The following is a 288,358-nucleotide window of genomic DNA, read 5'->3' as shown; positions in this document are numbered from 1 at the left end:
TATGCATGAATATATTCATGAATACTGAAATCTGAGACCACGACAATTCCCACTCTCTCGTCACCTGACTCCATGCCTCCAGGATACTTTTCTGCTGGACTCCACAAAAATGAAAGCCCTAATAAGCTTCCTTGTGCTTTTACCCAGTCTTCCCCTTTCGGCCCCAGGTTCTGAGAGGTGTTCAATCAAATCATGTCATTTAAAAAAAATAAATGTTTTCTTAGTTTCCCATCTGCTCTATTTCAACTGATAAGCATGTGCATAACCTTAATCAACACTATTTCTTCTTGAAGTAATTCAACACTGAATGGGTTTTCACATCGAGCCTTCAACATGTTGTTTAGAGTACAACTACCCTAACATCTAGCCTTTTTTCACATGATACATTTAACAAATAAAACAAGTAAACCCCTAACTCAACCCAGTATGTCTACAGTGGATCTCTCTCTCTCCCTCCCTCCCTCCCTCTCCCTCTCTCCCTCTCCCTCTCCCTCTCCCCCTCCCTCCCTCCCTCCCTCCCTACCTCCCTCCCTCCCTCCCTCCCTCCCTCCCTCCCTCCCTCCCTCCCTCCCTCCCTCCCTCCAGCTGGACCTTACTTCTTGTGAGACTTATGCACCCACCAAAGAGAGACATGACGATCTTTACCACTGCAGGTGCTGTAAGAAGTATATCCCCAGCCTGGTGTATCTTGATGTACACTCAGAATTCAGCCCATGCCCTTCCATCTGGCCTCTTATGTGCTGTTTTTTCCTGGGGACATACACACTAACACATGGGTTATTTCCTGACAACAGACTTTCTTCTTAAAGCAAGATGACTAAATCTTAATTTTTAAATAACAGCCCTATGTAAACATTCTGTCTCAAATACCTGGCCTCCTGCCACAAAAATATTCATAATGATAGACAAATTATGGTCCCTACAGCAACTGCTGTAAGAATAGCATGTAATCAATCAAGTGTCTTCCAGTTGGAAGTATATCCAATCCTAACAAAACTAAGTCATAAATTTCTTAAACTTTTGCTCTAGTGTTCAAAATGCCACTACTTATTACTTTTACCATAATCTAGGTATGTGTAATGTTCTATTTAATTTTAGAATTGTCCCTATATTTTATATTCCTATATTTTTACAAGACCAACTGTCCTTCACTTTTCTGTGAGTTATCTCGTCTATTAATATACATTGTTTCTAGAAATAACACCCCTCCGCTAACATAACCTTCATGTATGAGCCCCCAATGTAGTTACAGTTTTTCTAACTCATAACACATAAGTCACTACTTCTAATTTCCTTCCTTTGATACATACTTAAACATTCTCAAATCATTTTTAGTCAATTTATATCAGTCCCTCCTCAGGAACAATATACACACTTATTTTCCTCAAAACAAAAATAAATTGACCAAACAAGAAAAATAGTAAAGTAAATTATAATAACTGCATTTTTGCAATAAATTACCACTATTTGTAATGTAATTAAACCTGAGGAAAACGTCCATCCGTTTCATTCTACGCCCATTCTACGCCCATCTTTCTTCTTTATCCTTGGGTGTTATCGCACAACAGACTACCTTTAATTCAATTACTTATGTCATTCCAATGTATCACTCCAGTTACAATGACATTGTAAAACAAAAGAAACAAAAACCTTTAATCTAATATTCTGCAAGTTCTGTCAATCAACCTGTCTCAGGATTAGTTTCCAGAGCTTCCCTACGCTTAGTAAATTTAAACAGTCCTATATTCAAATCATAACTAAATGTTGTTTATAAATTGTCCAACCCAATATTCAGGATATCAGTCCTTAGTGCTTACTTTAACTCAAATTTGACCTCCTCAATTCAATACATCATCCCTTTAATAATTAACATTATACTAAAAACTTTTTGTACCAGTAATATCTATTTACCATACGCCCTTTTGCCTTTTTCTGTCATGAGTGGCCTGGTAATAAAAAGTAATTACCCCAATCCCCCTTCTTCTCCCAGACACATCATTCCAGATACAGTTCACAGGTCATCAGACACAGTTGTCCCACACTATTCAGCCAGTAGGGTGGGTTTGAGTTTCACACACACTTGTTGTGGTGATAGTCTCTCCCAAGCATTAATGCATTCTGACGTCACATTCCATGATAACTCCCTTAGTCTACTGGCGATCTCTCAGACGAGTTACAGATTATGTAGTTATCAACATAACCCTCGCAGAGACCCCCACTCCAACAAACTATTTGAAGTAACTGTTATCCCTTGTTAACATATATTTCCATTTTATATTTTATATGCAGAATGAACAAAGCACATGTTGTATTTACCGAAAGACCATAACCCCAGGGAACTGATCATTTCTCCTATGAACCCATGTTAAATAAAAATAAACCTATTCGAATAACTAGTTAATTTAAGATTACAACTCTTCATCTTTTTCCCAAGGAAATAATAGAATTTCAAAGTGATGGTACACTTTGAATAGAGACTGGTGTTTATCAATCATTTTATAATTAAATCCCACCTGTTCCAACAATTTCTAGTGAAGTTGATCAGTCTTCACCGGAAATTCTTAGGGTTCAGGGCATTTGACACCATTAAAATGTTTCCACTCTCTTTTCTTTAGAAACAACTTAAATACATTTTCAAAAACATTTCCATCCTTCTGCATACCCAATCTGTAACTGAACTGAAAAAAACCCTTCCAAAGGAAACCCACTATCCCATATAGGCCAAGAATACACATGAGCCGGCCTCACTTACCCGGAACTCCAGTTATAGCCTTAACCAGATACTAAGACTTTTAAAGTGGCCGAATATCTCTAACTGCTTTCCTCAGTACTACAGTCTCCAATGACATTTTGACCAGAGAAAATGTAACCCCTTTTTTCTGGAAAAGAAATGTACATTTTGTTAACATTCACAATGTTACCTTTTAAATCAGCAAGCCAATAGTATTACATATATATTGATTTTATTCTTAGCAGTTTCAGAAAATGACGCTATAGAATGTCTAACAAAACTAAAATCCCCTTACTTTTCCTGAGCATGCGATAAAAGTTTTAGCCATGCACAGAACGCATAGTTTCTTCCTGGTTGGTTATCTGTATCTTTACCCGTAGAAATTGAAAACACCCATATTACATTTTGCTTTTCTTCTAACTAATTTTACCACGTTGGTGATTTCTCATACGTTTATTTTCCGTCTTTTGACGCAAATAACAACTTCTCCACGTATTTTATCACCACTGAAACTGTTGTTTCAATGCAAAATGATTCCAAGTGGGGCTCTTAGTAAATCACATCGGTACCTTACTAGAAGTTTGGTAAAACGTGATCCAGTACGTATTTCATCACATATAAACTGTACTCTCTATGAACCACTTATTGATCGATCAGATACACCGCTTGGTGAAAATTCCATTCTCACTAACCTTAAAACGATTAGTTGTTGCTCTTTTGAAAAGGATGCAAATTCTTGTATAGCGGCATTCTCTGCTACCGCACTAAGTTCCAGGGTCACCTTACACTCATTCTTCCCCCATACTTGTTAGCTCCTGATCTACCACTTCTTACGCTTAGATATTTTCTATAGCTCTGCAAACCACTCGCACGTCTGCGAGGGCAAGCAGAATCATATCTGTCCCCCATCATAATGTATTTTCTGATGATAGAATGTTAATTAACATCAAAACGCTGGTAAGTTAAGCTTCTTGTTATGGTTTTATGTGATTGTTCCAATTCATTATTTTGTTTATCCTGTTTACCGGGTAATGTTGCCCTACATTATCCAGTTTGCTCTTTCATATTCAAGCCGAATTGGTAGAATTAACGTGCACATACACATTTTATTTACTATTTTCCAAGGTAGAGCTACCCTACTTTCCCAAATAATAATTTATTAGTCACATCACTTAATTTCTCCTATCAAAGCCTACGCTTTCTTATCTCTTTATTTATCCGCTTGCTATATTCTCTCTTAGCCTATTTTACTGTTTAATTCCTGATTCATAGTTTTATTGAAACAGTCTCTCCTGTCCTTCAGGCTATTTTTAAATTGCAGCCTCTGTTGCTACAGAGTGCCAGAGTCGCCTGCTGTTTTCCTCCTATTTCATTTACAGGGCTCGTGATATTTTTAATATGTGTTCTAGACTTCTGTTTTGGTGTCTCTCATGCAGTTTTGTCACTTTATTCTAGACCGCCTAGATTTATCTTAACCAGTATATTTTAGTTTACCTGCATATTTGTAAGTTATTTCTTCCTACTTCGCATCCGTTATATACTATCCATGCCTTGTTTAATACCTCTTTTTAACACCTATTGTACTTTTTACAATGGTCTTTTAACTCATTATCCAGTCAATGTTTTATCCTTATGTATAACCTATCTTGCCCAATATTTATTGATTTCGTTCCTCTTCCCAGTGAGAGTTAAATGCGCTCTCTTTCTCAAATTACACTCAGTTGACTGTCTGCGCATTCCCAGTTGGTCACAGACACACAGCCTGTTCTTCCTCTTCTTTCTAATCTGCTCATTCATCACAAAGAATTGTCATTCATTCGTTTATTTTCATTCATTCATTCAATCCTTTTGTTTTTACCTAAAAACAACCTAAAATGTATTACCTAACTTAATCCACTTCCTCTACATAAACTGGTATTATTCTATAGGATTTTTCACGCATACCCTTCGTTTTTACCTAAAAACGACCTATAATTTCTTTATCGACTTAATTCACTTCCTCAACATATTTCTAGATTATAGGATTTCTATGATATGACGAGACTACTCTCTAATCGGATCAGCTTGTCTTCATATCCTATTCATCCACCCCGTACTGATCTTTATTCTACGTTAGAGCAATATCGTGGCATGACCTACTAATTTATAAACCCCCATTTAGCTAGGCGGAGCGTTTTATATTTGCAGGATTTCTTTTTGCAGTTGAACGCCGCACAATCAGGACAGCGTTCTTCCTGCGTTCTAAATATTCATCTGTTCAGTCCTCCCTTTCAGAGCGGTAGCCATGTGTATTTATTTAGTAAATACTCATCCGTACAGACCTTTTTTCCTTGAAGCGGTAGCCGTGAATATTTATCTCACTACTTATTTATTTTCTAACCATATAAGCAGGCAGCTATAGCCGGGTGGAGACTTTGCCTAACCGTAACCAATTTCTGACACGTGGACCCAGAATTTAATCCCGCATCTGACCAAATTACACAAGATTTTCGTTCTGGGTTAAATGAGATTGGACTGCTCTAGACAGATTACTTTTTTTTTTGTCAAGACCAGAATGCGAGGGATCTAGTGTCATGTTACTTTGACGCCTGCTACTTTAGATAACTAGGAAGTGACTTAGAAAAGTCACTGCCAAGAAACACTTACTTTAGCATTTTTGGACAAAATACATTTTACACAGCATAGAGTGTGCCTGAAGCTACACATCACACTGTTACAACAGTGAGACTGTCTTGGAATAGAATATTCAATATATTTTCTTAAACACCCTCTGTATTGTTTGCTTATTGTTTTAAGCAATGACATCCAAGACAGTATGAAGATGGGCAGAATCTGCTTCTCCAATATAAATCCCAGATCACACTTGTAGGCAATGTCATGGTGACCTTGGCTAGCTAAGCTCATGCCAGAAACAAGTCATCAGGTCTAACGGTCATTTCACGCCGAACTGCGCATTTGCAACCCCTCAAATCAAAGGCACTGTTGCTGGATGTCTGTGCTGAAGGTAGAAGAGACCTACAGGGATTTCCACATGCTGGTTTGCTCTAGAATGCATAATGAGACGGAAGCAAAGATTTAAAATTAAAAAACGTAAGCCGCACTTTATTCACAAATGTTAAATGGTAATCAAACTTTGGCACTGAATTGTAGCTCTGCTGGACATACGTAGGTAGTAGCCAGGCTAGTAGGCTAACTCAAAGTCCTCCTGACTTCAGAGTCAGGAAAGCCTATTTTGACGTTGACACTATGCTGCGATAAGGAAGGGGATGCGCTTTTTTTAATCAAGGTTTAAAATAGCATGTCAATGTCAGTATAACAAATAATTAATCAGCATCAATATAAACAACAAATAGTCTGATTTCGCTCCTTTCCCCTCGACGCTGAAGCAACCCTTACGGAAAAACGACATGGAAAATCCCGATTCATGATTCATATGGTCATAACCATGTCATAATGTCATTACAGCTGACATAACTTGTCATAACCTGGCATAATATGGTCATAACACTGTCATGACCCTTATATTTGCACCCATTGTGACATATATTGCGTTATTTTATGGCTGGTTATGACACCTACACAGTGGCAATTTTTTGGCGTAAATCTTGGTGGGGCAAAAAAAATACAATAAAAGTGGGATGCATGCCAGCAAAGCCACTGCACAACACAACACTAAACAATACATGAATTGCACTATAGCGGTGACAAACTGTTAGGGCCTACATAAAGCTGTCCCAACAGCAGTAAAACACCTGACCACTGCTACACCTGGCTAACAGCGGAGCAGAGAAACACTTCTTTCCACCTCATTTACTGCCTTTTGAGAAACCTTAGCTGATATGGCTGACTTGCTTAAACAAATGTGGTTTCTCCTGACAATTATGACATACAAACTATGGTATACGGGCTAGATAAGAGGTAATCATTTCGATTAAGACATTAAAGAGCGAGCTAGGACGGACGTAGTCAATATAACTATTTGTTTAGCACTTTTGAAATGTACAGCGACAGAATTCAGAACATGGGCCGTTCTTACAGTGTTTTTCCTGTACACCAAGTCATAGCCGTAGGATAAATAAAGGCATATAAGCAGACAATGAAAGCTCTTACAACATTTGATGATTACATTTCTCTAAAACAGGTTATAGGCTACATGTGCACAACCAAGTCAGAACAGTAGGCAAAATTAAGAGGGGTAAAATTATTAGGGTGAGGCACATGGGCTACTAACAGCTTACTACACAACATACACTTACTTTCTTACTTTCTTACGGTATACATACAGTGCCTTGCGAAAGTATTCGGCCCCCTTGAACTTTGCGACCTTTTGCCACATTTCAGGCTTCAAACATAAAGATATAAAACTGTATTTTTTTGTGAAGAATCAACAACAAGTGGGACACAATCATGAAGTGGAACGACATTTATTGGATATTTCAAACTTTTTAACAAATCAAAAACTGAAAAATTGGGCGTGCATACAAGGACTCACCTTGTTGTGCTGTGCTCACTTGAACAGGAAGTTGGCACGGTGGTCCACTGTGGGCAAATTTTGTCATCAAAGTCTGTCATTCTCTGGATTTATGGTGCTTTCAAAACAACTGGGAACTCCGTTTTTTTAAAATACATATTCAATTATCATTGTAATTGCAGTGCTCTGTTGCTGATGACTGGGATAAATGCAGGAGCAGATTTCAGGAGCAGGACAAAACACTCTCTTTTTGACTGATAACTGACACAAGGGCATGTACATGATAAGCCTATCTGGTTTATATGATTATCATAATGCTTCTTGAGTGTCATAATAAAGTATTTACTAAAAAAAAACTGAAGTAAGAAAATATATAATAATAAAAAAATAAGAAAATAGAAATGTTTAAAATCACTTAAGAGCAACAATAAAATATCAGTAGCGAGGCTATATAGAGGGGGTACTGGTACAGAGTCAATGTGCAAAGAGCACAGGTTAGTTGAGGTAATTGAGGTAATATTTACATGTAGGTAGAGGTAAAGTGACTATGCACACATAACAAACAGAGATTAGCAGCAGCGTAAACATGTTTTTTATGTTTAATTAATTTGCAAATATTTGAAAAATATGGGTTATTGTGTAGCCCAGTAAACCTGCGGCTATGGAAGGATTCTAGGCTAACCTAGGCTGGCTCCTCTGTTCCAAGATCATCAGGAACAGTCGGAAGTGGAGGCTGCAATGGAGCCATTATCATGGCTGCGCTTGTGGAAGGGTGGGTAGGCTTTGCACACGGAACTATCTGGAGCTCGGGAGCATCATCACTGCTTGGCTTGGCGGTGGTCTCAGTGGTTTGGTGCTGCTGCTCATTGCTCTCCTCCTTTGTTTGGGTACCTTAGGGAAGCAAATTTCTGATATCCATCATGGCAGATTAGCTGGTTCGAGCTAGCTAAATAGGCTAAGGCACTATAATAACTATAATAACACTAACGCTTTTTACAGCTAGCTAGGTAAGAGTGAACTTGACACGCACTTATAAATCAAAATCAATTATTACAGGCAGAGGCGTATCACGTTATTGGCCTACCACAGAGATGAGAAGCATTTTGACAGCTCTAATGCGGTTACACTTCCAACACCTCCAAAACACCAGTAATGAGGGTGTTGGCTATTGCATTTTTATGCTTGATCTGATTGAAACCCAAAAGGAGTCATACATAACCGCTCAGAGGCTTTCCATAGCCCCCCTACACACACGTCGCACGCCATGTCCATTGTGCTGACACACAGTGTTTGGTTTTCGGTAGACATAATGGGAACCGACCCATCTGGTCCAAAAAGTTGACTCAAGTTTGCCAAAAAGCACCTGTATGATCATCAAGACTCTTGGAAGAATGTTCTATGGACAGATTAGTCAAAAGTACAACCTTTTGGACGACATGGGTACCATTGTGCCTGGCGAAAACCAAATACTGCATTCCACAGTAAGAACCTTAAACCAACAGTCATGCATGGTGGTGGTAATGTGGTGGTTTGGGGATGCTTTGCTGCCTCAGGACCTGGACAACTTCCTTAATAGAAGGAACAATGAATTCAGCTCTGTATCAGAGAATTAATCAGGAGAATGTCAGGCCATCTGTCTGTGAGCTAGATGATCCAAAACACACAATTAGGTCTACATGAAAATGGCTAAAAAGCAACAAATGTGAAGTTTTGGAATGGCCTAGTTAAAGTTTTAAAGTCCAGACCTAATCCCAATTGAGATGTTGTGGCAAGACTTGAAATTAGCAGTTCATGCTTGAAAACAAGGATATGGCAGACATATGCCCCCTTTGGAGAGATTGGATACCCCTAGTAAACTGAAAAAAAAATCTGTCAAAAATTGCTAATATATGCAAATATTAGATAATAAAATTATTATTGGATAGAAAACACTCTAAAGATTCTAAAACCGTTGTCTCAGCCTCCAGTATTTATGCTGCAGTAGTTTATGTGTCGGGGGGCTAGGGTCAGTTTGTTATATCTGGAGTACTTCTCCTGTCCTATTCGGTGTCCTGTGTGAATCTAAGTGTGCGTTCTCTAATTCTCTCCTTCTCTCTTTCTCTCTCTCGGAGGACCTGAGCCCTAGGACCATGCCCCAGGACTACCTGACATGATGACTCCTTTCTGTCCCCAGTCCACCTGGCTGTGCTGCTGCTCCAGTTTCAACTGTTCTGCCTTATTATTATTCGACCATGCTGATCATTTATGAACATTTGAACATCTTGGCCATGTTCTGTTATAATCTCCACCCGGCACAGCCAGAAGAGGACTGGCCATCCCACATATGCTCTCTCTAATTCTCTCTTTCTTTCTCTCTCTCGGAGGACCTGAGCCCTAGGACCATGCCCCAGGAATACCTGACATGATGACTCCTTGCTGTCCCCAGTCCACCTGACTGTGCTGCTGCTCCAGTTTCAACTATTCTGCCTTATTATTATTCGACCATGCTGGTCATTTATGAACATTTGAACATCTTGACCATGTTTTGTTATAATCTCCACCCGGCACAGCCAGAAGAGGACTGGCCACCCCACATAGCCTGGTTCCTCTCTAGGTTTCTTCCTAGGTTTTGGCCTTTCTAGGGAGTTTTTCCTAGCCACCGTGCTTCTTCACCTGCATTGCTTGCTGTTTGGGGTTTTAGGCTGGGTTTCTGTACAGCACTTTGAGATATCAGCTGATGTACGAAGGGCTATATAAAATAAATTTGATTGATTGATTGATTATGTCTGTAAGTATAGCAGAACTCACAGGGCAGGCATTCTTCCAAACTAGTTTTTGTGGCCATGAAAGTTGGAGCAACTTTGACGTCATGGCCCCCACCCTTCCCAACCAGTTATGATTCTGGGGAGACTTTATATCTCTTCCGCTAGATGTCCTCTTTCAGTAGAGATTTGAATCGTTCAAATCCCGCGAGAATTGACCCTATGGGAGTGAAATTAGTGCGTGCCACGAGAAAATAGGCTGTGCGTAGGGGCGCGAATTGGTCCCAGCCATTCCTTTGTTCCAGCACTCAAGAGAAGGGCAGACGATGGCCGATTGAATTGAAGTTTGTTTTGCGTGTCTAAAACATCATAAAGCTTGCTTCTGCACTTAGTTTGACCTGTTTAGTCAACATATAATATGTAATTTTGAAGTTTTGATGCGCAACTTTTCCGGACCAGAGGACGTTTTGGGTGCATTTCAGCTGATGTTATTAGCAGTAGCTAATACAAAGACGCAAGACTTGAAACCAAACGATGTATTGGGTAAGTATGAAGCCTTCCAGAACATTCTGAACGAAGACCATCGAAGGTAAGGGAATATTTATGCTTAAATCTGTGTTTCTGTTGACTCCAACATTACGTAGAAATGTAGCTTGGAACTGAGCGCCGTCTCAGCATATTGAATAGTGTGCGATTTCTGTAACGTTAAAAATAAATCTAACAAAGCGGTTGCATAAAGAAGCAGTGTATCTTTCTAACTATATGTAGAACATGTATATTTAGTCAAAGTTTATGATGTCTATTTACGTTATCTTGCCGCGCTACCTAGATTTCCTGCGGGCATTTTTGAGTAATTTCTGAACGTGAACTCACTGTAAATGGACATTTATGGATATAAATGGCATATTATTGAAAAAAAAAAATGTACTGTGTAACATGTCATATTACTGTCATCTGATGAAGATTTTCAAAAGGTTAGTGAGCGATTTATTTTTTAATCCTGCGTTTGTTGATTGCATGTTTTGGCTATTCAAATGAGCTGTGTCTGGTGGTGGTTTTACATATATATGTGCTATGTTTTCGCCGTAAAACATTTTAGAAATCTGACTTGCTGGCTAGATGAACAAGGTGTTTATCTTTCATTTGAGCTATTGGACTTGTTAATGTGTGGAGGTTAAATATTTTTAAGAATATTTTTGCGTTCCATGCGCCACCGTTTCAGCTGAACGTGGGAGGGTTGATCCCCAATTGGGAACCAATATCTTAGACAGGTTAAACCAGTTCTACATGGAATAGTGAGCCAAAAAAACCTGCTACGTAAAAGTAACTTCCAGTCATAGCTGTAGCGAAGTGTCATGAAAAGAGTGTTTCTCAATATAGGCAACCAACAGCTAAAAACAGGAAGTAGTTAGCTGGAAGCAGATCACCATGACCTTTATTGCCAGGAAGCTGTTTTATGACGTGGTGCAAGTAATCTATTGATTATGCAGTCCCTTGTGGCTCATTGGACACACTGTGACGGCCCTGAATTTTTCTGAACCGTCTCAGTGCAGCTCCTTCCAATAGGGCGCTTTTCCTTTAATTCCCTGGTTCGCAGACTGTTTTGCGCTGCTAAATTAATCAATTTCCAACTTATTGACCTATAATATCAACCAGACATCAGTATCTGTGTACAATCTATTCTAACATTGTAGCCCGTGACCCTATAAAGGAGTGGTGTCCAATCTTATGCGCAAAGGACTGGTGTAGGTGCAGACGTTTGCTCCAGCCCAAGCAGTAGCATACTTGTTTCAAAGTATCATATTCTTCAATCAAGATGTTTATCAGTTGAATCAAGTGTGTAACCGGCACTGTTTGGTCTGGAGCAAAAGCCTGCACCCACACAGGTCCTCACAGGGTACGATTATCCAGCCAGGATTATTAGACTTTATAAAATGGGTTGTTTGGATCCTGGATGCTGATTGGTTGATAGCAGGGAGTTAAAGCACCATAATCCCTGCATCCCACAGGTAATGCCTGTTAACAATTCCACTGTTCCACAGCCCAGCCAGGCAATTTATACATGACCTTGGCACCAAAAAATAACTATTATACACAACACAAACTGCCTTCAAGCACACCCAGCTTTAGTGTGGGATAAAGCTGCAACCATCCATACAATACAATTGTAATCATGGACAATAGAGCCATACACACATTCTGTGTAGTGGTGATGTAAGCATAGTAAGCATACAGTATGTGCCATCCTGTGACAGGAAGTGTGAATTGTGGAAGGAAACAAAAATCTGTCGTCCTATTTTTCCTCTAACTGGGGTACAAATAATGACTGCTGCATGTGGCTCAACCCTGCCACATCTGGATGTCACTGGGCAGGGTTGTCTTCAATGAGGTCAGGAAGAGAGATGCAACTTGGAGAGAGCCATGAAATAATATCAGTTACCAACTCTGGCCTCGATCCGGCACTGTAATCCATCCCACGCTACACACGCTACACACACTACACACACACACACACACACACACACACACACACACACAAACACAGGAAACAGGAGTGGAGAAGAATAGATTGGAATAGCTTTAAACACACATTCCTATTAGTTTTTCTTGTAGACATTGACAATTTTAACTTGGAAGAGCAGACTGGTAGGTTACAACCAGGTTATAACCAAAGCCAATTCATTCTCATGAAACAGGGTATTTGAGTAAAAATGATGGCCAAAATATCAGAATTGGGCTGCCTGTGTAAATGCAGCCAAAGAGTATGAGAGGAGACCACACATTACAGAGCATGTGTCACACACATATAGGCTACTTGAGGTATTCATTATCATATAACAGGATTTTTTTCAGAATTGGTGTAAATATAAGCATTAAACAATCAATCACTCTTACTTGTCATCAATTCCATACAAAATTCCAAACACTAGCCTTCTTATAATAATGGCGCCGACAGAGATGGCCGCCTCGCTTCGCGTTCCTAGGAAACTATGCAGTGTTTTGTTTTTTTACGTGTTATTTCTTACATTAGTACCCCAGGTCATCTTAGGTTTCATTACATACAGTCGAGAAGAACTACTGAATATAAGATCAGCGTCAACTCACCATCAGTACGACCAAGAATATGTTTTTCGCGACGCGGATCCTGTGTTCTGCCTTTCACCCAGGACAAAGGAATGGATCCCATGCAGCGACCCAAAAAAACGACTCCGAAAAAGAGGGAAACGAGGCGGTCTTCTGGTCAGACTCCGGAGACGGGCACATCGTGCACCACTCCATAGCATCCTTCTCGCCAATGTCCAGTCTCTTGACAACAAGGTTGATGAAATCCGAGCAAGGGTAGCATTCCAGAGGGACATCAGAGACTGTAACGTTCTTTGCTTCACGGAAACATGGCTCACTGGAGAGGGGGCCAGCGGGTTTCTCCACGCATCGCGCCGACAGAAACAAACATCTTTCTGGTAAGAAGAGGGGCGGGGGCGTATGCCTTATGACTAACGAGACATGGTGTGATGAAAGAAACAGGAACTCAAATCCTTCTGTTCACCTGATTTAGAATTCCTCACAATCAAATGTAGACCGCATTATCTACCAAGAGAATTCTCTTCGATTATAATCACAGCCGTATATATCCCCCCCAAGCAGACACATCGATGGCTCTGAACGAACTTTATTTGACTCTTTGCAAACTGGAATCAATTTATCCGGAGGCTGCATTCATTGTTGCTGGGGATTTTAACAAGGCTAATCTGAAAACAAGACTCCCTAAATTTTATCAGCATATCGATTGCGCAACCAGGGGTGGAAAAACCTTGGATCATTGTTACTCTAACTTCCGCGACGCATATAAGGCCCTGCCCCCCCCTCCTTTCGGAAAAGCTGACCACGACTCCATTTTGTTGATCCCTGCCTACAGACAGAAACTAAAACAAGAGGCTCCAACGCTGAGGTCTGTCCAACGCTGGTCCGACCAAGCTGACTTCACACTCCAAGACTGCTTCCATCACGTGGACTGGGACATGTTTCGTATTGCGTCAGATAACAATATTGACGAATACGCTGATTCGGTGTGCGAGTTCATTAGAACGTGCGTTGAAGATGTCGTTCCCATAGCAACGATTAAAACATTCCCTAACCAGAAACCGTGGATTGATGGCAGCATTCGCGTGAAACTGAAAGCGCGAACCACTGCTTTTAATCAGGGCAAGGTGACTGGTAACATGACCGAATACAAACAGTGCAGCTATTCCCTCCGCAAGGCTATCAAACAAGCTAAGCGTCAGTACAGAGACAAAGTAGAATCTCAATTCAACGGCTCAGACACAAGAGGCATGTGGCAGGGTCTACAGTCAATCACGGACTACAAGAAGAAATCCAGCCCAGTCACGGACCAGGATGTCCTGCTCCCAGGCAGACTAAATAACTTTTTTGCCCGCTTTGAGGACAATACAGTGCCACTGACACGGCCTGCAACGAAAACATGCAGACTCTCCTTCACTGCAGCCGAGGTGAGTAAGACATTTAAACGTGTTAACCCTCGCAAGGCTGCAGGCCCAGACGGCATTCCCAGCCGCGCCCTCAGAGCATGCGCAGACCAGCTGGCCGGTGTGTTTACGGACATATTCAATCAATCCCTATACCAGTCTGCTGTTCCCACATGCTTCAAGAGGGCCACCATTGTTCCTGTTCCCAAGAAAGCTAAGGTAACTGAGCTAAACGACTACCGCCCCGTAGCACTCACTTCCGTCATCATGAAGTGCTTTGAGAGACTAGTCAAGGACCATATCACCTCCACCCTACCCGACACCCTAGACCCACTCCAATTTGCTTACCGCCCAAATAGGTCCACAGACGATGCAATCTCAACCACACTGCACACTGCCCTAACCCATCTGGACAAGAGGAATACCTATGTGAGAATGCTGTTCATCGACTACAGCTCGGCATTCAACACCACAGTACCCTCCAAGCTCGTCATCAAGCTTGAGACCCTGGGTCTCGACCCCGCCCTGTGCAACTGGGTACTGGACTTCCTGACGGGCCGCCCCCAGGTGGTGAGGGTAGGCAACAACATCTGATCCTCAACACTGGGGCCCCACAAGGGTGCGTTCTGAGCCCTCTCCTGTACTCCCTGTTCACCCACGACTGCGTGGCCACGCACGCCTCCAACTCAATCATCAAGTTTGCGGACGACACAACAGTGGTAGGCTTGATTACCAACAACGACGAGACGGCCTACAGGGAGGAGGTGAGGGCCCTCGGAGTGTGGTGTCAGGAAAATAACCTCACACTCAACGTCAACAAAACTAAGGAGATGATTGTGGACTTCAGGAAACAGCAGAGGGAACACCCCCCTATCCACATCGATGGAACAGTAGTGGAGAGGGTAGCAAGTTTTAAGTTCCTCGGCATACACATCACAGACAAACTGAATTGGTCCACTCACACAGACAGCATCGTGAAGAAGGCGCAGCAGCGCCTCTTCAACCTCAGGAGGCTGAAGAAATTCGGTTTGTCACCAAAAGCACTCACAAACTTCTACAGATGCACAATCGAGAGCGTCCTGGCGGGCTGCATCACCGCCTGGTACGGCAACTGCTCCGCCCACAACCGTAAGGCTCTCCAGAGGGTAGTGAGGTCTGCACAACGCATCACCGGGGGCAAACTACCTGCCCTCCAGGACACCTACACCACCCGATGTTACAGGAAGGCCATAAAGATCATCAAGGACATCAACCACCCGAGCCACTGCCTGTTCACCCCGCTATCATCCAGAAGGCGAGGTCAGTACAGGTGCATCAAAGCTGGGACCGAGAGACTGAAAAACAGCTTCTATCTCAGGCCATCAGACTGTTAAACAGCCACCACTAACATTGAGTGGCTGCTGCCAACACACTGACACTGACACTGACTCAACTCCAGCCACTTTAATAATGGGAATTGATGGGAAATGATGTAAATATATCACTAGCCACTTTAAACAATGCCACCTTATATAATGTTACTTACCCTACATTATTCATCTCATATGCATACGTATATACTGTACTCTATATCATCGTCTGCATCCTTATGTAATACATGTATCACTAGCCACTTTAACTATGCCACTTTGTTTACATACTCACCTCATGTATATACTGTACTCGATACCATCTACTGTATCCTGCCTATGCTGCTCTGTACCATCACTCATTCATATATCCTTATGTACATATTCCAAAACTACTGTCTTATACACAGTTATCCTTATGTACATATTCTTTATCCCCTTACACTGTTAGATTACTTGTTGGTTATTACTGCATTGTCGGAACTAGAAGCACAAGCATTTCGCTACACTCGCATTAACATCTGCTAACCATGTGTATGTGACAATTAAAATTTGATTTGATTTGATTCGATTTTAACAAGAAATGTATGGAGTGGTTGAAAAACGAGTTTTAATGACTCCAACCTAAGTGTTTGTAAACTTCCGACTGTATATTCAACTGTTTTCATTTATTTCCGAGTAGTTCGCCGACGTGCGGGCGCCGGACTCTAATGCGCTCACCATGAATTATGTAAAGAAATAAAAGTGCCAACCGTTATTTTCAATTTCAGGTCGGGGAATAGGAATTCCAATCAACTAAATTAGATGTTCAACTGCAATCTCTTGGATGATCACTGTGGGAGGGGAGTCTAAGGGTGAGACTGTAGCATAAAATGTCAAATGGAATTCTTCAAACACACACAAACGCAGGCAAACACACACACACACACACACACACACACACACACACACACACACACACACACACACACACACACACACACACACACACACACACACACACACACACACACACACACAACCATTCTCCTTCACCCCATCTCCCCATCATCATCAGTCCCACTAGGCCCAGTTCTGATCCCCCCTCTTTCCTACTTCTCTCCCCCACTCAGGTGCAGCTCCTGAAGGGTCAGATGTCAGCGGGGACCGCAACTTGTATAGAGGCCCAGACCCGAGCCCACCAGCTGCTACTACAGAACAGAGACCTGCTCCAGCACCTGGTCCCTCTGGTCACACAGCTCAAAGACCTGGAGAGCAGGGCACCTGGACTGGGACAGGGGAGAGACACACACTGGGAGAGGGGTACAGTAAGTCACCTGCACTACCTACAGTATTGGGTGTATACAGGCTAACCCGAACAGTAGAGATAGATCACGCAATATACAGTTACAACACTTACAACACAAGTCAATCACCATTGAGCATACTATTTAATCCAGGACTCCAGGACACCCTCGTCAGGGAGGAGAAAGTGCTCTATAGTGTCGTCCAATGAGATTGTGCAGTTCGAATCAAAAGAATTCTACAAACCTGGATGAAAGGTATGATACGTTAGCTAAAAACAACTCTGAACATGGCTTACATCATTCTGTACAAACCTTCCTTGAAGACCAACCAGCCATATGCCAGGGGTCCTACTCAATCATGCGCACACCCACACACCAAACACACACGTTGAGCGGCAGGTGGCCGAGCAGTTAGAGAGGCGAGCCAGCAACCAAGTCAGTTCGAACCCCTCCACAGCTCCCTCCACAGCCCCCCCCCCCCCCCCCCCCACACACACACACACACCACTGCCTGATAATACACAATGTGTTGAAGCTCCTATTTGGGCAGTCGCAGACAGTCCAGTCCCTCTCTTTCATCTAAAAGAGAAGGAGCCAGGAGCTGCTAGCCTCCTCTCATCCTCACAGAACAGCCTAGTCAGCAGAAAGAGCCTTGCCTAATGGAAGTGTGACTCTAATCAAGAGATTACGTAAGACAGAAAAAGAGAGGGAAGAAGGGACGGTAGAAATGGAGGAGAGAAAGAGGGAGAGAGACACTTTATACTGTATGTACTGTATATATTGTATTCTAGTCATGGTTCATCCTATACAACTACTACTATACACACATTTTATATTCATAGACTTTCCATACTGTCTATACACACTGGTGTGTATAGACAGTATGGACAGTCTATGAATAGAACATGTGTGTCTAGCAGTATGTGTAGGATGAACCATGACTAGAATACAATATATACAGTACATATATATATTTATGTTCTGGATTCTGACATTGCTCATTGTGATATTTCTTTAATTTCTTTCTTTTTACTTTTTGAATTATGTGCGTATTGTTTTTCTATTGCTAGGTATTATTACTGCCCTGTTGGAGATAGAAACACAAATATTCTGCTCCACGACCCATAAACTCTGATTTGATTTAGAAAGAGAGAACGAGAGTGAAGGAGGGAGGCATGGGAGTTAAAGAGAGAGAATAGAGAGAGAGAAGGAAAGAGAAAGCAGACTCATCATATTCTCACTGCCGATCCATTAAACTCAATTTGAATATGACTCAGTCCATAGCCATTTCACATAGCTCCGGTCAGGGTTTGGAAGTAAAGGATTACATGTAATCAGTTACATGTAACTGATTAGAAAAAAACTGTAACTATAATCTGTTATGTTTGAAAACTAGATGATTACTTCTAGTATTACTTTTAATTCAGAAAGGATGTTTGCGAACAAATTCTTGTTGGCACCTTTCTGTTTTCTCAATTACATTAAAATCAGCATTGAATAAAGGCTCAAGTGTATGTTTGTTTGCCTGAGAGAGTCTGACCAAAAGTCAGAGACCACTATGATACGTTTGATGGACCAATGGTGCTGCTGTCGGCATCCGAAGATGATCCAACTTGAATAAACGCTTGGAGGTAAGGAGGACAGCAATGGTGTAGTCTATGGGCAATAAGGATATGACCTATTATTGGTATCTACATACCGCATTGATGGAAATTACACTGCTGCGCTCACATTTAGCTATTTGCACCTTACGGATTGTGGTTGTTGTGGATAGCTGTTCACAAATGTATATTTGTATTTTAACCCAATAATGGTTGAAATGAAGAAGTTTAAACTGCCTAGCAATCATTGTTTTTGAGACCAGTGGACAGCCAGTGAAAAATGCGCTCTTGCAACAGCTGCATAGTGCAGATCCCAGCCCATGACATACAAGTTTGAGGGAGTTCCTCCATTCTAAACTCCTACTTGATATTGTGCTCCTTGCTGTCAAAAACAAGTACAACTGTATCGCTCCATCTAATTTCGGCTGATAAAAAAAGAAAATCCACGCCTAACGGACATATGCTCAAACTCGCACACTTATCAAAGTGTCCCCTTCAAAAACATAAACAATAGGCCTATAACAAATGCAGCATATGGCACACATTTTCCACATGCAAACTTTTCAGTAGTGCTCAAAGCATGCCATCCATGAGAGCAGCATTTCTTTTTCAACTCGACACAATGAGCCCAATCTGTCCTCCATGACAACACCATTATAAACACCAGAGTATGCTAATAAGTCCTTTGTTTTGGAGTTGTGCTCAGGTAAAACAATTATAAACACCAGAGTATGCTAATAAGTCCTTTGTTTTGGAGTTGTGCTCAGGTAAAACAATTTGACCAATTCATATTTCCATATTTTTTCCAAGTCCTACTCCTACTCTACTCAAGGAGTATTAGATTCATTGGAATGACTGGAAATCTGACTTTGGCTTTTAATGTAAAGATATATCACAATCGTATTTTTATCTGTATAGAAAATCATTTGTTAGAAGAAGCCTACGTAACTAACCCATAAAGTAAAATGCAACATACATTTTTGGCCAGCTATGTGAACTCTAACATTGATTTATCAGCCTGCCATTGATGTCGTTCAATTGCTAACATTCATTTTTCATCTAATTAATCAAAAAGTTACATTACTGATTACAATTTTGGACAGGTAACTTGTAACTGTAATGGATACATTTAGAAATGAACCTAACCAGCCCTGGCCACAGTACTACATCATATAGAGTCAGAGACAGAGAGAGTAGCAAAGGACAGAGTGGTAGCATGCTCTCTGCTTTGGAAGCTATAGCAGAAACTCTGTTAGTTTCTGACATTACATTTTTCTGTGCCACCTTGAGTTATTCCTCCATAGCTCTGATGTAGTCACTAACTCACACACACACACATGCACGCATGAACACATGCACGTGCACACACACGCGCGCACACACACACACACACACACACACACAGACACACAGACACACACACACACGAACACACAGTCCCCTTCATGCACGCGCACACATGTACGTGCACACACACGCACGAACACAGTCCCGTTCACACACACACCTCCCCCGCACACCTCTTACCCATACACTTTTAATGCTCTGTATAATTGCCCGTTAACGGGAGTGTAAATCTCTAGTGGTATCTCACTCTACCATCACTAAGAGCAGCACGGAACATTAACTCTTAAAACACCGGTCTAAAAGTAAAAAACCTGGGCGTTTATCACAATGTACTATGAGAGGACTCACTGGGCACACACTGGATGAATTACATTTTTAATAGATCTTGAATTGTGCTCGGTTTTCTTCACACCTCTTTCTTTCTTTCTTTCTTTCTTTCTTTCTTTCTTTCTTTCCTCTCCTCTTTCTCTCTTTCTCTGATGTTTGCTGTGTATCTTGATTTCCAAGATAGCGTAGCGGTCAGGTGTCTTTTGTCTTCATCTTGTCGTGTCCTGTGTATATATATTTTTGTGTCTTTTTATATATTTTTAGCTAGCTGCTCTCCGATTGGCTTCTTCTGGCTAACGTCTCTGTCCCGAAGCATGCACCAATTAGCCTGGAGCTAACCTATGCTAGGCCCATCTCCCAGCTTGCGGAAGAGGTCCATAGCCACTCCTTGGGCTACAATACCTATTTTTGCCAATTGGCCTGGACCCCTTTTATTGCCGATATGGAGCCCTGCCGATCCTTCACGACTGGACTACTGACATAATCCGCCCGAGGGGCTTTCAACTGTCTCCCCTGTCGCGACGTAGCTGAATGCCCATCTGCTAGCCTGCTTGCCGCGGCCCGCTAGCTGTCTAAAGCACACTGAACAGTTAGTTGAACAAGTCCAACAGCAAGTTTTTTTGGGCTACTATACCTATTATGCCAATTGGCATGGACCCTTCTACTACACGGAGCCCTGCTGATCCATCATGACTGATCTGCTGACCCGTGCCGTCCCTCTAAGGCCCTTCTGCTAGCCTGCTAGCCCCGGCCCGCTAGCATGTCTGAATCGCCATGTCTACAGCTCGCCCAGCTACTCACTGGACCCAATAATCACTCGGCTATGCATGCCTCTCCCTAATGTCAATATGCATTGTCCATTGCTGTTTTGGTTCGTTATTATTGCCTTATTTCATTGTAGAGTCTCTAGCCCTGCTCAATACGCCTTAGCGAACCATTTAGTTCCACCTCCCACACATGCCACCGCAATGATGTTTCTAGAGTCGATATCTCGCTCATCGTCACTCAATGCATAAGTTTGCCTCCACTGTATTCACATCCTACCATACCTTTCTCTGTACATTATTACTTGACTCTATTCTACCGTGCCCAGAAACCTGCTCCTTTTACTGTCTGTTCCGAACGTACTAGACGACCAGTTCTTATATTCTTTAGCCGTACCCTTATCCTACTCCTCCTCTGTTCCTCTACTGATGTAGAGGTTAACCCAGGCCTTGCAGTGCCTAGCTCCACTCCCATTCCCCAGGCGCTCTCATTGGTTGACTTCTGTAACTGTAAAAGCCTTGGTTTCATGCATGTTAACATTAGAAGCCTACTCTCTAAGTTTGTTTTATTCACTACTCTGCCAACCCGGATGTCCTAGCTGTGTCTGAATCCTGGCTTAGAAAGACCACCAAAAACCTTGAAATTTCCATCCCTAACTATAATATCTTCCGACAAGATAGAACTGCCAAAGGGGGCGGAGTTGCAATCTACTGCAGAGATAGCCTGCAGAGTTCTGTCTTACTATCCAGGTGGGTGCCCAAATAATTTGAACTGCTACTTTTAAAAATCCACCTTTCCAGAAACAAGTTTCTGCTCTGGAGACCATATGTGAATTGTTTGCCCCCCATCTATCTTCAGAGCTCGTGCTGTTAGGTGACCTAAACTTGGAAATGCTTAACACCACGGCCATCCTACAATCTAAGCTTGATGCCCTCAATCTCACACAAATGATCAATGAACCTACCAGGTACAACCCCAAATCCATTAACATGGGCACCCTCATAGATATCAGCCTAACCAACCTGCCCTCCAAATACACCTCTGCTGTCTTCAACCAGGATCTCAGCGATCACTGCCTCATTGCAGGAACAGATATAGCGGTTCACTCCAGACCTGACTGCCCTTGACCAGCACAAAAACATCCTGTGGCGTACTGCATTAGCATCGAACAGCCCCCACGATATGCAACTTTTCAGGGAAGTTAGTAACCAATATACACAGGCAGTTTGAAAGCTAAGGCTAGCTAATTTGCATCCTGTAGCACAAACTCAAAAAGGTTCTGGGACACTGTAAAGTCCATGGAAAATAAGAGTACCTCCTCCCAGCTGCCCACTGCACTGAGGCTAGGGAACGCTGTCACCACCGAAAAATCCAAGATAATTGAGAATTTCAATAAGCATTTTTCTACGGCTGGCTATGCTTTCCACCTGGCTACCCCTACCCCGGGCAACAGCCCTGCACCCCCCACAGCAACTTTCCCAAGCCTCCCCAATTTCTCTTTCTCCCAAATCCAGATCGCTGATGTTCTGAAAGAGCGGCAAAATCTGGACCTGTACAAATCAGCCGGGCTAGACAATCTGGACCCTCTCTTTCTAAAATTATCCGCCGAAATTGTAGCAAACCCTATTAATAGCCTGTTCAACTTCTCTTTCGTATCGTCTGAGATCCCCAAAGATTGGAAAGCCTCTTCAAAGGGGGGAGACACTCTAGACAGCCAAGTTAACAAACAGATCACCGACCATTTCCAATCCCACTATCTTCCCCGCAGTTCAACCTGGTTTCCGAGCTGGTCATGGGTGCACCTCAGCCACGCTCAAGGTCCTAAACAATATCATAACCGCCATTGATAAGAGACAATACTGTGCAGCTGTAACGGTTTTCTGTGGGTGAAAGAGAGTCAGACCAAAATGCGGCGTGGCTATTGAGATTCATGTTTAATAAAACAAAGTAAACACGAATCAATACAAAAACAATAAACGTAACGTGAAAACCGAAACAGCCTAAACTGGTGCAAACTAACACAAGACAGTTACAAGGACAATCACACACAAAACCCAACACCAAACAGGCTACCTAAATATGGTTCCCAATCAGAGACAATGACGAACACCTGCCTCTGATTGAGAACCATATCAGGCCAAACATAGAACTAGACAAACTAGACATGTAACATAGAATGCCCACTCAGCTCACACCCTGACCAACCAAAACATAGAAACATACAAAGCAAAACATGGTCAGGGTGTGACAGTACCCCCCCCCCCCCACCCCCCACCCCCCAACCTGAACCTATTGGGGAGGATCTGGGTGGGCATCTGTCCGCCGTGGCGGCTCTGGTGCTGGATGTGGCCCCCACTTCACCACAGTCTTAGTCCGCTTTATTGTCTGCTTCCATGGCCTACTAACCACGGCGACCCTTCTCAATGGACAGAGGGGCAGCTCGGGACAGAGGGGCGGAAGCTCTGGGCAGAGGGGCGGAAGCTCTGGGCAGAGGGGCGGCAGCTCGGGACAGAGGGGCGGCAGCTCGGGACAGAGGGGCGGCAGCTCGGGACAGAGGGGCGGCAGCCCGGGGCAGAGGGGCGGCTGCTCGGGGCAGAGGGGCGGAAGCTCTGGGCAGAGGGGCGGAAGCTCTGGGCAGAGGGGCGGAAGCTCTGGGCAGAGGGGCTCTGGCGGCCCCTGGCTGACTGGCGGCACTGGCGGCCCCTGGCTGACTGGCGGCCCCTGGCTGACTGGCGGCACTGGCGGCCCCTGGCTGACTGGCGGCACTGGCGGCCCCTGGCTGACTGGCGGCACTGGCGGCCCCTGGCTGACTGGCGGCACTGGCGGCCCCTGGCTGACTGGCGGCACTGGCGGCCCCTGGCTGACTGGCGGCACTGGATGCCCCTGGCTGACTGGCGGCACTGGCGGCCCCTGGCTGACTGGCGGCACTGGCGGCCCCTGGCTGACTGGCGGCACTGGCGGCCCCTGGCAGACTGGCGGCACTGGCGACTCCTTGCAGACTGGCGGCACTGGCGGCTCCTTGCAGACTGGCGGCGCTGGGCAGACTGGCTGCACTGGCGGCCCCTGGCAGACTGGCGGCAACGGTGGCTCCTTGCAGACTGGCGGCACTGGCGGCTCCTTGTAGACTGGCGGCGCTGGGTGCCTGCCCGGTCTCTCTCGCCCCCCGGTAAGCACAGGAAGTTGGCGCAGGTCTCCTACCTGGCTTCGCGCCACACTTCCTGTGTGTCCCCCCCAATACATTTTTGGGGCTGACTCTCGGGCTTCCATCCACGCCGCCGTGCTGCCTCCTCATACCAGCGCCTCTCCGCTTTCGCCGCCTCCAGTTCGTAGATTGATGAGGGAAAACATGTATTTAATCCATTTTAGAATAAGGCTGTAATGTAAAAACAATGTGGAAAAAGTCAAGGGGTCTGAATTCTTTCCAAATGCATTGTAATTCATCAACATTTTAAGCTAAATGTTCTGATCTGTTGCGTCAGAAGCATTGTTTTAAAAAGGTAATTTGATGCTAGTGGTTGTATTCAAGTTGGATATATCGATGCAACTGTCCCAGACAATGTTTGGAATATAGATTTTTCTCACAGATTTTTCTCACAGGTAAACTTTCGTACTATGGGGGATAGTAAATTGACAAAAGCTAGTGCTTTTTCTGTTCATTAGGCCTACTCATCTTGTTGGCTGATGAAATGTAAATATGGACAGTTTTTCCAATATCTTCAATATGTTCCTCGGAATTGGATAAGGACGCGCACAGTTGCATCCCCCCGATGTTTCTGTCTTCACTTGTAACCTATGAGAAAGACCCGATCACGTGACTGAGAGCCATGTGAGTGAGAGGTGCTTCACAGCATGCATCCGGGAGAAGGGAATTATAATTATTATATTCAGCCCAAGGGCAAAACGGCCACTGGCCGCAAAAGGCATGTATTATTTTAGGGTGCATTGCGGCCACACAAAGGGGATGCCTCTGGGAAATTTGAGGCATTTTTAAATGCTAGTCGAATTGTGAATGAGAGACTGATGAAGTGTGTACAGCCTGCGCAAAAAACAAAGCAGAGTGCATGCCTTTCATGCAAATTTTTTCAAATCATAGTTACAGTCGGATCATGCAGCCTGATAATGTAATAAAAATCTAAATGTATGGCCCAACATTTGTATCACAACTAAAGTTACAGAACTAACTAAATTAAGCGTATAGGGGGACCTGTTTCTTTGTTAATCGCTCAACACAGAATAGCCGCGAGCGCGCACTCCCTCAAATTGTTTGGAGAAAATATAGTTTCTATTTTATTCAGCTATATTCAGTTGTATTCTTCATACTATAAAATAATATAAAATAATGCCACAGAATTGTAAGCAAATCTTGTCTGCTAAATGAACTAGTGTAGCCCATAGCCATATTGCATAGCTAGATCAGGGCCTTACATACCTATTCCCTTACATAAGGACAACTCAGAGTATGCTATTCCGTTCCTCTGAAATAGACTACATTTTCGTATAATATATTATATATATATTCCAAAGGTCTGCATCAGTGTCTTGTAGGCTGCGTGGAAGCCAGGAGATGCTACATTTGTTTATGTCAATTAATGGTCAATTAGAGACCGGCGTTATTTGCTTGACAATCACCAGCTGACAAAATGTCATGACCGCCACAGCCCTACAGTATGTCTCACCCTTGAAAAGTTTGTAGGATAGGCTACCATATGAGTGCACTCATCATTAACATACGCTAGGGGCTAGCGTGGTGTTGATTTTGAGTATATGTGTTTGTGTATGCCTTTGTGCTTTTTGATTTGGTATCAGAGACAGTATTATTAAAGTATGACAGTGTTATTTTTGTAGAAAAATTGGAATTGTGATAAGGTCAGACGTCTGGGTGTCTGAGCGTGTGTGTGTGTGTTTCAGCTCAATAGGAAGGGAAATGTTTGCACTGCTGTCAGAGTGGTTCCATTAGCAAGGAAATTACACCTGCCACCCTCATAAACACTATCATCCCTCATAGTCACGTACAAAAATCAACACATTAAATAATATAGCCACCCCAACCCGCAGCACACAAAATACACATGAAAGCATATATATATACACACACACACAAACACACACACACACACACACACACGCACACACGCACGCACACACACACACACACAACCCTCCACCTATAGCTCTGTCCCCTGTATATCATTGTACATCAGCCTAGCATTCCAAGGTCCTTCAGGGAGTCTGTGTGTATTGAACTGAACAATGCTGTAAGTCCCAACTACCACCAGTACTCCACAAACCTCTCCGTAAGCATCCCATTGCACCCCACTTATCCACTGACTGCACAGTCAGTGTTCAGCCACTGGGGAGCAGGTCTTTATGAGGGTGTTTGACCCTCTGTCTGCGACCCAAATAGCATCCTATTCCATATGTAGTGCACTGCTTTTGACCAGAGTGCTATGGGCCCTGGTCAAAAGTAGTGCAAATAATAGGAAAGAGTTAAAGTTTTTATTAGTCGTACGGGATACACATGGTATACACCGTCCAACTAAATGCTTACTTGCCTATTCCTTCTCGGCGATGCAAAACCATTAAGAAATAATAAAAGATATGAACATAAAGTAAATGGCTTGGTAGAATAGAATAAACATTTTAGCATAAGTATAATACAGGAAGGCACAATTTATAGTCCAATGTGTGCACATGTTTTGGGAAGGGGGGGATTAGGGGGAATTAGGGTGCCATTTTGGGACGCAGATTTTGTATGTCTGTCGCTGAGGTCTTATAGTATAGTAATACTGCATGTATGAGTAAATCAAGGCTGTAAATGACCTGCTGCCAACCAGAGTAATGGATCTGGAGGCTAGAGAGTAGACTAGAGACCTTACCACAGTGTGTTTGTCACCTCATTAAATCATCCTTGCAGTCTTCCAGTCAGCATGGGTGTAGGGGTCTCAGACTGAGAGAGAGTGGGGAGGGATGTAGAGAGAGAGAGAGGAAGGGAGAGAGAGAGAAAGGTGGAGGAGTTTGAGGCAGGGAAGAAGGGAAGAAGGGAAGCAGAGCGAGGGAGCAAGATAAGCACGCGGAAACAAGACAGAGGCATAAAAACAGAGGGAGGAGGGAGAGAGAACAAGAGACAGAAAGAGGAAGCACAAAGCGACGGGGTAGCGAAAGAGGGAGGGGGCATAAGTGAGAGGGAAGCTGACAGACAGAGTGATAGAGGTGGCGGAAGAGAGAGGAGTGGTGAGGGAGGAAGATATAGAGGGGGAAGGATACAGAGCGAGTGTTTGGAAGCCCTCACAGCAGACAGGAGTGCTGAGTCAAAAAAAATGGAAATCACAGAGATACAACCCTTCAGTCAGACACACTGTAAAACACTTTTTATTAGCCAGGCCACTACAGTGTCTAGTACCACACTTTACACACAACTCTATAAAGCACACCACACAGCTAGAACCAGACTACACATTCAACTCGATATCAACACCCTTAGGAACCAGCAAGGACCACTTATAACAAACAATGGCATTAAAGGCGTTATTGAAGCCTTAGTAAACCCTTTATAAGGTCTACACCAATGCTTAATATCAGCACTCAATACACATAGGAAACAGTTATTAACATTTTACTGCAGTGGGCTAAATCATGGTCACACAGAGTCTTGGTAGTCTTAAACAAATCTACTTTTAAACAAAAATACACCTCACACACATGGTTATGGGCTTAGAAAGAAGACACCTGTACCATGTCAGATATAAAGTTGAAATGTTCCACACTATGAGGTTGCAATAATACTGTCACCTTGTGAAAAGGATGAAAATACCCTTTTAGTGTAAGAGCTGTTTGAAAAGACAGCCTGAAATTCCAGCCTGTTTTGGTGGAATGGAGTTTTGGCCTGCCTGGTGACATCGGCAGGATGCCTAGTGATTAGAGCGTTGGACTAGTAACCGAAAGGTTGCCAGATCGAATCCCCCAGCTGACAAGGCTGACAAAAATATGTTGTTCTGCCCCTGAACAAGGCAGTTAACCCACTGTTCCTAGGCTGTCGTTCTGCCCCTGAACAAGGCAGTTAACCCACTGTTCCTAGGCTGTCGTTCTGCCCCTGAACAAGGCAGTTAACCCACTGTTCCTAGGCTGTCGTTCTGCCCCTGAACAAGGCAGTTAACCCACTGTTCCTAGGCTGTCGTTCTGCCCCTGAACAAGGCAGTTAACCCACTGTTCCTAGGCCGTCGTTCTGCCCCTGAACAAGGCAGTTAACCCACTGTTCCTAGGCTGTCGTTCTGCCCCTGAACAAGGCAGTTAACCCACTGTTCCTAGGCCGTCGTTCTGCCCCTGAACAAGGCAGTTAACCCACTGTTCCTAGGCCGTCGTTCTGCCCCTGAACAAGGCAGTTAACCCACTGTTCCTAGGCTGTCATTGAAAATAAGAATTTGTTCTTAACTGACTTGCCTATTTTAAAAAATAAAATAAAAAACACCTAAAAATCACCTCTCTGCCAATAACAGATTGTTTTCAGAATTAGGGAGGAACCAAGGCTTGTTTGTGTGTGTGCATGTGTGTGTGTGTGTTTTAATGTCATAACCACCATTGGTTTTCTGTGGTCTAAACAGGGAATGCAACGCAGCTATTTATAGTGTTTGTGTTTGGTGCTGTCACAGAGGAGGGGAAAGCCTGCAGCTCTCTCTCCTTTTCTCTCTCTGTCTCTCTCTCTCTTCCCTTCTTCCTCCCAACATGGGAGCTGTGGGACAGAGACAAGCGCCCAGACTGCTCTTTCTCTCACACACACATGCCAGAGCACCCATCAGGCTGTGGCTTACCTCACAAAGCATTGGGTTTAAAGAATGGAAGTGTCGCTGTAGAAACTTAAAAGGCGAGGCTTATTTCCCTCACTCTTTTGAATGTGCCTGCCTGTTATATTCTAAACACTATCACACACACTCACTTATACTCACTTATACTCACTTATTTGGGGCGGCAGGGTAGCCTAGTGGTTAGAGCGTTGGACTAGTAACCGGAAGGTTGTGAGTTCAAAACCCCCGAGCTGACAAGGTACAAATCTGTCGTTCTGCCCCTGAACAGGCAGTTAACCCACTGTTCCCAGGCCGTCATTGAAAATAAGAATTTGTTCTTAACTGACTTGCCTGGTTAAATAAAGGTAAAATAAAAAAAATTTTAAAAAAAAATACAGTAGATTCCTTCTGCACAATATGAATATGCATATATTCAGTACAATTGCATTGAGCTCAGTGGCTCATGTTATTGACACTGTTCGTATTTTTGTTTGTATTTTGAGGAAGAAGAGTATTTCATCTCAACTTGACTCCCTATACCCCCGTATGGTGCACTACTGGTCAAAAGTAGTGCACTATATAGGGAACAGAGTGTCATATGAGATGTGCTCTTAGATGCCCTTAAATGTTTCATTACTGATTGACAGTATATAGAGCTTTAGTCAAAATTAGTGCACCACAGTAGTGCACTACATGGGGATTAAGGGTATCATTTGATTTGAGATGTGCCCTTCAGATAGATCAAACTCTCTTTTCTGATTGGCAGGTTTAAACATGTCATCCCTAAATTTTACCCACCTAACCCATTCTTCAACCGTAAGCGAGCCAGCAGAACTCTCTCTCCAAGGTTGGAGTTCAACCAGCTGATCACGGCCCTGACCATGACCGTGGATGGGAGAGACGGCAATCCCAGCCGGACATCACTCCATGCGCCCTCTCTTCTGGACTCTCCGAAGAATTCCACTCGCTCAGCAACTGAGGAGGTGAGAGCGGCTCCTGCGGCTCAGCTAGTGAGGATTCTGGCGTCCGCTCAGAGACTAAATCACAGCTTTCACCCCTCCACGAAAAAGAGGACCCGTTTGGAGACAGTGGGAAATTCCTGACGGCTTCTAGAAGCTGTGGCAGCCCCATAGAAGACATGAGGGGGGAAACGGTGCCCCCATCGCTTGTCACCACTACCCCTGGCACACACAAGGACAGCTGCAAACACACACTCCCCTTCCCGTCCCCAATCAATAACACCTGTCTGCACATCAGCTTCTCGGAGGATGAGTTACTGGACAGCAGTCCTGAAGACTCCAGTGTCCCACAAAGGACCTAGGAAGCTGGGAACCGAGGGCTACTACAGGCCCTGGCTTCATTTGAGGCCTATGGAGCCTCTGGGGGATTCTGAAGACTAGTGTCCAACAAGGGAGGGGGAGGGGGCTTGGAGGGCTACTATAGCTGCAGGCTTCATTTGAGGCCTCCGGGAGACTTGAACTGATGCTAACTGACACTTATGCTGCAACAGACACTATAAAATTACTGACAGACTGTACTGTAATCAGAGCTTCTAAAGTTATATTGAATGTAATAATGTTGGAATTCCAGTCCATATACTCTTAAATGTGGAGTGGGCTGGATTTCAAGACTTGTATTTATTTTCGATCACTCACTACCAACAGATAGACAACATTGCATATGGCCTAAACATACGTTAACATATTCACTGAAAAGGAACATAAAATGATCTATTACTGTATAATTTATTGCCATATGGACAGATCATAGTCTTTTATAGAGAGAATAATGATCTTATTTTATTTGTGAGTAAATAAGTAGAGAATTGAGAAGAATCTGTCACGTATACGCCGGGAGTCAGGAAGCAGGTGCAGAAGGTGAGTTTAATAATGAAGAATACAGATAAACATGAATGAAAACAAACCAATTCTGCCTGATGGCTGAAGCTACTGAGGGCAAAACAAAGGGAAGGTAATTAAGGTGATGCTGAAGTCCGGGTGTGGGTAATGAAGGGGAGCAGGTGTGCGTAATGATGGGGAGCAGGTGTCCGTAATGAAGATTGCCAGGGCCAGTGGTTAGTAGACCGACGACGTCTCGCGCCAGAGCGAGGGAGCAGGAGTAGGCTAATAGAAGAATAATAGTAGAATAATGTAGCACAAGTCTTGCACCGTTAAAGTAGCCTAGTGTCAACGGCAAGTTAGTCAACATGCTTTTAATGTATATTTATTACACACGCTAAACTGATTTACAAGGGAAATCAATGCAAATCATGTTATTTAAACATTTTTTTACCTCACACAAATTACTGAAATATGAACGTTGTGGGAACATTGTGGATGTGAAGTGCTGTGCCGTTAAAGGGAAAATCCACTTGAAAACTCTCTTTTAGTATTTTTTTTCATTAGTAAAGTCCAATATCTTGTCAACTTGACTGCTGATATGCAAAACATTTTGGGACTGTATAAACAGTGGACTAATGAAAAAAATACCAAACGATTTTTATGGATTTTCCCTATAAGAACGGCTGCCCTCTCTCAGGCACCAGACTATGAAGAGTCATTCAAAAAGGAACAGGAAAGTCATAGAAAGGAAGTAGTGAATAGAAGAGAAGTGATGATGGACTGGGTGTGTTTGGTCACTCACACAGTATGTGTGGTACTTTGATTATGTGCTGTTGCACGTTACATTTGGTTCTGGAATGTTGTGCACCATAGCTATCACCTTCGGACTAGTACTCAGTACTGTATGTATAATTATAGAACACTTCAGTTCAAAATATAGAACAAGTACAGTGCCTTCAGAAAGTATTCACACCCCTTTACTTTTTCCACATTTTGTTGTGGCAAAGACAGAATTTATATGGATTAAATTGAGATTGTGTGTCACCGATCTACACACAATGTCATAATGCCAAAGTGGAATTTTGTTCCTTTCAACACCTTTGTTGTGGCATAAATAAGTTCAGGAGTAAAAAAGTATTTAACAAATCGCATAATACGTTGCATGGACTCATTCTGTGTTCAATAATAGTGGACAACATCATTTTTGAATGATTAACCAGCTCTGTACCCCACATTACCCCATAGTGAATTTCAAGCACAGATTCAAGCACAAAGACCAGGAAAGTTGTTCAATGCCTCGCAAAGAAAGGCACCAATTGGTAGACATGTAAAAATAACAAAAGCAGATGCTGAGAATCCCTTTCAGCATGGTAAAGTTATTAATTAGGCTTTGGATGGTCTATCAATACACCCAGTCACTACAAATATACATAACTCAGTTAGCGGAAGGAAGGATGCTGCCCAGGGATTTCACCATGAGGCCAATGGTGATTTACAGAGTTTAATGGAAACCAGTGTTTTTATATACTTTTATTTTATTTTGAATCCTGCGGCTCTGTTGGGCTAAATTGCTGTCAGCGCTGTTATCTGTCCCGGGATCCTGCCAGATTCCGCATAGGGGGAGAGACGTGAAAGCCCAGCTTAGCCTAGCTGGCTTGACCGTCTCAAGTGGAGGCCGCTATTAAACGTTTCCAGCCTTGCAGCAGATGTTTACGTTGCTTTGTTCCAGGACAATGTGGACCACGCTGACTTTCAATGTAGCAACTGCTTGCTTGCGGAGGACTACAGGAAAGAAGTAGCTACTCTTACCAAGCATGTAGTAACCCTACATGAACTACTGGGAAACCCATGCCCACCTCCTTTTATTTTCCTTCCACCCAAGTAGCCGGACGCCACTCTGGTCTGGTGGAAGTCTGTTCTACCACAGATGCCGGGAGCTGACACTGTAGTAGTCCATGTGGGGTCAAATGACATCAGGAGGGCTAGCTCAGAACATTTGAAAATGAATTTTAAAGAACTGATTTTAGCATTAAAGACTCCAAAAATCTACCAATAATTTCAGGTGCAGTACCATCGTTGGGCCGCGGGTGTGAATGATTCAGCAGACTGTTGGTATTACTCATCTGGCTAAAAGGTAACTGTAGCTCTGGTGGAGTCACTTTTATTGATAACTTTGATACCTTCTGGAAACGGAAGATACTCTACAGGAATGGCTCCTGGACTCTGTTCATGCATTTCAAGGCTGCGTTGAAACAACGACTGGCAAATGATCCAAGACCTGCTCAGTTAATCCCTACCATTGTGACAATGAGTCATCATAATGCTGCATCAAATGTACATGATCTTAAGGGCATTGACACACACAATGTAAGTAATTAAATTGATGTACCCCTAATTGCACCGAATACATCTGTTTATCCTACAACTATTGTAAGCAGTAATCATGAGCCTATAAACCAGAGTTACACTGTTAGCACTGAGGTGGTGTGCAATAGTAGGAAGACCACTTTATAGAGCTCACTCTGCACTATCAGCTCCAATGTAAATAACATGAGGAAGTCTACCTCTAAGCTTCCAAGTAAAGCATTAAAAACAATCAAGCAACCCAGAAAAGTGCTAAAAATAGCCCACATTAGCATATGTAGCCTAAGAAACAAGGTCCATGAAGTCAATAACTTGCTTGTAACAGATTACATTCTTATTCTGGCTATCTCTGAAACTCACTTAGATATTACCTTTGATGATACAGTGGTAGCAATACATGGTTATAACATGTACCGGAAAGACAGAAATGCCAACAGAGGAGGTGTTGCAGTCTATATTCAGAACCACATTCCTGTAAAGCTTAGAGACAATCTAATGTCAAATACTGTTGAAGTAATATGGCTATCTGCCTCACCTAAAGCCCATTCTTGTGGGAAGCTGCTATAGACCACCAAATGCTAACAGTCAGTATCTGGATAATATGTGTGAAATGTTTGATAATGTCTGTGATATCAACAGAGAAGTATATTTTCTTGGTGATTTAAATATTAACTGGCCTTCATCAAGCTGTCCACTCAGGAAAAAACGTCAAACTGTAACCAGTGCCTGCAACCTGGTTCAGGTTGTCAGTCAACCTACCAGGGTAGTTACAAACAGCACAGGAATTAAATAATCAACATGTATTGATCACATCTTTACTAATGCTGCAGAAATTAGCTTTAAAACAGTATCCAAATCCATAGGATGTAGTGATCACAATATAATAGCCTTATCAAGGAAAACCAAAGTTCCAAAGGCTGGGCCGAATATAGTGCAAAGAGGTCATACAATAAGTTTTGTAGGGATTTATATGTTGATGATGTAAAGAATATTTGCTGGACTGTGGTGTGTAATGAGGAGCAACCAGATGCTGCACTTAGTGAATTTATGAAACTACTTATTCCAGTTACTAATAAGCACGCACCCATTACGAAAAGGACGGTAAAAACTGTTAAATCCCCTTGGATTTATGAGAAATTTAAAAAATGGTATGGTTGAGAGGGATGAGGCAAAAGGTATGGCAATTAAGTCTGGCAGCCCAACTGTAACGTCTGCTTCCAACTCACACCCTCAAACACGTAGATCCCCCTGAACGCAGCTCACTTTCCAGCCCATTTTCCAGCTCACACTCTCAAACACCTAGATCCCCTGAACGCAGCTCACTCTCCAGATCCCAATCACCTGAATTCTAATCACCTGTTCACACACCTGTATGTCATTATCACACACTATTTAGTTCAGTTTTTTGCACCCCATGACTGTGAGGTATTGTTTGTTTTGTGACACACTTCTTTGCTGTTTTTCTCGTGATTTACTCCCTAGTTAATAACCCTAGTTATTGTGTTAATTGTTTGTTTTAGTTGGTCAGGACGTGAGTTGGGTGGGCATTCTATGTTTTGTGTGTCTAGGTTGTTTTTCTGTGTTCGGCCTAGTATGGTTCTCAATCAGAGGCAGTTGTCGTTAGTTGTCTCTGATTGAGAATCATACTTAGGTAGCCTGGGTTTCACTGTTGTTTTGTGGGTGATTGTTTCCGTGTCTGTGTTTTACACCACACGGTACTGTTTTCGGTTTTCGTTATTTCACGTTACGTTTATTGTTTTGTAATGAGTGTTCAGTTTATGTGTTTAATAAACAACCATGGACACTTACCACGCCGCATATTGGTCCTCCGATCCTTCTCGCCTCTCCTCCTCGGAAGAGGAGGACGAAAACCCTTATACCGTGTATGATAGTTCTTGCCTGCCTCACTAACAACGTATTTTTCCTATTCCCTGCCTGTACTTTAACTTTCTGTTATCTACCTATTGCGGTATCTTCCGGACTACGTTAATAACCTTTTTCCTGCCTGTACTGTTGCCCTTTTGGACCCCCTGTGTATGACCTTCTGCCTGCCCCTGGACCCAGCTACCTGCCTCCTCCTGTGTATGACCTTCTGCCTGCCCCTGGACCCAGCTACCTGCCTCCTCCTGTGTATGACCTTCTGCCTGCCCCTGGACCCAGCTACCTGCCTCCTCCTGTGTATGACCTTCTGCCTGCCCCTGGACCCAGCTACCTGCCTCCTCCTGTGTATGACCTTCTGCCTGCCCCTGGACCCAGCTACCTGCCTCCTCCTGTGTATGACCTTCTGCCTGCCCCTGGACCCAGCTACCTGCCTCTTCCTGTGTATGACCTTCTGCCTGCCCCTGGACCCAGCTACCTGCCTCCTCCTGTGTATGACCTTCTGCCTGCCCCTGGACCCAGCTACCTGCCTCCTCCTGTGTATGACCTTCTGCCTGCCCCTGGACCCAGCTACCTGCCGCCTCCTGTGTATGACCTTCTGCCTGCCCCTGGACCCAGCTACCTGCCTCCTCCTGTGTATGACCTTCTGCCTGCCCCTGGACCCAGCTACCTGCCTCCTCCTGTGTATGACCTTCTGCCTGCCCCTGGACCCAGCTACCTGCCTCTTCCTGTGTATGACCTTCTGCCTGCCCCTGGACCCAGCTACCTGCCTCTTCCTGTGTATGACCTTCTGCCTGCCCCTGGACCCAGCTACCTGCCTCTTCCTGTGTATGACCTTCTGCCTGCCCCTGGACCCAGCTACCTGCCTCCTCCTGTGTATGACCTTCTGCCTGCCCCTGGACCCAGCTACCTGCCTCTTCCTGTGGTCCTTTGCTATAAACACCTGCTGCACCCTACGCTTGAAACCAGCTCTCTCTCTCCCCTCCTGTTCATTACACCAACTGATTGGCAAATGTCTGCAAATGAAGAAATCATGTGACTAAACTAAATAAAAATAAACTACACTATGAAACTAAAATAAATTACATAATTACATACAGAATGTCAGTAAAAAGCTTTGGGGCACCTTAAATGACATTTCGGGGAAAAAAGCCAACTCGGCTCCTTCATTAATTGAATCAGATGACTCATTCATCACAAAGCCCACTGTTATTGCAAACTACTCTCTGGGATATGTGGGATGGTAGACGGGTGAGCACGTAATCAGCTCATGGTACTCTGCCAGACCTCTGGCTCAAACAGCTCTCATTCTCTCCTCCTTCACAGCAGAAGCCCGAAACAAGGTTCTAAAGACTGTTGACATCTAGTGGAAGCCTTAGGAAGTGCAATAGGACCCCATAGACACTGTATATTCGATAGGCAATGACTTGAAGAACTACAAACCTCAGATTTCCCACTTCCTGGTTGGATTTTTTTCTCATGTTTCTCAGGTCATATGAGTTCTGTTCTACTCACAGACATCATTTTTTAGAAACTTTAGAGTGTTTTCTATCCAAATCTACTAATTGTATGCATATTCTAGCTTTTGGGCCTGAGTAGCAGGCAGTTTACTCTGGGCACCTTTTTATCCAAGCTACTCAATACTTCCCCCCAGTCCCAAAGAAGTTAATTACTTTTTCATTGGCAAGATAAGCACACTTAGGGATGACATGCCAGCAACAAACACTGACACTACACATCCAAGTATATCGGACCAAATTATGAAAGACAAGAATTGTACTTTTGAATTCCGTAAAGTCAGTGTGGAAGAGGTGAAAAAATATTGTTGTCTACCAATAATGACAAGCCACCGGGGTCTAACAATCTGGATGGAAAATTACTGAGGATAATTGCAGACGATATTGCCACTCCTATTTGCCACATCTTCAATTTAAGCCTACTAGAGAGCGTGTGCCCTCAGGCCTGGAGGGAAGCTAAAGTCATTCCGCTACCCAAGAATAGTAAAGCCCCCTTTACTGGCTCAAATAGCCGACCAAACAGCCTGTTACCAACCCTTAGTAAACTTCTGGAAAAATTGTGTTTGACCAGATACAATACTATTTCACAGTAAACAAATTGATTGTGGGGGCTGTCTTGTTAGACTTCAGTGCAGCTTTTGACATTATCAATCATAGTCTGCTGCTTGAAAAACTTGTGTAATGGCTTTACCGCTATAATGTGGATAAAGAGTTACTTGTCTAACAGAACACAGAGGGTGTTCTTTAAGCCATTTTCAAGTCTTGCCATGGATTTTCAAGCCAATTTATGTCAGAACTGTAACTAGGTCACTCAAGAACATTCTACAAAGTATTGACTCAGGGGTGGGAATACATATGTAAATGAGATATTTCTGTATTTCCATTTTCAATACATTTGCAAACATTTCTAAAAACATATTTTCACTATGCGATATTGTGTGTAGATGTGTGAGAAACATATCTACGTAATCCATTTTGAATTCAGGCTGTGACACAACAAAATGTGAAATAAGTAAAGGGGTATAAATACTTCATATTTATAAGCCTGTTTTCATGGTATCCTTTTGGTAGTTACAGTCTTGTGTCATCGCTGAAACTCCCGTACGGACCTCTGAAAAACAACCCAACCAAGCCACACTGCTTCTTGACACTATGCCCACTTAACCCGGAAGCCAGCCGCACTGTGGAAACACTGTGCACCTGGCGACCATGTCAGCATGCACAGGAGTCGTTAGTGCGCAAGGACATCCCTGCTGGCCTAACCCTCCCCTAACCCGGACGACACTGGGCCAGTTGTGCACCACCCAATGGGTCTTCCTGTAATCGAACCCAGAATCTCTAGTGGCACAGCTAGCACTGCGATGCAGTTCCTTAGACCACTGCTCCACTCGGGGGGCAGTATAAATACTTTCTGAAGGCACTGTGTGTTTTTCAGGAACATTTCAATGATGATAGGTTCATCTACACTGCAATAAGAACCAACATGATTGGCTAAATGTAGTTTTCAGGGCTAGTAAAATGCTCTGAGCTGAAAAGCTGGCCAATGGCCTGACATATGGTTCCAAATGGAATGATGTTATTACATACATTCATAACATCTGCTAACCATGTGTATGTGACAAATACATTTGATTTAAATGAAGAGGCATGAAAGGTTTTAATGGTGTCCCTGAATGGCAAAAAATGTTCAGTGATTTTGTAGCTTTGATCAAAGGGACCCACAGAGTGGAAAGATAATTGACTGAAAGGATAATTGGGAATCAGGGAGATGCCTCAGGAGAAAAGACAAACTCTCTGATGGATTTCTCTTTCACTCTCAATCTCTTTTCACCTCCTGCCTCTCTCTCTCTCTCTTCACCCCCTGCCTCTCTTGCTCTCTTGCTCCCTTGCGCTCTCTCTGAGGTCCTGATTGATGGACATTTTTTTCCAACTGCTTACACACAAAATCTTTTCATGTCACATGATTTTTGAAACATCTCACTCAAAGTGCAAAACTACACACCAAGTATCCAAAACCATAAGCTATTTCTCAGCCTTTGACTCAGTTGTCAATTGCATAAAACACTTTTTTCAAAACACTACACACAATTCTCTACCTAAAACACAAAAACAGGAAGTGACTTGCTTTCCTTTTCCAAACACGACCAATCAAAATGCTACACTTATTCACCAGGTCACACACACACTCCTCACATGTGCAAACACTAATATCTTAACTGATCACTAACCAATCACTGCTTTACTGTAATATAGACCTATAAATAGGTCAAAGGTCAGATTACCTGTTTTGAACAATGGATGCCAACAATGGACAGAGAGCAAGAGGAGTAGGAGGGAGAGGAAGATGAAGAAGAGGACAAGGGCAAAGAAGAGAAGGAAGGAGAGCCATCTCTGATGAAATTAGGGCAACACTTGTTGATCATGTGATCAACCACGGTTTGACCATGAGAGAGGCTGTACTGAGAGTCCAGCCCAATTTGAGTCGATTTACAGTAGCGTCCATCATTCGAACCTTCAGAAATGAGAACAGGTATGCAACTATCTAATGACTATTTTAGCATTACAGTAATGTACTGTAAAATACATATTACTGCATAGTTTTGCATAAATATTTGTAACTCTAAGCCATCCATTTACTGCACTGCATTGAATGAATGAGGTTGGTTATCATGCTGTACTACATTTTTTGTACATTGTTTACAGTTCCTATGCTGAACGCATACTGTGTTTGAATTCTGTACAGAGTGGAAAGGCAAAGACATCATGGAGGACGAGGACGCTTGTTTACAGATGTACAAGAGACTGCAATTATAAATATGGTTTTGGCCAACAATGCAATTTGGATTCGAGAGATAAGAGAGCATATCTTGTATAATGACACCATACTTAAACCTTTTGTGACTAGGGGGCAGTATTTTCATTTTTGGAAAAATAACGTTCCCGTAGTAAACGGGATATTTTGTCAGGACAAGATGCTAGAATATGCATATAATTGACAGCTTATTATAGAAAACACTCTAAAGTTTCCAAAACTGTAAAAATATTGTCTGTGAGTATAACAGAACTGATGTTGCAGGCGAAAGCCTGAGAAAAATCCAAACAGGAAGGGACTCTTATTTAGAAGGCTCTGCGTTCCTATGCATCCCTATTGAGCAGTGAATGGGCTATCAACCAGATTACTTTTTCTATGGCTTCCCTAATGTGTCTAGTGTCACAATACATAGTTTCAGGCTTTTATTTTGAAAAATGAGCCTGAACGTCAACATTGCGTCAGTGGTCAGCTGAAGTCTCTCATAGTGTTTGGTGCGTAAAGGACAAATGCGGCCATTGTTTCTCTCTCTCCTACTAAGAAGCCACCAGTCCCGGTTGATATATTATCGAATATATATTTGAAAAACACCTTGAGGATTGATTATAAACAACGTTTACCATGTTTCTGTCGATATTATGGAGCTAATTTGGAATATTTTTCGCCGTTTTTGTGACTGCAATTTCCGGGCGATTTATCAGCCAAACGTGAAGAACAAATGGAGCTATTTCGCCTGCAAAAATAATATTTTGGGAAAAAATGAACATTTGCTATTTAAACAACATCAATGCTGTAAGCCTGGGGTCCTCCATCACAATGTCACACTGGGTCCGTACAACACCGGCCATATGCTCACTTTTCTGGATGCAATTTACACAATGCTTGTCCCTGATCCAGATCAGGAGCCTGCTAGATTTGTGGTCTTATGGGACAATGTTAGTTTTCACCGGGCTGTTCTGGTCCAAAACTGGTTTGCCACCCATCCACAATTTGTAGTTTTGTACTTACCCCCATATTCACCTTTTCTAAAGCCCATAGAGGAATTATTCTCAGCCTGGCGCTGGAAAGTGTATGATCGCCAACCCTATGCCCGCATGCCGCTTCTCGAGACAATGGAGGATGCATGTGGGGACTGTCGTGGAAATTTCCTGTATTACCAAATCATTAGAGAGCAAACCACACACAAGTCAGAGTTATCATAAAGTCCATCTTTAATTAAATGAGCTTCACCATAGCCCTGTGACTCTCAGATCAATTCAGTGTCTATAAATTAATTATCTGAGAGTGCTTACATATTGGCAACTGAGATCCTTTATAGCAAAGACACACATAGCCAGACAGCGTTCGCTATAAAATATCATTCAGTTTGGTCTCCTAAACTAAGTTCCTATCTCGTTCTTGGTACCACTTAGGACCAAAAACATTACCTTATCCAATGGCATATATCAAATACACCCCCTCCTGGACAAGATCACAGAGAGACGTGACTGGCACACAGACATTGTGGAGCCACCTAACTGGTTCCCCATTAATCACCCCATCCCTTCACATGGTTTAGGAATAGTTTACAGACACATTCACAGATAAGACTAACCCGACCTCTCCCCTTTCTGGGCCCAAGTAACTTTCCCACATAGGCATGCTTATGAAAATGTATAAAATATCTTATTTATAAATGTTACCTAAAGAATTCTGATTCTGCCACGACAGGACATAGAGGTTGCCTCTGTCCAAGGTTGGATACGCCATGCTAGGAGATACTTCCCTCGATGTTTGGCAAGAGAAAACGTATCTTGTGATGTGGACGAAGTATTGTGGCCAGACCCAGGCCGGAGAAGAGATAAAGTGTATCTTAGCACTGGTGACCAATTCCTGGACTGCCCCCCCCCCCCCGGAACCCCACACACACAATTGTGTTATTTTCTGTATTCTAAATAATATATTTTTGGTTTACATATGTTTATGGTTTTGTTGTATGCTACTGTATACAACAGTAATGTTTGGCCTAATAAATATTTTCTCTTTCTACATTGCATTGTGTTTACAGTGTACTTGTTACCCCTCTCAGCAGATTACTTTCACTGTAGAACATTGTATTGGTGTTTACAGTGTACTTGTTACCCCTCTCAGCAGATTACTTTCACTGTAGAACATTGTATTGGTGTTTACAGTGTACTTGTTACCCCTCTCAGCAGATTACTTTCACTGTAGAACATTGTATTGGTGTTTACAGTGTACTTATTACCCCTCTCAGCAGATTACTTTCACTGTAGAACATTGTATTGGTGTTTACAGTGTACTTGTTACCCCTCTCAGCAGATTACTTTCACTGTAGAACATTGCATTGAAATGTAGATATAAGCCTATGAAAGAGCTTTAGATTTAGAACAACAGTGTTTACATGGTATATCCAGAAATGTACTATTATGAAAGCAGTGTTTGCCATTTGATGCAAATGCTTCACTCTGACATGTGTTCATGGCATTTTGAATGCAGTGGTACATTTTGAAGGAGATGTGAGGCATTTTGCATTTTGTGTGTGCAGTTTTGGGAATTGTGTGTAGAGTTTTGAAAAAAGGAGACAGTTTTGAAAACGTGTGTAAGCAGTTGGAAAAAACTGTAAAAGAAACAGAGGGAAAAGTGTTACATCTGCTAAAAACAGATCAGTCTCACGGTGAGAAACATGGTGAGATTGTCTCATCTACATACTTACACAGGCTATGTGGATGACAACAATATATATATTTTATATTCATGACTAATGCTGTTTTTTTCCTGGTCAGGTCATGTGGTCAAGAAACAATTCTGGCCTTATAAGTATCTTATGAGATTTGAAAACTACCCCAACTGAATTGAACTATAATGTGTACTCTAAATGTGGACTTATTCTGGGTGGCAGGTTGAGGTGATAAAGAAGATGTTTATGAGAGATGTGATTGGACAACATGGTACAGGTGTCAACCGCTAAAGGACGGAGAGAGGGCGTCTTCACAGCACTTTGAAGGAGAGAAACACAGCAAAAATAAACAAATTCATTAATGAATTAATAAAATACTATTTGAATGACTGCAGCATTCACCAGGTGCTCTTTTTATTGAAGGACTCTTATTTATCATAAAAATATAGTTTCCTCTTGTCTCAGATACTCAAGTCATCTTCTTAAGTTACAAGGACATTAGACAGAGAATAGTGATTGTCTAATTACACATAGTGTATGTCCAAAATGTCACCCTATTCCCTATATAGAACACTACCTTTGACCAGAGCCCTATGTAGGGAATAGGGTGCCATTTGGAATGCAGGGCCACACACAGATTGACTGACCTTCATGTCTTAAAGTAATGATAGACTGTCATTTTATTTGAGCTGTTCTTGCCACAAAATGGACTTGGTACTTTACCAAATAGGGCCATCTTCTGTGTACCACTTTGTCACAACACAACTGATTAGGAAAGAAATTCCACAAATGAACTTTTAACAAGGCACACCTGTTATTAGAAAGGCATTCCAAGTGACTAGCTCATGAAGCTGATTGAGAGAATGCCAAGAGTGTGCAAAGCTGTCATCAAGGCAAAGGGTGGCTACTTTGAAGAATCTCAATTATAAAATCATATTTTGATTTGTTTAACACTTTTTTGATTCCACATGATTCCATATGTGCTATTTCATAGTTTTGATGTCTTCACTATTATTCTACAATGTAGAAAATAGTAAAGAAAAACCCTTAAATGAGTAGGTCCAAATGTTTGACTGTGTCCAAATGTTTGAAATGTTGAACTGTATATTTTTTCTATACTAATACAGAGAAGATTTTTAAAAATCTAAAAATATGTGGGTCCTGGTTAACCTGGTCAACCTGGTTAAACAGGTTAAGAGGGTAACTACACTGAGCCTTTTCTAAAATGTTTTATGAGATTGGAGAACACGTTGGGGGGGATCTTAGACCTTAGATCTTGGCCGTGCTCCATACAGAATACATACAGAATCCTTCCAGATCATTAATATCGACGTCTGCACTAATGGACTGCCCTCTTCAATTCAACCATAGGTTTTCAACGGGGTTCAAGTCTGGAGACTGAGATGACCATTGCAAAATGTTGATTTTGTGGTCAATTAGTCTCCTGGCAGAAGCAACCAGGTTTTTGGCTAGAATGTCCTGGTACTTGTTAAAGTACATGAAGCTGTCTCAGCCTCCAGTATTTATGCTGCAGTAGTTTATGTGTCGGGGGGCTAGGGTCAGTTTGTTATATCTGGAGTACTTCTCCTGTCCTATTCGGTGTCCTGTGTGAATTTAAGTGTGCTCTCTCTAATTCTCTCTTTCTCTCTTTCTTTCTCTCTCTCGGAGGACCTGAGCCCTAGGACCATGCCTCAGGACTACCTGACATGATGACTTATTGCTGTCCCCAGTCCACCTGGCCGTGCTGCTGCTCCAGTTTCAACTGTTCTGCCTTATTATTATTGGACCATGCTGGTCATTTATGAACATTTGAACCTTTTGGCCATGTTCTGTTATAATCTCCACCCGGCACAGCCAGAAGAGAACTGGCCACCCCACATAGCCTGGTTCCTCTCTAGGTTTCTTCCTAGGTTTTGGCCTTTCTAGGGAGTTTTTCCTAGCCACCGTGCTTCTACACCTGCATTGCTTGCTGTTTGGGGTTTTAGGCTGGGTTTCTGTACAGCACTTTGAGATATCAGCTGATGTACGAAGGGCTATATAAATACATTTGATTTGATTTGATTTGATGAAGCCTTTGACCTTAATCAGGGCCCCAGGACCAGTGGAAGAAAATAGCCTCATAACATCAAAGATTCACCAGCATATTTTACAGTAGGAATTAGATATTCTGCATATGCATTGTTCTTTTGAAGGCCAAACCCACCATTGGTGTGCAATGGCCAATGACCGCTATTTTCATGTCATCTGATAATAGCACCGCCTAGAGTTTGCTAAACGGCATTGGCACTTGGATTGGAACAGGTGCTGCGGTCATATGACATGATGCTGGAGTATTAAAAGCAAGGGGTATAGAATAAAATACCATGTTAAGTCTACTTATTTCAAGTCTGAATCGGGCCCATATTTATTTTCAAGGTTGAGAGGATCTCAAGAAACAGACAACCTCCAATGAATACTTTACAATGTCTGTGCTGAGGAGAATAGATATTAGAACAGATGTTTTGAATGTATACCCGGGCTTCACTCAACACAAGACTCCTTGCAGGCTCTTTTTAAGGATGTGCGACAGCAGAGACATGACTGGGGTAATGACTTGTAGCGTATCTCAGTCTGTAGGGCCACAACACAATCACAGGCCCATTAGACACAGCAGCTCTGTTCTCTATCATTTCCCCTCTCCCCTCTCTTTTCTCTGTCTCGCTCTCTCTCTTTCTCTCTCTCTCTCTTTCTCTCTCTGGTTTTCTGACTGAATGGGAAGAGGCATCAACAGCCTGTTCTCTTTTCATCTGTCTGTAACTACTAGAGAGACTTTGAAGGAGTGAGTTGACATGTTCTGCATATGAAGTTTTTTTCTCTCTCTTATATGTCATCTAAAATCTTTCTTTTCACTCACTCTTTAATTTTCTCTTTTCTCTCTCATCTCTCACTGTCTCTCTAACTCGCTCTCCCTCTCCTTCGCTAATCCCTCTCTCCATCCCTCTCATGAGGTGTTTCTGCAGGTTAGTCATTATTTCTCCTCGCCTGTCACCCACCAGACCGGGCCCGCCTCCACTGAGTGTGCAGTATTTAGCAATCATAATAAGTCTGGTAGCATCAAGTGTTCAGCAGTTTGATGGCTTGTAGAGAGACATTTTCTCAGAGCCTGTTGGTATCAGACCTCATGCTCTAATACCATCAGCCTGACGGTAAGGGAGTGAAGAGTGGGGTACTTGATGATGCTACGAGCATTCCTCAGGCACCGCTTCGAGTTGATGTCATAGATGGGTGGGCGCACGTCCCCAGTGATGTACTGGGCCATCTTCACAATCCACTGGAGCGCCTTGCGGTCGTGGAAGGAGCAATTTCCGTAACAGGCCGTGATGCAACTGGTCAGCCTGTAGTCTGCCCGCAATGAAGTCCAGGATCCAGCTGCAGAGGGTGGTCTCCAGAACGAGGGCTCTGAGCTTGGTGTCGTGCTTGGAGAGAACAATAGTGTTGAATGCTGAACTCTAGTCAGTGAACAGCATTCTCACATAGGGATTCCTCTTGGTCAGATGTGTTGCGGTCCTGTGAATAAAGATGAAAATTGCACCTTCTTGGATCTGTTGGAGCGATATGCAAATTTGAGTGGCCTTGATGTGGGCCATGTCCAGTCTCTCAAAACACTTCATGATGACCAGTGTGCGACGGGGCGATAGTCATTTGGGCATGTTTTTGATTTGCACTCCCTATCCCAGCCTGCTGTCCCCACTTGCTTCAAGAGGTCCACCATTGTTCCTGTACCCAAGAAAGCAAAGGTAACTGAACTAAATAACTATCGCCTCGTAGAACTCACTTCTGTCATCATGAAGTGCTTTGAGAGGCTAGTTAAGGATCACATCAACTATACCTTAACTGACACCCTAGACCCACTTCAATCTGCTTACCGCCCCAATAGATCCACAGACAATTCAATTGGCGTTGTGCTGCACACTGCCCTATACCAATCTGGACAAGAGGAATACCTATGTAAGAATGCTGTTCATTGACTATAGCTCAGCATTCAACACCATAGCACCCTCCAAGCTCATCATTAAGCTTGAGGCCCTGGGTCTGAACCCCACCATATGCAACTGGGTCCTGGACTTCCTGACGGGTCACCCCCAGATGGTGAAGGTAGGAAACAACACCTCCACTTCGCTGATCCTCAACACAGGGGCCCCACAATGGTGCATGTTCAGCCCCCTCCTGTACTCCCTGTTCACCCATGACTGTGTGGCCAAGCACGCCTCCAACTCAAACATCAATTTAGCAGATGATACAACAGTATTACTGATTACCAACGATGACGAGACAGCCTACAGAGAGGAGGTGAGGGCCCTGGGAGTGTGGTGCCAGGAAAATAACCTCACCTAATGTCAACAAAAAAATGGAGCTGATCGTGGACTTCAGGAATCAGCAGATCGACGGGGCCGCAGTAGAGAATGTGGAATGCTTCAAGTTCCTTGGTGTACACATCATTGACAAACTGAAATGGTCCACCCACATGCAGTTGAAGTTGTAAGTCAGAATAATAGTAGAGAGAATTATTTATTTCTGCTTTTATTTCTTTCATCACATTCCCAGTGGGTCAGAAGTTTACATACACTCAATTAGTATTTGGTAGAATTGCCTTACAATTGTTTAACTTGGGTCAAACGTTTCAGGTAGCCTTCCACAAGCTTCCCACAATAAGTTGGGTGAATGTTGGCCCAATCCTCCTGACAGAGCTGGTGTAACCGAGTCAGGTTTGTAGGCCTCCTTGCATGCACATGCTTTTTCAGGTCTGCCCACAAATTTTCTGTGGGATCAGGGTTTTGTGATGGCCACTACAATACCTTGACTTTTTGTCCTTAAGCCATTTTGCCACAACTTTGGAACTATGCCTGGCGTCATTGTCCATTTGGAAGGCCCATTTGCGACTAAGCTTTAACTTCCTGACTGATGTCTTGAGATGTTGCCTCAATATATCCACAAGTTTCCTTTCCTCATGACGCCATCTATTTTGTGAAGTGCACCAGACCCTCCTGCAGCAAAGCACCCCCATGACATGATGCTGCCACCCCCATGCTTCACGGATGGTGTTCTTCAGCTTGCAAAACTCCCCCTTTTTCCTCCAAACATAACAATGGTCATTATGGCCAAACAATTATGTTTTTGTTTCATCAGACCAGAGGACATTTCTCCAAAAAGTATGATCGTTGTCCCCATGCAAACCGTAGTCTGGCTTTTTTATGGCGGTTTTGGATCAGTGGCTTGTTCCTTGCTGAGCGGCCTTTCAGGTTATGTCGATATAGCACTCGTTTTTACTGTGGATATAGATACTTTTGTACCTGTTTCCTCCAGCATCTGCACAGGTCCATTGCTGTTGTTCTGGGATTGATTTGCACTTTTCGCACCAAAGTACATTCATCTCTAGGAGACAGAACGTGTCTCCTTTCTGAGCGGTATGAAGGCTCTGTGGTCCCATGGTTGTTTATACTTGCGTACTATTGTTTGTACAGATGAACGTGGTACCTTCAGGCATTTGGAAATTGCTCCCAAGGATGAACCAGACTTGTGGAGGTCTACAATTTTTTTTCTGAGGTCTTGGCTGATTTCTTTTGATTTTCCCATGATGTCAAGGCACTGAGGCACTGGGTTTGAAGGTAGGCCTTGAAATACATCCACAGGTGCACCTCCAAATGACTCTAATTATTTCAATTAGCCTATCAGAAGCTTCTAAAGCCATTACATAATTTTGGGGAATTTTCCAAGATGTTTAAAGGCACAGCCAACTTAGTGTATGTACACTTCTGACCCACTGGAGTTAATTATACGTTAAATAATATGTCTGTAAATAATGTTTGGAAAAATTACTTGTGTCATATACAAAGTCGATGTCCAACCGACTTGCCAAAATGATAGTTTGTTAACAAGAAATTTGTGGAGTGGTCGAAAAAAAGAGTTTTAGTAACTCCAACCTAAGTGTTTGTAAACTTACGACTTCAACTGTAGACAGTGTGGTGTGAAGAAGGGGCTACAGTGCCTCTTCAACCTCAGGAGGCTGAAGAAATGTGGCTTGGCACCTAAAACCCTCACAAACTTTTACAGATGCACAATTGAGAGCATCCTGTCGGGCTGTATCACCGCCTGGTACGACAATTGTACAGCCCGCAACAGCAATGCTCTCCAGAGGGTGGTGTGGTCTGCCCAATGCATCAAACTACCTGTCCTCCAGGACACCTACAGCAACCAATATCACAGGAATGCCAAAAAGATAATTAGGACAATAATCAACCGAGCCACTGCCTGTTCACCCACTATCATCCAGAAGCCGAGTTCAGTACAGGTGCATCGGAGCTGGGACTGAGAGACTGAATAACAGCTTTTATCTCAAGGCCACAGACTGTTAAATAGCCATCACAAGGCGGCTTCCACTCGGTTATGTAACCCTGCACCTTAGAGGTTGCTGCCCCATATACATCGACTTGAAATCACTGGCCACTTTAATAATGGAACACTGTCACTACGTATATTAATGTTTCAATATTTTTGCTTTACTCAACTCATATGTATATACTGTATTCTATTCCATTGTATTTAGTCTATGGCACTCTGACATTGCTCATCCTAATATTTATATATTCCTTAATTCCATTATTTTACCTTTAGGTTGTTTGTATGTATGTATTGTTGTGAATTGTTAGATATTCCTTAAATGTTGAAGCTAGAAACACAAGCATTTCGCTACGCCCGCAATAATATCTGCTAAACATGTGTATTTGAGAATTAACATTTAATTTGATTTTGATTTGACTACAGACTGGGGCAGGGACAGGTAGAATATGTCTGATGACATGGCCAGGGAAGCCACCTGGGCCGACGTCTTCGTGAGTATTCACTCTTTTGATAGTTTTCCTCACGTCAGCCTCGGAGAGCAAAAGCACCTGGTCGTCCGGAGCAGCGAGAGTCTTCCTGGATGGCTGTCTGAAAGTGAGCATTGAATGTGTTAAGCTCGCCTGGGAGGGAGCTATGGGCACCACAGAGCTGGATTTGCATTTGTAGTCCATTATATTCTGTAGTCCTTGACACATGCGTCACAAGTCTGAATTGTCGAACATCATTTCAAATTTGAGTATGTATTGTATTTTTGTGTCCCTAATGCAGGGGTGGGCAACCCCAGTCCTCGGGGGCCTGATTGGTGTCACGCTTTTTCTCCGTCCCTAGCAAACACAGCTGATTAATCAATTAATTGCATTCTAAACTGAAGATCATGATTAGGTGACTATTGGAGTCAGGTGTGTTAGCTGGAGTTGGAGCAATACTGTGACACCAATCAGGCCCTCGAGGACTGGAATTTCCCACCCCTGCTCTAATGGATTTGCAGAGTTCGTATCTGCGTGCCTTGTATGCATCGCACGCCACCGAGTCATCAGGGTTCATTCTGCTGACATTGAGTACTGCAGTACGGGCTCTCAGCATAGTACGAATATCTCTGTTCATCCAGAGTTTTGGTTGGGGTATGTCTGGATTGCTATTGTGGTTACAACATCATCAACACATTTCCTAATGAAGCCTGTGACTAACAATGTACAGTGTCTTCGGAAAATATTCAAACCCCTTGACTTTTTCCACGTTTTGTTTAGTTACAGCCTTATTCTAAAACTGATTAAATAGGTTTTTGTATCATTAGTCTACACACAATACCCCATAATGACAAAGCAAAAACTGAAATATCACGTTTACATACGTATTCAGACCCTTCACTCAGTACTTTGTTGCCTTTGGCAGCGATTACAGCCTCGAGTCTCCTTGGGTGTGACGCTACAAGCTTGGCACACCTGTATTTGGCACACCTATATTTCTCCCAATCTTCTCTGCAGATCCTCTCAAGTTCTTTCAGGTTGCTGAACAGCTATTGTAAGGTCTCTACAGAGATGTTTGATCGTCCGGGTTCTGGCTGGTCCATTCAAGGACACTCAGATACTTGTCTGAAGCCACTCTTATGTTGCCTTGGCTATGTGCTTAGGGTTGTTATCCTGTTGGATGTTGAACCTTCGCCCCAGTCTGAGCGCTCTGGGGCAGGTAGGCAGTCATTGTAAATAAGAATTTGTTCTTAACTGTCTTGACTAGTTAAATAAAAAAATGATTTATCTGTACTCTGCTCCAATCATCTTTTCCTCAATCCTGAATAGTCTCCCAGTCCCACCCCCACAGCAGGATTCTGTCACCACTATGCTTCACCATAGGGACGGTGCCAGGTTTCCTCCAGACATGACACTTGGGATTTAGGCCAAAGAGTTCAATCTTGGTTTCATCAGACCAGAGATCTTGTTTCTCATGGTCAGGGAGTCATGTGCTTTTACTGAGGATTGGCTCTGTCTGGCCACTCTACAATAAAGACCTGATTGGTGGAGTGCTGCAGAAATGTTTGTCCTTCTGGAAGGTTCTCCCATCTCCACAGAGGAACTCTAGAGCTCTGTCAGAGTGACCATCGGGTCCTTGGTCACCTCCCTCACCAAGGCCCTTTAGCCCCGATTGCTCAGTTTGGCCGGGTGGCCAGCTCTAGGAAGAGCCTTGAGACTCTTCCTAGAGCTGGCCGCCCAGCCAAACTGAGCAATTGGGGCAGAAGGGCCTTGGTTCCAAACTTCTTCCATTTAAGAATGATGCAGGCCACTGTGTTCTTGGGGACCTTCAATGCTGCAGAGATTTGTTGTACCCTTCCCAGATCTGTGCCTTGACACAATCCTGTCTCTGAGCTCTACGGACAATTCCTTTGACCTCTCTGACATGCACTGTCAACCTTATATAGACCGGTGCGTGCCTTTCCAAATCATGTCCAATCCATTGAATTTACCACAGGTGGACTCCAATCCAGTTGTAGAAACATCTCAAGGATGATCAATGGAAACGGATGCACCTGAGCTTAATTTCGAGTTTTATAGCAAGGGGTCTGAATACTTATGTAAATAAGGTATTTCTGTTTTTTATATTTAATACATTTGCAAAATAAAAAATGAAAAACTGTTTTATTCCTCAATGTTGATGGATGTGTCCTGGGTGGATGAACATATTCCAATCAATATTCTCAAAACAGTTCTGCAGCATTGAATCTGTCCAGCGCCTCTATACTATTCTCTGTGTTGGTGGCTCCCTCTTGAGTTGCTGCTTGTTGGCGTGGAGTTGGAATAGAGACACGTGTTCTGATTGGCCAAATTGGGGGCGAGGGGTGGCTTTGTAAGTGTCATGGGCTTTTGTGGGGCAGTATAGATGTTGGTGATATTTTGGAAAAATGTGTTTTAAACATGCTTGGTTAAAATCACCCGACAATAAAGACTGCTTCCTATTGACAACATTTACTTTTACTTCACTACATTCCCAATAAAAAGTATGTACTTTTTAGTCAATACATTTCCCTTGACACCTAAAAGTATATTCGCTAGATTTTGAATGCTTAGCAGAACAAAAAAATTGTCCAATTTGCACACTTATCAAGAGAACATCGCTGGTCATCCCTACTGTCTATGATCTGACAGACTCACTAAACACAAATGCTTTGTTTGTAAATTATGTCTGAGTGTTGGAGTGTGACCCTGGCTATCCATAAATAAATAAACAAGAAAATTGTGCAGTCTGGTTTGCTTAATATAAATAATTTTTCTATTAAAACCTCTTGGAACTACCAATCCCGGATCCGGGAGAATTGTCATCAACTACACTAATTAGCAAAAAATCTTACTAGAAAATATTCATATTCATGAAATCACAAGTGAAATATAGTGAAACACAGCTTAGCCTTTTGTTAATCACCCGTCATCTCAGATTTAGAAATTATGCTTTACAGCCAGACAAGCATTTGTGTAAGCAAAATATTATGTACACCTAACGGCAGGTAACTTGGTCTCGAAAATTAGAAAAGCAATCAAATGAATCATTTACCTTTGATGATCTTCGGATGTTTTCACTCAGGAGACTCCCAGTTAGACAGCAAATGTTCCTTTTGTTCCATAAAGATTATTTTTATACCCGAAATACCTCCGTTTGTTGGTCACGTTATGTTGAGAGATCCACCGGAAATAGCGGTCACCACAATTATATCCATAATATCGACAGAAACATGGCAAACGTTTTTATAATCAATCCTCAATGTGTTTTTCAAATATCTATTAGATAATATATCAACCGGGACAATTGGCTTTTCAGTAGGACTGAGAGGAAAAATAGCTACCTTTGTCTTCTATGCAAGAATCTCTCTGAGAGCCATCAGGTGGCCACTTACGCAATGTAGTCGTTTACGTTCATTGTTCAACATAAAGACGTGAAACTACGTCAAAATGCTGTAGACACCATAGGGAATAGGTAGAAAAAGGAATCTGGTTGATATCCCTTTCAGTGGCCAATAGGGGTGCATAGGAACACAACGGTTTCAAAATATGAGTCACTTCCTGATTGGGTTTTTCTTAGGCTTTCGCCTGCAATATCAGTTCTGTTATACTCACAGACAATATTTTTACAGTTTTGGACACTTTAGAGTGTTTTCTTTCCCAAGCTGTCAATTATATGCATATTCTAGCATCTGGTCCTGAGAAATAGCCCGTTTACTTTGGGAACGTTATTTTTCCAAAAATGAAAATAGTGCCCCACCAATCAGGTCATTGTCTCCTGAGCTTGCAGTGCAGTAGCAGAGAGAACAGTCTATGACTTGGGTGACTGGAGTCTTCCTCTGACAACGCCTATTATATAGGTCTTGGATGGCTATTCTGCCCTTGAATTGCGTTTCCATGCAAAACTAGACAGATAGCTAACAACTAAGTCTTCAATAAACTCCCAAGGCGTGACTTTTCTTGAATGAATATATTGAAAATGTTTATGTTGTGAAACAGGATGGCTGCACAATGGCAGTAAGTTTGGCCCCAGTAATGTATCGGGCCGTACGCACTACACTCTGTAGCACCTTATGGTCAGATGCCGAGCATTTGTCATACCAGCCGGTGATGCAACCTTTCAGAACGCACTTGCTGGTGCAGCTGTAGAAACCTTTGAAGATCTGGGAACCCATGCCAAATATTTTCAGTCTCCAGAGGGGAAAAGGTGTTGTCGTGCCCTCTTCACGACTGTCTTGGTGTGTTTGGAGGATGATAGTTTGTTGGTGATGTGGACACCAAGGAAGTTGAAACTCTGGACCCACTCCATTTCAGTCCTGTCGATGTTGATGGGGTCCTGTTCGGCCCTCCTTTTCCTATAGTCCTATAGTCCATGATCAGGTCCTTTGTCTTGCTCACATTGAGGGAGAGGTTGTTGTCCTGGCACCACACTGCCAGGTCTCTGACCTCTTCCCTATAGGCTGTCAGCAAACGTAATGATGGTGTTGGAGTTATGCTTAGCCACGCAGTTGTGGGTGAACAGGGAGTACAGGAGGGGACTGAGCACGCACCCCTGAGGGGCCCCAGTGTTGAGGATCAGTGTGGCAGATGTGTTGTTGCCTACCCTTACCACCTTGGGGTAGCCCGTCAGGAAGTCCAGGATCCAGTTGCAGAGGGAGGTGTTTAGTCCCAGGGTCCGTAGCTTAGTGATGAGCTTTGTGTGAAATATTGTGTTGAACATTGAGCTGTAGTCATTGAACAGCTTTCTCACATAGATGTTCCTTTTGTCCAGGTGGGAAAGGGCAGTGTGGAGTGGGATTGAGATTGAGATTCTGTCGTCTGTTGGGGCGGTAAGGGACTTGGAGTGGGTCTAGGGTACCCGGGATGATGGTGTTGATGTGAGCCATGACCAACCTTTCAAAGCACTTCATGGCTATTGGTCATTTAGGCAGGTTACCTTCTCTAGCTTGGGCACAGGGACTATGGTGGTCTGCTTGAAACATGTATGTATTACAGACTCGGTCAGGGAGAGGTTGAAAATGTCAGTGAAGACACTTGACAGTTGGTCTGCGCATGCTTTGAGTACACGTCCTGGTAATCCGTTCTACCCCGTGGCTTTGTGAATGTTGACATATTTAAAGGTTTTGCTCACATCGGCTACGGAGCGCGTCTTTACATAGTCGTCCGGAACAGCTGGTGCTCTCATGCATGCTTCAGTGTTGCTTGCCTCGAAAATGAGTATGAAAGGTATTTAGCTCTTCTGTTAGGCTCGCTTTCACTGGGCAGCTAGCGGCTGGGTTTCCCTTTGTAAACCAAAATAGTTTGCAAGCCCTGCCACATCCGATGAGCGTCAGAGCTGGTGTAGTAGGATTCAATCTTAGTCCTGTCTGTCTTTGCCTGTCTGATGGTTCATCTGAGGGAGTAGCGGGATTTCTTATAAGCATCCGGATTAGTGTCCCACTCCTTGAAAACTCGGTGCGGATGTTGCCTGTAATCCATGGCTTCTGGTTGGGATATGTACACACGGTCACTGTGGGGACAAAGTCGTCGATGCACTCATTGTTGTCAATGGCAGAATGTTTGTGATGCTAGTAAAAGTGTTATAGCATACTTTAAAAAACTCAAATAGATATATATAAACTCTTATTGGGCAATTGCACTAAAGTATATTACCATCTCATTTCAAGTTTCTCCTAATCCTTTGGGTAAAAATCCCCGTATTTCTTCCACTGTGGTTCGTTACCTATGGAAACAAAACTTTGAAAAGATGTTGAAAATACATATATTTTGGGGTCCTTTGTGGCACAGTTGGTAGAACATGGCTCTTGCAACGCCAGCATTGTGGGTATGATTCCCACTGGGGACCAGTACAAAAATGTATGTTGTCACTACTGTAAGTCGCTCTGGGGAAGAGCATCTGCTAAGAAGAGCATCTGCTAAACGACTAAACTATATAAATCTTCCAACCAATTCTCTTCACTGACTTTGTTGGGTTGTTCTCATTCCCTGTTCCTACTGCTACAGGGAGACTTAAGTGTTCCTCTTCATTGTGTTTCCAGAGCAGTCTTCTCTCACTCTGTCATGGCTTGCATATGTTATGAGAAGACTGTCACTCAAGCTGCTTTCCAAATGGTGCCTTATTCGCTATATAGTGCGCTATTTTTGACCAGAGTGCTCTAGTCAAAAGTAGTACACTATATATGGAATAGGGTGCCAATTGGGATGCATATGTAAGACAGATGGAGCTGGGAATGGGAGCAGATGAGGAGGGGTGTGGTGACTCAAAAAGTGATATTTGATCTGAAAAGGGATATTTTGGAAATGGGTTTGTCCAATGGCCGCTTTGATTCTCTAGAGGAACATTTACAAAATGAGAACACATCTGCAGTGGTGGAACAAGTACTTGAGTAAAAGTTGAGTAAAAGTAGAGATTGAGTTAAAGTAATAGATTGAGTAAAATTGAATAAAAGTAAAGATACCTTACTAGAAAAAGACTAAAAGTGAAAATAAAAGTGAAGTCACTCAGTAAAACACTACTTGAGTAAAATTCTATGAGTATTTGGTTGAAATATACTTACAGTGCCTTGCAAAAGTACTCATCCCCCTTGGTGTATTTCCTATTTTGTTGCATTACAACCTGTCATTTAAATAGATTTTTATTTGGATATCATGTAATGGACATACACAAAATAGTCCAAATTGGTGAAGTGAATTGAAAAAAATTCTAAAAAATAAACAACGGAAAAGTGGTGCGTGCATATGAATTCACCCCCTTTGCCCAGAAGCCCCTAAATAAGATCTGGTGCAACCAATTACCTTCAGAAGTCACATAATTAGTTAAATAAAGTCCACCTGTGTGCAATCTAAGTGTCACATGATCTGTCACATAATCTCAGTATATATACACCTGTTCTGAAAGGCCCCAGAGTCTCCAACACCACTAAGCAAGGGGCACCACCAAGTAGCGGTACCATGAAAACCAAGGAGTTCTCCAAACAGGTCAGGGACAAAGTTGTGGAAAAGTACAGATCAGGGTTGGGTTATTAAAAAATATCAGAAACTTTGAACATCCCACAGAGCACCATTACATCAAATTGAAATAATATGGCACCACAACAAACCTGCCAAGAGTGGGCAGCCCACCAAAACTCACAGACCAGGCAAGGAGGGCATTAAATCAGAGAGGTAACAAAGAGACCAAAGATAACCCTGAAGGAACTGCAAAGCTCCACCATGGAGAGTGTAGTATCTGTCCATAGGACCACTTTAAGCCGTACACTCCACAGAGCTGGGCTTTACGGAAGAGTGACCAGAAAAAAGCCATCGCTTAAAGAACAAAATAAGCCAACAGGTTTGGTGTTCGCCAAAAGGCATGTGGGAGACTCTCCTCAAACATATGGAAGAAGGTACTCTGGTCAGATGAGACTAAATGTAGCTTTTTGGCCATCAAGGAAAATGCTATGTCTGGCGCAAACCCAACACCTCTCATCACCCTGAGAACACCATACCCAAAGTGAAGCATGGTGGTGGCAGCATCATACTGTGGGGATGTTTTTCATCGGCAGGGACTGGGAAACTGGTCAGAATTGAATGAATGATGGATGGCACTAAATACAGAGAAATTCTTGAGGGAAACTTGTTTCAGTCTTCCAGAGATTTGAGACTGGGACAAAGGTTCACCTTCCTTCAGGACAATGACCCAAAGCATACTGCTAAAGCAACACTCGAGCAGTTTAAGGGGAAACATTTACATATCTTGGAATGGCCTAGTCAAAGCCCAGACCTCAATCAAATCTGTGGTATGACTTAAATATTGCTGTATACCAGCGGAACCCATCCAACTTGAAGGAGTTGGAGCAGTGATGCCTTGAAGAATGGGCAAAAACATACCCCAAGAGACTTGCAGCTGTAATTGCTGCAAAAGGTGGCTCTACAAAATATTGACTTTGGGGGTGTGAAAAGTTAGGCACGCTCAAGTTTTCTATTTTTTTGTCTTATTTCTTGTTTGTTTCACAATAAAACATATTTTGCATCTTCAAAGTGGTAGGCATGTTGTGCAAATCAAATGTTTTATTTATGGATAGCCAGGGGCACACTCCAACACTCAGTCATTAATTTACAAACAAAGCATTTGTGTTTTGTGATTCCGCCAGATCAGAGGCATGAGCAGGTATGTTCTCTTGATAAGTGTGTGAATTGGACCATTTTTCCTGTCAAAATGTAACGAGTACTTTTGGGTGTGAGGGAAGATGTATGGAGTACATTATTTTCTCTAGGAATGTATTTTTTCTTAAGTACTTTACACTACTGCACTGTTGTCATTTTGTTGTCATCTCTACAAAAAATGTGTTCCTTTTCCACTGGTTTTCTTCCTCTCTTCCCACATGGGCTTTCTCTTTTCTTTCTAATATAGATATATCAATAATTTCTCTCACGCTCTTTGTCTGAATCGAGGACATGGAGACACAGACAAGGATGCGCACACACACACATACACACATACACACTTATTTTGATTCGGTTTGTAATGGTATTTGTCATCCTTTTACTGTCATCTGTTTTTACCTCACATAATACAGGGTTAATACCAAATACCTCATCCCCATATTGTTATTTTTTTAGCTCTTTTGCACCCCAGTATGTGTACTTGCACATCATCATCTGCACATCTATCACTCCAGTGTTAATGCTACATTTTTATTATTTTGCCACTATGGCCTATTTTATTGCCTTACCTCCCTAATCTTACTACATTTGCACACACTATATAGATTTTTCTATTGTGTTATTGACTGTACTTTTGTTTATCCCACGTGTAACTCTGTGTTGTTGTTGTTGTCACACTGCTTAACTTAATCTTGGCCAGGTCGCAGTTGTAAATGACAACTTGTTCTCAACTGGCCTACCTGGTTAAATAAAGGTGAAATAAAAATAACTAAATAAAGGGTTCAGACAGGTCAGAATAATGCCAATGGCTCAGCCCATTCTGCCTACGTAATATAGTACTTCAGATCCAGCCCTAAGATTCTCAATGAGAGAGAGGTTTTCTGTCTGTCTGGAGCGAGGCCCTAGGGGAGACAGTAACACAGGGCTTCAAAACATTTCCTCTCAACATAAATATTTCTCTCCAGAGATGCCAACAACGTTTACAGAGCAAAACCTAAAGGTCAATGTGAATTAAAGGCGCATAACTCTTGTTGGGGAATAATCAGAATTAGTTGGTAACATAGGTAAGATGTTTTATATTCATCATATGTTTGTAAGTTACTTCTCATCAGACTGTTTATTTTTGTAGAATACTGTGGCGGGGTTGCAGTTATCTGTTCTCTGTCAGGACTAAGTTACTTGGCCGCAGAGAGGGGAGAGGTCAAGCGTGTATCTCTTGGCTCCACAATGTCTGTGTGCCAGTCAATGTGTCTCTGTGATCTTGTCAAGATAGGGTGGATGTGATATATGCCTGTTGATATGAGGATTTGGTTTATGGTTCTGAGTTTGAGAAAATAACATAGTTTAGGAGACAAAGCTGAACGATAAATTATGGCTAATGCTGTCTGGCTATGTGTGTCTTTGCTATGAAGGATCTCAGTTGCAATGTGTAAGGGACTCTCAGAGAATTCATTGATAGACACTGAATTGATCTGAGAGTCACAGGGTTGTGATGGAGCTCATATAATTAAAGATGGACTTTATGATAACTCTGACTTGTGTGTGGTTTGCTCTCATGATTTGGTAAATAGAGGAATTTTCCACGACACTCTGCATTTCAACATAAAAGGTAATACAACTTGGCAACTGGACCCAGGCAAGCCAAATACAACCTGGGAACCTGCTTTCATAGAGTTACTCTTCAAATGTAAACCTGTTAAACAAGGTAAAAAAATAAATAAAAGGGTATGATAAAACTAGTATAAGAAAGTTACTGATGTTTGTCACATAAATACTCTTACGTTCATAGTTAATTAATAAGACCCACAGAAAGAACTACATTGCCTTGTAACCCACAAGGTTCCATGGTTCCCTAAAATGTGTATAGAGCCCCCAGTGGAGGTGTTATAATACCCATAAAACCTAGCGGTCAAATAGGGAAATGGTTCCAATCGTTTTTCCACCATTCATTTTCTCCATAGGGGTGAGAAACACTTAAAACAAGGGCTGTGTTTTGTGTAGGCTTACCCTAGCTTGAGGTTTTGATAACCAGGCAAGTTGACCATATTCAGCTCAATTTGCTCTCAGACTCAAAAATGCTAGTTAGCATCAAAGTACACATCATGCAAGACTACAAATCCCTGCAAGCTCCTGCATGTCTAGCTGACACCTTTGCTAACAGGTATTGTGTCAATTTAAAACTTGCACAAGACAGTTCATAGAATTGTACATTTAAATAAATGTTACCAATATATTAATTACTACTTTTAGCTAAAATTAGACAGTTAATCCAAAGATTCTTACTGTTGGTTCGATTTGGCAGTCTTGTCCAGATTATCATAGCATTTGTAGTTCTTTATGATAGCCACATTAGCAGCTAGTTAGCATTTTTTTAATGGGGGGGAGGGGTAGATACAGACAAATTGATTTATATAAGTTACATTGTCCTAGAGAGATTTACACAGTAATCAAAATGTCACACCAGGGTAAGCCTACATGAACAAGCCTACACAGCCTATATTTTAAGTGTTTCTAAAAAACCTTTTGGAAAAACGATTGGAAACATTTCCCTGTTTGACTGCTAGGGTTTCTGGGTTATTGTGACTCGTATTGTGGTACTCTATATGCTATGGGTTCCGCCCTGGTTACTCTTTAGCCACATCCAAAGGTACTTCCTGGGTCACGTTCAGCCGCACGCAACGTTTTGAAACGTTCAGATATAAATCTGATATTGAAAACAAACATCCCAAGTGTTAAAATTGTTTATTTAAATATACTTAAATTATACTTCATTAATATATTCAGACCCCTTGACCTTTTTCATATTTTGTTACGTTACAGCCTTATCCTAAAAAAAAAATGTCCTCAATCTACAATCAGTACCCCAGAACGACAAAGTGAAAACACATTTTTATATATTTTTTGAAAATATGTTAAAAATGTAAAACAGAAATACCTTATTTAAACCAGGTCTATCCTTGTGACTATTAAGCAAAACTCACATAAACCAGGTCTACCATTGTGCGAGAGACACTAAACCAACCTATTGACATTAGATATCTGTTAAATTATTACACTAATTCAGTTTATGGGTCTATTCATTGCAAATTTCCCTTGAAATAACAAAATATGACCTTTTACAGTCAACATATCACTTATAGTAAAATCATCTGTAATATCATCTTGATCAAGTAAATCCATAACCCAAATCAACTTGAATATATTGAAAAAAAATGTAATCTGCTAAAATGAAATATATAAATTAGAGACACTGTATTTTAACAAATGTGAGCGCTAAGATATTTTCATATACAACGAGGATCATGGATTCAATGTATTGAAAGTGAAAGCACATACAGTACCAGTGAAATGTTTGGTGGTTTTTCTTTAGTTTTATTATTTTCTACATTGTAGAATGATAGTGAGAACATCAAAATGAGTAAATAACACGTATGGAATCATGTAGTAACCAAAAGACTGTTAAACAAATCACACTATATTTAATATTTTATATTCTTCAAAGTACCCACCCTTTGCCTTGATGACAGCTTTGCACACCCTTGGCATTCTTTCAACCAGCTTCACCTGTAATGCTTTTACAACAGTCTTGAAGGAGTTCCCACAAATGCTGAGTACTTGTCGGCTGCTTTTCCCTCACTCTGCAGTCCAATTCATCCCAAATCATCTCAATTGGGTTGAGGTCGGGTGACTGTGGAGGCCAGGTCATCTGATGCAGCACTCCATCACTCTCCTTCTTGGTCAAATAGCCCTTACACAGCCTGGAGGTGTGGTGCGTCATTATCCTGTTGAAAAACAAATGATAGACCCACTAAGGGCAAACCAGATGGGATGGGGTATCGCTGCAGAACACTGTGGTAGACATGCTGGTTAAGTGTGCCTTGAATTCTAAATGAATCACTGACAGTGTCACCAGCACAGTACCCCACCAGCAAAGTGTCACCAGCAAAGTACCCTAACACCATCACGGTTGGAAACTGAGAGTTTGACTGTGCGATATTAGATTGCTTATTGTGTAAATATTTTCTGTCTCACAAAGACACGGTGGTTGGAACCAAAAATCTCAAATTTTGACAGATCAGACAGATTTCCACCGGTCTAATGTCCATTGCTCGTGTTTCTTGGCCCAAACAAGTATCTTCTTATTGGTGTCCTTTATTAGCAATTTGACTGTAAAGGCCTGATTCACACAGTCTTCTCTGAAGAGTTGATGTTGAGATGTGGCTGTTATTTGAACTCTGTGAAGCATTTATTTGGGCTGCAATTTCTGATGCTGGTAACTCTAATGAACTTATCCTCCACAGCAGAGGTAGCTCTGGGTCTTCCCTTCCTGTGGCGGTCCTCATGAGAGCCAGTTCCATCATAGCGCTTGATGGTTTTTCAGACACTTTGAGAAACTTTCAAAGTTCTTGAAATCTTCCGCATTGACTGAACTTCATGTCTAATGATGGACTGTCATTTCTCTTTGCTTATTTGAGTAGTTCTTGCCATAATATAGACTTGGTCTTTTACCAAATAGGGCTATATTCTGAATACCACCCCTACCTTGTCACACAACTGATTGGCTCAATCAAATTAAGAAGGACAGATATTCCACAAATTAGCTTTTAACAAATCAAAATCAAATCAAATTCATCTTTATGTATACAAGTGTAGACCTTACTGTGAAATGCTTACTTTTACAAGCCCTTAACCAACAGTGCAGATCAAGAAGAGTTAAGAAAATATTTACCAAATAAATTAACGTTAAAAATAAAAAATAATAAAAAGTAACAGAATAACATAACAATAACGAGGCTATATACAGAGGGTACGGTACTGAGTCAGTGTGCGGGGTTACAGGTTAGTTGAGGTAATTTGTACATGTAGGTAGGGGTAAAGTGACTATGCATAGATAATAAACAAATAAATAAACCTTTTCCTGTAGTCCAAGATCAGCTCCTTTGTCTTGTTCACATTGAGGGAGAGGGTGTTGTGCTGGCACCACACTGTCAGTTCTCTGACCTCCTCCCTATAGGCTGTCTCATTGTTGTCGGTGATCAGGCCTACCATTGTTGTGTCATCAGCAAACTTAATGATGGTGTTGGAGTTGTGTTTGGCCACACAGTTGTGGGTGAACAAGGTACACCTGTTAATAGAAATGCATTCCAAGTGACTACTTCATGAAGCTGGTTGAGAGAATGCCAAGAGTGTGCAAAGCTGTCATCAAGGTGAAGGGTGGCAACTTTGAAAAATCTAAAATAAAACATATATTTTGATTTGTTTAACACTTTTTTGGATACTACATGATTCCATATTAGTTATTTCATAGTTTTGATGTCTTCACTATTATTCTACAATGTAGAAAATAGTTAAAATAAATAAAAACCATGGAATGAGTAGGTGTGTCCAAACTTTTGACTGGTACTGTATATACAATACAATCGGAACGTGTTCAGACCCCTTAACTTTTTGCACATGTTGTTACGCTACAGCCTTATTCTAAAATGCATTAAATATTATTTTTTCCAGCAAACAATTGGTTTTTAGACATTTTTGCAGATGAATAATTTTTCAAACTGAAATATCAAATTTGCATAAGTATTCAGACCCTTTAATTAGTACTTTGTTTTCAGCACCTTTGGCAGTGATTACAGCCTTGAGTCTTCTTGGGTATGACACTACAAGCTAGGAACACCTGTATTTGGGGAGTTTCTCCCGTTCTTTTCTGCAGATTCTCTCAAGCTCTGTCAGGTTGGATGGGGAGCATCGCTGCACAGCTATTTTCAGGTCTCTCCAGAGATGTTCAATCGGGTTCAAGTCCGGGTTCTGGCTGGTCCACTCAAGGACATTCAGAGACTTGTCCCGAAGCCACTCCTGCGTTGTCTTGGCTGTGTGCTTAGGGGTTTGTCCTGTTGGAAGGTAAATCTTCACCTCAGTCTGAGGTCATAAGAGCTCTGGAGCAGGTTTTCATCAAGGATCTCTCTGTACTTTGCTCCGTTCATCTTTCCCTTGATCCTGACTAGTCTCCCAGTCCCTTCCACTGAAAAATATCCCCACAACATTGTGCTGCCATGACTATGCTTCACCGTAGGGATGGTACCAGGTTTCCTCCAGACATGATGCTAGGCATTCAGGCCAAATATTTTAATCTTGGTTTCATCAGACCAGAGAATCTTGTTTCTTGTGGTCTGAGAGTCTTTAGGTGCCTGTCGGCAAACCTTAAGAGGGCTGTTATGTGCCTTTTACTGAACAGTGGCTTCCGCCTGGCCACTCTACCATAAAGGCCTGATTGGTGGAGTGCTGCAGAGACGGTTGCCCTTCTGGAAGGTTCTCCCATCTCCACATAGGTACTCTGTAGCACTGTCAGAGTGACCATCGCGTTTTTGGTCACCTCCCTGACCAGGGCCCTTCTACCCCGATTGCTCAGTTTGGCGAGGCGGCCAGCTCTAGCAAATTTCTTACATTTAAGAATGATGGAGGCCACTGTGTTCTTGGGGAATTTCAATGCTAGAGACGTTTTTTTTACCATTCCCCAGATCTGTGCCTCAACACAATGCTGTCTCGGTGCTCTATGAATATTTCCTTCTAACTCATGTTTTTTTTTCTCTGATATGCACTGTCAACTGTGGCATATTTTATAGACATGTACAATTGAAGTCGGAAGTTTACATACACTTACGTTGGAGTCATTAAAAATCATTTTCCAACCACTCCACAAAATTCTTGTTAACAAAGTAATTTTTCCAACAATTCTTTAAAGACAGATTATTTCACTTATAATTGACTGTATCACAATTCCAGTGGGTCAGAAGTTTACATACACTAAGCTGACTGTGCCTTTAAACAGCTTGGAAAATTCCAGAAAATGATGTCATGGCTTTAGAAGCTAATTTACATATTTTGAGTCAATTGGAGGTGTACCTGTGGATGTATTTCAAGGCCTACCTTCAAACTCAGTGCCTCTTTGCTTGATATCATGGGAAAATCTAAAGAAATCAGCCAAGACCTCAGAAAATAATTGTATACCTCCACAAGTCTGGTTCATCCTTGGGAGCAATTTCCAAACGCCTGAAGGTACCATGTTCATCTGTTCAAAACAATAGTACGCAAGTATAAACACCATGGGACCACGCAGACGTAACACCGCTCAGGAAGGAGACGCGTTCTGTCTCCTAGAGATGAACGTACTTTGTTGCGACAAGTGCAAATCACTCCCAGACAAAGAGCAAAGGACCTTGTGAAGATGCTGGAGGAAACAGGTACAAAAGTACCTATATCCACAGTTAACGAGTCCAATATCGACATAACCTGAAAGGCCGCTCAGCAAGGAAGAAGCCACTACTCCAAAACCGCTATAAAAAAGCCAGACTACGGTTTTGCACATGGGGACAAAGATCATACTTTTTGGAGAAATGTCCTCTGGTCTGATGAAGCAAAAATAGAACTGTTTTGCCATTATGTTTGGAGGAGAAATGGGGAGGCTGGCAAGCGGAAGAACACCATCCCAAGCACTGGGGTGGCTGCATCATGCTCTATTCGATCTACCTTATCAAATAGAATCCACAGATTGCCAGTTGAAGATAAATACTTTTACTAAGAGTATTAATATTAGTAATTGACTTACCAGGTCTTTCCCGATCTCCTAACAATGCTATTTTTAGGGTGAATTTTAGATTAATGTTGTGCTTTTTCAGCCATTCCTCAACCTGATACCAGAAACCTAAGGACAATACCAAAAAAATGGTCTATTGATTCTGTATCCTAACAACAAAATCTGCAGATCTGCGATGATTGTATACCCAAAATATTCAACATTTTGTTGGTGGCAAGAATTCTGTACAATAATTTTAGCTGAATAACACGAAGTCTTGAATCTTGCGTCATGTTATACATCAACTCAACTTTATATACCATGGAATCGATACATCAATAATCTCTTCCCAACTCTTTTGCAATCTGTATGGCACAGCGGTCAAAATCCTGGTCCTCAAATGAAACTGGTTTTGAAACTTTATATTGGGCAGACAGACCTGCCTCCTCCACGGGGTTGGCAGCATCATGTTGTGAGGTTGCTTTGCTGCAGGAGGGACTGGTGCACTTCACAAAATATCTGGCATCATGAGGTAGGAAAATTATGTGGATATATTGAAGCAACATCTCAAGACATCAGCTTGGATGCCTTCCAAATGGACAATGACCCCAAATGGACAATGACCCCAAGCATACTTCCAAAGTTGTGGCAAAATGGCTTAAGGACAACAAAGTCAAGGTATTGGAGTGGCCATCACAAAGCCCTGACCTCAATCCTATAGAAAATTTGTGGGCAGAACTGAAAAAGCGTGTGCGAGCAAGGTGGCCTACAAATCTGACTCAGTTACACCAGCTCTGTCAGGAGGAATGTCCCAAAATTCACCCAACTTATTGTGGCAAGCTTGTTAGAAGGCTACCCATAACTTTTGACTCAAGTTAAACAATTTAAAGGCAATGCTGCCAAATACTAATTGAGTGTATGTGACCCACTGGGAATGTGATGAAAGAAACAAAAGCTGAAATAAATAATTCTCTCTACTATTATTCTGATATTTCACATTCTTAAAATAAAGTGGTGATCCTAAATGACCAAAAACAGGGCATTTTTTACTTGGATTAAATGTCAGGAATTGTTAAACTGAGTTTAAATGTATTTGGCTAAGGTGTATGTAAAACTTCTGACTTAAACTGTAATAGAAACCATGAACACGAAACACAAACAACACACCGACGTGAAAACAGAGTCAATAACACCTGAGGAAAGAACCAAGGGGAGTGACAGATATAGGGAAGATAATCAAGGAGGTGATGGAGTCCAGGTGAGTGTCATGAGTGGCAGGTGCGCGATTCGATGGTGATAGGTGTGCGGGATAGTCAACAGCCTGATGACCTAGAGGCCGGAGAAGGAGTGTACGTGACAATAATGAAAGTACCAAAACAAATTATCAAATGATTCTGTCTCTTCGCAGCAAAATCACTCATATATTTAACATTCTATTTGTTGCAAGAATTTTGTAAAATAATTAAAATAGTTTTGAATCTGGCTTCGTTTTTGGCTCATAAACAAAGTGCCATGGAATCAGTACATTGAAATGCTCTTCCCAACTATTTTGCAATCTACAGTGCCTTCGGAAAATATTCAGACCCGTTAACTTTTTCCACATTTTGTTACGTTACAGCCTCATTGTAAAAATTACCCTAATCATAATACCCCATATTGACAAAGCAAAAAAAAAAAGGTTTTAGAATGTTTTGCAAACATAAAAAAAGTAGTAATAAGTATTCAGACCCTTTATCTCAATACTGTCATGTATTGTCATATTATGTCTTGTTCCTGTTCTTTCTCTTCACTCCGTCTCCCTCTGCTGGTCGTATTAGGTTACCTTCTCTTCCCCTCCTTCCCCCAGCTGTTCCTCATCTTCTCTAACTACCTCGTTCACCCTTTTCCCACCTGTTCCCTTTTTTCCCTCTGATTAGGTCTCTATTTCTCTCTCTGTTCCTGCTTCTGTCTTTGTCAGATTCTTGTTTGAGTTTCTCATGCCAGAACCAAACTATCGTCTCGTTTGCTTCAACCTTGTCCTGTCCTGTCGGAATCTGCCTGTTCATCTGAGGCTACGTGTGATCAGGTACCTCTGTCCTCTACAACCCAGCTAATCTCCTCTGCTGCTAGTAGGGGACTCTAACCCAGCTATTCTCCTCCGCTGCTAGAAGGGGAACTCTTCTGTGATATTCAGAAGGACTTTATGTTTCATTTGTCGCCCTCTCTGCGGGTTGTTTATTTTGCCATCATATACATTTGAAGAGGATCTATGTCTTACCTGTGTTTTGACATTAAAGGACTCTGTTTTTGTTAAACCGCTTTTGGGTCCTCACTCACGTGCACAACAAATACTTTGTTTAAGCACATTTGGCATCAATTACAGCTCTTCTTGAGTTGCTACAGGCGTGGAACACCTGTATTTGGGGAGTTTTTCCCATTCTTCTATGCAGATCCTCGTCTACTGTTTCACCAACCAACCAACCAACCAACCAAGGGTTACCATTTCACACCAGAGCATTCACCATACTTGGACTATCACATAAAAGTGTTCAGTGTGTTGATGTAATCTGGTAAGGGGTAATATGTTGATTGAATAATGTCATGGATGTAAATTTAGCCAGGGCACCAAGGTTTCTAAGGTTGGTCAAGACACATCATGAAAATCATCCTCTTCTGTTCCTGGGCCAGAGCACCAAAGCATCACACCCACAAGTGAGAAAATAACTCTGCAACTATAAAATAAGGTTGCATGATGATGCATAAGGGTTAACCTCTTAACCTTCAGGCGTTGGTCCAGTCCCCCTACTTTTTTCAATTTCTGCCTGAAGACATACCCAAATCTAACTGCCTGAGCTCAGGCTCAGAACCAAGGATATGCATATTCTTGATTTCATTTGAAAGAAAACACTAGTTTGTGTAAATGTGAATTGAACTTGGCAGAATATAACACAATAGATCTGGTTTAGATAATACAATGAACAAAAACATATGCTTTTTCATTTTTATTGTTGTATCATCTTTAAAATGAACAAGATAAAACAAACATTCAGATAGGATGATGAGGACAATTTCAGTGAAAAACATAAGAGGGCAACAGTACTTGTGCAAAGTTTCAGAATGATAACTTCCACAATGAGTGTGCTACATGACATTTATCATGAAGTCACACAGGTGTCCCACACAAGTAGCCCAAATGTACCCAAGTGGCCAAACGGGTGAAGTTATACATTTTGAATGGAATAACTATATACAAAATACCAAAATTGTATTCTAACACATAACCCCCAAAAATGGAGAAAAAACATGAAAAAAAAAATATACATTTACAAAATAACACTTTCAATATTTGGAAGACCCTCAGTCCTCTACACAATATTGTGCTGCTGATGCCAGGTGCCAGTCTCTTTCTGCTGTAAAGAGGGTCACCAAGCATGTGGTGCAGGTGATGGGGGATTTAATTTTGCAAAGAACACAGCAACGCCTCCATGCTGTGCCCTTTTGGCCCCGAGGCACATCCATGCCTGCAGAAATAAATTTGGGCAGATGAACACCACTTGTGGCAGGAGCTGGATGAACCAGCTTTAGTGGGGGATGGACACCTTGGCACTGGGGGCTCCCATTCGGAGTCAGTGTCACTGTGAAAGAAAATGTTCAGTTAGAATAGTTTCACATATGAGCCCTGTATCAACAGATATAATAAACAGATATATATAGAGCACAGGGAACATAAGGTTGCATATTGTAACGGTTTTCTTTAGGTGAAGGAGAGGCGGACCAAAATGCAGCGTGGTGGTTATTCATGGTTCTTTAATAAAGAAAACTATACATGAATAAACTAACAAAACAACAAACGTGAGAAAACCTAAACAGCCTATCTGGTGACAACAAACACAGAGACAGGAACAATCACCCACAAACACACAGTGAAACCCAGGCTACCTAAGTATGATTCTCAATCAGAGACAACTAATGACACCTGCCTCTGATTGAGAACCATACTAGGCCGAAACATAGAAATACCCAAAACATAGAAAAGCAAACATAGACTGCCCACCCAACTCACGCCCTGACCATACTAAATAAATACAAAACAAAGGAAATAAAGGTCAGAACGTGACACATATATTATTATAGACCTGCTAGATCTACTGTCTCATTTATATTTTGACAGACCAGCTAGATCTACTGTCTATTTTATATTAAGATATTTCAGCTGGATCTACTGTCTCTATTATATTATGACAGGCCAGCTAGATCTACTGTCTTTATTATATTACAACAGATCAGCTGTATCTACTGTCTCCATTTCACTTTGGCCATTGTTGTGGGCCTGCCCTCCCCTCAACAGCCTCAAATAGGCTATTTTGTGTGGGGGTGGGTTGGGGCGGCAGACACACGCATCTCACACACGCATCTCACATTTCATTACATTTCATTACATTTCATTACATTTCATTACATTACATTTTTATATATTGCAACTAAAATTTAAAGAAAATCACAAATAATATTTTATATTCTTAATTTCAAACAACGCCATTAGCATGAGAAGAATTTACCAGTCCAAAACGATGTCATCTCGTTCAAAAAATATTCCTCCATTTGGGAATCGCTAAATTAATCGTCCTCCAACAATCTCTGTCTCACTTTCCCGATCAATTTCTTCTAAAATTGTGTGTACAACTGTATATCTAGACTTAGATTTAGCTTTCCCTGACTTAGTTGCCATGCTGATTGATATATAAACAGCTGAAGAAAACAACGCAAAACAACGCTGTGCGTAACATGCGTTGCTCCTTCCGGTATGAAACTTCAATGGCGAATGAACCTCTTTACACCGGAGTTTACAGCATGGGTTGGTCTTCCAACACATAAACATTACATATTGCCGTTTACCTCAGCTCATTGGCTATCTACCCAGCTAGATTTCAAGACGATCAGTGGTTATTGGGTTAAAATACAGTCAATCAACTAAACAGCGGTCATATCATTGGTGCACAATGATGTCATTACTTGTTGTCTTCAAATCGGTTTCTTTCGGTCAATACGTCCCGCGAAATGACCAATCAGGTTTGGTTGTGTTACAAACAAACCAGTTGATTGCAATGAAACCAAACATGACTGGAAAAGTCACATTTAGTGTGTGTATTTACATCGAATGTGTCGTCGAAAATGGAATGAGACGGAGTTCACGACACAAGCGGTTCACAAAATGTTTTGTGTTAGGCTATAAAAATGGATTTTATCAAACAAAAGACCATTCATTGTGTAACAATGAGCATTGGAATTGCAAACAGAGGAAGATCGTCAAAGGTAAACTATTTATTTTATTGCAGTTTGTGATTTTGTTACGCCTGTGCTGGTTGAAATAGTTGTTTTTTATGGGGCTCTATCCTCAGATAATCACATCCTATTCTTTCGCAGTAAATCCTTTTTTAAATCTGACAACGCAGTTGGATTATCAAGATTCCAGGCTTTCGAAACATGTGAGACACTATTTATGTAGCCCCCTAACGGGTTCGGTGCGCAGAGAGGTTAACCTTATAACCATTTGTAAGTGCATTTATAAATTGTTAATAACTGGAGGTAAATATTGGCTCACTATTTGGCAAAGTCTGTCCAGTTATTGCACTATTATGACCAATGCGATATAACTTTATTAATGGTTATAAGGCATTTACACATGATTAAATAATTGTTAATGCAATTACAACCCCTTTATAAACCCTCTACAGCATATACCCAATATAGTTTATAAAATCAATTGAGGCATTGAACAAATACAAATACGACAGCTAGATACACCTACTTCAAACCCTAGCAAACTAATACAACATTTCTATAGCCTCCACAATATCACAGCTTATTTTACCAGACTCACAACATTTTCTGTTGTGTGCCACCAAAATGTTTGCGAACTACTGGTAAAGTGAACAGGTTTAGCTATTATTGTAACATTATGGAACAATGTTTTTTAAATTAAACAAATGGTTAGCGGGAGAGGCAATATGGACAATCATGGCCTACAAAACAGTGATTTATGTTGCGCAGATGAGAGCCAAGTGCACCGAATCACACAGGGTTGTGACAGCTAAGGACACTGTCCCGGTGTTTTTGCCATTCATACTCTCCCCATTGAGTATAAAACATCACGGTGACATCTAGATAGCTACCAATATTAGTTATTTATTGTGTAGGCTGCTATCCTACTTGAAATACTGTATAATACTGGGAGGGGAATTTCACCTAGCGGCTCGTGAATACGGCCCACAACGTGATGTAGGTGTATAATGCGGGCCGTCAATCCGAAAACATATTGGTCATCTTTTGAACTGCTAGAAACAAGCCATTTCTCGATAGAACAGCAGCTACACGAAGATATTTATTAAAATAGTCTGAGCTTCATGTGTCTCACCCTACAGCATTAGGTTGGTGCCTAAAATGAATCATTTGTATCTACAGTAGGCATAAGCTATTACTGTAAAGAAATACAGTATTGTTAGAGTAATTTTTACAGAAGGCTTCCGAATTACATTTAATAACAGTATATTTTATTGTCATCTTTATTTAACCTGGTAGGCAAGTTGAGAACAAGTTCTCATTTACAATTGCGACCTGGCGAAGATAAAGCAAAGCAGTTCGACACATACAACGACACAGAGTTACACATAGAGTAAAACAAACATACAGTCAATAAGGACTGTATCACAGTAGAAACAAGTCTATATACAATGTGAGCAAATGATGTGAGATAAGGGAGGTAAAGGCAAAAAAAAGGCCATGGTGGCAAAGTAAATACAATATAGCAAGTAAAACACTGGAATGGTAGATTTGCAGTGGAAGAATGTGCAAAGTAGAAATAAAAATAATGGGGTGCAAAGGAGCAAAATAAATAAATTAATACAGTAGGGAAAGAGGTAGTTGTTTGGGCTAAATTATAGGTGGGCTATGTACAGGTGCAGTAATCTGTGAGCTGCTCTGACAGCTGGTGCTTAAAGCTAGTGAGGGAGAGAAGTGTTTCCAGTTTCAGAGATGTTTGTAGTTCGTTCCAGTCATTGGCAGCAGAGAACTGGAAGGAGAGGCAGCCAAAGAAAGAATTGGTTTTGGGGGTGACCAGAGAGATATACCTGCTGGAGCGCATGCTACAGGTGGGTGATGCTATGGTGACCATAGCATTTTACCCATAATGCAGTGCAATCTACAGTATGAATGCTGTAAAATACATTTATGGTATTATACTGTTGTTAGCAGTTGATGTTATTCTTCAATTACACAGACCCTAAAGCAAATCAGGGGGAGAAAAATAGTTTTATTCAAAAATAACAAATCACAGATGTTATGCTGATAGGTAGATGTTCATTCTTCCCTGTCCTCAGTCTTCTCCACATAAAAAAGTGACTGGATGTAATTTATAACCCCCAACCCTAGCCTGTGGTTGACCAATTAGAATTCCTTGCAGTAAAATTGGGCCAGTGGCCAAAAAACAAGTATCCTATTTCAGGCTCAATTTTTAGATGATTCAGACCAATGAGATCTTGCCACACATTGCTATGGGTCCAGGACTGAAACCCACACAGATTCTAAACAGATGTTGAACTGAAAAACAACTACTTCCATTGATTGTTAATTTCCTATTGACCTCTAGTCCTTTGCATTGTGTATTATCTTAAAATATTCTTACACTGTGCATCCTACAGTGTTATACTGTTGAAATTACAGAAAAGTCTCACAGTGTATGAATGGATGGATGGAGACATGGACAAATGTACGGACGGACATATGCCCAGAAGGCCAGCCAGACAGGCAAACAGATGGACAGACGTTAGGATCCTTTCATTCAGTCATTCATTAATTTGCTTGCTGTTGTGACGTGTAACTGAGTCTGTTATGTTTAACTCCGGTGGGAAACGTACACAGGTCTCTGGAGAGGTGCACTCAGTGAAAGCTTTCCAAATGTGGATGTAAAACCTTTTTCTTTATCTTAATTGCTCCTGTATTAGTCCGTATGAGTGGAACCTTGGTCAGGTTGACACACACACACACACACACACACGGGCATGCTGACATTGTGAGAATTAGCCACAATTGAGCAGGGTATTAGCTGTAGCAGAACTAAGCGTAACAGCGAGATGGATGCCAGTAGAATGAAGAGCAGGGAGAGCCAGCAGGTAAAAAATATTCTTGCTATGTTTGGCTGCAAACTGGACACTTGAGCTAAACCATTTTAAAGACCACGCACACAGGTGCGAATACACACATATATAGAATATACCCTTGCAAGCGTGATACACACATGGGTTTAACTCTAGTGGTACCAGAGCGCCAAGTCTAGGTCCAAGAGACTTCTAAACAGCTTCTACCCCCAAGCCATAAGACTCCTGAACATCTAATCAAATGCATTGCCCCCCTCCCCCCTCTACGCTGCTGCTACTCTCTGTTATTTTCTATGCATAGTCACTTCAATAACTCTACCTACATGTACATATTACCTCAATTACCTCGGCACTGGTGCCCCCGCACATTGACTCTGTACCGGTACCCCCTGTATATAGCCCCGATATTGTTATTTACTGCTGCTCTATAATTATTTGTTATTCTTGTATCATACTTTTTTAGGTACTTTCTTAAAACTGCATTGTTGGTTAAGGGCTTGTAAGTAAGCATTTCACTGTAAGGTGTTGTATTCGCCGCATCTGACAAATAAATGGATCAAATCACTGTTGTTGGTCTAACTTTGTCTGTTCCCTTTCTCTCCATCGCTTTCTATCTTTTCATCTCTGTCTTTCCATCTCTCTCTCTCTCTCTTTCCATCTCCCTCTCTCCCATCCCCAAAAACACATTGACAGGAGTGTCGATCGAAGCGTCCTCTCTGCATCAGAGTTTCCTCTCTTTAGAGAAGTCCATTGGTAAGACAGTCCTTCAAAGGAAATTCATTGAGACAACCAAAGAGAACTGTTTATTTTCTGCTGTTGTTTCTGTTGAGGTATAAGTCATCATTCATCCCGTAAATAGATCTGAAGAAGAAACTAAACTGCAAGACGTTATGGGTATCACGTTTCAGGTATGACCCAGATGCAGAAAGTGTTGAAGAAGCAAAAGTTTATTTCTAATACAGGGGCAGGCAAATGACAGGTCAAAGGCAGGCAGGGGTCAGTAATCCAGTAAGGTGGGACAAGGTATAGTACGGCAGGCAGGCAGAAGGGTCAAAACCGGGAAGGACTAGGAAACAGGAGCAAGAAATAGACAGAAGCAGGGGAACAAACACTGGTAGGTTTCACAAACAAAATGAACTGGCCACAGACAAACAGAACACACAGGTAAAAATACACAGGGGATAATGGGGAAGATAGGCGACACCTGGAAGGGGGTGAAGACAAGCACGAAGACAGGTGAAACAGATTAGGCTGTGACAATGGGGCGACATATTTGGGAGATTCTGTGTGAATGTCAACCTGAGCATGCCCAAATGAAGTTAATAATTTCCAAATTAAACCATGTTTACACTTATCCTTGAGGTCTAAAATGAGAAAAAAAAATCAAGAATATCACATTGTAGGATTTTTAATGAATTTATTTTGCAAATTATGGTAGAAAATAAGTATTTGGTCACCTACAAACAAGCAAGATTTCTGGCTCTCACAGACCTGTAACTTCTTCTTTAAGAGGCTCCTCTGTCCTCCACTCGTTACCTGTATTAATGGCACCTGTTTGAACTTGTTATCAGCATAAAAGACACCTGTCCACAACCTCAAACAGTCACACTCCAAACTCCACTATGGCCAAGACCAAAGAGCTGTCAAAGGACACCAGAAACAAAATTGTAGACCTGCACGAGGCTGGGAAGACTGAATCTGCAATAGGTAAGCAGCTTGGTTTGAAGAAATCAACTGTGGGAGCAATTATTAGGAAATGGAAGACATACAAAACCACTGATAATCTCCCTCAATCTGGGGCTCCACGCAAGATCTCACCCCGTGGGGTCAAAATGATCACAAGAAAGGTGAGCAAAAATCGCAGAACCACACGGGGGGACCTAGTGAATGACCTGCAGAGAGCTGGGACCAAAGTAACAAAGCCTACCATCAGTAACACACTACGCCGCCAGGGAATCAAATCCTGCAGTGCCAGACGTGTCCCCCTGCTTAAGCCAGTACATGTCCAGGCTCGTCTGAAGTTTGCTAGAGAGCATTTGGATGATCAAGAAGAAGATTGGGAGAATGTCATATGGTCAGATGAAACCAAAATATAACTTTTTGGTTAAAACTCAACTTGTCGTGTTTAGAGGACAAAAAATGCTGAGTTGCATCCAAAGAACAACATACCTACTGTGAAGCATGGGGTGGAAACATCATGCTTTGGGGCTGTATTTCTGCAAAGGGACCAGGACGACTGATCCGTGTAAAGGAAAGAATGAATGGGGCCTTGTATCGTGAGATTTTGAGTGAAAACCTCCTTCCATCAGCAAGGGCATTGAAGATGAAACGTGGTTGGATCTTTCAGCATGACAATGATCCCAAACACACCGCCCGGGCAACGAAGGAGTGGCTTCGTAAGAAGCATTTCAAGGTCCTGGAGTGGCCTAGCCAGTCTCCAGATCTCAACCCCATAGAAAATCTTTGGAGGGAGTTGAAAGTCCGTGTTGCCCAGCAACAGCCCCAAAACATCACTGCTCTAGAGGAGATCTGCATGGAGGAATGGGCCAAAATACCAGCAACAGTGTGTGAAAACCTTGTGAAGGCTTACAGAAAACGTTTGACCTCTGTCATTGCCAACAAAGGGTATATAACAAAGTATTGCGATAAACTTTTGTTATTGACCAAATACTTATTTTCCACCATAATTTGCAAATAAATTCATTAAAAATCCTACAATGTGATTTTCTGGATTTTTTTTCTCATTTTGTCTTTCATAGTTGAAGTGTACCTATGATGAAAATTACAGGCCTCTCATCTTTTTAAGTAGGAGAACTTGCACAATTGGTGGCTGAGTAAATACTTTTTTGCCCCACTGTATACGTTGGTGTTCATGCTTTATCTGAAAAATGTTTGTAGAAAATTGCATGACCTTTTGCCATTTCAGGGCAGTAGGCCAACAAAAAAGGCTTTTTAGTCAATCATATTGCATGGCTTTTTGACATAGCTCACAGAGCTTGTTTCTCCTCTCACAGCTTTCCCAAATTTAATTATGAAGATTATATTGTAATGAAGCAATACAGACCAAATTGAAGTGTCTTGCATATTGAGAGTCAATCAAATGTTCAATCTAATGTATTTATAAAGCCCTATCCACACCAGCAGATGTCACAAAGTGCCTATACAGAAACCCAGCCTAAAACCCTACATTGCAGATGTAGAAGCACAGTGCCTGGGGGAAAACTCCCTAGAAAGGAACCTAGGGGGAAACCTTAAGGAACCAGGTTCTGAGGGATGGCCAGTCCTCTTCTGGCTGTGCCAGGTGGAAATTATAAGAGCACATGGCCATTAAGGTCAGATCGTTCTTCAAGATGTCCAAACGTCCATAGATGACCAGCAGGGTCAAACAATAATCACAGTGGTTGTAGTCAGTTGGCTTTCCATAGCCAAGCATTCAGAGGTTTAGACAGCCAGGAAGAAAGAAAGAAAGAAAGAAAGAAAGAAAGAGAGAGAGAGAGAGAGAGAGAGAACAACACAACCAGTTGGACTGGGGACGAGGACAGCCAGGAGTCATCAGGCCAGGCAGTCCTGAGGAATGGTCATTTGGCTCAGGTCCTTCGAGAGAGAAGGGGGAGAATTAGAGATAGCATACTTAAGTTCACACAGGATAATTTCACCAGATAGGACAGACTGACCCTAGACCACCGGCATATAGACTATTGCAGCATAGAAGTCCGCTTTTTGGGTATACACTCCCCCCAAGGGGTACTATAGAAAAAAACATCAAAAGTTTCATTCAAATTTTGTTTGTCCATTCTGTCAGACATTCAATTTGTGACTTTGCATGTAAAGGTCATGTCTATAATGCTGGAATCGCCATGGAGAGAGGAATATTAGACAAAAGGTTAGCTGAGTCTTTTCTGTGCAGGGGGTTTGTAGGGTTTGCAAGTGGAAGAATATTGAACAATGTTCTTTCTATGATTGTTACTAGCACACACACACACAAACACACACAGACGCAGGTTCTGCGGCACAGCCAAGTAGTTTTGTGCTGACCTGTGCAAATGTCAGTTTCTGGCCATTGTAATTTCATCATGCTTCGTTCCAGCTTGCCACCCAGCGTGAATGATGCTCAGTTGAATAGTGTGCATGTGTGTGTGTGTGTGTGTGAGAGAGAAATACAGTGCCTTGCGAAAGTATTCGGCCTCCTTGAACTTTATAACCTTTTGCCACATTTCAGGCTTCAAACATAAAGATATAAAACTTTATTTTTTTTGTGAAGAATCAACAACAAGTGGGACACAATCATGAAGTGGAACGACATTTATTGGATATTTCAAACTTTTTTAACAAATCAAAAACTGAAAAATTGGGCGTGCAAAATTATTCAGCCCCGTTAAGTTAATACTTTGTAGCGCAACCTTTTGCTGCAATTACAGCTGTAAGTCGCTTGGGGTATGTCTCTATCAGTTTTGCACATCGAGAGACTGAAATTTTTTCCCATTCCTCCTTGCAAAACAGCTCGAGCTCAGTGAGGTTGGATGGAGAGCATTTGTGAACAGCAGTTTTCAGTTCTTTCCACAGATTCTCGATTGGATTCAGGTCTGGACTTTGACTTGGCCATTCTAACACCTGGATATGTTTATTTTTGAACCATTCCATTGTAGATTTTGCTTTATGTTTTGGATCATTGTCTTGTTGGAAGACAAATCTCCGTCCCAGTCTCAGGTCTTTTGCAGACTCCATCAGGTTTTCTTCCAGAATGGTCCTGTATTTGGCTCCATCCATCTTCCCATCAATTTTAACCATCTTCCCTGTCCCTGCTGAAGAAAAGCAGGCCCAAACCATGATGCTGCCACCACCATGTTTGACAGTGGGGATGGTGTGTTCAGCTGTGTTGCTTTTACGCCAAACATAACATTTTGCATTGTTGCCAAAAAGATAAATTTTGGTTTAATCTGACCAGAGCACCTTCTTCCACATGTTTGGTGTGTCGCCCAGGTGGCTTGTGGCAAACTTTAAACAACACTTTTTATGGATATCTTTAAGAAATGGCTTTCTTCTTGCCACTCTTCCATAAAGGCCAGATTTGTGCAATATACGACTGATTGTTGTCCTATGGACAGAGTCTCCCACCTCAGCTGTAGATCTCTGCAGTTCATCCAGAGTGATCATGGGCCTCTTGGCTGCATCTCTGATCAGTCTTCTCCTTGTATGAGCTGAAAGTTTAGAGGGACGGCCAGGTCTTGGTAGATTTGCAGTGGTCTGATACTCCTTCCATTTCAATATTATCGCTTGCACAATGCTCCTTGGGATGTTTAAAGCTTGGGAAATCTTTTTGTATCCAAATCCGGCTTTAAACTTCTTCACAACAGTATCTCGGACCTGCCTGGTGTATTCCTTGTTCTTCATGATGCTCTCTGCGCTTTTAACGGACCTCTGAGACTATCACAGTGCAGGTGCATTTATACGGAGACTTGATTACACACAGGTGGATTGTATTTATCATCATTAGTCATTTAGGTCAACATTGGATCATTCAGAGATCCTCACTGAACTTCTGGAGAGAGTTTGCTGCACTGAAAGTAAAGGGGCTGAATAATTTTGCACGCCCAATTTTTCAGTTTTTGATTTGTTAAAAAAGTTTGAAATATCCAATAAATGTCGTTCGACTTCATGATTGTGTCCCACTTGTTGTTGATTCTTCACAAAAAAATACAGTTTTATATCTTTATGTTTGAAGCCTGAAATGTGGCAAAAGGTCGCAAAGTTCAAGGGGGCCGAATACTTTCGCAAGGCACTGTATAAACATCTGAATCTGCGCATTCACCAAACAATGCAATGCGTAATGTGTTTCTCCTCCCGGTATGAAAATGCAATAGCGCATGACTCTCTTTACGCTGGAGCTTACTACATGGGTTGGTCTTCCAACACAGTTTTATATCTTTATGTTTGAAGCCTGAAATGTGGCAAAAGGTTGCAAAGTTCAAGGGGGCCGAATACTTTCGCAAGGCACTGTAAATCCTGAGAGATCAACAGGCTGAGGTTATTAAAGCGTGAACACTCCATCTGCTGTGTTTGTGGGTGGCAAGAGGGAAAGTGTGTGTGTTTAACTTTCAGTAAGGTCAAGCACATTGTGATTAGCCCTACAAACTCAGTCTGTTTTCCTTGAAATTAGCAGCTTGTATTGCAAATGAGCCCCAGTGAGAACATCCTGCAAACAGCTAACACTTAATCTCATACACAGACTGTGTGTGTTTGTGTATGCGTGCTTACAGTTACCCCCTCCTTTTTCGAACATTCTGTTAAAAATCGCGCAACTTTTCAGCGTCCTGCTACTCATGCCAGGAATATAGTATATGCATATGATTAGTATGTGTGGATAGAAAACACTCTGAAGTTTCTAAAACTGGTTAAATCACGGCTGTGACTATAACAGATCGTGTGTTTCATCGAAAAACGCAAGAAAAACTGCTCTCTGAAAGCTAAAAATAATTTCCATAAGTCACTTTCATGGGTTGTTAAAAGGGCACAAAATTAATTATGGATCTGCATGCAATTCCTACAGATTCCACACGATGTCGCCATTGTCGTCATTTTCCAGGGAGTTTTTTCTTGGTAAATCCAACTAACAGGATTCAATTTCTTCCGGTCTCCACCAGGATGTTTTGAATGTGCACATTGGCAGCCATTGATGTGAAGACGAGGAGCTATTGAATACACGTTGCCCTGTAATCATTTTGATAGATTATAAACGTTTACTAATACCTAAAGTTGGATTACAAAAGTATTTCGAAGTGTTTTGTGAAAGTTTATCGTCAACTTTTTTAATTTAAAAAAATGACGCAGCGTTTAAAAACATTGTTTTTTTCTGAATGACACAGCTTCCATAGAAAGCTATTTTGGGTATATATGGACCGATTTAAACGAAAAAAATACCCAATAGTGATGTTTATGGGGCATATAGGAGTGCCAAGAAAGAAGCTCGTCAAAGGTAATGAATGTTTTATATTTTATTTCTGCGTTTTGTGTAGCGCCGGATAAGCAAAATCTTTGTTTACGTCGCATTCAGGCATTTTGAGGTGTTGCATGCTATCAGATAATAGCTTCTCATGCTTTCGCCGAAAAGCATTTTCAAGATCTGACTTGTTGGCTAGGTTCACAACGAGTGTAGCTTTATTTCAATACCCTGCATTTGCATTTTGATGAACGTTTGAGTTTTAACGAGTACATTTAACATTTAGCGTAGCGCATTTCCATTTCCAGGTGTCTACTTGAGACATCTGCGTCTCAAGTAGGAGCAAGAAGTTAAAAGTTGCGATCTTACACTGCAAGACTTAGAGGTACCCAGCGTCACGGCTTCATTGCTCCAGACCACCACAAGCGGGAGTTAGAGCACTCATTATGCACAAGGTTTTTGTTATGACCAATCATATCGAGTGGTTCCAATTATGAATTTTGACGCGTTCCACCCTTGCCTTGTGGCATTCTTCAACAAAGATGACTGACAAAACATTACGGTGGAAGCAGATGTAAGTAGTTATAACGGCATAAAAATGTACAATTGAGAGGAATATCTTAGTTAAGGTAGAGACAAACGTGCATATTCATATGTCATAAAGTTAACTTGCTAGGTAGCGATTTTCGTAAATTATCTGACTAGATAACATTAGCCAGCAAGCTAGTGTTGAGAATTCATTTGTAATTCATGTTGTTTAATGTTTTAAGGACTCCTGAGAACAGGCAAACCAGGCTGTCGTCTTGTGAAACAGTGGATGTAAAGAATCTAGCTAGATAAAGCATTTATTGCAAATTGAATGTACAATTGTGTAAGCTTGACTTGCAATGAAGCTGAAGTAACATAGCTACAATTGAAGTTGGAAGTTTACATACACCTTAGCCAAATACATTTCAACTCAGCTTTTCACAATTCCTGACAGTTAATCCTAGTAAATATTCCCTGTCTTAAGTCAGTTATGATCACCACTTCATTTTAACAATGTGAAAATGTCAGAATAATAGTAGAGAGAATGATTTATTTCAGCTTTTGTTTCTTTCATCACATTCCCAGTGGGTCAGACGTTTACATACACTCAATTAGTATTTGGTAGTATTGCCTTTAAATTGTTTCACTTGGGTCAAACATTTCAGGAAGCCTTCCCACAATAATTTAGGTGAATTTTGGCACATTCCTCATGACAAAGCTGGTGTAACTGAGTCAGGTTTGCAGGCTTCATTGCTCGTACACGCTTTTTCAGTTCTGCCCACAAAGGCCTTTGTGATGGCTACTCCAATACCTTGACTTTGTTGTCCTTAAGCCATTTTGCCACAACTTTGGAAGTATGCTTGGGGTCATTGTCCATTTGGAAGACAGTTGGGATGGTGTTCTTCGGCTTACAAGCATCCCCATTTCTCTTCCAAACATAGCGATGGTCATTATGGCCAAACAGTTCCATTTTTGTTTCATCAGACTAGAGAACATTTCTACAAAAAGTATGATTTTTGCACCCATGTGCAGTTGCAAACCGTAGTCTGGGTTTTTTATGGCGGTTTTGGAGCAGTGGCTTGTTCCTTGCTGAGCGGCCTTTCAGGTTATGTCGATATAGGACTCATTTTACTGTGGATACAGATACTTTTGTACCTGTTTCCTCCAGCATTTTCACAAGGTCCTTTGCTGTTCTGGGATTGATTTGCACTTTTCGCACCAAAGTACGTTCATCTCCAGGAGACAGAATGGCTGATTTCTTTTGATTTTTCCCATGGCGGCAATCAAAGAGGCACTGAGTTAGAAGGTAGGCCTTGAAATAAATCCACAGGTACACCTCCAATTGACTCAAATTATGTCGATTAGCCAATCAAAAGCTTCTAAAGCCATGACATCATTTTCTGGAATTTTCCAAGTTGTTTAAAGGCACAGTCAACTTAGTGTATGTGAACTTCTGACAAACTGGAATTGTGATACAATGAATTATAAGTGAAATAATCTGTCTGTAAACAATTGTTGTAAACTTTACTTTTGTCATGCACAAAGTAGATCTCCTAACCAACTTGCCAAAACTATAGTTTGTTAAAACTTATTGGTGACAGGGGGGGGGCAGTATTGAGTAGCTTGGATGAATAAGGTGCCCAGAGTAAACTGCCTGCTACTCTGTCCCAGATGCTCATATATGCATATTATTAGTAGTATTGGATAGGAAACACTCTGAAGTTTCTAAAACTGTTTGAATTATGTCTGTGAGTATAACAAAACTCAGATGGCGGGCAAAAACCTGAGACAAATCCAACCAGGAAGTGCGAAATCTAAGGTTTGTAGTTTCATTTATATGTCTATTGGGCCAGAGTGCACTTCCCAAGGCTTCCAGCAGATGTCAACAGTTGTTTGAGGCTTCTATTGTGGAAGAGGGTCGAATAAGAGCTGTTTCAACAAGTGGACTAGGCTGTGGCCAATCAGTTATTTACTGCGCGGTCACGCGGGCGCGCCATGCCTTCTTTTTCCTCTGTAATGAATCCGCTATTGTCTGGTTGGAATATTATTAAAGATTTATTATTAAAAGACCCTAAGGATTGACTGTAAACATCATTTGACATGTTTCTACAAACTGTAATGGAAGTCTTTTGAATTTTCGTTTGGATTTTGCGCTCGCGCATTGTTCCTTTGGAATAGTGAACTAAACGAGCAAACAAAACTGAAGTATTTGGACATAAATATGGACGTAATCGAACAAAACAAAAATGTATTGTGGGAGTCCTGGGAGTGCATTCCGACGAAGATCAGCGAAGGTAAGTGAAGATTTATAATGCTATTTATGACTTTTGTTGACTCCACAACTTGGCGGGTAACTCTATGGCTTGCTTTTGCAGCTGAACGCTGTTCTCAGATTATTGAATATTGTGCTTGTGCCGTATAGCTTTTTTGAAATCTGACACAGTGGTTGCATTAAGAACAAGTTTATCTTTAATTCTATGTAAAACATCTAAGTTTATTCTCTTATTTGATGTGGCTCTCTGCAATTTCTCCGGATGCTTTGGAGGCATTTCTGAACATGGCGCCAATGTAAACTGAGGTTTTTGGATATAAATATGAACTTGATCGAAGAAAAATATACATGTATTGTGTAACATTGAGTCCTGGGAGTGTCATCTGATGAAGATCGTCAAAGGTTAGTGATTAATTGTATCTATATTTCTGCTTTTTGTGACACCTCTCTTTGGTTGGAAAATGGCTGAATGCTTTCTGTGACTAGTTGCTGACCTAACATAATGATATGTTCTGTTTTCACCGAAAAGCCTTTTTGAAATCGGACACTGTGGTTGGATTAACGATAAGTGTATCTTTTAAATGGTGTAAAATACTTGTATGGTTGAGGAATTTTAATTATGAGATTTCTGTTGTTTTGAATTTGGCGCCCTGCACTTTCACTGGCTGTTGGCGAGGTGGGAAGCTAGCGTCCTGAACGATCCCAGAGAGGTTAAGAGGACATTTGTGGAGTGGTTGAAAAACGAGTTTTAATGACTCCAACTTAAGTGTATGTAAACTTCCGACTTCAACCGTAGCTAACTATTTACTTGCTTATTGTGTAGTGGAGGATATAAATAAATGTATGAAATATGGATGTGTAGCTTGCTACAGTATGTAGCTGATCTGTGTATGGACCTTAAAACGTTATTTTCTGAACTAAAATTCATACCAATCTATGATCCTCAGCTATCATAGTTGTTGTATCAACTTCAAGTCTGAATGGTATTATTGAAGCTTGTGGATAGAGTACAATATAATAACTTTATTGTGCCAAGGATGCAAGTCCTATATACACACATGTACTGTAGTTATTACCACGCATTAGATTCCCACATTGTAGCCTGTACATTGAATATATTCACTGATCATGTACTCTTCCTTGTCAAATAAAGGTGCGGTTCAGGTATGAATCTCTGAGACATTATTTTTCAGTCATGTCAAACTCCATCATTCGAATGATGCTATGTCTGTATGTATGTATTACAATTATACACTTCAACAGTGTTTACCACTCTTGCTCCTGGGACAACAATGATTACACATTGTAACTATGTAATAGACTAGAAACATGATTGATTTGTAATTCATATATACAGAAAAAAACTATGCATATCTAAATCCCTTCATCTGCAGTGATCTGAGGACACAGGATAGTATTTCAATGAGATACTTAAAAACTTCTTATAGCTGCAATCCCGTTAACGGGAGCGATTTGACAACAGCCAGTCAAAGTGTAGGGCGCCATTTTCAAAACATCAAAAATCTCATAATTAACATTCCTCAAACATACATGTGTCTCATACCATTTTAAAGCTATTCTCATTGTTAATATGCTTTTCAGCAAAAGCACTACAAAACGATTATGTTAGGTCCACCAAACCACAATAAGCACAGCCATTTTCCAGCTAAATATAGTATTCACAAAAAGCAGAAATATAGATAGAATTAATCACTAACCTTGAATTATCTTCATCAGATGACACTCATAGGACTTCATGTTACACAATACATGCATATTTTGTTTGATAAAGTTCATATTTATATAAAAAAAATCTGAGTTCACATTGGCTTATTAGATTCACTTGTTCCAAAAACATCAAGTGATTTTGCATAGCCACATCGTTTCAACAGAAATACTCATCATAAATGTACATGATAATACAAGTTATACACATGGAATTATAGATATACCTCTCCTTAATGCAACCGCGGTGTCAGATTTTAAAAAAAGCAACGCATCCAATAATCTGAGACAGAGCTCAGAACAGAGGCCAAATTAGCTGCCATGTTGGAGTCAACAGAAACCAGAAAATACATGATAAATGTTTCCTTACCTTTGATGAACTTCATCAGAATGCAGTCCTAGGAATCCCAGGTCCTTAATAAATGCTTGATTTGTTCGAAAATGTCCGTTATTTATGTCCAATTTATGTCACAAAGCGCGTCCACTATAACATGACGAAATCTCCAAAAGGTCCATAACAGTCAGTAGAAACATGTCAAATGATGTACTGAATCAATCTTTAGAATGTTGTTTACATATATCTTGAATAACGTTCCAACCGGAGAATTAGAATGACTTCAGATGACCGGTGGAACGCAGGTCCTTCCCCTGTGAACGCGCATGGTGAAAGCATGGTCAACTCGTGGCAGTGGTGACTATTTCCTGTCTCATTCGACCCCCCTTCACATTAGAGTCATCAGACAAAGTTCTATTGACTGTTGACATCTAGTGGAAGGCGTAGGAAGTGAAAATTCAACCATATCTGACTGTAATTTCAATGAGAGCTTGGTTGAAAATCTGCCACCCCCAGAAAAAATACAAACAGGAAGTGGAATTTCTTAGGTTTTTGCCTGCAATATGAGTTCTGTTATACTCACAGACATAATTCAAACAGTTTTAGAAACTTCAGAGTGTTTTCTATCCAATATTAATAATAATATGCATATATTAGCAACTGAGACTGAAGAGCAGGCCGTTTACAATGGGCACCTTTTCATCCAAGCTACTCAATACTGTCCCTGCAGCCATATGAAGTTAATTTCAACCAGTGGAGATTGTGAAACGCTTTATTGAAAGAAGTTCATTATCCAGGTGTTATAAATACATAAGTGCATTATAATTATAATTATAAGATTAGATTATTCAATCTGTATTTCAATGCACATATGGTGTGCATTATAAAATGAGGTAGAAAGACTAGGTGGGGAGAGAAGTGTAGAAGGTAGAAAGGGGAAGAGTTAAGAAAAGCGGCAGACAGCATATGATTCACGAATTACAGTGCTACCCTAATATTCTCACAGTTCATCAGTTCATCTCCTAACCAGTCTTGGGCCCCCAGTTGGCTCGAAGGTTATCTTAACCTCTCTGCGCACGGAACCCGCTAGCGGGCTGAAATTCCACAACATACGGTGGTTGCTACATAAATAGTCATATTAAACATTCATGAAAATACAAGTGTCTCGCCTGTATCGAAAGCCTAGAATCTTGCTAATCCAACTGCATTGTCAGATTCAAAAAAGGATTTACTGCGAAAGAATACGATGCGATTATCTGAGCATAGAGCCCCATAAAAACAACTATTTCAACCAGCACAGGCGTAACAAAATCACAAACTGCAATAAAATAAATTGTTTACCTTTGACGATCTTCCTCTGTTTGCAATTCCAATGCTCATTGTTACACAATGAATGATCTTTAATTTGATAAAATTCGTTTTTATAGCCTAACACGAAACATTTTGTGAACCGCTTGTGTCGTGAACTCCGTCTCATTCCATTTTCGACGACACATTCCAGGTAAATCACCCCACACAGAACGTGACTTCTCCAGTCATGTTTGGTTTCACTGCAATCAACTGGTTTGTTTGTAACACAATCAAACCTGATGGGTCATTTCGCGGGACGTATTGACTGAAAGAAACCGGTTTGAAGACAAGTAATGACATCATTGTGCACCAATGATTTGCCCGCTGTTTCGTTGATTGACTGTCTTTTAACCCAATGACCACTGATCGTCTTGAAATCTAGCTGGGTAGATAGCCAATGAGCTGAGCTAAACGGCAATACGCTATGTTTATGTGTTGGAAGACCAACCCATGTAGTAAGCTCCAGCGTAAAGAGAGTCATGCGCTATTGCATTTTCATACCGGGAGGAGAAACACATTACGCATTGCATTGTTTGGTGAATGCGCAGATTCAGATGTTTATACAGTGCCTTGCGAAAGTATTCGGCCCCCTTGAACTTTGCGACCTTTTGCCACATTTCAGGCTTCAAACATAAAGATATAAAACTGTATTTTTTTGTGAAGAATCAACAACAAGTGGGACACAATCATGAAGTGGAACGACATTTATTGGATATTTCAAACTTTTTTAACAAATCAAAAACTGAAAAATTGGGCGTGCAAAATTATTAGGCTATCTAACTACCCAAAGTTTATTGACTTCATTATTGTCGTCATTCTTAGCTTACTTAAATGGTATAGTCGTTGTGTTTTCTCAGTGGACATTCGGGTGCTTTCGTAAATTCGCTCTAGCTATTTATAGGCTGGACAATAGAACAAGTCAAAATTCACCCAAGGCTGAAAAACAACTTAAGAACGTTGGCTAAGCTGGAACATTAGCATGAGCCCATGGCAAATTAACGGAATCGAAACGTTCGCAGAGCCTTTTTTGACTGGAGTGATGCTTAGAATTAATCAATTAAAAATGTAGCTCTTTTTATTTGACCACTACAATCTGTTCGTCGGACGAAAATGGAAACAAACAACTTGTGTAGAAAGTAAACATCCGCACCTCAATGGTATCAACTGTTCTTATGTCTGCGTAATGAAAAAGTAGGGAAAAAATTAAGAGTTCTGACTATTTCTGGTCTAGCGATCGATGACAAACGAGCTCACTGCCCAGATTTACATAATTACAAAGAGGAGATTATCCTGATTAAAATGGTGCCCGTGTTACAGTTTAGCTTCCGTCCCTCTCCTTGCCCCTACCTGGGCTCAAATTAGGGACCCTCTGCACACAGACAACAGCCACCCTCGAAGCATCGTTACCCATTGCTCCACAAAAGCCTTGCAGAGCAAGGGGAAGAACTACTTCAAGGTCTCAGAGCGAGTGACGTTACCGATTGAAATGCTATTAGCGTGCACCCCGCTAACTAGCTAGCCATTTCACACCGGTTGCACCAAACTTGAAAAAATTGAAATATACACATTGTGAGATATTTGCCAAAATAGACAGACATGCCTATATATTTCCCCCATAGGAAACAATAGTTCCAATATTATTTTTGTTGTTTACATTTTGTTGTTTACATTTCAACTATAAAACAACATGAGCAGGTCTCATTGCCAACAATAGCGAGGCAGGCATTGTGACATTGAACAATAAGCTGGGAATAGAACGTTCAGAAGGCGAGTTGGTGCCATTGTGCTCAAAAGAACTAGAAGAAGCTGGCAGGGTGAAAATGCACTAAAATAAGGCCTGTTTTTTCACGATTACTTCAAAACGACAGCAAGCAGCTGGGAAATATGGTTATACGTATTATGAAACTGGGCTCTATGGCGGATGCAATGAATTAGCTTTTTATCAGAAAATAACATTGTTAAAAATGTCATGTGTCCAGCCTACTATCTACATGGATTTCAGAGAACTCTCATCTGAGTGTACCAGAGCAGCAGAATAATTACTTTACGACCGCTCAACACCTGTTGAATTTGGCCTGTGTCAGTAAACGTTGGAAATTAAGCGTCATTAAATTGTTTCCAGCAGAACATTTACAGTCACCAACGCTCTGGTTAACACAAAAACTGCCTTACCAGATCTGTTAGGGTGAGTAAAATGGTCAGAGTGGTCTCATTAGTGTCTGGAAGTAGCTAGCCAACATTAGCCTGGGTGTTTGACTGCCGTTGTAAGGCCATCAAATCAACCCTACTCCTCGGCCCGAACGTCCAGTGTGCGCTCCGAGAGTGAAACGGTCTGAATTTACAAACTGACAATTTTTCTCTGAATGGAAACACCATAATATTAATCAAATTAATTAAGCCACATTTCTTCAAATCAATCCCATATACTATGTTATTACAAAAAAGGTTTTAAATTCTGTCAAATGCTTCTCAAAGATGCCCTCTGGTGGTCAAACTAGCAATAACTTGAGGTAACAGAAGAAATGGCTGAGAATTAAATGACGTGCCACAGAATGATGCAGCAGCATGCAGGGTGTGCCGCAGTATGACGCAACTTTTAAAGGAAGAACCACTGTACGTGTATTCACATAGCCCACCTTTCCAACTCATTAGCTCCCAAACGAATAACTGCTTTTCAATTACAAAACACAGAGCAGCATTTCATATGTCTATCACTGTCTATTAAAAACCAATCAGAGTGATGTGTGAGTCATCATCGGGTAGAGAAATTATTATGATACACAAGACATGAATAACTTCAGACTGAGTAACGTATCTGATGCTCATTGCAGTTCAAGTTGAGGAAGTAACTTTCTCTCTCCCTCTCACTGGTTGAACTTAGTGTGAGAATTTAGTTTTCTCATGAGAACTTGACAGCATCGGGCGTGGTTCACACTCACGTAGAGAGTGAGACATAGGAGAAAGAGATGGGAGAGAAATAGCAAAAGACAGAGAGAAAGCAAAAGACTGTGAGAGAGAATGCGAAAGATAGAGAAAGACCGACAGAGAGTTAATTGATATCAACTCTCGTATCTGATGGGCCATGACCTGGAGCCCCCCTGCCCACACACAGACAAACACACTAAAATCACCTTGAGAGTTTCTTATTGTATTCTAAAGTGCACCACACATAAAATGAAAATGTTTATCAATTGTAATCACAACAACGTGCAAGATAATTGGTAATTACCACATTGTGAATAAGTTGACCGTGTGGAGAACATTTTTGCATTCTCATGAATGCTACTTGATGGTAACGAGGCCGGTAGTCATTGATTCATCTGGAGCTTTGATCAATGTCTGTCTAGAACAGTCAGGAATGATAGGACGAGTTTCGCTGTTCATACAGTATGTCACCAGTAAAGGGCTGGATCAGTTTGTTGGTGTTTATAATTTATAATAGCTGCCAAAGGTGCTTCCACCATGTATTAACTTCACGGCAGAAGCAATAGTCATTTTTATTTCAAAAAAACACAATTGAATTCATTTCATGGAACATTTTCTCACATTTTTCTTTCACTTTGAAAATGTGGTAGGTTGTGAACATTGGTAGAAAGTACTTAACTTTAAAGGGTTCTCATTACGCTGTAATTATGTAATTACACTGTAAGAAGTATTGAAATTAATTGTAATAATTCATAGCTACACACACAATTACAGAGGTGTAACAACAAATGCTACCATGTTTGTTAAAAATGCATTTTTTTCTTTCTTGTTGGTACCAGAAAGAGAGATACGCCGCTCAGGCGTAGAAGCTTACCTTTTGTTTCTTTTCGCTTGTTAATGAGTAGGTAAGTGTATGGTAATTGCTAATAGGTAACTATTTATGTAGATAAAGTAATTTGTACAGTACCAATCAATTGTAGAATGATAGTGAAGATATCAAAACTATGAAATACACATAAGGGATCATGTAGTAACCAAAAAAGTGTTAAACAAATCAAAATATATTCTATAGTTGAGATTCTTCAAAGTAACCACCCTTTGCCTTGATGACAATTTTGCACACAATAAATGTGACTTGTTTCAGGAAACTAGGCATATGTCGCACGTCACTACTTCACAGGAGAGGCATTTGAACGTAAACATAATTTTGGGGGGCAGAAATGCCTTCTGGAACATGTGAACTTCCATGTGCCTTTATAACAAACTTTTATTCCATCCGTAAATACAAATACAATTGTTAAATTACGAGCTGCTAATTGTTTTAGCCAAGGAAAAAGCCAGGAACCTTCCCAACATCCATGATTGGCTGAGATAATGGATGGGCTGGACAAGCCGGGAGAAGAGTTTGGATTGGTCTGCCATGTGGCTTGTTAGTGTTTATACCGTGAGCTGCTCACTATGTGTTGATAGTCCTTTCCGCCATGTCGTTTTTTAACATATAGCATTAGCCATCGAGAACTACAAACGTCTTGCTACTTTTCTCAACAACATTGATGCCCTGAATTTAGCAGGTGCTATCCACAGATCAGTTGGAAAAAGTGATTTGCTACTTATTGCACATGCCACGGTCAGTGTGAACCAGAGTGACTTGACATAATGCTGGCCAAACAAGATGTAGCTACAAACTAAATTTATTTAAATGGTTCCTGTCTGCTGTGAAGTGTTCATCCATGTATAAAGGGTAAGTCTAGCTACATTTTTAGATATTATACGTTTCTTGTTGTAACGGTTTTCTGTATGAGAAGGAGAGTCGGACCAAAATGCAGCATGTAGATTTCGATCCATGTTTTAATAAACAAACGTAAAACACGAATCAATACAAACACTACAAAATAAAGGACGTAATGAACGTAACGAAAACCTAAACCTATCTGGTGAAAACACATAGACAGGAACAATCACCCACAAACACACAGTGAAACCCAGGCTACCTAAATATGGTTCCCAATCAGAGACAATGACAAACACCTGCCTCTGATTGAGAACCATATCAGGCCGAACATAGAACTGGACAAACTAGACATGTAACATAGAATGCCCACTCAGATCACACCCTGACCAACCAAAACATAGAAACATACAAAGTAAACTATGGTCAGGGTGTGACAGTACCCCCCCCCCCCCCCCCCCCGCCAAGGTGCGGACTCCGGCCGCAAAACCTGAACCTATAGGGGAGGGTCTGGGTGGGCATCTGTCCGCGGTGGCGGCTCTGGCGCTGGACGTGGACCCCACTCCATAATAGTTTTAGTCCACCTCCTTAGCGTCCCTAGATAGGATACCCTCCTTAATGACCGCTCGGGACAGAGGGGCAGCTCGGGACAGAGGTAGCTCGGGACTGATGGGTAGCTCAGCACTGAGAGGAAGCTCAGCACTGAGAGGAAGCTCAGCACTGAGAGGAAGCCCAGGCAGGTAGTTGGATCTAGCAGATCCTGGCTGACTGGAGAATCTGGAAGAGTCTGGTCGACTGGCAGATCTGGAAGAGTCTGGTCGACTGGCAGATCTGGAAGAGTCTGGTCGACTGGCAGATCTGGAAGAGTCTGGTCGACTGGCAGATCTGGAAGAGTCTGGTCGACTGGCAGATCTGGAAGAGTCTGGTCGACTGGCAGATCTGGAAGAGTCTGGTCGACTGGCAGATCTGGAAGAGTCTGGTCGACTGGCAGATCTGGAAGAGTCTGGTTGACTGGCATCTCTGGCTGCTCCATGCTGACTGGCTGCCCCATGCTGACTGGCAGCTCTGGCTGCTCCATGCTGACTGGCTGCCCCATGCTGACTGGCAGCTCTGGCTGCTCCATGCTGACTGGCTGCGCCATGCTGACTGACAGCTCTGGCTGCTCCATGCTGACTGGCAGCTCTGGCTGCTCCATGCTGACTGGCAGCTCTGGCTGCTCCATGCTGACTGGCTGCTCCATGCTGACTGGCTGCTCTGGCTGCTCCATGCTGACTGGCGGCCCTGGCTGCTCCATGCTGACTGGCGGCCCTGGCTGCTCCATGCTGACTGGCGGCCCTGGCTGCTCCATGCTGACTGGCGGCTCTGGCTGCTCCATGCTGACTGGCAGCTCTGGCGGCTCCTTGCAGACTGGCAGCTCTGGCGGCTCCTTGCAAACTGGCAGCTTTGGCGGCATCCTGCAGACTGGCAGCTCTGGCGGCTCCTTGCAGACTGGCAGCTCCTTGCAGACTGGCAGCTCCTTGCAGACTGGCAGCTCCTTGCAGACTGGCAGCTCTATGCAGACTGGCAGCTCAATGCAGACTGGCAGCTCCTTGCAGACTGGCAGCTCCTTGCAGACTGGCAGTTCCGAACAGGCGGGAGACTCCGGCAGCGCTGTAGAGGCGGAAAGCTCTGACAGCGCTAAACAGGCGGGAGACTCCGACAGCGCTGAAGAGGAGGAAGGCTCTGGCAGCGCTGGACAGGCGAGGCGCACTGTAGGCCTGATGCGTGGTGCTGGCACTAGTGGTACTGGGCCGAGGACACGCACAGGAAGCCTGGTGCGGGGAGCTGCTACCGGAGGGCTGGGGTGTGGAGGTGGTACTGGAAAAACCGGACCGTGCATGCGCACTGGAGCTCTTGAGCACCGAGCCTGCCCAACCTTACCTGGTTGAATGCTCACGGTCGCCCTGCCAGTGCGGCGAGGTGGAATAGCCCGCACTGGGCTATGCAGGCGAACCGGAGACACCGAGCGCAAGGCTGGTGCCATGTAAGCCGGCCCAAGGAGACGCACTGGGGACCAGCTGCGTAGACGCACTGGGGACCAGCTGCCGGCTTCATGGCTATGCACCCGCACTGGAGACACCGTGCGCACCACTGCATAACACGGTGCCTGTCCGGTCTCTCTAGCCCCCCGGTAAGCACAGGGAGTCTGCCCAGGTCTCCTACCTGGCGTAGCCATACTCCCTGTTAGCCCCCCCCCAAGAAATTTTTGGGGCTGCCTCTCAGGCTTCCATCCGCGTCGCCCTGCTGCCTTCTCATACCAGCGCCTCTCTGCTTTCACTGCCTCCATTCTACGATAACCTTCCTCGCACTGCTCCAGCGAATCCCAGGCGGGCTCCGGCACTCTCCCTGGGTCGGCCGCCCACCTGTCGATCTCCTCCCAAGTAGTATAGTCCATACTCCTGCTGTCCATAACGTCCTCCCATGTCCATTCCTCTTTACGCTGCTGTTGCTGCCTGTTGACACGCTGCTTGGTCCGTTGGTGGTGGGTGATTCTGTAACGGTTTTCTGTATGAGAAGGAGAGTCAGACCAAAATGCAGCATGTAGATTTCGATCCATGTTTTAATAAACAAACGTAAAACACGAATCAATACAAACACTACAAAATAAAGGACGTAATGAACGTAACGAAAACCTAAACAGCCTATCTGGTGAAAACACATAGACAGGAACAATCACCCACAAACACACAGTGAAACTCAGGCTACCTAAATATGGTTCCCAATCAGAGACAATGACGAACACCTGCCTCTGATTGAGAACCATATCAGGCCGAACATAGAACTGGACAAACTAGACATGTAACATAGAATGCCCACTCAGATCACACCCTGACCAACCAAAACATAGAAACATACAAAGTAAACTATGGTCAGGGTGTGACACTTGTTTTGTCAGAAAGTCATTTTCATAGCAAGTTAAAGTGTACTGTTCGCTAGCTACGTGTATGATCTGTGTAGTAATATTATTCTTATCAGAAATCCATTTGCATTTTTAGTTATAGCCTAATGTTATCTAGCTAACATTGGTTAACTTTAGCTACCTGGAGGTTCATACTAAAGCTATGACAATGTATGTATTAGTTGGTAGTAGTATGATTAGGATTATGCCTGTTTCACTGTTCCGCTAGCTAGCTACATGTCTAAACAAAAGACTACATGTCTAAACAAAACACTTTGTCAGATGATTCATCCATCAAGTTAGTCGGGTGTGTCTGGGGGTGACTACGGCCATCTATTGCATTTCATGGACATGTGTACATATCTAGACAATAGTGAACCATCCACTTAGATAAATATGGCTGGAGGTTAGTTGTAGTATTTCCTTCACATTACCCCTCAATTTAGTCAGGTGTGTCAGGTGAGCACCATCTAATAATTATAAAATATTTATAAAATATTAATATCTGGACACTTTCTGTTTTTGATATTGCTACTATGAAAGTAACCATTTCACTGTACTGTTTACACATTCTGCCTGACAAATCAACTTTTTATTTTATTTGATACATTGTTGTCACGAATATTACCGAAGGTGGCTCCCCTTCTTGTTCGGGTGGCGCTCGGCGGTCGTCGTCGCCGGTCTACTAGCTGCCACCGATCCTTTGTTCTGTGTTCGTTTGGTTTTGTCTAATTGGTTTCACCTGTTCCTTGTTTGGTTGTTAGGGTGGGGTCATTTAAGTTTGTTTAGCCTGCTTCTGTTTGTGCTTGTTCATCTGTATGTGTTAGAGTGGTTAGTGTTTTGTTGGGTTTCTCGCTGTCCTAGTATTTCACGATAGGGTACAATTTTGTTTTGTAGTTATACCTGTGTTGGGTATACTATTTTGTTCCTGTGATTTTTTTTGGGACATTAAAGCGTGTTTTTTCCCGCATCCTTTGCTCTCTGCGCATCGCGCCGACAGAAACAAACATCTTTCTGGTAAGAAGAGGGGCGGGGACGTATGCTTCATGGTTAACGAGACGTGGTGTGGCCACAACAACATACAGGCACTCAAGTCCTTCTGTTCACCTTTTTTAGAATTCCTCACAATCAAATGTTGACTTCATTATCTACCAAGGGAATTCTCGTCGATTATAATCACAGCCGTATACAGTGCCTTGCGAAAGTATTCGGCCCCCTTGAACTTTGCGACCTTTTGCCACATTTCAGGCTTCAAACATAAAGATATAAAACTGTATTTTTTTGTGAAGAATCAACAACAAGTGTGACACAATCATGAAGTGGAACGACATTTTATTGGATATTTCAAACTTTTTTAACAAATCAAAAACTGAAAAATTGGGCGTGCAAAATTATTCAGCCCCTTTACTTTCAGTGCAGCAAACTCTCTCCAGAAGTTCAGTGAGGATCTCTGAATGATCCAATGTTGACCTAAATGACTAATGATGATAAATACAATCCACCTGTGTGTAATCAAGTCTCCGTATAAATGCACCTGCACTGTGATAGTCTCAGAGGTCCGTTAAAAGCGCAGAGAGCATCATGAAGAACAAGGAACACACCAGGCAGGTCCGAGATACTGTTGTGAAGAAGTTTAAAGCCGGATTTGGATACAAAAAGATTTCCCAAGCTTTAAACATCCCAAGGAGCACTGTGCAAGCGATAATATTGAAATGGAAGGAGTATCAGACCACTGCAAATCTACCAAGACCTGGCCGTCCCTCAACTTTCAGCTCATACAAGGAGAAGACTGATCAGAGATGCAGCCAAGAGGCCCACTCTGGATGAACTGCAGAGATCTACAGCTGAGGTGGGAGACTCTGTCCATAGGACAACAATCAGTCGTATATTGCACAAATCTGGCCTTTATGGAAGAGTGGCAAGAAGAAAGCCATTTCTTAAAGATATCCATAAAAAGTGTTGTTTAAAGTTTGCCACAAGCCACCTGGGAGACACACCAAACATGTGGAAGAAGGTGCTCTGGTCAGATGAAACCAAAATTGAACTTTTTGGCAACAATGCAAAACGTTATGTTTGGCGTAAAAGCATGGAGTCTGCAAAAGACCTGAGACTGGGACGGAGATTTTTCTTCCAACAAGACAATGATCCAAAACATAAAGCAAAATCTACAATGGAATGGTTCAAAAATAAACATATCCAGGTGTTAGAATGGCCAAGTCAAAGTCCAGACCTGAATCCAATCGACAATCTGTGGAAAGAACTGAAAACTGCTGTTCACAAATGCTCTCCATCCAACCTCACTGAGCTCGAGCTGTTTTGCAAGGAGGAATGGGAAAAAATGTCAGTCTCTCGATGTGCAAAACTGATAGAGACATACCCCAAGCGACTTACAGCTGGAATCGCAGCAAAAGGTGGCGCTACAAAGTATTAACTTAAGGGGGCTGAATAATTTTGCACGCCCAATTTTTCAGTTTTTGAAATGTTAAAAAGTTTGAAATATCCAATAAATGTCGTTCCACTTCATGATTGTGTCCCACTTGTTGTTGATTCTTCACAAAAAAATACAGTTTTATATCTTTATGTTTGAAGCCTGAAATGTAGCAAAAGGTCGCAAAGTTCAAGGGGGCCGAATACTTTCGCAAGGCACTGTATATCCTGGTGCATGAAGGCTACACCTACAGATGGGAACATGAAATGAGTCCTTCTGGAAGTTCACCGAATATTATGTTTTCGAATATCGAGGTCTCATAACCCTCCCTCACTGATGCGGTTATCTCCAAGTTATCTGGAGAACACAACCACATCCTGGTCAATGCTCAGATTCGGATCCGAAAGGGGATGAAGGAGAGAAGCCTAGAGACCCAGGAAGAAACCGACCAAGTTGTGTACAAATTTACACATGGCTTGCCTGCGTCTATTTGGTTAGAAAATACATGATTTAAATAATATAGGCTGTTTTTATCCTTCAGACTTTATATAACCATATGAACAAATACAATAATCAGCTCATATGAACAAATGTATATAGGCTATAATATTCTGCCCATATTAACGAATGTATTTACAATATTTACATCCATACTGATTTAATAAAAAGCAGTAAACATACATTGTTTCATATTGTTTAATAACAGACTCATGGACACAATCACGCAATAGTAAACATAAATAACATTGTTTCACATTATTTAATAATATCAGACGAATAAACACAATCATGCTTTCTTCACAGCTTTCCTCGCGCTTCACAGCTTCCCCGGGAAACTCGACGTATTGTAGCCTCAGGCGGACAAAATAGTACTGGAGGAAGAAGTTCGCTTCTGCTGCAGTGTTCGTGATCAAATATAACGCGTTGCGGCGGTGCTTCGTAATATAGGACTGCTCAGGTACTTCGTTCAACCGTCAAGGGAGTGGTGTAGAATCAACAGCCAGTGTATAGCGCTCTAGTGACAGACGGGGGACTCGACTTCAAACTGTTACTGTTTTCCCGGGACTCGAATCTATTCAGGGTTACCAATTGAGTAACGGTAACTCGCTCTTGAACCGAGAGACCAACGGTATCTAATTTATATCTTATGGAGTTCAGGCGAGGAGCAACCCACTAACCATGCTGCACTCATAAGCTTTTGGTGCCGTCTTTGTTTGCAGAGGAAAGTCTGCCGCTCACTTTCCTTTTTCCAGCGGAGGCGAGATTCGTATTTTATTTATTTTTTTGGCAGCCTTTCTTCTGCCTCTCTCTTTCCTTTCCCCCGACCGGCTCGCTCCCGTCGCCAACCAACTGACTGGAAGAAATAAGCATCTTTGTTTTTACGGAGTATATACTTGCCTGCTCGATCAGCACCATGAATTCGGATATAAATGTGTACCTCGGCCGGGATAAAACGGGCATCATGCGGAAGAGAGCCCTGCTTCTCCGGAAAGGGTGTAGTTTTGAGATTAGTTCGAGGTAGGTGATGCATGGGGTAATGGGGCTCCCTTTTGGGTATACACTCGCCACCAACCGCAATCTGAAACAGGGATTTATTCGCCCTCCTGTAACATTTGAAACAGCACATGGTAGGTTTATGTTGTCATACACAAGCACGGGTAACGTGTCACTTGATATCTACCGAACCTATCTCTCCGTGGACTGCAGTTGTTGTGTTAATTGGCAGCTGACCCGGTCACCAGTGAACATATTTGCTCCCCTAAAACTCGAGGGATTAACTATGATATCAACACAGTATATTAGGCCACAGTCAATTCAGTGTTTCATGGTGCTTCAGTAAACTGCAGACCATAGGCCTATGTGTGCGCTTTTTTGGGAATTATGTGTGGCATCACGGATGTTCCTTGTGTTTAGCGGGGCATGCCGTGTTATACCCGGTCATTGAGAGGAACACATTGATTTTGTGTTATTATTTTCAATCGACTTATTGAAATTTTGTCTCCACAACCGTGCGTCCACGTTCAGACCATTAAGCATGTGTGCCTGTCGATTCTGATGGACAAAATCACTCAATACCTGGTGCATGTTTATCAATATTGCAGCAAATTAGGTTTAAAATATTACATATTAGCCTACAGCCGTGTGACTCTCTACTTGGGAGTCCACTGTTTTTCCGCTCATCAAACGTAAAGAGAATGTTCTCTTTGCTGCCAGTTTGTACCAGACTGATGGCTACATAATGTTACCGACAGTATGCCGTGCTCAGTAGTCCTATGGTGCATTGTGCCTATATTGGGCATAAATGAACACAGTTGGTATTCACCCCAAGTTATGGAGAGGATTTCTGGTCATATTTATAGCCAACACTCATAAACGCTCACTTCCTGATGTCGTCGCTAGATGGCACCCATAACTCCCTCACTCACTGTCAGCCATGGCATTGATTATAAATCTGTCATGTACATTTGATACTTTGATACACATGATACATGGCCATTTTATCCGTCCCCCACACAGTAGACTACCACAGTAGACTACCACAGCAGACTACTACCTAGCCTAAGATAATCAAGTTTTGGAGGTGTTCTGTATATTACTCATACGCGATTAGCTGACAGACTTGATATGGTATTTTGCAGTGGCGATTGTAGCATGTCAATCTTGGTGGGGCAAACTCCCCCAAAATTTTTAGATGCATGCCAGCAATGCCACTACACAACACAACACTAAACAATACATTAATTGGACTACATTAATTTGACATTAATTGGTGACAAACAGTGCCCACAACAGCAGTACCTTACCTTACCCACAATACCAACACCTTACCACTGTTACAGGCTATCAGCGGAGCCTGGTCTGGCTATCAGCGGAGCCTGGTCTGGCAGCGAAACAGTTAATTCAGTCTCATTTACTGCCTTTTGAAAAAACATACCTGAAATGGCTGACTTGCTTAATCAAATGTGGTTTCCACTGACAATTGAGATGTACAACTATGGCATAAGGGGACGACGAGCGGATAAGAGGCAATCCGTAATTTTGATTAAAACATTAGTGAGCGAGCTAGGACAGACGTAGTCAATATAACTATTTCAGTCAGAACCGTAGGATAAATAAAGGTGCCATATAAGCAGACAATGAAAGCTCTTACAATATTCAATGATTACATTTCTCTAAAACAGGCTATAGGCTACATGTGCACCACCAAGTCAGAACAGTATGCTAAGTTATGAGGGGAAAGGGACTAAATTATTAGGGCGAGGCACATGGGCTACTAACAGTTTACTACACATCATACAGTGGGGCAAAAAAGTATTTAGTCAGCCACCAATTGTGCAAGTTCTCCCACTTCAAAAGATGAGAGGCCTGTAATTTTCATCATAGGTACACTTCAACTATGACAGACAAAATGAGAAAAAAAATCCAGAAAATCACATTGTAGGATTTTAAATTAATTTATTTGCTAATTATGGTGGAAAATAAGTATTTGGTCACCTACAAACAAGCAAGATTTCTGGCTCTCACAGACCTGTAACTTCTTCTTTAAGAGGCTCCTCTGTCCTCCACTCGTTACCTGTATTAATGGCACCTGTTTGAACTTGTTATCAGTATAAAAGACACCTGTCCACGACCTCAAACAGTTACACTCCAAACTCCACTATGGCCAAGACCAGAGCTGTCAAAGGACACCAGAAACAAAATTGTAGACCTGCACCAGGCTGGGAAGACTGAATCTGCAATAGGTAAGCAGCTTGGTTTGAAGAAATCAACTGTGGGAGCAATTATTAGGAAATGGAAGACACTGATAATCTCCCTCGATCTCGCCTTCCACGCAAGATCTCACCCCATGGGGTCAAAATGATCACAAGAACGGTGAGCAAAAATCCCAGAACCACACGGGGGGACCTAGTGAATGACCTGCAGAGAGCTGGGACCAAAGTAACAAAGCCTGCCATCAGTAACACACTGCGCCGACAGGGACTCAAATCCTGCAGTGCCAGATGTGTCCCCATGCTTAAGCCAGTACATGTCCAGGCCTGTCTGAAGTTTGCTAGAGAGCATTTGGATGATCCAGAAGAAGATTGGGAGAATGTCATATGGTCAGATCACACCAAAATATAACTTTTTGGTAAAAAGTCAACTCGTCATGTTTGGAGGACAAAGATTGCTGAGTTGCATCCAAAGAACACCATACCTACTGTGAAGCATGGGGGTGGAAACATCATGCTTTGGGACTGTTTTTCTGCAAAGGGACCAGGACGACTGATCCGTGTAAAGGAAAGAATGAATGCGGCCATGTATCGTGAGATTTTGAGTGAAAACCTCCTTCCACCAGCAAGGGCATTGAAGATGAAACGTGGCTGGGTCTTTCAGCATGACAATGATCCCAAACACACCGCCCGGGCAACAAAGGAGTGGCTTCGTAAGAAGCATTTCAAGGTCCTGGAGTGGCCTAGCCAGTCTCCAGATCTCAACCCCATAGAAAATCTTTGGAGGGAGTTGAAAGTCCGTGTTGCCCAGCAACAGCCCCAAAACATCACTGCTCTAGAGGAGATCTGCATGGAGGAATGGGCCAAAATACCAGCAACAGTGTGTGAAAACCTTGTGAAGACTTACAGAAACGTTTGACCTCTGTCATTGCCAACAAAGGGAATATAACAAAGTATTGAGATAAACTTTTGTTATTGAAATACTTATTTTCCACCATAATTTGCAAATAAATTCATAAAAAATCCTACAATGTGATTTTCTGGAATTTTTTTTCTCATTTTGTCTGTCATAGTTGAAGTGTACCTATGATGAACATAGGCCTCTTTTTAAGTGGGAGAACTTGCACTATTGGTGGCTGACTAAATACTTTTTTGCCCCACTGTACACTTGGTATTACTTTCTTAGCTACAGTATACATATCTCCCTGGCCTATTATATAATTTATGCAGCAGCATACAATACCTTTTTTGACTCACCTTGTTGTGCTGTGTTTACTTGAACAGGAAGGTGGCGTGGCGGTTCTTCTTTTGGTCAAATTTTGTCATAAGACTTTGTCATTAAGTCTGTCATTCTCTGGATTTATGGCGCTTTCAAGACAACTGGGAACTCGGAAAAAACAGGATCGGAGGTCTAGAAAGAGGCCAGAGTACCCAACTTGGAATTTTGAGATGGATGACCGTCCAAAATGTATTTTCTGGGTCGGAGCTAATTTTTTGCAGTTCCTTAGTTGTCTTGAACTCACGGAAGTCTGAGATTTCCCAGTTCAGAGTTCCCAGTCTTTTGAAAGCGGCAGAAGGATTCATACTGGATTGACAGCATGCCCAATGTTAAATGTTTATTCTTTTAAGCTTGAAAGGAGACCCATAATAAACTCAGTCTTGGACCACACATCCACTCCACTGAATAGCAGGCTAGTGATTTATTTGCAATGCTTGCCACTGCATTCCTTCCAAACTACTCATTGTTGAATTTGCAATTTCCAACTTGTAATGTTTTTGTCCAATGGCCGATAAGCACCGATAAGTTTCATCTATAATTTATCTTAATAACTTCTCTTTATATGACAAGGTTTGAAAAGGATTTGCCAGTAGATTGTCGACTTGATTCATGATGATGACTGCTAGCTTGCTAAAAATCAGTCCAATCAAAGCTACTGTAGATATAATGTGATTTGACACCATTTTATCTGTGGCCAATGACCTTGAGCCTTCTTGGATGGGCACTTCTAATGTAACTCTATGGCAGCACCCAAGGGGCCAGAATTCTTTAGCTCTCCCCTTAGATTTTGTGGTGATGTGGTGTCCCCAATCACAGCACCACTAGAGAACATTACCAACCCCTATCCTCCGTACTTTCTGCTGGCTGCCCTACCTCCACAGAAAGCACTGAGCTAGGCTGAAACCTGCATTTTGGAGCTGCCTTACTCAAGAAAGCAAAAAAGAGACCACTTAAAGATGATTTTTTTTACATTGTTTGCAACCTGATATGTGACACGTATTAATACCAAAATAACATGCAAAAGAGGCAAACAAATATGTAAAAAATCTTTGCCACTGGCCTTTTGTGGGGCCTAATATTTATGCTGTCCTGTCATTTTCATCATGTCTTGAAGAGAGAGACAACAACACATGTTAAAAATCTATGTTGAGTAGCCTCATCTGTGAAGTATTGTCATGGATAGGCTAAGGCTATATCTTAATGTTCTAGTTGTATATCTTTATGTTTCCCACTGCACTGTTTTCTGACTAATTCGTTCAGATATTAATATTTTAATTGCTTTCAAAAACTGAAAAATTGGGCGTGCAAAATTATTCATCCCCCTTAAGTTAATACTTTGTAGCGCCACCTTTTGCTGCGATTCCAGCTGTAAGTCGCTTGGGGTATGTCTCTATCAGTTTTGCACATCGAGAGACTGACATTTTTTCCCATTCCTCCTTGCAAAACAGCTCGAGCTCAGTGAGGTTGGATGGAGAGCATTTGTGAACAGCAGTTTTCAGTTCTTTCCACAGATTCTCGATTGGATTCAGGTCTGGACTTTGACTTGGCCATTCTAACACCTGGATATGTTTATTTTTGAACCATTCCATTGTAGATTTTGCTTTATGTTTTGGATCATTGTCTTGTTGGAAGACAAATCTCCGTGCCGGTCTCAGGTCTTTTGCAGACTCCATCAGGTTTTCTTCCAGAATGGTCCTGTATTTGGCTCCATCCATCTTCCCATCAATTTGAACCATCTTCCCTGTCCCTGCTGAAGAAAAGCAGGCCCAAACCATGATGCTGCCACCACCATGTTTGACAGTGGGGATGGTGTGTTCAGGGTGATGTGCTGTGTTGCTTTTACGCCAAACATAACGTTTTGCATTGTTGCCAAAAAGTTCAATTTTGGTTTCATCTGACCAGAGCACCTTCTTCCACATGTTTGGTGTGTCTCCCAGGTGGCTTGTGGCAAACTTTAAACGACACTTTTTATGGATATCTTTAAGAAATGGCTTTCTTCTTGCCACTCTTCCATAAAGGCCAGATTTGTGCAATATACGACTGATTGTTGTCCTATGGACAGAGTCTCCCACCTCAGCTGTAGATCTCTGCAGTTCATCCAGAGTGATCATGGGCCTCTTGGCTGCATCTCTGATCAGTCTTCTCCTTGTATGAGCTGAAAGTTTAGAGGGACGGCCAGGTCTTGGTAGATTTGCAGTGGTCTGATACTCCTTCCATTTCAATATTATCGCTTGCACAGTGCTCCTTGGGATGTTTAAAGCTTGGGAAATCTTTTTGTATCCAAATCCGGCTTTAAACTTCTTCACAACAGTATCTTGGACCTGCCTGGTGCGTTCCTTGTTCTTCATGATGCTCTCTGCGCTTTTAACGGACCTCTGAGACTATCACAGTGCAGGTGCATTTATACGGAGACTTGATTACACACAGGTGGATTGTATTTATCATCATTAGTCATTTAGGTCAACATTAGATCATTCAGAGATCCTCCCTGAACTTCTGGAGAGAGTTTGCTGCACTGAAAGTAAAGGGGCTGAATAATTTTGCACGCCCAATTTTTCAGTTTTTGATTTGTTAAAAAAGTTTGAAATATCTAATAAATGTCGTTCCACTTCATGATTGTGTCCCACTTGTTGTTGATTCTTCACAAAAAAATACAGTTTTATATCTTTATGTTTGAAGCCTGAAATGTGGCAAAAGGTCGCAAAGTTCAAGGGGGCCGAATACTTTCGCAAGGCACTGTATATTTATATTTTATACATCAAAACTCTTGTGTATTCTTATTTTTGGCTCTGTGAGTCATGTTTTTCACCACATAAGAGTCCCAGGTTCTCTCTTGATTGATTGTCTTTAATTCACTCAAGTCTGTGACACATTTCACAGGACTCTCCATTATGTGGCACCAAGTTGCGAGCACACACACTATATGAACAAGCTCAACGAGTGTACACACACACACACACACACACGATCTCCCTCTCTCTCTCTCTATGAGTACAAATAATAAGTCAACCTATATGAAGAATGCCATCTCCAAGTGTAATTTAAAGTAAGTGCTTTGCAGAGAGCTGTGCCCATTGCTATATTTTGAAATAGAGACCATCCAAGCAATTTGTTGAGTTGTTTGGAAACAATAGGTTCATTAGAAACATTGGAAACTTGTCTCAAGGCTTAAATATTATTCTTTAACCTGTCTCCTCCCCTTCATCTACACTGATTGAATTGGATTTAACCTTTACGGGATCGGTGTCCGTTACATTCAGTAACCTTGCTCTGATTTGTCATCCTGAGAGTCCCAGTGTCACGACTTTCTTCCTGGGAAGGAGAGGCGGACCAAAATGCAGCGTGGTAGGTGTCCATGGTTTTTAATAAGAAAAACTCCACATGAACAAAAAAACAATAACCGTGAACTAACCGAAACAGTCCCGTGTGGCACTGACACAGGAAACAATCACCCACAAAATACCCAAAGAATATGGCTGCCTAAATATGGCTCCCAATCAGAGACAACGATAAACACCTGTCTCTGATTGAGAACCAATCCAGGAAACCATAGACTTACCTAGACACCTAAAAGAACACAACCCCATAAATCTACAAAAACCCCTAGACAAGACAAAACACATAAATCACCCATGTCACACCCTGGCCTAACCAAAATAATGAAGAAAACAAAGATAACTAAGGCCAAGGCGTGACACCCAGAGATAAAATGTAGCATAGTTTTGTTTGATAAAATAATTGTTTATATTAAAATGTAGGAACTAGGTTCTAAAATTTGATCCCCTGTTGTTTCTGGCCCAACACCCATCCCGGTTAGTGTCTTTTCTGTAGGGATGCTCATTTTTGATCATGTATGACCTTCCTGGGAGTGTGTAAACTTACAAAAATGATATGGTAATAAAAAATGTATGTCCTCTATAGTTATGTACTTGGAAATGTATCAACTGACCAATTCGGCAAATTTGGACATACTTGATACAACATTTCTGATGTATTGCAATGCTTCACTGGATCACTCTGAAACTTTGCACATATACTGCTGCCACCTAGTGGACAAAATCAAAATTCCGCCTAAACTGCAATATTATAGTATGGCCTTTCTCTTGCATTTCAAAGATGGGAGAAAAAATAAAAATACAAAAACGTGTTTTTTTTGTTTGTATTATCTTTTACCAGATCTAATGTGTTATATTCTCCTACATTAATTTCACATTTCCACAAACTTCAAAGTGCTTCCTTTGAAATGATATCAAGAATATGTATATCCTTGTTTCAGGTCCTGATCTACAGGCAATTAGATTTGGGTATGTCGTTTTAGGTGAAAATTGAAAAAAAGGGTCCGATCCTTAAGAGATTTTAACAAGTGACATCAATAAGGGATCATAGCTTTCACCTGGATTCACCTGGTCTATCTATGTCATGGAAAGATCAGGTGTTCTTAATGATTTGTGCACTCGGGGTAGTTGAGGTGTAGTTTGGACGGGCCAGCTGTGCTGGCAGAAAATACACTGTCGACTTATTTTAGTATTTACAGTCTATAGGCACTTCTGGACCAGTCTGAATTGGTCTGAATATTCTGACTGATTACAATTTGCATTTGGTGTCCTGAGGTTTCTTACGACATTTTTAAACATAATAAATGCATTCATTTTGCATGACTATCATGGCCATTCTAGTAGTGACAGACACACACATACACAATCAGACAGACACGTTCACTTGAAGTATTAGAAAGATTTCAAAAAATTTGAACCCAGTTTGCTTAGAAAGTAATTCTGGAGAAGGCTTTGGGGATGTCTCGAAATGGGATTTTAATTAATTATTTAAACACCAAAAACAAGCTGTTAGCACAGGCTCTTAACACAGCGAGGGAAGCTGGATATGATTTTCCTCAACCAGACATACATTAACCAGACATTCAATCAATAACTGGCTTTCTTGATTTCTATTGTATTCTCTCGGGTATGCAATCTGGTGTCCGCTCAGGTTACAACCTTAAAGGTCCTCAATGATGTCACCATTGCCCTTGATTCTAAGCAATATTGTGCTACTATTTTTATTGACATGGCCAAAGCTTTAGATACGGTAGACCGGTAGAACATTCTTGTCGGCCGGCTAAGGAGTATTGGTGTCTCTGAGGGGTCTTTGACCTGGTTTGCGAACTACCTCTCTCAAAGAGTGCAGTGTATAAAGTCAGAAAATCTGTCTCAGCCACTGCCTGTCACCAAGGGAGTACCCCAAGGCTCAATCCTAGGCCCCACGCTCTTCTCAATTTACATCAACAACATAGCTCAGGCAGTAGGAAGCTCATCCATTTATATACAGATGATACAGCCTTATACTCAGTTGGCCCCTCTCGGATTTTGTGTTAAATGCTCTACAACAAAGCTTTCTTAGTGTCGAACAAGCTTTCTCTACCCTTAACCTTGTTCTCAACACCTCCAAAACAAAGGTCATCTGGTTTGGTAAGAAGATTGCCCCTCTTCCCACAGGTGTTATTACTACCTCTGAGGGTTTAGAGCTTGAGGTAGTCACCTCATACAAGTACTTGGGAGTATGGCTAGACGGTGCACTGTCCTTTTTTCAGCACATATCAAAGCTGCAGGCTAAAGTTAAATCTAGACTTGGTTTCCTCTATCATTATTGCTCCTCTTTCACCCCAGCTGCCAAACTAACCCTGATTTAGATGACCATCACATTCTGTTAAATGTCCCCAAAAGCACACACATCCCTGGGTCGCTCCTCCTTTCAGTTACGATGCAGCTAGCGACTGGAATGAGCTGCAACAAACACTCAAACTGGATAGTTTTATCCCAATCTCTTCAGTCAAAGACTCAATCATGGACCCTCTTACTGACAGTTGTGGATGCTTTGCATGATGTATTGTTGTCTCTACCATCTTTGCGCTTTGTGCTGTTATCTGCGCCCAATAATGTTTGTACCATGTTTTCTGCTGCTACCATGTTGTTGTCATGTTGTGTTGCTACCATGCTGTGTTGTCATGTGTTGCTGCCTTGCTATGCTGTTGTCTTAGGTTTCTCTTCGTGTAGTGTTGTCTCTCTCTTGTTGTGATGTGAGTTTTGTCCTATATTTATATATATTTTTTTATCCCAGGCCCCTTCCCCGCAGGAGGCCTTTTGCGTTTTGGTAGGCCGTCTGGTCTGGGTGGGCATCTGTCCGCGGTGGCGGCTCTGGCGCTGGACGTGGACCCCACTCCATAATAGTTTTAGTCCACCTCCTTAGCGTCCCTAGATAGGATACCCTCCTTAATGACCGCTCGGGACAGAGGGGCAGCTCGGGACAGAGGTAGCTCGGGACTGATGGGTAGCTCAGCACTGAGAGGAAGCTCAGCACTGAGAGGAAGCTCAGCACTGAGAGGAAGCCCAGGCAGGTAGTTGGATCTAGCAGATCCTGGCTGACTGGAGAATCTGGAAGAGTCTGGTCGACTGGCAGATCTGGAAGAGTCTGGTCGACTGGCAGATCTGGAAGAGTCTGGTCGACTGGCAGATCTGGAAGAGTCTGGTCGACTGGCAGATCTGGAAGAGTCTGGTCGACTGGCAGATCTGGAAGAGTCTGGTCGACTGGCAGATCTGGAAGAGTCTGGTCGACTGGCAGATCTGGAAGAGTCTGGTCGACTGGCAGATCTGGAAGAGTCTGGTTGACTGGCATCTCTGGCTGCTCCATGCTGACTGGCTGCCCCATGCTGACTGGCAGCTCTGGCTGCTCCATGCTGACTGGCTGCCCCATGCTGACTGGCAGCTCTGGCTGCTCCATGCTGACTGGCTGCGCCATGCTGACTGACAGCTCTGGCTGCTCCATGCTGACTGGCAGCTCTGGCTGCTCCATGCTGACTGGCAGCTCTGGCTGCTCCATGCTGACTGGCTGCTCCATGCTGACTGGCTGCTCTGGCTGCTCCATGCTGACTGGCGGCCCTGGCTGCTCCATGCTGACTGGCGGCCCTGGCTGCTCCATGCTGACTGGCGGCCCTGGCTGCTCCATGCTGACTGGCGGCTCTGGCTGCTCCATGCTGACTGGCAGCTCTGGCGGCTCCTTGCAGACTGGCAGCTCTGGCGGCTCCTTGCAAACTGGCAGCTTTGGCGGCATCCTGCAGACTGGCAGCTCTGGCGGCTCCTTGCAGACTGGCAGCTCCTTGCAGACTGGCAGCTCCTTGCAGACTGGCAGCTCCTTGCAGACTGGCAGCTCTATGCAGACTGGCAGCTCAATGCAGACTGGCAGCTCCTTGCAGACTGGCAGCTCCTTGCAGACTGGCAGTTCCGAACAGGCGGGAGACTCCGGCAGCGCTGTAGAGGCGGAAAGCTCTGACAGCGCTAAACAGGCGGGAGACTCCGACAGCGCTGAAGAGGAGGAAGGCTCTGGCAGCGCTGGACAGGCGAGGCGCACTGTAGGCCTGATGCGTGGTGCTGGCACTAGTGGTACTGGGCCGAGGACACGCACAGGAAGCCTGGTGCGGGGAGCTGCTACCGGAGGGCTGGGGTGTGGAGGTGGTACTGGAAAAACCGGACCGTGCATGCGCACTGGAGCTCTTGAGCACCGAGCCTGCCCAACCTTACCTGGTTGAATGCTCACGGTCGCCCTGCCAGTGCGGCGAGGTGGAATAGCCCGCACTGGGCTATGCAGGCGAACCGGAGACACCGAGCGCAAGGCTGGTGCCATGTAAGCCGGCCCAAGGAGACGCACTGGGGACCAGCTGCGTAGACGCACTGGGGACCAGCTGCCGGCTTCATGGCTATGCACCCGCACTGGAGACACCGTGCGCACCACTGCATAACACGGTGCCTGTCCGGTCTCTCTAGCCCCCCGGTAAGCACAGGGAGTCTGCCCAGGTCTCCTACCTGGCGTAGCCATACTCCCTGTTAGCCCCCCCCCAAGAAATTTTTGGGGCTGCCTCTCAGGCTTCCATCCGCGTCGCCCTGCTGCCTTCTCATACCAGCGCCTCTCTGCTTTCACTGCCTCCATTCTACGATAACCTTCCTCGCACTGCTCCAGCGAATCCCAGGCGGGCTCCGGCACTCTCCCTGGGTCGGCCGCCCACCTGTCGATCTCCTCCCAAGTAGTATAGTCCATACTCCTGCTGTCCATAACGTCCTCCCATGTCCATTCCTCTTTACGCTGCTGTTGCTGCCTGTTGACACGCTGCTTGGTCCGTTGGTGGTGGGTGATTCTGTAACGGTTTTCTGTATGAGAAGGAGAGTCGGACCAAAATGCAGCATGTAGATTTCGATCCATGTTTTAATAAACAAACGTAAAACACAAATCAATACAAACACTACAAAATAAAGGACGTAATGAACGTAACGAAAACCTAAACAGCCTATCTGGTGAAAACACATAGACAGGAACAATCACCCACAAACACACAGTGAAACTCAGGCTACCTAAATATGGTTCCCAATCAGAGACAATGACGAACACCTGCCTCTGATTGAGAACCATATCAGGCCGAACATAGAACTGGACAAACTAGACATGTAACATAGAATGCCCACTCAGATCACACCCTGACCAACCAAAACATAGAAACATACAAAGTAAACTATGGTCAGGGTGTGACACTTGTTTTGTCAGAAAGTCATTTTCATAGCAAGTTAAAGTGTACTGTTCGCTAGCTACGTGTATGATCTGTGTAGTAATATTATTCTTATCAGAAATCCATTTGCATTTTTAGTTATAGCCTAATGTTATCTAGCTAACATTGGTTAACTTTAGCTACCTGGAGGTTCATACTAAAGCTATGACAATGTATGTATTAGTTGGTAGTAGTATGATTAGGATTATGCCTGTTTCACTGTTCCGCTAGCTAGCTACATGTCTAAACAAAAGACTACATGTCTAAACAAAACACTTTGTCAGATGATTCATCCATCAAGTTAGTCGGGTGTGTCTGGGGGTGACTACGGCCATCTATTGCATTTCATGGACATGTGTACATATCTAGACAATAGTGAACCATCCACTTAGATAAATATGGCTGGAGGTTAGTTGTAGTATTTCCTTCACATTACCCCTCAATTTAGTCAGGTGTGTCAGGTGAGCACCATCTAATAATTATAAAATATTTATAAAATATTAATATCTGGACACTTTCTGTTTTTGATATTGCTACTATGAAAGTAACCATTTCACTGTACTGTTTACACATTCTGCCTGACAAATCAACTTTTTATTTTATTTGATACATTGTTGTCACGAATATTACCGAAGGTGGCTCCCCTTCTTGTTCGGGTGGCGCTCGGCGGTCGTCGTCGCCGGTCTACTAGCTGCCACCGATCCTTTGTTCTGTGTTCGTTTGGTTTTGTCTAATTGGTTTCACCTGTTCCTTGTTTGGTTGTTAGGGTGGGGTCATTTAAGTTTGTTTAGCCTGCTTCTGTTTGTGCTTGTTCATCTGTATGTGTTAGAGTGGTTAGTGTTTTGTTGGGTTTCTCGCTGTCCTAGTATTTCACGATAGGGTACAATTTTGTTTTGTAGTTATACCTGTGTTGGGTATACTATTTTGTTCCTGTGATTTTTTTTGGGACATTAAAGCGTGTTTTTTCCCGCATCCTTTGCTCTCTGCGCATCGCGCCGACAGAAACAAACATCTTTCTGGTAAGAAGAGGGGCGGGGACGTATGCTTCATGGTTAACGAGACGTGGTGTGGCCACAACAACATACAGGCACTCAAGTCCTTCTGTTCACCTGATTTAGAATTCCTCACAATCAAATGTTGACTTCATTATCTACCAAGGGAATTCTCGTCGATTATAATCACAGCCGTATACAGTGCCTTGCGAAAGTATTCGGCCCCCTTGAACTTTGCGACCTTTTGCCACATTTCAGGCTTCAAACATAAAGATATAAAACTGTATTTTTTTGTGAAGAATCAACAACAAGTGTGACACAATCATGAAGTGGAACGACATTTTATTGGATATTTCAAACTTTTTTAACAAATCAAAAACTGAAAAATTGGGCGTGCAAAATTATTCAGCCCCTTTACTTTCAGTGCAGCAAACTCTCTCCAGAAGTTCAGTGAGGATCTCTGAATGATCCAATGTTGACCTAAATGACTAATGATGATAAATACAATCCACCTGTGTGTAATCAAGTCTCCGTATAAATGCACCTGCACTGTGATAGTCTCAGAGGTCCGTTAAAAGCGCAGAGAGCATCATGAAGAACAAGGAACACACCAGGCAGGTCCGAGATACTGTTGTGAAGAAGTTTAAAGCCGGATTTGGATACAAAAAGATTTCCCAAGCTTTAAACATCCCAAGGAGCACTGTGCAAGCGATAATATTGAAATGGAAGGAGTATCAGACCACTGCAAATCTACCAAGACCTGGCCGTCCCTCAACTTTCAGCTCATACAAGGAGAAGACTGATCAGAGATGCAGCCAAGAGGCCCACTCTGGATGAACTGCAGAGATCTACAGCTGAGGTGGGAGACTCTGTCCATAGGACAACAATCAGTCGTATATTGCACAAATCTGGCCTTTATGGAAGAGTGGCAAGAAGAAAGCCATTTCTTAAAGATATCCATAAAAAGTGTTGTTTAAAGTTTGCCACAAGCCACCTGGGAGACACACCAAACATGTGGAAGAAGGTGCTCTGGTCAGATGAAACCAAAATTGAACTTTTTGGCAACAATGCAAAACGTTATGTTTGGCGTAAAAGCATGGAGTCTGCAAAAGACCTGAGACTGGGACGGAGATTTTTCTTCCAACAAGACAATGATCCAAAACATAAAGCAAAATCTACAATGGAATGGTTCAAAAATAAACATATCCAGGTGTTAGAATGGCCAAGTCAAAGTCCAGACCTGAATCCAATCGACAATCTGTGGAAAGAACTGAAAACTGCTGTTCACAAATGCTCTCCATCCAACCTCACTGAGCTCGAGCTGTTTTGCAAGGAGGAATGGGAAAAAATGTCAGTCTCTCGATGTGCAAAACTGATAGAGACATACCCCAAGCGACTTACAGCTGGAATCGCAGCAAAAGGTGGCGCTACAAAGTATTAACTTAAGGGGGCTGAATAATTTTGCACGCCCAATTTTTCAGTTTTTGAAATGTTAAAAAGTTTGAAATATCCAATAAATGTCGTTCCACTTCATGATTGTGTCCCACTTGTTGTTGATTCTTCACAAAAAAATACAGTTTTATATCTTTATGTTTGAAGCCTGAAATGTAGCAAAAGGTCGCAAAGTTCAAGGGGGCCGAATACTTTCGCAAGGCACTGTATATCCTGGTGCATGAAGGCTACACCTACAGATGGGAACATGAAATGAGTCCTTCTGGAAGTTCACCGAATATTATGTTTTCGAATATCGAGGTCTCATAACCCTCCCTCACTGATGCGGTTATCTCCAAGTTATCTGGAGAACACAACCACATCCTGGTCAATGCTCAGATTCGGATCCGAAAGGGGATGAAGGAGAGAAGCCTAGAGACCCAGGAAGAAACCGACCAAGTTGTGTACAAATTTACACATGGCTTGCCTGCGTCTATTTGGTTAGAAAATACATGATTTAAATAATATAGGCTGTTTTTATCCTTCAGACTTTATATAACCATATGAACAAATACAATAATCAGCTCATATGAACAAATGTATATAGGCTATAATATTCTGCCCATATTAACGAATGTATTTACAATATTTACATCCATACTGATTTAATAAAAAGCAGTAAACATACATTGTTTCATATTGTTTAATAACAGACTCATGGACACAATCACGCAATAGTAAACATAAATAACATTGTTTCACATTATTTAATAATATCAGACGAATAAACACAATCATGCTTTCTTCACAGCTTTCCTCGCGCTTCACAGCTTCCCCGGGAAACTCGACGTATTGTAGCCTCAGGCGGACAAAATAGTACTGGAGGAAGAAGTTCGCTTCTGCTGCAGTGTTCGTGATCAAATATAACGCGTTGCGGCGGTGCTTCGTAATATAGGACTGCTCAGGTACTTCGTTCAACCGTCAAGGGAGTGGTGTAGAATCAACAGCCAGTGTATAGCGCTCTAGTGACAGACGGGGGACTCGACTTCAAACTGTTACTGTTTTCCCGGGACTCGAATCTATTCAGGGTTACCAATTGAGTAACGGTAACTCGCTCTTGAACCGAGAGACCAACGGTATCTAATTTATATCTTATGGAGTTCAGGCGAGGAGCAACCCACTAACCATGCTGCACTCATAAGCTTTTGGTGCCGTCTTTGTTTGCAGAGGAAAGTCTGCCGCTCACTTTCCTTTTTCCAGCGGAGGCGAGATTCGTATTTTATTTATTTTTTTGGCAGCCTTTCTTCTGCCTCTCTCTTTCCTTTCCCCCGACCGGCTCGCTCCCGTCGCCAACCAACTGACTGGAAGAAATAAGCATCTTTGTTTTTACGGAGTATATACTTGCCTGCTCGATCAGCACCATGAATTCGGATATAAATGTGTACCTCGGCCGGGATAAAACGGGCATCATGCGGAAGAGAGCCCTGCTTCTCCGGAAAGGGTGTAGTTTTGAGATTAGTTCGAGGTAGGTGATGCATGGGGTAATGGGGCTCCCTTTTGGGTATACACTCGCCACCAACCGCAATCTGAAACAGGGATTTATTCGCCCTCCTGTAACATTTGAAACAGCACATGGTAGGTTTATGTTGTCATACACAAGCACGGGTAACGTGTCACTTGATATCTACCGAACCTATCTCTCCGTGGACTGCAGTTGTTGTGTTAATTGGCAGCTGACCCGGTCACCAGTGAACATATTTGCTCCCCTAAAACTCGAGGGATTAACTATGATATCAACACAGTATATTAGGCCACAGTCAATTCAGTGTTTCATGGTGCTTCAGTAAACTGCAGACCATAGGCCTATGTGTGCGCTTTTTTGGGAATTATGTGTGGCATCACGGATGTTCCTTGTGTTTAGCGGGGCATGCCGTGTTATACCCGGTCATTGAGAGGAACACATTGATTTTGTGTTATTATTTTCAATCGACTTATTGAAATTTTGTCTCCACAACCGTGCGTCCACGTTCAGACCATTAAGCATGTGTGCCTGTCGATTCTGATGGACAAAATCACTCAATACCTGGTGCATGTTTATCAATATTGCAGCAAATTAGGTTTAAAATATTACATATTAGCCTACAGCCGTGTGACTCTCTACTTGGGAGTCCACTGTTTTTCCGCTCATCAAACGTAAAGAGAATGTTCTCTTTGCTGCCAGTTTGTACCAGACTGATGGCTACATAATGTTACCGACAGTATGCCGTGCTCAGTAGTCCTATGGTGCATTGTGCCTATATTGGGCATAAATGAACACAGTTGGTATTCACCCCAAGTTATGGAGAGGATTTCTGGTCATATTTATAGCCAACACTCATAAACGCTCACTTCCTGATGTCGTCGCTAGATGGCACCCATAACTCCCTCACTCACTGTCAGCCATGGCATTGATTATAAATCTGTCATGTACATTTGATACTTTGATACACATGATACATGGCCATTTTATCCGTCCCCCACACAGTAGACTACCACAGTAGACTACCACAGCAGACTACTACCTAGCCTAAGATAATCAAGTTTTGGAGGTGTTCTGTATATTACTCATACGCGATTAGCTGACAGACTTGATATGGTATTTTGCAGTGGCGATTGTAGCATGTCAATCTTGGTGGGGCAAACTCCCCCAAAATTTTTAGATGCATGCCAGCAATGCCACTACACAACACAACACTAAACAATACATTAATTGGACTACATTAATTTGACATTAATTGGTGACAAACAGTGCCCACAACAGCAGTACCTTACCTTACCCACAATACCAACACCTTACCACTGTTACAGGCTATCAGCGGAGCCTGGTCTGGCTATCAGCGGAGCCTGGTCTGGCAGCGAAACAGTTAATTCAGTCTCATTTACTGCCTTTTGAAAAAACATACCTGAAATGGCTGACTTGCTTAATCAAATGTGGTTTCCACTGACAATTGAGATGTACAACTATGGCATAAGGGGACGACGAGCGGATAAGAGGCAATCCGTAATTTTGATTAAAACATTAGTGAGCGAGCTAGGACAGACGTAGTCAATATAACTATTTCAGTCAGAACCGTAGGATAAATAAAGGTGCCATATAAGCAGACAATGAAAGCTCTTACAATATTCAATGATTACATTTCTCTAAAACAGGCTATAGGCTACATGTGCACCACCAAGTCAGAACAGTATGCTAAGTTATGAGGGGAAAGGGACTAAATTATTAGGGCGAGGCACATGGGCTACTAACAGTTTACTACACATCATACAGTGGGGCAAAAAAGTATTTAGTCAGCCACCAATTGTGCAAGTTCTCCCACTTCAAAAGATGAGAGGCCTGTAATTTTCATCATAGGTACACTTCAACTATGACAGACAAAATGAGAAAAAAAATCCAGAAAATCACATTGTAGGATTTTAAATTAATTTATTTGCTAATTATGGTGGAAAATAAGTATTTGGTCACCTACAAACAAGCAAGATTTCTGGCTCTCACAGACCTGTAACTTCTTCTTTAAGAGGCTCCTCTGTCCTCCACTCGTTACCTGTATTAATGGCACCTGTTTGAACTTGTTATCAGTATAAAAGACACCTGTCCACGACCTCAAACAGTTACACTCCAAACTCCACTATGGCCAAGACCAGAGCTGTCAAAGGACACCAGAAACAAAATTGTAGACCTGCACCAGGCTGGGAAGACTGAATCTGCAATAGGTAAGCAGCTTGGTTTGAAGAAATCAACTGTGGGAGCAATTATTAGGAAATGGAAGACACTGATAATCTCCCTCGATCTCGCCTTCCACGCAAGATCTCACCCCATGGGGTCAAAATGATCACAAGAACGGTGAGCAAAAATCCCAGAACCACACGGGGGGACCTAGTGAATGACCTGCAGAGAGCTGGGACCAAAGTAACAAAGCCTGCCATCAGTAACACACTGCGCCGACAGGGACTCAAATCCTGCAGTGCCAGATGTGTCCCCATGCTTAAGCCAGTACATGTCCAGGCCTGTCTGAAGTTTGCTAGAGAGCATTTGGATGATCCAGAAGAAGATTGGGAGAATGTCATATGGTCAGATCACACCAAAATATAACTTTTTGGTAAAAAGTCAACTCGTCATGTTTGGAGGACAAAGATTGCTGAGTTGCATCCAAAGAACACCATACCTACTGTGAAGCATGGGGGTGGAAACATCATGCTTTGGGACTGTTTTTCTGCAAAGGGACCAGGACGACTGATCCGTGTAAAGGAAAGAATGAATGCGGCCATGTATCGTGAGATTTTGAGTGAAAACCTCCTTCCACCAGCAAGGGCATTGAAGATGAAACGTGGCTGGGTCTTTCAGCATGACAATGATCCCAAACACACCGCCCGGGCAACAAAGGAGTGGCTTCGTAAGAAGCATTTCAAGGTCCTGGAGTGGCCTAGCCAGTCTCCAGATCTCAACCCCATAGAAAATCTTTGGAGGGAGTTGAAAGTCCGTGTTGCCCAGCAACAGCCCCAAAACATCACTGCTCTAGAGGAGATCTGCATGGAGGAATGGGCCAAAATACCAGCAACAGTGTGTGAAAACCTTGTGAAGACTTACAGAAACGTTTGACCTCTGTCATTGCCAACAAAGGGAATATAACAAAGTATTGAGATAAACTTTTGTTATTGAAATACTTATTTTCCACCATAATTTGCAAATAAATTCATAAAAAATCCTACAATGTGATTTTCTGGAATTTTTTTTCTCATTTTGTCTGTCATAGTTGAAGTGTACCTATGATGAACATAGGCCTCTTTTTAAGTGGGAGAACTTGCACTATTGGTGGCTGACTAAATACTTTTTTGCCCCACTGTACACTTGGTATTACTTTCTTAGCTACAGTATACATATCTCCCTGGCCTATTATATAATTTATGCAGCAGCATACAATACCTTTTTTGACTCACCTTGTTGTGCTGTGTTTACTTGAACAGGAAGGTGGCGTGGCGGTTCTTCTTTTGGTCAAATTTTGTCATAAGACTTTGTCATTAAGTCTGTCATTCTCTGGATTTATGGCGCTTTCAAGACAACTGGGAACTCGGAAAAAACAGGATCGGAGGTCTAGAAAGAGGCCAGAGTACCCAACTTGGAATTTTGAGATGGATGACCGTCCAAAATGTATTTTCTGGGTCGGAGCTAATTTTTTGCAGTTCCTTAGTTGTCTTGAACTCACGGAAGTCTGAGATTTCCCAGTTCAGAGTTCCCAGTCTTTTGAAAGCGGCAGAAGGATTCATACTGGATTGACAGCATGCCCAATGTTAAATGTTTATTCTTTTAAGCTTGAAAGGAGACCCATAATAAACTCAGTCTTGGACCACACATCCACTCCACTGAATAGCAGGCTAGTGATTTATTTGCAATGCTTGCCACTGCATTCCTTCCAAACTACTCATTGTTGAATTTGCAATTTCCAACTTGTAATGTTTTTGTCCAATGGCCGATAAGCACCGATAAGTTTCATCTATAATTTATCTTAATAACTTCTCTTTATATGACAAGGTTTGAAAAGGATTTGCCAGTAGATTGTCGACTTGATTCATGATGATGACTGCTAGCTTGCTAAAAATCAGTCCAATCAAAGCTACTGTAGATATAATGTGATTTGACACCATTTTATCTGTGGCCAATGACCTTGAGCCTTCTTGGATGGGCACTTCTAATGTAACTCTATGGCAGCACCCAAGGGGCCAGAATTCTTTAGCTCTCCCCTTAGATTTTGTGGTGATGTGGTGTCCCCAATCACAGCACCACTAGAGAACATTACCAACCCCTATCCTCCGTACTTTCTGCTGGCTGCCCTACCTCCACAGAAAGCACTGAGCTAGGCTGAAACCTGCATTTTGGAGCTGCCTTACTCAAGAAAGCAAAAAAGAGACCACTTAAAGATGATTTTTTTTACATTGTTTGCAACCTGATATGTGACACGTATTAATACCAAAATAACATGCAAAAGAGGCAAACAAATATGTAAAAAATCTTTGCCACTGGCCTTTTGTGGGGCCTAATATTTATGCTGTCCTGTCATTTTCATCATGTCTTGAAGAGAGAGACAACAACACATGTTAAAAATCTATGTTGAGTAGCCTCATCTGTGAAGTATTGTCATGGATAGGCTAAGGCTATATCTTAATGTTCTAGTTGTATATCTTTATGTTTCCCACTGCACTGTTTTCTGACTAATTCGTTCAGATATTAATATTTTAATTGCTTTCAAAAACTGAAAAATTGGGCGTGCAAAATTATTCATCCCCCTTAAGTTAATACTTTGTAGCGCCACCTTTTGCTGCGATTCCAGCTGTAAGTCGCTTGGGGTATGTCTCTATCAGTTTTGCACATCGAGAGACTGACATTTTTTCCCATTCCTCCTTGCAAAACAGCTCGAGCTCAGTGAGGTTGGATGGAGAGCATTTGTGAACAGCAGTTTTCAGTTCTTTCCACAGATTCTCGATTGGATTCAGGTCTGGACTTTGACTTGGCCATTCTAACACCTGGATATGTTTATTTTTGAACCATTCCATTGTAGATTTTGCTTTATGTTTTGGATCATTGTCTTGTTGGAAGACAAATCTCCGTGCCGGTCTCAGGTCTTTTGCAGACTCCATCAGGTTTTCTTCCAGAATGGTCCTGTATTTGGCTCCATCCATCTTCCCATCAATTTGAACCATCTTCCCTGTCCCTGCTGAAGAAAAGCAGGCCCAAACCATGATGCTGCCACCACCATGTTTGACAGTGGGGATGGTGTGTTCAGGGTGATGTGCTGTGTTGCTTTTACGCCAAACATAACGTTTTGCATTGTTGCCAAAAAGTTCAATTTTGGTTTCATCTGACCAGAGCACCTTCTTCCACATGTTTGGTGTGTCTCCCAGGTGGCTTGTGGCAAACTTTAAACGACACTTTTTATGGATATCTTTAAGAAATGGCTTTCTTCTTGCCACTCTTCCATAAAGGCCAGATTTGTGCAATATACGACTGATTGTTGTCCTATGGACAGAGTCTCCCACCTCAGCTGTAGATCTCTGCAGTTCATCCAGAGTGATCATGGGCCTCTTGGCTGCATCTCTGATCAGTCTTCTCCTTGTATGAGCTGAAAGTTTAGAGGGACGGCCAGGTCTTGGTAGATTTGCAGTGGTCTGATACTCCTTCCATTTCAATATTATCGCTTGCACAGTGCTCCTTGGGATGTTTAAAGCTTGGGAAATCTTTTTGTATCCAAATCCGGCTTTAAACTTCTTCACAACAGTATCTTGGACCTGCCTGGTGCGTTCCTTGTTCTTCATGATGCTCTCTGCGCTTTTAACGGACCTCTGAGACTATCACAGTGCAGGTGCATTTATACGGAGACTTGATTACACACAGGTGGATTGTATTTATCATCATTAGTCATTTAGGTCAACATTAGATCATTCAGAGATCCTCCCTGAACTTCTGGAGAGAGTTTGCTGCACTGAAAGTAAAGGGGCTGAATAATTTTGCACGCCCAATTTTTCAGTTTTTGATTTGTTAAAAAAGTTTGAAATATCTAATAAATGTCGTTCCACTTCATGATTGTGTCCCACTTGTTGTTGATTCTTCACAAAAAAATACAGTTTTATATCTTTATGTTTGAAGCCTGAAATGTGGTAAAAGGTCGCAAAGTTCAAGGGGGCCGAATACTTTCGCAAGGCACTGTATATTTATATTTTATACATCAAAACTCTTGTGTATTCTTATTTTTGGCTCTGTGAGTCATGTTTTTCACCACATAAGAGTCCCAGGTTCTCTCTTGATTGATTGTCTTTAATTCACTCAAGTCTGTGACACATTTCACAGGACTCTCCATTATGTGGCACCAAGTTGCGAGCACACACACTATATGAACAAGCTCAACGAGTGTACACACACACACACACACACACGATCTCCCTCTCTCTCTCTCTATGAGTACAAATAATAAGTCAACCTATATGAAGAATGCCATCTCCAAGTGTAATTTAAAGTAAGTGCTTTGCAGAGAGCTGTGCCCATTGCTATATTTTGAAATAGAGACCATCCAAGCAATTTGTTGAGTTGTTTGGAAACAATAGGTTCATTAGAAACATTGGAAACTTGTCTCAAGGCTTAAATATTATTCTTTAACCTGTCTCCTCCCCTTCATCTACACTGATTGAATTGGATTTAACCTTTACGGGATCGGTGTCCGTTACATTCAGTAACCTTGCTCTGATTTGTCATCCTGAGAGTCCCAGTGTCACGACTTTCTTCCTGGGAAGGAGAGGCGGACCAAAATGCAGCGTGGTAGGTGTCCATGGTTTTTAATAAGAAAAACTCCACATGAACAAAAAAACAATAACCGTGAACTAACCGAAACAGTCCCGTGTGGCACTGACACAGGAAACAATCACCCACAAAATACCCAAAGAATATGGCTGCCTAAATATGGCTCCCAATCAGAGACAACGATAAACACCTGTCTCTGATTGAGAACCAATCCAGGAAACCATAGACTTACCTAGACACCTAAAAGAACACAACCCCATAAATCTACAAAAACCCCTAGACAAGACAAAACACATAAATCACCCATGTCACACCCTGGCCTAACCAAAATAATGAAGAAAACAAAGATAACTAAGGCCAAGGCGTGACACCCAGAGATAAAATGTAGCATAGTTTTGTTTGATAAAATAATTGTTTATATTAAAATGTAGGAACTAGGTTCTAAAATTTGATCCCCTGTTGTTTCTGGCCCAACACCCATCCCGGTTAGTGTCTTTTCTGTAGGGATGCTCATTTTTGATCATGTATGACCTTCCTGGGAGTGTGTAAACTTACAAAAATGATATGGTAATAAAAAATGTATGTCCTCTATAGTTATGTACTTGGAAATGTATCAACTGACCAATTCGGCAAATTTGGACATACTTGATACAACATTTCTGATGTATTGCAATGCTTCACTGGATCACTCTGAAACTTTGCACATATACTGCTGCCACCTAGTGGACAAAATCAAAATTCCGCCTAAACTGCAATATTATAGTATGGCCTTTCTCTTGCATTTCAAAGATGGGAGAAAAAATAAAAATACAAAAACGTGTTTTTTTTGTTTGTATTATCTTTTACCAGATCTAATGTGTTATATTCTCCTACATTAATTTCACATTTCCACAAACTTCAAAGTGCTTCCTTTGAAATGATATCAAGAATATGTATATCCTTGTTTCAGGTCCTGATCTACAGGCAATTAGATTTGGGTATGTCGTTTTAGGTGAAAATTGAAAAAAAGGGTCCGATCCTTAAGAGATTTTAACAAGTGACATCAATAAGGGATCATAGCTTTCACCTGGATTCACCTGGTCTATCTATGTCATGGAAAGATCAGGTGTTCTTAATGATTTGTGCACTCGGGGTAGTTGAGGTGTAGTTTGGACGGGCCAGCTGTGCTGGCAGAAAATACACTGTCGACTTATTTTAGTATTTACAGTCTATAGGCACTTCTGGACCAGTCTGAATTGGTCTGAATATTCTGACTGATTACAATTTGCATTTGGTGTCCTGAGGTTTCTTACGACATTTTTAAACATAATAAATGCATTCATTTTGCATGACTATCATGGCCATTCTAGTAGTGACAGACACACACATACACAATCAGACAGACACGTTCACTTGAAGTATTAGAAAGATTTCAAAAAATTTGAACCCAGTTTGCTTAGAAAGTAATTCTGGAGAAGGCTTTGGGGATGTCTCGAAATGGGATTTTAATTAATTATTTAAACACCAAAAACAAGCTGTTAGCACAGGCTCTTAACACAGCGAGGGAAGCTGGATATGATTTTCCTCAACCAGACATACATTAACCAGACATTCAATCAATAACTGGCTTTCTTGATTTCTATTGTATTCTCTCGGGTATGCAATCTGGTGTCCGCTCAGGTTACAACCTTAAAGGTCCTCAATGATGTCACCATTGCCCTTGATTCTAAGCAATATTGTGCTACTATTTTTATTGACATGGCCAAAGCTTTAGATACGGTAGACCGGTAGAACATTCTTGTCGGCCGGCTAAGGAGTATTGGTGTCTCTGAGGGGTCTTTGACCTGGTTTGCGAACTACCTCTCTCAAAGAGTGCAGTGTATAAAGTCAGAAAATCTGTCTCAGCCACTGCCTGTCACCAAGGGAGTACCCCAAGGCTCAATCCTAGGCCCCACGCTCTTCTCAATTTACATCAACAACATAGCTCAGGCAGTAGGAAGCTCATCCATTTATATACAGATGATACAGCCTTATACTCAGTTGGCCCCTCTCGGATTTTGTGTTAAATGCTCTACAACAAAGCTTTCTTAGTGTCGAACAAGCTTTCTCTACCCTTAACCTTGTTCTCAACACCTCCAAAACAAAGGTCATCTGGTTTGGTAAGAAGATTGCCCCTCTTCCCACAGGTGTTATTACTACCTCTGAGGGTTTAGAGCTTGAGGTAGTCACCTCATACAAGTACTTGGGAGTATGGCTAGACGGTGCACTGTCCTTTTTTCAGCACATATCAAAGCTGCAGGCTAAAGTTAAATCTAGACTTGGTTTCCTCTATCATTATTGCTCCTCTTTCACCCCAGCTGCCAAACTAACCCTGATTTAGATGACCATCACATTCTGTTAAATGTCCCCAAAAGCACACACATCCCTGGGTCGCTCCTCCTTTCAGTTACGATGCAGCTAGCGACTGGAATGAGCTGCAACAAACACTCAAACTGGATAGTTTTATCCCAATCTCTTCAGTCAAAGACTCAATCATGGACCCTCTTACTGACAGTTGTGGATGCTTTGTATGATGTATTGTTGTCTCTACCATCTTTGCGCTTTGTGCTGTTATCTGCGCCCAATAATGTTTGTACCATGTTTTCTGCTGCTACCATGTTGTTGTCATGTTGTGTTGCTACCATGCTGTGTTGTCATGTGTTGCTGCCTTGCTATGCTGTTGTCTTAGGTTTCTCTTCGTGTAGTGTTGTCTCTCTCTTGTTGTGATGTGAGTTTTGTCCTATATTTATATATATTTTTTTATCCCAGGCCCCTTCCCCGCAGGAGGCCTTTTGCGTTTTGGTAGGCCGTCATTGTAAATAAGAATTTGTTATTAACTGACAGCCTCGTTAAATAAAGGTTAAATAAAATAAATAAAGATAGTGTGTGTGTGCGCAGGCTGAGTGTGTGTGTGTGTTTGTGACCTGTGTGGCCCCTTCGCGGTGTGCTGTGACACTAATAGAGGGACCGATAGACTGGACTGCTCCCCCCACAGAATGACCAGAAGCCCCTGACATCACATTTCTGACCCATCATCACAGCCCTGGGAGATGGAGAGCAGTCACACACACACACACACACACACACAAAATGCACCTTGACAGTCTTTTGTTGTATTCTTAAGTGAAACATTCGTAACATGAAATATAAAATCAATTATTATTAGAATGTACAACCTAATTGCTTATTACCACATTGTGAATATGTTGCGTGACAACATCAACACCTTGGTGTCATCATATCCTGTTCATTAAAAAACATGAGCTGGCGCACGCCCAGACATTTGTTTTGTGTAGAGGTGCTGACTAACAGCGAATAAACTATAAACTATCAAAATAAAGAAATTCGCACACTCCATGTATAAACTCCCAGCAATTTAATGGGTATTTACCAACGTTCCTCAAGATGGAAGGCACAGTGATGTCCTGAGGAATGCACAGTGATGACAAAACGTTGGTAAATACCATTAAATTGCTGGGAGTTTATACATGAAGTGTGCAAATTTCTTTATTTTGATATATTATATCATATCCTGTTCAGCCAATCTGTCCCTGTATTAGCTTCCTGTGTTGATGTTGATATGAATACATAATCAGACCATCAGAACCCTGAGAGAGGAGAGATAAGCTACAGATTGATGGCCTGGGTGACAGTCTGTTCATGCATTAGCCACCTGCACTAACGTCAACCAATAAAAGCATTTATAAACTGTATGGTTCCAGCGTTGAATGCTGACCATATACTGTATCACGGGTATGACAAAACATGTATTTTTACTGCACTAATTACATTGGTAACCAGTTTATTATAGCAATAAGGCACATCTAGGGTTTGTGGTATATGGCCAATATTCCACGGCTAAGGGCTGTGTCCAGGCACTCGATGCGTTCTTAAGCACGCGATTCGTCTTGCCTAAGAACAGCGATTAGCCGTGGTATATTGGCTATATTCCACCCCCCCGTGCATTATTGCTTAAATACACTGCTCAAAAAAATAAAGGGAACACTAAAATAGCACATCCTAGATCTGAATAAATGAAATATTCTTATTAAATACTTTTTTCTTTACATAGTTGAATGTGCTGACAACAAAATCACACAAAAATTATCAATGGAAATCAAATTTATCAACCTATGGAGGTCTGGATTTGGAGTCACACTCAAAATTAAAGTGGAAAACCACACTACAGGCTGATCCAACTTTGATGTAATGTCCTTAAAACAAGTCAAAATGAGGCTCAGTAGGGTGTGTGGCCTCCACGTGCCTGTATGACCTCCCTACAACGCCTGGGCATGCTCCTGATGAGGTGGCGGATGGTCTCCTGAGGGATCTCCTCCCAGACCTGGACTAAAGCATCCGCCAACTCCTGGACAGTCTGTGGTGAAACGTGGCGTTGGTGGATGGAGCGAGACATGATGTCCCAGATGTGCTCAATTGGATTCAGGTCTGGGGAACGGGCGGGTCAGTCCATAGCATCAATGCCTTCCTCTTGCAGGAACTGCTGACACACTCCAGCCACATGAGGTCTAGCATTGTCTTGCATTAGGAGGAACCCAGGGCCAACCGCACCAGCATAGGGTCTCACAGGGGGTCTGAGGATCTCATCTCGGTACCTAATGGCAGTCAGGCTACCTCTGGCGAGCACATGGAGGCCCCCCAAAGAAATGCCACCCCACACCATGACTGACCCACCTCCAAACCGGTCATGCTGGAGGATGTTGCAGGCAGCAGAACGTTCTCCACGGCGTCTCCAGACTGTCACGTCTGTCACATGTGCTCAGTGTGAACCTGCTTTCATCTGTTAAGAGCACAGGGCGCCAGTGGCGAATTTGCCAATCTTGGTGTTCTCTTGCAAATGCCAAACGTCCTGCACGGTGTTGGGCTGTAAGCACGTCCCCCACCTGTGGACGTCGGACGTCATACCACCCTTATGGAGTCTGTTTCTGACTGATTGAGCAGACACATGCACATTTGTGGCCTGCTGGAGGTCATTCTGCAGGGCTCTGGCAGTGCTCCTCCTGCTCCTCCTTGCACAAAGGCGGAGGTAGCGGTCCTGCTGCTGGGTTGTTGCCCTCCTACGGCCTCCTCCACGTCTCCTGATGTACTGGCCTGTCTCCTGGTAGCGCCTCCATGCTCTGGAGACTGCACTGACAGACACAGCAAACCTTCTTGCCACATCTCGCATTGATGTGCCATCCTGGATGAGCTGCACTACCTGAGCCACTTGTGTGGGTTGTAGACTCCGTCTCATGCTACCACTAGAGTGAAAGCATTCAAAAGTGACCGAAACATCAGCCAGGAAGCATAGGAACTGAGAAGTGGTCGGTGGTTATCACCTGCTGTCTATTCCATTTGCACAACAGCATGTGAAATTTATTGTCAATCAGTGTTGCTTCCTAAGTGGACAGTTTGATTTCACAGAAGTGTGATTGACTTGGAGTTACATTGTGTTGTTTACGTGTTCCCTTTATTTTTTTGAGCAGTGTATATCATGGAGTTACACATTTCTCTGGGAAAAAAAGTTATTAAAAGGACTAACTATTCCCTGCCACCATATTACACTTGCTATAGACATCTTATATACCATACATCCAATAACCAATGTGTACCACAACTTGCTATTTCCTGTGTTGGCCTATGCAGTTAGTCAGTAGCACTCAGTAATAATTGATTCACATGTCTGGATATTTCCTGGCACTCAGCTGATGAGAAATGTGCTTCTCCTCTTATAATGTTAATGTACTATAGTAAGACCAGCTGTATGCCAGTGCATACCTTTACTTAAATACCGCTCATGTCGCGTGCAAAATAAATGTACACATACATGGTATTCAATCATTGCACCCACACTTCTCACTCGCGTTAGTGAGCGTCTGCGATGCTGGCCGCTAAAATAGAACTTGCTTCTATTTATGACGCTTAACACGCTACAAGTCCTGCCTCTCAAATCTCCTCATTGGTTTTTAGGAACATATACCCACGTGGGTGATGAACTGAGGTCCACACTCCAGTCCAGTTGGTGATGGTAATTTGGCACCTTAAAGTTGGTTGCCAACCGCAATATTAAGTCCAAAGAAGAAAAAGAAGCGTGAAGGAAGAAGGAGAAATGACGAGAAACAAATTAGGTTTACGCTTTTATCTGTGGATTAATTGTCAGAGTAGAGGACCTTGTGCATTTCAGGTTAAAAAACAACCCAATGTTCATATCCCAGGACAAATTAGCTAGCAACAGCAAGCTAGCTAGTTAAATAGCCATAAATGTTTAATGCTTTTCGACCTGTCCCTAAATGAATATAATTGGTTCAGAGTTTGTTTTGATATTTTCAACCTGCGTGTCCTGATTGCATCTGGTTTGGGGGGACAAAATCAACATGCGCATGATGGGGTCAGCATGTTATGGATTGCCCACATCTCAGATTTCCACCACATCAACATCAATTTAGTTGATAGGCCATGTTCATTAGGGCACACAATGGAAAGCATTTTAAAACGTTTGGTGCCTAATGAACATGATGATTAATTCCCTGGTGCTTATAGGATCCCAGTGTTTTCCTTGCCCCTGTATGGAGTCATACTGGAATACCATCCATGCAATCTCCTTTTCCCAGTCTCTGGACAATGGTGCCCAAGAGATGCCCATCTGCCAGGGGCACATATCAGACAGGCCAGGCGTGCCTATACAGACCTGCCCCTCAGGAAAGGTGCCCACTGCCCAGATGGGCAAGAGGTGTAGTGTTCTGTACGGTTCTAGCTTTGTTAGAGAGTGTTAGTAGTACAGTACATGGCCAGTATGGAAAATGTTCACGCCAATGTGTGGACAAATGGAAGTGATTAAGCAGTGAAAATATAGTCGTTCATCTTGACCAGTACATCCATGTGGTCAAGGCTACTGAAATGGCCTCTCTCTCTCTCTCTCTCTCTCAATTCAATTTAAGGGCTTTATTGGCATGGGAAACATATGTTTACATTGCCGAAGAAAGTTAAATAGATAATAAACAGAACTGAAATAAACAACAAAAAATGTACAGTAAACATTACACTCACAAAATGTACCTTTTATTTTACCATTTTCCTTTAGAAATGTCGCCAACAAAACAAGAAACAACAAAATGAATGTGAAGCTTTCTAGGGCTATACAGGCCACTAAAAAAGACAACTACCCACAACATAGAAATAAAGAAACTAGAATGCCCACCCTAGTCACACCCTGGCCTAACCAAAATAGGGGCGCATGGATACTTTTTTCAGATTTCAGTGACCAGTTTTTCTTGCGCTTTTCGATGAAACACACGCTCTGTTATAGTCACAGCCGTGATTTAACCAGTTTTAGAAACTTCAGAGTGTTTTCTATCCACACATACTAATCATATGCATATACTATATTCCTGGCATGAGTAGCAGGACGCTGAAATGTTGCGCGATTTTTAACAGAATGTTCGAAAAAGGAGGGGGTTTGTCCCTGATTGAGAACCATACCCGGCCAAATCATAGAAACAGGAAACATAGAAATAAAGAAACTAGAATGCCCACCCTAGTCACACCCTGGCCTAACCAAAATAGAGAATATAAGCCTCTCTATGGCCAGGGCGTGACATTCACTGGTTTCCCTTTTCTTGTGGCAACAGGTCACACATCTTATGGATGTGATTGCACACTGTGGTATTTCACTCAATAGATATCAACATTGGATTTGTTTTCGAAATCTTTGTGGGTCTGTGTAATCTGAGGGAAGTATGTGTCTCTAATATGGTCATACTTTGGCATGTTAAAAAGTGCACCTCATTTTGTTGGCAGTGTGCACATAGCCTGTCTTCTCTTGAGAGCCAGGTCTGCCTTTCTCAATAGCAAGACTATGCATATAGTCAAAGATTTCCTTCATTTTGGGTCAGTCACAGTGGTCGGGTATTCTGCCACTGTGTACTCTGTGTTTAGGGCCAAATAACTTTCTAGTTTGCACTGTTTTTTTGTACATTCTTTCCAATGTGTGAAGCAATGATCTTTTTTTTCTCATGGTTTGGTTGGGACTAATTGTGTTGCTGTCCTGGGGCTCTGCGGGGTCTGTTTGTGTTTATAAACAGAGCCCCAGGACCAGCTTGCTTAGGGGGCTCTTCTCCAGGATAATTTCTCTGTAGGTGATGGCTTTGTTATGGAAGGTTTGGGAATCGTTTCCTTTTAGTGGAGTTGTAGAATTTATCGACTCTTTTGTGGATTTTGATAATTAGTGGGTATTGTCCTAATTTTGCTCTGCATGCATTTTTTGGAGTCTTTGCTGTTTTACGTTATACACTGAGGATTTTTTGGCAAAATTCTGCATGCAGTCTCAACTTGGTGTTTTTCCCATTTTGTGAATTCTTGGTTGGTGAGCTGACCTCAGACCTCACAACCATAAAGGGCAATAGGTTCTATAACTGATTCAAGTCTTTTTTGCCAGGTCTAATTGGTATGTCGAATTACATTACCTTTTGATGGCATAGAAGGCCCTTCTTACCTTGTCTCTCAGATCATTCACAGCTTTGTGGAAGTTACCTGTGACGCTGATGTTTAGGCCGAAGTTTGTCTATTTTTTGTGTGCTCTAGGGCAATGGTGTCTAGATGGAATTTGTATTTGTGGTCCTGGCAACTGGACCTTTTTTAAAACACCATTATTTTTGTCTTACTGAGATTTTCTGTCAGGGGCCAGGTTTGACAGTAAATGTGCAGAAGATCTAGGTGCTGCGGTAGGTCCTCCTTGGTTAGGCACAGAAGCGCCAGATCATCAGCAAACGGTAGACATTTGACTTCAGATTCTAGTAGGGTGAGGACGGGTGCTGCAGACTGTTCTTGTGCCCCCGCCAATTCGTTGATATATATGTTGAAGAGGGTGTTGAAGAGGGTGTCTCTCTCTCTCTTCCCTGCTCGTACAATATCCTCAGAGAAAGTTTTAATTAAAGTGAATCTACTTTGATACATCATTTATGTCCATATAAATCTCTCTTGCTGCCAACAGTGTTATGTAACCAACTAGAGTACAGCACAGAAGAATCCCCTCTCATTTGTTCCAGGATGTTGGTTTGAGAGCAGAACAGAACAGTCAGACAAGTAGTCTGAAGACTGGATCCAGATGAGGGTGAATCATCTGATCATCCTAAATTGGAAATATTAGCGAGAAACCCATGTTACGAATGTTGTACCCCAACTTTCTCAGTCAGAAAAGAGGCAGGATTTCTGAGGTAGTGCATGAAAGGAGCTTAAGTGACCCTGCCAGTAAGAGTGTCTCTGATTGGCTGGGCCTGTGGGGTCTTGTCTGTGAGCCTGTTGTGACCTCCGATGGGAGGAGGTGTGATGTGGAAACTCTCTGACTCACAGCCTGCCATAGTGTTTATAGTGGAGCTCTAGTGTGAAACTGTCTGCATCATATAATAGATGGAGAGAGAAAGGGGAAGTGACCTCACACTGTGTGTGTGTGTGTGTGTGTGTGTGTGTGTGTGTGCTGTGTTTGTGCATGTACATGCATGTGTGTGTGTGTGCGTATGCGTGTGTGAGAGAGAGCGTGATAACGTGTGTGTGGTTTAATGAGTGTGTGTAATGTATTCTGTACATCCCAACGCTACACATATGCTCCACAGATACGGATGTACAGAATAAATACATACACTATTTCAGCAAATAGAGTATATCCATCACTAGATTTGACAGCTCTGTACACATGTTTGTGAAAGTGGTTTGAGTTAGTTTCATGTTTGTACGATCTTTGATGTTGTGTACTGTAACTGAATTCACCCATGTGGTGTGTCACACTTCCATGCATGCTTTTTTGTGTGTTAGTAGGTGTATCTTTTAGAGGTCGACCGATTTATCGGAAGGGCCGATTTCAAGTTTTCATAACAATCGGTAACCAGCATTTTTGGACACCGATTATGGCCGATTACATTGCACTCCACGAGGAGACTGCGTGGCAGGCTGACTACCTGTTACGCGAGTGCAGCAAGGAGCCAAGGTAAGTTTCTAGCTAGCATTAAACTTATCGAATAAAAAACTATCAATCTTAACATAATCACTAGTTAACGACACATGGTTGATGATATTACTAGTTTATCTAGCTTGTCCTGCATTGCATATAATCGATGCGGTGCCTGTTAATTTATCATGGAATCACAACCTAAAACTTCTTACCTGGGAATATTGAAGACTCATGTTAAAAGGAACCTCTGTATGTTTTCATGTTCTGAGCAAGGAACTTAAACGTTAGCTTTTTTCCATGGCAAACATTGCACTTTTACTTTCTTCTCCAACACTTTGTTGTTGCATTATTTAAATCAAATTGAACATGTTTCATTATTTATTTGAGATTAAATTGATTTTATTGATGTATTATATTAAGTTAAAATAAAAGTGTTCATTCAGTATTGTTGTAATTGTCATTATTACAATTGTCACGCCCTGACCTTAGATATCTCTGTGTTTCTATATATTTTGGTTAGGTCAGGGTGTGACTAGGGTGGGTACTCTAGTTTTTGTATGTCTAGGGTTTTTTGTATGTCTATGTTGGCCTGATATGGTTCCCAATCAGAGACAGCTGTTTATCATTGTCTCTGATTGGGGATCATATTTAGGTAGCCATTTTCCTCATTTGTTTTGTGGGATCTTGTCTATGTATAGTTGCCTTAGTGCACATCTGTAGCGGCACGGTTCATTTGGTTGTTTGTTGTTTTGTTCAGTGAGTTTCGATTTATTAAAATTATTATTATGTGGAACTCTACTCACGCTGCGCCTTGGTCCGATCATTATGACGAACGTGACAACAAATATATATATATATATATATATAAAATTGGGTGATTAATCAGTATTGGATTTTTTTGGTCCTCTTATAATCGATATCGGTGTTGAAAAATCATAATCGGTCGACCTCTAGAATCTTTAGCCTTTGACCTTTCTCTGTCCATTTCTGCCATGAGAGCAGAGTGTGGTCTTCATGGCTGGTTGTTATATATACATGCACATGATTCTGGTTGTTTCTACAATTCCACCAGGGCAGGCCTTTACAGTATAGAGTACGTGTCCCAAATGGCATCCTATTTCCTATTTAATGCATATAGGGAATAGGATGCCATTTGGAACACAGACATAGTCAGCCCCAAAGAGGGCTCAGTGATCTCGGATAAACACTGGACCATAATCACTGCCATATGTGTCTTCAGCAGAGCAGAGCCCAACACACAATACAGCCCACCAATCTCATTTAGTCAGAACAATAGACTAAATAGGGATGGAGAAAAATACAAAAAAGCCCTCTCTTGATTACAGCTTTCCGTATGTCTGGATCCGTTTATGGTTCAAGACGCATATCTACATATTACAGAAACCTTGCGTGTGTGTGTGTGTGTGGGTGTGTGCATGCATGTGTGTGTGAGTGCGTTAGTGTGTATTATAGCTAACGTGTGTGTGTACACACTGCATGCATGTATGTGTGCACTAGAGTGTGTGTGTTTGTGTGTGTGTTGCTCCCTGTGCGTGTGTAGTGCAGCACACTGCTCTGCTCCAGGAAGTTTCACTCTGGAAAAGCGTTTCCCGTTATAACGTGCTGCTGGAAATGGCCCAGTGTGCGTGGGTGAAAGGAGTTGTATTTTCACAGGGCCTCGGTTGAGACTCAGGGGGTTTGAGCACAGCCACAAGCCATGTGATGAAAGGAGGGAGGATGGCTGGGTGTGTGTTTTTGACTGTTCTTACTCTGTGAGGTGATGTAAGGAGTATGTGTTTGTGTGTGTGGGTGTTTGTGCGTGCATGCCATATATATGTACTAAATGAGTGAGAGAAAATAGATTGTATTCACTTGGCTGAATGACAGACAGATCAAAAGCCAGTGTCAAGGTTATGATATTGACTTGCCTCAATCTTCATTACTCATGGTAATTCACACATGAATATACAGGTAACTGCCTAAACAAAGCGAGCTGTATGGGGCCATAAGCAAACAAGAAAATGCTCATCCAGACGCGGAGCTCCTAATGGCCGGTGATTTTAATGCAGGAAAACTGAAATCCATATGACCTCATTTCTACCAGCATGTCACCTGTGCAACTAGAGGGATACAAACTCGAGATCACCTCCACACACATAAAAGCATACAAAACTCTCCCCCACCCTCCATTTGGTAAATTGGACCATAACTCCTGCTTACAAGCAAAAACTCAAACGGGAAGTACCAGTGACGTGTTCAATATGGAAGTGGTTCGATGAAGCAGATGCTAAATTATAGGACTATTTCGCTAGCACAGACTGGAATATGTTCCGTGATTGAGGAGTTTACCACATCTGTCACCGGCTTCATTAATAAGTGCATCAATGACATTGTCCCCACAGTGATCATACGTACATATCCCAACCAGAAGCTATGGATTACATGCAACATCCGCATTGAGCTAGGCTAGAGCTGCCGCTTTCAAGGAGCAGGACACTAATCCGGCGCTTATAATAAATTCTGCTATGCCAACCGACAAACCATCAAACAGGCAAAGCGTCAATACAGGACTAAGATCGAATCCTACTACACCAGCTTTGACGCTCGTAGGATGTGGCAGAGCTGGCAGACTATCACAGATTACAAAGGGAAACCTAGCTGAGAGCTGAGAAGTGACAAGAGCCTACTTGGAGAGCTAAATTCCTTCTATGCTCGTTTTGAGGCAAGCAACAAATCAAATCAAATCAAATTTATTTATATAGCCCTTCGTACATCAGCTGATATCTCAAAGTGCTGTACAGAAACCCAGCCTAAAACCCCAAACAGCAAGCAATGCAGGTGTAGTAGCACGGTGGCTAGGAAAAACTCCCTAGAAAGGCCAAAACCTAGGAAGAAACCTAGAGAGGAACCAGGCTATGTGGGGTGGCCAGTCCTCTTCTGGCTGTGCCGGGTGGAGATTATAACAGAACATGGCCAAGATGTTCAAATGTTCATAAATGACCAGCATGGTCGAATAATAATAAGGCAGAACAGTTAAAACTGGAGTAGCAGCACGGTCAGGTGGACTGGGGACAGCAAGGAGCCATCATGTCAGGTAGTCCTGGGGCATGGTCCTAGGGCTCAGGTCAGTTGAAACTGGAGCAGCAGCACGGCCAGGGCCAAACAGGAAGGATATAACCGCACCCACTTTGCCAAAGCACAGCCCCCACACCACTAGAGGGATATCTTCAACCACCAACTTACCATCCTGAGACAAGGCTGAGTATAGCCCACAGCCCAGACAGGATGACCACATCAGTGAATCAACCCACTCAGGTGACGCACCCCCTCCAGGGACGACATGAGAGAGCCCCAGAAAGCCAGTGACTCAGCCCCTGTAATAGGGTTAGAGGCAGAGAATCCCAGTGGAAAGAGGGGAACCGGCCAGGCAGAGACAGCAAGGGCGGTTCGTTGCTCCAGAGCCTTTCCGTTCACCTTTCCACTCCTGGGCCAGACTACACTCAATCATATGACCCACTGAAGAGATGAGTCTTCAGTAGAGACTTAAAGGTTGAGACCGAGTTTGCGTCTCTGACATGGGCAGGCAGACCGTTCCATAAAAATGGAGCTCTATAGGAGAAAGCCCTGCCTCCAGCTGTTTGCTTAGAAATTCTAGGGACAATTAGGAGGCCTGCGTCTTGTGACCGTAGCGTACATGTAGGTATGTATGGCAGGACCAAATCAGAGAGATAGGTAGGAGCAAGCCCATGTAATGCTTTGTAGGTTAGCAGTAAAACCTTGAAATCAGCCCTTGGTTTGACAAGAAGCCAGTGTAGAGAGGCTAGCACTGGAGTAATATGATCAAATTTCTTGGTTCTAGTCAGGATTCTAGCAGCCGTATTTAGCACTAACTGAAGTTTATTTAGTGCTTTATCCCGGTAGCCGGAAAGTAGAGCATTGCAGTAGTCTAACCTAGAAGTGACAAAAGCATGGATTAATTTTTCTGCATCTGAACACTGAACCATGCATGAGACCAGCTGTTCCAGATGACTGTATGATCACGCTTTCCATAGCTGATGTGAGTAAGACCTTTAATCAGCTTAACGTTCACAAGGCCGCAGGGCCAGACGGAATACCAGGACGCGTATACAGAGCTTCCGCTGACCAGCTGGAAAGAGTCTTCACTGACATTTTCAACCTCTCTCTGACCCAGTCTGTGATACTTACATGTTTTGAAGCAAACCACCATATTCCCTGTGCCTAAGAACACCAAGGTAAGGTCTAAATGACTATCGCTCCATAGCACTCATATCTGTAGCCATGAAATCCTTTGAAAGGCTGGTCATGGCTCACATCAATACCATCAACCCAGAAACCCTGGACCCACTCCAATTCGCATACCACCCCAACAGATCCAAAGATGAGCTTCGGTTGTCCCTAACTAAAAAAAATCTTGGTTGACTGAAAGTCGTCTGTTCTTTCGACTGATCGATTGGTCAAAATGTTTAAACATGTTCCCTATATAGACACACCATATGTGGTTTAATAAAATCAATTAAAAGCATTGGGCTTGTCTGATGCTTTAAGCTTACTGTTTGATGAAATAACACAGAAACGACTCAAGAGGGAGCCAGAGATCTAGATAACCATTACTCTCCTGAAATTGCCAGTAATAGGCTACATGAGGAGTTGGCAACATTTCACATCTGGAACGCCAATTTATCTTACCATTTCCAACGATCTGCGTATAATAACGTCTTCATATCTCAAACTTATTTTCATGTGGTTAATCAAAATCCTATCCAAATAAAATAAAAATATATATACACCTGAAAAGTAACTTCTATTGCCAGCTATGTAAAAATAGCCTACATAAAGTCAACAAATACAAATATTTCAGCCTGCAGGTAGAAAATATCCGGATAAAAAAAATTCTATACTGTAAATCACATTGGCTATGCATGGCCTGTCTGCAACGAGCTTGAAACATTGTAACAACAATTAACTTGGGCCCTGCCCGAAGCTTGCGCCAGCAAAAATTCTGGGCCCTCAGAGTTTCCTGCGCCAGTGAGCTCGGGACAGACACAGCTGTAGGCTATTTGCACAAGGGATAAGAAGCAGTGCTTGACTTGGGCAGGAGCTCACTGGAACAGAGTACCGGCACCTCAAATTTTATACTGCTTGAGATCCTGTTCCTCTTATAGAATATTAGCTCAAATGTATTGTGGAGCTCCTGCACCTAAAAATAAACAGTACCAGCATCCAAAATGAATACCAGAACCTATTTCAGTACAGGTCAAGCACTGATAAGAAATAATCAGGTGGGCCTATTTTATGACGTTTACACTGGATAAACGCATATAATGAGTGGTTTTCAAAGAGAGAAAGCTGGAAAGATGTTTCAAATACATTGAGGAACAATTGTCATTATCAACGGATGTAAAAACAGACTTAATTTGCTGTTTGAGGTGAAAATAACATTACACAGGCCAGGTAGCCTATAGGCCTATATACAGTTGAAGTCGGAAGTTTATATACACCTTAGTCAAACTACATTGAAACTCAGTTTTTTACAATTCCTGACATGTAATCCTAGTAAATATTCCCTGTTTTAGGTCAGTTAGGATCACCACTTTATGTTAAGAATGTAAAATGTCAGAATAATAGTAGAGAGAATGATTTATTTCAGCTTATATTTCTTTCATCACATTCTCAGTGGGTCAGTTTACATACACTCAATTAGTATTTGGTAGCATTGCCTTTAAATAGTTTCGGGTAGCCTTCCACAAGCTTCCCACAATAAGTTGGGTGATTTTTTTTGGGGGGGGGGGGGGGGGGTGTAACAGAGCTGGTGTAACTGAGTCAGGTTTGTAGGCCTCCCTGCTCGCACACGCATTTTCAGTTCTTCCCTCAAATTTTCTATAGGATTGAGGTCAGGGCTTTGTGATGGCCACTCCAATACCTTGACTTTGTTGTCCATAAGCCATTTTGCCACAACATTGGAAGTACGCTTGGGGTCATTGTCCATTTGGAAGACCCATTTACGACCAAGCTTTAACTTCCTGACTGATGTCTTGAGATGTTGCTTCAATATACCCACACAATTGTCCTACCTCATGATGCCATCTATTTTGTGAAGTACACCAGTTACCTCTTCCAGCAAAGCACCCCCATAACATGATGCTGCCACCCCCGTGTTTCACAGTTTGGATGGTGTTCTTCGGATTGCAAGCCTCTCCCTATTTCCTCCAAACATAACGATGGTCATTATGGCCAAACAGTTCAATTTTTGTTCCATCAGATCAGATTACATTCCCCCAAAAAGTACGATAATTGTCTCCATGTACAGTTGCAAACCGTAGTTTGGCTTTTTTATAACGATTTTGGATCAGTGCCTTGTTCATGGCTGAGCGGCCTTTCAGGTTATGTCGATATAGGACTCGTTTTACTGTGGATAAAGATACTTTTGTACCTGTTTCCTCCAGCATCTTCACAAGGTCCTTTGCTGTTATTCTGGGATTGATTTGCACTTATCGCACCAAAGTCCGTTCATCTCTAGGAGACAGAACGTGTCTCTTTCCTGCGCGGTATGAAGGCTGCGTGGTCCCATGGTGTTAATACGTGCATACTATTGTTTGTACAGATGAACGTTGTACCTTCAGGCGTTTGGAAATTGCTCCCAAGGATGAACCAAACTTGTAGAGGTCTACAAAAAACGAAAATTCCAAATAGTATCCATAATGTCCACAGAAACATGTCAAAGTTTTTTATAATCAATCCTCAGGTTGTTTTTAAAATATATAATCGATAATCTATCAACCAGCACTGTCTTTTTCAGTAGGAGAGGGGGAGACGATGGCTGCTCTGTTGTGCAAGCAAAACTCATGCGAACACCTGACGCGATGTTATCTTTCTCGCTCATTTTTGAAACTATGTCTAAAGACTGTTGACACCTTGAGGAAGCGATAGGGAAAGGAATCTGGTTGATATCCCTTTAAATGGAGCGAAGGCAGGCTATGGAATATGGAGCTTTCAAAATAGAAGCCACATCCTGGTTTGATTTTCCTCAGGTTTTGCCTGCAATATCAGTTCAGTTATACTCACAGACAATATTTTGACAGTTTTGGAAACTTTAGAGTGTTTTCTATCATAATCTGTCAATTAAGTCAAGTTAACGTATTCTAACATATGGGCCTGAGAAATAGGCCGTTTACATTGGGAACATTATTTTTCCAAACATAAAATAGTGCCCCCTAGCTGAAAGAGGTTATTAACGCAAATCGCGATATAGCATGTTAACTGACTAGCTAACATTAGCCAGCTAGCTAGCTGGTGTTATGACATGAGTACAGTATGACATTGAAATGCATGTTGTTTAATGTTTTAGCGAATCCTGAGAAAACCAGCAAACCAGGCTGTCGTCTTTCTCAGTGGATGTAAAGAATCTAGCTCGCTAAAGCATTTGCTGCAGATTGAATGTACAATTGTGTAAGCTTGCCTTGCCGTGCAATGCAGGTGAAGTAACATAGCTAGCTAACTATTTACTTGCTTATTGTGTAGTGGAGGGCAAAAATAACTGTATGCTCATGGATGTGTAGCTAGCTACAGTATGTAGCTGATCTGTGTATGGACCCTAAAACATTACTAACTACTAATATTCTGTCAATGGTGTGCGTACTGGTAGCAAAGTCAGGTGCGGGAGAACAGAGAGTTGTGAACAGACGCACACTTTATTGAGGCAGGAGAAACCAACAGACGGACGCCACTGCGTCAAAACCTCCAGCCAATTGGCAAAAGTGCAAAACACGAAATATATGAACACCAGTCTGGCGCGTCAAAAATGATACATAACACAAAACAATATCACATAAAGACATGAGGGGGAACAGAGGAACAAATACATGCAGTGTGATTGGGAAATGCAAACCAATTTTCCTGTGAATAACCTTCATACAAACTTGCTACGGTATGCAGAATTCTTGACGCACAACCGAAGACGATGCCATAACCTGCCAGCACGCCCACAAGCGAGCCACTCAGGCGCAAAATTCTGACGAGTGAAAGAGGGCGAGGAGCGAGATGGGAGTAACAACAATTTGTTGCAAGTTGGGGAGGGGGGCTAAAATATTAACAATAGACTACACAACCTTTACTAAAGTATAGTCTAATAGCTGAGCTAGGTGTGGAAAAAAACTCCTATCACTGACCAGATTTGCCCTAACAACCAAGGGGTAGCTTGCTACTCAATGCAATAAAGTAATGACTTTTCAAATAAGTTACCTTACACGTTATATTGGCTGACAATGTATTAGCTACGCTGTCCTTACGAACCACATAGCATATCATTACAGCAGTATGTACCTGTATGTTCGCTAGCTACCTAACGTTAGTAGGTATACATCAAACTTGCCTGTATATTAACTATAGGCTGTCAACTACCCAACGTTTATTGACTTGATTATTCCCATCATTCTTAGCTTAGCTAAATGGTATAGTTGTTGTGTATTCTCAATGGACATTCGGATGCTTTCGTAAATTCGCTCTGGCTATCTCCACCGATTTAAGAGAACTCTCATCTGAGTGTACCATAGCACAGAATAATGAATTTACGAGCGCTCAACACCCGTTGAATACGGCCGGTGTCTGTAAACATCGCAAAAAAACGTAATTAAATTGTTTCCAGCAGCACAGTTACAGTCACCAACGCTCTGGTTAACATGAAAACTACCTAACCAGCTCTGCTAGGGCGAGTAAAATGGTCAGAGTGGTCTCATTTGTGTCTGGAAGTAGCTAGCAAGCTAGCCAATGTTAGCTTGGGTGCTTGACTGCCATTATAAGGCCAGAACGCTCAAATCAACCCTACTCCTCGGCCCGAACTTCCAGTGTGTGCTCCAACAGCGAAACGGTCTGAATTTACAATCTGACAATCTGACAACGTTCTGAATTTATGAGCGTCACACTATACAGCGCCATATTTTCTGTTCAATCCTAACGGAAACCCAGGGTTTGTTTCATTTCTCATGGAATAGAAACACCATAATATTAATCAAATTATTAAGCAAGTAACAGTCAAAAACTTGGAAATGCCTACTCATTCCAGGATTTTTCTATATTTTGACTATTTTCTACATTGTATAATAACATCATAACTATGAAATAACACAGCCTACTCCTTCCTTGAAGGAATCCCGGTCTCCCACGTGCCTGCAATATGGAAGACTATCAAATGCTTCTCAAAGATGCGGTCAAACTAGCAAAAACTTGCATTAACAGAAAAAATGGCTGACAAATGGATAATGTGCAGCCCGCAAGGTGTGCCGCAGTATGACGCAACTTTTAAAGGAGGGCTGTAGTAGAGCGGGTCGAGAGCTTCAAGTTCATTGGTGTCCACATCGCTGAGGACCTATCATGGTCCAAACATGCCAACACAGTTGTGAAGAGGGCACGACAACGCCTCTTCCCCCTCAGGAGGCTGAAAAGACTTGGCATGCCAACCCCCAAAAAAAGTTATACAGCTGCACCATTGAGAGCATCTTGACTGGCTGCATCATCGCTTGGTATGGCAACTGCTTGGCATCCGACCACAAGGCGATACAGAGGGTAATGCGTTCTGCCCAGCACATCACTGTGGCCGAACACCCTGCCATCCAGGACCTCTATACCAGATGGTGTCAGAGGAAGGCCCTGAAAATTGTCAAGGACTCCAGCCACCCAAGTCATAGACTGTTTTCTCTGCTAGCGCACAGCAAGGCGTACCGGAGCACCAAGTCTGTGACCAAAAGGCACCTGAACAGCTTCTACCCCCAAGCCATAAGACTAGTGAACAGTTAATAAAATGGCTACCCAGACTATTTACATTGAATCCCTTTATTATTTATTTATCTTAATTGTTTTGCACTTACTCTCTTGCTCTGGCTCTAAACACACTCACTAGACTCTACCCACACACTCACACACGCTACATACGCTCACACAAACAAAACACATCCACACATGCATATTGACTCCACACATACACACACACACACTTTCACACTACACATAAGCTGCTGCTACGCTGTTTATTATATCGTATATCCTGATTGACTAGTCACTTTTACCCCTACCCACATGTACATTTTGTATTATCTCAATTACCTCAACTACTTCGTACTGCTGCTCTTCGACTCGGTACTGGTACTCCTTGTATATAGCCTCGTTATTGTTTTTATTGTGTTACTATTTCCTTTTTTTATTTAGCAAATATTTGCTTACTTTCAAACTCTGCACTGTTGGGAATGGGCTTGTCAGTAAGCATTTCACTGTAAAGTGTACACCTGTTGGGAATGGGCTTGTCAGTAAGCATTTCACTGTAAAGTCTACACCTGTTGGGAATGGGCTTGTCAGTAAGCATTTCACTGTAAAGTCTACACCTGTTGGGAATGGGCTTGTCAGTAAGCATTTCACTGTAAAGTCTACACCTGTTGGGAATGGGCTTGTCAGTAAGCATTTCACTGTAAAGTCTACACCTGTTGGGAATGGGCTTGTCAGTAAGCATTTCACTGTAAAGTCTACACCTGTTGGGAATGGGCTTGTCAGTAAGCATTTCACTGTAAAGTCTACACCTGTTGGGAATGGGCTTGTCAGTAAGCATTTCACTGTAAAGTCTACACCTGTTGGGAATGGGCTTGTCAGTAAGCATTTCACTGTAAAGTCTACACCTGTTGGGAATGGGCTTGTAAGTAAGCATTTCACTGTAAAGTCTACACCTGTTGGGAATGGGCTTGTCGGTAAGCATTTCACTCTAAAGTCTACACCTGTTGGGAATGGGCTTGTCGGTAAGCATTTCACTGTAAAGTCTACACCTGTTGGGAATGGGCTTGTCAGTAAGCATTTCACTGTAAAGTCTACACCTGTTGGGAATGGGCTTGTCAGTAAGCATTTCACTGTAAAGTCTACACCTGTTGGGAATTGGCTTGTCAGTAAGCATTTCACTGTAAAGTCTACACCTGTTGGGAATGGGCTTGTCAGTAAGCATTTCACTGTAAAGTCTACACCTGTTGGGAATGGGCTTGTCAGTAAGCATTTCACTGTAAAGTCTACACCTGTTGGGAATGGGCTTGTCAGTAAGCATTTCACTGTAAAGTCTACACCTGTTGGGAATGGGCTTGTCAGTAAGCATTTCACTGTAAAGTCTACACCTGTTGGGAATGGGCTTGTCAGTAAGCATTTCACTGTAAAGTCTACACCTGTTGGGAATGGGCTTGTCAGTAAGCATTTCACTGTAAAGTCTACACCTGTTGGGAATGGGCTTGTCAGTAAGCATTTCACTGTAAAGTCTACACCTGTTGGGAATGGGCTTGTCAGTAAGCATTTCACTGTAAAGTCTACACCTGTTGGGAATGGGCTTGTCAGTAAGCATTTCACTGTAAAGTCTACACCTGTTGGGAATGGGCTTGTCAGTAAGCATTTCACTGTAAAGTCTACACCTGTTGGGAATGGGCTTGTCAGTAAGCATTTCACTGTAAAGTCTACACCTGTTGGGAATGGGCTTGTCAGTAAGCATTTCACTGTAAAGTCTACACCTGTTGGGAATGGGCTTGTCAGTAAGCATTTCACTGTAAAGTCTACACCTGTTGGGAATGGGCTTGTCAGTAAGCATTTCACTGTAAAGTCTACACCTGTTGGGAATGGGCTTGTCAGTAAGCATTTCACTGTAAAGTCTACACCTGTTGGGAATGGGCTTGTCAGTAAGCATTTCACTGTAAAGTCTACACCTGTTGGGAATGGGCTTGTCAGTAAGCATTTCACTGTAAAGTCTACACCTGTTGGGAATGGGCTTGTCAGTAAGCATTTCACTGTAAAGTCTACACCTGTTGGGAATGGGCTTGTCAGTAAGCATTTCACTGTAAAGTCTACACCTGTTGGGAATGGGCTTGTCAGTAAGCATTTCACTGTAAAGTCTACACCTGTTGGGAATGGGCTTGTCAGTAAGCATTTCACTGTAAAGTCTACACCTGTTGGGAATGGGCTTGTCAGTAAGCATTTCACTGTAAAGTCTACACCTGTTGGGAATGGGCTTGTCAGTAAGCATTTCACTGTAAAGTCTACACCTGTTGGGAATGGGCTTGTCAGTAAGCATTTCACTGTAAAGTCTACACCTGTTGGGAATGGGCTTGTCAGTAAGCATTTCACTGTAAAGTCTACACCTGTTGGGAATGGGCTTGTCAGTAAGCATTTCACTGTAAAGTCTACACCTGTTGGGAACTGGGCTTGTAAGTAAGCATTTCACTGTAAAGTCTACACCTGTTGGGAATGGGCTTGTCAGTAAGCATTTCACTATAAAGTCTACACCTGTTGGGAATGGGCTTGTCAGTAAGCATTTCACTGTAAAGTCTACACCTGTTGGGAATGGGCTTGTCAGTAAGCATTTCACTGTAAAGTCTACACCTGTTGGGAATGGGCTTGTCAGTAAGCATTTCACTGTAAAGTCTACACCTGTTGGGAATGGGCTTGTCAGTAAGCATTTCACTGTAAAGTCTACACCTGTTGGGAATGGGCTTGTCAGTAAGCATTTCACTGTAAAGTCTACACCTGTTGGGAATGGGCTTGTCAGTAAGCATTTCACTGTAAAGTCTACACCTGTTGGGAATGGGCTTGTCAGTAAGCATTTCACTGTAAAGTCTACACCTGTTGGGAATGGGCTTGTCAGTAAGCATTTCACTGTAAAGTCTACACCTGTTGGGAATGGGCTTGTCAGTAAGCATTTCACTGTAAAGTCTACACCTGTTGGGAATGGGCTTGTCAGTAAGCATTTCACTGTAAAGTCTACACCTGTTGGGAATAGGCTTGTCAGTAAGCATTTCACTGTAAAGTCTACACCTGTTGGGAATGGGCTTGTCAGTAAGCATTTCACTGTAAAGTCTACACCTGTTGGGAATGGGCTTGTCAGTAAGCATTTCACTGTAAAGTCTACACCTGTTGGGAATGGGCTTGTCAGTAAGCATTTCACTGTAAAGTCTACACCTGTTGGGAATGGGCTTGTCAGTAAGCATTTCACTGTAAAGTCTACACCTGTTGGGAATGGGCTTGTCAGTAAGCATTTCACTGTAAAGTCTACACCTGTTGGGAATGGGCTTGTCAGTAAGCATTTCACTGTAAAGTCTACACCTGTTGGGAATGGGCTTGTCAGTAAGCATTTCACTGTAAAGTCTACACCTGTTGGGAATGGGCTTGTCAGTAAGCATTTCACTGTAAAGTCTACACCTGTTGGGAACTGGGCTTGTAAGTAAGCATTTCACTGTAAAGTCTACACCTGTTGGGAATGGGCTTGTCAGTAAGCATTTCACTATAAAGTCTACACCTGTTGGGAATGGGCTTGTCAGTAAGCATTTCACTGTAAAGTCTACACCTGTTGGGAATGGGCTTGTCAGTAAGCATTTCACTGTAAAGTCTACACCTGTTGGGAATGGGCTTGTCAGTAAGCATTTCACTGTAAAGTCTACACCTGTTGGGAATGGGCTTGTCAGTAAGCATTTCACTGTAAAGTCTACACCTGTTGGGAATGGGCTTGTCAGTAAGCATTTCACTGTAAAGTCTACACCTGTTGGGAATGGGCTTGTCAGTAAGCATTTCACTGTAAAGTCTACACCTGTTGGGAATGGGCTTGTCAGTAAGCATTTCACTGTAAAGTCTACACCTGTTGGGAATGGGCTTGTCAGTAAGCATTTCACTGTAAAGTCTACACCTGTTGGGAATGGGCTTGTCAGTAAGCATTTCACTGTAAAGTCTACACCTGTTGGGAATGGGCTTGTCAGTAAGCATTTCACTGTAAAGTCTACACCTGTTGGGAATAGGCTTGTCAGTAAGCATTTCACTGTAAAGTCTACACCTGTTGGGAATGGGCTTGTCAGTAAGCATTTCACTGTAAAGTCTACACCTGTTGGGAATGGGCTTGTCAGTAAGCATTTCACTGTAAAGTCTACACCTGTTGGGAATGGGCTTGTCAGTAAGCATTTCACTGTAAAGTCTACACCTGTTGGGAATGGGCTTGTCAGTAAGCATTTCACTGTAAAGTCTACACCTGTTGGGAATGGGCTTGTCAGTAAGCATTTCACTGTAAAGTCTACACCTGTTGGGAATGGGCTTGTCAGTAAGCATTTCACTGTAAAGTCTACACCTGTTGGGAATGGGCTTGTCAGTAAGCATTTCACTGTAAAGTCTACACCTGTTGGGAATGGGCTTGTCAGTAAGCATTTCACTGTAAAGTCTACACCTGTTGGGAATGGGCTTGTCAGTAAGCATTTCACTGTAAAGTCTACACCTGTTGGGAATGGGCTTGTCAGTAAGCATTTCACTGTAAAGTCTACACCTGTTGGGAATGGGCTTGTCAGTAAGCATTTCACTGTAAAGTCTACACCTGTTGGGAATGGGCTTGTCAGTAAGCATTTCACTGTAAAGTCTACACCTGTTGGGAATAGGCTTGTCAGTAAGCATTTCACTGTAAAGTCTACACCTGTTGGGAATGGGCTTGTCAGTAAGCATTTCACTGTAAAGTCTACACCTGTTGGGAATGGGCTTGTCAGTAAGCATTTCACTGTAAAGTCTACACCTGTTGGGAATGGGCTTGTCAGTAAGCATTTCACTGTAAAGTCTACACCTGTTGGGAATGGGCTTGTCAGTAAGCATTTCACTGTAAAGTCTACACCTGTTGGGAATGGGCTTGTCAGTAAGCATTTCACTGTAAAGTCTACACCTGTTGGGAATGGGCTTGTCAGTAAGCATTTCACTGTAAAGTCTACACCTGTTGGGAATGGGCTTGTCAGTAAGCATTTCACTGTAAAGTCTACACCTGTTGGGAATGGGCTTGTCAGTAAGCATTTCACTGTAAAGTCTACACCTGTTGGGAATGGGCTTGTAAGTAAGCATTTCACTGTAAAGTCTACACCTGTTGTATTTGGCGCATGTGACCAATAAAATTTGATTTGATTTGTCCAATAAGAAACACTCATATCTGCTTTCTGTAGAAAAAGTTTTTAAATGTTTTACATTGCATGCAATGAACCCATCTCCCTTGTTGTATTCCCCTCCTCCCAACTACCTTACAGCAGTGCCCTCCCCTCCTCCCACACTCTAAAATGCCTTGGTCCACAGGGAGGGAGTGAGGGGTACTGCTACTCTCCAATGAAGGGTTAAGTTAGACGAATTGGCCTTGTGGTTTCCAGGGAAGCCTGCCAAACAACCTTCTTCTTGGTTAGAGAGAGCAAGATGGCGCAAAAGAAAGAGAGAGAGAGACGAGGGGAAGAGAGGGTGAGAGAGAGAACGAGAGAGAAAAGAGAACCACTAGGGAGGGATATATTTTCATAACATTTGGGAGGAGGTTGTAAAGTTGTAGGTCCAGCTAAAGTGGTGAGTTGTGAACATTCTTGCAATAACTGTGCAAAGGAAACTGCCCTAAGCCTCCCACTCGATCATACTGCACACTAGGAGTAGTGTTCACTAGAAAGGAATTGCTAACATAATAAGAAAATAACAGAAATAGAAAGAAGTCACAGTCAGTAGTCATATAGTGCTTTTTAGGCCCTAGAAGGCCCAAAGTAATATCTTACCAATCTACAGGCAGCTGCCAATAGTGGACGGCTTAGCAGAAATAACCATACCAATCATACCAAGTCCCTCTGACAGACATGCCTCCCTGGTGTTCTTACCTACAGCTTACCAACAGGTGTGTAATGATGGCAGATGCCCCCTAGGTGTACTCCTGCTGTCAGACATGTACCACACACACACACACACACATACTATTTATTCCCTGTCCTACTTCTGAAGTTCATGTTCCTATCACCGAGAGATATAGGATGTGGCCACAAGAAGGCAGACTATTCTGTGGATGTGAATAGAAGAGCCTGGACATTGAGAAAGGATGTGAATGAATGGTGGTGAATGGCAATATCCTGGGGAGAATTCTCAATTGGTTTTGCTAACTCCTCTGTCCTCCTTAATCGGGGAGAGGAGCCAAGGAGAGGAAATGTGGAAACAAATGCGCTTGTAAATGCACTCATCAGACAAATTATGTTTACAGAGGAGGAATCCCAAAATATATGTGTAAAGTGGTAAAAATAAATGTCTCTAGTTGTGGCATACATTTTATAGATAAAAGGCATATTGTTTTTAAATGTGTGCGTGCTTTTATCCTCTGACAAAATGACAGCTGTTTTGAAGGGTGTGTGGCAGATGTCAAAACTCTTCTCAGAAGGACTCAGGTAGGATACACGTGACTATCCTTTGCCTTTTCTCATTTGGAAAAGTCTGTCCTCCACTCTCCTCTGTCCTGACTCCTCCATGACCTGGAAACCGATGTGGTGGTTGAGTGGTTGAGTGGGCAATGAGATGTCAATTCCTTAGTAGGCGAACGGAAGAATGTCCTCCTCTCTGGAAGACTAAAACAGGTTTACCTCAAGAATTTCCCTGTATTTAGTGCCATCCATCATTCCTTCAATTCTGACCAGTTTCCCAGTCCCTGCCGATGTAAAACAACCCCAAAGCATATGATGCTGCCACCACCATGCTTCACTGTGGGGATGGTGTTCTCAGGGTTATGAGAGGTGTTGGGTTTGCGCCAGACATAGCGTTGTCCTTGATGGCCAAAAAGCTTAATTTTAGTCTCACCTGACCAGAGTACCTTCGTCCATATGTTTGCGAAGTCTCCCACATGCCTTTTGGCGAACACCAAACGTGTTTGCAGATTTTTTTCTTTAAGCAATGGCTTTTTTCTGGCAACGCTTCCGTAAAGCCCAGCTCTGTGGAGTGTACAGCTTAAAGTGGTGCTATGGACAGATACTCCAATCTCTGCTGTGGATCTTCGCAGCTCCTTCAGGGTTATCTTTGATCTCTTTGTTGCCTCTCTGATTAATTCCAACCTTGCCTGGTCCGTGAGTTTTGGTGGGTGGCCCTCTCTTGGCAGGTTTGTTGTGGTGCCGTATTATTTACATTTTTTAATAAAGGATGAAATGGTGCTCTGTGGGATGTTCAAAGTTTCAGGTATATATTTTTATAATCCAACCCTGATCTGTACTTCTCCACAACTTGGTCCCTGACCTGTTTGGAGAGCTCCTTGGTCTTTATGGTGCCGCTTGCTTGGTGGTGCCCCTTACTTAGTGGTGTTGCAGACTCTAGGGCCTTTCAGAACAGGTGTTTATATACTGAGATCATGTGACAGATCATGTGACACTTAGATTGCACATAGGTGGATTTTATTGAACTAATTGTGTGTCTTCTGAAGGTAATTGGTTGCACCAGATCTTATTTAGGGGCTTCATAGCAAAGGGGGTGAATACATATGCATGCACCACTTTCCGTTTTTATTTTTTTTTGAATTTTTTTAAACAAGTAGATTTTTTAATTTTACTTCACCGAATTTGAGTATTTTTTGTGTATGTTCCTTACATGAAATCCAAATAAAAATCTATTTAAATTACAGGTTGTAATGCAACAAAATAGGAAAAACGCCAAGGGGGTGAATAATTTAGCAAGGCACTGTGTTCTACCTAAGAGTTTTGAAATCTGCCACACCCCCTTTAAATCATATTTTGTTTTGACAGAGGAGAAAAGCATGTACTCGTTTAAAAACCATATGCCTTTTTATCTATAAAATGGGCACAACTTAATGTAATTTGCTTGATGGCGTGCGAGTTGAGACGGAGAGTCTCATTTCATACAAGCACATTTTCATCTACTTTCTCTCTCCTCGTCGTCTCTCCTCAATTAACTTTGACCTTTTTTAAAAAGAAGCAAGAGAGGAGAAAACCCAATTGAGATAAGGCTCTTGACGAAAGGTGGCTATCAAGGAAGGGGAGGACACTGTTCTGTTCGTCTAGTAATGAATTGACACTCTCCTCAACCACTTGACTTATCGAATTTCAGGTCACAGAGGAGTCGAGGCGAGGACAGATTTAGCCCAAAAGGGAATATCCACTAGTTTCTGTTTTCACCAGAACTATTATGGCTAGTAGTGTTCATGTATCACCAGTAAGGGGTGCTACTATAACATGCACGAGGACATGGAGGGGAATCTTTGGCGGTGTCTGCCAACTTTACTTGCTGTCCATATCCTTGCATCCTCAGTCCTTGTTTCCTAAATTCCCCGCAAAGCTAATTGGATGAGGAGGTCTAAGGAAAAGACCATGGATCCTCTCCTCTAATGCACTTACAGAGGAAATTACAAAACACGTACGGAGGAAGCAAGGATTTGACAGCTTGTAACGTTTTCTGAAACAGCCATTCAGTACAGACACAGGAGTGATGAAGGTAGAGACAGCATAATCAGACGCTCATTCAACAACATTGAAAAATTGTCTGACACATTCAAGTGAATCACTCTTTCTTACATGAGTGAATAGGAAGTCATCGTCCCTAGACACGCCCCTAGACACTCATCGCCCCTAGATACCACCCCCCACACTCTACTTCCTGGAATAATAGTTTATTATCATTGCCTAGGGCCAACTGCAATATTATGATTTTCTAAAGTGTTTGTGTGTGTGGGGGTGTGTGTGTGTGTGGGGAGCGTTGTGATTAAATAATATATAATTGACGAAGAAACATTCTTAACCCACACACACCTGACCCTCTTACCAATGCCCCAACCTTAAAATATATTCAGCATTTATTTTCCAGTAGCTCAAAAGCGGAATCCATCTTTCCCTATTACCCTCCAGTCAGTGAGGCCGGGGCTGTGCCAATCCACCATTATGTCAGCCAGAGCGCTTTTATTCTCTTCTTTTTATTTGACTACATCCTTCCTTCCCCCTCCATCTGAGGGCAGATTGATGACAGCCTCCCCTTTGTTTTTACACTGCTGCTACTCACTGTTTATTATCTATGCATAGTTACTTTACCTCTACCTACATGTACAAATTACCTCAACTAACCTGTACCCCCACACATTGACTCGGTACCGGTGCCCCCTATATAATAGCCTCGTTATTGTTATTTTATTGTGTTACTTGTTATAAAAAAATGTACCTTACTATTTAGTAAATATTTTCGTACCTCTATTTCTTGAACTTCCTTGGTGGTTAAGGGATTAGAAGTTAGCATTTCATACCTGTTGTATTCGGCGCAAAATTTGATTTGAATTTGATTTGAGTATTGATCATTTTGATTATATTTTTTAAGTTTTATGTAATAATACATTCGGAAAGTATTCAGACCCCTTGACTTTTTCCACATTTTGTTACGTTACAGCTTTATTCTAAAATGGATTAAATAGTCCCCCCCTCCCCCCCCCCATCAATCTACAGACAATATCCCATAACCACAAAGCAAACACAGTTTTTTTGAAGTGTTAACAAATTAAATAAAAAAATAACATTTACATAACTATTCAGATCCTTTACTCAGTTGCAGCACCTTTTGCAGTGATTACAGCCTCGAGTCTTGTTGGGTATGAAGCTTGGCACACCTGTATTTGGGGAGTTTCTCCTATTTTTCACTGCAGATCCTCTCAAGCTCTGTCAGATGGGGCGTGTCGCTGCACAGCTATTTTCAGGTCTCTCCAGAGATGTTCGATCGAGTTCAAGTCCTGTTGGAAGGTGAATCTTCGCCCCAGTCTGAGTTCCTGAGCGCTCTGGAGCAGGTTTTCATCAAGGATCTCTCTGTACTTTGCTCTGTTCATCTTTCCCCCTATCCTGACTAGTTTCCCAGTCCCTGCCGGTGAAAAATATCCCCACAGCATGATGCTGCCACCACCATGCTTCACCGTAGGGATGGTGACAGGTTTCGTCCAGATGTGACGCTTGGCATCCAGGCCAAAGCATTCAATCTTGGTTTCATCAGACCAGAGAATCTTGTTTCTCATGGTCTGAGTGTCCTTTAGGTGCCTTTTTATAAACACCAAGAGGGCTGTCATGTGTCTTTTACAGAGGAGTGGCTTCCGTCTTGCCACTCTACCATAATGGCCTGATTGGTGGAGTTTTGCAGAGATGGTTGTCCTTCTGGAAGGTCTCCAAAGAGGATCTCTGGAGCTCTGTCAGAGTAACCATCGGATTCTTGGTCACCACCCTGACCAAGGCCCTTCTTCCCCGATTGCTCAGTTTTGCCGGGCGGTTCCAAACTTCTTCCCTTTAAGAATGATGGAGGCCACTGTGTTCTTGGGGACCTTCAATGCTGCACCAATGTTTTGGTACCCCAGATCTGTGCCTCGACACAATCCTGTCTCGGAGCTCAACGGACAATTCCTTCGACCTCATTTCTTCGGTTTTGCTCCAGGATGCACTGTCAACTGTGGGGCCTGATATAGACAAGTGTGTGCCTTTCCAAATCATGTCCAATCAATTTAATTTACCACAGGTGAATTCTAATCAAGTTGTAGAAACATTTTTTTGAATACAATTCCTAAAAAGGAAAAAAAAACCTGCTTTCGGTTTGTCACTGTGGGGTATTGTGTGTAGATTGCTGAGATTTAAAAAAAATAAATCCACTTTAGGATAAGAATGTAACGTAACAAAATGTGGAAAAAGTCAAGGGGGTCTGATTAATTTACGAAGGCACTGTATATATACAGTTGAAGTCGGAAGTTTACATACACTTTAGCCAAATACATTTAAACTCATTCATTCACAATTCCTGACATTTAATCCTAGTAAAAGTTCCCTGTTTTAGGTCAGTTATGATCACCAGTTTATTTAAGAATGTGAAATGTTAGAATATAAGTAGAGAGAATGATTTATTTAAGCTTTTATTTCTTTCATCACATTCCCAGTGGGTCAGAAGTTTACATACACTCAATTAGTATTTGGGTGCATTGCCTATAAATTGTTTAACTTGGGTCAAACGTTTTGGGTAGCCTTCCACAAGCTTCCCACAATAAGTTGGGTGAATTTTGGCCCATTCCTCCTGACAGAGCTGGTGGAACTGAGTTAGGTTTGTAGGCCTCCATGCTCGCACACACTTTTTCAGTTCTTCTCACACATTTTCTATGTTATTGAGGTCAGGGCTTTGTGATGGCCACTCCAATACCTTGACTTTGTTGTCCATAAGCCATTTTGCCACAACTTTGGAAGTATGCTTGGGGTCAATGTCCATTTGGAAGACCCATTTGCGACCAAGCTTTAACCTGATGTCTTGAGATGTTGCTTCAATATATCCACATAATGTGCAGTTGCAAACTGTAGTCTGACTTTTTTTGTGGTTTTGGAGCAGGGGTTTTTTCCTTGCTGAGCGGCCTTTCAGGTTATGTCGATATAGCACTAATTTTACTGTGGATATAGATACTTTTGTACCTGTTTCCGCATCTTCACAAGGTCCTTTGCTGTTGTTCTGGGATTGATTTGTACTTTTCACACCAAAGTACGTTCATCTCTAGGAGACAGAACGCGTCTCCTTTCTGAGTGGTATGAAGGCTGCGTGGTCCCATGGTGTTTGTACAGATGAACATGGTACCTTCAGACATTTGGAAAAGGCTCCCAAGGATGAACCAGACAGAGTTTTTTTTCTGAGGTCTTGGCTGATTTCTTTTGATTTTCCCATGATGTCAGGCAAAGAGGCCCTGAGTTTGAAGGTAGGCCTTAAAATAAATCCACAGGTATTCCTACAATTTACTCAAATGATGTCTATTAACCTATCAGAAGCTTCTAAAGCCGTGACATCATTTTCTGGAATTTTCCATGCTGTTAAAAGGCTCAGTCTACTTAGTGTATGTAAACTTCTAACCCACTGGAATTGTGATACAGTGAATTATAAGTGAAATAATCTGTCTGTAAACAATTGTTGGAAAAATGACTTGTGTCATGCACAAAGTAGATGTCCTAACCGACTTGCCAAAACTATAGTTTGTTGACAATAATTTTGTGGAGTGGTTGAAAAACGAGTTTTAATGACTCCAACCTAAGTGTATGTAAACTTACGACTTCAACTGTATATACTTTATTTTGGCATGGCCTACTGATAAATCAGACACCTGATTTAGGTGTCTGATTTACAGTGCAGTTCAAGAAGAGTTAAGAAAATATTTTATTTAAGTAAAAAAATAAAATCATAATAAAAAGTAACAGAATAACATAACAATAACGAGGCTATATACAGAGGGTACGGTACTGAGTCAGTGTGCGGGGTTACAGGTTAGTTGAGGTAATTTGTACATGTACTGTAGGTAGGGGTGAAGTGACTATGCATAATTAATAAACAGCGAGTAGCAGCAAGATACAACACAAATGGAGGGGGGGGGGGGGGTCAATGTAATAGTCCGGTGGCCATTTGATTAAATGTTCAGCAGTCTTATGGCTTGGGGGTAGAAGCTGTTAAGGAGCCTTTTGGTACTAGACTTGGTGCTCCGGTACCGCATGCCGTGCAGTAGCAGAGAAAACAGTCTATGACTTGGGTGACTGGAGTCTGAATTTTATAGGCTTCTTCTGACACCTGGATGGCAGAAAGCTTGGCCCCAGTGATGTACTGGGACGTACACATTACCCTCTGTAGCGCCTTGTGGTCAGATGTCAAGCATTTGCCATACCAGGCAGTGATGCTACTGGTCAGGATGCTCTCGATGGTGCAGCTGTATAACTTTTTGAGGATCTGGGGACCCATGCAAATATTTTCAGTCTCCTGAGGGGAAAAGGTGTTGTTGTGCCCTCTGCACGACTGTCTTGGTGTGTTTGGACCATGATAGTTTGTTGGTTATGTGGACACCAATGAACTTGAAACGGGGGCCTGTACGGTCCAATTAGTATTAGTATTTCCTGTAGTTCACAATCAGCTCCTTTGTCCTGGCACCACACTGTCAGTTCTCTGACCTCCTCCCTATAGGCTGTTTCATCGTTGTCAGTGATCAGGCCAACCACTGTTGTGTCGTAGGAAAACTTAATGATGGTGTTGGTGTCGTGTTTGGCCACGCAGTCGTGTGTGAACAGGAAGTACAGGAGGGTACTAAGTAAACAACCATGAGGGGCCCCAGTGTTGAGGATCAGAGTGGCAGACGTGTTGTTGCGTACCCTTACCACCTGGGGGCAGCCCGTCAGGAAGTCCAAGATCCAGTTGCAGAGGGAGGTGTTTAGTCCCAGGGTCCTTAACTTAGTGTTGAGCTTTGTGGGCACTAACTTTATGGCTACTGACGTGAGTGCTATGTGGCAGTAATCATTTAGGCAGGTTACCTTCGCTTCCTTGGGCACAGGGACTATGGTGGTCTGCTTCAACCTCTCAGTCAGGGAGAGGTTGAAAATGTCAATGTAGACACTTGCCAGTTGGTCCAAGCATGCTTTGAGTATACATCCTGGTAATCCATCTGGCGCTGCGGCTTTGTGAATGTTGACCTGTTTAAAGGTCTCGCTCACATCGCCTGCCGAGAGCATGTTATCATGTTATTAGGGATTCACAGGAGAGCTGTGAAAACTATTGTTATACTTAGATTTTGATTTCCTTGACATGGTCAAATACTTCAAGCATAGATTGGTACGTTTTTTCTAATTTGGTACATAGAAACTAGAGGCCATGAGTAACTTGGTCAAAAAGAACATCACTTCCTCCCTGCCGGCCTATAGGTGGTACTGTTAAAGCACTCTCACTTAAACCCTCTGTGAACCCTTCGGAATTACCTGGATTTCGGCATAAATTGGTCATAAAATGTGATGTTATCTTCATCTAAGTCAAAACAATAGACAAACACATTGCTTAAACTTATAACAATTACACGTTTTCATGTCTTTATTGAATACACTGTGTAAACATTCACAGTGCAGGGTGCAAAACATATGGGAACCCTTGGATTTAATAACATCCTTTGGCAGCAATAATCTCAACCAAATGTTTTCAGCAGTTTTATGTAGATCAGACCTGCACAACGGTCAGGAGGAATTTTGGACCATTCCTCTTTACAAAATGGTTTCAGTTCAGCAATATTCTTGGGATGTCTGGTGTGAACCACTCTCTTGAGGTCATGCCACAGCATCTCAATCGCATTGAGTTCAGGACTCTGACCTGACTACTCCAGAAGGCGTATTTTCTTCTGTTGAAGCCATTTTGTTGTTGATTTATTTCTGTGTTTTGGGTCGTTGTCCTGTTGCATCACGCAACTTCTGTTGAGCTTCATTCACAGACAGATAGCCTTACATTCTCCTGCAAAATGTTTTGATAAACTTGGGAATTCATTTTTCCGTCGATGATAGCAAGCTTTCCAGGCCCTAAGTCAGCAAAGCAGCCCCAAACCATGATGCTCCCTCCACCATGCTTTACAGCTAGGATGAGGTTTTGATGTTGGTGTGCTGTGCCTTTTTTTCAACACACATAGTGTTGTGTGTTCCTTCCAATCAACTCAACTTTAGTTTAATCTGTCCACAGAATATTTTGCCAGTAACGCTGTGGAACATCCAGGTGCTTTTTGTAAACGGCAGCAATGTTTTTTTAGATGTGGTGTCCTCCCATGAGCACCATTCTTGTTTAGTGTTTTACGTATCGTAGACTCGTCAACAAGAGATGTTAGCATGTTCCAGAGATTTCTGTAAGTCTTACCTGACACACTAGGACTCTTCTTAACTGCACTCTTGCAGTCATTAGTGCTGAACTTTCTCTATGTATAGACAATTTGACTTACCATGGACTGATGAACATCAAGGTTTTAAGAGATACTTTTGTAACCCTTTCTAGCTTTATGCAAGTCAACAATTCTTAATCTTAGGTCTTCTGAGATCTCTTTTGTTTGAGGCATGGTTCACTTCGGGCAATGCTTCTTCTGAAAAGCAAACTCAAATTTTTAGAGTTTTTTTTTTCTCATTGATTGGACTCCAGGTTAGCTAACTCCTGGCTCCAATTAGCTTTTGGAGAAGTCATTAGTCTAGGGCTTCACATACTTTTTCCAACATACACTGTGAATGTTTAAATTATGTATTCAATATAGACAAGAAAAATACAATAATTTGTGTGTTATTAGTTTAAGTACACTGTGTTTGCCTATTGTTGTGACTAAGATGAAGATCAGATCAAATTGTATGACCTATTTATGCAGAAATCCAGGTAATTCCAAATGGTTTGCATACTTTTTCTTGCCACTGTTGGTGTCTTTCCTCATGCTGAACAAATTTTCCACAAAGACATAAGGTTCATTGATATATTTTTGGAAAACATTTGAAAAACACATTATCATGAAGTCTAAATAATACCATATTCGGTCTGTAGGCCCATGGTACATCTCTTAACATAGTTTGAGAAAAGCTAACGTATTGGGATGGGTGAGTTATTGATAAATCTGGAAATCTGATTTTGCTTAACCATTTAAATCCTTTGTAAATCAACTTCACAATGGCCTATGAACTTAAAACGTTTTATGGTAATCAAAGACATTATCATTATGAAACATTTTAAGTTTAGCATTGATATCAAAACAATACAAGGAAACTGTTCAAAATTAACTTTTTTTACTATGTTACATAGCGTTACGCAAATGCTAAAAATAAAATGTATAAAAAAATATATTCTCATGGATAGTCAGCTGTGCGAGTGTATAAGTATATGAAGGATGAAGTATATTCGAACACTAATGTAGAGTGTACCAACTGATATTTTAATCATTCACACAAACAGATTTAGACAAAATAAAGTCCCCGAATTCAAAGATGATGGCAATATACCAATACACTAACGCTGAAAATATTCACGAATCTTAATGTAACCATTAGTCAAATTGACCCCAGAATTGGTTTATAAACCCAATAAGTAATGACTTAAAAATGATTGCTTACCTGCTGCGTTCAAAGATAACGAACCTACAGCACTAGACCAAACTTCACTTGCGTCATCCTTGTGGTATTGAGAGACAAACATGTAATGCTATCACTGATTGCACATAAAGGAAGATAGTTCCTACATGATTGAGGACTTACTTAGTTATTCAACTGGTCTTGTGTCCTTTCTGTCATCCTGTGAACCCTGTTCATTCATATCGCTCACAGTTATATATCTTTTTTACATTGCTATGTCTTTGTAGGCCACTAGGCTATAAAAAGGAGCTAAGTACAATGGTCAGGTCACTCTGAGAAAGAGGTCAGCTTGACGTCGAAACATCAGTCACCTGTACTCATCCCTGAACAATGGATTAAAGTGAACAAGTAAAAAATTAATCCCTGCCCTTTTTTTTTAGTGCTCCAATTCCTCTCTTCCTACTTTACTTTGTTTGCTAAAGCGCGGAGGCCTAACGGAACTCTGTTCCTGGCCCTGTTTGTCATGACTAAAGGGATGAGAAAAGCTGATCTTGGATCAGTAAAGAGGGGTACCAGAGAGAGATGATGCCCTTTGAGTGGGAAAGAAATTGTGGTCAGAGGAGGCTAAAGGCCTTAAAGTGGCTGAGGTCCAGAGGCAAGCATTGCTAGCCTGTAGTAACATGCTATTGAGTCAACAGCTAATGATCCTCACGCATCTACTTCAAAGGGGTTGGGTCAGGGTCAGGGTCAGGGTCACGCACGCACGCACGCACGCACACGCACACACACACACACACACACACACACACACACACAGGTATGCATGCATGCACAAACACACAAAGCAAGCACAAGCAAACATGCCCACAAGCAGACATACACACAAACTTTGTCTTCTAAAATATATATATACTGCACACCTACACATTAAAATACTTCCACCTACACGCGTACATCCGTACATTCATCTTGTATCTGTCTAGGGAAAAGAAAGCCTCGGATAAACTAGCACAATTAGCCCCCCCCCCCCCCCACACACACACTGTTAGACGCTCTCTTTCTCTCTCATGCATATGCACACACACGCAACACACTCAAGATGGGTCTACTGTAGATGGGAAGGAGAGTGCTGTATTTATTCATATAGGAGTATAGTATCTGCTGGTTGGAAGTCAGTCATCTCAGAGAGCAGGCTGGGGACTTCAACAGGGTCAGAGGCCAAGGGGAAAGGGTCTCTTGGGATAAAGAAATAGAGCTGAGTAAATATGCATACGCATGAGTGTGAGAGAGAGGACGTGCGTGTGTGAGCGTGTGTGTGTTTGAGGGAGCATTTCTGTAAGTATGTGGGTATGTGCCTGTGTATGCATACGTGTTCGATAGAAACTGTGTGTGTGTGTTCGTGAGTGTGTGCATGTGTGCCAGCGTATGCGTGTGCATACATGTGTGTGGCTACTAACCACACCTTGGAGATTAATGGTACATAGGTTGTGTCTGAGTGCAGCAGCAGTAAAGCTCCAACCTCACTGAGCTCGAGCTGTTTTGCAAGGAGGAATGGGAAAAAATGTCAGTCTCTTGATGTGCAAAACTGATAGAGACATACCCCAAGCGACTTACAGCTGTAATCGCAGCAAAAGGTGGCGCTACAAAGTATTAACTTAAGGGGGCTGAATAATTTTGCACGCCCAATTTTTTTGTTTTTGTTAAAAAAGTTTGAAATATCCAATAAATGTCGTTCCACTTCATGATTGTGTCCCACTTGTTGTTGATTCTTCACAAAAAAATACAGTTTTATATCTTTATGTTTGAAGCCTGAAATGTGGCAAAAGGTCGCAAAGTTCAAGGGGGCCGAATACTTTCGCAAGGCACTGTATATATATAAATTTACAAAATAACATGGGTAACTATTTACACACTTTCAATATTTGGAAGACCCTCAGTCCTCTATCAAATCAAATCTATTTATATAGCCCCTGCCTAAAACCCCAAACAGCAAGCAATGCAGGTGTACAAGCACGGTGGCTAGGAAAAATAAGGTTGAATACATTATTATGACCTGCTAGATCTACTGTATCTTTTATATTATGACAGACCAGCTAGATCTACTGTCTTTATTATATTATGACAGACCAGCTAGATCTACTGTCTTTATTATATTACAACAGACCAGCTGTATCTACGGTCTCTATTTCATTTTGGCCATTGTTGTGTGGGCCTGTCCTCCCCTCAACAGCCTCAAATAGGTTATTTCATGTGGGTCGGGGTGGGGCGGCAGACACACGCATCTCACATTTCATGACATTACATGTTTATATATTGCTTCTAAAATAAAAAAAATCACAAATAATATTTTAGATTATTAATTTCAAACAAGGGCATTAGCATGAGAATAACTTACCAGTCCAAAACAATGTCCACTCCCGTTCAAAAAAATATTCTTCCAATCGCTAAATGAATCGTCCTACAACAATGTCTCACTTTCCCAATCAATTTATTCTAAAATTGTGTGTACATCTGTATATCTAGACTTAGATTTAGCTTTCACTGACTTAGTCGCCATAATGATTGATATATAAACAGCTGAATCTGCGTGTTTACCAAACAATGCAATGGTTAATATGTGTTTCTCCTTCCGGTATGAAACTTCAATAGCGAATGACTCACTTTACGCTGGAGCTTACTACATGGGTTGGTCTTGCAACACATAAACATGGCGTATTGCCGTTTAGCTCAGCTCATTGGCTATCTACCCAGCTAAATTTCAAGACAATTAGTGGTCATTGGGTTAAAATAGAGTCAATCAACGAAACAGCGGGCAAATCATTGGTGCACAAAGATGTCATGACTTGTTGTCTTCAAATCGGTTTCTTTCAGTCAATACGTCCCGCGAAATGGCCCATCAGGTTTGATTGTGTTACCAACAAACCAGTTGATTGCAATGAAACCAAACATGACTGGAAAAGTCACGTTCTTTCTGGGTTACGTTCTCTGTGGTTAAAATTGTTATTTTTTGTGGGGCTCTATGCTCAGATAATCGCATCGTATTATTTCGCAGTAAATCCTTTTTTAAATCTGACAACGCAGTTGGATTAGCAAGATTCTAGGCTTTCGATACATGTGAGACACTTGTATTTTCATGAATGTTTAATGTGACTATTTATGTAGCGATCACCGTATGTTGTGGAATTTCAGCCCGCTAGCGGGTTCCGTGCGCAGAGAGGTTAACTCCTATTGAAAATGTACTGTATATGGTGGACCTTTTAGTGAATTGCTCTCTGTTAAACACACACTAGTTAACAGGTCCACCTCTTTGGAGGAAGTCTTCCCTTCCTTTTCTTTGTTAAGGCCAGGCTTTATGACTGACTATTTAAACCAGCAGTAGGCTCTATGCAAAGAGAGAGAGAGAGAGAGAGAGAGAGAGAGAGTGTTTGTGTGTGTATTTTAACAACTTTGTGTGTGTGTGTGTGTGTGTGTGTGTGTGTGTATGTGTGTGTGTGTTTGTGTATTTGTGCATTTGTGTATGCCTGCCCAGCATATGTGCATGTGTGGGTGTGTATGAGAATGTGTGTGTGTACCTCATGCATGTGTGTATGTTCCTTAACCGCTACCCTTAGGCCAGTAATTAGGGTGGGGGTGTTCATGTGTCTCCAGTTGTTTGTTTTTTTGTAACTCGATCCTGACATGATTGTCAAGGTGTCATTTATTCAGTATCCCTTACTCTTTGTCATGCCATCGTCCACCATTGTGCATAAATGTATTTTGTCCCCCTACACCAAACGCGATCACGACACGCAGGTTAAAATATAAAACATAAAAAACATTGTGAACAGGTCGAAAAGCATTAAACATTTATGGCAATTTAGCTAGTTAGCTTGCACTTGCTAGCTAATTTGTCCTATTTAGCTAGTTTGCTGTTGCCAGCTAATTTGTCCTGGGATATACACATTGAGTTGTTATTTTACCTGAAATGCACAAGGTCCTCTACTCCGACAATTAATCGACACATAAAACAGTCAACCGAATCGTTTCTAGTCATCTCTCCTCCTTCCAGGCTTTTTCATCTTTGAACTTATATGGTGATTGGCATCTAAACGTTCATAGTATTACTACACCGACCGGCAAAACAGTTTGGCTTTCAATCACCCACGTGGGTATAACCAATGAGGAGATGGCATGTGGGTACCTGCTTCTATAAACCAATGAGGAGATGGAGAGGCAGGACTTGCAGCGCGATCTGCATCAGAAATAGAAAATAGTTATATTTTAGCCCTTGGTAATGCAAACGCTTGTTGACACACGCGAGCAGTGTGGGTGCAATAATTGAATAACATAGATTTCTAAAAAAAAAATTGCAACGCTCACGAGCGGTGTGGTCAGCTTATTAGAGTTTCATTTCAGGGTGGGAACATAGCAACACACACTAAAATAAGTGAGAACACACACTTATAGAAAACACCAAAGCAACTCAGAGAGGACAGTCAATGCTTTCCTCCAATAAGTAGTTGGGAATGTGTGGGTATTTTCCCAGGATGCACTATGTCACCGCTGTGGTTTTCTGCTCATGCAAAATGGATGACCTCAGAGCTGTAACCTGAGCTTCACATTCCAGCACTCTTTGTGATGTTGTGTGTTTGTGGTGTCGTGTATGTGTGTGTGGTCTTGAGCTGCAGAGCAATTACAGCAGAGCAATATATGCAGACTTCTCTTGGTGTATCAGATTGACCAAGTCTCACATTTCACCTGTGTTTGTGTGTGTGTCTTCACGTGTGTGTGTAATTGTTTGATGTGCAATTCCGGTGTTATGAGTATTTCTGCCTTCTGCCACTGGCAGAATAGCATCTGATTAAATGTAAATCTCAATTAAATCCATTTGAATCACACTTTAACACAATAAAATGTGAATATATCCAAGGTTGGGGAATACTTATTATAGGCACTGTAACCCCCCTGTTTCCTGTGGTCCATCTCTCTCGCATTTCCTTCCCTCTCTCCATTCCCTCCCATGTCTCTGTGTCTCTCTCTCACTTTCTACTTATATCTATCTTTCTCTATTTCTCTTCCACTCACACTGTGCATGTTTAAACTCTCCATCTCTCTGGCCCTCCTACTCTCTCTTCCCTTCCTGTCTCCCCCCCACAACCCTCTTTCTTCCCTACTCACCACACACCCCACCCACATCTCTTTTCCTCTCTCTCTCTTTCTCTCTCTGACCTACTGTATAATTCAGTGTTGTATGTGTGTGTGTGTGTGTGTGCGTGTGAGCGTGTGTGCCTTCTCTGTGAGTGTCTGTGATGGAGGACTGTAGGAGTGGCTGTGGTCGGGCTGTTGAGCCGCTCTCAGCTGCAACAGTGTGCTTCCTTCCTGCCTGCCTCAATGCCTGCCTGTCTGTCTGGTCTGTAGCCTCCGAGATATGTGAGTATGTGGCGTACTGGAGGACTGCAGTCCGTCTCCCTCTTCCTCCCTCTCTCTCCCCAGCCCCCAACCCAGCAGATAAGGTTAAACAGACAGAGAGTTAATCAAGCCAAAGACATGGAGATTAAAGAGAGACAGAGAGAGGTGGAGGTAGAGATAGAGGGAGGGCGGTAGATGGAGGGAGAGAGAGAGAGAGAGAGAGAGAGAGAGAAAGAGAGGTGGAGAGGCAATTGAATTGAGAGAGAAGGGGTAGTCTGAGCGCAGACTGATCACTAGAAATAGGAGCCGATTTGGGATGTTTGAAAATAGACAGTGCATACAGTGTAGAGGTCTACTGATTTTTCGACGATACCAATTATTGGTACCAATTATTGGAGGACCAATTATTGAAGGACCAAAAAAATCCAATACCGATTAATCGGCCGATTGTTTTTTAAAAATTTATTTATTTATTTGTAATAATGACAATTACAACAATACTGAATGAACACTTTTAATTTAACTTAATATAATACATCGATCAAATCAATTTAGCCTCAAATAAATAATGAAACATGTTCAATTTGGTGTGTTGGAGAAGAAAGTAAAAGTGCAATATGTGGTATGTAAAAAAAGCTAAGGTTTAAGTTCCTTGCTCAGAACATGAGAACATATGAAAGCTGGTGGTTCTTTTTAACATGAGTCTTCAATATTCCCAGGTAAGAAGTTTTAGGTTGAGGTTATTATAGGAATTTTAGGACTATTTATCTGTATACCATTTGTATTTCATATACCTTTAACTATTGGATGTTCTTATAGGCACTTTAGTATTGCCAGTGTAACAGTATAGCTTCCGTCCCTCTCCTCGCCCCTACCTGGGCTCGAACCAGGAACACAACGACAACAGCCACCCTCGAAGCATCGTTACCCATCGCTCCTAAGTCTAAATATTGCTGCTACATTGTACAACCTTCAATGTTATGTCATAACTATGTACAATTCTGGCAAATTAATTACGGCCTCTGTTAGGAATAAATGGACTTCACACAGTTCGCAATGAGCCGGGCGGCCCAAACTGCTGCATATACCCTGACTGCTTGCACGGAACGCAAGAGAAGTGACAATTTCCCTTGTTATAAGAAATTCATGTTAGCAGGCAATATTAACTAAATATGCAGGTTTAAAAATATATACGTGTGTATTGATTTTAAAGAAAGGCATTGATTTTGATGGTTAGTTACATTGGTGCAACGACAGTGCTTTTTTTTCGCAAATGCGCCCCATTTGTCGAAGTAGGCTGTGATTCAATGAGAAATTAACAGGCACCACATCGATTATATGCAACGCAGGACACGCTAGATAAACTAGTAATATCATCAACCATGTGTAGTTAACTAGTGATTATGTTAAGATTGATAGTTTTTTATAAGATAAGTTTAATGCTAGCTAGCAACTTACCTTGGCTTCTTGCTGCCCTCGCGTAACAAGTAGTCAGCCTGCCATGCAGTCTCCTCGTGGAGTGCAATGTAAGGCAGGTGGTTAGAGCGTTGGACTAGTAACCGGAAGTTTGCAAAAACAAATCCCCGAGCTGACAAGGTAAAAATCTGTCGTTCTGCCCCTGAACAAGGCAGTTAACCCACCGTTCCTAGGCTGTCATTGAAAATAAGAATGTGTTCTTTAACTGACTTGCCTAGTTAAATAAAGGTGTAAAAAAATATATATATACCGATTTCCGATTGTTATGAAAACTTGAAATCGGCCCTAATTAATCGGCCATTCCGATTAATCGGTCGACCTCTAAATACAGTGCATTCAGAAATTATTCAGACCCCTTGACTTTTTCCACATTTTGTTACATTACAGCCTTATTCTAAAATGTATTTAAAAAAAAAAAAAATCCCTCATCAGTCTACACACAATACTTTCTCAAGTCAGTGCACTGCATACAATCTATCAAGTCAGGAAAGTCTGGCTGCGAGTAGTAGTAGTAGTAGTAGTAGTAGTAGTAGTAGTAGTAGTAGCAGTAGCTTAGCTGCATTGCTCAGCCAGTCCAGAATCAGCTTATCAAGTCACTGGCGAGTGGTGACGTGTGTGCTTTGGTACTGTTTTTTGCAACTTTCTCACTATCTATTACCAGAGTGTGTGTCTATCTGACAGTGTTTCATAGATGACACAAGATGCTCGCAAATGGGTTTTGAAAAGTTGCAGGTGAGATACAAATGCGCTCTGATCCTCTCAAATCTCATTTTGCCCCCAAATGTGGCAGCCTTGAGTGATTGACACTATCAAACATATGAGCAAGTGGCCACTTCATAAACGGCTTAGGGCCAAGGGTTATTTCAACATAACATTGGCGATGTCTGAGGTGCTGCATAATGGCCCCACTGTCTGGAGGTTCTGGCTGCTATGATTGGAAAGAGACAGCACAATCATCACAGCTGTTTCTCTCGTGTTAATGGGCACTGGGCATGATCATAATCCATACCCAATCCTCCAGTAAGTTGTGATGAACTCACTAACAAAACTCAGTTTTGAACGAGACTGACTTCATGACCAAAATTATCATATTTGACACTAGAATCAATGTTTCTGCCTCATATCGATGGCACATAGGCTGTTTAAAACCAGAGAAGTTGGTTCTAAGGGGCAATTGACCTTTAACCTTAAGTGCTTAGAATAGCCAATTAGATTTCCGCCAACCATTTAATTTGTTTGGCTTCTTTTTGAAGGCCTCAGGGTTAACATGAGGGTTAAACTAGTGCATTCTGGGAAATGTAATATTTTCCCCATATAGGTGATTCATTAAATATAATAACTTTCAATATTCGCATCCAGGTTTTGTTTTCCTTGATCATTACTTTTAAGAGTTTGTCCTGAAAATCAATTGTTTCAACAATATTTCATATGCATGTATTTAATGAAGTTTGATGTTTTGTGTACAAGATGTACACTGATTGTACAAAACATTAGTAACACCTGTTCTTTCCATGACATAGATTGACCAGGTGAATCCAGGTGAAAGCTATGATCCCGTATTGATGTCACCTGTTATATCCACTTCAATCACTGTAGATGAAGGGGAGAAGACCGGTTAAATAAGGATTTTTAAGCCTTGAGACAATTGGGACATGGATTGTGAATGTGTGACATTCAGCGGGTGAACTCCTGAGTGTCAAGTGGCAATTAGGAGGCTGGAAGAAAATGTACAGTAAGCTATGCTATGTTTCCCACTCTAACATGAACTAGGATGTGTCCCAAATGGCCCCCTATTCCCTATGTTCCCTATGACCCCTATTCCCTTTTAACCAGGGCCTATAGGTCTCATGGGTAGTAAAGCCTGTAAAGTTTTTTAGGACATTACATTTAGTGTTGGATGAATACATGCCTACTAGCAGTGGGTATTATACTGTATGTGACGCGTTTCAAGAAGCTAGACGTATGTCACATGTCACCACTTCAGAGGAGAGGTATTTGAAAAAAGAAACGTTATCAAAATGCATTTTTTGGCAGTAATGCCTTCTGGAACATGTGACCTTTTATGTGCCTTCATAAAAACGTGTATGCCATCACTAAATAAGAATAAAATTGTTAAATTACGAGCCTAGTTGGAAAAAGTCAGGAACCTTCCCGCTAGCCATGATTGGCTGAGATAATGGAAGGGCTGGACATGCCCAGAGATGAGTTCAGATTAGTCTACCATGTAGCACGCTTCTGTCTATAACATGAGCTGCTCAGTATGTGTAGATAATCCTTGCTACCGCAGATTTTTTGAAATACAGTGCCTTGCGAAAGTATTCGGCCCCCTTGAACTTTGCGACCTTTTGCCACAATTCAGGCTTCAAACATAAAGATATAAAACTGTATTTTTTTGTGAAGAATCAACAACAAGTGGGACACAATCATGAAGTGGAACGACATTTATTGGATATTTCAAACTTTTTTAACAAATCAAAAACTGAAAAATTGGGCGTGCAAAATTATTCAGCCCCTTAAGTTAATACTTTGTAGCGCCACCTTTTGCTGCGATTACAGCTGTAAGTCGCTTGGGGTATGTCTCTATCAGTTTTGCACATCAAGAGACTGACATTTTTTCCCATTCCTCCTTGCAAAACAGCTCGAGCTCAGTGAGGTTGGATGGAGAGCATTTGTGAACAGCAGTTTTCAGTTCTTTCCACAGATTCTCGATTGGATTCAGGTCTGGACTTTGACTTGGCCATTCTAACACCTGGATATGTTTTTGAACCATTCCAGTGTAGATTTTGCTTTATGTTTTGGATCATTGTCTTGTTGGAAGACAAATCTCCGTCCCAGTCTCAGGTCTTTTGCAGACACCATCAGGTTCATTCTTCCAGAATGGTCCTTTATTTGGCTCCATCCATCTTCCCATCAATTTTAACCATCTTCCCTGTCCCTGCTGAAGAAAAGCAGGCCCAAACCATGATGCTGCCACCACCATGTTTGACAGTGGGGATGTGTGTTCAGCTGTGTTGCTTTTACGCCAAACATAACGTTTTGCATTGTTGCCAAAAAGTTCAATTTTGGTTTCATCTGACCAGAGCACCTTCTTCCACATGTTTGGTGTGTCTCCCAGGTGGCTTGTGGCAAACTTTAAACAACACTTTTTATGGATATCTTTAAGAAATGGCTTTCTTCTTGCCACTCTTCCATAAAGGCCAGATTTGTGCAATATACGACTGATTGTTGTCCTATGGACAGAGTCTCCCACCTCAGCTGTAGATCTCTGCAGTTCATCCAGAGTGATCATGGGCCTCTTGGCTGCATCTCTGATCAGTCTTCTCCTTGTATGAGCTGAAGGTTTAGAGGGACAGCCAGGTCTTGGTAGATTTGCAGTGGTCTGATACTCCTTCCATTTCAATATTATCGCTTGCACAGTGCTCCTTGGGATGTTTAAAGCTTGGGAAATCTTTTTGTATCCAAATCCGGCTTTAAACTTCTTCACAACAGTATCTCGGACCTGCCTGGTGTGTTTGTAGCTAGCTACATGTCTATACAAAATACTCCACTTTGCCAGATGATTACATGACCCATCAAGTTAGCCAGGTGTGTCTGTGGGTGATTACGGCCATCTATTATATTTCATTAACATGTCTAGACAATAGTGATCCATCCACTTAGCTAGATGTTGCTGGGGGATGGATATAGCTTTTCTTTCACATGACCCATCAAATATGGAAGTAACCATTTCACTGTACCGTTTACACCTTCTGCATCCTGTGCAATGTGACAAATAAACATAGATTTATTTGATATAGTGTGAGTTTACCAGAGACACTAAGGTGAAGAACACCTGCACCAAAGTCATATTAGAATATAATCCAAGGACTAGATAAAGTGTGTATTTACACTACCTAACTCACTATGTTTAGCACATGGCCTCACAGGTGAATTCTTAAAGAGATGGGTGGGGCTAAGGCTTAAGAGGGTGTGAATGATGCTGAATGGGTGTAGGCAAAGAAGAGCTCTCCAGTAGGTGTACCAAAACATTCAAGGCCATTTTTCTCGAAAGTGGAGTTACAAGTTTATCAACTTTCAAAGCAGAATTACTTTCCCATTGTTCCTCAACTGCAGTGTATGACATACCATTTTGTAGCTCTGAGTCTTTACTTTTATCCAATGTCAAAAACACAGATTGAGGCAGTCGGCCACATATTTAGAGTTAGCAATCTAGTTAATGTGTTTTGAGTATCTACTTCCTCAGGTGTTGAACCCCAAATGAATTAACCTATGATATTAGTTAGTGCACATAAAGATGTATGTAATTCATCTCTATTGAACAAAACTAAATCAGGACATTCTGGAGTCCAATTTTGACAGTAATATACAGTATATGCATTCCTGCTTGGATGTGTTAGATTAAACAACTTTGTATTTCACTTATTAATAAAGTACTATGGATGACTTTTTAAGAAGACTAAATATTTGGGAGAGGGGGGTAGTTGGCAGCAAGACCAGTGATGTGGGCTGGTGTCGATAAAATTCCAGGGTCATATGAGGAGTTTGTGCTCTGTGCTCGTCGTGGACCGCGCAAACTGTAAATGTAGAGAGAAAAGGAGAGAGACAGAGACGCACACACATATTACGCCACTAATCCGCACGGAGTTTTGCTAGGAAACCCCCTGCTGCCACATGCTGCAAGGGCATACCAGTCTCATCGGCATCAACTGCGCGCGCAAGGAAGGAGAATAGCCGAATTGAATGCAGTGGGGAAAACAAGGAGTAAGAATAGGGAGTTTGAAACCAGTATGAGTCCTAGTGAATAAGAAGAAATAGGAAAACAAACTCTGAGTGATAGACTGGTATCGCATGGGGGAAATGAACAGTGTGGACCCAGCTTCTACCAAACTGTTGACTTTCAACCAACGGTAAATGAACACATTTCGGTCCTTCAGCTAAGTGTTTGCGGCTACTGTAGCCTTGAAGTAGACGTGTGTGTTTATGTGTTATCTGTTGAATGCAGGTCTCTGGTGTTGTCATATGGCGCTCGTGGCTTAGGTTACTGCAGGATTTTTGTATGGAATGAAGAAGAAAAAACTTATCGCACCAAATTCAATAAGCAACAGAAATAAACACACGAATGATGCTATATAGATATTAATTAATTGTCAAAGTAAACCATGTAATTATAGTGTTATAAATCGGAACATGCGTAAAATGAACAATTTAAACGTTTATGTAATTCATGTGTAGGCTCTCCAAATGTTCACTATATTTATGTTGCATTTCCCAGCACTTAGTCAGAGACTGCTTTTGAATCATTCTCTCCGTTTTCCTCTGCAAAACGCGATATTGGACACTATTTCAACCTTTGAATCGACCAGTCGCCACCAGCCTGAAGTGGCTGAAGCGTTCGACTAGATATGAGAGCTTCGCAGCTCAGCCCGATGCCACCGTGACCAAACGTCGCTAAACGACAACACTATTTAGGGGCATATTTGAACGTCGTCAATATTATACAATTTGAACTGAATTAGTTCGGCGCTATGTGTGTGTTGCCGTATTGATTGAGTTGTTGACTGTGGTGGTAGACAATGTCCACGAACTAAAAGGAAAGCACATTCATTATTAATCAGAATGCTTTTTAGTTCACGGTAGAATAGAGCTGCATACGCCAGGCAGCGAAGCCCTGTTGAGATCATGACAGCATAAAAATAACAGTACTGTGCTCGCGCTCAGGAAAACATCAATACTGAATTGATGATATTGGGATATGTTCTCCAAATTAATTTGAATCTGTAGACTACCTACCTCAGGTATGGCAACCCCAAGATTGACTAAAACATATAAGTCTAAAACATATATTACTGCAGCAAAAGAGGAGTCTACCTCTTTATGGCTCTCCCTATTCCTCTAGGAAACCAGTCAGTCAATGTAAGAATGCAGCTTCATCTGCAGTGACCAAGTCCTACCAGTAAAAAAAGCAGGATCAGGGTTTCCCCTAAGTTGGCTGCCTATAAGGGTGGGATGGGGTTTGGGCAGGTGAATGCCAATACTCTGGCATATTTTTAAGTGATAAAACATGTATCAAAATCATTATGCTGGTCAAAATCAGACTTTTTTTCAACTCACTTGTCTGCTTACCCTTTTGGTGCCCTAATCAACATTTTGTTCGGGGGCCCCTATCTCGCAGGCTAAACATTTTAGTGACTCCCCTTTTGATGGAGGGGGGAAATAAATTAAGTTTTAGAGTTAATTTAGTTGCAATTCCAAACATTTTGCCATGGGGCAGAAATAATATTTTGCAATTTTATAACTAATTTCATGCAAATGTACTAATTTTGCCATGGGGCAAAAAGAGAAATGTTCAGTTTTTACAGCAAATGTCCTGCAATTCTACACATTTTGCAATGTTGAGTGACTGGGTCATATCTGAGTGACTGATTCATTCTCGCAAAATTGTCAACAAAAACAATTCTCAAGGAAAATTTTCTCTTGAGTCAGTGGTTTTGGCTATTTCAGCCACACCCATTGCTGACAGGTGTACAAAACCAAGCACACAGCCATGCAATCTCCATAGACAAACACTGGCAATAGAATGGCCCGTACTGAAGAACTCAGTGACTTTCAACGTGGCACCGTCATAGGATGCCACCTTTCCAATAAGTAATTTGGTCAAATTTCTTCCCTGCTATCGCTGCCCCGGTCAACTGTAAGTGATGTTATTGTGAAGTGGAAATGTTTTGGAGCAACAACGGCTCAACCGCGAAGTGGTAGGCCACACAATCTCACAGAACAGGACCGCGGAGTGCTGAAGTGGGTAGCGCATAAAAATTGCCTGTCCTCATTTGCAACACTTCGTTCCAAACGGCCTCTGGACGCAACGTCAGCACAATAACTGTTCGTCAGGAGCTTCATGAAATGGGTTCATTCCAACTCTGAACCAGTCATAGATGTCTGTTTCACAAGTTTGGACAGCACAGAACAGTACAGTAGAACACACTACAGTAAAGTAAAGAAAAGTAGAGTATAGGTCTGTACACTACTGTACTGTACAGTAGAGTTTAGTATAGTAGAGTACAGGACAGTAGAGTACAGTATAATTTGCTCAATTGTATTACACTTTACGGAACTGAACTATACTCTACTCAAATCACACTGCAGCAGTATCTTAACAGGTAATATCTAACAATTGCACAACAAAACCTTATATTTAACAAATTCCACAACAAAACCTAATACACACAATCTAGTAAAGGAATGGGATAAGAATATATAAGTATAAAATATATGGATGTGCAGTGGCAGAGCGGCTAAGATACAATAGATAGTAAAGAATAGATAGTGAAGGATACAGTATTCATTATATACATATGAGATGAATAATACGAGATATGTAAACATTCTTAAAGAGGCATTATTAAAGTGACTAGTGTTCCATGTATTAAAGTGGCCAATGATATCAAGTCTGTAGGTAGGCAGCCACCTCTCTGTGCTAGTGGTGACTGTTTAACAATCTGATGGCTTTGAGATAGAAGCTGTTTTTTAATTTCTCTGTCCCAGCTTTGATGCATCTGTAATGACCTCGCCTTCTGGATGGAAGCAGGGTGAACAGGCAGTGGCTCGGGTGGTTATTGTCCTGATTATCTTTTTTTGCCTTCCTGTGACATCGGGTGTTGTAGGTGTCCTGGAGGGCAGGACGTTTGCCCCCGGTGATGTGTTGTGCAGACCGCACCACCCTCTGGAGAACCTTGCAGGTTTTGGGTGGTGCAGTTGCCGTACCAGGCAGTGATACAGCCCGACAGGATACTCTCGTTTGTGCACCTGTAAAAGTTAGTGAGGGTTTTTGGTGACAAGCCACATTTTTTCAGCCTCCTGAGGTTGAAGAGGCGCTGTTGCGCCTTCTTCACCACACTGTCTGTGTGCGTGGACCATTTCAGTTTGTCAGTGATATGTACACCAAGGAACTTAAAACTTTCCACTGTTGTCCTGTCGATATGGATCCCTTTCCTGAAGTCCACAATCATCTCTTTTGTTTTGCTGACATTGAGTGAGAGGTTATTTTGCTGACACCACACTCTGAGAGCCCTCAAGTCTTCCCTGTAGGTTGTCTCGTCATTGTTATTAATCAAGCCTACCACTGTTGTATTGTCTGAAAACTTGATGATTGAGTTGGAGGCGTACAGGAGGGGGTAGAGAACGCACCCTTGTGGGGCCCCAGTGTTGAGGATCAGCGGAGTGGAGATATTGTTTCCTACCTTCACCACCTGGGGGCGGCCGTCAGGAAGTCCAGGACCCAGTTGCAAAGGGCAGGGTCGAGACGCAGGGTCTCAAGCTTAATGATGAGTTTGGAGGGTACTATGGTGTTGAATGCTGAGCTGTAGTCAATGAACAGCATTCTTAACCTTTTGCGACGAGTAAACCCGTATCCAGGAGCGTAATCATAGCCTCAAATGCATTAGCATAACGCAACGGACATAAATACCCCTATAAACTTTTCCTATTCATGAAAATCGCAAATTAAATGAAATAAATATATTCAAACACAAGCTTAGCCTTTTGTTAACAACACTGTCATCTCAGATTTTCAAAATATGCGTTACAGCCAACGCTAGACAAGCATTTGTGTAAGTTTATCATGGCATAATGCTATGCTAGGCTCTGCTGGCAGCAAGCAACATTTTCACGAAAATAAGAAAAGCAACCAAATTAAATCATTTACCTTTGAAGAACTTCAGATGCTTTCACTCAGGAGACTCCCAGTTAGATAGCAAATGTTCCTTTTTTCCAAAAATATTATTTTTTGTAGGCGAAATAGCTGTTCATCATGCTTGGCTGAGAAATCGAAGCTAAAATGCTACAACTATAACGCCAAACATTTTTCAAAATTTGCTCCATAATATCGACAGAAACACGGCAAACGTTATTTAGGATCCATCCTCAAGGTGTTTTTAACAAATATATTTTGATAATATATCCGTAGAGGCAGTTGGTTTCTAATAAGAAGTGATTGGAAAAATGTCTACCTCAGTATTTTACGCAAGGTTTTCTGCGGGAGACACCATGTGACCACATGCCATATATGGTCCCTTACAGCCATTCTTCAAGGGAAATGCCTAAAAAGACGTCACAATGCTGTAGACACCTTGGGGAAAACGTGGAAAACGTAAGCTCATTCGTAGCTCATTCACAGCCATATAAGGAGTCATTGGCATGAGGCGGTTTCAAAAAATGCGGCACTTCCTGGTTGGATTTTTATCTGGGTTTCGCCTGTAACATCAGTTCTGTGGCACTCACAGACAATATCTTTGCAGTTTTGGAAACGTCAGAGCGTCTTCTTTCCAAATCTGTCAATTATATGCATAGTCGAGCATCTTTTCGTGACAAAATATCTTGTTTAAAACGGGAACGTTTTCATCCAAAAATTAAAATAGCGCCCCCTAAAGCCAACTGGTTAAATAGGCATAGATCTTTTCCAGATAGGATAGGGCAGTGTGATGGCGATTGCATCGTCTGTGGACCTATTGGGGCGGTAAGCAAATTGAAGTGGGTCTATGGTGACGGTGATATGATCCTTGACTAGTCTGTCAAAGCACTTCATGATGACAGAGGATAGTCATTTATTTCAGTTACCTTATCTTTCTTTGGAACAGGAACAATGGTGGCCATCTTGAAGCATGTGGGGACAGCAGATTGGGATAGGGATTGATTGAATATATCCGTAAACACACACTGGTCTGCGCATGCTCTGAGGACTGTACTGAACTCTACTGTACTCAATTGATCTTTCTTAGATTCTTCACCTCCTTTTAAAAACGGATGGAATATGACTAATTCCTACAAGAACCACGGAAAGAGTGGGACCCACATACAATTTCAAACGTAACATGCCCCAACGCCATCTTAGGCTTGACCAACTAATAATTATTAACTCTCTTAAACTGGCCAAATACACTAAAATGGCACACTAATTTGCTATAATACTCAAAATTGTATACTGTAAGAGCACCCTTCTAACTGAATTGACCTGTATGACCGCGACCCGTCATCCACTACGAAATGAATACCATGGACGGGCCGCACATGTTACAACACCACTGCAGTAATAACCAAGCAAACCCACTGTGTGACTTACACACCGACCTGTGTCTGTGCAATGTTTTGCTACGCTTTTAACACGTCGGAGGGTACATGTACAGTGCCTTGCGAAAGTATTCGGCCCCCTTGAACTTTGCGACCTTTTGCCACATTTCAGGCTTCAAACATAAAGATATAAAACTGTATTTTTTTGTGAAGAATCAACAACAAGTGGGACACAATCATGAAGTGGAACGACATTTATTGGATATTTCAAACTTCTTTAACAAATCAAAAACTGAAAAATTGGGCGTGCAAAATTATTCAGCCCCTTTACTTTCAGTGCAGCAAACTCTCTCCAGAAGTTCAGTGAGGATCTCTGAATGATCCAATGTTGACCTAAATGACTAATGATGATAAATACAATCCACCTGTGTGTAATCAAGTCTCTGTATAAATGCACCTGCACTGTGATAGTCTCAGAGGTCCGTTAAAAGCGCAGAGAGCATCATGAAGAACAAGGAACACACCAGGCAGGTCCGAGATACTGTTGTGAAGAAGTTTAAAGCCGGATTTGGATACAAAAATATTTCCCAAGCTTTAAACATCCCAAGGAGCACTGTGCAAGCGATAATATTGAAATGGAAGGAGTATCAGACCACTGCAAATCTACCAAGACCTGGCCGTCCCTCTAAACTTTCAGCTCATACAAGGAGAAGACTGATCAGAGATGCAGCCAAGAGGCCCATGATCACTCTGGATGAACTGCAGAGATCTACAGCTGAGGTGGGAGACTCTGTCCATAGGACAACAATCAGTCGTATATTGCACAAATCTGGCCTTTATGGAAAAGTGGCAAAAAGAAAGCCATTTCTTAAAGATATCCATAAAAAGTGTTGTTTAAAGTTTGCCACAAGCCACCTGGGAGACACACCAAACATGTGGAAGAAGGTGCTCTGGTCAGATGAAACCAAAATTGAACTTTTTGGCAACAATGCAAAACGTTATGTTTGGCGTAAAAGCAACACAGCTGAACACACCATCCCCACTGTCAAACATGGTGGTGGCAGCATCATGGTTTGGGCCTGCTTTTCTTCAGCAGGGACAGGGAAGATGGTTAAAATTGATGGGAAGATGGATGGAGCCAAATACAGGACCATTCTGGAAGAAAACCTGATGGAGTCTGCAAAAGACCTGAGATTGGGACGGAGATTTGTCTTCCAACAAGACAATGATCCAAAACATAAAGCAAAATCTACAATGGAATGGTTCAAAAATAAACATATCCAGGTGTTAGAATGGCCAAGTCAAAGTCCAGACCTGAATCCAATCGAGAATCTGTGGAAAGAACTGAAAACTGCTGTTCACAAATGCTCTCCATCCAACCTCACTGAGCTCGAGCTGTTTTGCAAGGAGGAATGGGAAAAAATGTCAGTCTCTCGATGTGCAAAACTGATAGAGACATACCCCAAGCGACTTACAGCTGTAATCGCAGCAAAAGGTGGCGCTACAAAGTATTAACTTAAGGGGGCTGAATAATTTTGCACACCCAATTTTTCAGTTTTTGATTTGTTAAAAAAGTTTGAAATATCCAATAAATGTCGTTCCACTTCATGATTGTGTCCCACTTGTTGTTGATTCTTCACAAAAAAATACAGTTTTATATCTATATGTTTGAAGCCTGAAATGTGGCAAAAGGTCGCAAAGTTCAAGGGGGCCGAATACTTTCGCAAGGCACTGTATATCCGTGGTCAGTGGACGGTTCTGAAAATAAATGCATTGCTTGCATCACCGAGTGATGGCCAGGAAATAATTCAATCCAATTGTTATATGCAACAACCCCCTTCAAATCAAAACATGGATGTCGATGTTTGTGCGTACACGCTCCATTCTACTTCCTGTCTGCAGCGACATATAAATAGGTTGCAAAACAGGTTCATGTTAAAATGCTAAACCGAAATACAAAATCTCGGTATAGAAGCTGGGCTAAGTAATATTCAAGATATATCAAGTTTTAGATAGAAAAGTATACCTGTCTGAGATATGTTAGTTTCTTGAGTAGGGGTACGACTGGAAGTCGAAGTTGGAGAGAAAGCAGCCAGTGGTCAGACAATAGGAGGCAGGAGGGGTTTGAGTCGAGTGGAGTGGAGTGTGCAGGTTGTTGGGCAATCGGATGTCATTAGACACAGGATTTTGTCTGGAGAAAGAGGAGAGATCCACTAACGTGATGAGGAGAAGGAAGAATCAGGAGACCGGAGGTAGTAAGATTGAAACAGAAGGGAGAGATGATAGGTGTTACACCATCCAGATATGTTTCGTTAGTGCAGATTAAGAAGACACAGGGAGAGAAGCCATTTGGACTATTGAGATGTTTCCCTTGTTTGTCACTCACCGTTTACTGATTGACATGGTTGAAGTTGCACTCACTGCAGTGATGGTATGGATTCCAGAGGGGCTTTAATAAAGAACGGCAACATACTGCGTGTAATTGAGACATTACGCTAATAGAAAAGTTCCATTATCTGATAATTAATTGTGCAATGTAAACAAATATCTTGCCTCCTGATGTGATTTTTGAAAGCTCAGCTCGCATTTCTGTTGTTGCTGGGAGGAAGTTGTTTGACAGAGGCCCACACCATGGCATCCTTGTATGGGACAAGACAAATAAAGGATCAATTACCTATCATGAATGTAGTAATTCAGCAAGAAATCAATTCATTTACACACATACATTGGTATTCAATAGGTACTGTTATTGCTAAAATAGGGTTTCCTATGATCTACTAATACAGGTGCTTCACCTAATGCATTTCCCTGGTATAGGCCTGAATAGGCCTGTAGTCTGAACCTAGCCTCTCTAATGGTAGACCCAGGTACAATCTGATCACTCATGGTGACCAGAAGATTAATTCATGGAGTTCACCTTTTAACATTTACAGCTGATATAGCACTTGTCATAACACTTGTCATTGGCTACTTAGTATAAGAGATAGCTATTTAGATCAACTGAATTTCTACAAACTGAAATAATACAATGCAAACAAAGCTTAGCTTAAATAGATAGCTAGATAAACAAAGAGATTTGGAAAAGTGGTCTTACCTCACAGTAGTGTTTGCATCCATCGTTTGCAGTTTTCATGCTTGCTTACAGCATGCTCATGCTAGCTAAATCAAGGTTTTCAATCAAGTTTTGCAAGCAAGTAAACATCAATGACTATGCATGGATCATGTTTTGTACTTTATCCTCCAATAATCTGCGAGATTTAAAGCTAAAACATATCTTAAATAGCGTAAATAACCTGTAACAATGATCGCATTTCCACCTGTCTTTTGACTGCGTGGTCTTCTCTCTCCGCACGCCTCAGAACATAACAACCAGCATATCAACGGCGCTATCGATTTTCTCCTTCCATTACGTGGCCCTGGTAGAATTTGGCACTTTCTAGCAACGGCCTTAGCAACAGACGCTGTGGGGGGGGCTTTTCGGCAGGGGGACACTGCCTAGGGGGCCCGTCATTTGTCATGACAGGCCCCCTAGCGGTGTATGTTACTTATGGCTAGGGCCAGCCCTGATTCTTACAATGGGATTTTAAGGTGCAGGAAAGAAAAATGATAGTTGTTCTGAAAAGTTTTTGGTCCTCCCTCATTAGTGAGTCTACATAACCTTTGACTTTTCACCTCTGGGTTCACACCTTGACTGACTGTGTGATTGGGCAGTGGGTGGTCACCATGACAACAACACTACATTCCTAGTCCTGGTCTGGGTGGAGTGTTTTTACAAAATGTTTATTTCACCTTTATTTAACCAGGTAGGCAAGTTGAGAACAAGTTCTCGTTTACAATTGCGACCTGGCCAAGATAAAGCAAAGCAGTTCGACACATACAACGACACAGAGTTACACATAGAGTAAAACAAACATACAGTCAATAATACAGTATAAACAAGTCTATATACGATGTGAGCAAATGAGGTGAGATAAGGGAGGTAAAGGCAAAAAAAGGTAATGGTGGCAAAGTAAATACAATATAGCAAGTAAAACACTGGAATGGTAGATTTGCAGTGGAAGAATGTGCAAAGTAGAAATAAAAATAATGGGGTGCAAAGGAGCAAAATAAATAAAATAAATACAGTAGGGAAAGAGGTAGTTGTTTGGGCTAAATTATAGGTGGGCTGTGTACAGGTGCAGTAATCTGTGAGCTGCTCTGACAGTTGGTGCTTAAAGCTAGTGATGGAGAAGTGTTTCCAGTTTCAGAGATTTTTGTAGTTCGTTCCAGTCATTGGCAGCAGAGAACTGGAAGGAGAGGCGGCCAAAGAAAGAATTGGTTTTGGGGGTGACCAGAGAGATATACCTGCTGGAGCGCGTGCTACAGGTGGGTGATGCTATGGTGACCAGCGAGCTGAGATAAGGGGGGACTTTACCTAGCAGGGTCTTGTAGATGACATGGAGCCAGTGGGTTTGGCGACGAGTATGAAGCGAGGGCCAGCCAACGAGAGCGTACAGGTCGCAATAGTGGGTAGTATATGGGGCTTTGGTGACAAAACGGATTGCACTGTGATAGACTGCATCCAATTTGTTGAGTAGGGTATTGGAGGCTAATTTGTAAATGACATCGCCGAAGTCGAGGATTGGTAGGATGGTCAGTTTTACAAGGGTATGTTTGGCAGCATGAGTGAAGGATGCTTTTTTGCAAAATAGGAAGCCAATTCTAGATTTAACTTTGGATTGGAGATGTTTGATGTGGGTCTGGAAGGAGAGTTTACAGTCTAACCAGACACCTAGGTATTTGTAGTTGTCCACATTTTCCACGTATTCTGTTAAGGACCAAGACCATCATCATTAAGGACCATCATCATTATCATCGTCACAACCACCATCAAAATTGTATGTGTTTTATTGATTTAATTTTTTAACTAGGCAAGTCAGTTAAGAACAAATTCTTATTTTCAATGACGGCCTAGGAACAGTGGGTTAACTGCCTGCTCAGGGGCAGAACGACAGATTTGTACCTTGTCAGCTCGGGGGTTTGAACTTGCAACCTTCCAGTTACTAGTCCAACGCTCTAACCACTAGGCTACCCTGCCCTGATAGAAATATAATCTATTTATTCCAGATTATTCTAGTCATTATTTTCTAAGTTTTCATCATCATTATAATCACAGTCACCATTGAGTTGGCCTACATCCAACGAGGCCCCAAAACGAATCCTACTGTCAGTCTATGATCAGTAGTCCTAACATGACTGTAACAGGCCCATCTGAAAAACCAGTGCTTCTGCCAAAGGATCCAATTTCCAATCTTTGGTTATTTCTAACAGAAATCAATTCAGGTCACACTGTGCTGTGCTATTGCCATCTACACCCCTGAGACACATAAACAACACACTCGTTACATTGCTGACTGTGTCCCAATTTAAGGAGGTGGACCTCCTTCCCATCACACAGACACACAGACACAAACACACATACACAGTAAATTGGGAAGTGTATTTTATGGAGGTTACAGGTAGGGGTTAAACCCTGTTTGTGTGTGCAGCTGTAAAGTTTGGTAACATAATGACAGTAAAATATAAATGTTTTATCTGTTTTTGTACGTTTTCCACACACACACACACGCACACGCTCTCTCTGCTTTTATCATCCCCCTCCAGGACACTCCCTGCTTTTATCATCCTCCTCCAGGACACACCCCCTCTCCCTGCTTTTATCATCCCCCTCCAGGACACACCCCCTCTCCCTGCTTTTATCATCCCCCTCCAGGACACACCCGCTCTCCCTGCTTTTATCATCCCCCTCCAGGACACACCCGCTCTCCCTGCTTTTATCATCCCCCTCCAGGACACACCCGCTCTCCCTGCTTTTTTCATCCCTCCTTCTCTCAGAGGAGAGGTGAAGGACAGGAAAGAGTAGACATGAGAAAAAACAAGAGAGGATGTTAGATTAGTCTATTACAGATGGAGGGTATTTTCTTTAGAAGCAGACCCCACCCTTTTCTACAGAGAGGGGGGGATGACACATATTGAGTACATTTATGCATAAGCATGACCACACATAACCATTATAACCCCTATTCTAAATTCATATCCACCAGGAGGAGAGATGTTGGCATATCAACTCAGACATACTCATAACATTATGTTTATATTCACAGATACACTCGTCTCCCATATTGTATCACCAACAGGTCATATCTCTCACCACACACACACACACACACAGCCAGAGAGATGCTGTTGAAAGGGACACACACACACATAACATAATCACTCACTCACCGTTACCATACACACACAGCATAATGCAGACAATAGACAGGCCTGTCCATGGTGTTAACACTGCAATCAGACCTTTCATTGTAGTGCATGGTAATGGAACAGCAATGATCGGCTACTCACTGAGGGGGCAAGACAAACACTCATACAGTACAGAGAAACACACACAAACTGTCAGACGGAGAGATTATCTCACACTATCCTGTCCTCTTCAACCTCTAAGTATACCTAGCAGCACTTTGATGTTATCCAACACAGTAGGATGACAGCACAGCAGCATAGACACCATCCACCGTGTGACTGGCTCTCATAGTCATCCACCACAGTATTATACTGAAATCCTTGCTGCATCTCTTAGCCTTGATTTCCAATATTTCTCTGGAAAGTATAGTTTTAGGAATACCGGTACTATGCAATATATAGGCATTTCCATGTAAAAGGACACGAGCACCAACATGTGAAGTTCATAAGAGCAGGTCAAATTGGCTGTCAAATGAAAGCTAAGAGTCAATTTTTTTAATTTATTAAGGCATATATACACTGAACAAAAATATAAACGCAAAATGCAACAATTTCAAAGATTTTACAAGAAGAGTTACAGTTCATATAAAGAAATCAGTCAATTTAAATGATTTCATTAGGCCCTAATCTCTGGATTTGACATGACTGGGAATACGCATTTGTTGGTCACAGATACCTTAAAACAAATGTAGGGGCGTGAATCAGAAAACCAGTCAGTATCTGGAGTGACCATCATTTGTCCCATGCAGCATGACACATCTCTTTTGCATAGAGTTGATCAGGCTGTTGATTTTGGTCTGTGGAATGTTGTCCCATTCCTCTTCAATGGCTGTGCGAAGTTGCTGGAAATTGTAAGAACTGGAACACGTTGTCGTACACGTCGATACAGAGCATCCCAAACATGCTCAATGGGTGACATGTCTGGTGAGTATGCAGGCCGTGGAAGAACTGGGACATTTTCAGCCTCCAGGAATTGTGTACAGATCCTTGCGACATGGGGCCGTGCATTATCATGCTGAAACATGAGGTGATGGTGGCAGATGAATGGCATGACATTGGGCCTCAGGATTTCTTCACGCTGTGTCTGTGCATTCAACTTGCCATTGATAAAATGCAAATGTGTTCATTGTCCGTAGCTTATGCCTGCCCATACCATAACCCTATTGACATCAGCAAACCACACACCCCACACAATGCCATACACGCTGTCTGCCATCTGCCCGGTACAGTTGAAAGCGGGATTCATCCGTGAAGGGCACACTTCTCTAGTGTGCCAATTGCCATCAAGGTGAGCATTTGCCCACTGAAGTCAGTTACGATGCTGAACTGCAGTCAAGTCAAGACCCTGGTGAGGACGACGAGCACGCATTGCCGTTTGACCGTTTATGTAGACATTTTTCAGTTGTGCAAACCCAGTTTCATCAGCTGTCCGGGTGGGTGGTTGCAGATGAAGAAGCCGGATGTAGAGGTCTTGGGCTGGCATAGTTACACATGGTCTGTGGTTGTGAGGCCAGTAGGACGTACTGCCCACTTCTCTAAAATGATGGAGGTGGCTTATGGTAGAGAAATGAACATTCAATTACCTGGCAACAGCTCTGGTGGACACTCCTGCAGTCAGCGTGCCAATTGCACGCTCCATCAAAACTTAAGACATCTGTGGCATTGTGTGTTGTGTGACAAAACTGCACATTTTGTGGCCTTTTATTGTCCCTAGCACAAAGTGCCCCTTTGTAATGATCATGCTGTTTAATCAGCTTATTGATATGCCACACCTGTCAGGTGGATGGATTGTCTTGGTAAAGGAGAAATGCTCGCTAAATTGGTTGTAAATAAATCTTGAGATTTTTTATTTCAGCTCATGAAACATGGGACCAACACTTCACAAGTTGCTTTTATAGTTTTGTTCAGTGTACATTTTTTTCCCTCAAATTTTACATCTTAAAAATCTACCAGAAAAAGTATTGGAAAGGTATTAGAACTACAATTGAAGTTGGATGTTTACATACACTTAGGTTGGAGTCATTAAAAGTAGTTTTTCAACAGCTCCACACATTTCTTGTCAACAAACTATAGTTTTGGCAAGTCGGTTAGGACATCTACTTTGTGCATGACACGTCATTTTTCCAACAATTTTTTACAGACAGATTATTTCACTAATAATTCACAGTATCACAATTCCAGTGGGTCAGAAGTTTACATACACTTAGTTGACTGTGCCTTTAAACAGCTTGGAAAATTCCAGAAAATGATGTCACGGATGTCGTCTGGAGATAGAGAGGAGGACCAAGATGCGGCGTGGTAAGTGTTCGTCATTTTAATGGAAAAAACTGAACACTACAAAACAACAAAGTGACGCTAATCAAACTGGGCTAACAAGCAACATAACATAGACAATCATCCACAATGACAAAACAGGCTACCTAAATATGGTTCCCAATCAGAGACAATGACTAACACCTGCCTCTGATTGAGAACCATATCAGGCCAAACACAGAAACAGACAAACTAGACACACAACATAGAATGCCCACTCAGATCACACCCTGACCAAACAAAACATATAAACATACAAAGCAAACTATGGTCAGGGCGTGACACACGGCTTTAGAAGCTTCTGATAGGCTAATTGACATAATTTCAGTCAATTGGCGGTGTACCTGTGGATGTATTTCAAGGCCTACCTTCAAACTCAGTGCCTCTGTTTGACATCATGGGAAAATCAAAAGAAATCAGCCAAGACCTAGTACGCAGGTATAAACACCATGGGACCACGCAGCCGTCATACCGCTCAGGAAGAAGACGTGTTCTGTCTCCTGAACGTACTTTTGTGCGAAAAGTGCAAATCAATCCCAGAACAACAGCAAAGGACCTCGTGAAGATGCTGGAGGAAACAGGTACAAAAGTATCTATATCCACAGTAAAACAAGTCCTATATTGACATAACCTGAAAGGCCTTTCAGCAAGGAAGATGTCACTGCTCCAAAACCTCCATAAAAAAGCCAGACTACGGTTTGCAACTGCACATGGGGACAAAGATTGTACTTTTTGGAAAAATGTCCTCTAGTCTGATGAAACAAAAATAGGCCATAATGACTACAGTGCCTTGCGAAAGTATTCGGACCCCTTGAACTTTGTGACCTTTTGCCACATTTCAGGCTTCAAACATAAAGATATAAAACTGTATTTTTTTGTGAAGAATCAACAACAAGTGGGACACAATCATGAAGTGGAACGACATTTATTGGATATTTCAAACTTTTTTAACAAATAAAAAACAGAAAAATTGGGCGTGCAAAATTATTCAGCCCCCTTAAGTTAATACTTTGTAGCGCCACCTTTTGCTGCGATTACAGCTGTAAGTCGCTTGGGGTATGTCTCTATCAGTTTTGCACATCGAGAGACTGACATTTTTTCCCATTCCTCCTTGCAAAACAGCACGAGCTCAGTGAGGTTGGATAGAGAGCATTTGTGAACAGCAGTTTTCAGTTCTTTCCACAGATTCTCGATTGGATTCAGGTCTGGACTTTGACTTTCTAACACCTGGATATGTTTATTTTTGAACCATTCCATTGTAGATTTTGCTTTATGTTTTGGATCATTGTCTTGTTGGAAGACAAATCTCCGTCCCAATCTCAGGTCTTTTGCAGACTCCATCAGGTTTTCTTCCAGAATGGTCCTGTATTTGGCTCCATCCATCTTCCCATCAATTTTAACCATCTTCCCTGTCCCTGCTGAAGAAAAGCAGGCCCAAACCATGATGCTGCCACCACCATGTTTGACAGTGGGGATGGTGTGTTCAGCTGTGTTGCTTTTACGCCAAACATAACGTTTTGCATTGTTGCCAAAAAGTTCAATTTTGGTTTCATCTGACCAGAGCACCTTCTTCCACATGTTTGGTGTGTCTCCCAGGTGGCTTGTGGCAAACTTTAAACGACACTTTTTATGGATATCTTTAAGAAATGGCTTTCTTCTTGCCACTCTTCCATAAAGGCCAGATTTGTGCAATATACGACTGATTGTTGTCCTATGGACAGAGTCTCCCACCTCAGCTGTAGATCTCTGCAGTTCATCCAGAGTGATCATGGGCCTCTTGGCTGCATCTCTGATCAGTCTTCTCCTTGTATGAGCTGAAAGTTTAGAGGGACGGCCATGTCTTGGTAGATTTGCAGTGGTCTGATACTCCTTCCATTTCAATATTATCACTTGCACAGTGCTCCTTGGGATGTTTAAAGCTTGGGAAATATTTTTGTATCCAAATCCGGCTTTAAACTTCTCCACAACAGTATCTCGGACCTGCCTGGTGTGTTCCTTGTTCTTCATGATGTTTTCTGCGCTTTTAACGGACCTCTGAGACTATCACAGTGCAGGTGCATTTATACGGAGACTTGATTACACACAAGTGGATTGTATTTATCATCATTAGTCATTTAGGTCAACATTGGATCATTCATAGATCCTCACTGAACTTCTGGAGAGAGTTTGCTGCACTGAAAGTAAAGGGGCTGAATAATTTTGCACGTCCAATTTTTCAGTTTTTGATTTGTTAAAAAAGTTTGAAATATCCAATAAATGTCGTTCCACTTCATGATTGTGTCCCACTTGTTGTTGATTCTTCACAAAAAAATACAGTTTTATATCTTTATGTTTGAAGCCTGAAATGTGGCAAAAGGTTGCAAAGTTCAAAGGGGCCGAATACTTTTGCAAGGCACTGTATCTTTATGTTTGGAGGAAAAAGAGGGATGCTTGCAAGCCGAAGAAAACCATCCCATCCGTGAAGCACGGGGGTGGCAGCATCATGTTGTGGGGGTGCTTCGCTGCAGGAGGGACTGGTGTACTTCACAAAATAGATGGCATCATGAGGAAAGGAAAATTGTGGATATATTGAGGAAACATCTCAAGACATCAGTCAGGAAGTTTAAGCTTGGTCACAAATGGGTCTTCCAAATGGACAATTTTATTTATTTATTTCACCTTTATTTAACCAGGTTGAGAACAAGTTCTCATTTACAATTGCGACCTGGCCAAGATAAAGCACAGCAGTTCGACACATACAACAACACAGAGTTACACATGGAGTAAAACAAACATACAGTCAATAATACAGTATAAACAAGTCTATATACGATGTGAGCAAATGAGGTGAGATAAGGGAGGTAACGGAAAAAAATGCCATGGTGGCAAAGTAAATACAATATAGCAAGTAAAACACTGGAATGGTAGATTTGCAGTGGAAGAATGTGCAAAGTAGAAATAAAAATAATGGGGTGCAAAGGAGCAAAATAAATAAATAAATAAAATAAATACAGTAAGGGGAGAGGTAGTTGTTTGGGCTAAATTATAGGTGGGCTGTGTACAGGTGCAGTAATCTGTGAGCTGCTCTGACAGCTGGTGCTTAAAGCTAGTGAGGGAGATAAGTGTTTCCAGTTTCAGAGATTTTTGTAGTTCGTTCCAGTCATTGGCAGGTAGCCATGAAACGTTTCACCCAAGTTCAACATTTTAAAGGCAATGCTACCAAATACTAATTGAGTGTATGTAAACTTCTGACCCACTGGGAATGTGATGAAAGAAATAAAAGGTGAAATAAATCATTCTCTCTACTATTATTCTGACATTTCACATTCTTGAAATAAAGTGGTGATCCTAACTTACCTCAAACAGGGAATTTCTACTAGGATTACATTTCAGGAATTGTGAAAAACTGAGTTTAAATGTATTTAGCTAAAGTGTATGTAGACTTCAACTGTAAATCCACTTCACTTACTGTAGTTCAATAACCTCAAAAATGATTTTGTATCTACATAGTTCTTCCAGTAAATGTGTTTTTGTCGAAGTAGACATTTAAAAAATGTGTGACTGTGCATAGAGTTGTGTAGCTAAACTTAAATTTGAAATGTTTTTGTTTGGTAAAAATCCACATAATCCTGTTATCATGGAATTGCCCATATATGACTTGTGAGACTACATCACTCTTGCTCTGCTCTCAAGGGTTTGATGCTTTGTCTGTACTGTACTTCTTAGTGGAGCAGAATAATTTCCCCTATGGAAACTATGCTATTCGGAACAGTGTGTGAAATCAAATATGATTCAGAGACAGTGGCGGAATGTCTTTTGAATGGTCAGATTGAAAAATAGTTTTGTATATGTGGTTGTGATTCACTATGGTTTCTTGACTGTGGTTCTGGATCACAATGTTTTTTGTTTGTTTGTGGTTGGACAGGCTTAATTGGAACATGAAAGAAGGGGGTTGTCTTAATTCGGGCCCACCTCTCAATCAGGACTGGGGCTGGACCATGCTGCTACTGCTGGATAGCTAGTCCTACGAGAGAGAGAGAGAGCAGAAGGGAGACACAACGACAACAACAAGAGAGAGAATGAGATAGGGAAGTGAACATGAAGAGAAACAGAGGTACCTAGAATTGGAGAGAGCAGAGAGAGATGGAGAGAGAGAAGGACGACAACAAAAGAGAGAGCAAAAGACAGTGAGTGATAAGTTAACAAGGAGAGGAATTAGTGTCAGAGATACCTAGAAGGAGGATAGTAGGAGAAAAATAAAGATATATGGAAAGAGAGAGAAAGAGAGAGGTAGAGCCAAGCAGCCACCTGTAGGAGTGAGTGAGCGAGTCAGTGAGTGTGTCAATCTCCTTATGGAGGAGAGAGAGAGGAAAGACTGATCACCATGCGTCTGTGTTGCAGCTCTGCCTCGGAGGACTTGGGCTGCAGGCGTGGAGACTTCAGCCGAAAACACTATGGCTCTGTCGAGCTGGTGAGTAAACCATTTCCAATGACATTCTATTCTTATTTTTTCCCTTCTATCTCTCCCTTTTCTCCTATTTTCTGTGTCCACCCTCTATTCCCTCCTCCCATCGCTCCCTTTTCTCCTGCTTTTCATGTGTCCACCCCCATCTAGTTCACCTCCTCTCTCCCTTTTCTCCTCCTTTCTGTTTCCATCCTCCCCCATCTCCCCTCCGATCTCCCCATCTTCTCCTCCTTTTTGTGCTCGCTCCCCTTCTCTATCTTCTTCTACCCCTCAATGGATGGATGGAGGGAGGGAGGGTTTGGGAGAGAGAGAGAGAGAGAGAGAGAGAGAGAGAGGTGAGTCATGACTGTCTGGGTGTGGTTCATTGGTCCAGTTTAACAGTGCATGCCACCCTGTAGCATAGCTCACAATAATAGGGTGGTCAGTTACAGAGAAACAGATACAGGTCACAGCTATGCTCAGGGCCACAGATTATGACATCATCATCTCCTCCACTGTAAACTGGCTGGGGCTGTGTCTGAAATGGCACCATATTCCCTATAATATATACTGTACTATGCTATTAACCAGCCCTGTGTTTGTGCATTTATTAAGTTGATGAGTCACTTCCATGCTGTTAGTGTGTGTAGCCTACTGTATGTTGTCTAGTGCAGTGGGGGTTATAATTAGTCATTGGCTGTGTGTGTGTGTGTGTGTGTGTGTGTGTGTGTGTGTTTGTGTGTGTGTGTGTGTGTGTGTGTGAGAGGCCTGTCTGTGCGTGCTGATAGCCCCCGGGTGGACAGGAAGTGGCTCGGGCCTCTGTTGACTGTAACTCTTGTGGGAGCTAACGCCACGCTAATGCCACGCCACACCATGTCAGATTAACACAGAGGAAGAACCACACGCTGCCTATCAGCAGCACCAGACTGGCACAGCACACAATGAGCAGTGTGTGTTTGTGTGTGTTGGGTGTGTGTATCACCTAAACTGTGACATGATTGTTCCAATTTCCTATCTGGAACATATTGTTGTGGTGAACTGTACAGTCGTGGCCAAAAGTTTTGAGAATGACACAAATATGAATTTTCACGAAGTCTGCTGCCTCAGTTGATGGCAATTTGCATATACTCCAGAATGTTATGAAGAGTGATCAGATGAATTGCAATTAATTGCAAAGTCCCTCTTTGCCATGCAAATGAACTGAATCCCCCAAAAACATTTCCACTGCATTTCAGCCCTGCCACAAAAGGACCAGCTGACATCATGTCAGTGATTCTCTCATTAACACAGGTGTGAGTGTTGATGAGGACAAGGCTGGAGATCACTCTGTCATGCTGATTGAGTTCGAATAAGAGAATGGAAGCTTCATAAAGAGGGTGGTGCTTGGAATCATTGTTCTTCCTGTCAACCATGGTTACCTGCAAGGAAACACATGCCATCATCATTGCTTTGCACAAAAAGGTCTTCACAGGCAAGGATATTGCTGCCAGTAAGATTGCACCTAAATCAACCATTTATCATTCATCAAGAACTTCAAGGAGAGCAGTTCAATTGTTGTGAAGAAGGCTTCAGGGCGCCCAAGAAAGTCCATCAAGCGCCAGCACCGTCTCCTAAAGTTGATTCAGCCGCTGGAACGGAGTTTGCTCAGGAATGGCAGCAGGCAGGTGTGAGTGCATCTGCACGCACAGTGAAGCGAAGACTTTTGGAGGATGGCCTGGTGTCAAGAAGGGCAGCAAAGAAGCCACTTCTCTCCAGGAAAAACATTAAACTCCAAGCATTGATTGTGCAAGATTTGGCCCAAAAGTTCATTGACAGCATGCCATGGTGGATTGCAGAGGCCTTTAAGAAGAAGGGTCAACACTGCAAATATTGATTATTTGCATTAACTTCATGTTATTGTCAGTAAAAGCCTTTGACACTTATGAAATGCTTGTAATTATACTTCAGTATTACATAGTAACATCTGACAAAGATATCTAAAGACTATGAAGCAGTAAACTTTGTGGAAATTAATATTTGTGTCATTCTCAACTTTTGGCCACGACTGTATTATCAGAGTTGGTTAAGTGAATCTCTCTTAGGTTTAGAAGTAGGGAGTCTGTCTTTACCACTGTCACATCTCCCCCCTGGTTTAGGCCTGCTGTTGCTGTAAAGCACTATGTGACCAATGTATTTGTATAAAGCAGTATTCGGTACAAATGCCATTGGATTGATAGAAGAGAATGAGTGTGTCCGTCTGCTATATCTCCATTCACATGTGACCTAACATTTTACAGTTAGGAGAAGATACTATGGCGGCATCCCAAATAGCACCCTATTCCCAAATAGACATTGTATCATTCTTGTTTGTTTTATTTTGGGTATAATCTGTGGACAGGTCTTTTTTGTGTGGCAGACATTCTGTAGTCACTTACTCTGTGGAGAGAGAGGGGTTGGCATGGCACCCACCCTGTAGCTTAACCAGGCTGGAGCACGCAGCACACGCACATGTGCACACACATACACACGCCAAATGGGACTAGAGGAGCCCTGGACCCAGCCCAATTTCACTCCACTGCTTTAATTGGGATATTGAAGAGGTAGAAACGATAGATGCTGTGGAGATTTGTCAATGGAGTCTAAGCAACTGTATGCTTGAAGTCCATTTCACACTGCATTCATCATATTTGTAATTAACGTCCTTATACTAAGAGAGAGGAGTGCTGTTTGAAATAGCTCTCTTATTTGAATTTAAAGCGTTAAAATGTGAAAACACAAAAATTACCACTTGTTCCTATGAGAATGAACTGTAAATGAAAGTGTTCTCACCAATCAGACAAGAAAATAGTGTACAAATAATGTAACACAATCAATCAACTGTGTAACAATTCAGCTCTAACAGAAGACTGAGAACATATAAATATAATTACTAGAACGGACACTTTTATTACATTTCTATGGCTGAGAAAACATGGATTCATACCTTCACCTCCTATCTCTCTATGTCCATATTGGTGTACTCAGGGACTCCTTAGTATACAGTGAGCTCCAAAAGTGTTGGGACAGTGATTTTTTTTTTTTTTTTTGCTCTGTATACTCTCGCACGTTGTATTTGAAATTATACGATGACTATGAGGTTCAAGTGCATACTGTCCTGCTTTAATTTGAGGGCATTTTTATCCATATCGGTTGAACCGTTTAGAAATTAGAGCACTTTTTGTTAATAGTCCCGCCATTTTAGGGGACAAAAGGTATTGGGACAAATTCACTTATGTGTATTAAAGTACTGAAAGTTTCAGACCCACAAATACCATACCCCCAAGACATGCTATCCTCTCAGCATTACAACAACAGGGAGGTAAAAAACTATTTGAGTAATGAAAGTTTCAGACCCACAAATACCATACCCCCAAGACATGCTATCCTCTCAGCATTACAACAACAGGGAGGTAAAAAACTATTTGAGTAATGAAAGTTTCAGACCCACAAATACCATACCCCCAAGACATGCTATCCTCTCAGCATTACAACAACAGGGAGGTAAAAAACTATTTGAGTAATGAAAGTTTCAGACCCACAAATACCATACCCCCAAGACATGCTATCCTCTCAGCATTACAACAACAGGGAGGTAAAAAACTATTTGAGTAATGAAAGTTTCAGACCCACAAATACCATACCCCCAAGACATGCTATCCTCTCAGCATTACAACAACAGGGAGGTAAAAAACTATTTGAGTAATGAAAATTTCAGACCCACAAATACCATACCCCCAAGACATGCTATCCTCTCAGCATTACAACAACAGGGAGGTAAAAAACTATTTGAGTAATGAAAGTTTCAGACCCACAAATACCATACCCCCAAGACATGCTATCCTCTCAGCATTACAACAACAGGGAGGTAAAAAACTATTTGAGTAATGAAAGTTTCAGACCCACAAATACCATACCCCCAAGACATGCTATCCTCTCAGCATTACAACAACAGGGAGGTAAAAAACTATTTGAGTAATGAAAGTTTCAGACCCACAAATACCATACCCCCAAGACATGCTATCCTCTCAGCATTACAACAACAGGGAGGTAAAAAACTATTTGAGTAATGAAAGTTTCAGACCCACAAATACCATACCCCCAAGACATGCTATCCTCTCAGCATTACAACAACAGGGAGGTAAAAAACTATTTGAGTAATGAAAGTTTCAGACCCACAAATACCATACCCCCAAGACATGCTATCCTCTCAGCATTACAACAACAGGGAGGTAAAAAACTATTTGAGTAATGAAAGTTTCAGACCCACAAATACCATACCCCCAAGACATGCTATCCTCTCAGCATTACAACAACAGGGAGGTAAAAAACTATTTGAGTAATGAAAGTTTCAGACCCACAAATACCATACCCCCAAGACATGCTATCCTCTCAGCATTACAACAACAGGGAGGTAAAAAACTATTTGAGTAATGAAAGTTTCAGACCCACAAATACCATACCCCCAAGACATGCTATCCTCTCAGCATTACAACAACAGGGAGGTAAAAAACTATTTGAGTAATGAAAGTTTCAGACCCACAAATGCCATACCCCCAAGACATGCTATCCTCTCAGCATTACAACAACAGGGAGGTAAAAAACTATTTGAGTAATGAAAGTTTCAGACCCACAAATACCATACCCCCAAGACATGCTATCCTCTCAGCATTACAACAACAGGGAGGTAAAAAACTATTTGAGTAATGAAAGTTTCAGACCCACAAATACCATACCCCCAAGACATGCTATCCTCTCAGCATTACAACAACAGGGAGGTAAAAAACTATTTGAGTAATGAAAGTTTCAGACCCACAAATACCATACCCCCAAGACATGCTATCCTCTCAGCATTACAACAACAGGGAGGTAAAAAACTATTTGAGTAATGAAAGTTTCAGACCCACAAATACCATACCCCCAAGACATGCTATCCTCTCAGCATTACAACAACAGGGAGGTAAAAAACTATTTGAGTAATGAAAGTTTCAGACCCACAAATACCATACCCCCAAGACATGCTATCCTCTCAGCATTACAACAACAGGGAGGTAAAAAACTATTTGAGTAATGAAAGTTTCAGACCCACAAATACCATACCCCCAAGACATGCTATCCTCTCAGCATTACAACAACAGGGAGGTAAAAAACTATTTGAGTAATGAAAGTTTCAGACCCACAAATACCATACCCCCAAGACATGCTATCCTCTCAGCATTACAACAACAGGGAGGTAAAAAACTATTTGAGTAATGAAAGTTTCAGACCCACAAATACCATACCCCCAAGACATGCTATCCTCTCAGCATTACAACAACAGGGAGGTAAAAAACTATTTGAGTAATGAAAGTTTCAGACCCACAAATACCATACCCCCAAGACATGCTATCCTCTCAGCATTACAACAACAGGGAGGTAAAAAACTATTTGAGTAATGAAAGTTTCAGACCCACAAATACCATACCCCCAAGACATGCTATCCTCTCAGCATTACAACAACAGGGAGGTAAAAAACTATTTGAGTAATGAAAGTTTCAGACCCACAAATACCATACCCCCAAGACATGCTATCCTCTCAGCATTACAACAACAGGGAGGTAAAAAACTATTTGAGTAATGAAAGTTTCAGACCCACAAATACCATACCCCCAAGACATGCTATCCTCTCAGCATTACAACAACAGGGAGGTAAAAAACTATTTGAGTAATGAAAGTTTCAGACCCACAAATACCATACCCCCAAGACATGCTATCCTCTCAGCATTACAACAACAGGGAGGTAAAAAACTATTTGAGTAATGAAAGTTTCAGACCCACAAATACCATACCCCCAAGACATGCTATCCTCTCAGCATTACAACAACAGGGAGGTAAAAAACTATTTGAGTAATGAAAGTTTCAGACCCACAAATACCATACCCCCAAGACATGCTATCCTCTCAGCATTACAACAACAGGGAGGTAAAAAACTATTTGAGTAATGAAAGTTTCAGACCCACAAATACCATACCCCCAAGACATGCTATCCTCTCAGCATTACAACAACAGGGAGGTAAAAAACTATTTGAGTAATGAAAGTTTCAGACCCACAAATACCATACCCCCAAGACATGCTATCCTCTCAGCATTACAACAACAGGGAGGTAAAAAACTATTTGAGTAATGAAAGTTTCAGACCCACAAATACCATACCCCCAAGACATGCTATCCTCTCAGCATTACAACAACAGGGAGGTAAAAAACTATTTGAGTAATGAAAGTTTCAGACCCACAAATACCATACCCCCAAGACATGCTATCCTCTCAGCATTACAACAACAGGGAGGTAAAAAACTATTTGAGTAATGAAAGTTTCAGACCCACAAATACCATACCCCCAAGACATGCTATCCTCTCAGCATTACAACAACAGGGAGGTAAAAAACTATTTGAGTAATGAAAGTTTCAGACCCACAAATACCATACCCCCAAGACATGCTATCCTCTCAGCATTACAACAACAGGGAGGTAAAAAACTATTTGAGTAATGAAAGTTTCAGACCCACAAATACCATACCCCCAAGACATGCTATCCTCTCAGCATTACAACAACAGGGAGGTAAAAAACTATTTGAGTAATGAAAGTTTCAGACCCACAAATACCATACCCCCAAGACATGCTATCCTCTCAGCATTACAACAACAGGGAGGTAAAAAACTATTTGAGTAATGAAAGTTTCAGACCCACAAATACCATACCCCCAAGACATGCTATCCTCTCAGCATTACAACAACAGGGAGGTAAAAAACTATTTGAGTAATGAAAGTTTCAGACCCACAAATACCATACCCCCAAGACATGCTATCCTCTCAGCATTACAACAACAGGGAGGTAAAAAACTATTTGAGTAATGAAAGTTTCAGACCCACAAATACCATACCCCCAAGACATGCTATCCTCTCAGCATTACAACAACAGGGAGGTAAAAAACTATTTGAGTAATGAAAGTTTCAGACCCACAAATACCATACCCCCAAGACATGCTATCCTCTCAGCATTACAACAACAGGGAGGTAAAAAACTATTTGAGTAATGAAAGTTTCAGACCCACAAATACCATACCCCCAAGACATGCTATCCTCTCAGCATTACAACAACAGGGAGGTAAAAAACTATTTGAGTAATGAAAGTTTCAGACTCACAAATACCATACCCCCAAGACATGCTATCATCTCAGCATTACAACAACAGGGAGGTAAAAAACTATTTGAGTAATGAAAGTTTCAGACCCACAAATACCATACCCCCAAGACATGCTATCCTCTCAGCATTACAACAACAGGGAGGTAAAAAACTATTTGAGTAATGAAAGTTTCAGACCCACAAATACCATACCCCCAAGACATGCTATCCTCTCAGCATTACAACAACAGGGAGGTAAAAAACTATTTGAGTAATGAAAGTTTCAGACCCACAAATACCATACCCCCAAGACATGCTATCCTCTCAGCATTACAACAACAGGGAGGTAAAAAACTATTTGAGTAATGAAAGTTTCAGACCCACAAATACCATACCCCCAAGACATGCTATCCTCTCAGCATTACAACAACAGGGAGGTAAAAAACTATTTGAGTAATGAAAGTTTCAGACCCACAAATACCATACCCCCAAGACATGCTATCCTCTCAGCATTACAACAACAGGGAGGTAAAAAACTATTTGAGTAATGAAAGTTTCAGACCCACAAATACCATACCCCCAAGACATGCTATCCTCTCAGCATTACAACAACAGGGAGGTAAAAAACTATTTGAGTAATGAAAGTTTCAGACCCACAAATACCATACCCCCAAGACATGCTATCCTCTCAGCATTACAACAACAGGGAGGTAAAAAACTATTTGAGTAATGAAAGTTTCAGACCCACAAATACCATACCCCCAAGACATGCTATCCTCTCAGCATTACAACAACAGGGAGGTAAAAAACTATTTGAGTAATGAAAGTTTCAGACCCACAAATACCATACCCCCAAGACATGCTATCCTCTCAGTATTACAACAACAGGGAGGTAAAAAACTATTTGAGTAATGAAAGTTTCAGACCCACAAATACCATACCCCCAAGACATGCTATCCTCTCAGCATTACAACAACAGGGAGGTAAAAAACTATTTGAGTAATGAAAGTTTCAGACCCACAAATACCATACCCCCAAGACATGCTATCCTCTCAGCATTACAACAACAGGGAGGTAAAAAACTATTTGAGTAATGAAAGTTTCAGACCCACAAATACCATACCCCCAATACATGCTATCCTCTCAGCATTACAACAACAGGGAGGTAAAAAACTATTTGAGTAATGAAAGTTTCAGACCCACAAATACCATACCCCCAAGACATGCTATCATCTCAGCATTACAACAACAGGGAGGTAAAAAACTATTTGAGTAATGAAAGTTTCAGACCCACAAATACCATACCCCCAAGACATGCTATCCTCTCAGCATTACAACAACAGGGAGGTAAAAAACTATTTGAGTAATGAAAGTTTCAGACCCACAAATACCATACCCCCAAGACATGCTATCCTCTCAGCATTACAACAACAGGGAGGTAAAAAACTATTTGAGTAATGAAAGTTTCAGACCCACAAATACCATACCCCCAAGACATGCTATCCTCTCAGCATTACAACAACAGGGAGGTAAAAAACTATTTGAGTAATGAAAGTTTCAGACCCACAAATACCATACCCCCAAGACATGCTATCCTCTCAGCATTACAACAACAGGGAGGTAAAAAACTATTTGAGTAATGAAAGTTTCAGACCCACAAATACCATACCCCCAAGACATGCTATCCTCTCAGCATTACAACAACAGGGAGGTAAAAAACTATTTGAGTAATGAAAGTTTCAGACCCACAAATACCATACCCCCAAGACATGCTATCCTCTCAGCATTACAACAACAGGGAGGTAAAAAACTATTTGAGTAATGAAAGTTTCAGACCCACAAATACCATACCCCCAAGACATGCTATCCTCTCAGCATTACAACAACAGGGAGGTAAAAAACTATTTGAGTAATGAAAGTTTCAGACCCACAAATACCATACCCCCAAGACATGCTATCCTCTCAGCATTACAACAACAGGGAGGTAAAAAACTATTTGAGTAATGAAAGTTTCAGACCCACAAATACCATACCCCCAAGACATGCTATCCTCTCAGCATTACAACAACAGGGAGGTAAAAAACTATTTGAGTAATGAAAGTTTCAGACCCACAAATACCATACCCCCAAGACATGCTATCCTCTCAGCATTACAACAACAGGGAGGTAAAAAACTATTTGAGTAATGAAAGTTTCAGACCCACAAATACCATACCCCCAAGACATGCTATCCTCTCAGCATTACAACAACAGGGAGGTAAAAAACTATTTGAGTAATGAAAGTTTCAGACCCACAAATACCATACCCCCAAGACATGCTATCCTCTCAGCATTACAACAACAGGGAGGTAAAAAACTATTTGAGTAATGAAAGTTTCAGACCCACAAATACCATACCCCCAAGACATGCTATCCTCTCAGCATTACAACAACAGGGAGGTAAAAAACTATTTGAGTAATGAAAGTTTCAGACCCACAAATACCATACCCCCAAGACATGCTATCCTCTCAGCATTACAACAACAGGGAGGTAAAAAACTATTTGAGTAATGAAAGTTTCAGACCCACAAATACCATACCCCCAAGACATGCTATCCTCTCAGCATTACAACAACAGGGAGGTAAAAAACTATTTGAGTAATGAAAGTTTCAGACCCACAAATACCATACCCCCAAGACATGCTATCCTCTCAGCATTACAACAACAGGGAGGTAAAAAACTATTTGAGTAATGAAAGTTTCAGACCCACAAATACCATACCCCCAAGACATGCTATCCTCTCAGCATTACAACAACAGGGAGGTAAAAAACTATTTGAGTAATGAAAGTTTCAGACCCACAAATACCATACCCCCAAGACATGCTATCCTCTCAGCATTACAACAACAGGGAGGTAAAAAACTATTTGAGTAATGAAAGTTTCAGACCCACAAATACCATACCCCCAAGACATGCTATCCTCTCAGCATTACAACAACAGGGAGGTAAAAAACTATTTGAGTAATGAAAGTTTCAGACCCACAAATACCATACCCCCAAGACATGCTATCCTCTCAGCATTACAACAACAGGGAGGTAAAAAACTATTTGAGTAATGAAAGTTTCAGACCCACAAATACCATACCCCCAAGACATGCTATCCTCTCAGCATTACAACAACAGGGAGGTAAAAAACTATTTGAGTAATGAAAGTTTCAGACCCACAAATACCATACCCCCAAGACATGCTATCCTCTCAGCATTACAACAACAGGGAGGTAAAAAACTATTTGAGTAATGAAAGTTTCAGACCCACAAATACCATACCCCCAAGACATGCTATCCTCTCATCATTACAACAACAGGGAGGTAAAAAACTATTTGAGTAATGAAAGTTTCAGACCCACAAATACCATACCCCCAAGACATGCTATCCTCTCAGCATTACAACAACAGGGAGGTAAAAAACTATTTGAGTAATGAAAGTTTCAGACCCACAAATACCATACCCCCAAGACATGCTATCCTCTCAGCATTACAACAACAGGGAGGTAAAAAACTATTTGAGTAATGAAAGTTTCAGACCCACAAATACCATACCCCCAAGACATGCTATCCTCTCAGCATTACAACAACAGGGAGGTAAAAAACTATTTGAGTAATGAAAGTTTCAGACCCACGAATACCATACCCCCAAGACATGCTATCCTCTCAGCATTACAACAACAGGGAGGTAAAAAACTATTTGAGTAATGAAAGTTTCAGACCCACAAATACCATACCCCCAAGACATGCTATCCTCTCATCATTACAACAACAGGGAGGTAAAAAACTATTTGAGTAATGAAAGTTTCAGACCCACAAATACCATACCCCCAAGACATGCTATCCTCTCAGCATTACAACAACAGGGAGGTAAAAAACTATTTGAGTAATGAAAGTTTCAGACCCACAAATACCATACCCCCAAGACATGCTATCCTCTCAGCATTACAACAACAGGGAGGTAAAAAACTATTTGAGTAATGAAAGTTTCAGACCCACAAATACCATACCCCCAAGACATGCTATCCTCTCAGCATTACAACAACAGGGAGGTAAAAAACTATTTGAGTAATGAAAGTTTCAGACCCACAAATACCATACCCCCAAGACATGCTATCCTCTCAGCATTACAACAACAGGGAGGTAAAAAACTATTTGAGTAATGAAAGTTTCAGACCCACAAATACCATACCCCCAAGACATGCTATCCTCTCAGCATTACAACAACAGGGAGGTAAAAAACTATTTGAGTAATGAAAGTTTCAGACCCACAAATACCATACCCCCAAGACATGCTATCCTCTCAGCATTACAACAACAGGGAGGTAAAAAACTATTTGAGTAATGAAAGTTTCAGACCCACAAATACCATACCCCCAAGACATGCTATCCTCTCAGCATTACAACAACAGGGAGGTAAAAAACTATTTGAGTAATGAAAGTTTCAGACCCACAAATACCATACCCCCAAGACATGCTATCCTCTCAGCATTACAACAACAGGGAGGTGAAAAACTATTTGAGTAATGAAAGTTTCAGACCCACAAATACCATACCCCCAAGACATGCTATCCTCTCAGCATTACAACAACAGGGAGGTAAAAAACTATTTGAGTAATGAAAGTTTCAGACCCACAAATACCATACCCCCAAGACATGCTATCCTCTCAGCATTACAACAACAGGGAGGTAAAAAACTATTTGAGTAATGAAAGTTTCAGACCCACAAATACCATACCCCCAAGACATGCTATCCTCTCAGCATTACAACAACAGGGAGGTAAAAAACTATTTGAGTAATGAAAGTTTCAGACCCACAAATACCATACCCCCAAGACATGCTATCCTCTCAGCATTACAACAACAGGGAGGTAAAAAACTATTTGAGTAATGAAAGTTTCAGACCCACAAATACCATACCCCCAAGACATGCTATCCTCTCAGCATTACAACAACAGGGAGGTAAAAAACTATTTGAGTAATGAAAGTTTCAGACCCACAAATACCATACCCCCAAGACATGCTATCCTCTCAGCATTACAACAACAGGGAGGTAAAAAACTATTTGAGTAATGAAAGTTTCAGACCCACAAATACCATACCCCCAAGACATGCTATCCTCTCAGCATTACAACAACAGGGAGGTAAAAAACTATTTGAGTAATGAAAGTTTCAGACCCACAAATACCATACCCCCAAGACATGCTATCCTCTCAGCATTACAACAACAGGGAGGTAAAAAACTATTTGAGTAATGAAAGTTTCAGACCCACAAATACCATACCCCCAAGACATGCTATCCTCTCAGCATTACAACAACAGGGAGGTAAAAAACTATTTGAGGGGTATATTTGTGCGTCTAACTTTCTCACTCATCAGTATTCACGATTCATTCAGGATTATCGTAATCATTGTAACATCCACATTAACGTATTTTTTATTTTATTTAACTAGACAAGACAGTTAAGAACAAATTCTTATTTACAATGATGGCCTACCCCGACCAAACCCGAACGATGCTGGGCCAATTGTGCGCCACCCTATTGGACTCCCAGTCACGGCTGGATGTGATAGTGTTTAGAAATTCTATTCTTATTTACAATAAAAGTGACAAAAAAATGACACAATACATTATTTAACATTCATTTCTATTGGGCAAAATAATCCAAAACACAACCAAAAAAACATCAATGCATCCAATGATAGGAGACACGAATATGAAAATAGTTTGTTTTATTTCTCTACCCAAAATAGAGTACGTCTGGAACATGATAGGGACGAAGCCCAAAACAAGCAGGCATATATATATATTTATATATTTATGGCTGTAACGCAAACAAAGAGCTAGGGGTGCACTTGTTATTACGGGTCTTGTCCCGTGTATTTTTTATAGAGGTTTACACGCAAGCCGATACAACAGAGCACTGGTGCTCACAAGACCAACAGGCATGGAATAATAATCAACAAGGACAATGGGGAAAAGAGGGCACATATATAAACATACTAATCAGGGAGAATGGGAACCAGGTGTGCGCAATGAGACAGTCACGGTTTGGTGGTAATGATCCAGTTCAGTGATGCCTAGAAGGCCATTGACTGTATGTAGCACATTATTTTATGCATGAGTGCATCCACTATCCACCCAAGCAAGCACATACTGGAGTCCATCCAGAGATGCTGTTGCATAATTGTGTTTTGGAACTGCATATTATATAGTATAGGGATGAACTGAACTTTTGACATGTCTAAACATACCGTTTGGAATGCAGCTACAGTCTACTTGGCATGTACAGTAAAGTGCATTGCAGTGCATATTATATGAGTATCTAGGGTTTAACTTTTCTCTAGTGTCTAGTGCAGGGACCCCCAGTAGTGCAGGGATCCCCAGTAGTACAGGGGCCATGGGACGAACCCTTTGAAGAACCCTTTTTGGATGCATGTAGAACCTTTTTTGGTTCCAGGTAGAACCCTTTTTGGATGCATGTAGAACCCTTTTTGGTTCCAGGTAGAACCCTTTTTGGTTCCAGGTAGAACCCTTTTGGGTTCCATGTAGTACATTTAGCATATTACTACATTAAAGGGTTCTACACCTGGAACAAAAAGGGCTCTCCTATGGGGACAGCTGAATAACCCCTTTGGAACCCTTTTTTCTAAGAGTGTAACAGATTTCCGAAATTAAAATAACGTTGAGTTGATTTACTGGTCATTTCCAGTTTATGTCCAACAACATAACTCATTTAAAATAATAACAAAACAGAAAACTTGGGGAGACCAACTTCGCCCGCGGGTGATTTTATTTGTCCCCCCAAGTTTTCTGAGCAGATTTTTATTTTAATAAGCCGCCTATTGGGGAACCCTGTTCTAGTGTGTAACTGCAGCACAGTTTGGAACGCAGCCACAGTCTTCTTGGCCTGTACAGGAAAGTCCATTAGGCAAGGTTGTCTATTCTGTGCAAGAGGGAATATGACCTCTATGTCTGTAGTGCAGCCCCAGTTATTAGGCAGACAAGGCCTCCTCCATACACCACTCACCACTGCTGAGAGAGAGAGAGCGTGTGTAAGCAGACCAAGCGTTACACTGTGCCTGAGGGGTCCCTCATTACAGGGAGAAGAGATAAAGACAAAGGAGGACGTTTAATTCACATAAATATACCCCGGAGTAACCAGAATCAATACCAACCAACAAGCAGGACCTGATGAATCACTCACACACACACGCACAAAGCCACAAACACAATTGGGTGCATGCGCACACACAGACGTATGCACAGTCACACACGTGTGCATACAGACATGCACGCACGCACACAGGGCTGATTCACCTGAAAGATAGAGAAAGAGACAAGGAGAGTGAGGAAGCCAGATGGTTGGCGAGAGAGAGAGTGAGAGAGAGTAACTTTCCAGGTTTGAAAAACCAATACTGTTTGTGTGGGAGGAGGAGGGGGCGGCACGGTCAAGGGTGTGGGTGTGGCATCATGCCATAGCCTGAGGGGCAGTGAGGACCAAGTAGTCAAAAGCATTTCCTCATTCTAATCTCCTCTATTTGTTTTTCATCTGTGGGTCTTTGTATAAAATGCTATTTGCTTAATTTGTTGTCAATTCAATTTGTGATGATTTTATCAAAGACTGCCAGGTTTGGGTGAGATGAGTTTAATTATCTCTTGCTTTGGCTATATTGTACATTACACAATCAGACTTTGAACTGCTTTGAATGGAATTGCTACTGGCAGACAGAAAAGAGAGAGAAAGAGTGAGAAGGAGAGGGAGAGGGAGGGAGGCAGATGCTTTGGTGTCTCTCTTCATGTAAAAGCTCTGTAAATTGTGTATGTGCACGTGGACACACACTTATGCCCAGGATGACTAAGCATATGAGCAGCTTAGCATTTATCTCTCCCCAGCCTGAATGAAAGGCCTTCAGTTTGATCCAGACCTGGTCTGGACCATTTAGAAACGTTTCCCAAACCAAAGGTCAGAACATCACTTCACATTTATTACTGACTATTTCTTTCTTTCTTTTTTATATTGTTTATTTGACCAGCTTTATTGAAGGCAAAAAGTTACACACACACACACACATGCATGCACATAGACCCACCTCAGTTGGAAGGGAATGAGATGTGACAGGGTAGTCAAAAGTCCGGCAGGCCTAGACACAAACAGACAGGTTTGGAGTAGAGCTGTCCTTTCTTCAGCATCCACCATGTGATTCTTACACATTGCCTGTCAGCCCCCCTACACCCCTCTCAACCTCCATAACCTCCTTATCCAATCTCTATAACCTTCTCATAACCCCTCCAGATACTGTAGGGTTTTCAGTAAATCTACCACCATTAAACTCTCTGCCATATGTCAGCACACATAAGGCCCCGATTAACAACCTACACCATCCATACACACATCATCTCTCTCACACACACACACACACACACACACACACACACACACACACACACACACACACACACACACACACACACACACACACACAAACACTGTACCGTATGAGTGTATGCCTTTGTAGCCAATGTGGAATGGTTACCTAGTTAGCTGTGTATGGGGAGAGGTCTGCCCGGCTCTAGTTTGATCTTATGACTGGACAATAATCAAGATATGGTCAAGTGCTGCAAAGAAAGACCTAGTTAAGCTGCAGCTGGCCCAGAACAGAGAGGCACATCTTGCTCTTCATTGTAATCAGAAGGCCTATATTAATACTATGCATGGCAGTCTATTTTGACTAAGAGTTGAGGAAAGACTGACTGTGTCACTTCTTGTTTTTATAAGAAACATTAATAGGTTTGAAATTCCAAGTTCTTTGCATAGTCAACTTGGACACATCACTGACACACACACTTACCCCACCAGACATGCCACCAGGGGTCTTTTCACAGTCCCCATGTCCAGAACAAATTCAAGGAATCGTACAGTATCATACAGAGCCACGAGTGCATGGAACTCCCTTCCATCTTATGTAGCGCAAGTGCACAGCAAACCTTGTATAAAAAAAACAAATAAAGCAACACCTCACCTCACCGCACAACGCCTCTCCCCATGTGACCAACTCGTGTGTATGTACTGACATGTATGTGTAACTGATAGATGCACACAGACACTCACTACATGCTAATGTTTTACATTTTATGTAAATTGTCTGTAATGTATTTTTTGTTATCTGTCGAACCCCAGTAAGACTAGCTGTCACCATTGGCGTCAGCTAATGGGGGATCCTAATAAATCAAACCACCGGCTCACCCCCCCTCTTGCCCTCTGACCTCTGCACAGCAACCGCACCTGCTTTAAACTTTGGGTAAACTCAACTCCATGTGAATGTTGACATCTGACATGTCATATGTACAGAATATGCTGTGTATACTGTGTGCTTGGACAAATGCACAACTCAATACATTTCTTTTTTAGAACAGTGTAGTCCTCTAGTCATCCATACAGGACAATTTGATCACTATAAGGTTGATCACTGTATCTGCGTATCCCTATGCACTGAACGACATGATTAAAAAATGTAGGAAAATGTAAAAAGATGTGCAATCTAGTTGCAAATGCAGTATGTATTGTGTAGATTGACCATTGTGAGGAGAGACAGTGGTGTGTAGCTTAGGCGCTAGACTAAATGGGAAGTCTCTGCTCGTCTCTTGTCTGTCAATAGCACCTGTTGTCTTACTGTTGCTGATTCTCTCTCTCTCTCTACTGACCCGCGTAAGTGTGCATAAACAACCACTCTGAGATCAATTATCCGTCAGCAGTCACAATAGCATTGATTTATTCTCCATCCCTCCTCCCTTCCTTTTTCTCTTTTCCCCTTTCATCTAGTGGTCTTCATGGGTCCACCCGCAGACCTGACCCGGTACCCGAGCAGTCCAATATTCAAACTTTTCCCTCGGGTCTGGGTCAGGTCCTGTTTCACATGTTTTTTTGGTCACTCGGTCTGGTTATCATCGGGTCTGATTGTTCTCTGGTCAGTTCACGTCCTGCCCCCCCCCCCCTCCCCTTTTTTTTTTAAATGATCGGATTAATTTGCGTCCGTGCCGGATTTACCTCAGATCCATTCGGGTCCTGGTCCTTCTTGGACCCGAGAAGAGCTCAACTCTTATTCTCTCGGTCTCATCCCCTCTCCTCCATCCCTTCCTCTCTATCTCTCTCTCTCTCCCTCACTCAATCTCCCCCTCTCAACAACTCCCCCTCCCTCCTTCCCTCCCTCCCCCCTTCCATCTATCTCTATCACCATCACTGCAGTCCTCTCTTCTCTCCTGCAGACCTAGGGGGAAATCAGCCCCTCTTAGTACACTGAGGGCTCAATTGTGTTTGTGAAATGTTTAAGCCGCGTCCCAAAATGGGAGCTATTTAAGTGATCTACTCTGTTTGTGTGTGTGTGTCCACGCAGGCTCCGAATAATCCTTGCACTCTCACCCATGGGGTTACCCACTGTATAGACAGCTATTATTATTTTATCATTCTGCTTATTATGCGCCTCTTTCTCTTGCCTGGTGCCTCCCATCTCTCTCTCTGTCCAGTTATTTTTTGTATATGTCACTCTCTCTTTTCATGCACCCCTCTCTCTTTCTCTCCTTTTCTTCTCTCACTCTCTTTTTCGCCTCTTTTTCTCCACTTTCTCTCCTCTCTTTCTCTCTTCTCTCTCTTTCGCTCCTCTTTCTCTCTCTCCTCTCTCTTTCCCTCTTATCTACCCATCTCTTGCAGTGGTTGGATGTTTGCAAAAGTGTAGCAGGGAGGGCTCCCCTGCTTCCACCCCTCTTCCCTCCCTCCATCCTGCTCTGAATCGAACACACAGCAGGTCCACAGGGAATTAAGAGAGTGCAGGGTTTTCCTCCTCTGCCATTCTGCTGTCGCATGATTTAGAAGCCGGTGCATATGCATCACACACAATTACCGATTCATACACGTACTACTCACTCACTCACTCACTCACTCACTCACTCACTCACTCACTCACTCACTCACTCACTCACTCACTCACTCACTCACTCACACTCAGAGGAGAGATGGTGCGGTGCTCTCCCTGCACGCTGCATTGGTTTTCCCTCCATTATCCTGCGATTGGACAGTTAATGTTGCAGGAGGAGAGAAGAGATGAGAGAGCACCACTAAGATCTTCACTCCCCATTCATCACTCACACACACACACAACCAGACAGGATTCCACACTACTGACACACACAGATAACACACAGACATGTACACAATCACACACTAACGTCAGAAGGTTACATACACCTTAGCCAAATACATTTGAACTCAGTTTTTCACAATTCCTGACATTTTAATCCTAGTAAAAAGTATCTGTCTTAGGTCAGTTAGGACCACCACTTTATTTTAAGAATGTGAAATGTCAGAATAATAGTAGAGAGAAGGTTTTATTTCTTTCATCACATTCCCAGTGGGTCGGAAGTTTACATACACTCAATTAGTATTTGGTAGCATTGCCTTTAAATTGTTTAACTTGGGCCAAAGGCTTCGGGTAGCCTTCCACAAGCTTCCCACAATAAGTTGGGTCATTGTCCCATTCCTCCTGACAGAGCTGGTGTAACTGAGTCAGGTTTGTAGGCCTCCTTGCTTGTACACGCTTTTTCAGTTCTGGCCACACATTTTCTATGGGATTGAGTTCAGGGCTTTGTGATGGCCACTCCAATACCTTGACTTTGTTGTCTTTAAGCCATTTTGCCACGACTTTGGAACTATGCTTGGAGTCATTGTCCATTTGGAAGGACCCATTCTCGACCAAGCTTTAACTTCCTGACGGATGTCTTGAGATGTTGCTTCAATATATCCACATAATTTTCCGTCCCCATGATGCCATCTATTTTGTGAAGTGCACCAGTCCCTCCTGCAGCAAAGCACCACCACAACATGCTGCCACCCCCGTGCTTCACGGTTGGGATGGTGTTCTTTGGCTTGCAAGCATTCCCCTTTTTCCTCAACATAACGATGGTCATTAAGGCCAAACAGTTCTATTTTTGTTTCATCAGACCAGAGGACATTTCTCCAAAAAAAGTGCAGTTGCAAACCGTAGTCTGGCTTTTTTATGGCGGTTTTGGAGCAGTGGCATCTTCCTTACTGTGCGGCCTTTCAGGTTATGTTGACATAGGACTCATTTTTACTGTGGATATAGAAAATGTTGTACTGGTTTCCTCCAGCATTTTCACAAGGTCCTTTGCTGTTCTGGGATTGATTTGCACTTTTCGCACCAAAGTATGTTAATCTCTAGGAGACAGAACTCGTCACCTTCCTTAGCGGTCTGACGACTGCGTGGTCCCATGGTGAGTTTGAAGGTAGGCCTTGAAATACATTCACAGGTACACCTCCAATTGACTCAAATGATGTCAATTAGCCTATCAGAAGCTTTTAAAGTAAGGACATCATTTTCTGGAATTTTCCAAGCTGTTTAAAGGCACAGTCAACTTAGTGTATGTGAACTTCTGACCCACTTGAATTGTGATACAGTGAATGATAAGTGAAATAATCTGTCTGTAAATAATTGTTGGAAAAATTACTTGTATCATGCACAAAGTAGATGTCCTAACCGAATTACCAAAACTATAGTTTGTTGACAATACATTTGGAGTAGTTGAAAAACGAGTTTTAATGACTCCAACCTAGGTGTATGTACACTTCCGACTTGAACTGTATATACAAGCACGCACACACAATTTGTGGTCAGAGAGAAAGATTCCCATGGAGAGAAAGTATTTGTCTAAATATACTGTCTGAGGGATCTCTACCAGGGACATCACTTTCCTGAGAGGAACACACACACATACAGCGGCAAGAAAAAGTATGTGAACCCTTCGGAATTACCTGGATTTCTGCATAAATTTGCCATCAAATTTGATCTGATCACAACAATAGACAGTCTGTTTAAACTAATAACACACAAACAATTATACATTTTTCACGTCTTTATTGAACATTGTGTAAACATTCACAGTGCAGAGTGGGAAAAGTATGTGAACCATTGGACCATTCCTCTTTACAAAACTCACCAATATTCTTGGGATATCTGGAGTGAACCACTCTCTTGAGGTCATGCCACATTATCTCAATTGGGTTGAGGTCAGGACTCTGGCTGGGCCACTCCAGAAGGTGTATTTTCTTCTGTTGAAGCCATTCTGTTCTGTGTTTTGGGTCGTTGTCCTGTTGCATCACCTAACTTCTGTTGACCTTCAATTGGCAGACAGCCTTACATTCTCCTGTAAAATGTCAGTTTTATTTTTGTTTCATCAGACCAGAGGACATTTCTCCAAAAAGTGCAGTTGCAAACCGTAGTCTGGCTTTTTTATGGCGGTTTTGGAGCAGTGGCATCTTCCTTACTGTGCGGCCTTTCAGGTTATGTTGATATAGGAATACAGTATATTTTTTCCATCGATGATAGCAAGCTGTCCAGGTCCTAAAGCAGCCCATGATGCTCCCTCCACCATACTTTACAGTTGCGATAAGTTTGATGTTGGTATCCTGTGCCTTTTTTGTTAGACATGCAGCAATGTTTTTTTGGACAGCAGTGTCTTATTCCGAGGTGTCCTCTCATGAACACCATTCATGTTTAGTGTTTTACGTATCGTAGACTCGTCAACATCTCTGTTGACGAGTCTACGATACGTAAAACACTAAACATGTTAGCATGTTCCAGAGATTTCTGTAAGTCTTTAGCTGACACCCTAGTATTCTTTTTAACCTCATTGAGCATTCTACACTATGTGTTCTTGCAGTCATCTTTCCCTTATGGCCATTCGTAAGGAGAGTAGCAACAGTGCTGAACTTTCTCCATTAATAGACAATTTGTCTTACCGTGGACTGATGAACATCAAGGCTTTTAGAGATACTTTTGTAACCCTTTCCAGCTTTATGCAAGTCAACAATTCTTCATCTTAGGTCTTCTGAGATCTCTTTTGTTCGAGGCATGGTTCACATCAGGCAATGCTTTTTCTAAATAGTGAACTAAAATGTTGTGTGTTTTTTCTAGGGCTTGGCAGCTTTAACCAACATCTCCAATCTCGTCTCATTGATTGGACTCCAGGTTAGCTGACTCCTGACTCCAATTAGCTTTTGGAGAAGTCATTAGCCTTGGGGTTCACATACTTTCTCCAACCTACACTGTGAATGTTTAAATTATGTATTCAATATAAATAAGAAAAATACAATAATTTTTATTTGTTATTAGTTTAAGCACACTGTGTTTGTCTATAGTGACTTAGATGAAGATCATATCAAATTTTATGACCAATTTATGCAGAAATCCAGGTAATTCCAAAGGGTTCACATATTTTTTCTTGCCACTGTAGACGCACACATGCACACATACAGATTCACACACAAATATTAAAAACACATGCTCGCATTCAAATAAACACAGAGATGTGTAGGCCAAACAAATGTATGTCAAACAAAAACCAATGATTGCAAAGTTAAACAAACCATTACAACTCTATGCACAATGACTACTTTAAACAATTTCCACTGAACATTTTACAAAAACACATTTGCTTGAAGAACAGTACAGATTTACCAATCAGAGCTGCCAACAGGGGTATGGGGTCTGTCTGCCTGCCTATCGGCTCTTTCACTGCAGATGAGATCACTACACTGCCTGAAACACCAGAGCGTGATTTGACTCAGTTATGGCTATCATAAACTTTATACGATCAACATCTAGACTGCAACATCGCTTGTTTCGTAGTCTGCTGAGCATCATATCTAGCGAAAATGCTTGATGAGGAGAGGGATAAAACAGTTAATGACATGATTGTGAAACAGAATTATTTTCAAAATAAATGTGTTATTTTCTCCTTTGATTTGAAGCCAAACAAAACATCCCTAATACACGCAAACAAAATGCTCCATTTCCCTACACTGCGCAACTATATCATAATTTTTTGTATATTTATTTGTATTTATTAATGATCAAGGCAGCAGCTACTCTTCCTGAGGTCCAGCAAAATTAAGGCAATTATATACAATAAAAAATATTACATGACATTACATTTCATAACACTTTTCACAACACATTAAGTGTGTGTCCTCAGGCCACTACTATACTACCACATATCTACAATACAAAATCCATGTGTACGTGTGTGCAAGGAGTTAGCTTGTGTGTGTGTATGTGTGTGTGTTTCTTCAAAGTCCCCACTGTACTGTACATAAGGTGTATTTTTTTATCTGTTTTTTTTACATCTGATTCTACTGCTTGCATCACCAGGGCCTGTAGGACCTGCCTTGTTGATAGTGTTGTTAAGAAGGCAGAGCAGCGCTTTATTATGGACAGACTTCTCCTCATCTTGGCTACTGTTGCATCAACATGTTTTGACCATGACAGTTATCTAAACTTGCACAATTCCCACATTATTCATTACAAGATTTAGTTGAGGTTTAGGGTATAGTGAATGATTTGTCTCAAATAAAATGCTTTACGGTTTTTAAATATTTAGGACTAAATTATTTCTTGCCACCCATTCTGAAACTGACTGCAGCTCTTGATTAAGTGTTGCAGTGATTTCACTCGTTGTAGTAGCTGACGTGTATAGTGTTGTGTCAACCGCATAGACACACTGGCAAAGTAAAGATTTAAAAAAATAAGGGGCCTAGACAGCTGCCCTGGGGAATGCCTGATTCTAACTGGATTATGTTGGTGAGGCTCCCATTAAAGAACACCCTCTTGTGTTCTGTTAGACAGGTGACTCTTTTTCCACAATATAGCAGGGGGTGTAAAGCCACAACACTTTCGTTTTTCCAGCAGCAGACTATGATCAATATTGTCAAAAGACAAATTGAAGTCTAACAAAACAGTTCCCAGTCTTTTTATCATCAAATTCTTTCAGTCAATCATCAGTCATGTGTGTAAGTGCCGTGCATGTTGAATGTACAGATCACTACAGATCACTCAGTCTATGATGTTGGAGTTTTTAGATAAACTGAAAGCTAACATTGCAACGAGATTTGAGGTGGTGCAGTTTGTTATAGGGACCCGTTCTGTACTGATGCGGTGGGAGAGAAACTTCTTGTGATATTTAATTTGTTTTATTTTTATAAATTTGTTAAAAAATCAATAACCTGTTTTTGCTTTCTCATTAGGGGGTATTGTGTGTAGACTGGTGAGGGAAAAAAACGATGTCATCCATTTTAGAATAAGGCTGTTACAGAATATGGAAAAATTCAAGGGGTCTGAATATTTTCCGGATGCACTGTAAGTACAAATGTGTTCCATTATTTGATGCACTGAATCAGGCGAATGTGAAAACACTTAACATTTTCTTTTGCTCACATTTAATACATTTAAAAAAGTGCTTTATGACTATAATTGTGTTTGTGCATTTTTTTTTATACCGGTCTTAGGCAGAGTAGTCCCATGTAGAAAATGCCTGGCCCCCCTGTAAATAACCTTTTTCAAATCTGGCCCTGTAAGAATATACTGTAGTTAAATAGCCCTGACATATGGTGTGTAAGAGTGGATACAATTTCCTAGTCTCTTGGAGGTGCAGTGCAGCGTGGAATTATAGACATTGAAAGCTGCTTGGACCGCATGATCCCCAATCCCCTATGCACACACTCTCACACTCACATGTTCCTGGACTTCCTGTCTTCTTTTTGGCTCCATCTAACCATTACAGACCATCTGCTGCAGAACACACACATAATGCCTGCAGAGAGAGTCCGGTGCGCCAGAACTGTGCTGCGTTTTGTGACACTTTGGCAGAAAACAACCCTTTATTGGTCAGAGAATGACAGAAGAGAGAGGAGAGGAAAGAGGGAGACTGGGGGAGAGAGATGGAGAAGACGTTGAAAGATGCAAGTGTGAATAGAGCAACAGAGGAAGGGGTGAAGAGAGATGGAGAAAGTGAGCATAGAGTGACAGTTCAGAGGAAACAGAGCAACAGAGGAGAGGGGGATCATGGAGGATACGGAGGAGGAAAAGAGCAACCAAGAAGAGGGGGAAGAGGAGAGGTTCTGTGTTGGGTTGCCAGGCAACCAGGCATTGTGCGGTCTGAGGGGCAAGGGGGATGAATGTAGAAGATGGGGGAGGAGAGAAGAGAGGGATGTCATGTTTCCACTGTGAGAAGAGATGTCAGGGTGATCGACGGACAGTGATACTGGCATCATTGCTACTTCCTCTTTATCTGTCGATGGAGAGTAGTGAACACACACAAATATAGAGAGACACATTTACACACACGCATACAGGCGCGCAAACTCATAGACATATTCAAAGATACACATACACGCTTCATTATTTTATTACCAAGAACACTAGACATCAACACCAAGGAGGAAGAGGAGGAATTACTATGGCTAATTTTCATTCTCATTGAGAGCAAGTCTAAGAAGTGGTAGATTTGTTCTATGTGCTCTATTTTTATGCTTCCCATTCTTAAATATAGTTTTAGCGTGGCTTTTTTACTTTCAGTTTTGTACACCAGCTTCAAACAGCTGAAATTACGATTTTTGGTTATGGAAAAGATATTACATAGCAGTTTAGATGGTACAATGATTCTCTATACCAGGGTTTTCCAAACTCGGTTTTGGGGGGCCCCCCTGGGTGCACGTTTTAGTTCTGCCCTAGCACTACACAGTTGATTCAAATAACCAACTCGTCATCAAACTTTGGGGGGAGTGTCCATCTTTAAATGGCACATTGTCCACAAAGTGCAATCGGATTAAATTTCATCCATCGAGCATGCTTTTTAGTCCAGGACTAGGCTTAATCTGTGTCCCGGGAACTTGGCCATGGAAAAGCATGCGTATTACTCATTAACTCATGATTAGTCTTTTTTTTGTGTGATAGTGTTTATTAATGTTGCCCCCTTAAAGAGGAAATCCAGAAATTGAAAAACAACAAGCGGTCACAACACAACTTGTTCGGTAATCTACTGAGGGATAGGGCTAGAGAGATATACTGTAGGCACTGCCCTATAAACCTGAATTTGTGTCAGAGCCCTTGCAGTAATCTCAAAGGTCAGTTAGCCTCTGTTCGCCTATGTTTTGCAGTTTCTCTTTAGCTAGCCGCTAGCTGCTATTGTTGGAAAATGTAAATGATTGCTGTCATATGTTCCTCTTTATTGTTCTGCGTAGTTTTATGGTCTCGTGTTAATGTGTCTGACCTATTACTCCCTTCCTCTCTTTGTTTCTCTCTCCCTCTTTCTCTGTCCCTGTGGTATATGGAATGGGACATTGTGTGAGCTTTAAGTATTGCTTGCAGTGTTTTATTTGATAACTTTAGTTTGAATTCACTATACAGTACATTAGATGAATTGTGCCAATTAAGTTTAAAAAATATATATTTTTCTCTCTCTCTTGCTCTCTCTGCTCTTGCTCTCTCTCTCCATCTTTCTGTCTCTCGCTCAATTCAATTCAATTCAATTTGCTTTATTGGCATGACTTAACAATGTACATATTGCAAAGCTTGCTTTGGATATTTACAATATGAAAATAATAAGAATCAAAATTGTCAATGGGACAACAGTAACAACAATAACCAAGGGTTACAATAACAATGAGCATACAGTAGAGGACATATCCAGGTTGAATGGTCTGTCAGACACTGTCCCTCATCTTATGGCAGGCAGCAATGTAGTGCGCTGCCAACCCACAGCTCTCTGCGTCCTCCCCCAACAGGAAGGGTAGCCTACTCACACCAGAGAGGTCTTTGAAACCTTGAAAAAAGGTTTCCAATTTGTGGAAATGACACTCTCATTGTTTTATATTTTTGACATTTTGTCAGGAAATGTAGCTCTGTCTCGGGTTCTGGTGTTGTGCAGTGGTTGCACAGCCTTTCCTCGACAGGGATCCAGGTTTTCCTGTGTCTGCCCCTCAATGGCAAGGCTGTGCTCACTGAGCCTATACTTTGTTAAGGTTTTCTGAGGTTTTGGTCAGTAACCATCATCAAATATTTAGCCACGGTGTACTGTCGATTTAGGGTCAGATAGCACTGCATTTTGCTTTGTGCATTTGTTTCCCAATAGGTAATGTAGCTTTGTTTTGACTGTGTTGTAATGTGGTTTATTCTGATTGATTGGATGTTCTGGTCCTGAGGCTTCAGTGTGTTAGTAGAACAGGTTGGTGAACTCAGTCCCAGGAACAGCTGGATGAGGGGACTCTTTTCTTTGCTCAGCATTGCAGGGCTTGGTAATGAAATGAGAGGGGGTCCCTGTATTTTAGATGTTTCCAAAACTTAATTGCTGTTTTTTTAGATGTATTTATTAGTGGATATTGGCCTAATTCTGCCCTGCATGCATCTCCCTCTCTGTCTCACTGTCTCTCTCTGTGTCTCTCTCTCTGTGTCTCTCTCTGTCTATCTGTCTCTGTGTCTCTCTCCGTCTATCTGTCTCTCTGTCTATTTCTGTCTGTCTCTCTCTCTGTCTGTCTGTCTCTCTCTCTCTGTCTGTCTCTGTCTGTCTATTTCTGTCTCTCTCTGTCTGTCTGTCTGTCTGTCTGTCTGTCTGTCTGTCTGTCTGTCTGTCTGTGTCTCTGTCTTTCTGTCTATTTCTCTCTCTGTCTCTCTCTTTCTTTCTCTATTTCTGTCTTTCTGTCTTTCTGTCTCTTTCTCTCTCTCTGTCCCTGTCTTTCTGTCTCTCTCTCTGTATCTGTCTCTCTCTGTCTCTGTCTCTCCCTGTCTCTCTCTGTCTCTGTCTCTCTCTCCTTCTGTCTATCTTTCTCTGTCTCTTTCTGTCTTTCGCTCTCTTTCTCTATCTCTCTCTCTTTCTCCCTCCCTCCCTCCTTCCCCTCTAGCTGATCTCCAGTGATGCAGATGGAGCCATACAGAGAGCGGGCCGCTTTCGAGTGGAGAATGGCTCATCAGATGAGGTGAGGACCCCTACACACACACACGCACACACATACACAGGAACACACTTACACATTTGCGTTTGAGAAATCTATGGACATAAGTAAATGCATGGCTACTCACAGGCAAAAAAAGGTCATGGTGGCAAAGTAAATACAATATAGCAAGTAAAACACTGGAATGGTAGATTTGCAATGGAAGAATGTGCAAAGTAGAAATAAAAATAATGGGGTGCAAAGGAGCAAAATAAATAAATTAATTAAATACAGTAGGGAAAGAGGTAGTTGTTTGGGCTAAATTATAGGTGGGCTAATCTGTGAGCTGCTCTGACAGTTGGTGCTTAAAGCTAGTGAGGGAGATAAGTGTTTCCAGTTTCAGAGATTTTTCTAGTCATTGGCAGCAGAGAACTGGAAGGAGAGGCGGCCAAAGAAATAATTGGTTTTGGGGGTGACCAGAGAGATATACCTGCTGGAGCGTGTGCTACAGGTGGGAGATGCTATGGTGACCAGTGAGCTGAGATAAGGGGGGACTTTACCTAGCAGGGTCTTGTAGATGACATGGAACCAGTGGGTTTGGCGACGAGTATGAAGCGAGGGCCAGCCAACGAGAGCGTACAGGTCGCAATGGTGGGTAGTATATGGGGCTTTGGTGACAAAACGGATTGCACTGTGATAGACTGCATCCAATTTGTTGAGTAGGGTATTGGAGGCTATTTTGTAAATGACATCGCCAAAGTCGAGGATTGGTAGGATGGTCAGTTTTACAAGGGTATGTTTGACAGCATGAGTGAAGGATGCTTTGTTGCGAAATAGGAAGCCAATTCTAGATTTAACTTTGGATTGGAGATGTTTGATATGGGTCTGGAAGGAGAGTTTACAGTCTAACCAGACACCTAAGTATTTGTAGTTGTCCACGTATTCTAAGTCAGAGCCGTCCAGAGTAGTGATGTTGGACAGGCGGGCAGGTGCAGGTAGCGATCGGTTGAAGAGCATGCATTTAGTTTTACTTGTATTTAAGAGCAATTGGAGGCCACGGAAGGAGAGTTGTATGGCATTGAAGCTTGCCTGGAGGGTTGTTAACACAGTGTCCAAAGAAGGGCCAGAAGTATACAGAATGGTGTCGTCTGCGTAGAGGTGGATCAGAGACTCACCAGCAGCAAGAGCGACCTCATTGATGTATACAGAGAAGAGAGTCGGTCCAAGAATTGAACCCTGTGGCACCCCCATAGAGACTGCCAGAGGTCCGGACAGCAGACCCTCCGATTTGTCACACTGAACTCTATCAGAGAAGTAGTTGGTGAACCAGGCGAGGCAATCATTTGAGAAACCAAGGCTGTCGAGTCTGCCGATGAGGATGTGGTGATTGACAGAGTCGAAAGCCTTGGCCAGATCAATGAATAAGGCTGCACAGTAATGTTTCTTATCGATGGCGGTTAAGATATCGTTTAGGACCTTGAGCGTGGCTGAGGTGCACCCATGACCAGCTCTGAAACCAGATTGCATAGCAGAGAAGGTATGGTGAGATTCGAAATGGTGGGTAATCTGTTTGTAGTTGTTTGGGCTAAATTATAGGTGGGCTAATCTGTGAGCTGCTCTGACAGTTGGTGCTTAAAGCTAGTGAGGGAGATAAGTGTTTCCAGTTTCAGAGATTTTTCTAGTCATTGGCAGCAGAGAACTGGAAGGAGAGGCGGCCAAAGAAATAATTGGTTTTGGGGGTGACCAGAGAGATATACCTGCTGGAGCGTGTGCTACAGGTGGGAGATGCTATGGTGACCAGTGAGCTGAGATAAGGGGGGACTTTACCTAGCAGGGTCTTGTAGATGACATGGAACCAGTGGGTTTGGCGACGAGTATGAAGCGAGGGCCAGCCAACGAGAGCGTACAGGTCGCAATGGTGGGTAGTATATGGGGCTTTGGTGACAAAACGGATTGCACTGTGATAGACTGCATCCAATTTGTTGAGTAGGGTATTGGAGGCTATTTTGTAAATGACATCGCCAAAGTCGAGGATTGGTAGGATGGTCAGTTTTACAAGGGTATGTTTGACAGCATGAGTGAAGGATGCTTTGTTGCGAAATAGGAAGCCAATTCTAGATTTAACTTTGGATTGGAGATGTTTGATATGGGTCTGGAAGGAGAGTTTACAGTCTAACCAGACACCTAAGTATTTGTAGTTGTCCACGTATTCTAAGTCAGAGCCGTCCAGAGTAGTGATGTTGGACAGGCGGGCAGGTGCAGGTAGCGATCGGTTGAAGAGCATGCATTTAGTTTTACTTGTATTTAAGAGCAATTGGAGGCCACGGAAGGAGAGTTGTATGGCATTGAAGCTTGCCTGGAGGGTTGTTAACACAGTGTCCAAAGAAGGGCCAGAAGTATACAGAATGGTGTCGTCTGCGTAGAGGTGGATCAGAGACTCACCAGCAGCAAGAGCGACCTCATTGATGTATACAGAGAAGAGAGTCGGTCCAAGAATTGAACCCTGTGGCACCCCCATAGAGACTGCCAGAGGTCCGGACAGCAGACCCTCCGATTTGTCACACTGAACTCTATCAGAGAAGTAGTTGGTGAACCAGGCGAGGCAATCATTTGAGAAACCAAGGCTGTCGAGTCTGCCGATGAGGATGTGGTGATTGACAGAGTCGAAAGCCTTGGCCAGATCAATGAATAAGGCTGCACAGTAATGTTTCTTATCGATGGCGGTTAAGATATCGTTTAGGACCTTGAGCGTGGCTGAGGTGCACCCATGACCAGCTCTGAAACCAGATTGCATAGCAGAGAAGGTATGGTGAGATTCGAAATGGTGGGTAATCTGTTTGTAGTTGTTTGGGCTAAATTATAGGTGGGCTAATCTGTGAGCTGCTCTGACAGTTGGTGCTTAAAGCTAGTGAGGGAGATAAGTGTTTCCAGTTTCAGAGATTTTTCTAGTCATTGGCAGCAGAGAACTGGAAGGAGAGGCGGCCAAAGAAATAATTGGTTTTGGGGGTGACCAGAGAGATATACCTGCTGGAGCGTGTGCTACAGGTGGGAGATGCTATGGTGACCAGTGAGCTGAGATAAGGGGGGACTTTACCTAGCAGGGTCTTGTAGATGACATGGAACCAGTGGGTTTGGCGACGAGTATGAAGCGAGGGCCAGCCAACGAGAGCGTACAGGTCGCAATGGTGGGTAGTATATGGGGCTTTGGTGACAAAACGGATTGCACTGTGATAGACTGCATCCAATTTGTTGAGTAGGGTATTGGAGGCTATTTTGTAAATGACATCGCCAAAGTCGAGGATTGGTAGGATGGTCAGTTTTACAAGGGTATGTTTGACAGCATGAGTGAAGGATGCTTTGTTGCGAAATAGGAAGCCAATTCTAGATTTAACTTTGGATTGGAGATGTTTGATATGGGTCTGGAAGGAGAGTTTACAGTCTAACCAGACACCTAAGTATTTGTAGTTGTCCACGTATTCTAAGTCAGAGCCGTCCAGAGTAGTGATGTTGGACAGGCGGGCAGGTGCAGGTAGCGATCGGTTGAAGAGCATGCATTTAGTTTTACTTGTATTTAAGAGCAATTGGAGGCCACGGAAGGAGAGTTGTATGGCATTGAAGCTTGCCTGGAGGGTTGTTAACACAGTGTCCAAAGAAGGGCCAGAAGTATACAGAATGGTGTCGTCTGCGTAGAGGTGGATCAGAGACTCACCAGCAGCAAGAGCGACCTCATTGATGTATACAGAGAAGAGAGTCGGTCCAAGAATTGAACCCTGTGGCACCCCCATAGAGACTGCCAGAGGTCCGGACAGCAGACCCTCCGATTTGTCACACTGAACTCTATCAGAGAAGTAGTTGGTGAACCAGGCGAGGCAATCATTTGAGAAACCAAGGCTGTCGAGTCTGCCGATGAGGATGTGGTGATTGACAGAGTCGAAAGCCTTGGCCAGATCAATGAATAAGGCTGCACAGTAATGTTTCTTATCGATGGCGGTTAAGATATCGTTTAGGACCTTGAGCGTGGCTGAGGTGCACCCATGACCAGCTCTGAAACCAGATTGCATAGCAGAGAAGGTATGGTGAGATTCGAAATGGTGGGTAATCTGTTTGTTGACTTGGCTTTCGAAGACCTTAGAAAAGCATGGTAGGATAGATATAGGTCTGTAGCAGTTTGGGTCAAGAGTGTCCCCCCCTTTGAAGAGGGGGATGACCGCAGCTGCTTTCCAATCTTTGGGAATCTCAGACGACACGAAAGAGAGGTTTAACAGGCTAGTAATAGGGGTGGCAACAATTTCGGCAGATCATTTTAGAAAGAAGGGGTCCAGATTGTCTAGCCCGGCTGATTTGTAGGGGTCCAGATTTTGCAGCTCTTTCAGAACATCAGCTGAATGGATTTGGGAGAAGGAGAAACGGGGAAGGCTTGGGCGAGTTGCTGTGGGGGGTGCAGTGCTGTTGACCGGGGTAGGAGCAGCCAGTAGGCAGTCCAGTTGTGAAGGCCCGGTGGGGCTCCGCGTAGGCAGTAAAACGGGTCCGGATAGGTGATTGTAGCCCAGGAGTGATTCATGGAACTCTTCAGCTGGCTAGCTCCGGAATAATTGATGTTTGCTCCGGAATCGACGAAAGCCGATAGTCACACGGATAGCAGCTAGCTAGCTGTGAGATCCAGGTATGAATGTCCAGAGTTAGCGGTTGAAATCCAGGGACATGGAGAGAAAAATTGGTCCGGTATGTTCCGTTCCGAGCCGTGTTGCGCCGTACAAAACTGGCGATAGATTTTCGAGCTAAAGGATAGCTGATGACCACAAACCGTGGTTAGCTGAATACTAACAATTGGCCAGTAAAGAAGCTAACTAACTTCTGATTAGCTTCTGATTTGCTTCTGATTAGCTTCTGGATTAGCTTCTGGCTAGCTTCTGGCTAGCTCCTGGCTAGCTTCCGGCTAGTTTCTGGCTAGCTTCTTGGAGGATTACAGATTTGAGGTAAATAGTACTTTTTTAATAAATATAAATTGGTGAGGCGGGTTGCAGGAGAGTGTTTTGAAGATTAGTTTATGGAAAATTAAAAAATATATATAAAAAGGTATGTGAAAAAAGTTGTAAATATATATATATATACGGGACGCGACAAGACGAGGACAAAAGACGTCTGAACTGCTATGCCATCTTGGAATCAATCATTTGGATTCTCAATGACCCAAACAGTAAATGACGCATGGAATGACACTTACACACACACGCACACAGTCATGGGACATATGGCTGGGCCCAGTGGGGACATGATGATCACAGTGTGTGTGTTTGTACATCTGTTACTCAGTGCTCTGATGAATCACCAGAAGGGGATTTCAACCACAGTGGAAATAAGGAACTTATCTATTCAAACTCTTTTAATACAGTCAGACACAGACAGTGCTCATCCCATAGAAAGATACTTTCAGTCATATAGTGTATTTGGACAACAGCTCATCTAAAATCTAATGGGCATTAATACAGAGTTGGTCCCCCCTTTGCTGCTATGGCAGCCTCCACTCTTCTGAGAAGGCTTTCTACTAGATGTTGGAACATTGCTGCGGGGACTTGCTTCCATTCAGCCACAAGAGCATTTGTGAGGTCGGGCACTGATGTTGGACGATTAGACCTGGCTCGCAGTCAGTGTTCCAGTTCATCCCAAAGGTGTTCGATGGGGTTGAGATCAGGGCTCTCTGCAGGACAGTCAAGTTCTTCCACACCAATCTTGACAAACCATTTCTGTATGGACCTCGCTTTGTGCACAGGGACATTGTCATGCTGAAACAGAAAAGGGCCTTCCCCAAACTGTTGCCACAAAGTTGGAAACACATAATTGTCTAGAATGTCATTGAATGCTGTAGTGTTATGATTTCCCTTCACTGGAACCAAGGGGCTTAGCCCGAACCATGAGAAACAGCCCCAGACCATTATTCCTCCTCCACCAAACTTTACAGTTGGCATGATGGTGAAGCGTGAGTCATCACTCCAGAGAACGCATTTCCACTGCTCCAGTGTCCAATGGCAGCGAGCTTTACACCCCTACAGCCGACTCTTGGCATTCCACATGGTGATCTTAGGCTTGCTCGGCCATGGAAACCCATTTCAGGAAGCTCCCGACTAACAGTTCTTGTGCTGATGTTGCTTCCAGAGGCAGTTTGGAACTCTTCAGCACTCGGCGGTCCCATTCTGTCAGGTTCCGTAGCCGACCACTTCGTGCTGAGCCGTTGTTGCTCCTAGACATTTCCACTTCACAATAACAGCACTTACAGTTGACCAGGGCAGCTCTAGCAGGGCAGACATTTGACTAACTCACTTCTTGGAAGGTGGCATTCTATGACGGTGCCACGTTGAAAGTCACTTAGCTCTTCAGTAAGGCCATTCTACCGCCAATGTTTGTCTATGGCGATTGCATGGCTGTGTGCTCTACAGTGGGGCAAAAAAGTATTTAGTCAGCCACCAATTGTGCAAGTTCTCCCACTTAAAAAGATGAGAGAGGCCTGTAATTTTTTTGAAGGTACACTTCAACTATGACAGACAAAATGAGAAAACAAATCCAGAAAATCACATTGTAGGATGGATTTTTAATAAATTTATTTGCAATTATCGTGGAAAATAAGTATTTGGTCAATAACAACATTTTATCTCAATACTTTGTTGGCAATGACAGAAGTCTTCATAAGGTTTTCACACACTGTTTCTGGTATTTTGGCCCATTCCTCCATGCAGATCTCCTCTAGAGCAGTGATGTTTTGGGGCTGTTGCTGGGCAACACGGACTTTCAACTCCCTCCAAAGATTTTCTATAGGTTAAGATCTGGAGACTGGCTAGGCCACTCCAGGACCTTGAAATGCTTCTTACGAAGCCACTCCTTCATTGCCCGGGCGGTGTGTTTGGGATCATTGTCATGCTGAAAGACCCAGACACGTTTAATCTTCAATGCCCTTGCTGATGGAAGGAGGTTTTCACTCAAAATCTCACAATACATGGCCCCATTCATTCTTTCCTTTACACAAATCAGTCGTCCTGGTCCCTTTGCAGAAAAACAGCCCCAAAGCATGATGTTTCCACCCCAAGCTTCACAGTAGGTATGGTGTTCTTTGGATGCAACTCAGCATTCTTTGTCCTCCAAACACGACGTGTTGAGTTTTTACCAAAAAGTTATATTTTGGTTTCATCTGACCATATGACATTCTCCCAATCTTCTTCTGGATCATCCAAATGGTCTCTAGCAAACTTCATACGGGCCTGGACATGTACTGGCTTAAGCAGGGGGACACAAGTATCCGAAAACACTAATTTGATTTATACTTTTGTATATATAGTGTAGATATACAGTATAGTCCCATGTGGCTCAGGTAGTAGAGCATGGTGTTTGCAACGCCAGGGTTGTGGTTTTGATTCCCATGGAGCACCAGTACTGTGGTCATATGACAGGAAAATAGAGGTATTTGGCCATGCACACCAACGGTGGTTTTGACATCCTGAAATAAAGGTAGATATCTTTATTAATCAAATCAAATGTATTTATAAAGCCCTTCTTACATCTACTGATATCTCAAAGTGCTGTACAGAAGCCCAGCCTAAAACCCCAAACAGCAAGCAATGCAGGTGTAGAAGCACCGTCTGGTATTAGAAATAATACTATATTTCCCTTGATGGAGTGATGCTGAATGTAAAAAAAACTTTTCCCCTAGTATAAAATAATATAATTTTTATATATTTTTTAGCATACAATATAGGTCAGTATTTGTATTATTTACTTTATACAGTCTTTTTTTTGCTTACCAAGGGATCCAATAATTCCGGACTCTTGGGCATGGACTCAACAAGGTGTCGAAAGCATTTCATGGAGATGCTGGCCCATGTTGACTCCAATGCTTCCAGTTGGCTGGATGTCCTTTGTGTGGTGGACCATTCTTGATGACTATGGGAAACTGTTGAATGGGAAAAACCCAGCCGTGTTGCAGTTCTTGACACACACAAACCTGGCACCTACTACCTCCCCTCCTTCAAAGGCACTTAAATATTTTGTCTTGTCCATTCACCCTCTGTATGGCACACATACACAAACACATTTAAAATCGTTCTTTAACCTGTCTCCTTCCCTTCAGCTACACTGATTGAAGTGGATTTAACAGGTCAAATCAATAAGTAATCAAAGCGTTCACCTGGATCCACCTGGTCAGTCCATGTCATGGAAAAAGTAGTGTTCATACATTCAGTGTAGTCTGGTGTTTTGGGCAAGATGGTTAATAACAACCTAGTAGAATTGGGATTTCACTGTGCTCTTTTATCTGGGGTTCAAATCAAATGTTATGTGTCACTTGTGCCGAATACAACAGGTGTTACAGTGAAATGCTTACTTACAAGCCCTCAACCAACAATTCAGTTTTAAGAAAAACACCCCCCAAATAATAAGAGATAAAAGTAACAAATAATTAAAGAGCAGCAGTACAATAACAATAGCGAGGCTGTTGTTAGGGTTCGTTTCCTTGTTCCTTGTCAATCATTGGTGAAATTAGCATTATGACAAGATATTTCATTAAATCATTCAAAAACCTTTATTAATGCAATTGCAGACAGAAGTTGACAATCAGGAACATAGCACGCATGTTTCCAAGTAAGTTCTGCATCAAAGAAAAGGTCTCAAGTTGTTTTGTTAAACCCTAAGTCCAGCCCTGGTGATGTCACTACCTACGTCATTACCTTTTTACTCCTGAGACCAAAACCATGCCTATCAAGCTATATAAACAAGGCTTTTAGTGTTATCTAAAAACTTAGCAGTACATGTCCACTCCACAAATTAGATTTATTGTGGAATATTTGACTAGTCTTGTCTCCTACACTCCCCTGCAGAGTTCTGTCTCAGTCACACATTTCTCAGAGGGGTCTCTTTATAAGAGAGAGAGAGAGAACTAGAAAACAACTGTGGAACAATTCTAAACCTATATAATGAATATATATATTGTTAATCTGTTGTCTAGGACCCTATAAATGTAAGGAGGGTCTTATAACCCCTCCCCTTCTATTAATACAACATAAGCATAATCAATTATTCTAAATCATCAAACATTTTGCTACAGCCCTTATCATGACCCCTAGGTGAACCCGACACTATATACAGGGGGTACCGGTACAGAGTCAATGTGTGGCGGCACCGGTTAGTCGAGGTAATTGAAATAATATGTCTATGTAGGTAGAGGTATTAAAGTGACTATGCATAGATAATAACAGAGAGTAGCAACAGTGTAAAATAGACGGGGGGGGGGGGGGGTAATGCAAATAGTCTGGGTAGCCATTTGATTAGATGTTTAGGAGTCTTATGCCTTGGTGGTGGAAGCTATTTAGAAGCCTCTTGATCCCAGACTTAGCGCTCGGGCACCGCTTCCCATGCGGTAGCAGTGAGAACAGTCTATGACTAGGGTTGCTGGAGTCTTTGACAATTTTTAGGGCCTTCCTCTGACACCGCCTGGTATAGAGGTCCTGGATGACAGGAAGCTTGGCCCCAGTGGTGTACTGGGACATACGCACTATCCTCTGTAGTGCCTTTCGGTCGGAGGCCGAGCATTTGCCATACCAGGCAGTGATGTAACCAGTCAGGATGCTCTCGATGGTGCAGCTGTAGAACGTTTTAAGGATCTGAGGACCCATGCCAAAACGTGAAGCTCTCAACCTACTCCACTACAGCCCCGTCGAAGAGAATGGTGGCATGCTCTGTCCTCCTTTTCCTGTGGTCCACAATCATCTCCTTTGTCTTGATCACGTTGAGGAGACATTGTTGTCCCGGCACCACACGGCCAGGTCTCTGACCTCCTCCCTATAGGCTGTCTCGTCGTTGTCGATGATCAGGCCTACGTGTCATTGGAAAACTTAATGATGGTGTTGGAGTCGTGCCTGGCCTGCAGTCATGAGTGAACAGGGAGTACAGGAGGGGACTGAGCACGCACCCCTGAGGGGCCCCTGTGTTGATGAACAGCACGGCGGATGTGTTGTTACCTACCCTTACCACCTACGGGCGCCCTGTCAGGAAGTTCAGGATCCAGTTGCAGAGGGAGGTTTTTAGTTTAGTGTTTAGTGATGAGCTTTGAGGGCACTGTGGTGTTGAACGCTGAGCTGTAGTCAACGAATAGCATTCTCACATAGTGTAACGCTCTGGGCGTAGTGGGTGCGAAGTCAGGCGCAGGAAGCAGAGAGAACAGGGTAGTGCTATTTATTGCACACACGGCAAACATAAGCCACCCCACGAAACACAGGGCGCACACAAAATAAATGCCCCAAACACGGGGACTCAACCAGTCCGGAGAAAATCCCACGAATGAAACACGCCCACATCAAACGTGCTCAGAGCAACACAAAACAATCCCGCACAAAGAGCAGGCGGGCCTACTGGCTAACATAGCCCGACTAATCAGCCTACACACAAAACAGGTGACACCAATGAACAGAAAGGGGAAACAGGGATCAATGGCAGCTAGTAGGCCGGTGACAATAACCGCCGAGCGTCACCCGAACAGGAAGGGGAACCACCTTCGGTAGGAGACGTGACACATAAGTGTTCCTTTTGTCCAGGTGGGAAAGGGCAGTGTTGAGGGCAATAGAGATTGCATCGTCTCTGGATCTGTTGGGGCGGTATGCAAATTGGAGTGGGTCTAGGGTTTCTGGGATAATGGTGTTGATGTGAGCCATGACTAACCTTTCAAAGCACATAAATGGCTACAGACGTGAGTGCTACGGGTCGGTAGTCATTTAGACAGGTTATCTTAGACAGGGACTATGGTGGTCTGCTTGAAACATTTTGGTATTACAGACTCAGATAGGGAGAGGTTGAAAATGTCAGTGAAGCCACTTGACAGTTGGTCAATGATGTGTGTGTGTGTGTGTGTGTGTGTGTGTGTGTGTAGTGTGCTTTTGTGTACATATGTGTGTGTGGTCTGTGGGTGTCTGTGAGGCTTAGCTTCAATAGGATGAATCCACAATGGGACAGCCACTCAATGAGGAGGAGGTGCATCGATCAGGGGGCAGAGGGCTTAATGTTAATATTGATGACAGGGGGATCTACTGATGACAAAGGAACTCTTCTTCTGTGGCCAGACAAAACAATAATGTGTGTGTGTTTTGAAGGTCAGTCTGTAGATCAATGTATGTGTATATTGGCGTAAATCAGTGTGTGTGACCCCTGGTTACAGAGACCATAATGAGTCATTCTGTGACCATTTATGCTGGCTGACGTGTGGTGAAATATGCGTACGTGCATGTGTGTGCGTTTCACTAACCCAGAGTGTGTCTCTGTGTGGGTGTGCGTACATTTGTGTGTTTGTGTGTGTGTGTGTAGCCAATGGACTACACCCCGGGAATCTGGAGAAGAACCGATGTCCATTTGGAGAACCCAGAATACCACACCAGATGGTTCTTCAAATACTTCCTGGGAAAAGGTCCGTTCTGCTCCACAACTCTCTGTCTCACACACACACGCCTAACCTAATTCTAACCCTTACCCCTAAGCCTAAAATATTTTTTACCCCTAAGCCTAAATTTATTTTTTTCCTTGTGCCCCCACTTTCCTTTTTTTACTATCCTTGTGTTTATGGTCCCCACAAGGATTGTAAAACCAAAAACACACAAGCACACACACACACACACACACACACACATGCAGGGGGATAACAACATTAACATCTGACTGGCTCCATAGTCAACATGAGCGGCCAGCAGCCTCCGGAGAGCCTAGTCGTGAGGTCGTTAAAAATGCGTTACCCTCCTCCTCCTTCCATCTTCCTTCTTCAGAGCCCTCGCTTCTTCGGACAGGTGTGTGCGTGTGCGTGCGTGTGTGCGTATGTGCATGTATGCGGGTTATTCAAGCACAAGAAAACAAGACCTCAGGCCTAAGTGAACTGTTTCAAATTAGGATGAATACCATAGAGGGACTGAAGGAAAGAAAGGGACGGAGAGAGAGGAGAGTGAGCGAGAGGAAGATAAAGGGAAATGGATAGAGTAAAGGAGAGAGAGAAACAAATAAAGGGATGGAGAGAGAGAAAAAGAGATGGAGAGCAGAGTTCTTGTTTTTAATTAGGTTTGTTGGGTCTGGTCAGTGTTATGTCTGAATATGGTGCCGTGTCAACCGGACAGAGAGGGAGCTGAATGCCGATTGGTGTTGTCTAAGGGTTTTGTTATGTCTGTCTCACACACGCACAAAAACACACATACATGTACACACTCACACACATACAGTGCCTTGCGAAAGTATTCGGCCCCCTTGAACTTTGCAACCTTTTGCCACATTTCAGGCTTCAAACATAAAGATATAAAACTGTATTTTTTTGTGAAGAATCAACAACAAGTGGGACACAATCATGAAGTGGAACGACATTTATTGGATATTTCAAACTTTTTTAACAAATCAAAAACTGAAAAATTGGACGTGCAAAATTATTCAGCCCCCTTAAGTTAATACTTTGTAGCGCCACCTTTTGCTGCGATTACAGCTGTAAGTCGCTTGGGGTATGTCTCTATCAGTTTTGCACATCGAGAGACTGACATTTTTTCCCATTCCTCCTTGCAAAACAGCTCGAGCTCAGTGAGGTTGGATGGAGAGCATTTGTGAACAGCAGTTTTCAGTTCTTTCCACAGATTCTCGATTGGATTCAGGTCTGGACTTTGACTTGGCCATTCTAACACCTGGATATGTTTATTTTTGAACCATTCCATTGTAGATTTTGCTTTATGTTTTGGATCATTGTCTTGTTGGAAGACAAATCTCCGTCCCAGTCTCAGGTCTTTTGCAGACTGCATCAGGTTTTCTTCCAGAATGGTCCTGTATTTGGCTCCATCCATCTTCCCATCAATTTTAACCATCTTCCCTGTCCCTGCTGAAGAAAAGCAGGCCCAAACCATGATGCTGCCAACACCATGTTTGACAGTGGGGATGGTGTGTTCAGCTGTGTTGCTTTTACGCCAAACATAACGTTTTGCATTGTTGCCAAAAAGTTCAATTTTGGTTTCATCTGACCAGAGCACCTTCTTCCACATGTTTGGTGTGTCTCCCAGGTGGCTTGTGGCAAACTTTAAACAACACTTTTTATGGATATCTTTAAGAAATGGCTTTCTTCTTGCCACTCTTCCATAAAGGCCAGATTTGTGCAATATACGACTGATTGTTGTCCTATGGACAGAGTCTCCCACCTCAGCTGTAGATCTCAGCAGTTCATTCAGAGTGATCATGGGCCTCTTGGCTGCATCTCTGATCAGTCTTCTCCTTGTATGAGCTGAAGGTTTAGATGGATGGCCAGGTCTTGGTAGATTTGCTAGGAGTCTGATACTCCTTCCATTTCAATATTATCGCTTGCACAGTGCTCCTTGGGATGTTTAAAGCTTGGGAAATCTTTTTCTTTCCAAATCCGGCTTTAAACTTCTTCACAACAGTATCTCGGACCTGCCTGGTGTGTTCCTTGTTCTTCATGATGCTCTCTGCGCTTTTAACGGACCTCTGAGACTATCACAGTGCAGGTGCATTTATACGGAGACTTGATTACACACAGGTGGATTGTATTTGTCATCATTAGTCATTTAGGTCAACATTGGATCATTCAGAGATCCTCACTGAACTTCTGGAGAGAGTTTGCTGCATTGAAAGTAAAGGGGCTGAATAATTTTGCACGCCCAATTTTTCAGTTTTTGTTTTGTTAAAAAAGTTTGAAATATCCAATAAATGTCGTTCCACTTCATGATTGTGTCCCACTTGTTGTTGATTATTTACAAAAAAATACAGTTTTATATCTTTATGTTTGAAGCCTGAAATGTGGCAAAAGGTCGCAAAGTTCAAGGGGGCCGAATACTTTCGCAAGGCACTGTATATTCAAGCAGAACACACGCAAGCAAACACACCCTACTCAACATTCCATATAGGAAACACCAGGCCTCACTGTGGTGGCAACAACTAATTCCTGCCAGAAATTAACAGACACTGTAATGAACTCTTATGACCACACAACAAAGGACAAAGTCAACAATTGAAGATTGTTCCAAAACTCTATATCCACTAATTTTTCACAACTGGCTCGATTCGGTCTTATGTAGCAAAATTAGAAATTGTGTTTTTTTAAATTGAATATAAGTAGAGACTCGGAACTAGAAAATGGTATATCATACACTACAGTTGAGGAACAGTGGGAAAGTAATTCTGCTTTGAAAGTTGATAAACTTGTAACCTCACTTTTTGAGAAAATGGACCTTGAATGTTTTGGTACACCTACTGGAGAACTCTTCTTTGTCTACACCCATTCAACGTCGTTCACACCCTCTTAAGCCCCACCCATCTCTTTAATGATTCACATAAGGCCATATACTAAACAACCAAAGATGTCAAGACTTAAGGCTGGTGTATACTACCGGTGTGTTCGTAAATTTAATCTGGAGTGCTCTGGGCATTAGTGAACTCAGAGCTTTGTCAGATTCAGAGCGTTTATTTTTCAGAGCGTTCAGAGCGCACACTGGATGCTCTGGCTGAGGAGTAGGGTTGATTCGAGCGTTCTGTCCTAACAACAGCAGTCAAGCACCCAAGCTAACTGGCTAACATTGGCTAGCTTGCTAGCTACTTCCAGACACAAGAGAGAACAGCTTACTTACATTTTACTCGCGCTAACAGAGCTGGTTAAGCTGTTTTATGTTATCCAGAGCGTTGGTGAAGAACTGTGCTGCTGGCAGCGATTTATTTTCTTTTTTTTGCTGACGTTTATTGACAACGGCCATATTCAACGGGTGTTGAGCGTTTGTAAATTCATCAGTTATTCTGCGCTCTGGCACACTCAGACGAGAGTGCTCTGAAATCGGAGTAGATAGCCAGAGCGAAATTACCAGCTACATCTATCAACAGTTGTTGCAGTGACATCATAACATTCTATTGAAATGGTTACTTCCATAGTGGAGTACAATTATTATTCTTATTTAATTTTTTTGCCCTTTTTCTCTCCAATTTTCGTGATATCCAATTGGAAATTAGTGTTGTCCCATCGCTGCAACTCCCGTATGGACTTGGCAGAGGCAAAGGTCGAGAGCCATGCGTCCTCCGAAACATGACCCTGCCAAGCTGCACTGCTTCTTGACACACTGCTTGCTTAACCCGGAAGCTAGCCGCACCAATGTGTCGGAGGGAACATTGTCCTACTAGCGACCGTGTCAGCGTGCAGAAGCTGACAGACCAATGGCAGACCAATTCGAACTCATCCATCCAGCATTATCTCAGCCAATCATGGCTAGCGGGAAGTTGACTTACTCTGTGACTAAACCAACTACACATTTTTCCAAATGGCACACAAGTTTGATATTAAGGCACATAAAAGTGTGTATGTTCCAGAAGACATTTCCGCCAAAACATTATGCATATATTTTTTAAGTTTACACTCAAATGGCTCTCTTGTAAAGTAGTAATGTGCGACATATGCCTAGTTTCCTGAAACGAGTCACATATGTGGTTGTCTCACCTAGCTATCTGAAGATGAATGCGCTACCTGTAAGTTACTCTGGATAAGAGCATCTGCTAAATGACTAATATGTCAAATATGCATATTTAAATACAGATATCTCATTACTGTATTGCAAGTCTTAACAGCAGTCACTGTGAAGTCTAAAAAGGGAGAGGAAAAAAAGTACCTGCCGGTAACTTGCAAATTGAAGCATACAGGTGTTACGATGCGTCACGTGATCGGAGAGCACACTGTTGCGAAAAGTAAAAAGTTGTGCAACAGAACAATAAACCTAAAATGTCTTATTGGACAAGTTTGGATAGTGCGTCCTCGTTTCACTCCGATTCGGAACGTTTTCTTCCTTTTCATGCCTAGTGAACACTACCGAAGGGTCCTACACAGCAGAGTGTCTGGCGGTGTGTGACAGTGTGTGTGTGTTTTCTCCCCCCAGTCCACCAGAATTATATTGGTACGGATGCAGAGAAGAACCCCTTCTACCTGTCTGTGGTTCTGTCTGACCAGAACAACCAACGGGTCCCTCAGTATAGAGCCATCCTCTGGAGGAAGACAGTAAGTCACTGACTTTATGCACAGATCTAGGATCAGCTCACCCTTACAAAATCCTAACCTTAAAAATTGGTTTCTGTGCAAGTTGGCTTTAGAAACAGATCTGAGATCTGCTCAACCTTTCCCAATGCCAAACCTTGATCATTAAGGTGAAAAATGCATATCATGCAGATACTGTATAGATCTTAGATCAGTGTCGATGGGCAACTTTATCCATGAGTCATAGCTTCTGTGTGCGGGGTGGGGGAGTTAGGGGGTTCAGATGTGAGGTGCGTGTGTGTGTGTTTGCGCGCGCTTGGCAGCGAGATAGAGGGGTGTGAGTCATTCAGAAGAGTTAACTAGCTTCCTCACTGAGCTCCTGTTTCAGATTCAAGCACCACACCACACCTGATTAGGATGGCCCTCTGCCTTCTGTTCAGATAGATGATGAATACTTTCTCTCCTCATCCGGTCCTGAGATAATTGCATCTCTTCTCTTCTATCTCCCCCAGGGAACTCTGAAGATCAGTCTGCCATACAGCCCCACTAAAACACTATCAGTCAAGTCCATCTTAAGGTAAGTAAGCACTGCTCAGGATGTTATTCAATAACTGCTGATCCTCAACACAGGGGTGCGTGCTAAGTCCCCTCCTGTACTCCCTGTTCACTCATGACTGCACGGCCAGGCATGTCTCCAACACCATCATTAAGTTTGCTGATGACCCAACAGTGGTAGGCCTGATCACCGACAACAACGAGACAGCCTATAGGGAGGTCAGAGACCTGGCCGTGTGGTGACAGGACAACAACCTCTCCCTCAACGTGATCAAGACAAAGGAGATGAATGTGGACTACAGGAAAAGGATGACCGAGCACGCCCCCATTCTCATCGACGGGGCTGTAGTGGAGCAGGTTGAGAGCTTCAAGTTCCTTGGTGTCCACATCACCAACAAACTATCAATGTCCAAGCACACCAAGACAGTCGTGAAGAGGGCACGACAGAACCTTTTCCCCCTCAGGAGACTGAAAAGATTTGGCATGGGTCCTCAGATCCTCAAAAGGTTCTACAGCTGCACCATCGACAGCATCCTGACTAGTTGCATCATTGCCTAGTATGGCAACTGCTCAGATTCCAACCGCAAGGCACTACAGAGGGTATTGCGTACGTCTCAGTACATCACTGGGTCCAAGCTTCCTGCCATCCAAGACCTCTATACCAGGCGGTGTCAGAGGAAGGCCCTAAAAATTGTCATAGAATCCAGCCACCCTAGTCATAGACTGTTCTCTCTGCTACCGCACGGCAAGCGGTACCGGAGCACCAAGTCTCGGTACAAGAGGCTTCTAAAACAGCTTCTACCCCCAAGCCATAAGACTCCTGAACATCTAATCAAATGGCTACCCAGACTATTTGCATTGCCCCCCCCTGCCCTCTTTGACGCCGCTGCTACTCTCTGTTATTATCTATGCATAGGTCAATTTAATAACTCTACCTACATGTACATATTACCTCAATCACCCCGACTAACCGGTGCCTCTTATTTTACTGCTGCACTTTAACTACTTGTTACTTTTTTTTCTTATTCTTATTCGTATTTTTTTAATTGCATTGTTGGTTAGGGGCTTGTAAGTAAGCATTTCTCTGTAAGGTTGTACCTGTTGTATTGGGCGCATGTGACTAATACAATTTGATTTGATGTCGTTCTTTAAATGTTGCACACATGAAATTGTAGAACTTTATCTGCAACGTTATAATCCATTTTGGTTGAGTTGCGCTGTTTTCTCCACGCAGCTGTGCAGGCCGAGCGTGTCCCTATAGTACATGGACATAGCCTGTGCAGCACAGCTAGTAGAAGAAACATCTTGGTTCGCACAAAAGGGAACATAACATTGCGGATAAAGTTGGGAATGACACATTTTCATGTGTACAACATCTAAAGACCTCCATAACTATACTGAGTGTGTCCGTTTCTAAAACAACGTATTTGTTTATTTTTCGAGCTTTTGGTCAAGTCTTTTGCATGCCCTGTTACTGCACAATGAGCAATGAGGAAGTTATTCGGGGTAAGTTTCTCAAAAACAAGCCGAATAGATATTTACTTCAGAAACAGGAACATTCTGCTTTAAGATAAGAATGGATTGAAACATGTTACTGCATGTAAACTTGACTTTTTAGCCCCTCTCCCTCCCTTTCCTCCTCTCCTCCCTCCCTCTTCTCCCTCTCTCCCCTCCTTTCCCTCCCTCCCTCTCCCACCCCTCCTCCTCTCCTCTCCTCCAGTGCGATGAACCTGGACAGGTTTGAGAAGGGCCCAAGGGAGATTCTCAACCCAGAGATACAGAAGGTGAGATTACGCTGTATCAGCCACAGAGATATAAGCAATAAGGCCCGAGGAGGTGTTGTATAAGGCCAATATGCCACGGCATAGGCACAACACAGAGTGCTTGCATACAGCCCTTCACCTTGGTATATTGGCCATATACCACAAACCCAGAGGTGCCTTATTGCTATTATAAACTGGTTAACAACATAATTAGAACAGTAAACAAGTACTTTTGCATCATACCGGTGATATATTGTCTGATATACCACAGCTTTCAGCCAATCAGCATCCAGGACCCAAACTACCCGCATTATAATGATATATAATAGTCATGTTCTAATTCTATTTCTATGGTATCAGCCCCATACTTTAAGCAACATTTCCTTTCTTAGGATAGCCAGAGGCTTTGTAATTCATATTCATGAGATACGTCGGATAATTTTTTTAAAATTATGTTTTAATTATAAATGTATTTTATTCATAATACAACAATCTATTTACATTGCTACATCAAACATGTCTAGCAAACTAAACACAGGTATTAACAATGCTCAAACATACAATTTTTTTAAATAAAAATAAAATACAAAAAAGAAACAATTTAAGTGCAATTATATTCACTCTGAAAATATCTTATTATAATGATTCATGAAGATGTTATTCTTGTTGTTATTCACTAAGGTTAGTGTTTCAATAAGATAATTAAATTAAATCAGAAAAATTGGTAATTTTGGTATAGAATTTTGGAATTTTTGTTTGTTTATAAAGTATTTGGCAACAAGAATAAAAAAATTAACAATCATTTCAGTGGTTTTGTTATCATTGCAATGGTAACATATTATATATTTTATGTTAAAATTATAGGCAGTGTTCATAATGGGAAATAAGTACTTTGAAAGGTTTTCCCAAAATTCTGACACAAATTTACATTCAAAGAACAAGTGAGACAGATCCTCACCTTCTTTTTCACAGAAAACGCAGAAATCATCAATAGCCACACATTTGGAAATCATAGAATTACATGGATATATCTTGTGTAAAATGTTGAAGTGCACTTCCTTAACTTTGTTTGGTATACAGTATTTGTAAGGTCTTAACCATGCATTTTTCCAGACAATGTCAGGAATAAGCATGTTCCAGAAAAACTTTCCTCTCGGTGGAAGTTGGTTTTGTGAATGAAGAATTTGTCTTATACAGTATATTTATTACAACAAGATTTCTCAAGTAAGCCCACGCCTTCCAATCTGAGTTCTGGATAAACTTTGTGATCGTTCCCAAAATTAAGATGACTTTTCATAAGTGTAGTTAGACCACTGGGAACGGCTTTGATCACAGAAATAAACTATCTGAAAGGTATTGGAAACTCTTTCAATGTTATAAATTGTTCATATGTGAGAATATTACCCCTGTTGTCGAAAATATCAAGAACAAAGTCAATATTCCTCTCATGCCAGCTGGGGTAGAACAATGACTTATTCCTTACAGTTATGCCGGAATTATTCCACAAAAGAGCTTTATGAGGGGAAAAATTGTGCAGGAAACATATTTTCCAGGCCAGTAAAGCTTGTTGGTGAAACCTAGCCAATTTAGCAGGTAATTTTTCAGGAATATAATGACATTTCAGTAAAAATGGAAGACCTCCCAATTTATTAAACACATTATTTGGAATGAAATACCATATTGAATCAGTATCGAGCAAACATTTTTTCAACCAGTTTATCTTGAAAGTGTTATTTATGTCATCAAAATCCAACACTTCTAGACCGCCTTCAGCTCCACAACCAAAATGAATACAAATGGCGAAATTGGGCATCCCTGTCGTACACTTCTGTTGATACTAAATATTTTGGAAGTATTAAGGTTTAGTAGCACATAACTATTTATATCTTTGTAAAACATGCAAATTATTTTAATAAAATGTTCACCAAATCAAAAAAGTTTAAGAGACCTAAAGAGAAATTCATGTTCAATTGTGTCAAAGGCTTTACAGAAGTCCAGAAATAGGACGACCGCATCTGAGTCAATTGCATCTGAATAATCTATAAGGTCCAAGACTAAACGAATGTTAGAGCTTATGTGACGGCCCTTCATAAATCCTCTTTGAGTCTCATTTATAATGGTATCTATTCCTTTCTTTAATATTTTGGCATAAACCAGAGCAATCAATTTGTAATCAACATTCAATAAAGTAATTGGTCTCCAATTGTCAATGAGAGAAGGGTCTTTATCAGGCTTTAAAAAAAAACAAGCTACTAAAAAATCAAAAGGTACTCGAGGATATTGGAAATTAAACAATACACTTCTTAAAGATACTGATCTCATTGAAAATGTCAAATCATTAGCTAAAGATATTTTTGCTAGAAAAGACTTGGGTCATGGAAGTAGATGGGAATTTTTCAAATATAAAGTCAGAGTGGTAGCCATTAAACGCGCCAAAAAGCTGATGCAATTAAAGAACCATCGAGAAAAGGAGATGATGAGCAAACTTGACAGTTTTCTAAAGAAAGATAATCTATCTGAAGAAGAGGAGTCTGTGTTCAGGTCTTTACAACTAGAATTAGAACAGACTTACACTGATCTGGCAAGGGGTGCCTTTGTAAGGTCAAGAGCAAAATGGATTGAAGAGGGGGAAACAAACACTAGTTACTTTTTTGCACTTGAAAAGAGAAACTACCAAAGAAAATCTATAACTGCACTCAAAATTAACTATGTTTTATGCAAAGATCCCATTACAATATCATCATTTTCATTTGGGAAACCCAGCTTCAGCTTAGTTAATTGGGAAATAAATAAAAGCCTAACCAGCTAGTTACCAATCGATTTTAGTCTCACTGTCTCATAATTCATGAAACAAATTTGTTATTTTTGTTTACCTTTCCACAAACTGTCTGTTGCTTGATAAGAGTAAGTTAACCTTATCAAAGAATAGGTCATCCACGACTGGTCGGCTAGTGAGCTAACTACATTTCAGTAATTTAGCTATCCTAAATGTGGTGGTCAGTGGATAATCTAACTGTGAGTTAAACATATTTAACTGACAACTAGTTTGTTTACAGACATTTTGCACATGGTGTTATCATGTCTAACCAGTTAACCATGTGCTGACGATCTCCCGAGTCTAGCTAGCTGCAGTGTTTGGCGTCCATAATTAGCTGTTAGCTAGCTAGTTGGCTACTGCCTGACCAGTGTGAACCAGCAATGCAGAATGCTAGCTAGCTACATTTCAGTCAGTAGCTGTCCTTCTAAATGCTGTGGTCACTGGATAAACTATGAGTTTAACATATTTGTCGGAAAATGAGCAAGTAGCCAGTTGTTGATATGGTGGAATCAAGGCCTAAACGCGTTCAAACGTTTAAACCTGTCTTCCTCTATCTAACCAGCTGAATGAAGCATATGTGCCCATGACCTCCTGAGTCTAGACACAGCCTAGCCAATGTTAGCTAGCTAGCGTCGCTGGCAGAGGTGACTCAAACCCTGTAGCTAGCTACTGTTATTGGGGTGCAGGAATATTAGATGTCTTTCAATTTTAAGATAACGCTCATTGAAGTTGGTGGTTACTGCTGGTTTCAGATCCGAGGCGAGAGAAATTATCCCCCATGTTTTGGTAAGGACTCGGAGTGACGTCACACACCCAAGAAGGCTCAATAAGTCGCCTGACAGATAATGACTTTGCCTCCGGCTATCTCTACGAAAGGAAATGTTGCATACTGTAACAGATCTGTGAGTCATTGGCGAGGCAAACTGATGTTAACTGTGCTTTGTGTTCTACTCACAGGACCTACTGGTGTTGGAGGAGCAAGAGGTACAGTATTTATTTATTCTGTCATAAATGTCACTCTTTCAAGTGAATACTATAGGTACTCTAGTCTTACTATAGATTTCCCTCTGCTCTACTAAGGTTGCTTGTCTGGTATTGGCAGATAATGAAAGTGACCTTTTAAACTGTATTTTCTTAGGGTTCTGTTAACTTCAAGTTCGGTGTCCTGTATGCCAAAGATGGACAGCTCACAGATGATGAGATGTTTAGCAACGGTAAGTCACTAATATTGTGGGTAGTAAGCATCACATACACAATTTGAAGTATCCATGTCCTGTGAATAGTACTTTCAACCCTGCTCTTTCTTCTGTTTCTTCAGAAACAGGAAGTGAGAGCTTTGATAAGTTCATCAACCTGCTAGGGGACACAATCTCTCTGCAGGGCTGGGCGGGTTACCGCGGTGGACTGGATACCAAAAGTAAGATCTGGTCACCAAACACATACAAGCACACCATAGGTTCTGCAATTAATTATTGTTTTTCCATTATATTGCAGACTATGGAGACATTCTCTTTTTTGATCTTTCTCTCCCTCTTTCTATTTAAAAAAATAAATATTTTCCCTTTTGCCTACACACTCCTCCCCCTCCCCCATCCTTTTAAACTCCCACTGCTCTATCCCTTCTCTCTCTCTCTCTCTCTCTCCCTCTCCAGATGACACTACAGGAATGAACTCCATCTACACAGTGTACCAGGGCCATGAGCTGATGTTCCACATCTCCACCATGCTACCCTATTCCAAAGAGAACAAGCAGCAGGTGTGTGTGTGTGTGTGTGTGTGTGTGTGTGTGTGTGTGTGTGTGTGTGTGTGTGTGTGTGTGTGTGTGTGTGTGTGTGTGTGTGTGTGTGTGTGTGTGTGTGTGTGTGTGTGAGAGAGAGAGAGAGTGTGAATGTGCCTGCTTTGTTATGTTGACAGCACCCCCGTCTCTATCTCTACATCTCAGACCTCCAGAGCCGGTCAGTTGTGCATAAATCTTTATTCTCTCTCAATTCAATTCAAATGACTTTATTGGCATGGAAAACATATGTTTACATTGCCAAAGCAAGTGAAATAGATAATCAACAAAAGTAAAATAAACAATCAAAAATGAACAATAAACATTACTCACAAACGTTTCAAAGGAATAGAGACATTTCAAATGTCATATTATGACTATGTTATAACGATGTGCAAATAGTTAAAATACTACAAAAGGGTAATAAATATACATAAATAGGGGTTGTATTTACAATGGTGTTTATTCTTCACTGGTTGCCCTTATCTTGTGGCAACAGGTCACAAATCTTGCTGCTGTGATGGCACACTGGTATTTCACCCAATAGATATGGGAGTTCATCAAAATGTGATTTGTTTTTGGCAACTGGACCTTTTTTTGGAAAACCATTATTTTTGTTTTACTGAGATTTACTGTCAGGGCCCAGGTCTGACAGAATCTGTCCAGAACATCTAGGTGCTGCTATAGGCCCCCCTTGGTTGCAGACAGAAGCACCAGATCATCAGCAAACAGTAGACATTTGACTTCTGATTCTAGTACGGTGAGGCTGGGTGCTGAAGTCTGTTCTAGTGCCAATGCCACTCTATTTTCTGTCGCTCGTTCCCCTTAACCCATCCCTCTCTCCCCCATATAACCCTTTCACCCTGTCCCATCTTTCTCTCCCTGACTCTTTATTTCTGTCATTTCCTTCTCTCGCTGTCTCTCTCATTGCTAACCTCTAGTCAATCTGACTAACTATGACCATACTGAATGCTTTACAGTAATTTCAGAGACACAACAGCCAGTTAGTCTTTTATCTGTTCAATGTCAGAGTTGTTGAGATGCCAGGGAAATGTGAAATACTCCCAAGTCCTTGATCTTTCAATCTCCATTCACTCACACTAGAGAAAACACACACATTCATGCACGTGAACACACACACCTAAACACCACTGAGTCAGTCAAACCTTTATTGAAACATTACAAAACCAAAAACAAAGTATTGACATTCTACACCACAACATTTGTACCTCATGACCTACTGTTAAAAGCCCCCTAGTTTCAGACTGTGTGTGTGTGTGTGACTGGAGTGTGTGTGTGTTTTATGGCTGGTGTATGTGTATGGCTGGTGTATGTGTATGGCTGGAGTGTGTGTGCGCGTGACTGGGAGAAAAAAGGCAGAAGAGAACAAAGACAGTTTGACGTTAGTGTGAACCCACTCAGGAAAAGCCCATATCTGTGGGCGAGATATGAAAGGAGATAGAGGCTGAATGAGAGGGTTACATTCATAATTGGATTTGATCTAAAACAGATTCCGAAGTTGCTAATGAATACAAACACATTTTCTTTGCAGGCCTGTGTGCATCAAGAGTGTTTGGGTGTGCTCGGCTATGAAAGCCAACTGACATTTACTCCTGAGCTACCGACTTGTTGCACCCTCTTTAACCTCTGTGATTATTATTTGACCCTGTTGGTCATCTATGAACGTTTGAACATCTTGAAGAACGATCGAAACATCTTGAAGAACTATCTGGCCTTAATGGCCATGTATTCTTATTATCTCTGCCTGGCACAGAAAGATGACCGGTTCCCCTCAGAGCCTGGATCCTCTCCAGGTTTCTTCCTAGGTTCCTGCTTTCTAGGGAGTTTTTCCTTGCCACCGTGCTTCTAGATCTGCATTGCTTGCTTTCTGGGGTTTTAGTCTGGGTTTCTGTATAAGCAATTTGTGACAACTGCTGATATAAAAAGGGCTTTATAATAACATTTGATTTATTTATTTTTTTGTGTGTGTGTGTGTGTGTGTGTGTGTGTGTGTGTGTGTGTGTGTGTGTGTGTGTGTGTGTGTGTGTGTGTGTGTGTGTGTGTGTGTGTGTGTTCTCTGCCTGCTTCAGAGTCACTTTATTCACAAAGTACATTTACACATTCCTGGAAAATAGGACTTTAGTGAATAGGGGCTGCCAGCAATAGACAATGTACAAAGATATGATTATAATAATTAATGGAAGCTCTGCAATTATATTTTAGATGCTCATAAAAGAGGCATTCATGCTTTAGGCCAGAGATTGATGCATGAACTGTCTAGTCTAAATCAATAAAATATGAGTTATTTCACTTGTTTGTTCCAAGTATTTTTATTGTATGACTTTTCTCATTGTCTCTCTCTCTCTGTCTCTTGTCCAACAGGTGGAGAGGAAAAGACACATTGGGAATGACATTGTCACCATAGTGTTCCAGTTCCAGGAGGGGGAGGACACATCTCCGTCATTTAAACCCTCCATGATCAGATCACATTTCACACGTATCCTTTTCTTATGGCGAAACAAAGACCGGTGGGAAATATCTCTGACATTGTACACATTTCTACAAGTGACCTTGAGCAGCCAGAATCGTAGGCCCTTTCCAGAAACATTGCCTAGCCTGTACTCTCTGGCCAATTTAATGTAAATCTGAAAGAATTGAATAGGTATAAGCAATATGATAGTAGCACCATAGGCAGCTAGGTTGGCATTTTCATCATATTGCTTATTGTGTACCTAAGTATTTAACATTGCGTATCTTCACAAGTGCCTACGGGGTAGAGGATAGGGTAAGTGTCTAGGGGGTAGGGGGCTGTTTTTGGACAAAGCCATACACATCACTGCTAGCTTCATAGATTGTATGTGTTCAGGCTATTTCCTTCATTTTCTCTGCAAGATATCTTTGCATTAGTTAGATACAACAGTCAAAACGACAGTTACAGGTATGTGGAGGTGCTTTTTGATTGGTATTTTTCAGGTACATGACACGTCGTTGGTGTGTGTATGTGTGTTTGTGCATGTATGTGTATGCATGCATACAGATGTAGGATCTTAATTTGATGACTCTTTTGTTTATGAGAATTTTCCTGCACAGCAGAAAATGCTAACTTAGTGTATTCAAGGTTTAAAAATGCTTGAAGTTTGTAATTTCCACTTTAAAATGTAAGACATGATTTGCCCTAACGTAAAATACAGTATAACAACCCCACAAAAATATATATATTAATATTGATGAATTATAATCCACATAATAATTCACATTTCCTGTTGCTGTAGGATTATTTTCTGGCTGTAGCACACTGTGTTTGTATTAAATATAACACTGCTTTGTGTGTTCCAGATTGAAGATTTTCTCTGAGGAGAGTGTGCCACTGTTCGGACCGCCCCTTCCCTCACCACCAGTGTTTACAGACCACCAAGAATTCAGGGACTTTTTGTTAGTCAAGCGTAAGATCAGTGACTTACTCTCACACACTATTTAGTTTACAGACTGTTACAGCTAAACTGTGTGCAATGAGCTATGAGCTGCAGTGACTAATCGATCACAAATGTCACATTTAAAGGCCCTTTCCTCGTGCTTTGCCACATGCGGCATAACCATAGTAGAACATGAATTATTAGTAAAACATCTACAGAATGTAGACATTATAAAGGCTTTATGGAGACATTCATTAAGCATTTACAAGATAGTTTAAATGTGACCAAAGAAAGTTTGAGTTGGAATTTTTGAAGCTTTGTATTGTCTTTTTATGGTGATCATATAAGTGTGTACGTACGTGTGGGTATGTTCTCCTAATGAACCCCTCTCTCTGTCCTGCAGTAATCAATGGAGAAAAGGCCACCCTGGAGACGCCCACGTTTGCCCAGAAGCGCCAGCGGACTCTGGACATGCTGATCCGTTCCCTCTACCAGGACCTCATCCCTGACCTCCACAAGGTACAGCTCTCCCACACACTAACTAACCCAGCCTGGTCTATCCATACCCTTTTCACACTACTGAGCCAAACCGAGCTGAGCTAAACTGAGTTGTCCTCCACTGGCTTGGTTATGCATCCAGCCATTATAGTTGCAGGAACTGTGGTGACAATGAGTAAAATAAAATATATGTGCCAGCGTGGTTCAGGTTGAAACGATGGTGTGAAAAGGGTATGGGGCTCTCCTTTCCTCTGGTTCTGCTCCTGCTTCTAAAAACAAGGTATTTTTCTATAGTCCTTCAACTTCCATAGTCCACAAGTTTGCTCTTTAATTCATGCGTCTTGATTGGAATATGAGGTAGTGACAGTACTCTATACATCAAATGTACTGTATTTATATAGCCCTTCGTACATCAGCTGATATCTCAAAGTGCTGTACAGAAACCCAGCCTAAAACCCCAAACAGCAAGCAATGCAGGTGTAGAAGCATGGTGGCTAGGAAAAAACCTAGAGAGTAACCAGGCTAGTGGTGGCCAGTACTCTTCTGGCTGTGCCGGGTGGAGATTACATGGCTAAGATGTTCAAATGTTCATAAATTACCAGCATGGTCAAATAATAATAATCACAGGCAGAACAGTTGAAACTGGAGCAGCAGCACTGCCAGGTGGACTGGGAAGGAGTCATCATGCCAGGTAGTCCTGAGGCATGGTCCTAGGGCTCAGGTCCTCCGAGAGAGAGAGAAAAAGAAAGAGAGAATTAGAGAGAGCATACTTAAATTCACACAGGACACCGGATAAGACAGGAGAAGTACTCCAGATATAAATAACTGACCCTAGCCTGCCAACACATAAACTACTGCAGCATAAATACTGGAGGCTGAGACAGGAGGGGTCAGGAGACACTGTGGCCCCATCCGATGATACCCCCGGAGAGGGCCAAACAGGAAGGATATAACCCCACCCACTTTTCCAAAGCACAGCCCCCACACCACTAGAGGGATATTTTGTGTCTCTCACATGGGTAGGCAGACCATTCCATAAAAATGGAGCTCTATAGGAGAAAGCCCTGCCTCCAGCTGTTTGCTTAGAAATTCTAGGGACAATTAGGAGGCCTGCGTCTTGTGACCGTAGCGTACATGTAGGTATGTACGGCAGGACCAAATCAGAGAGATAGGTAGTAGCAAGCCCATGTAATGCTTTGTAGGTTAGCAGTAAAACCTTGAAATCAGCCCGTGCCTTGACAGGAAGCCAGTGTAGGGAGGCTAGCACTGGAGTAATATCATCAAATTTTTGCGTTCTACTCAGGATTCCAGCAGCCGTATTTAGCACTAACTGAAGTTTATTTTGTGCTTTATCCGGGTAGCGGGAGGGTAGAGCATTGCAGTAGTCTAACCTAGAAGTAACAAAAGCATGGATACATTTTTCTGCATCATTTTTGGACAGAAAGTTTCTGATTTTTGCAATGTTACGTAATGGAAAAAAGCTGTCCTTGAAACAGTCTTGATATGTTCGTCAAAAGAGAGATCAGGGTCCAGAGTAACGCCAAGGTTATACATTTCCCTTTGCACCAGCTTCTGACCACTGATCTGATCTAGGCTCTCTGGTCACGGTTTGTACCACAGCCAGTTAAGCTACCTACTGTTCTGAACCACTGCAGCCCTGTCTATCTCTCTCGGCTCTAACCACTGCAGACTGCATAACACTGGGACTACTGGATACTACTACAATGCTCCCATTTTGTGGGTGGACTCTCCTCCCTCTCTCTGTACCCCATCCCACTTTCTTTGTCTATTGTTTCTCATATGACTCAGTTCTATGCTATGCTGCTATGCTGCTGTATTTCCCACTATCTCTGAAGCCCGCTTCTCTATCTCTCTTTCTGTGTGTGTGTGCGCATGTGGTGGTGCGTGCATGCGTGTGCCCGTGTGTGTGTGTTCGTGTGTGTGTGTGCACTTGTGTCCCATGTGCAGGTTCCCTTCTCTCCCCAGAACATGCTCAACAGACGCTCGTTCAGTGACGTGCTTCCAGAGTCGCCCAAGTCCGCCCGCAAGAAGGAGGAGGCACGACAGGCCGAGTTCGTCAGGATAGGACAGGTGACACACACAGGGACAGACAACATACAGAGTAGCACAGTCACACTCTTTATCTCATGCACGCACCACACACTCTCATGCTCTCTCTCTGTTGTCCAGGCTCTAAAGCTCAAGACCATCGTCAGAGGAGATGCCCCCACCAGTCTGGTCACTACGGGCCTGTGTAGAAAAGAGGTGAGAAGACCAACAGACACACACACACACACACTCAGCCCCATGCACTAGAGGTTGACACAGGAGTGAAAATAAATTCCTTTCCAGTCCTGATCCTGCATCAGTTCTATAACCCTGAAACTTTCCTGTCCCTTCCTGATAAAAAGTACTCCCGTCCAGTGCTCATTTTTATGTGCAGAAATATGTAGGCTATTGTGTTAGTTCAGTAATGCAATTTGCGACTGTGAAATGAGATTGTCTTACCTATTTTAGTTAAATGCACTGACTGTAGGCCTATTCTAAATGACCTAAATGTAGATAGATTAAGCTGGAGGATGAGGACAGAGACCCCAGCAGGATGGTCGGCTCAGCACAGCACTGGCTTAGAGCTGAGCACTGCCACATTTTAACATTTACAACACATTAACATTTGTATTTGTATTTATTATGGATCCCCATTAGCTTCCTGGGGTCCAGCAAAATGAAGGCATTTATACCATTTTAAAACAGTACAATACATTCACAGATTTCACAACACACTGTGTGCCCTCAGGCCCCTACTCCACCACAACCACATCTCTACAGTACTAAATCCATGTTTATGTATAGTGCGTATGTTATCGTGTATGTTTATGTTGCTTCACAGTCCCTGCTGTGTGTTTTTTCATCTGTTTTTTAAATCAAATTTTACTGCTTGCATCAGTTACTTGATGTGGAATAGAGTTCCATGTAGTCATGGCTCTATGTGGTACTGTGTGCCTCCCATAGTCTGTTCTGGACTTGGGGACTGTGAAGAGACCTCTTGTGGCATGTCTTGTGGGGTATGCATGGGTGTCCGAGCTGTGTGCCAGTAGTTTAGACAGACAGCTCAGTGCCTGTAGAACCTGCCTTGTTGATAATGTTAAGAAGGCAGAGCATCGCTTTAATATAGACATACTTCTCCCCATCTTAGCTAGTACAGCATCAATATGTTTTGACCGTGACAGTTTACAATCTAGTGTTACTCCAAGCAGTTTAGTCATCTCAACTTGCTCAATTTCCACATGATTTATTACAATATTTAGTTGAGGTTTAGGGTTTAGTGAGTGTTTTGTTCCAAATACAATGCTTTTAGTGTTACAAATATTTAGGGCTAACTTATTCCTTGCCACCCACTCTGAAACTAACTGCAGCTCTTTGTTAAGTGTTGCAGTCATTTCAGTCGCTGTAGTAGCTGACGTGTATAGTGTTGAGTCATCCACATACATAGAAACTCTGGCTTTACTCAGTCAGTGGCATGTTAGTAAAAATTGACAAAGCAAGGGGCCTAAACAGCTACCCTTGGGAATTCCTGATTCTAACTTGATTATACAGGCTTCCATTAAAGGACACACGCTGTGTCCTGTTAGACAAGTTTACTCTTTATCCACATTATAGCAGGGGGTGTAAAACCATAACACATGTTTTTCCAGCAGCAGACTATGATTAGTAATGTCAAAAGCTTCACTGAAGTCTAACAAGACAGCCCCCACAATCATTTTATCATCAATTCCTCTCAGCCAATCATCAGTCATTTGTGTAAGTGCTGTGCTTGTTGCGTGTCCTTCCCTATAAGCGCGCTGAAATTCTGTTGTCGATTTGTTTACTGTGAAATAGTATTGTATCTGGTCAAACCCAATTTTTTCCAGAAGTTTACTAAGGGTTGGCAACAGGCTGTTTGGTCGGCTATTTGAGCCAGTAAAGGAGGCTGAGGGCACTGAAGGCACCCTGAGGGCACCCGTTCTCTAGTAGGCTTAAATTGAAGATTTGGTAAATAGGAGTGGCAATATCCAATTGTTAGTAGTTACTATCTTGTCTCAACGCTACAACTCCCGTACAGGCTTGGGAGAGACGAAGGTCGAGAGCCATGCGTCCTCCGAAACACAACCCAACCAAGCCGCACTGCTTCTTAGCACAGGGCGCAACCAATCCGGAAGACAGCCACACCAATGTGAACCTATCGACCTGGTCAGCGTGCACTGCGCCCGGCCCGCTCCGTTAGCATTTCTGTCTTTTCGGTAGATGTTATAACCATGTATTGCAAAGGCATTATCTAAGTGAGTTTCATAGAAATGAATGTCAGAATATGTTACAAAGTTATTGACTTCATGGACCTTGTTTGGACCTTGTTTCTTAGGCTACATATGTTAATACAGGCAATTTTTTAGCACTTTTCTGATTTGCTTGGTTGTTTTTGATGCTTTACTGGGAAGCTCATCAGAGGTAGATTTACTCATGTTATTTACATTGGAGCGCAGGGTGAGCTGCATAAAGTGGTCTTCCTACTATTGCACACCGCCTCAGTGTAACTCTGGTTTATAGGCTCATGATTACTGCTTACATTAGCTGTAGGATAAACAGATGTATTTGGTGCAATTAGGGGTACATACAGTGCCTTGCGAAAGTATTCGGCCCCCTTGAACTTTGCGACCTTTTGCCACATTTCAGGCTTCAAACATAAAGATATAAAACTGTATTTTTTTGTGAAGAATCAACAACAAGTGGGACACAATCATGAAGTGGAACGACATTTATTGGATATTTCAAACTTTTTTAACAAATCAAAAACTGAAAAATTGGGCGTGCAAAATTATTCAGCCCCCTTAAGTTAATACTTTGTAGTGCCACCTTTTGCTGCGATTACAGCTGTAAGTCGCTTGGGGTATGTCTCTATCAGTTTTGCACATCGAGAGACTGACATTTTTTTCCCATTCCTCCTTGCAAAACAGCTCGAGCTCAGTGAGGTTGGATGGAGAGCATTTGTGTACAGCAGTTTTCAGTTCTTTCCACAGATTCTCGATTGGATTCAGGTCTGGACTTTGACTTGGCCATTCTAACACCTGGATATGTTTATTTTGGAACCATTCCATTGTAGATTTTGCTTTATGTTTTGGATCATTCTCTTGTTGGAAGACAAATCTCCGTCCCAATCTCAGGTCTTTTGCAGACTCCATCAGGTTTTCTTCCAGAATGGTCCTGTATTTGGCTCCATCCATCTTCCCATCAATTTTAACCATCTTCCCTGTCCCTGCTGAAGAAAAGCAGGCCCAAACCATGATGCTGCCACCACCATGTTTGACAGTGGGGATGGTGTGTTCAGCTGTGTTGCTTTTACGCCAAACATAACGTTTTGCATTGTTGCCAAAAAGTTCAATTTTGGTTTCATCTGACCAGAGCACCTTCTTCCACATGTTTGGTGTATCTCCCAGGTGGCTTGTGGCAAACTTTAAACAACACTTTTTATGGATATCTTTAAGAAATGGCTTTCTTCTTGCCACTCTTCCATAAAGGCCAGATTTGTGCAATATACGACTGATTGTTGTCCTATGGACAGAGTCTCCCACCTCAGCTGTAGATCTCAGCAGTTCATTCAGAGTGATCATGGGCCTCTTGGCTGCATCTCTGATCAGTCTTCTCCTTGTATGAGCTGAAGGTTTAGATGGATGGCCAGGTCTTGGTAGATTTGCTAGGAGTCTGATACTCCTTCCATTTCAATATTATCGCTTGCACAGTGCTCCTTGGGATGTTTAAAGCTTGGGAAATCTTTTTGTATCCAAATCCGGCTTTAAACTTCTTCACAACAGTATCTCGGACCTGCCTGGTGTGTTCCTTGTTCTTCATGATGCTCCCTGCGCTTTTGACGGACCTCTGAGACTATCACAGTGCAGGTGCATTTATACAGAGACTTGATTACACACAGGTGGATTGTATTTATCATCATTAGTCATTTAGGTCAACATTGGATCATTCAGAGATCCTCACTGAACTTCTGGAGAGAGTTTGCTGCACTGAAAGTAAAGGGGCTGAATCATTTTGCACGCCCAATTTTTCAGTTTTTGATTTGTTAAAAAAGTTTGAAATATCCAATAAATGTCGTTCCACTTCATGATTGTGTCCCACTTGTTGTTGATTCTTCACAAAAAAATACAGTTTTATATCTTTATGTTTGAAGCCTGACATGTGGCAAAAGGTCGCAAAATTCAAGGGGGCCGAATACTTTCGCAAGGCACTGTACATTTAATGACTTACATTGTGTTTGCCAATAGCCCTAAGATCATTGTCACAATGCTACGGATTAACTGAGCTCTTGGATCATTAACAACATGAACATAAAACAAATTTTGTACAACAGTAGGCTACTGCATAAGTCAATCTATTTTTTTTTCATTCTTCACCGCAGGTTTAGTTGAAAACGTGAACAATTGGGCTTGACCGTAAAGTTTTTGGGAGTAGAGCAGCTATGTCCTTCAGCCCGCTTTTCCCGCTCTCCGGATGGTAGCCTATTTGTTTAAACCGCACAATTTTTTTACAAGCTGTGTACTCGGTTCCTACGTTTTCAAAGACAACTCCATAAAATGTTTCTAAAACACCGCTCTTTCCTTGGCTTTAATGTTAGTGATGGGTCCTTGGCTGCAACAAGACATTGCAATTAATCTATTGGAGGCTTCATCATTTAGCCTACTGACGTAGAAAAGTATGTGAACACACCATCAAATTAGTGGATTTGGCTATTTCAGCTACACCCGTTGTATAAAATTGAGCACACAGCCATGCAATCTCCATAGACAAACGTTGGCAGTAGAATGGCCTTACTGAAGAGCTCAGTCACTTTCAACGTGGCACCATCATAGGATGCCACCTTTCCAAGAAGTCTGTTTGTCAAATTTCTGCCCTGCTAGAGCTAACCCAGTCAACTGTAAGTGCTGTTATTGTGAAGTGGAAATGTCTATGAGCAACAACGACTCAGCCACAAAATGGTAGGCCACACAAGCTCACAGAACGCGACAGCCAAGTGCTGAAGCACGAAACCCATGTCCTCATTTGCAACACTCATTACAGGGTTACAAACTGCCTCTGGAAGCAACGTCAGCCGCACACAAGCCTAAGATCACCATGCGCAATGCCAAGCATCGGCTGGAGTGGTGTAAAGCTCGCCGCCATTGGACTCAGGAGCAGTGGAAATGCGTTCTCTGGAGTGATAAATCACGCTTCACCATCGTGCCAACTGTAAAGTTTGGTGGTGGAGGAATAGTGGTATGGGGCTGTTTGGTTTGGGCTAGGCCCCTTAGCTCCAGTGAAGGGAAATCGTAACACCACAGCATACAATAACATTATAGATTATTCTGTGCTTCCAACTTTGTGGCAACAGTTTGTTTCAGCATGACACTGTCCCCGTGCACATAGCGAGGTCCACATACTTTTGGTCATGTAGTGTATATTAGGCCTAACCTACACAGTTGTTGATTTTATGAAATGCTGTACAAGTGACACACTTCCACCAAAAAAAACTATGTTTTGAACTATTCCTGTACTGCCCGTACCTGTGGACTGTTGATCCTGTGCCGAACTTGACTCTAGATCTTAACTCCCATTCCTACCATAAACCGAGCCCTGTTTCCTTGTCAACCTTTACCATGCACTACTTTTTTCTCACTGAGGCCTAGTGGATCACCATGCCATAATAACAGATTTACTAACTGTGTGACACATTCTGTTGTAGTATGCATTGTAACATAATGTAGACGCCAGTTGATATACTTGTAACTATGTGTTTGTGGTTATGCTATGATGTCCTTTTTGTGTGTGTTTGTGTGCTGCAGCCTTGGGAGTCCCAGTCGTTCTGCAGTACGTTTTCCTATGAGACAGTGTGTGCTGACTCCTGGGGTCAGTCTCTGTTGGTCGCCACGGAAGCAGCAGGGGTCATGATGATAGATGGTGAGGTCATCACACACATATACACACACACTGAGGTTATAGAATGAAATGCGCTTTATAATTAGTGGACTATTTTATTATAACTGTCATATGCATTATTCAATTATCACTTGAATGTCAATGATTCAGTCAGCATTGATGTCATCATAAAATGAATCTCTAAACATTATACTTTCCCTATATTTCAGCTGTTGATCCACTTCTTTCAAACCCAGGTGAGTGTAACACGGTCAATTCTCCCCATTCAGTGCTACAACTTCTTAGTGTTCAATAAACTGAAATCATTTAATTCAGCCTACTATTTCAGGCAATGTTTTTATTATTGCAGCAACGACATCAGTCAGTGTTTTCATCAATAGTTAGTAAGATCCTGAGCGCTGCATATGGAATGACCAATAGACCAATGTGTTGTGTTGGTAGACGCCCAGGTCCTGCCCCCAGTGCAGGTGTTTGATAAGACCATGGTGGTGAAGCAGATGCATGTTCTAGAGCCTCAGGATCTCCTCATCACCAGGACTGACAAAGGTGTGTGATGGTCTCTTTGTCTCTCTTCATCTGACTCTCTTTCAGTCTCTTATTCTCTCTCTCTCCCCTCTCCCTCATTCCCTCACCTATTTTCTCATTCTCATTTTTTGCTTCCTCCCACTCCCTCCTCTCTCTCTCTCTCACTCTCTCTCCCTTCTTCCATCCCTCTTTTTCTGAGTATTTTAGGCTCTTTATTTTAGGCAAACACATTGATCTTCCTCTCTGGGCTGAGGAGGCTGACCTACACACATCCACTCTCTGTAGACTGCTGTTTGTGTGTTTGTGTGTATCCTGCAGGAACAGGTTCTGGGTTGACCTACTGAGATACACTTACACTTCCCACTGTTACACCTACTGAGATACACTTACACTTCCCACTGTTACAACTACTGAGATACACTTACACTTCCCACTGTTACACCTACTGAGATACACTTACACTTCCCACTGTTACACCTACTGAGATACACTTACACTTCACACTGTTACACCTACTGAGATACACTTACACTTCCCACTGTTGCACCTACTGAGATACACTTACACTTCCCACTGTTGCACCTACTGAGATACACTTACACTTCCCACTGTTACACCTACTGAGATACACTTACACTTCCCACTGTTGCACCTACTGAGATACACTTACACTTCCCACTGTTGCACCTACTGAGATACACTTACACTTCACACTGTTGCACCTACTGAGATACACTTACACTTCCCACTGTTACACCTACTGAGATACACTTACACTTCCCACTGTTGCACCTACTGAGATACACTTACACTTCCCACTGTTGCACCTACTGAGATACACTTACACTTCCCACTGTTACACCTACTGAGATACACTTACACTTCCCACTGTTACACCTACTGAGATACACTTACACTTCCCACTGTTACACCTACTGAGATACACTTACACTTCCCACTGTTACACCTACTGAGATACACTTACACTTCCCACTGTTACACCTACTGAGATACACTTACACTTCCCACTGTTACAACTACTGAGATACACTTACACTTCACACTGTTACACCTACTGAGATACACTTACACTTCACACTGTTACACCTACTGAGATACACTTACACTTCCCGCTGTTACACCTACTGAGATACACTTACACTTCCCACTGTTACAACTACTGAGATACACTTACACTTCCCACTGTTACACCTACTGAGATACACTTACACTTCCCGCTGTTACACCTACTGAGATACACTTACACTTCACACTGTTACACCTACTGAGATACACTTACACTTCCCACTGTTGCACCTACTGAGATACACTTACACTTCCCACTGTTACACCTACTGAGATACACTTACACTTCCCACTGTTACACCTACTGAGATACACGTACACTTCCCGCTGTTACACCTACTGAGATACACTTACACTTCCCACTGTTACACCTACTGAGATACACTTACACTTCACACTGTTACACCTACTGAGATACACTTACACTTCCCACTGTTGCACCTACTGAGATACACTTACACTTCCCGCTGTTACACCTACTGAGATACACTTACACTTCACACTGTTACACCTACTGAGATACACTTACACTTCACACTGTTACACCTACTGAGATACACTTACACTTCACACTGTTACACCTACTGAGATACACTTACACTTCCCACTGTTGCACCTACTGAGATACACTTACACTTCCCACTGTTGCACCTACTGAGATACACTTACACTTCCCACTGTTACACCTACTGAGATACACTTACACTTCCCACTGTTGCACCTACTGAGATACACTTACACTTCCCACTGTTGCACCTACTGAGATACACTTACACTTCCCGCTGTTATCACTCTTCAGATAAGGAGAGAGACTGAGAGAATGAAACAGAGAATGAACAAGGTGGGGGGGGGGGGGGGCAAACCTTTATTTTTGATTTATTTAACCTTTGTTTAACTTGGCAAGTTGGTTAAGAACAAATTCTTATTTCCAATGACGTCCTACACCAGCCAAACACGGACGACGCTGAGCCAATTGTGTGCCGCCCTATGGGACTCCCAATTACAGACGCTTGTGATACAGCCTCGATTCGAACCAGGGTGTCTGTAGTGACGCCTCTAGCACTGAGATGCAATGCCTTAGATTACTGTGCCACTCGGGAGGAAGGGAGTGAGGGAGAGACACAGTCAGAAATAATGCTTGTTTTTATTTCAATGTAATGTAAAGAGAACATTCCAGGTTATGTCTATTATATAGTTGTTTTAGCACCAATCACAAAAGCCAGTCTTGTATTTCCATACACTGTAATGTATTCACCATAACATTGACAGACCTCACTAAATTGTGACATATGTCAGAGCATCCCCTAGATTAGCTTCTACAAGTGATAGGATTCCATAGTGATTTAATTAAGCCTATTTTAACCTCAAATCAAGTGTTATTTGTCACGTGCTTCATAAACAGGTGCATGTATACTAACAGTGAAATACTTACGGGCCCTTCCCAACAATGCAGAGAAAAAAAAAGAGAAATAGTAACACAAGGAATAAATACACAATGAGTAATGAAAACTCAGGAAGCAGCTGCAGTCGGTGAGTTTAATAGGAAGGAACAAAGTGAACACAAAACCAGGAATAGCGTCTAAAGATGAAAAATACTACCTAATGGGTGATACAACGGAGCCCTGGATAAAGGGGAAGTAATCAGGGTGTGATGAAGTCCAGGTGTGTCATGATGGGTTACCAGGACCGGTGGTTAGTAGACCGGCAACGTCTAGGAGACATGGATACAATGTAATTGAGGTAGATATCTACATATAGGTAGGGATTAAGTGACTAGGCAACAGGATAGATAATAAACAGTAACAGCAGCATATGTGATGAGTCAAAATAGTTTGTTCAAAAATGTCAATGCAGATACTCTGGGTAGCTATTGGTTAACTATTTAGCAGTCTTATTGCTTGGGGGTAGAAGCTGTTTAGGGTCCTGTTGGTTCCAGACTTAGTGCAACGGTATCGCTTGCCGTTCGGTAGTAGAGAGAACAGTCTATGACTTGGGTGGCTGGAGTCTTTAACAATTTTTAGGGACTTCCTCTGACCCCGCTTGATATAGAGGTCCTGGATGGCAGGGAGCTCGGCCCCAGTGATGTATTGGGTTGTACACACTACCCCTTGTAGCACCTTGCGGTCGGATGCCAAGCAGTTGCCATACCAAGCGGTGTTGCAGCCAGTCAAGATGCTCTCAATGGTGCAGCTGTAGAACTTTCTGAGGATCTTATGGCCCACGCCCAATCTTTTCAGCCTCCTCAGGAGGAAAACATGTTGTCGTGCCATCTTCGTGACTGTTGGTGTGTGTGAACTAGAGGTCAACAGATTAATCGGCATGGCCGATTTACAGTGCCTTGCGAAAGTATTCGGCCCCCTTGAACTTTGCGACCATTTGCCACATTTCAGGCTTCAAACATAAAGATATAAAACTGTATTTTTTTGTGAAGAATCAACAACAAGTGGGACACAATCATGAAGTGGAACGACATTTATTGGATATTTCAAACTTTCTTAACAAATCAAAAACTGAAAAATTGGGCGTGCAAAATTATTCAGCCCCTTTACTTTCAGTGCAGCAAACTCTCTCCAGAAGTTCAGTGAGGATCTCTGAATGATCCAATGTTGACCTAAATGACTAATGATGATAAATACAATCCACCTGTGTGTAATCAAGTCTCCGTATAAATGCACCTGCACTGTGATAGTCTCAGAGGTCCTTCAAAAGCGCAGAGAGCATCATGAAGAACAAGGAACACACCAGGCAGGTCCGAGATACTGTTGTGAAGAAGTTTAAAGCCGGATTTGGATACAAAAATATTTCCCAAGCTTTAAACATCCCAAGGAGCACTGTGCAAGCGATAATATTGAAATGGAAGGAGTATCAGACCACTGCAAATCTACCAAGACCTGGCCGTCCCTGTCAGGATTTGGCCAGGGTTGTTCCGGTTTTTGGTCACTAGATGCCCCCATTGTGCTTTTTGACCTTTTGTTTTCCCTTGATCCCCATTATTATTTGCACCTGTGCCTCGTTTCCCCTGATTGTATTTAAACCCTTAGTTTTCCTCAGTTCTTTGCTCTGTGTTTGTATGTTAGCACCCAGCCCTAGTATTCTGTGAACGCTTGTTGATCCCGGTGGACTCTCTTGTGGAATTCTGTTTTTTTGTTCTTGTTTATTTATTTTTGAGTATCTTTTGAGGCTTTTTATGCTATTCCTAACACCTTGTGGATTTACCTTTTTGTCTTGGAGGATTACCTTTGTTCTTGTGGAATTCCTTTTGAGGTTGTGAAGTTACATGTTTTCCTGAAGGACTTCTTTTTTACTTCATTAAATACACAGTCTCAAGTACTGCTGTGTCTGCCTCATCTTCTGGGTTCTGCCGACTATTCGTGGCTCAGTAGGTTAAGTGACTATTTCTCACTCCGGAGACCCGGGTTCGTAACCGGGTCCTGACAGAAACACAGAGCCAAAAATGAACCCAGAGGCAGCCAGTTCCCAGGACCTTGTTGCCATGCTGTCCCACCACCAGGAGACTGTCCAACGCCATGAAGCCGCCCTGGTTCAGCAAGAGGCCTTAATGGCTAGACATTCTCATCTTCTGTCGGAGATGCTGACTTCCATAAAGCAGATATCTGATCGACTTACCCCGGCAACAGTTCCTGTCCCAGTACCTCAGATTCACGTGCCCATGGCAGTTAACCCCCTGGCTGAACCTCGTCTTCCACCTCCCCAACGGTTCTCAGGTGATCCAAGTGCTTGTAAAGGGTTTCTCACCCAATGTTCTCTCTCCTTCGAGCTGCAACCCTCGTCGTTCCCCACCGACCGGTCTAAGATCGCATATATCATCACCCTGCTGTCAGAAAAAGCCCTGGCCTGGGCTACTGCTGTGTGGGATGCCCATAATTCCTGCTGTGCCAGCTACTCTGCCTTTGCTGAGGAATTCAAACGAGTGTTTCAAGGCCCAAGCAGTGGTCCTGACTCAGCCAAACAGCTCCTGACTCTCCACCAAGGTCGGCGCAGCGTGACGGACTATGCCATCCAGTTCCGCACGGTAGCAGCAGCGAGTGGCTGGAACAACGAGGCGCTCACGGTGTGCTTTCTGAAAGGCCTTTCCGACACTATCCAAGATGAACTGGCCACTCGGGAACCACCGGACAATCTCGAGTCCCTGATCAAGTTGGCCTCACGCATTGACCAGCGTCTGAGAGAGAGAGAACTCAACCGTAGACCTCTAGCCCCTATCAGTCCCAGCTCCGAGTCCCCACCTTTATCCTCGCTGGCTCCACCGGAACCCATGCAGATTGGACGTATCTCCCAGGCTGAGAGAGACCGCCGGATGAGGGAGCGACGCTGTCTATATTGCGGCAAACCGGGCCATTTCCGTTCCACGTGTCCCGGGCTCCAGGGAAACGCTCTGTCCCGTACAGACCGGGGGGAACTGTAACGGGAAACATAACCTCCTCCCATCCGTCCAACTCCCGTCTGCTCATTCCAGTCACCCTTTCCTGGGACAACCACAAGCTTCACCTTCAAGCCTTGGTAGACTCTGGAGCCGCAGGTAACTTCATGGATGGTGTCTGGGCGAAGGAGAATGGCGTTCCCTCTGAACCTCTAAGTGACCCCATGAGGGTTACTACATTGGATGGAAGCCCTTTGGGATCTGGACTTGTCACTCATGTCACTACCTCCTTGCGACTTTCAGTTTCACAACACCAGGAATTGACGAACTTTCATTTGATCTCCTGTTCCGAGTTCCCTCTCGTCCTTGGATACCCCTGGCTTCACAGCCATAACCCTCACATCGACTGGTCTGTGGGCACTATCAAGCAGTGGGGTCCTACGTGCCAAGCTACTTGTATTTTCTCGAATTCCCCGAGTTCTACTCCCGAGTCTTTAGAATCCATCGACCTGACCCGAGTTCCCGAGTGTTACCATGACCTCAAACTGGTATTTAGCAAACAGAGGGCCACCATGCTACCACCCCATAGACCTTATGATTGCCCCATCGAACTGTTTCCGGGCACTTGCCCCCCCAGGGGTCGGATCTTTTCCCTATCTCCACCCGAACGAGCTGCTATGGATACCTACATCAAGGACGCTCTGGAAGCAGGCCTCATGCGTCCATCCACCTCCCCGGCGGGAGCAGGGTTTTTCTTTGTGGCCAAGAAAGACGGTGGATTACGTCCTTGCATCGACTACCGGGGACTCAATGCCATAACCGTACGTAACCGTTACCCGCTACCCCTTATGGCCACAGCCTTCGAGCTGCTCCAGGAAGCAGTTGTTTTCACTAAGCTTGACCTGCGGAACGCATACCATCTTGTGCGGATCAGACCTGGTGACGAGTGGAAGACCGCTTTCAACACGCCTACTGGTCACTATGAATACTTGGTGATGCCCTTCGGCCTGACCAACGCCCCAGCGGTGTTCCAAGCGCTCATAAACGATGTGCTTAGGGATATGCTTAACATATTTGTGTTCGTTTACTTGGATGACATCCTCATCTTTTCGAACTCTCTTCAAGAACACACAAAGCATGTCAGACAAGTACTCAAACGCCTCCTAGACAGCCATCTGTACGTTAAGCCGGAAAAATGTGAATTCCATTCATCCCGAGTACAATTCCTGGGATTTGTAGTGGAACCCGGTCGAGTCCAAATGGACCCCAGGAAGGTAGGGGCGGTAGCGGATTGGCCCACCCCCAAATCCGTTAAGGAAGTTCAGCGTTTCCTGGGCTTCACAAACTTTTACCGCAAGTTCATCAAGAACTTCAGCTTGGTGGCAGCCCCTCTCTCAGCTTTAACCAAGGGTGGCAATGCAAGGTTTTTGTGGGGAAGAGAAGCTGAGACGGCCTTCCAAGGACTCAAGCAGCGCGTCCTCTCTGCTCCCATCCTGATACTACCGACTACGGATGAACCGTTTGTGGTGGAGGTAGACGCCTCAGAGGTTGGTGTTGGAGCTGTCCTGTCTCAGAGGGGTGAAGACAAGAAGCTTCATCCGTGCGCTTTCTTCTCACACCGGCTTACCCCGGCTGAGAGGAACTACGATGTGGGGGATCGTGAACTCCTAGCGGTTAAGATGGCATTGAAGGAATGGAGACACTGGCTCGAGGGGGCTTCTCACCCGTTTCAAGTGCTTACGGACCACAAAAATCTGGAGTATATCCAGCAGGCGAAGCGGTTGAACTCTAGACAAGCTAGATGGTCTAGCGAATGGCGACAGTGGTTGGAGGGGGCGACCGTTCCTTTTGTCGTTTGGACCGACCATAGGAACCTTGAGTACATCCGTTCTGCCAAACGACTTAATGCGCGTCAGGCGCGCTGGGCGCTGTTTTTCGCTCGTTTCGAGTTCGTGATTTCTTATCGTCCGGGCTCTAAGAACACCAAGCCTGATGCTTTATCTCGTCTCTTCAGTTCTTCAGTAGCCTCCACTGACCCCGAGGGGATTCTCCCTGAGGGGCGTGTTGTCGGGTTGACTGTCTGGGGAATTGAGAGGCAGGTAAAGCAAGCACTCACTCACACTCCGTCGCCGCGCGCTTGTCCTAGGAACCTTCTTTTCGTTCCCGTTCCTACTCGTCTGGCCGTTCTTCAGTGGGCTCACTCTGCCAAGTTAGCCGGCCACCCTGGCGTTCGGGGTACGCTTGCTTCCATTCGCCAGCGTTTTTGGTGGCCCACCCGGGAGCATGACACGCGTCGTTTCGTGGCTGCTTGTTCGGTCTGCGCGCAGACTAAGTCCGGTAACTCCCCTCCTGCCGGCCGTCTCAGGCCGCTTCCCATTCCCTCTCGACCGTGGTCTCACATCGCCTTAGATTTTGTCACCGGACTGCCTTCATCAGCGGGGAAGACTGTTATTCTTACGGTTGTCGACAGGTTCTCTAAGGCGGCTCATTTTATTCCCCTTGCTAAGCTTCCTTCTGCTAAAGAGACGGCACAAATCATCATCGAGAATGTTTTCAGAATTCATGGCCTTCCGTCAGACGTCGTTTCGGACAGAGGTCCGCAATTCACGTCTCAATTTTGGAGGGAGTTTTGCCGTTTGATTGGGGCTTCCGTCAGTCTCTCTTCCGGCTTTCACCCCCAGTCTAACGGTCAAGCAGAACGGGCCAATCAGACTATTGGTCGCATCTTACGCAGTCTTTCTTTTCGCAACCCTGCGTCTTGGTCAGAACAGCTCCCCTGGGCAGAATACGCCCACAACTCGCTTCCTTCGTCTGCGACCGGGCTATCTCCTTTTCAGAGTAGCCTCGGGTACCAGCCTCCGCTGTTCTCATCTCAGTTCGCCGAGTCCAGCGTCCCCTCCGCTCAGGCTTTTGTCCAACGTTGCGAGCGCACCTGGAAGAGGGTCAGGTCTGCACTTTGCCGTTATAGGGCGCAGACTGTGAGGGCTGCTAATAAGCGTAGAACTAAGAGTCCTAGATATTGTCGCGGTCAGAGAGTTTGGCTCTCCACTCAGAACCTTCCCCTTAAGACCGCTTCTCGCAAGTTGACCCCGCGGTTCATTGGTCCGTTCCGTATTTCTCAGATCATTAATCCTGTCGCAGTTCGACTTCTTCTTCCGCGATATCTTCGTCGCGTCCACCCGGTCTTCCATGTCTCCTGTGTCAAGCCCGTTCTTCGCGCCCCCGCTCGTCTTCCTCCCCCCCCCCATCCTTGTCGAGGGCGCACCCATCTACAGGGTCCGTAGGATTTTGGGCATGCGTCCTCGGGGCCGTGGTCATCAGTACCTAGTAGATTGGGAGGGGTACGGTCCTGAGGAGAGGAGCCAGCCCCCATGCCACTAGAGGGATATCAACAGACTACCAACTTACTACCTTGAGACAATGCTGAGAATAGCCCACGAAGATCTCCTCCACCGCACAAGCCAGAGGGGGTGCTAAACTGGACAAGAAGATCACGTCAGTCGAGTGTATCGAAAGCCTGGCACGACGTGACGCACCCCTCCTTGGGATTGCATGGGAGAGCACTAGTAAGCCAGGTATTCAGCCCCCCTAATAGAGTCATAGGCACAGTGGAGAGAGGGGAACTTGCCAGGCAGATACAGCAAGGGCGATTCGATTCTTCACTCCAGTGCCTATGCACCCCTGGTCGAGACCGTATGTCTGAAACACAGGCTTCCAGGGTAGGCCATTTTGGGGCTTAAGCATGTTTCATCGAAATGTACAGCTAGCTGTGTCTCGTCTGCATAGCAGTGAAAATTGACATTGTGTTTCCGAATGACATCACCAAGAGGTAGAATATATAGTGAAAACAATAGTGGTCCTAAAACAGAACCTTGAGGATCACCTGAACTTACCATTTAACTTACCACCAAACCATCCACCTAGATGAACTGATATCTTTCTGACAGTTAAGATCTAAACCAGGCAAGACCAATTAGGGTTTCCAATCCCTCCAAAATAATGTGGTGATTGATTGTGTCAAAAGCAACATAAGGTCTAGGAGCACAAGGACAGATGCAGAGCCTTGGTTTGATGCGATTAAAAGGTAATTTACCACCTTCAAAAGTGTGGTGTCAGTACTAGGATGGGGTCTGACTTGTGCGTTTCGCATGCATTATTTGTCTTCAGGAAGGCAGTGAGTTGCTGCACAACAGCTTTAAAAAAAATTATATTGAGAAAAATGGAGGATTCGATATAAGCCAACTTTTTTTCAATTTTTTTTCGAGTGAAGGTTAGGCTTTTTCAGGAGAGGCTTTGTTACTTTATTTGGTACACATCCGGAGGATAGGGAGCAGTTACTATGGTCAACATAGGGCCAAGAACAGGAAGGAGAACTGGGGAATAGGGTCCAGTAGGCAGCTGGAAGGTTTAGAGGCCATGACTATAAAACTTGGCCACTTAAAGAAGATCAGTCTTTACGTGGCTAAAAGAAAATAAATATAACATATACTGTTTAAAGTTGTGTGGATAAAGGAATGGGGTGGTGAAATAATTTTCTGTCATGGACAAAGGAACTCAAAAGGTGTGATTTAATTAACAAACATTTTGATTTGAATGTGCAAATAGTCAGGAATTACTTTTTGAATATGAAAGTGGATTAAAAATAGATTAATCTATGTGGTCCAGATCAGGATGATACATACTTCTTCGAAAATATTTATACCAATTTATTGAACTTGCAGGCAACAAATGTTCAAATCATTTAGGTAGGAGACTGTAACATAAGTACCTCAATGGACCGTAAAGGAAGTCACTCTACAAACTATCATAACCGTGCCCTTAAGAAAATCACAAATATTTTGGACACATTAGAAATAGTGGATATTTGGAGACTAAAAACCCCAACCTAGTGAGATATACATGGAGGAGACTTAATCAAGCTAGTCGTCTTGAATCCTTGTCTCTTTCTCTCTTGCATCAAAGGATAAAATCGTTTTAATAGGAGACAGAATGCGATCGGATCATCATCTAATTGGCCTTCACATAACTCTCATAGAATTTTCACGTGGACGGGGATATTGGAAATTTGATCAAAGTTTACTGGAGGACAACTTATTTTTAACCAAGACAAAATAACTAAAATATTGTTTGGAATACCTTTAAATGTACCTTCAGGAGGTCATTTAATTCAATATTCATCAATAATTGAAAAGCAGTTTCTAGCTAAAGAGACAAGACTAACAAGGGAAATACATTAACTAATAGTACAGGTAGATAGCAATACAAATTTTACTACAGAGATACAAAATAAGTTAGAGGAAAAACAAAAAGAACTTGAACTTATTCAATGTAATCTATTACAAAAATAAAGCAAACTGGATGAAATATGGAGAAAAATGCACAATTATTCCTGAATCTCCGATATGCTATCAGATGTTCTCTTTTCTGTATCATCCTCTCCCACTGAATGAAGATTATGATAAGGAATTATTTCTAAATAAAAAATAAAAGGAACATTAACAAATGTACAGAAAGGTCAGTGTGAAGGCCAAATTACAGAGGATTAACTTCTTGAGGCTATTAAATCATTTCGGTCTGGAAAAACCCCAGGGCTTGATGGCATACCAGTAGAGGTATATCAAGCATTTTTGATAAACTAAAAGCTCCATTGTTAGATTGTTTTAACGACTCCTATAGAAATGGTAGTCTGTCAGGTACTCAGCAGGAAGGTCTGATTTCTCTATTATTAAAACAAGACCCAGATGGCAAATATAAAGATCCAGTCTATCTAAAAAAAAACTGGAGGCCTCTTACACTTCAATGTTCTCTAAGAAGCCAGGCCTGGTATTTATAGCTGATTTTGAAAAGGCATTTGATAAAGTAAGACTGGATTTTATTTATAAATGCCTGGATTTTTTCAATTACGTGATTCTCTAATAAAATGGGTAAAAATAATGTATAGCAACCCAGGTAAAATAGTAAATAACAGCTACTTCTCAGAGTTTTGAATTGTCAAGAGAAATTCATCAAGGGCGTATGCCGTCGTCATATCTATTCATTATGGCCATAGAAGTGCTAGCTATTAAAATCAGATCCAATAACAACATTAACAGATTAGAAATCCAAGGCTTAAAAACAAAGGTGTCCATCTATACCGATGACTCAAGTTTTATATTATGTCCACAAGCTAGATCCCTGCAATGTCTCATTGAAGATCTAGATCACTTTTCTGTACTCTGGACTAAAACCTCATTATGATACGTGTACAATATGATGTATTGCATCTTTAAAAAATACAACTTTTACATTACCCTGACATACTTAGTATTCATATCACAAAATATATGAATAAGCTCTCCACAATGAATTTCAATAGAAAATCCTGCAACCATGGAAATCCTGCAACCATGGAGAGGTCTATTTATGGAAAAATTGCCCTGATTAACTCCTTAGTCATATCTCGGTTTACTCACTTACTTATGGTGCTGCTTACTCCTGATTATTTGTTTTTCAAATCAAATGAGCAAAAAATATTTAGCTTTATCTGCTAAACCAGACAAAATAAAGCGTGCCTATCTATATAATGAAATGAATTGGCAGGGTTGAGATTATTAAATATAAAAGCACTAAACCTCTCTAAAAGCTTCACTTATTCAAAAGTTTTACTTGAACCCTAAATGCTTCTCAAGTAGATTACTAATAAAAGCTCATCCATTGTTTAAACATTTGTGCAGATTGCCATGTCTCAAGTAACACATTATACTTTTTTCGAAGTATGTCTCTTTTTCAAACAAGCATTGCAGATCTGGCTACAATTTCAATTTCATCCCCCTGAAAGAGAATAAATATTACAACAAATATTAAAGTCTAAATAAAACATAAAAAGTAACTTTGAGGGGCAGTGTTTTTACAGCTAATGCAGGTTTGCCTGAGGCTGATGCCGTGCAGGTGTTTGTACACATGCATATACACACACACTCTCATTCAAATACACGCATACACGGACACACACATGTAATAGTGCCAGACATGCACTCAAACATAGACAGTTGGCATTGCTGTTATGATTTTAGTTGTCCTTGATGTCCTTTGTTTTTTTGTATTTTTTATATTGTTGTTTTCTTTTTTCTCTTTTGTTAATTTTCTTGGATGAGGTGTTCTTGGGGGTGGGGAATGGAATTAATTGTATTTTTTTATATTGGGGGGGACTGTGAGAGTGGTCTCGGATGGTTGAGGGATAGCTATTGGGGAACTGTGGGGGGATCTTGGAGGGTTTGGGTTCACGTTTTTTGGCCTGGTGGTAGATCGGTCAACATGCCCCCTTGAGCAGGGCATTGACCCTGGATGCTTCTGTGTGTCGCTCTGAATGGGAGTCTGTTGGATGACTGGTGTGGTGTAATATTTGAGCGGCTTCACTTCACTGCAAGTATATTGTATGTTTCGGGATATAAAAAAAAAAAATATATATATATATATATATATATATATATATATATATATATATATATATATATATATATATATATACTGCTCAAAAAAATAAAGGGAACACTTAAACAACACAATGTAACTCCAAGTCAATCACACTTCTGTGAAATCAAACTGTCCACTTAGGAAGCAACACTGATTGACAATACATTTCACATGCTGTTGTGCAAATGGAATAGACAACAGGTGGAAATTATAGGCAATTAGAAAGACACCTCCAATAAAGGAGTGGTTCTGCAGGTGGTGACCACAGACCACTTCTCAGTTCCTATGCTTCCTGGCTGATGTTTTGGTCACTTTTGAATGCTGGCGGTGCTTTCACTCTAGTGGTAGCATGAGACGGAGTCTACAACCCACACAAGTGGCTCAGCTCATCCAGGATGGCACATCAATGCGAGATGTGGCAAGAAGGTTTGCTGTGTCTGTCAGCGTAGTGTCCAGAGCATGGAGGCGCTACCAGGAGACAGGCCAGTACATCAGGAGACGTGGAGGAGGCCATAGGAGGGCAACAACCTAGCAGCAGGACCGCTACCTCCGCCTTTGTACAAGGAGGAGCACTGCCAGAGCCCTGCAAAATGACCTCCAGCAGGCCACAAATGTGCATGTGTCTGCTCAAACTTTCAGAAACAGACTCCATGAGGGTGGTATGAGGGCCCAATGTCCACAGGTGGGGGTTGTGCTTACAGCCCAACACCGTGCAGGACGTTCGGCATTTGCCAGAGAACACCAAGATTGGCAAATTTGCCACTGGTGCCCTGTGCTCTTCACATATGAAAGCAGGTTCACACTGAGCACATGTGACACACGTGACAGTCTGGAGATGCCGTGGAGAACGTTCTGCTGCCTGCAACATCCTCCAGCATGACCGGTTTGGCGGTGGGTCAGTCATGGTGTGGGGTGGCATTTCTTTGGGGGGCCTCCATGTGCTCGCCAGAGGTAGCCTGACTGCCATTGGATACTGAGATGTGATCCTCAGACCCCCTGTGAGACCATATGCTGGTGTGTTTGGCCCTGGGTTCCTCCTAATGCAAGACAATGCTAGACCTCATGTGGCTGGAGTGTGTCAGCAGTTCCTGCAAGACGAAGGCATTGATGCTATGGACTGACCCGCCCGTTCCCCAGACCTGAATCCAATTGAGCACATCATGTCTCGCTCCATCCACCAACGCCACGTTGCACCACAGACTGTCCAGGAGTTTGTGGATGCTTTAGTCCAGGTCTGGTAGGAGATCCCTCAGGAGACCATCCGCCACCTCATCAGGAGCATGCCCAGGCATTGTAGGGAGGTCATACAGGCATGTGGAGGCCACACACACTACTGAGCCTCATTTTGACTTGTTTTAAGGACATTACATCAAAGTTGGATCAGCCTGTAGTTTGGTTTTCCACTTTAATTTTGAGTTTGACTCTAAATCCAGACCTCCATGGGTTGATAAATTTGATTTCCATTGATACTTTTTGTGTGATTTTGTTGTCAGCACATTCAACTATGTAAAGAAAAAAGTATTTAATAAGAATATTTCATTCATTCAGATCTAGGATGTGTTATTTTAGTGTTCCCTTTATTTTTCGGAGCAGTATATATATATATATATATATATATATAAATTGAGTGTCTCCATTGATCCTAGGTCCTGGCAGTTCTGTGCAGATTCAGCTTTGGAGAAATATGCATATTCAAAGAGGAGTCCATAATTTGCCTTCTAATGATCAAGATTTTTTTCTTTGAAGAAGTTCATGAATTCATCACTGCTGAAGTGAAGGCCATCCTCACTTGGGGAATGCTGCTTTTTAGTACGTTTTGTGACAGTATCAAAAATAAATTTTCGATTGTTTTTATTCTCCTCAATCAGATTGGAAAAGTAGGATGATTGAGCAGCAGTGAGAGCTCTTTGATATTGCACGGTACTGTCTTTCCAAGCTAGTTGGACTTCCGTTATAATTTCTGAAAGCTTACTTCAGGGCTCAGGTATTTTCTGTGTACCAGGGAGCAATTTTTTGTGTCAAATGTGTTTTGTTTTTAGAGGTGCGACTGCAAGGTTAGGTTTAGATCCTAGGTGGTTAACTGATTTTTGTATTCCAACATCCTTGGGTAGGTGGAAGGAGTCTGGAAGGTTGTCCAAGAAGTTATAGCGCAGCTTTTGATAATCCTTGGTTAGGGTCTGAGCAGATTATTTGTGGCGATTGCAAATTTAATAATATGGTGGTCCGATAGTCCAGGATTATGAGAAAAAAACATTTAGATCCCCAATATTTCTTCCATGGGACAAAACAAGTTCCAGGGTATGATTGTGGCAATGCGTGGGTCATTTTTTATTTTATTTTTTTATTTCACCTTTATTTAACCAGGTAGGCTAGTTGAGAACAAGTTCTCATTTGCAACTGCGACCTGGCCAAGATAAAACATAGCAGTGTGAACAGACAACACAGAGTTACACATGGAGTAAACAATTAACAAGTCAATAACACAATAGAAAAAAAAGGGGGAGTCTATATACAATGTGTGCAAAAGGCATGAGGAGGTAGGCGAATAATTACAATTTTGCAGATTAACACTGGAGTGATAAATGATCAGATGGACATGTACAGGTAGAGATACTGGTGTGCAAAAGAGCAGAAAAGTAAATAAAATAAAAACAGTATGGGGATGGATGAGGTAGGTGAAAATGGGTGGGATATTTACCAATAGACTATATAACATAGTCTATTGGTAAATAGCCCACACATTTTCAACATAACGTTGGACATAACCCACTAAGGCGATGTAGAGTAAAGTTTTTTGCCGTTGTTCTGTGGACTACTGTGGAATATTACTATAGAATCACAGATTTTTTTAAATATATAAATTGGTCTTTGAAGATGTGTTGTTTTCCAGGGAAGGATGCGCGTCTCTATGTGTTCAGACTAAGCATGCTCAAGAGAGGCCTGGAGGAGAGGCAGCTGGTTCGCACCAAGTGTGACAGCCGAGAAAACAAACTGGAGAAGACCAAAGGTACACACACACGCAGGCATACGCACGCATGCACACACACACATATTTGTTTTACTATCCTTGTGGGGACCAAACAAATGATTCCCATTCAAAATCCTATTTTCCCTAACCCTAACCTTAACCCCTAACCCTAATTGTAACCCTAAACCTAACACCTAAGACTAAAATAGCCTTTTTCCTTGTGGAGTACTGGCAAAATGTCCCCACTTAAATTTTCCTTGTTTTAAAACTAAAATCACTCACACTCACACCCATTCCCAGGCAGTGTGCCAGTTCAGTGAGGTGTAGTAGAGTTGAGCGTCCGGCCCCGGGCGCTGTGGAATAGTCCCTGAGGAGATTGACAACCCCCCCTACTACACACTGTATGGCCTCTCCAATACAACCACAGTACATGGGTGTGTGTGGGATGTGGGCTTTGGAGGGGGAGGAACGGTAAGCATGAGTGTGTGTGTCTCAGAAAAGAGATTAGAGGAATAGAACCTGCTGCATTTCTATATGTAAGGACCAGACCAGATCCAATATGCCGCTCAGGTAGGGGAAGCACTTCTTAGACAATGAATGGGAAAGAGACAGAGAGGGAAAACTCTCTCTCTCGCTCACCCCTATCCCCCCCTTCTGTCTCCCCATCACCTTCCCCCTCTCTCCTTCACTCCCTTACTGCCCCTACCCCAGGGTGTCACCTGTACTCTATCAACACCCACCACGGGTCAGAGTTGAGGATCGTGGCAGCCATCAGAAACAAGCTCCTCCTCATCACCAGGAAACAGCCCCGCCCCAATGGCATGGGCACCCTCGCCGCCACAACCGACTCGCCCGTGGACCAGTTCCAATACATACGGGTAGGATCATTTTTACACACAAGCGGACACACACACACGGTTTACACAGAAACATACAGACTACACTTTCCACTATCGTGCACAGTAGTTCTTTACCATAACCATTTTGAATGACTGAATGAGTTCAACTTAACAATCAGTGTTTTAGAGTAAAATTTCATTGTGGAACAGGGAGGGTATGTCACCACAGCTAAACCTAATAAGGAATGGGGCTAGTGGATGAGGAGAGGCGCATAGCCAAAAATACATGCACGCTGACTGTGTGAGACCTGTGAGAGCCCCATCCTCGTGATCAGTCCCCCTCCGTTACAATTTAGTCATTCAGCAGACGCTTTTATCCAGAGTGCCTTGCTCAAGGGCACATCAACACATTTTTCACCTAGTCAGCTCAGGGAATTCAACTAGCAACCTTTTGGTTACTGGCTCAACGCTCTTAACCGCTAGGCTACCTGCCGCCCTGTCCTCTAGGAAATCTGTCTGTGTGAAACTCCGGTGGTGATGGCTTTGGTGGATGGTCCTACAGGGGAGAATGACAACATGATCTGTGTGGCCTACAAACACCAGTTTGACCTGATCAACGAGAGCACCGGGGACGCATACAGGCTACACCACGTAGACGCCAACCGAGTGAGACCTCCAACCAACATTGTTTATGTTGTTATTTACCTTCCATTTATCTTCAGTGTACCTGGTTGGTTAACTGAGAACAGAGCTCAACAATGGAAGAGTTACAGTTTAGGGGAGACGAGTTGAAGAATGATAATTGAATAGAATAAATTAAGTATGTATTTTCTTCATAATTGAATAAAATAAATTCAAGACAGTGTTCTTCTTTGCCATGTGCACACAGGTCAACTTTGTGGCAGCCATCGATGTGTACGAGGATGGGGAGGCTGGTCTTTTGTTGTGTTACAATTGTGAGTCTCTATTTATCCCTTATTTTACATCAAAGTATAAATATTTATCTGGGGTGTTTCTACATTTTAATATACACTGACTATACAAGACATTAAGAACACTCTTCATCACAGACCTGGTGAATCCTGGTGGAAGCTATGATCCATTATTGATGTCAATTGTTAAATACACTTCAATCAATGTAGATGAAAGGGAGGAGACAGGATAAAGAAGGACTTTTAAGCCTTGAGACATGGATTGTGTATGTGTGCCATTCAGAGTGTGAATGGGCAAGATAAAATATTTAAGTGTCTTTGAACAGGGTATGGTAGTAGGTGCCAGACGCATTGGTTTGGGTCAAGAACAGCAATGCTGCTAGGGGTTTCACGCTCAACAGTTTCCCATGTGTATCAAGAATGGTCTTTTCTTGATATGGTGCAACTCAATATTAGGAAGGTGTTCCTAATGTTTGGTATACTCCGTGTCTATTATCTCTTGTCGTCAACCCACAAATATCTGTTCGTATAAGCTTACTTTACAAATACGTATACAAATACAAATGATACCCCATTCCCTTTATTGTATCCTGTGGTCTCTGGTCAAAAGTAGTGCACCGTAAAGGGAATAGGGTGCCATTTCGGACATAGACATGGTTTAACGACTGAAATTACAGTAGATGTCTTATCTCTGTCTGCTGTACAGATATCTGCTCCTATAAGAAGGTGTGTCCGTTCAACGGCTCCACCCCCATGATCCAGTCCAACACGTCTGACTTCCACTTCAGCTGGAACCAGATGCCCAATGCCATCGGTGAGTGGTACTGGTAACCATAGCAACCAGCAGTCTCTCCCCACACCTCGCTCCCGCGGTCAGCCCAGCCTCCGGCCCTGGCCTAAGCCCTGTCACCATGGTAACATGCAGCGGGTGGCTACTGAGGCTAGGTCGTTGAGTGTGTTCGTCTGTGTCTGTGCTTCTGTGTGTTTGTTTCTGATGACTAATGAAAGCAGAGAATGGCCGACTAAAGAGACATTACTTTTTGATTTAAATAAATATGACATAAACTACAGTTTCTCTTCTACATGTTTGTGTGTCTATGTTTGTACTGGGATGCTGCCTTGACAAACCAATTGTCCCCTTGGGATTAATTAAGAAACTATTGTCTATTATCTATCACATATCCCAACCATTTATATCAACTTCATTTAGCCTGTTGTCTGTCTTCTGAATGTTGATGCTGTGCTTTTTATCATAATTACTTAATTGTCATGAACTCCGTGTTACCTTTGGTTGTCCGTTCTGCCTGTAACTTGACTTGTTCTTATGCTGCTGTGCAGAGCATATTATGAATGTAAATGCAGATTGGTTGTCCTGTCCATTGTAAAACCATAGCAGGAAGTTGTTGTTTTTGTTGTTGTGTTGCAGTTTGTTCATCCTTTATCAACCAAATATCTGGAAGTTGTTGTGTTACAGTGTGTGCGTTCCCCTACATCCTGGCTTTTACCACTGACTCCATTGAGATCCGGCTGGTTGTCAACGGTAACCTGGTCTATACAGCTGTGGTACCAGAGCTGCAGCTGACTGCCTCGAGGGTGAGTCTGATTGACAGATGGAAGTGTCCAATCATGATAATGATTGTAATGAAAATGTGTGCACAATTGTGTATATTTTTTCATGTACACTCAGTGGCTAGTTTATTAGGTAGAACCATCTAGTACCACCCTTTTGCTTCCAGAACTGCCTGAATTATTTGGGGCATGGATTCTACAAGTCGGAAACGTTCCACAGGAATGTTGGTCAATGCTGACTCGACGGCATCACGTAGTTGCTGCAGATTGGACGGCAGTACACCAGCCTGTACACTCTTTGAAAAAAAGGTGCTAAGTAAAACCATACCATAGTTCTTTGGTTTGCCCCATAGAGGAACCCTTTTTGGTGCTGTTTGGTGCTGTGTAGCTGTGTAAGGGTTGAGGAAAAGATGAACGGAGCAAAGTACAGAGAGATCCTTGATGAAAACCTGCTACAAGAGCGCTCAGGACCTCAGACTGGGGCGAAGGTTCACCTTCCAACAGGACATTGACCCTAAGTACAGCCAAGACAATGCAGGAGTGGCTTCGGGACAAGTCTCTGAATGTCCTTGAGTGGCCCAGCCAGAGTCCGAACTGGAACCCGATCGAACATCTCTGGAGAGACATGAAAATAGCTGTGCAGCAACGCTCCCCATCCAACCTGACAGAGCTTGACAGGATCTGCAGAGAAGAATGAGAGAAACTCCCTGAATACAGGTGTGCCAAGCTTGTAGCGTAATACCCAAGAGGACTCGAGACTGTAATCGCTGCCATAGGTGTTTCAACAAAGAACTGAGTAAATGGTCTTAATACTTACGTAAATGTGATATTTCAGTTTTTTATTTTTAATACATTCTAAACCTATTTTTGCTTCGTCATTATGGGGTATTGTGTTTAGATTAATGAGGATAAAAAAAATATGTTTTAATCCATTTCAGAATAAGGCTGTAACGTAACATAATGTGGAAAAAGTCAAGGGTTCTGAATATGTTTTGGAACCTTTTATTCTAAGAGTGTACCGTTGACACCATGCAGGATGGGTCCATGCTGCTTATGCCAAAACTCTGCCATCAGCATGATGCAACAAGAACCGGGATTCATTGGACTAGGTGATGTTTTTCCACTCCTCAATTGTCCAGTGTTGGTGATCCCATGCGCACTGGAGCTGCTTTTTCTTGTTTTTAGCTGATAGGAGTGGAACGGAATGGTCATCTGCTGCAATAGCCCATCCTTGACATGGATCAACAAGTTGTGCGTTCCAAGATGCCATTCTGCACACCACTGTTGTACTGTGCCGTTATTTGTCTGTTTGTAGCCCGCCTGTTAGTTTGCACAATTCTTTCCATTCTCTTTCAATGAGCTTTTTTCACTTACAGGACTGCCGCTGACTGGATGTCTTTTGTTTGTCGCACCATTCTCGGTAAACCCCAGACACTGTCATGCTTATTGCCCAGGAAGGCAGAGTTTTCTGAGATTCTGAATCTGGCCTGCCTGGGACCGACGATCATATCACGCTCAAAGTTGTTAGCAATCAAACAAACAATAACTGGATGCCTGTCATCCTGCTTTATATAGCAAGCCACGGCCACCTGACTTTCTTTCTGTAGGAGCGATCGATTTTCGTGAACGGGGTGGTGTACTTAAATAAACTGTCAGGTGAGTATATATGCCTGTGTGCGCATCTGTTCATGAGCAAATTTGTTTTGCAAGCAGGGACAATAAACTGTATAAAAACAATCAAACACACACAACTCTTACACAGCAGAGGGATATACAGTGCACAGACTAGTGTACCATTTAGTCTGTATCAAATACAACATCATCATGTTGCGTTAGCAGGTGTTGGTTAGGGAAATAATGCCATCACCTCTCATACTTTCTCTTGATCTCCCTCATTTTTTCTCAATCTCTATTTCTCTCTGTCTACCTCTATTAATCTTTCCCCGTATCCACTTTTTCTCCCCCTCTCCATTTCATTCAATCCGACCCCATCCCATGCTCACGCAGTCGGACATCTACTTTGTGTCGTCCGCTCCGGTCAACTCGGCTTCCAACTGCAGCTCCCGGGACACCAGTTCCCAGAGTTCGCCACAGACGCCCACAGGCTACGAAATGCCTGTGTTCCCCTCACCGCTCGGAGACGGTAAGCCTCACATAGCAACCAAACACGTTATAGAATGACACAAAGTACAATTGGAAATGCATACTTTGTTGACTAAGAGTTTTTGACTATGTTTCATTTTTTTCCTTTGCTATTTATTTGTTATTTTTTGGTGGGGGGTGTTACGCACGCCTCTATGAAGAGGGAACGCAACACCCTGCTACAATTAAACTCTCCGTGAAGTGAAAAAGGTATGGACTGTAGGTGCGAGTAAGGATGACAACAGGCAGAATGTGGTACCGTTTACAAGGACTTTATTCCTTTACACGGTAATATGGGGAAAAGGGGCTGGACGGAACCAAAGCAAAGAAAGTAAATCTCAAAGCCCCCCCCTCTCCTATCTTACCTGCCTAACCACTTTTACCTAATTTAGCACCACCTGGTGCCCTAACCAAAATACAGGGGGTGGTCCGCCCAGGTCTTACCTAGTGTGCCTAGACAGTGAATATACTACGGGTATATGTATGCCCGCGGGCCTCTTGCCTAAACACTCCCAAGGTGCCTTCCCCTTCCCCCCTGGGAACAAATGAAACAGAATATTAAACAATTTCACAAACAAACTAAGAAACAAAGGACATCAAATAAGCTCTACCTGAGCAACAAACTCACAGAACATACCAGCTCTCAGCAATGAACTCCCAGCAAAATCACTCAGTAATCCCTACCTCCAAAATCTCTCTATCACAAACAATCGCTCTGCAATGACCTCCCAGCAAATCTCTCTCAGCAATCCCTACCTCCAAAATCTCTCTCTCCTGAACAGAACACTGGCTTTTATATAGCTTCAGAATGAATGTAACTGGAGACAGCTGTGTCTTGACGAGGGGGCGGGGTCAGCTCTCCAATTAGCCCTGGAGTCGACCAATCAGCTGCTTGAGGGATTTCAGGAAGCCATTTCCTGAAATAAAACACATGCAAATACACAAACTACAACACATAAACTGGGGAACGTAACACGCCCACCACAAAAATTGCAAACCTAGTTTTGCAATAACAAAAGCCATCGCTTCCCCAGTTAGTAAACCCGTGATAGAGCGTCAGCAACCACATTCGCCGAGCCCTTCACATAAGCTATCTGTACATTATATCCTTGTACAATCAGAGCCCACCGCATAAGGCGGCGGTTCTGGTTGTACATTTGCTTCAAGAACACCAATGGATTATGGTCCGTGAAGACCATAACAGGCAAGGCACTGGAGCCCACATATACCTCAAAGAACTGTAAGGCAAGCAATAAAGCCAGCGTCTCTTGTTCAATTGTAGAGTATCTTGACTGACACGAGTTGAACTTACGGGAGAAGAAACTGACGGGCCGATCCACTCCGTCTTCATCTTCCTGTAAGAGAACCGCACCCACCCCCACTATACTAGCATCTACCTCCAACTTAAAAGGTTTGTCAAAGTTGGGGGCGGCAAGCACTGGGGCACTACAAAGTAGCGCTTTAGCGGACTCAAAAGCGTATTTACAGTCCTTGGACCACTTGAATGGTACCTTGGGACTAAGCAGAGATGAAAGGGGAGCTACTACCGTTGAGAAATTCTTACAGAAGGTACGATAGTACCCTACCATCCCCAGGAATCTGCGCAACTGGCGGCGAGTCGTGGGAGCAGGAAAAGTAACAATTGCTTCCACTTTGCTAGTTACTGGGCGCACTTGACCTCGTCCCACTTGTTTACCTAAGTAAGTCACTGTAGCTTTCCCAAACTCACACTTGGCCAAATTGAGGGTTAAAGATTCTCCAACCGCTGAAACACACTTTTCAAAGTGGAGAGATGATCAGACCAAGTAGACGAATGAATCACCACATCGTCAAGGTAAGCAGTACAATTTGGCAGATCTGCAAACACAATGTTAACTAGCCGCTGAAAAGTAGCAGGTGCATTACACATGCCAAAGGGCATCACAGTGTATTGTACGAAGTTATCTGGCATAACAAAAGCCGATATGTCAGAAGCTCGAGAGGTCAGAGGCACCTGCCAATAACCTTTTAGCAAATCTAACTTACTAACGTAAGCAGCAGAGCCAATTCTATCAATACAGTCATCTAAGCGAGGTAGAGGAAAATAATCAGACTTTGTAACTGCATTTACGCGACGATAGTCCATACATAAGCGGGATGTACCGTCAGGCTTAGGAACAAGAATACATGGGGAACTCCAAGAGCTGTTACTGGGTTTTGCCATGTCATTCTGTAATAAATAAGCTACCTCACTTTTCATTACCTCCCTTTTCTTAGCATTAACCCGGTACGGATGCTGACGTATAGGAACAGCGTTCCCCACATCCACGTCATGTTCCAAGATGGATGTGCGACTTGGAATGTCCTGAAACACACTGAGAAAACTGTTTATCAATAGGATAAGATCCTTAGTTTGATCATTATCCAAATGTTCCATTTGAGAGGGTAACTTCTTCAGCATCTCTGAATTACATAGGCGTTCACCTTGCTGTAACGTATGGCGTAACTCCAACCCGTCCTCCTTATCCTCATCTAGGTCCCAGCCAGGCTTCAGCACCACCGCAGCCACACTGGAGACGGCGGGCTGGACCGGCTTACTTGAGGAGCTGTCGGGAGAATTACGCACATAATATGTTTTCAGCATGTTAACATGACACACACGGGAAGAACGCCTTTGATCTGGTGTCTTTATCACATAATTGGTGTCATTGAGTTTCTTTTCCACCAGATATGGTCCAGAAAAACGTGCTGACAGAGATGAGCCAGGGATTGGCAACAAAACTAAAACTTGATCCCCTGGTGCAAATGAACGGCCAACAGCCTTTTTGTCATAATGCAACTTCATGCGTTTTTGAGACGAGGAGAGAGACTTTTGGGCTAACGCACATGCGGCGTGCAGTCTCTCCCTCATCTTACTGACATATTCCAACACATTTTTAGGGGCGCTACTGGGTGTAGGAGATAAGATATGCTCCTTCAAAACTTTAAGCGGACCCCGTGGGGTGTGTCCAAACACAAGGTCAGCAGGGCTGAACCCTAAGGACTCTTGTATCGTTTCCCTTATAGCAAATAGGACAAAGGGCACCCCCTCATCCCAATCAGTACTGGTATCCATACAATACTTGCGTAGCATTGCCTTCAGCGTCTGATGCCAGCGTTCTAGAGCCCCTTGACTCTCTGGATGATACGGACTAGAGACCTGATGGGAAATACACAATGTCTTTAACACATTTGAAAACAGTTTAGACATGAAGTTGGATCCCTGATCAGTTTGGATTACTTTAGGGAGTCCAAATGTAGAGAAGAACTATAGTACGGAGAGGAATAGCCTCTGGGTATCGAGTAGCACTGCACATTATTGTTAGTAGGAACTGGTTACCTGACCTTGTTTTCGGCAATGGACCTACACAATCAATTATCACTCTTTCAAACGGTTCCCCCACCACAGGAATCGGGCAGAGTGGCGCTCGTGGAACTTGATTCACTTTCCCAGTGAGTTGACATATGTGACATGTTTTACAAAATTGGACCACGTCAGACTTCAAACCTGGCCAGAAGAAATGACGAAGGACCCGGTTATAAGTCTTTGTGATCCCCAAGTGTCCAGACCACGCCTGGTCATGGGCGAGTGACAGCACCTGTTGTCGGAACGGTGTAGGAACAACCACTTGACACACTTCACTCCAGTCATTAATGGTGTCATGAGATGCCCATTTACGCATCAAAACTCCTGCTTCCATAAAGTAGGCGGTCTCTCTAGTTTTAGCTTCCTCAATGGAAATTACCGAAGCAAAACACTTGCGAAGACTGGTGTCTTCTTTTTGACATTCAATCACCTTCTCAGGGGTGACAGACAAAAGAATGTCATGTAATTGGGGCACAATTTCGTTTTCCCCTGCCTTAGTTTTTAGGGGGGTAAAAACTGTCGGCATTGCAGAAGGCATACCCTGTGCATTGTCTTCTACCTTAACAGTCTCAAAAATGGAACTTGCCAAATCCACCACATCTCCTAGCTTGCGAGATTGTGCCCTCGTTAACACACAAGCAGGAAAAACATGTGGAAATGCTTGAACCAATTTCTCATCTGTAGTTCTGATTTCTGGATTGTCTACTACCTCTAACACAGGAATGACATTACCACCAGCAATATCATTCCCTAGTAGCAATGTGACTCCTTTTACTGGCAGTGTAGACACTACACCAACACGGAAACGTCCTGATACCAAGTCTGACACTAAGTGGACCCAGTGTAATGGTACAGGTACGTTTTTTGTCTCTATCCCCTGTAATATAACATGTGAGCCACAATATGTTTCAGGAGACCAGGGTAAAGCATCAGTAATGATTACTGACTGCGCCGCCCCAGTGTCTCGTAGGATTTGGATAGGCTTTTGATCAGCTTGTTCTCCTGTTAAGGAAACATAACCGGCAGAGATAAACGGAGCATAGACAGGATCCGGTTTCTCAAATGCTGAATCAACAACTCGATCCAATGGACGAGCCAAAGACTTGACTAAACCCAAACTTTTCATTTTTGGGGACGGTGACTGGGACTGTTTCGGTTTATTTTTCAAAACTGGGCAGTCCGCAATCACGTGACCCTTTTGGTGACAGTAAAAACATTCACGGATTTCATTAAAAGGCTTAGGGTTGTCAGAAGAAAAGCGACCTGAACGAGGCACTGATGACGTAATCGTCCGGCCTTCAAAACGTGGTGCACCAAAGACAGTCTTGTGTGTCAAAGCGTACTCATCTGCCAACACTGCTGCTTGGGCCAATGTCGCCACTTTCTGTTAATTGAAATGAACGTAACAGGGGGGCAGAGTATGATTTATAACATAAACAACCTTATAAAAAAAAAAACTTGCCTGGCCCAAAGAGAACTAAATCAACCCACACACTGTGAAACCCTTGCAAGGGTAATTTATTTACTGAATCTTGAACATTCCCAGTGAAATGTGATATCATTCACACAAACACATACTGTATGAACACACACACACACACACACACACACACACACACACACACACACACACAGTGGGAGAGAACAGCAGCCAATGTGCATGAACCTGTGACCCTACCCACCCAGCCACCAGCAGTCACCCAGTCTCTGTGACCCCAACTAAAACTCACAAGATGAAGACAGGGTTTCCCCTCAAGGACAGAGGGATCTCAATATCACCTTCTCTTTTTTGCTCGCTCGCTCTCCTCTCTCTTTCTCTCTCCCTTCCTCCTGTCCTTCCACTCCTTCTACACTACCCATCCCCCTCCTAAACCCCCATCCACCCTTCCACTGTCTTTCCATTGAAGGTACTCCTCTCTCAATCCTTTTAAATTTATATTGCTGTCGTCTGCAATGGAACATATTTATGATGCACTGTGTGTCCAGGAGGGACAGTTTTTAATGATACACAAGGATGTAATTTATTGTGATTACAGAGAGGGGGAGAGAGAGGGATAGAGAGGTGACGACAGCTTTGCGTTTATTACAGAATGTATTTTATCTCTAAGGACGAGACGTGCAGTAATCATCAGACATAGATGCTAAATCTAATGACCACTGATGTCCATAGACTCATAAGTGGGGTGGAAACACACAGTCCTTCAAATGGGTACGAACACAGGCACGCGCACACACACACACATTCACGTTAGTCCGAGTGTGTCTTTTCGGGTCACCTCACCTCTATTCCTCTGGGAACTGCAGTAGCTAGTATGCATGCGCACCCTCATACGAACATGCACACTCATACTAATACTACAGAGTGCTGATGTATTATTTTGGGCAGAGAGTTTGGCATTGGACCTGTACTGGGCTTTAGGGTGAAGGGTCACATTTGGGAGAGGTGTCGGGTACGATGATACCATTTTTGTCAACTCTAGTCTTGGACCACAGCTACAACCAATCACATCCCTGTGACAGTGATTGTTTCAGCTCTGGAGGTGGTGGTGGTGCTACTACTAAATGTGTGTGTTCTGTCATACCGGTTTGAGTGTGTGTGTGTTACATAACCTTCTTCTTCATCCCTGGTTCAGATTCTATACGGATCCCCTATGGTACCAAGCTTTCCCTGTACATGTCTAAGGATGCCGAAGGTACTTCAAGTAGTCTTCCACTACTTCTCGGGTTTGTCCCAAATGGCAGCTTTTTCCCTTATAGACTGCACTTTTTTCTCCCAAAGCCTTGTGGGCCTTCGTCAAAAGTGGTGCGCGATAAAGGGAAAAGGGTGCCATTTGGGATGCATCCCTCCCTCTTCAGTTTTTGCATCTAGCTGCACATGCTACCCTACTAACATGCACGGAAAAAACTACTTTTTAGATTTTTTTATATATATGAAGTGGCATGTTTTATTGACCCTCAGTTGAATGTTAAGTGAACATTATTTGTCTTCCCCATCCCCCTTGCTCTCTTGTCATTCTGAGGAGAGAGATTGTAAGAATGAGTGAGTCAGTTTAAAAGAAAAACATTTAATGGAGATGAAGAGAGTATGAGAGGGATGCAGATTCAGAAAGGTATGCGTGTGAGAGGTGAGAATGAGCGAGGGAGACTGAAGAGAGAGAGAGAGAGAGGGGGAATGAAAGAGAGAGAGAGGAGAGAAGACACGTCTACCGTAGCATGATTTACAGATTTCACTGTCTCCATGGAAACTTTTGTCAAAGCCCCCTCTCCCATCCAGAGTCGTGGGCCAAATAGAGGTGCCACAATCTGGGGGGTGGAAGGATGAGGGGAGGGGAGGGAAGATGGGGCGCTGACAAAAAATACCATCCTTTAATCAACCGCCTATGCCTGTGTAACAGTACTCTTCTTGCGTTGTGTACAATCAGTCATCGACACGGAACTCCAACATGTAGCATGTAGCTTTATTCTGATAAGAACGACACAAAATTGCACGTCATGCAATGCACGTCTCACCATCCAACTCTGCACTCACGCACGCTGGTTTGGTGCTTGTTCACTGGGCTAGTTACCAAAATAATACAATTACAATATATCTTTAACAATGTACCTGATAAGAACGACACAAAATTGCACGTCATGCAATGCACGTCTCACCATCCAACTCTGCACTCACGCACTGTACAAAATATATGAACCCCCCCCCCCACCAGACACAGTAAGTTGCTAGCTAGTACTGGCGGGAATTCTCTACAACAAAATGCACAACAAATATTCTCCAAAAACCGCTGCATCTTATGTGTGATGTTCGAATAACATTTACAAACAATTTGATATAAATTGTACATTTAAATCATCACTTGAGAGTATAAAAATCACTTTTGATGTACAGTGCTTTGCAACCAACAACTAACCGCTGGTTTGGTGCTTGTTCACTGGGACGATTCTAACTGGAACATCCCCCCTCGTAAGCAAGCTACGCAAACCAGCCAATAAGATGCCATGTTGAGTAGGTGAAGGCAAGACAAACTCAAACCAAAAACCCATTGGCTTAACAATAAAGTGGCAAGGGGAATCACCAATATAACCCTGTTACACCTGCCGTTTCTGCTCTATGGGGACAGGTGATTTTTCATTGGTGGAGAATTTACTCAGTTTGAGATCACATTTGTTGACATCAGGTAAGACGTGAATAGAGGATGCTGAGACTGTGTTGATTGGACTGTCAAACTACATTCTGGTAGTATTCGACCAATCCTGAACCATGTTAAATCATGGAACCATACCCAATTCTGATCGGACGGTTAGAAGCATAACAATTCAAATATTCAATATTGTCAGTACAACATTTGATTTAAATCTAATCTTCGTTTTTTTTTTTTAGGTTATTTACCCTAGCGCAGAAACAAATGTGGGATATATAGATCCATGTGATTATGGTCGCATGCTTGTTTTGATATAATTATTTTACATCTATTTAGTTTATTATTAACATTTCCGTGTGTCTGGTATTGTTCCTGGAGAGAAGTGCCGGTAAAACGTTGACAGTGAGTGAGTCGGTGAACCTGTAATAATAATATAAGTGACCCCATCTCCCAGAATGCTGCTTTCTTCACTTCTGACCCTGTGACATTTCAGAACGGCAGTCTGTTTGGTGCAGTGCAGCCTCCCATTGATTCAGACAGTCACATAGCTGCCTGTGTGTGCTAGTATTGCCATCCTGTCCTGCTCAAGAGGAACGCTACACTAGAATATGACCCTTCACTTCCACCTGGTGGTTACATTTGTCAATGCAAAACAATACAGCTGGGTCATGTCCATTAGGGCTAAACGTAACAAAACATGTTGCAACGGAAATCAAATAACTATAGTTCTTGTTGGCCAAATCCAAGCTGTCCATCCTGGATTCAGTCTGTAAATTTGGTGCCTAATGAACCCATCCCTGTTGTATCTCTGACTAGATTACAGCAGACTAGAGGCGGAATGCAGTGCTGTTATGAAGATGTTAAGCATTCAATTAATTTGACTTAAACAGTTTCATTATTTATTCCAAATGATGAATAAATAATATATAGCTGTAAATGGCTGTAATTTAGTGGTCATATTATATTACAAGAGTGTTGATATGGCGACACACTGTGCCACTGAATATAGTGTTATTAATCCGTTTAGATACAGGAGGCTTAATTTTGACATGATCATGTTTTTCATGTTCACGTGTTCTTCTAATGTGTGTGTGCATGTGCGTGGTAAACTAACCAGTCTAAGCATGTCTCATGTCTCATTCATTGCCTGAAGTTGCCTGGTGTTTAAATGATGTGTCTCTCTCTTACTGCAATACCTCACTCTGTATCTCTCCATCCATCCTCACCCTCCCTGTGCCTCTTGCTTCTTGTCTCCCCCTCTCTCTGTTCCTCTTATTTGATCACTGCCACCTGTTCTTCCTCTACCTTTCTCTCTATCGCCCCTGTCTCGCTCTCTCCCCCATTCTTTTCTTGTTCTCCATTTCATGCCACCTCTTCCCCCCCCTATCTTACCCGTCTCCCTCTCCCAGGTGAGGCACAGTGTAAGCATATCTTCAAGATCCCCCTGAGTAACCTGGTGGGCCGCAGCATCGAGAGGCCCCTTAAGTCCCCGCTGGTCAACAAGGTGGTGACGGGCTTGACAGCACAGGTCCCTAGCATGTGTGTGGCCCCCGCGGGGCCCCTGTTGCAGGGGGCTTCACACACCCTGTCACTGTCCCGCATGGAGATCAAAGAGATTGCCAGCCGCACCCGCAAAGAGCTGCTAGGTGAGACACCAAGACTGGAATATACATACACACCTCTGACTACATTCACACACCTGACAGGGCATTCAGAAAGTTTAGTGGACTGAATAATATGAGTCACCCCCTCTTTCCCATCAGTGTTCATGGTCATTTAGCTATTTGATAAACTTGTTATCTAATACACCTACAGGTGACAATGAGATATACAGTTTACGCTGAGTGTAAAAAACATTAAGGACACCTTCCTAATATTTGCCCACAGAACAGCCTGAATTAGTCAGCGCATGGACTCTACAAGGTGCTTGAAGCATTCCTCAGGGATGCTGGCACATGTTGACTCCAATGCTTCCCACAGTTGTGTCAAGTTAGCTGGATGTCCTTTAGGTGGTGGAACATTCTGAATACACACGGGAAACTGTTGAGCGGTGCACCTGCTACCATACCCTGCTCAAAGGCACTTAAATATTTTGTCTTGCCCATTCACCCTCTGAACTGAACACATACACAATCCATGTCTCAATTGTCTCAAGGCTTTAAAAGCCTTCTTTAACCTGTCTCCTCCCCTTCATCTACAGTGATTTAAGTGGATTTAACAGGTGACATCAATAAGGAATCAAATCAAAGTTTATTTGTCATGTGCACCAAATACAACAGTGAAATGCTTACTTACCAACCAACAGTGCAATTTTTAAGTAAAACATAGGTATTAGGTGAACAATAGATGATAAGTAATGAAATAGAAAAAAACAGTAAAAAGACAGTGAATAATAACAGTAGCGAGGCTATATACAGGCACCGGTTAGTCGGGCTAATTGAGGTAGTATGTACATGTAGATATGGTTGAAGTGACTATGAATATATGATAAACAGAGAGTAGCAGTAGCGTAAAAGAGGGGTGGGCTAGTGGTGGGTGGCGGGACATAATGCAGATAGTCCAGCTAGCCTATGTGCTGGGGCAACGGTTAGTCAGGCTAATTGAGGTAGTATGTACATGAATGTATAATTAAAGTGACTATGCATATATGATAAACAGAGAGTAGAAGCAGCGTAAAATAGAGGTTTGGGGGGGACAGTGCAAATCATCTGGGTAGCCATTTGATTACCTGTTCCAAGACTTGGTGCTCCTGTACCGCTTGCCATGCGGTAGTAGAGAGAACAGTCTATGACTGGTGTGGGTGGAGTCTTTGACAATTTTTTGGGCCTTCCTCTGACACGGCCTGGTATAGAGGTCTTGGATGGCAGGCAGCTTAGCCCCAGTGATGTACTGGACCGTACGCACTTCCCTCTGTAGTGCCTTGCGGTCAGAGGTCGAGCAGTTGCCATACCAGGCAGTGTTGCAGCTGTAGAACCTTTTGAGAATCTGAGGACCCATGTCAAATCTTTTTAGTTTCCTGAGGGGGAATATAATTTGTTGTGCCCTCTTTACGACTGTCTTGGTGTGTTTGGACCATTCTAGTTTGTTGGTTATTGTGCACACCAAGGAACTTGAAGCTCTCAACCTGCTCCATTAAAGCCCCGTCGATGAGAATGGGGGCGTGTTTCGTCCTCCTTTTCCTGTAGTCCACAATCATCTCCTAAGTCTTGTTTACATTGAGGGATAGGTTATTATTAGGGCACCACCTGGCCAGGTCTCTGACCTCCTCCCTATAGGCTGTCTCGTCATTGTCGGTGATCAGGCCTACCACTGTTGTGTCGTCTTGCAAAATTAATGATGTTGTTGTAGTCGTAACTGGCCACGCAGTCGTGGGTGAACAGGGAGTACAGGAGGGGTCTTTGCACGCACCCCTGAGGGGCTCCAGTGTTGAGGATGAGCATGGCATATGTGTTGCTACCTACCCTCACCACCTGGGGGTGGCCCGTCAGGAAGTCCAGGATCCAGTTGCAGAGGGAGGTGTTTCATCCTAGAAACCTTAGCTTAGTGATGAGCTTTGAGGGTACTATGGTGTTGAACGGTGAGCAGTAGTCAATGAATAGCATTCTCATGTAGGTGTTCCTTTTGTCCAGTTGGAAAAGGGCAATGTGGAGTGCAATAGAGATTGCATCATCTATGGTTCTGTTTGGGCGATATGCAAATTGGAGTGGGTCTAGGGTTTCTGGAAAAATTGTGTTGATGTGAGCCATTACCAGTCTTTCAAAGCACTTCATGGCTACGGACGTGAGTGCTACGGCTCTGTAGTCATTTAGGCAGGTTGCTTTGTTGTTGTTGGGCAGAGGGACTACGGTGGTCTGCTTGAAACATGTTGGTATTACATACTCAATCACAGACATGTTGAAAATGTCAGTGAAGATACCTGCCAGTTGGTCAGCACATGCCCGGAGCATGCCCTGGTAATACATCTGGCCCCGCGGCCTTGTGAATGTTGATCTGTTTAAAGGTCTTACTCACGTCGGCTATGGAGAGCGTGGTCACACAGTTGTCCGGAACAGCTGATGCTCTCATGCATGCCTCAGTGTTGCCTGCCTCGAAGCGAGCATAGAAGTGATTTAGCTCATCTGGTAGGCTTGTGTCACTGGGCAGCTCGCGGCTGTGCTTCCCTTTGTAGTCTGTAATAGTTTGCAAGCCCTGCCACATAAGACGAGCGTCGGAGCCGGTGTAGTACAATTCAATCTTAGCCCTGTATTGGTGCTTTGCCTGTTTGATGGTTCGTCAGAGGGCATAGCAGGATTTCTTATAAGCTTCCGGGTTAGAGTCCCGTACTTTGAAAGAAGCAGCTCTACCCTTTAGCTCAGTGCGAATGTTGCTTGTAATCCATGGCTTCTGGTTGGGGTATGTACGTACAGTTACTGTAGGGACAATGTCCTCGATGCACTTATTGATCAAGCGAGTGACTGATGTGGTGTATTCCTCAATGCAATCGGAAGAATCCTGGGAACATGTTCCAGTCTGTGATAGCAAATCAGTCCTGTAGTTTAGCATCTACTTCTTCTGACCACTTTTTTATAAACTGAGTCACTGGTGCTTTCTGCTTAAATTTTTTGCTTGTAAGCAGGAATCAGGAAGATGGAATTGTGGTCAGATTTAGCAAATGGAGGGAGAGCTTTGTACGCGTCTCTGTGTGTGGAGTACAGTTGATCTAGAATGTTTTTTCCATCTGGTTGCGCGTTTAACATGTTGATGGAAATTTGGTAGAACTGATTTAAGTTTCCCTGCATTAAAGTATCCGACCGCTAGGAGCGCTGCCTCTGGGTGAGTGTTTTCCTGTTTGCTTATTTCCTTATCCAGCTGACTGAGTGCAGTCTTAGTGCCAGCGTCCGTCTGTGGTAGTAAATAAACAGACACGAAAAGTATAGATGAGAACTCTTAGTGTGGTCTACAGTTTATCATAAGATACTCTACTTCAGGTGAGCAAAATCTAGAGACTTCCTTAGATTTCGTGCACCAGCTGCTGTTTACAAATATGCACAGACTGCACCCCTCGTCTTACCGGAATGTGCTGTTCTATGTAGCCGGTGCAGCGTATATCTTGCTAGCTGAATATCCATGTCATCATTCAGCCATGATTCCGTGAAACATAAGATGGTACAGTTTTTGATGTCATAGCTTTTACCTGGATTCACCTGTTCAGTCATGGAAAGTTAATGTTTTGTACACTCATTGTATTTAGTATATGTTTCCCTCGCGGGAATTAAACCTTCAACCCTGGTGTTGCCAGCACCATAACCTGTTCTATAACCCACTGGAACCATCTTAGCATTGGAACCACAGTGATTGCAATGCTATATACTCCTTCGAAGTGGTTTAGTGAATGTCTGTGTTATGGTCGGTTCTTTTTTTATGGTGGGTTAACTGCCTGTTCAGGGGCAGAACGACAAATTTGTACCTTGTCAGCTCGGGGATTTGAACTTGCAACCTTTCGGTTACTAGTCTAACACTCTAACCACTAGGCAGGCTTTTACTGAGCAGTTCTGGTTATGTTCCTTACTGAATGGTGTTCTGTGTCTCATGCTCAGGCCTAACCGAGGAGCCGGGCGGTAAGTCCGACAGCAGCACTGTCAAACAGAGGAAGATGAGCAAGAAGACCACTGAGGAAGAGCCAAAGGCACGAGCACTGACCTCCACTGGCAGTGACAGGTGAGTGACCCAAAGCTAATTGGAGTCAGGAGACTGCTAACCCGGAGTCCAATCAATGAGACGAGATTGGAAATATTGGTTACAGCTGCACTGCCCTAAAAAAAAAACACTCACAAAATGCGAGTTCGCTATTCACAAGAAGCTTTTCCTGATGTGGCCCATGCCTCGATTTAAGAATTGTTGACTTCCATAAACCTGGAAAAGGTTACAAAAATATGTCTTAAAGCCAGTCCACAGTAAGACAAATTGTCTATAAATGGAGAAAGTTCAGCACTGTTGCTACTCTGCCTAGGAGTGGCCATCCTGCATGTTTAATCATGCTGTTTAATCATCTTCTTGATATGCCACACCAGTCTGGTGGTTGGATTAACTCAGCAAAGGAGAATTGCTCAATAAGAGGTATGTAAAAGAAATGTGTGCACAAAATTTGAGAAATAAGCTTTTTGTGCATATGGAACATTTCTGGGATCTTTTATTTCAGCTCATGAAACATAGGACCAACACTTTACATGTTGCGTTTTTTTTGTTCAGTGTATATATTTTTTAAAGGCATATTTGCTAAAAAGCACTCATAACTAGAAGTTTCTCATTTATGTGAACGGAAGATTTGCGTAAAAATTCTAGTCTCATGCGGTTATTTCAAGTGATATGAGTGTAAAATGTTATGAAGTAATGATTCAAACTGATGGGCATGCTCTGTGTCCAATCAGGATGGGCTCAAAGTCGGCCAACACGGACTCAGACGTCCAACGGCACTGCTCATTCAGCTCGGATGATGCGGCGCAAGAGAAAGCAGTGCTTCCAGATGAGAGCCCGCCATTGGCCAGCCCCTTCAATCTCTCCACATCCTTCGATGATGATGTCCTGGACCTAAAGTGAAGACAATCCCATCATGCACTTATCCTCCTCATCCCCCTCTCTTTTCTCCTCCTTCGGTCATTTTGTTTTGGTTGGGTTTTTTGTTTGTTGATTTCTTGTTTTTGTTTTGTTATCTCCTTTGTCTGGGTCTTCATCCTCAGACATTGTGGGTAAGGAGGAGTAATTGTGTAAAGTGTGTGTGCGTGTTTCATAAGCAGTCGGTCCCCGCAGTCAGTATGTGTGTCTGTGTGTTGCAATGCAGCGAGTAACCCAAAGAAAACGAGGTCATTTGAGGTGGTGTGGATTGTTCAGAGTACAGATGTCATTATGCGGCGAAAGGTTTCATCTATAAACGAAAACTGAATGTACACACCAAGGCACAAAAAAAAAAATGTTTTGAAACAGCACCCTCGCGAAGTGGCTACGGCTTACCTTTTATTGTATAATCTGTGATTATTTCCAATTACACTTTCAAATATAGAATAATATATGCATATTTATGTGTACATCTATTTATACATTAAGATGCATACACATTGACAGACATGAATAACTTTATAGATATATTATAATAGACATTTTATTCACATATTTAGTAAATGTACGATGTTTTATGCTCTCCGTGTCTGTCAGTCTTGTTCTATTTCCTTCCCAACTCTGTGTGCAGGTATACAGGACTGGACTAGAGGCAGAGTTTCCCACAAGTGCCACATCCCCACATCCTCCACTAAACTACAACTCCCATCAGCCACCAGTCACCTCTCCTCTAATTGGCTGGTCTATGACAGTAGCAGTCATAATCATGTATCCCTCTGTAGACACCCACAGTGACTCTGTGAGCTTGGTTTTAATACGCATATAGTCAAACACACCCACACCTCTAGGGCCTCTAAAAGCACCTACTGTCCTGTCTCTGGCTATCCCTGAGAATCCATGGGGTCCACGTCCTCACAGAATATACTCTCCTATACACAGATTGCAACCTTCCCAGACAGTTAGTTTACTTTGGCCCAATACAGTTTAGTCAGGGGCCAATTGGCCAGTTAGCGCATCGCCTTTACAGTGGGCCTTTAAAGTCTGTCCACTGTTGGGCCGCTAGTGGCATCGGCTGCCAACAGGACGCCCTCAGCTTATGTGCTTTATAGTGGTATGCAGACTCTTAGCCACCAGTTGTTCACTTGTTAGTTGGGTTGGAGAATTGATCAAGTGGCCAACTACTTCCATTTAGGAGTGCTGTAATGAGGTAACGTAGTCGGTCATAGGGTACATCCCAAATAACACCCTATTCCCTATTTAGTGCACTAATTTAACCAAGGCCCGTAGAGCTCTGGGTAAAAGTACAGTGCACTATATAGGGAAGAGGCCGCTATTTGGGATGCAGGCAGTGGATGAGAGACCAGACAGATGGTAGGTACTGTAGCCTACCTCGGAGTCCTTATAGGAGCTATTTGGAAGAAGGAATTATCTCCTCTCCAGCTGTTCACTAGGAGCAAGGCATAACTCACCGAGTTATGATGCATGTAGAGCGAGTCGGCTGAAACAGCATAGAGGAAGCCATAACACTTAACCTCCTCTGGTACCAGAGATATAGTAACCAAGCCCAATGAGTAATCAAGCCCAATGATTAGGGTGATATCAGCCTACCAGTACACGGGTCAGCGGTCAGACATCAATCAACCAATCAAATGTATTTATAAAGCCCTTTTTACATCAGCAGATGTCATAAAGTGCTATACAGAAACCCAGCCTAAAACCCCAAACAGCAAGCAATGCAGATATAGACGCACAATGGCTAGGAAAAACTCCCTAGAAAAGCAGGAACCTATGAAGAAGCCTAGAGAGGAACGCTGAGGGGTGGCCAGTCCTCTTCTGGCTGTGCCGGGTGGAGATTATAAGAGTACATGGAAATTTAACGGCAGATTGTTTTTCAAGATGTTCAAACGTTCATAGATGACCAGCAAGATCAAATAATAATCAGTGGTTGTAGTGGGTGCAACAAGTCAGTACCTCAGGAGTCAGTTGGCTTTTCATATCCGAGCATTCGGAGGTCGAGACTGTAGGTGCAGTAAAGAGAGAGAGAGTCGAAAACAACAGGTCCGGGACAAGGTAGCATGTCGAAGATCTCCACCGCAGGAGCCCGAGGGGTACAAAACCGGACAGGAAGATCACGTCTGTGACTCAACCCACTCAAGTGACTCATATCTAGAGAACCATGGGAAATGTAGGGTCAACACTATGTAGCGTACTTGAGTCAGTCTCACGGTCTCGTGATGAGGTAGCCCTGCCTGCAACTTCAAAATCAATGTCACTCTCGGCCCTAGAGGGAATTTCCTATTCGGGTAACGGGCTAATGTTTAGGACGTTGCTTTCTCCCATGGAAGACCAGGTTCAGATCCCACCCTGACATACCGGAGAATATTGTCTTGGCAGTGTCTTATGTTGCTTCATCCTGAGTAGTGTTAGGGATGAGACATTGGCTAAATTACCATTTTGGCTATGTTGTTATTACTACTCTACAGGTCAAGGTGATATTGCTGAGAAGTACACGTATTAGGGAAAGTTATTGGCTAAAGCATGTGCATCCGTTCGGCTACGTGGAGAGCCCTCTGGGTGGTCGGCTTGCGACATGGCACCCCTCTTCTGATCTTGCATGAGCCCCCCGCTACCTTTTTATCTCTCTCCCTCTCTTCTGTTACTCTCTGTAATTGCCTGTCTCAATGTGGCCTCCTTCAACACTATTATTACTCAAAACTGGAGGGATGAAAAAAAGGGAATAAATAAGATTACTATTATTGCAATGGAATTGTACTTATTTCTTATGCTGGTTCTTACCATGAGTGTAGGTGAATGGGGGTGGGATGTCTGGTGGTTTGAAGGTTTATAATACAGATTCTATCACTTTGATCGTTCTCACTGTTTCTCTCCTTTGTTTACTTTAGCCCTGTTACTTTCACACCGCCCCGACTCCTTGATGTTTTCACAGTGGTTTTTGTATCTAAATCAATATTTACTGTTTAGGCTGTTGCTCAACCTCTCTGTGATATGAAAATGGAAGAAAAAAAACAAACAAAACACCAAGTGTCTTAAATATAATGTATCGCCATCGTTTTTAATGCCAAGCACTACTTGTAAATGTGTGTGTTTCAAATGAAACTGAACTATTATTATTATTAATATTATTATTTGAAAAATGGTTTCAATTATTGAACAAGTGCTGTAGACCACTGCTGTGAAAGTAGTAAATTCTGCTCATTGATATGTAATAAATATTTATGAAATTTGAAAACATTTTGTTTGTAGTCTTCCTAATAATGGAATTGTTATTTTTGGCGCTGTAATATAAAAAATAGCTGGAAACTTGATATGTACCACACTCTATAAGGATCTACCTGCTTCAACATTGTAGCTGTTTCCTGGAGTCAAATGGCCAAATTTCCCCTTTAGTGGCCTCATGGGTGAAATGTTAATATTTTTCATAATTAATATAAACTTGCAGAGAATCTGGTGTTTCTATGTCAAATGGTTTGTTATATTTCAGTCTTCTGTGATTTATATAAAGTGTAATATTGGGATGAAACTCTGACATGGTAGCTTTATTTCTTTTAAGCCCGTAACCATTTGTGAGGTGTATATTTTTGTTTCAAAGTAGATTTGTTTTAGACTACAAAGAATCCTTATGTGTGACCCTGATTTAGCCCACTGTTGTAAAATGTTACCTTACACTTTGTCCTCTCCCGTAATCCTTTAAAACCTCTGAATTATTATCAAACAATGTCATACTCATATACCAACCTAAAAAGCTGTCTGGCTCTTTTCTCTTGGTCTGTCCCCAGTTGTGGCTCTGATTTGAATGATTCATTCATGAGCTTCAGCTAAAAGCAATTTAAAAAACATGCCTCTTAGACATAGTGTTGCTATTATTTAGCATTGGCAAATCTTATAATTGGGAGAGAGCATTAAAGAGAATGGAACCTTGAGATTTGGGAAAGTTAACTCAATGTGAGCTGAGCTCCGCTGTAAATAATTGTGTATTCATGATTATGTTCCAGTTTATTTTGCCTCGGAGAAGGTTTCTGTGAATAGAAGGATATCATGTACGTGTTTGTCCACTTTGTGGAGGTGTAGCATTCACAGCAGAGCCAGTATTCATGAAGTAGTAGAAGTGGTGACCCGGGATCAGTAAAACCCTTTAGAAAACAATGAATGGATACATCTCCTCTCGCATCGTCCAGTTTATGGAGGGAGACAGAAGATGAGTGGTGAAGGAAGGATGGATGGTGTGTGGGAAGATGAATGATGACGAAAAGGACCTCGCTGCTCAAACTAAACTGTATAGCTTCAGTTTTATTCTCACTCACTAATCTCAATCTGTCACTTCAGTCTTTTTTTCAACCTCTGTTCCCAGGTAAATTGCCTGGAGACCCACCCTCACCTCTCAATTCTGGCCACCAGTGGTCTGGATCATGACATTTAACTGTGCCCCCACTGATGAGATCCCCACAGGGTTTGAGGATCCACCTCTCTCATATTAAGTACTTTATTTGTCATTCATGTGTCTGTTTTCTCAACTAAATTCTATTTTATTTGTTATGTGTTGTTAGCCTACACATGCATTTCAGTCTATAACTGCTTTGTGGGTATATTAAATGAAATAAACAAGTTAATGACCCATGTTCCACAAGAAGAGCAACGTTTTCACATTTCAATCTTAAATATTGCTAGGATGGTCGTTCATGAAAGAATTAATAAATTATTGTAAATACCTTTTTGCTATTTGTAAGTTCAACATTATTCATTATTTGCTTCCAGAGGCAGTTTGGAATTCGGTACTGAGTGTTGCCACCGAGTACAAACAATTTTTACGTGCTATGTGCTTCAGCACTCGACGGTCCCGTTCTCTAAGCTTGTGT

The 288,358-nt window shown here is 42.4% G+C and overlaps 1 protein-coding gene and 1 long non-coding RNA gene across 43 annotated transcripts; one reads left to right on the top strand and one right to left on the bottom strand.

Annotated features, from left to right (window-relative positions):
* Positions 1-71,812: 71,812 nt before the first annotated feature.
* Positions 71,813-86,011, bottom strand: LOC149970457 (uncharacterized). Of its 2 annotated transcripts, none has more exons than XR_016493419.1 (2): positions 85,814-86,011; positions 71,813-76,270 (listed from the first exon to the last, which is right to left on the bottom strand). It is a non-coding gene; the product is annotated as an uncharacterized LOC149970457 (long non-coding RNA). The 2 variants fall into 2 exon arrangements; XR_016493418.1 differs by lacking the exon at positions 85,814-86,011 and adding an exon at positions 84,509-84,786 and having other exon boundaries at positions 73,606-76,270.
* Positions 86,012-112,047: 26,036 nt separating this feature from the next.
* Positions 112,048-286,734, top strand: LOC110509517 (GTPase-activating Rap/Ran-GAP domain-like protein 3). Of its 41 annotated transcripts, none has more exons than XR_016493397.1 (32): positions 112,048-113,366; positions 185,670-185,739; positions 212,660-212,734; positions 224,027-224,126; positions 228,604-228,722; positions 229,211-229,275; positions 230,974-231,037; positions 234,792-234,818; positions 234,973-235,048; positions 235,153-235,251; positions 235,487-235,590; positions 237,991-238,105; positions 238,501-238,546; positions 238,945-239,051; positions 239,425-239,540; positions 241,506-241,610; positions 241,710-241,784; positions 247,382-247,496; positions 247,685-247,711; positions 247,917-248,021; positions 263,810-263,926; positions 264,599-264,765; positions 265,234-265,392; positions 265,616-265,682; positions 266,365-266,472; positions 267,133-267,251; positions 269,235-269,370; positions 269,531-269,579; positions 275,388-275,447; positions 278,303-278,539; positions 282,470-282,590; positions 283,301-286,734. XR_016493397.1 is itself a non-coding variant. In XM_021590424.3 (31 exons), exons 1-31 carry the CDS (start codon positions 113,263-113,265, stop codon positions 283,467-283,469), a joined length of 3,174 nt encoding a protein of 1,057 aa, XP_021446099.3. In that variant the 5' UTR covers positions 112,048-113,262; the 3' UTR covers positions 283,470-286,734. The 41 variants fall into 41 exon arrangements, 19 of the variants coding, with proteins under 19 accessions (XP_021446099.3, XP_021446098.3, XP_021446106.3 ...); XR_016493396.1 differs by having other exon boundaries at positions 241,488-241,610; XR_016493399.1 differs by lacking the exon at positions 112,048-113,366 and adding an exon at positions 167,155-167,536.
* Positions 286,735-288,358: the final 1,624 nt, after the last annotated feature.

Source organism: Oncorhynchus mykiss, chromosome 29 (assembly GCF_057628025.1).
Source record: "Oncorhynchus mykiss isolate SJ-2025 chromosome 29, ASM5762802v1, whole genome shotgun sequence".
Taxonomy (NCBI): domain Eukaryota; kingdom Metazoa; phylum Chordata; class Actinopteri; order Salmoniformes; family Salmonidae; genus Oncorhynchus; species Oncorhynchus mykiss.
Note: the sequence above shows the minus strand (reverse complement) of the source record. Positions and strands in the feature narration are given on the sequence as shown.

Coding starts and splice junctions, on each gene's coding strand:
- LOC110509517 (XM_021590423.3), top strand. CDS start 113,263: ATGAATTCGGATATAAATGTGTACCTCGGCCGGGATAAAACGGGCATC. Junction 238,547..238,944: donor AGTCAAAACGACAGTTACAG/GTATGTGGAGGT, acceptor TGTGTGTTCCAG/ATTGAAGATTTTCTCTGAGG. Junction 278,540..282,469: donor CACCCGCAAAGAGCTGCTAG/GTGAGACACCAA, acceptor TCTCATGCTCAG/GCCTAACCGAGGAGCCGGGC.